At 43.0% G+C, this 248,473-nt stretch overlaps 3 protein-coding genes across 3 annotated transcripts; 1 reads left to right on the forward strand and 2 right to left on the reverse strand.

Moving 5' to 3' along the window:
* Positions 1-36,766: 36,766 nt before the first annotated feature.
* On the reverse strand, positions 36,767-70,871 carry LOC135884297 (BOS complex subunit NOMO1). The gene is made up of 31 exons (XM_065411583.1): positions 70,740-70,871; positions 69,406-69,495; positions 68,724-68,769; positions 66,976-67,076; positions 66,759-66,865; positions 66,477-66,549; positions 65,688-65,840; positions 64,499-64,636; positions 60,982-61,071; positions 60,173-60,278; positions 59,568-59,718; positions 58,934-59,111; positions 57,517-57,658; positions 55,533-55,664; positions 54,569-54,705; positions 53,593-53,680; positions 52,601-52,664; positions 51,274-51,369; positions 49,062-49,271; positions 48,682-48,764; positions 47,321-47,480; positions 47,042-47,168; positions 46,541-46,654; positions 45,674-45,801; positions 44,582-44,723; positions 43,459-43,542; positions 41,211-41,321; positions 39,384-39,485; positions 39,036-39,155; positions 37,888-37,980; positions 36,767-37,266 (listed from the first exon to the last, which is right to left on the reverse strand). Exons 1-31 carry the CDS (start codon positions 70,869-70,871, stop codon positions 37,135-37,137), a joined length of 3,630 nt encoding a protein of 1,209 aa, XP_065267655.1. The 3' UTR covers positions 36,767-37,134.
* A 2,692-nt stretch (positions 70,872-73,563) lies between these two features.
* ABCC6 (ATP binding cassette subfamily C member 6) lies at positions 73,564-125,888 on the forward strand. Its single transcript, XM_065412775.1, has 31 exons — positions 73,564-73,617; positions 78,154-78,330; positions 79,772-79,897; positions 80,430-80,567; positions 82,424-82,549; positions 84,471-84,532; positions 85,625-85,756; positions 88,825-89,037; positions 91,586-91,763; positions 92,288-92,449; positions 97,711-97,803; positions 98,350-98,553; positions 99,374-99,520; positions 101,513-101,600; positions 102,317-102,386; positions 103,714-103,840; positions 104,404-104,580; positions 105,018-105,185; positions 106,247-106,427; positions 106,867-106,930; positions 107,954-108,065; positions 109,313-109,520; positions 110,850-111,160; positions 112,591-112,790; positions 115,638-115,764; positions 120,959-121,060; positions 121,793-121,939; positions 123,628-123,786; positions 124,059-124,225; positions 124,859-125,053; positions 125,780-125,888. The coding sequence occupies exons 1-31, from the start codon at positions 73,564-73,566 to the stop codon at positions 125,886-125,888; spliced, it is 4,524 nt and encodes a 1,507-aa protein (XP_065268847.1).
* Positions 125,889-137,533: 11,645 nt separating this feature from the next.
* LOC135884654 (multidrug resistance-associated protein 1-like) lies at positions 137,534-240,113 on the reverse strand. The gene is made up of 33 exons (XM_065412137.1): positions 240,049-240,113; positions 201,345-201,521; positions 198,927-199,052; positions 197,401-197,538; positions 195,624-195,749; positions 192,227-192,288; positions 190,919-191,050; positions 188,531-188,758; positions 187,430-187,607; positions 186,529-186,690; positions 185,552-185,644; positions 183,639-183,842; positions 180,574-180,720; positions 179,811-179,898; positions 177,108-177,177; positions 175,785-175,911; positions 172,672-172,848; positions 170,873-171,040; positions 168,876-169,053; positions 165,050-165,067; positions 164,883-164,909; positions 152,161-152,245; positions 150,758-150,896; positions 149,324-149,531; positions 148,028-148,338; positions 146,725-146,924; positions 146,145-146,271; positions 145,408-145,509; positions 143,645-143,791; positions 142,501-142,659; positions 141,059-141,225; positions 139,926-140,120; positions 137,534-139,030 (listed from the first exon to the last, which is right to left on the reverse strand). The coding sequence occupies exons 1-33, from the start codon at positions 240,094-240,096 to the stop codon at positions 138,922-138,924; spliced, it is 4,623 nt and encodes a 1,540-aa protein (XP_065268209.1). The 5' UTR covers positions 240,097-240,113; the 3' UTR covers positions 137,534-138,921.
* Positions 240,114-248,473: the final 8,360 nt, after the last annotated feature.

Raw genomic sequence — 248,473 nt, forward strand, 5'->3', positions numbered from 1 at the left:
ACCACTGCTGTTGATGGACCAAACGTGAACTAGTCTAACTTGGCACAAACCAAACTTTTAGGCCAGATTCTTAGCTGGTGTAAATTGGTGTAGCACTATTGACTTCAATAAAGCTACAGTAATTTACACCAGTTGAGAATCTGGCCCTGCATCACCAGTTCCGTACTTGTGTTATGATATAATTCTGCCTCTGCATCAACCATAAAAGAGGAAGACTCAAGGTTAATGTGCCAATAGACTGCACACATAGTGCACTCACTACTCAGTGTTTCAGTCTTCACTATCTTAATTCATTAGCAGAACTAAGTACATTGCAAAGTTATTTTCCCTAGCTCTTGTGGTTCAGAATAGTTTCCAAAACTGACGTATCTAGTCTGTGCATTTCACAGCAAGATAAATGAGCTACCGTATCTTGTGATAACATCATGTACCCCAAACACACTGCCATCATAAGCCTGAGCATTTCTTTATCTCCAGTGTGATTTGTATATTTTGTCCTTGTCCTTGCAAGTGTAAATTACCTTCCTTTGCTCCTTTTTTCTTCGCAGCTCTGTTATCCTCGCCACAAGTGCATCGCAGTATTATCAGCCACCACTGTCAGTTATAGTGCAATAAAGCACTCAATGAAATTTTCCATTCATCCTTCTCTGGGTTGCAGAAGGGAGTGTGTATCATTTGACAACATAATTCAGTGTCAAAAGGGCTCGTATGCTACAGCATCTCAACTTGCACTGTCCCATAACCACAGCCTTAGATATGAATCATTGCTTTCATCATGCAGCTGAACATTCATTCATTCATTCCACGATGCATATCATAGTCAAGCCACAGAAAGCATGCTACAGGGGCTGACTAAAACCTTACCAAACAGATGTTCCATCTGGGATTTTCTAAGGGGCCTAAGAAAGTTGAGCACCAAACTCCCCTAGAATTCCACTGAAAGCCAAATTTCCTTAACCACCTTTGAAACCCTCAGGTTCCTTCTCTAACTCACAGTCTTTAGCCTGCACATAGCAATGCATGGTGATCATACCCGCTATCCCATGACCACATGATACGCCTACTGAGACTCATTGGGTGAGAAGGTATCAGCCTCCGTGTATTTGTGGACGTGCATTAGAGGCTTAACTACCTTTGTGTCTTTTCAATAGAATTAAAACGTTGCGCCATTGTTGACACAACAAACTGGCCATCAACAAATTTAAGCTTGAAATTAGATGAAAGTTTCTAACTATCAGAGGAGTAAAGTTCTGAAACAGCCTTCCAAGGGGAGCTGTGGGAGCAAAAGAAACACCTAACTGGCTTCAAGACTGAATTTGATAAGTTTATGGAGGAGATGGTCTGATGGGACTGCCTACAATGGTATATAGCCAATCTGTGACTGCTAGTAGCAAACATTCCCCAATGGCCAGTGATGGGACACTAGATGGGGAATACGCTGAGTTACTACAGAGAATTCTTTCCTGGTGTCTGGCTATTGACAAAATTCACAGGACCCAACTGACCACCATATTTGGGGTTGGGAAGAAATTTTCCTCCAGGTCAGATGGGCAGAGACCCTAGTGGCTTTTTGCCTTCCTCTGCAGCATGGGGCACGGGTCACTTACAGGTTTAAATTAGTGGATTCTCTAACTTGAAGTCTTTAAATAATGATTTGAGGACTTCAGTAACTCAGCCAGCAGTTATGGGTCTATTACAGGCGTGGGTGAGCGAGGTTCCGTGGCCTGCAGTGTGCAGGCTGTCAGACTAGATGATCCCTTCTGCACTTAATTTCTGAGTCTAAAAACTCCCCGCAAAAAGTATCTGACAATTGTCATCAGAAAAAAAAAAAAAAGTCTTTACCCAAATAACTATACTTTGATGGTGATAAAGATTAGGAGTGTTAATAAAATTAGTTGCAAGAGGTCAATCGTTAGCATTTATCATGTTCATATTTAGCATTGTTTTAATGCTCAGACTGTACTGTTATGATGTTGCTGCACACATAGGGAAACTATCTTAAGAGTCATTGTTTTGGGGAACAACGAAGGAGAAACTATGGTATTATGAACTGCAGGGTACTGACCTTCACACATAGAATTTGGTTCCAGAACTAGGATTACCCGGCGTTCTTAAAGGAGGGGTTTGAAATCCAAGATGTTGATATTGATCCATTTCTGCTGTGGATGGGCAACCTTCTCCCTATGCAGCAGCTCTGCTAATGCACATTACACCTGACCAGTTTGACAGCACATTGTAATGGGGATTATCCACAGACAGGCTCTGCAGACTTTACAGGAAGCTTTTTGATGCATGTCTCTTCCTTGCATCATTAAACCTATAATAGGATTTCACCAATTTTTTGTTTAAGGTCTAAACACATTAGTATTTATCCACAGACAAAATGCTCCAGAGAGGAGTTTGGCATTTACTTCAGCAAGTGGCTCCTGTTGTAGCTCTTATTTTGGCATACCTTCCTTCCAGAAGAGGGCTAACTGGCTGAATGGAATAATCCATTTGGACATTTGGTAATGCTGCTGCTCTCAGATGCCAGCAGAACAGGATATCAAAGACAGACTAAAGTACCTCTCGTGTCTGTTCTAAAACACTGGCTTGTTCATGGCAATACACTGGTTTAAATAATAATCCTACACCCTACAACAAATTTGGTGTCTGTGGCTGTAGGATCAAACAGCAGAAGGGCAGGTTCTCTGACCAGTTGTCAAATATGTGAGGGATTGTCATCCTCTACTGCACCTTATCAACAATTTCACAAGCTCCGACACAAGAGGGAATCTGTTGACTCACTTCAGAGATAGAATTAAATGGATTTTTCTCATGAGAAGTTAGTACCAGTCTGATGTTGCGTTTTTTGGCCTTCAACAAGGATTCAGAGAGATTCTTCTGGCCCAATTTTAAGAGGTGAGGTGCACCCACAACTTCTGGTGAAGTCAACAAGGGCTGTTCATGCTTAGCAGCTCTGAAAAAAAAAAAAAAAAAAAAAAATCAGGTCCATCCATGTGTCTTCATATAGTAGTCTCCACTTAGGTGGAGATCACTTAACTATATCGCCTGCTTATGGGGACAGGAATCTTACAGTCCCAGACCAGTTTAACTGGACATCATGCACTGTTACTCCAATTCATCGGATAGCACTCACTAACAAACTGAGACCAAGCACTGCCAAATTCACAATGTAAACCAACAGAAAGAGGGAGAACTTTTTTCCTCCAGTTATAGTAGTGTTAATTGTAAAGCTAGTAATTAAAGTTTCAAGTAAAAGTGTCATAATTAAGTTGATGATTTACTTTGCCTAAACTACACAGATAATGAAACCATAACATTTACATGGGGCTTTCATTAATAACTGGCAGCTGGTCAAAGCTGCTTTGAACTCCAATTCTGAGAAGACTTAAGCCTGGTCTACACACAGTAGACGTGGTATAACTATGCTGGTCAGGGGTGTGATGTTTTTACCAAAGGAGTGATAGCAGTACAACCATTGATGTAAGCAGTTATCATCACTTGTATTTCCATAGTACCCAGTCATGGACTGGACCCAGTTCTGCTAGGGACTGGACAGACACAGAACAAAAAGACAGTCCCTCTCCCAAGAAGCTTAGGCCTCATCTACACTTAAGTTTTACTGGCATAGCTACAGCTGTTAGGAGTGTGGAAAAAAAAGTCACACCCCTGACCAGCATAGCTAAGCCAGCAAAAGCCCTAGTGTAGATGCAGTTATACTGGCAAAAATTCCCTTAGCTTATTTCATTCAGGGAACTGGTATAAAAGAACTTTTGCTGGTATAAGATGTATCTCCAGCTAGCATAGCTATACTGGTAAACCCTTTTAGTGTAGACAAGGCCGTCATTATATCAGTGTAACTGCGGTCACACTAGGGAGAGAGATGTACTGTTTACTGATACCAGTGCAGTACAACCTGTGCATGTTGACAAGGCCTTAGACACCTGGGTAAAGTTACATTATGAGAATAGTCTTGAGGAGTAGAGTAGGACTACTTACATGAGTAATGCATATGCATCAGTCTTTGCAGAATTAGTTTTCCCATTTCTAAATAGCAGTTATGCCAGTTCCCAGGATCAACTTTATCTAGAGCAAAGACAATGAGTTTACTGAATTTGAAACAGTTTAATTTTAAAGTCTCGCTCTTTCTCATTTTCCTCCCCATGGCTACAGCATGCCTCCATGACATTTCTAACTCTGGAAAGGCTAGTGTTTCATTTCTATCAGACCTCGGTCTCAGAAGCTTGCTGGGCGTTCAACCCTCAGATATGCAGCAAAAGTTCTTCAAAAGCTCCCTGTCCCCCAACACAGACAATGTTGATTTTGGTGCAAGGTAATAAGAAACTTTTCCACATTTTCCTCAGAACACTGTGGGTTTTTTTGTTTCTGCCATGCTATGAGAAGGATAGGTGCGGATGGGTTATCATCACGTTGTCTGAAATATTTCAAGCTGCTGGATGGTGCTACTTCAGCATATTTTTAATAACTGTAGCTGGCAGGGAATGGTGCCAGAGTCTTCAGTTTTTAGAACAGCCAGGTTTCTGTCTCTGCCCACAGTTGTTGCTGACTGGCAAGATTGCTTCAAGAAGAATAAGAGCTTTGCTAGACTCTCTACAATACATCCCCCCCCCCCTCCAAGTGAGAGATTGCCACTTAGCAATGGTTCCCTGCCAGCCCAGGACTTGATTTGCAGGTTGTGTGTGTCCCTGCTATACTTCTAAAAGCCTTCTTAAAACCCAAGAACTTATAAAGCAAGAAAGTGAACAAAGAAATCCTTTTATGAATACAGGACAGCTAATGGTTCAAGTATGTTTCCTTAATACATGACCGAATAATAGGTTTGTTCATAAATAATTTTGCAGTTAAACAGCACTGTTTCACCCAACTAAAGATACCAAAAAGTGTTCCAATAGCAAAGGTAGCATGAGCGTTCCCATCCTAAGTCCCTGTATTAAGATGCTTCCCAAACTTTCACCATTTAGGATGAAATTTCCTGTGCTTGGTCTCTGTGTGAAGACAGCTTTCTAGAAAGTTTGGGAACTCATGTGGGAGGATCCACCATTTGCCTGGGGGTGGGTGTTGGCTGGTTTTGTGTTTATTTTTAAATATAGCATTAGAGCACAAATGACAAGGTGGGAAATTGAAATGTGTCAAGGACACAGCCACTGCCAATAGCTAGACTGTAACATCACAGCCTACCTTCAATGGAGGTCAGCATGTAACTGCACCACCTCAGCAGAGGACCAAAGAAGAAACAGTGACTCCAAGTCATAATTTCACCCCAGCTTCTCCCATGCCCTGTGAGAGGAAGAAATTACTTCACTCCTTCTGGTCAGCAAATTACTCCTGTCCATATGGCCAGACAGCTAATCCAGTCAGCGAGTGGGGGAGGGACAATGCCAGAGCTCCTTCTACTCCCCATTCCTCCCTGCCTACTTGTGCATGGGGGTGGGAATTAGACAAGTAGTGCCAGCTGCCACAATCTGGGCTACCCTTACTCCAGCAATCACTCTTTCTTCCTTACACCCCTGCAAAGCTCTATAAGGACTGTGACAACCTAGTTCTCGTGAGTATTGTGATGAGATCTGGCTTTGCTTTGATCGACTTAGGACTGCAGGCAGCACGCTTTCATAGAGCCATAGGCATCACTGGGGCTCTGTATGGGCACAGGGATCTGCCTTTAGTCATCTATCATGTACACAACACTTTTCTCCAACCAGCAACATAGCCTCTCTTAGATGCAGTTTAAGGGGTGGGGCCCATGAACTATAAAGCTAACTGGGGACTAATCCTTCCAAGTATTTACTCACATGAGCAGTCCCACTGAGTTCAATATGAGTAGAGTTACACATGCAGTAAGTGTTTGCAGGATGTACTGTCATATTTAGTCTGTAGTATACTGCGTAAGAACCGTTAACTGTGTATATGTAGTAATCATAGAAAAATTGACATTTCTATTATTAATCATGTAATTAAGGATGGGGACATAATGCACAAGTGGGCAGAGTAAAGGTTATATGTCCAAACTTAACTTTGTCATTGGCTGACTTTTAAATGCTTAACTTCAACACTCATGCACCAAGGTGCTGGGGTTTTTGAAAGAACAGTATATTTATCTCCCTTGAACACTTTACAAACACTGACAATTCCAAGTTTTCCTCTAGGGAGTGACAAGCCCTTTGACATCTCCAAAGTGCAAAGAATAAACTGTCATCACAGCTATCGGATAGGAGAAAAGCTGCAGTCTGGGAGGCAAAACAGGAACTCACCAAAGAATTATAAAAGAAGTCTTAGCTGTCATAGGCTAAGTGTCGCCTTCACAGGACACACTTTAAAGGCCTCAAGCAACTTACTAATTTGACACAACTTTTACTGCTATAATGGCACAGCAAGTATCACAAGTCTCCTATTGGTAGACACACAAAAAGAATGAAACTTCATCTGTTTTCTTGAAAGGCTTCATCACAAGACAATATAGGAGAATGAAAATATTCATTTTCCACAAACAACTGGCACGAAGGAGCTGTAGTGGCTATTTCAGCAAATAGTGGATACTCCAAGTTGAAGGATGAATTTCATCTTCTCAGCTACCACCCTTCCCTTGCACACAACTGAATTACCCCGATTTAGCAAGGATTTCACTCAGAGTGGGAAGAACTGCAGATAGCTATCTTTCCTAGCCTTCCTGTTTCACTTAGATAGCAGTTTCATTCTTAGACCCATAAACACACAATATCGGCTTTTTCAAGATGCACCTGCATATCTGAGACTGGAATAGGGCAGCCCTTAGACCAGAAATACTTAGGATAGTAGCATAATTTTTGGATTGCACAACTGTGTTTCCTTTAGATTAAAATAATTAATTACTGCCCTCCTATTGTCATTAAGATGTGTCATGGGGTGGCCCCCTGTGTCTCTCACCTTAGGTACACACCACACTCCTCCAGGCCACCTTCACCACTTCTGGGGAGAAAGGCAGGACAAATAGAAGGCAGAACTGGGTGCTACTTCTGCTAGGCTCTCCCTCTCTACCCCCTACCTCTTCCTGGGCTTCCTTCCTCTCTATTTATCTGCTCCCAGTTGCTGGGGTTGCTTCTCCCTCTAATTAGCCCTTCAGCTGTGGCCCTACTTGTTAATTGGTCCTCTATTTAGGTCCCACTTAACCCATGTTGGTGGGGATTTGAGTGACAGGGTATCAAGTCCTGTCACAGATCCCACTTCAAAGATTTACTGTCTTCCCATTAAACAAGTCAAGTACTAGCTTTCCAATTACTTATTAGGGGCAAGCAAATGCCTCACTGACCTAACAGCTGGCTCCAGTTCTAAGTTAAGCAGATCAATTGGGCATTTTTCCCCCCTATAAAACTCTAGAATGAGGAGGTGCCTCTGAATTGAACTTGGAAAGGATATAAAGCAGAAAAGCCTCTTTAAAGGTGTATAGCTGATTGCTGAAAAAATACCTGCATAGGACCAGGGGCCAGGAAAGCTATGGTTGCATTATAATATAATCTTTCCCATGAGAAATGTAGATCTACTTAAGCTCCCCAACCCAAGACTGTTCTAAAAGTGTCCTATAAGCAGATGTCCTATATCCATCCTTGGCCCCTGGAAACAGGGGGGGGGAAGAAACCCTTACAGGACTGTGCTGTATTCCTATATTCTTTCCCTTCCTGCTGAAGAGAAGTGAAAATATAGTATGACATGCATCCATTAAAAACTACATCATTTCAAATGAGCAGAGCAAAGGTCTGAAAAGAACTGTTCATTCACAGGTACCACAGTTATTTAAGAAAAATCCACACTGGGGAGGGATGGTTCTTATCCAGTTAAGAATAACTTGGGCCCCAATCCTGCAACTGCACGTATGCAGGTAGATTCTGGGGCCTGCACACAGCCCCATTGACTCTTTAAAATGTTTTGTGATGTTTGGTTTTGTTACCACCTATTTAACTGCAAACTTCTGACAAAGAGCAAAGACCAAGGGAGGTGAGGATCTTATCAAGGCAGAGGTAAGGGTGGAACCACTCAGTGCCAGGTGGGAGGATGCTTTTTGAGGTTTTAGGCTATGGGTTTATTAGTAATAGGGTTGTTTATCCAGATTTTTTATGATTTTCTGTTTTCAGTTTCATGCCCCTTGTTTAGTTTAAATAAGCAATTCAGGAGGAGCTGCCCATCTTCTGTCTCTTGGCTGGCCATTTGGCTAGTATTTTTATTGGTGCTTTACACTAATGCAAGCAATGCTCACAATCAAAGTGGTTACAGGGAAACTCAGGGTGAAGTTTCTTTTTGCAGGATTAAAACCTGCACTTGCGGTGCAAGGTGGTAACGCTGGCTTCTCTTTTCTTTGGTAATAGACTTACCTCTCTGCCCCTTAAGCTGTAAGCCTGAGGCCAAGAAGATGGTGTCCGAAGTTGAATTCAACTCCAAGTTCCCAGAGAGCAGATGGGTTGTATGGAGGATTCTGGGAAGTGAGATGAGGGTAACTTTTTACATTTGTTTCTATTCGTGTCAGGAATATTTTACACTCCCCTCCACTTTCCCATCATGCTGTACTGGTTTGGGTTTTTGTGTAACCAATCCATGCAGACATACTGGATAAGATTAATGCTGACTTCCCCACCAGTGGATGGGATAAGAACATAAATACACCTCTACCCCAATATAACGCGACCTGATATAACACAAATTCTGATATAACGTGGTAAAGCAGTGCTCGGGGGGGGGGGGGCGCGCAGGGCTGGATCAAAGCAAGTGTGATATAACGTGGTTTCACCTACAACACGGTAAGATTTTTTGGCTCCCGAGGACAGCGTTATATCGAAGTAGAGGTGTATGTATGCATACCAAGTCATTTATTTTAGTCCAAACAAAATAGTGGGAAAGTTATATTCAAGGGGAAGGTTTAATCAGCAAACACAAGAGATGGGATAGCAAGTCCAAGGCCCCAGTTCAGCAAAAGAATCAATGGGATTTGAGTGCATAAGTCCCTGCCTATTCCATGAGCAACTGAAGCATGTGCTTAAGTGCCTTGCTGAATCAGGACCCAAGTAAGTTTTCTCATTTGTAAAAGCAGACCATGAAGGGAGGAAGTCATGGCTTTGGAAAGCTTTTGTGTGTTAGCAGGATAGATTATGACTTGGACAACACACGTAGATAAGGACCCCCTTACAGCCCTGCAGATGCTGCCAGGACCTCCTCAAGTCCAAGTGCACAGAACTAAGCCCACTTACTCCCCACCAGAGTCAGCCAGGTACATGGAGCGCAAGGAATAGGTGGAGAGTTGGTTCTGGCCTTCAGAGGTGTAAGCCAGCAGCAAATCATGCCCCTGGAGCAAGGGGAGAGCCAAGACAGCATTGTATTTCAAAGATGGCTGGGATACAATGCTTGCCAAGGCTACCACTGAGGGAAGGGAGCTTTCACAACACCTGTTGGTGGGATTGTGCCTAAAGACACAATCCAGACCACAATAAATTTAACAGTGTGGGGCTGATCCTGGGGCACAAGAAATACAGAACTCCCGTTCTTTCTTTCAGAACAGAATGCTTCATTTGACTTAATCTTTCAGACCTTCCTCTCCTACACCTCCTTCGTCTCTCAAATTGCCAAGAAGCAATGCAAAAAAATAAAGGGAGACTCAAATGCCATCAGATTCATTCTGATATACTTTCTATTGACAGTCTCAAGACCAGTGGCTGGGTAGGGTGTAAAATAATTGGTGCAGTATCAGAAAGTAACTTAAGCGCTACCTACTGCATTATGGGCTCAAAATGCTTCCCTCTGGACTCAATCAGAATTGAAGCTGGAAGTTCTGGCAACTTCTGAATATTCTGTCAAAGCCATTGGAAACACAAACTATGCATTTATAAGAGACAGGGAGTAAACCCCAGGGGGATTTGAGCCACACAGTATGTGGTAAAACCTTTTACTCCTTGAATAGTTCCTACATTATTTCCTGAAGAGTATGATCTGGAAGGACAAAAATCCCACAGAAATACAATAAAGAAAAACCAATCCCAGTTTGCAGATTTCTCTGCATCAGTTTCCATTATCATTAAAATGGAAATCTCAACTGTTTTCACAGTGTATCTTTCTATACACGAATGGCTGAAGCATGCTATGGTGATTTATATTCTAGTAGCATCTGGAGACACCCCCATCCCGCGACCAAGACCAGACCTCATGATGCCAAGTGAGACGATAGCTCCTGCTCCAAAAAGCTTACAGTCTAGATGCACGATACAGGCAAAGGGTAGGAAGGGAAACAGAAGCACAAGGTCAAAGAACAAGTTAAGGATAAGAACCCAGGTCTCAATTCCCAGTCCAGTGCTCTAGACAGTAGACCATACTGCCTCCCTCTTCTACCAGAGTCTTGTTCCATAGATTATAGATAAAGCGATTACTTCTGAAAACCAGCAAAACAACCTATAGTTCTGGATACATACACACATCCTATTGAAAGGGGCAGGGTCTCTCCTTTTTAAATGTAAGCCTGTTGATTTCACTTATGCTTTCCACTTCAGCTGTTCCTATTCTTACTTGGTTTCGCTATTAAAAGGAAATAGAGAAATGAACATCTCGGATTTCCCGCAACGCAAGTGTGTTTTAAATGCACCATTTGTACGAACTGCTACAGACTTATGTCAATAGGTGAAATCCTGACCCCACTGAAGACAATGGAAAAATCCCCCCCTCCCTCATCAACTTCAGTGGGGTAAGGATTTCACCCGATATTTTTACTAATGGAACAAGGGTCTTCTCAATTGCTCTCGCTTCAGCAAAACTGCTCTGCAGCTGGAGTATGGAATGAGAATTCAATGCTTTTCCATGGTTGTCAAATCAATGCCTCTCCAGAACTGAGGAGAGCCAATTCTAAACCCAGGAGAGTAGAACTGCACTTTGATAGGAAGCAAATTTCATTCTCTATCTGGACAAATTCCCAGCCTTGAGAATGTGTCTAATTTTAATTTGCTACACACAGATAATTTACTTCATATTGAAGCTGCTGTAGTTTAAGGTTCATCATATTCATAACTAAATGAGCCACCAGACAGTGGAAATATCACTGTTCTAATGTTTGATTTGTACAAGTTTTCTTTGTGTTTTCACAGAGAACGGAGTCAGAGAAAAGTCTTTGGCCAGTCCCCAGAACATGTACACAGAAGAAGGGATCTCCATAATTCTTCACAGCTTGCCAGTTTAAAAAGGCAAAGGGTCAGCAGAGAGTGGTCTATTTTTCTGAAATCAATATAGGGTGGCAGCGCTCTTCTGTTCCAACATTGCTCCACAATGGTTGCATTTAAAGATTGGCCAGATTCCTCCCACCACTCCAAGAAGCCTCAGGTACTTGCAAACCAGAGAGCCCACCACTGTGCATATAATGTAAGAATTCAGATACTTGAGGCTCTATTTGTTGATATGAGCTTGTTTTTCCATGTACTTTCCTGAAAGCACTTACAATCATGACATCTCAGACTGAGATCCTGGTAGAGTCACAAACTGAGCAAGGCCTACCTGGGTCTGTGCACAGAGGAGAGACACTCAAAGCACAAGGAGTTGTGCTGGGTGAATAGATGGTAATCTTTCCTCTGAGTCACACTGGGTTAATGCCCACAAATAGTATAATGGGACACTATACTCTTGAAGATGGCAGCTCTCAGGTGAGATGAAACACCAAGGGTTTCTGGCCACTTTATAGTCATTAACTTACCCAATGCACTTTTTGGAAATTTTAACCCTACTTTTCTGTGCAAATTCCAGCTTGGTTTAATTACATTCTACCTAAATTCCCTTATAGTTTTAACTGTCCCTGGCTTTCTTCTTCTCTTCCTGGCCTGTACTGTTGCTGTCCCCTATTAAACATCTCCTCTGTGCCAGCTACTAGATTGGGGGAAAGTGGAGGAGGGTGCATTTCAGTGGTGTCCCCCATATATCCTCTATTTACTTCACAGGATTGTTGCAAGCGTTAGTTATTTGCAAGGCACTAGAAGATTGGGTGAGACGTATGATAGAAAAGGGACATCACTGCTAGTTCTGAGAATGACATGGCAGTACAATATATGTTCAGCCACATGTGGCAATACTACCTGCTGGAGCAAGTACTCCACCAAATCACAGTAGGCCATGAAAGTGCGTAAATAGTAGGATTGTTGCAATTTTCCCCTCAAACTTAAACCAATCTACTGTTCACGCCTCCCAGGGATAAGGGGGTGGGGAGGAAAAGAGAACAACACAAAAAGACAGCTGAAAAAAATACTACACAGGTGTTTCAAAATTAAATGCAAAAACCACATAATATGCAATGCACTTATGAGCATATTTAGTCTTCAAATGATTCCACAGTAAAAAGCTTGCAGTTTTGTAAGTAAAACTTAGTTCCACAATCATCATGTCCCCAGTCTACAATCTAGTTTTCCAACAAAATGGTGGTTATTTGTAGTAGTTTGAACAAGCTGCAGTTACTTAGAGTTTGAAAAATTCAGAGTGACTGATTAGTGTTAAAAGCTGCAAGGCTTATCAGCTCTCCCTAGGCTTCCTTCAGACAGCCCAGCTCAGGTTCCTTCCTCAGGTTTCTCTAGGCCTCGTCCTGGCCTTTTATCCAGCTTCCAGCTACAGCCCCAACCCAGGCTCCTTCCTCCACTCATCATAAAGAGACACCATAACTCCCTTCATTTTCAACCACAAGCAGCCTTTTTATAGCCTACCCCCTTTTCCCACAGTCACCTGACCCTTTTGAGAACTACAATTCCCAGAATGCCTATACCAAAAAGGGCCAGTATAGCACTGGGACATACTGGGTCAAGCCAGCCATTTTAAAGGGGCAGCACATCCCTGTGACAATGTAATCTGAGATATGATGAAAGGCACTAAATACTATAGGAGCAAAATTTCATTGGTCTGAATTCAGGTAATAGAATTGTGCAAGTTAGACATTAAAAATGAGGGGGAAGCAGATGCCTCTTCACCTGTCTGAAATTATTTTGTTTGTTATGGAGGCAATTTTATGAGCATATCAAATATATTGCTTTCATGCATATGTATGCTATTATTTTGCACGAGATTTTCATATAGAACATGTAAATTGAGCCTCACATTTACTGCTGATCTGGGGGCAAGGTGGGGAACTATAAGGGATATTTCTTCTTTTGTGAATTCAATAAGGCCACTTATAGTGTAAGGAGAATATTATATGAAGTGGCAAGAGGCTCTGTCCCAATCTGACTGCAGTGCATACACTGCAGATAAAATAATCTTACTAGTACAGTATGCAGCACGTGTGATGCACTGTGATTTATCAGAAGGCTCCTGGCACACATGCGCTGAGTAAAATCCTTTCTGGTACTTTACACATTATGAGCTGTTATAAATCTATCTGGCTCTTTATTTTGGTTCCTGATTAAACATCCCCATGGTCCCATCAGGCTGGACCATTAAAAGACTTCTACTTTATGGATCCTTACTTAAAAAAAAACACGCTTGAGATATTATCATTACAAACTTTTGCAGAACATAGGATACCTAGGGTTGCCAGGCATCCGGTTTTTGACCATTAAAAATCCGGTTGGTGTGGGGCTGGCAGGCTGCCTGCCCGGCTCTGCACAACTCCTGGAAGTGGCCGGCATGTCCCTCTAGCTCCTAGGCACAGGGGTGGCCAAGGGGGCTCTGCGTGCTACTCCCGCCACATGCACCAGCTCCGCAGCTCCCATTTGCCAGGAATCGCAGCCAATGGGAACTGTGGGGGCGGTGCCACCTGGCTGCCCTTCCACTTGGCTGCCCTTCCGGAAGGACATGCCAGCCACTTCTGGAAGCTGCCTGACGTAAGTGCCGCCCAGAGCCCAGACCCCCTCTCACACCCCAACTCTCTACCCCAGTCCTGAGCCCTCTCCACCCAAACTCCCTCCCAGAGCCCACACCCTGCACCCCCTCCCTCACCCCAACCCCCTGCCCAAGCCCAGAGCCCCCTCCTGCATCCTGAACCCCTCATTTATGGCCCCACCCCAGAGCCCACACCCCCAGCTGAAGCCCTCACCCCCCCCTTCCACACCCCAACCTCCTGCCCCAGCCCAGTGAAAATGAATGAGTGAGCGAGGGTGGAGGAGAACAAGCGACGGAGGGAGGGGGAATGGAGTGAGCAGGGGCGGGGCCTCTGAGATGGGGCAGAATAGGTGCATGGCCTTGGGGAAGGGGTGGGGAATGGGTATTCAGTTTTCTGAAAATAGGAAGTTGGCAACCCTAATGATACCATGAGCTTAGTCAAAAAGATTCCCCTCAATTAAGGAAACTACTTTAAAAAGAAGTTTTAAGGCTGTGAGAGGAAACTAGGCAAGAACCAAAAAAGATGGAATTCCTCAGGGATCGGTTTTGGGACCAATCTTATTTAATCTTTTTATTACTGACCTTGGCACAAAAAGTGGGAATGTGCTAATAAAGTTTGCACATAACAGAAAGCTGGGAGGTATTGCCAATACAGAGAAGGACTGGGATATCATACAGGAAGATCTGGATGACCTTGTAAACTGGAGTAATAGTAATAGGATGAAATTTAATAGTGAAAAGTGCAAGGTCATGCATTTAGGGATTACTAACAAGAATTTTTGTTATAAGCTGGGGACACATCAGTTGAAAGTAACAGAGGAGGAGAGTATTGGTTGATCACCTTGGAGTATTGGTTGATCACAGGATGACTATGAGCCGCCAATGTGATATGGCCGTGAAAAAAGGTAATGCGGTCTTGGGGTGCACCAGGCAAGGTATTTCCAGTAGAGATAAGGAGGTGTTAGTACCATTATACAAGGCACTGGTGAGACCTCATCTGGAATACTGTGCGCAGTTCTGGTCTCCCATGTTTAAGAAGAATGAATTCAAACTGGAACAGGTACAGAGAAGGGCTACTAGGATGATCCGAGGAATGGAAAACCTGTCTTATGAAAGGAGACTCAAAGAGCTTGACTTGTTTAGCCTAACCAAAAGAAGGCTGAGGGGAGATATGATTGCTCTCTATAAATATATCAGAGGGATAAATACCAGGGAGGGAGAGGAATTATTTAAGCTCAGTACCAATGTGGACACAAGAACAAATGGATATAAACTGGCCATCAGGAAGTTTAGACTTGAAATTAAACAAAGGTTTCTAACCATCAGAGGAGTGAAGTTCTAGAACAGCCTTCCAAGGGGAGCAGTGGGGGCAAAAGACATATCTGGCTTCAAGCCTGAGCTTGATAAGTTTATGGAGGGGATGGGATAGCCTAATTTTGGCAATTAATTGATCTTTGACTATTAGCCGTAAACATGCCCAATGGCCTGTGATGGGATGTTAGATGAGGTGGGATCTGAGTTATTACAGAGAATTCTTTCCTGGGCGTCTTGCCAACATGCTCAGGGTTTAGCTGATCGCCATATTTGGGGTCGGGAAGGAATTTTCCTCCAGGGCAGATTGGCAAAGGCCCTGGGGTTTTTCGCCTTCCTCTGCAGCATGGGACACGGGTCACTTGCTGGAGGATTCTCTGCACCTTGAAGTCTTTAAACCACGATTTGAGGACTTCAATAGGTCAGACATAGGTTAGGGGGTTGATATAGGAATGGGTGGGTGAGATTCTGTGGCCTGCGTTGTGCAGGAGGTCAGACTAGACGATCATAATGGTCCCTTCGGACCTTAAAATCTAAAGTCTATGAGAAAAGGGGGAAATAATGAGTATAATGTGCACAACACTTCAATTCTTTGTCATAAATGCTTATTCACTTCCAAGATTACAGAATGTGACCCAGTGTGTGTATGTAACTCCCACTACCCAGGCCCAGGAGAGTATATTAATAGTAATACCTAGCTCTTACATAGCATTTTTCATCAGTAAATACCAAAGCACTTTCCAAAGGAGGTCAGTATCATTTCCCTTTTACAGATGGGAAAGTTGAGGCAGAGAGAGGAGAAGTAACTTGCCCAAGGTCATCCAGGAGACCATGGCAGAGGTGGGAATAGAACCCAAGCCTTTGAAGTCCCCCTCCAGAGCTAGAGTAAGTAGGCTGCACAGTAAGCAACTCAAGAGTTAATCCTCTGTGTCAAAGATTTGAAGCTGGAGAAGCACCATATCGGTCCAACTCAGACAACGACATGTAGAGTTTGAGAGCCCAGAACTATGTGAAACTAATCAGATTTCAGTTTGCAACATGGCCTTTACAAAAAAGCAGCTTTCCTCCTTTTGCCAAATTGCCTGAAAATTGAGAATGGTTCAAGGGGGACATTTCAAATTTGGAGCTTTCGGTGAATCTGTCAGAAGCAAAACTCCCTGAGGTATTTTCCTATGGTGCCTCCCCTCCACAGGTCTGGTAAGCAGAGTGCTCAACCAATCCACTTTGTCGCCAAATAGGGAGCCCAGTGCTTAATTTGTAATGAAAGAGATGCTGGGGCTCAAGCAATTTTTTACTTTCATAACTGATGTGGCAAGCCAAGAGGTGCCAGGGCTATGAATTGCCAAGCCTAGAGCCACTGGGGCTCAGCCCTGGCAAGCCCTGGGTTCACATTGGCTTGCCTTGAGATGTCTGCAGCTGGTCTGCTTTATCCTCTCCCCCAGTTTCCTCACTCTGCTTGAGAGTGGGGCCTTAGGCCTGTGCAGGCAGTGAAGTTTATTTGTTTATAATAATGGTAAAAGGGATATTTAAGGGAATCCATCACCTACCAATGAAGGCCGCATGTCCCAAATACATCATATATCCAGCTGAATTTCTCAGCTTTTAGGGCTGTCCTTCATAATAATAAGGTTCTGATAAAAGTTTTGGGCTTCTGCTGTATGGTCTGCTTGCTCTGATTGTTTTCATAGATTTGTAGATTCCAAGCCAGAAGGGACATGATGATAATTTAGTGTGACCTCCTATATCACACAGGCCATAGAACTTCCCCAAAATAATTCCAGTACAGATCTCTTAGAAAAACTTCCAATCATGAGTTTAAAATTGCAAGAATCCCCACGAACCTTGGTAAATTGTTCCAATGATTAATTACTCTCATTGTTAAAAATGTACACCTTATTTCCCCTTTGAAATCATCTAGCTGCAGCTTCCACCCACTGGATTATGTTCTACCATTCTCTGCTACATTAAAGAGCCCATTATTAAATCCCTTAAACTTCTCTTTGTTATGCTAAATACATTGAGCTCCTCGAGTCTATCACTATAAGGCATGTTTTCTAATCCTTTAATCATTCTCATGGCTCTTCTCTAAACCCTCTCCACTTTTTCCAACATTCTTCTTGAATTATGGGCTCCAGAACTGGACAGAGTATTCCAGCAGTGGTGTAACCAGTGCCAAATACAAAGATAAAATAACCTCTCTACTCCTACTCCCGATTCCCCTGTTTATGCATCTCAAGACTGCACTAGCTCTTTTGGCCCCGGTTCTGTGGGAAATTCTGACATTTTGAAGTTTGTTGGGACAAAACCAAAAACTTTTGAAATTTCCTACGAAACAAAATTTGCTTAAAAAAATTAATTTTGGATCAACCACAATGTCCCATCTTGATAAAATCTAAATGTTTTGTTCTAATTTCAATTTTTATTTTAGATTATAATTTATATCATCAAATTCATTTGGAAACAAAAAGTAGTTTTGAAAGAAAACATCAGAGCATTCCATCCTCATTAGGTCAAATATGCCAAGCAGCTGTAAACCTGAGGGGTTAATTTATGTAGGCTGGTGATTACATGCTATAAAGCTAGGAAATATTTTCATCTAAAGCATAAATGGAAGTAACCTTTCTCAACAGAGGCATCTTAACAGACATTATATTAACACCTGCTGGAGAACACATTGGTGATTCAGCTGGACTCTTTCCCTTCAGTTTTAATCAAAAAGCCATCATTTTGGGGTCTGTTTTATAAATGGCAAAAGGACCAGTAGGTCAAAGAAATGCATTTTTCCTGGGGGTGGGCAAGCATTTGAGCACACTGGATAGATTTTGTTTTCTAGTTGGATTTTTAAATCAGAAATGTAAGCCTACATTCCCTACAATGAAAAACAAATTTGATTCTTCAGAATTCCATTGAGCTTCCCACAAACCAAATAATCCTCAGCAGAGAGGTACAGATGTGCAGATGGCCCTTCGTATTATACCCTTTACTGTCAAACGGAAGGAAATTAGAAGAAACCAGAAACTAGCAAACAGCCCCCTGGCAAGAGATGGGAAAAGACCGCGAGGAGAATGGAAAGGCAGAACTGCAGGATATTCATCTGCTGCTGTTCTCCTCTTGTGATGTGAAGGATGACATCAACACAACTGAAAAGGGACAGGGCTAACAGGAAGGGAAATATTTAAGATTCTGCTTTAGGAAAACGAGCTGATGATCAGGCTCTGTGTGAGTTAAGGAGCCAGCCACAGCACTTCTATCATGCCGAGTAAATGCAGTGAGGCACAGAAGACTCAGAACAGCCTAGTTCTTAGCACCTTCTCATTTCACAGTAGATCGTGTTTTACAAGGGCCTATAAAATTGGTATTGGGGGCAAATTTCTAGATGATGAAGTGGATTTTTTTTTTTTTTTAATATTAAGGTCTTGATTTTCTAAAAACCAGTGACTTCCATTGAAGTCAATGAGACATGCAGCTGCCCTGCTCCTCTCCACATCAGGCCCTAAATATTTATTATCTGAAGGACTTTCCTCATCAAAATTTTTAATATAAATCAAACTGTATTTCCAAGCTTTGTTAGTGTCCTTCCTGCATTCTTTTCTTTACTTTTTCCATCACAGGGTAATTCATTGTAAATTGGTTTCTTTCTAAACATCATTTATAGTGGTCAGAGCTACCTTAGCTAGGTGATTATGACATTGATGTGTTGTTTATAATTACAGCAACACTTTGAACTTACCTAGCACCTGTCACCTGAGAATCTCACAGAGTTGTATAAAGGGCCACGTACAGCCTTCCAATCTGCACACACAAATCCCCCTGGTTTCACTCAGAGTTGCACACACATTAGCTGAGGCAGAATGAAGTATCACCACATCCCTTGGTAAAGGGAAATTGAGGTACAAAGTGGTATAAGCCACATTTTTAAAACTGGACCCTGATTTTTGGTGCCTCGGTTTTTTGAGACTCCAACTTGCATCTCATTTTCAAAGCTGCTCTGATCATGCAATTTCCAGTGACATCAGTTGGAATTTGGGGTGCTCAACACCTCTAAAATTCAAGCCCAGAGTGTTTCAGGTCAGGCAGCCAAAGTCACAGGCCATGTCTGAAAATAGTGGATTAAGGCACTTGGCCAAAGGCATATGACCAATCAGTAGCAAAGCCAGGGGGAAAAAATGATTTCCATTTAATTACTCTACCAACTAGGCAACAATCCTTTACAGAACAGGAAGGATGGATCTGTGGTTAAAGCTGTGGACTCTGCCTCAGGAAATTTGGGTTCAGTTCTTAGCTCTGCTACAGCCTCCCTGTGTGACCTTGGGCAAGATACTTAATCTTGTTGTACCTCAGTTCCCCAGCTGTACAATGGGGACAATATTCAGATTCTGTGAATAGATTGTAAGCTCTTTGGTGCAGGGATTTTGTCTTACGATGTGTATGTAGAGTGCCTAGCTGTGACATTTTCTTGGGGCGCCAGGCCTAAGAGTCAACTTGATAACCCCCTGCCTCAGCGAGCGAGAGACTTGCTGGGGTTAAACTTGGTGTCAGCTTCCCCTCACCCCAGTCTGTTAGCCACCCAAACAATCTCCTCAGAAGCCCTGCCAGCCTTCACTCCACCTTGCAGGTAACACTTGGTGTACCCTGTTGTGAGAGAACTGGATTTGACGCAACTCGCAGCCATTTTGTGCACTTAACCCCCATGGGCTGGAAGCAAGAACACCACATAGGCTGTGGTGCTGGAACAATTTTTATAGTGTGGGTGCTGAAGTTGGAAACCATGTATTTGGATTATTACTACTTCAAGCCAGGGGGTGTGGCAGCACCCCCAGTTCCAGCATCTAGGCATCTAGGAATAATCTGGCCTGGGCTCAGACAGAACACAAACAGCTGTAAGCTGCAGTTTTACTGACTGGGATAGATAGAGTGAAACCACAGATTCATGAGAAGGGGCGAGGGGTGGAAAACTTTCCTTGATTCTGGTTGTCTGTGTTTTTAAGTGTGGTGGGGGGTTTTTTGGCTGAAGCTGCTTTGCTGCTAAGTAGAATAATGAATTATTATTGGCTGTTGCTAAGGAAATTGTTAGCCTATTGGTTTTCTCCGGACAAAGCACATCAGGAGTTTAGTTAGAAATTGTGCTTTGGAGAAGTTTGGATTTTCTACGAGCAAGGAGTCACTACCATAAAAACTCCACAGCAGCTAGGTGGAAGGCTGGCCACTGGAACCCTGTTGCTGTCATTCAACACCACCTCAGACTTTGAGTAACTAAGTTTCTTGGGGTTCAGTGGGGTGCTGTAGCCCAATTGCTACTTTAGATGTATACTTTGTATTCAATAAAAATAAGGATTTTGGGGTGGAAGCTCTCTTGTGTGTACCAATCAACATTCGGAGTTGTTGTTTCCCCCACTGATTTATTTGCTGACACCACCTGGAAAACAGAGCCTAATTACCACAGCTGTGGGTTCAGATAACCCTGGATAACAACTCCAGTTCCCAAACACTTCAGAAGTGTTTCACTGTCGAGTCCAGCCCCTGCCACTGGACACTCACAGTAATTACCAAGGCCACTGTCTCCAAAGAGACAGTGTACACACCAGATTGCGGGATTCAACTGAGGATGCCCGTTTTACTTAATATCACAGCAGAGAGATGAATTTATAATCATAGTGCTGGAACTAGGGGGTGCTGCAGCACCCCCTGACTTGAAGTGGTTTCCATTATACACAGGATTTACAGTTTGGTGCAATGGCTCACAGCACCCCCCAATATAAAAATTGTTCCAGCACGTTTATAATAAAAAGGGAATAAGTTTAGTGATAAAGAACAGAGAATCCAAGATGTAGTGAACAAGAATAATGAGAGCAACAGGTTACAAATAAAACAGAAGTATAATGCACTTTTGAGAGACTAAACCTTAACAAGCTACTGTACAATCTTTTGCCTAAAACTGTCTCTCACCAAAGCTTTCCTGCAGAGCTGACTGGTTTTCAGTCAGACCAGGATCCAGATTTCATGATTCCACTATACACTACAAGGGGTTTCTTCAGTAAATGGGTAACAAAGGGGTTCTTTTTCCTTCTTCTTATAGTCCAGTAAACCTTTGAAATGTCTCCTTTTGAAGCGTATCACCAAGTAAGACTCTTCTCCCCTGTCACTTGTTCTGCAGTGTGTTGGTGCCCTTCTACCTTCACGTCCCCAGGTTAACTCATTTTTCCTGTTTACTTCACTTGCAGATGTAACTCCCCTTGTCTTTGGCTCACAGTGCTTAATTTACATAGACAGGGATAGTTGCATAGACAAGCTTTTGTCTGGCAGAAGACCTGTTTGTCCACTCTGCCCTGTTACAGACTTTAAAGTATAATGTCAATAGGTGTACATAATTCCTCATACAGTGGTAATGCATACACTGCACAGGGATATTAATGACCAATGTGCTACCAGCTTTCATTAGATACCTTACAAGACACATTTTTGGATAAACACTTTGAAAACAGTATAATGAGTTTGCCAGGCCTGAAAAGATTTGTTGTTACAGATTAACAAACCACCCATGGGCCTCAGTGTCAGACTAGCACAATGGGTCTCCATCACGGTTGGGGCTGTTAGGTGCCACTGCAAATGCTAAATAACAATAATAATGAAACAGTATTTATGCCACAGTTCTCAGCTCCCTGCTAGCTTAATTAATTGCAAACCAGTATTTTCAAAAGACAAATCTAACATTTAATAAATCCCAATGTTTAAGGTATTTAGGCACTGCTGTGCTCAGCTTTGCAATACCCAACTGATTTAGAAACCTATATTTCATTTTCAAAAAGGATTTAGGCACTTAGGAGTTTAAAGCCTCTCAATGGGCTGTTTGGCTCCTACACGCCTTTTGAAAATGATAGAGGCTCCTAGATCAGTTAGGTGTCGCAACGTTGAGCACAGCAAAACCTAAATACCTTTAAAAAATCTGGGCCTAGGTCTTTCAAAAGACCGTATCTGAAAAGCAAAGGTCACTCCTCCTACTCCCTCCCGAGCATGACTAGACCTTATCCTGAAAAGTGATGTCAAAGATCCTTCCTAAGTAGCCTTTCCATTGCCCATGACAATGTTACCCCTTAAAGATATGAGGCTACTGGGCAAATGAACGCAGATGATTCTCAGGGCACATAGAACATGCAAAACCATTTTAATTTACTGGATGTAGAATTTTGACTTTGACACAATATAATTATTGGAGAAATTATTCAAACTAAGAAGATTAATATGGCACAATAATTTCTAATTTACTTAATGAGCTTTGATAAGCAAAAAATGATTTCAGCTGCAGATCTAGATGCTGATCACCAGAACCAGCAGCAGGAGTCTTGCTAACTGTATGATTAAGTCAATCCCAGGTTTAAACAATTAAAGACAAATACACAAAAAGAGGATGGAAGAGCATCTCCTAAGCAGATCCACATCAGAGCTGAGGAAGCCATAGTTTGCAGTTTATAGTTCAGAGTGAGTCTCTAATGGCTAGAGAGCAAAATGAACCTGGTCCCAGAGCTGTCTAAAGGACTGCAATGGCAAGAAGGCTCTTAAACCACATCTGCTACTGATTGTGATATGATTTGCATCCCACTCCTAGCATGGTCACAAACTAAGTTACTTTTCACTCTTGAGCAGAGAGCATGCTGTAGGATTTAGGCAGAGGGGGACTGTTTATAGCAAGATTTCTCTGCTGGTGCAGTAGGTGGGTCAGTAGACGGCACCAGATCACACCCTAGCAGGCGAGTGTGGAAAAATTGGACAAGTCCTGTGGTAGCTAGAACCCCATGGGAATGACATCCGGTAACAAAGCACCTTTAATCCTTTCTCTGCTCCTCCTATCCTTGCTACACCTGCTCTGCACTGCCCATTTCTTCTCCAGTTCCTCTTCCCTCCTCTCTGCCCACAGGTGCTTTCATCCCTCAGGACACACAAGTTCAAGGGCTATGCAGCTAGATTCCTCTTGCAGTGGTGCTTCACGGGAGTGGAGTAGGCCCAGTAGTATTGTAGCTTGTACAGTAGTTGCTCAGTTTGCTTCCAGGAAAGCCCCGTTGCTGCAGCAACCCTCTCTTTGGAGCAGATGTCATCAAGGCTTAGTTCATCTGGTTTGGCTGTTGTAAAATCAGCTGACCCAAGTACAAGACTGTTTTGGATCCCCTATGCTTTACCCTTCTACTGGTAGAGTGGTCAATTCTCTCGGAACCAGCTTTATTTTCATTACAGGGGGATAGGCACTAAACAAACAAATCACTGAATTTAATCCCTAATACTGAAGCAATCTCTTGGAAGAATCTACAATGTTTGGTGCTACCAAAACATGTGTGGCTGACATATAAGACAACAATATAATAATGCATTTTAAGCTTATGGAACTAGGGTGACCAGATGTCCTGATTTTATAGGGACAGTCCCGATTTTTGGGTCTTTTTCTTATATAGGCTCTTATTACCCCCCACCCCCATCCTGATTTTTCACACTTGCTGTCTGGTCACCCTATATGGAACAGAACCCAGGTATGTAGACATAAACCAAAGTTACAAGGCTCCATATTCAATATCTTGCTTTCAGAGCCTAGCAATTTTTTTAAAATGTTTTATGTGCCCTAAAAATCATATCAAAAACATAACAGTGCACCATTATTACCCTAGTTCAGCCTGCATACCACAACAGACACTAAATTATTGTTCAGTTAAAATAAAATTGCATTTTTAAGGTTGATTTGACATTGCATTAGCTGCTGTGGCCGCCCAGCACTGACAAAGGACATGGAGGAAGTTCTATGTGGGACAGAAATTGACGTGCTAATATATACCAATACAAGGGTATTATTTCCATTATTAAAATTAATGAACACAATAATCACAGACAGCATTTGCTACCAGAAAGAACATGTACTCAGTGACCTAGCAAAAAGCTCAGGCACTTTTTATGGATGGAGTTTCTTGCTAATTAGTTTGACAGAGAAGAAAAATGTTACATGGTACAATATGGAATAAAAACTAATAACCAAGAGCATTTATGTCTTTTCTGCCTTTCTAACTTCCATGTCACTTCTCTTCTCCATTTATTTGCCCAGTACTTGAACGAATGAAGACAGCAAACAGAGAGGGAAAGCTTCTGATTGCATAGTCCAGCCTTAGTTTACAGAAAAACTGGGCTGCATGAAGTGTTTGTATTTTCTGTAGTAGAAGAGCTGTCTACATGCTGACAAAAGGTACCAACCTGATAACCTTGGAGACTGACATCCTAATTAGCCACAAATGGCCATAGCTTAGGCCCCAGTGCAGCAAAACACTTAAGCACACGTTTAAAGCTTGTGTTTAAGTGCTGGATCAGAATCTCAGGGCTTCTCTACATGGGAACATCCAGGAAAATTAATCCAAATTAACTAAAGGTGTGATTTTGAAGTGGATGAGTTAAACCACATTAAATCCCTATGTGGAGGCGGGTATTCAGAATTAAAGTGGCCTTAATTAAATTCAATTGAATTCACTTTGGAATTAAACTAAACCAAATTAATACCCCTTTAATTTTGAATGAGATTGTTCACACAGAGGTTTCATGTGGTTTAACTCACTGGTTCTCAAAGTGTACCCCTGGGAGATGCAGAAGTCTTCCATGGGTATATCAGCTAATCTAGGTATTTGATAGTTTTACAACAGGCTACATAAAAAACACAAGCAAAGTTAGTACAAACAAAAATTTCATACAATGACTTAATACTGCTCTGTATACTATACACTGAAATGGACGTACAATATTTATATCCCAATTGATTTATTTTATAATTACACCTCTACCTCGATATAACGCTGTCCTTGGGAGCCAAAAAATCTTACCGCGTTATAGGTGAAACTGCGTTATATCAAACTTGCTTTGATCCACTGGAGTGCACAGCCCCGCCACCCCCGGAGCACTGCTTTACCACGTTATATCCGAATTCATGTTATATCAGGTCGCGTTATATCGAGGTAGAGGTGTATATGGTAAAAATGAGAAAGTGTGACACTTTTGTATTTTTATGTCTGATTTTGTAAGCAAGTAGTTTTTAAGTGAGGTGAAACTTGGGTCACGCAAGACAAATCAGATTCCTGAAAGGGGTACAGTAGTCTGGAAAGGTACACTTGTTTAACTAATCCACTTCAAATTCACACCTTTAGTTCAGTTGGATAAACTCTCCTGGATGTCTCCATGTAGACAAGTCCTGAGTGATCTGGAGATGTTGTGCCAGCATCCAGGCAATATGAGTTTAGGAACCAGAAGTGCTCCCACTGACATGAGGGAGATTTTCAGTGAGGAGGATAAGGTTCTATCAGAAACTTTTACTCTCAGGCCTGGTCTACACTACGACATTAGGTCAGCATAACTACGTTGCTCAGGGGTGTGAAAAATCCACATCCCTAAGTGATGCACTTAAACCGACCTAACCCCTGGTGTAGATGTAACCCACACACACCTCCTGGGTGTGGTGTTCTGTCCCATGGGAGGAGAGGGAAGGGCAACGGACAGACAAACAAGGAGTCTGCCCTACAGCAAGTTGAGCTCATGCGGTAGAGGCTCATTTAGTTCCAGGGGTCCCAGATTCGATCCCCCCCACTGACAACCAGGGTCTGTCGGTGTACAAGTGGGGGTTTGGCCAGGATTTCAATAGGGAAGTCTCTGAAGCCTGGGACACACTTCCTCAGCTAGGGGAAGTATGTAACCAACACACCTCCTGGGCGTGGTGGTCTGTCCCCTCTAGTGGCATCGAGACCACTTAGAAAGTGAGAGATGAACAAGTTTGCTTAATAGCCAGTTGGCTTTTAGCTCATGCACTAAGCTCCAGAGGTCCCAGGTTCGAGCCCGCCTGCTGACGACCAGGGTCTGTCAGTGTTACATAGACACAACTAGGACGAAGGGAGAACCTCTTCTCGGGGAGATGGAGTACTGACAGCGATAGGAGAACTCCTCCTGTCAACACAGGGAGTGTCTTCACTGAAGCGCTACAGCAGTGCCGCTGCATTGTTTTAAATAGAGTGAAGCCCTTAGCCTGTCCCATGCGGGAAGAAAGCACTGAAAAAACTTCTGGTTGATTCAGGACTAGGTCCAAAGGTAGCTACATCTGGCCCTCCTGTCCAGAAAGGTAATAAATGGGTGTGAAATAAAATGGTAGACCAGGGAAGCTAGCTGGAGCTTCAAGGACCACTGAGGAGATTTTTATGCCACGTTGAGGATCCTATTTTTATCTTATGGTACTCCACATATAGGTTTCCTGTTCCCTCTTTTCGAGGGAGTGTCAGTGGTGGCCTTTGTCCTGTGGGGGCCCCCTGCAGGTCAATTCTGGGGTCCCTATCTGTGGGGAGCAAAATGGTGTCCTCCTCCCAGGTAGGGCACATTCTGGCTCCACTACAACTCTTTGTCACCAGGGACAAGTAACTGACTCACCATGTCAGGGGGCTCCCTCGCTGCCTTAGGCCCCCAGCGATTGCATGTGGCAGGTGCCCAACGCTGCCACTGAAAAGTGATGCTGTTCTTATGGCCTGCAAATCAGGGAACCTGACTCTGCCATGGACTTGCTCTGTCATCTTGGGTGAGTGTCTGTGCCTCAGTTTCCCCATCTGTGAAATGAGCTTAACGCCACCACTTTCTAAATTGCTTTGAGACTTATCACCGAAAAGTGCTCCTGCTCCCGCTGCAGTCAATGACAAAACTCCCCTTGATTGCAATGGCACAGGATCAAGATTTAAAAGAGCTAAGTATTATTAATAATGGGAGTTATTATTCCCATTCCTAATCTGTTTAAGCACTTGTGAAAATCTCACTAAGGCCCTAGCTGCATCTTTAGGTGCTTAAATCCCTTTAAAAATCTGGCCCTCAATGCTCCAGGAAGCCTTGCTATAGTAAAAGTTAAGAGCCTACTCTTTGTTCTGGTTTTAAATAAAGCGCCAGGCTAATAAAGCACCAGCGTCCAGCTAGCTGGCTAGCCAGTTCCTCAAGGAGCCTCTCCTTTTTCATGATTTGGGGAGCCGGGGGGCGGGGGGGAATCTGGACAAATAAGGTTGGGATTCTCAGAACCACCAAAAGAAGCAAGGTGCCCGATTCCCATTGAAATTCAGTGCTAACTGGGCTCTATCTCCCTTAGACACCTTTGAAAATCCCAAACTAAATGGTTAAAATTGTAGGAAACTATCATTTTGGAGAAGCACAGGAGCAATTCCTTTGGCTCTTATTAAGCTGGATTCTTTCATATGTGCATGCAAATCAAATTCAGTGATGAGTCATTGAAAATATTACCCTATTATCCTTTGACAATTACTGGTGCATAGTGTTGTTTCACATATTATTTACATATTATTATAAATTTATTCATTGTCACTGAAATGTTGATGATGTGGAAGCGAGTGGGTAGAATTTCTTTTTCTTCCTTGCAATACCTTGATCTTTTTTAAACATGGGACCCAATCCTGTAAACTGGTTTTCATATGCCACCCTCCGATCAGTATAGTAAGCTCATGGACTCATACTCTGGAAACTGTATAGTTCAAAAATAACACAGATAAATATAAAGACATTATCTCCAAAGCACAAATAGTGTCTGTCAGATGAACTTTGGCTCTCTTTACATTGGAGTTTACAGAGAAGCAAGGGTAGGCGTGGAAAGACAAATTGTCTCTGCATCAGGTCCTACAACCAATAAAAATAAAGTTCACTCTCTTCTTTCAATCCAACAGCCAGTATCCATCCTTCTAAACAATCAAGACACCACCCAAAAGCTCTCAGTACCCCCACCAGAGTCTGAATCCTATTTATTTAATGGGTTAGGGTGACATTTTCATAAGCACCTAAGTGACTTGGATGCACAAGCATTATTGAAAGCTAATGGGACTGCTGTTCTTAAATCAGTTGGGTTCTTTTGAGAATCCCATCCTTAAACTTCTGCAGTCTGGTCTCAAAAAGTTTATCAAACTAATTAGACAGGTATTTCCTTGTGTCCTTACCAAATAGGTGCCATTTCCTACAGCAAAGCATGTGCAGTCCTGCAAAAATAGCAGCCGCCTCCTTACGAAGCCCAGAGTCAGTAACGTCGTAAGAAGTGCCTAATTTTAATGATGTGAATAATCCCATTGATTTCAGTAAGCCTACTCACGTGCTTAACATCACGCACATGCTTAAGTACCTTGCGGAAACATGGCCTTATCATATAAGCAAGGTCAACAGCGAATGGCTTGAATCAGTGACAATCTCTGAGCATTTTTAGGAGCAGTTTCTTTCAGGGACTGGAGCCATACACTTCTTTGTGGCCATGTTTAGTACACTTGTTCTTACCCTGCTGACACTTCATTTGTGTCCCTCTTTTGATAGATTTAATGATCCTGTTGCATAGACAGTTTCTTGTCCACTCAGGCATTTGGCTCTTATCAGAAACAAAAGCATTCTAGAGCAGCTTGAGGCTCAGTGAAAAAAGAGCAGTGCTGTATGTCGTAGATGTGATGACAGACAAGGTGATCGGGAGGGGGGCAGATTAAGGCAAATGTTTCAGGTAGAATAGAAATAATAAAAGTTAAAAGGCTAGCAATAGACAGCCAGTGAATGTAGCAGTTGTAGAGTCTCAGCTACTCCTTGCAGCCAATCTGCTTTGCCAATTATTGGCTGGAAAGGTAAAGTACATCAGGAAAAGGATAACCATGTTAATTCAAAATGATGAGAGCACTCAGTTTGTTGGTACACATAGAAAGAAATGCAAATGAGACAGCAATTTCTCAGAGACTTAAGGGTCAGAAGGGACTGTCATGATTATCTAGTCTGACCTCCTGCATACTGCAGGCCACAGAACCTCGCCCCCCCCCCTTTAATAGACCCATAATCGCTGGCTGAGTTACTGAAGTCCTCAAATCATGATTCAAGTTACAGAGAATCCTCCACTTAAATTAATTTAAACCTGCAAGTGACCCAGGCCCCATGCTGCAGAGGAAGACGAACCTCCAATAGGTTCTCTGCCAATCTGACCTGGAGAAAAATTCCTTCCCAACCCTAAATGGTGATCAGTTGGATCCTGAGCATCTGGGCAAGACCCACCAGCCAGACACCTGGGAAAGAATTCTCTGTAGTAACTCCGAGCTCTCCTCATCTAGTGTCCCATCACCAGCCATTGGAGATATTTGCTGCTAGCAGCCTTAGATTGGCTACATGCTATTGCGGGCAGTCCCACCATACCATCACCTCCATAAACCAAAGATAAGGTTCAGGTATCTAAATATAAAAGAATGAAGTACTACATTTAGAGTTACTGACAGACATAAGTGGAGGCTCTTAAACTGTTCAACAGGGCTGCAGAGATGAATGACAGGTTACTGTGGATGAGGCATGATGGAAGATGTGAAAGGTGGAGATACCCAGCTACACAGAGGTACAGCACACAGATGTAGGAGGATCGGACTTCATCTATAGAAAAGATGAAACTGTACCAAGTCCTAAACAATGCACAGCTATAATGTTTCTAACTAGCAGATGGAGTGGGCCCCCAAAGTGACTCACCCAGTTCTAAGGGAGTCTGCAGGCAGGTAATTGTTATGGAAGCACAAAGGAAATAACCAGCAGACAGCTGGTGAGGGAAAATATAGACAGCACCACGCCCTCGCAGATTTTATATATGTGAAAAAAGACATAACTACAACATTTAAAGTGTGCTTCTCCTCTGCGAAGTGGCATCACAAAGTTCTAGTTTTATTGTGTCTCACTGACACATGGCTTGTCTCAGTTTGAGAAGCCATCCTTTTCACTTGGAAAGTGACCGCAAATTCCTCCTAGATTCTAAGACCCTTATTCTGCCATGAGCAATATGTGGGTGGACTTGTGTCTACACAGAGCCTATTTAATATCAGTAGGTGTCACATGCAGCTCATTGCAGGACTAAGGCCTAATAGTCAAGCTGGCTTTTTTTCCTTCCCATTCATCATCACCAGTAACAAAGATTCTGCAGGCTATATTCTGCCCTTATTTACTATCCTACAATCCAATCCAAGTCCCCGTTGAAGGTTAATGGGGTGCAGCTGTGGGCAGAATGCAAACACTTTTTCTGACATTTTTTTTTTTTTGGTATTTGATTTCCTTGTTTCTTAAAAGGAGAACTTGCCTTTGCTTAATAAAGTCTGCATGTAAATAGTCCCACTTCACCTAATGACAGTGCTGCTCACTAGTATGGCTGGAGCCAGTTGGCTGTTGGGTTACATTTGGCAGGCATATCTTCACAGCAGAAAGAAATCCAGGCCCCGATCCTGCAAGGAGATGTGCAGAGGCCGACCCTTGTGCCTAGGCGAAGCCCTGTTGAGACCCTCTAAGAGGGTTCACCCCCATGCCTCCCACTGTAGAACTGGGGGGAATCTTAACTTTCTTTACTTGAAATCTTAGGATTTGCAGGATATTCTATAATGTAGAAAAAACTAGAGACCATAAAACCAAAATAATTGCCTTTTTAAATAAAAATGCCTGTGATTTTTCCCCCCTGCCAGATGTTAGGGCAGCTTTTGGAGGGAGTTTAATGGTTTATGGTTTACAAAAAACATTTTTTATAAATTCTAAGTGACTAAACTCACAGTGGTAAGCAAAGGAGCTAGAGTCTTGTTGGTGGGGATTTAATTACTCTAGTGTCGACAAGAGTAAGTAGTAAAGAAAGAGACACGGGGCCTGCTCCTGAAGGCAATAAAAAACAGGTTTATCTTTCACTGTTTAGTGAGCGTCTGGATATGATAAATTCTATAACCTCTGGTGAGTGTTTGATGTTTTCTCATAATATATCACTGGGTTTCAAGTAAACGTAGTTTTAGGCTATAAAGGGAACATAAAATATGAACCGGGGGGGAAAAAAGGCTTGAGACAATTGTCAAGCGATATGAAATTCTTAGGCTCAAATGACCTCAAAAGCCAGACACTACTGAGGGGGAAGAAAATGGAAGATTATATAAAGAACAGAGGGCAATAATATAGTCATATTGATTCCATTAAAAACGAAGTTTAAAATGATAATGGAAGCCAAAGGAGCTAGGCGATAAACACAATGCATATACAGGAATTACACACACACGCCCCAATACGCAGCAAAAACTCCTGGGCAGGTTCACACACTTCTTTTGTCCTATGTGTGGGCTTATCCTACAGTTAGGTTAACAGAAAGATGAGCTCACACCTATCAATCTCAACAAATCATAGAGGTTAAGGCCAGAAGGGACCACCAGATCATCTAAACCGACCTCCTGAAATGACAAAATTTCACCCAGCTCATAATATTACTTAAAGGTTGAAAATGTACAGGCAAAACACACTGGAGGGAACACTCCCACACTGGTTGAGGGAGGATGGTTCAGTAGTTAAGGGCCTAGTCTGGGTTTCACTCCCTGTTCTGCCCCAGACTCTCATTGATCTTGAGTAAATCTCTTAAACCCAGATTTTTAAAGGTATTTAGGCACCTAAAAATGTCAATAGGTCCCTAGGGGGATTTTCAAAACTGTCTAGGTACTTAACTCTCACTGATTTTGTAGAAATTCTACAGAATCGATAACACCAGTAGTATGGGATCTAGTCCTGAATTCAGCAGGTTGGAGCTGGGGAGGGGGCTTTTGAATTTCTCAAATTAATGTATGCAGTTTTTCTAGCTACACTTAGACTATGCAGAGCATATGATTTATGCAATGAAAGAAGAGAAGTACAGCAGGATTCAAATGAGAGTCTTAGATAAATGGAGGAGGGTGTTGCACTAACACAGCAAGCCTTTGTGTTCACATAATACCAGCAGAAATCAAAACACCTAAGGACAACACTGGCTATCCGTGTCACATATGGCATTTGTGGTCAGCCTGGGCTGGCCTCACATTTCTTACCTTATTTTTCTCTCTTGTTTTGGCAGCTTTGCATGGATCCCTCATTTCCTGCTGTGGGATCTCCTAGTCTGGGTAAAGCTGGGATGTCCCATCGTGTATCAATCACTAGAGCTAGCTCTTTACCCTGTATTTCAGAATTAGTTACCGAATTCGAGCATAAATCAATAATCTTACTTTTCCTCCTGACCTACATATATAAAATTCAAGAAATTGCTATCCAAAAAATGTAGTCATTTGAAAAATGTATTTCTCTCCTAGTCAATGAGAACTCATTTAGAAAACATTCTGATATTGAAATCCAGATCAAGAAAGTACATTAAAGTCCTTAGGTTGGAGTTAAGGTTACTGGACTATTAAGAAACACACATTTCTTTATATGTGATTTAAATGTATGCTTATTTCGTGGCCATTACAAGACTTAACATCTTTAACTATTCATTGCCTCACTTTTAAAATGCTTTTGTTTTATAAATAACGACAGTAGTTATCGATCACAGTTTCAGGGTAACTGCACCTGTATTCCCTCTCGGTGCTGCCTTGTGGGCACTCACTGGTTCCCAGCCACCTCTCTTGGGCGGAGACCTGTGTCTCACTACTGTCTGACTGGGGATTTTAAAGCTGCCCAGCTCCCTGCCTGACACTGTGATATCCCCCAGCAAACCAGACTGCCGAAAAAGCCAGCGCCTGTGCTTCGCTTTCTCTCTGAGGGCTCTGACCAGTGTGTGTTGCCCACAGTGATTTTACCACATAGCTCCTTCTAAGCATATTTATTCTAAAGGTAAAAAGCATTACAGAGACAATATTAAGGACAATAAAAGAACCTACATGCATGCTAAAAAAACACTTACCAACAGTCACCCTTAACTCTAACCTATGGCTCTGGTAGGTTTTAGTCCTTCAAACCCCACAACTGAGTTTTCCCTGTGGTTATAAGTTCATCCCTCTTAGATCCAGAACCAGAACAAAGGTTGGGCAGATCAGCCATTTCTGTATAAAGCTCAGGTCTTTGACCTTGGTCTTCTGTAACAGGTAATCAGCAGCCAACTACTCTGTCCTCAGCCTTCAAAGGGCTGGATTTTTGCATAATCCAAGTTGGGGAATTTTAACCACCATAAGGAAATCCACTTAACACTTATTATCCCCATACTTGTCTGGCACATTTTCAATATAGTCTTTTCAACTCCCAGGCCTCACATGTCCTCCCTAGAATAGTTACATACAATCCTGGCCCACATAATACATAAATTATATGAAATAAAGTCTTTCAAGGATATTACAGGAAATCTCTCTATCGGTCACAACTACACAGGTGTTACTAATCAACATTAGCTACTTTTGAAACAAAGTATTTTTTGGTTTTGGAATATGCCTTGATTTGTCATCTGTAATAAAAAGGCTGCATTGTGATTTAAACTGAATCATTGAGATAATACACTGTAAACATTCAATCTCAATGATCCATTTCATTTTTAAACAGAATCTTAAGCACATGTGCTACACTGTTGAAGAATCACACAAATAATATACAGGAACCAATGTTGCATTTGAAAAAAATGTTATGGAAAAAAACAAAATTGACGACCACCTCTAATTCTAAGTCCCATTGCCACTAGGACTCAGACATTTGCCATATTTCAAGTAACCAGAGTGAATAAATTAGCTAGGTCTTAGATTATTGGATATCTGAGAAAAACAGATGACTTTTTTCCTAGTAAGATATACCTCCTAAGTGCAATATGCTCACACATCCTAATGCCGATTAAGTACATGACCCACCCGTCCATCTGACATACACCTCTACCCCGATATAACGCAGTCCTCGGGAGCCAAAAAATCTTACCGCGTTATAGGTAAAACCGCGTTATATCGAACTTGCTTTGATCTGCCAGAGTACGCAGTCCCGCGCCGCCCCCCCCCCCCCCCCCCGAGCGCTGCTTTACCGCGTTATATCCGAATTCGTGTTATATCGGGTCACGTTATATAGGGGTAGAGGTGTAGTTGCCAGCAAACTGATGCCCTTGTGCTACATGCAAACTGACAAACAGGCACCCATTTGGGAGCTTGCACCCATGTGCAACACTGGCATTTTCAATAGATGGTAAGGGCAAAGGTCCAATCCAACCCATATTTAAGTCTACAGAAAGAGGCAGACCTGGTACCATGGAAATCTATTTAAGCACTCAGATGCAAAGTATACTCCTAAACTGAAGCACTGGTTTCTGCATTTGAATTGTGAATTTCTGAAAAGCCTTATATGTGCATACAGTGTAAGTGAGAGAGATGCAGAGAGTCAATAAGCAAAGGGCCCTGATCAACACTCAACTGAAAACAGTCTTCTTCTTGGGTTGGTTATAAATCTGATTGCAGGTTTTACGAGTGGAATTGGGGGCACTAACCTAGGGTACCAGTACCTCGGTTTTAGTGTGTCAGGTGAGCTTCTGAAAATAGTCTTAGCTCTTAGCACACGCTTTATTTTTCCCCATTCTGCAAATGTATTCTGACTTTTCTGCCAATCTGAAAAGAGTGAGCTAGATATTCATTAGAATTAATTTTTCACACTTGTGCTGCACCCTCCATTCCAAAGCACTTTAAACTGAATAGGCTGCTGATGTGCTGTAAGAAGGGAAGAGGAGAGGGAATTTTGGTCACGGACATTGAGGCATATCCCTTGCCAGAGAGCCTGATGATGTACAGTATCTATACAGAACAGACAGCCCCTCTCTGAGGAGTCACTTGAAAGACCCCCCCAACAGAATACATTTAAAGGAATGAAGCCTCCTTGGATTTGAAGCTGTAATTTTCATCAGTCTTGTATTCTCAACCTCAGGTTTGCCCTTCTAAATTGTGTTCATATAATAGGAGAATGCTAGTAGCATTCAGATTTTTCTTACAGTTCCCAACAATGAAAGATAAACATTGATCTATGTATAAACTTAGTGTGGGCTCAATTCTGGGAAGAGGAGTGTAGACACAGACCCATACACTGCACTCACATGGCCTTCCTCATGGCATCCTAGAGCCTTGAATGTAAGTCCTTTGCCAGAGTTGAGCCTAAGGCTACGTCTAGTCTACAAGATGTGATTATAGCATGGGTCGTTACACTTGTGCCAGCTTCAATCTGCCTCACATGGGTCTCAACAGTAGTGAAGACGTGGTGCATGGGCTAGCTGCACATATACAAGTACGCATGGAATCTGGGTACATACTTGGCTTGCTAACCCACGCTGAAGCCTGTGCCACTCACCCCACCTACACTACTGTTGCTACCCATGCTAACTAGGTTAAAGCTAGGACAGGGGGTGCCTATCTGTGCTACAATCACATGTGTAGATTTACCCTAAGATAGGAGCTATTTGGCTGAGGCAAGTGGATACTACTTAAAATGTCAATCCATCAGCAAATTCCACAAGACCAAAATTAGAACATTTAAACTTCCCTCGGGTATTTTTAAAATCTGCATCTGCATCCTCCCCAGACCAGCCTTTCATAGTTTACTGCACTAAAAACAAAATCAAAATGTTAACAATTCAAGCTTGTTTTTAGAATAAATTATATAGGAAAACAAAGGATATCTGTATTTCATCTTGGCAATATAAATTAAGAGGTCAATAAATAGAGCATAATTTATTGCAAATGCATCCCAAAAATTCAAATGCTGTAAACACTTTCCCATTACATTCCCAACATTCTTCATTTTTATATTCTTAACAAAGGTTCTCTCCAAAGGAGAGGTTTTGTGTGTGCTGCAATGACAATTGCTGACGGAGAATGTTCACTGAATGTACTGAACTTTAATTATTTAGGCCCACACTAATGTAAGAAGTATTAACAAAACTATCATGAAACCTTTAGCATCCAGATCTCTTCTGACAATGGTAATGTCTTTTGGGTTTAAATGTTTAATGTAACCTAACTTTCTTTCAGGTCCTGTAAAGAGGAACATTGCCACTCACTGGCAACATCAATGTCAGTGCACAATTCAGAAATGTTTATGTGCATTTTTCCAACGCTCTAAACCTTTATGGTACCTGTCAATAAAAAGCCCCATTAACATTTAAACTCTATATGCCTAACTGCCCACTTCAAACAAGAATCAGAAGAGACAGTCATCAAGAAGTAGGGTTAATTATTGTGCTCTGTTTTACTAGGACTGCATTTGTCTGAGAATTCCAACAGTTCAAATTTCTGCTCATTAAAACAAATAAATAAATGAAACAAATTACAACAACTTAAAGGCAGCCCTCCAGCAGGCAACGTGGTCACACGTGGCGTGAGAGTTTCAGAAAAGGCAGGACCATAGGCCATGCATATTGCAGTTATGATGCATTTTAACTTCAGGAAGGAAGGTAGAACTTGCTGCATCCACTTCGTGAAAATTGGAGGTTTACAGAGTTCACATTACGTACATAAACTTGAGATTTGCACAACTTTTGCAGTGGGAACACAAGCATATATATCAGACATTAACACTAGTCATCAAGCCAAGGACTGTCTTCATCTTTGTCAAGCAAACATTTGGCATTTAACTAAAGATAATTTACTCACTGGGAAAGCATTGATTACATTGCTGTGCAAACAATAGCTAACCTTAAATTGAGTTTTTGAACTATTTACACACACAAGATATAGTTCTCCAGTTCATACAGATCCATATAAACTTCATATTTCATGGACCTATTGATTTAACAGAACTCCCTGATGGCTGACCTAATAGAATTAAGTGGATGGTTGGAAAGATAAGGAAGCGGACACCTCCCCCTCCCCAAATAATAAAGGCTGAGAGGTAAATCAAAACCATTTTTATTAGAACTGTCCCTGCAAAGTTATCTGTGAAGATGAGTGTGTTACATTTTTAGACCAATAGGAGGCTTCCAATAAGGAGACAAATATTGTCTTCGGTATGGAAGAGCTGTTCAGAGTGACAACAGAGCCATTCAATTCTTTATTTTAAAACAAGACAATCTGTAGATGCCATAGAAAATTTACAACCAAAATGTAGTGACTCTGAGAAAGGACTCACATAGTATAATGAAAATTTCAAGTCAATAAAGTCCACAGATTCATCAAAAATATGGTTTAGTGGCCAGGCTTCTAAAACTCCTTGGGCTCCAACCTGACAGAAGTGTCACTTCATGCAATCATTCCTTTCACCTCACGTCCGTCTTGTTTTCTGTTTTTTCGCTTGTCTCTTTGCATCCTCTGGGCCACCCATGTCTGAACCTGTCTGTCCAAGTGCCCGCACTCCTTGCAGTCGACTTGTCAGCTGTAACAGCAAGGGAATAAGCTGGGAAAGAAAGGGAAAGCAGGATATTATTATGATGATATATGCATTTAGAATTATAACACTCTATAGTACTTCTCAGCTAAGCATTTTTACAAACAGATCGTAGACATGCCCTTCGTCCAATAGGTTCAAAGACTGGACCATGGTAAATTCTGAATGGGAAAGGGTCTAATCCAAACCTCCTGGAAATCTTAAAGCTCAAATATTGTTTCTGTCTGGTTGAAATTAAATAATTAATGCCTACTTTGAATTCCAGCAAGCAAAACATGTAACGGGGTTGGTGTTATGATCCCAAAAAGAGAAGAGAGATTTGGGTCACTATGAAGGAAGTAAAATACACTTACATCAATGACAGCTGTGATTGGTTATCTGGCATTGTTCTTTCCAGGACCATCATCAGACCAGCTGACCAAAACACAGAAGCAGCATAGGGACCAAAACACTAACACTAAAACTAAATATGCAGGTATTTAAGAAACTCTAAAGCATTTTGTTTCCTGACATTTAACCCTGTTTTCTTACTTCTATTTAGACATCCACATCGGTGGTACCCTCATTTTATGCAACACAGTACAAAATGTTATGGGGAGTATTAGAATAGTAAAACAGAACTTTTACTACCTTATCGTGATTGTAACCAGCTAACAGCAGGAGCAGTGTCAGAGGCAATGCGATGTAGGATCCTTGGGGAATATCTTGTTCAGGCAACTTTCTCTGCAAACAACAATGGCCACTGGTTTTCAGAACGTTTCTTGTTGTTTTACCTATTAAATCTCTCAACTTTAAATGACTAAAAACTGATTGACAATAGAATTGTGTGGCATGTTCACCACTTACTATGTGACCAATTCCTGTTCAAGTGACATTGTAGGAGGACTACGTCCTCCATTGTAGAAGCAATCTTCATTCAGCTCAGCTCACCTGTTAGCTGGGGAGCTTGTTTTTAAAGTTCATGCATTAAGGCAAGTCACTACACTGCTTTTAACAAGGTACATTGTGATTTACCTGGCATGATACCTAAATATCACCAGTCGCATGGATTATTCTACAACAACTACACTACTAGCGGAGCATCCAGGCACACCTGCATCCTTCACCCAAAACTGCCATTTCATGTTTCCCTCCTATTCCATTGGGGTCTAGATGTGCACTGAAGCAGAAAAGAAACCATCCATTTAAGTGCCACACACAGAAAACATGGCTACACTGGCAGAGGCAGAGCCTGACCATACATTTTAAGATCTCTCTCACGGGAGGGGTGGAAGTTTTACTCCGTGTTAGTTTGGAGAATCCCCCCGCTTTAACTGACAGTCTTGGTTCCAAGTCTCATTCTTTACCAGTAGTAACCAAGGACTTTCCTAAGTGACACTCCTTACCTAAGAGTCATTGTGGAATTACTATGGCAACCTCTTTCCCTTTTAAACCCCAACACATTTCAGCCATTAGCAAATCTGAATTACAGTGTCATGGCTGCAACTCTTTCATGCCACTGCCATCACTTACTCCACAGGAGCTAGGTATGGCAGCTTATATGACAAGTATTAGGTCACTTGTTGTTTGAGGCCTCCTATGTATGCATGTTCCTCTGTGCACCAGATCCAACTTGCACTGAAATCAATGGCAAGACTTCCACGGGAGACAACGAAGTTAATGGAAGTCTTGCCATAGGCTTCAATGGAAGTCTAGAGAAGCATACAAGCTACAATACCCAGGCACAATACCTCAAGTTCAACTTTGAAAATGAACAAGTTAGAACACTAGATACTTACAGTGGGACTGAAGACCAAAGTGATGTGCTTGTGGTATTCAGTGGCAGTGAACGAAACTTGCGGTAGGGTGTAATCATACTGGGATTTGGACAATGTGGAATCCAAAAGCACCACATAATTCTGGGTGTAAAAAATAAAATCAATTGCCAGCTCCAGTAGAAAATATGAGGTTCATAGACAGGAGAAGATTCAAATGTAATAGTCGTTTTAACAAGCACCAAGCCTTCCGAGACACCTGTTGCTCCAGCACAAGTACAGATCACATTTGTGCCACAAGCACTCGGGAAATAACGCTAACATCTTTTAAAAAAATTGAAATGAATGAAACCAATAATTAATCATTATTACCTCTCCATCCCGGAGCAGAGGTGGGAAATGGAAAAATAGGGACTGGCCTAAGGAGACTGTTTGAATTGGGTTGTCAAGATTTTCACTTTTGTAAAGCTTCACCTGGGAGAGGGGGTAAAGCACAAGAGAAAGACAGTTACGAGGGTGTACTGTGATAAATACTGTAGACGTCACCTATAAAAGGGAGAACAGCACTTCAAAGTACAGTGGACAAATGTTAAAAGAAAATGCTGATGTCAACCTGGCAATTTAGAACACCTGGCACTGTCAAACTACAGAAGTTTAAAATCCCACAAACTGGCTTGGTATCCTGTAACCTGAGATCTCTGGGCTTGTAAAAAACTCATCTGCTCCTAAGTACCTACTAGGGCTTTGGATTTTTATATATTTTATAAAACTACTTCAGCAGCTTCACAGTAATTTGTTTTCTATATTTCCCTTTACAATTTAATGAATTTTGCATGCTCAAACATAACCTCTTCCTTTTCCATTGACCAGGCAGTTGGTAGGGCCACGTAGTCCTTTCAGATGCAGGACAGCTTATTCTCATCAATTCCGCCCTGTATCTCTGAGATTTCGGCTCCAACCAGAGCAGCGATTGCCAGCTGTTCTGTCAGCTTATGCATCCACAACAGGCTAAACTGAGGTCACAAAACCTCTCACTTGTGTTTATGCCAATCCTGAATGCATCTCTTTCCAGGATAAAAATCTCTGCATTAAAAAACAAGAGCTATTGTCACCCACACCCGCAGGATGCATGCAAGAATCAAAGGGTGTGTAAGATCAAAACTAATAACAGAACATACGTGCAGGCTTAAAAACTTGAAAATATATTTCATTCTAGAATAAGCTGCCTTAGTCACCCAGGCTAACTTGTAGGTTATGAATTCCCCTAAAAGAGCAGAGAATCATTCACACACACAGCCCTAGATCAAGGCATTTTTCCTTCACTCCTGTTCTGTGTGTTTGGTGCTTCTGAGGTTTCCTGTAAAAGCCAATGACCTGGAACTAAGATCTTGGTAACTGAGGGGAGGAGGAGACAATCTATTTGTAACCCTATACCTTGACTTTAATATTTTCCTTATTGCCATTAACACATTAACAATCCAAATAAAGCAACTGTTTGAAGCTGGGGAACACAGCATTAAATCCTATACTCAGGCCCTGAAACAGTTTGGCCTGACTTTCAGATGTCTTCAGCACCCCCATCTCCCACTGAAGCCAATGTGAATGTGAGTGGCTCAGCTCCTCCTCTAAAAATGAGACCAAATAATTAGAACACCTAACTTCTGTCACTCGAGTTTAAAAATTTCAGCCATGCTACTCATTTCCTATACTCCCATCTTCCTATACTGCAACTGTATTCTTATCTGTGCATATTCTTACGATAAGTTTTCATTCATGTGATCTCTTTTCCCTAACAAAACCATGTGTCAAGACTTCTAGCAGCATAGCTGTTTTAGGGTCAAATCCAGTTCTCTGAATCAGATAGCAGATCTCAATTCTAATGTTTTACTCTCCTTACAGAGAGGCTCTCCCAGTGGGAGAGCACTCCATTAGATTAGAGAGCCAGTCCAAAAGAGATCACTACTCCTTAGCTCTGGACAGTTCCATTGAGAACACTTTACTTTCAGTGTCTCCAGTCACTGAAATCTCAACTCTAACTAGAATGCAAATTCAGCTTTAGTAAGTAGTTAGAGTCACTACTAATCTGAATATAATTTATAGTCTGGCTACTGATCAACTGCCAGCGACCTAAGACATAGTTATCTTGGAGTTGAAGGAAAATACTCGGGAGTAGGATCAAAGGGCTGGCTTTACACTTACCCATAATGTAGAGAGATACTCTGAAGATGTGATCACATTTCCACTTAAATCAAATTGGTTAATTTGTCGGAATGCTATAATATTCACATCATCGAGGTCACTGTTCCCAACCTACAATAGACAAACCCTGGAACATTTACATTGCTAGGAGGGAAAATTAACAGAACACAGATACTGCTCAGAATTTTAAACAAACATTGGGTTTCCTACTATCATAGTCCCATGGAAACTTGGAATCTGTTTCCAATCACAATTGGGTTTTCTCCATTGCTGGAGCGTGCATTACCAGCATAAGGCTGCCTGGTGCCTTGGTGACAAGCACTGTATTACTACGCTAGGACCAGCACAGACATTTGAGAAGTATAGAACATGTAGGCTAAATTGTAAGACCATCATCCTTGAAACAGTCTAACCTCTGGGGGGAGGGGGGAGAAAGGGGAGAGGAGCAGCGAAGCAAGACCTGACATGACCTCTCCACCAGGCCTTTCCGGCAGAATTACAATTTAAATACTATGTGCTTTTAACACCAGATTCTGATTGATGTCAGACCAGAGTATCTTTCTAAATAACCTCATTAAAAAAAGTGGTTGTGGTTGGAACGGGTGCTTCTTAGTTTTCCATATCAAAAAGGGACACTGGTCAAGGGGGGGGTAGACCTCAAAACTAGCGATATCATGAGTAGGCTCAATCTGGAGGGTCTTATACGTTTGAAAGACAAAGAACCCAGAGCCCTTCTCCAGCTGGAAGGAAATAGCGTGCTAGCTAAGAGGAGAGTAGGACAAATTGGTGTACATAGGCTATCATTCACAGCGCACTGGCACTGATTTGTTTTCTGTAACTTGGGTGGCCTCTTCCCTCCCACCTAAGGAGCAGGCACAATTAGCATGAAGAGTGCAAATGCTTGAAGAAATTCTGCTCCTTTCTTTTGCTGCAGTGAAGGAAAGCCTGGTCAGCCATCCGTTTTAGCTTGAGTAATGACCATCTCCACAGAAAGATTTTAAACAACTAATGGCAGGCTAATTAATCTTTGCCGGATGTCAAGAGATAAATGAGAGGCAACTAATCAGAATCTCTAACAATTGAGGAATATTCATGAAATCTGATAAGTTTTCAGTTCAGGAGGTTTTTATTAAATTTTATGGAGAGCTACAGAGCAGCTGAACTAGTAATTTTGCCTGCACAAGGACTTCATGATTTGGACCATATAAACAAACAAAAACAACAGAAAAGATATCTACCATGTGTAATTAAGTGTAAAATATAAGCAAATATAAAATAATTGAAAGACTTGCACATGCTAAGAAACAAAATCCTTCAGAGTTGCTAGCTAATGTTTCATTGTCTGTGGCAAAGGAAATCCAGAAATAGTGACCTGTGTTAATTCCCTAGACTCAGATACTTGGTGACTGAAGATCACTTATTTCAAACTTGGCTTCTATTGGGGCTTCATTTAGTTTAAGCTTCAGTGCTGATATCCAGCATGAAGACATGGATTTGATGAGGATACCTTGTTTGAACCCTCTGGTTCAAAACAGAATCCACTCAGCTACTCCTCCACTGATGATGGAGGACATGCCAAATACCAAAACAGACTCAAGATGTGTACAGCTCATATAGAGATCTGACCTTTCTTAAAGTGCAATCAAGGACAGACCCAGGATTCCAGATCAGTGTGCAGAGCTATCAAAGAATTCTCCTGGCACTGTTGTTATTCTAATATGACCTATTATAGTGACCAAGGTACTACCTCATCCCTAATGAGCCAAGATAAACCTTTTGTTTATTTCCTTATGCAGATGCTCAGGGGAAGGGAAGGAATATAGTTTGGTTACAATGGATTCAGAGGGGAGAGAGGTCCTTTGGGAAGGCTGGGCTCCACATCCAAAGTCATAGAGGTGCATTTAACTTCAGGGATGGAGGAGTCTTCAGGTACTATTTGTATTTATGTTACCTTGTTTTTATTTCTGGTTATAAACCATGTTCCCTTGAATATAATCCCTTGCTGACTGCCTTGGTTTGAGTCAATGTGCCATCTTAAAATGTAAGTCTAGGGCCAGAATTTCAAAGTTAATGAGGTACCTAAAGATGCAGATAAGCCCTATTGGTATTTTCAAATGCATCTAAGCAGGGTAAGAATCTAGCTCCCATTGAAATATCCAACATTAAATGAAACTTAGCAGAGACAACCAGCAACTCTGATGCCTTTTAATAAAAGGTTCAGGTTTAAAAAGATGCCAGAAGAAATTACCTCAACTGCACGATGCTGTGGTAAGGCTCTTTCAATATGATCGTTGCCTTCAGCTTTGAGCTGGACGTGATACACACAACCAGGCTAAAAAACAAAATTCAGACAAATCCCATTGTTCAGTTATGTTAGAACCTTTGTCATTAACAGACCTGAGATACTCAAAAGGCTTTAAAAAGCTGAGCACAATTCGGTTCATAATTCACCACCATAAATGGATGCAGTCCTATTCACTGAAAGTGTCTCCTGCCCTGCCACAAAAATGTCACTGAATAACACTATCTAAAAAGAGAGGCTCCATTCCTGCAGGGAAGTTTTAAAGGGCCAGGACTGTACTTCCATTGGTTTATCAGAAGAAACGGTCTGCTATGCAACGTTTTACTTACACAGAAAATGCATTAAACAAGGTTTAAAAACAGATCAAATAGTCCCTTCCTATATTCAATAAACACTCTGCAATTTGGACTTTTGAAAAGCATAATTATGTCAGGTTAATTTAAGCTGCCATCAATGAAGTAAGGACAGCACACCTTGAGGCAGGAAACCATAGCTGTGCAAAGCATGACAAAATGCAGGAAGCAAGGGTTCTGTTTATGATCCAGTATTCTATAGTTGATCCTAGACATACATGCTAGTCCAAAACTTCTGCTTTCAGGTCTTCATCCAGAACTGTTTACTGTATCTAAAATATGCATGCACAACTGCCTGATAAGACAGATATGTTACTGAGGTAATAATTTCACACAAGAAAGTAAACACTCTCCAAACTCCTCTTTGCCTAGGATACTAGTACTATTCATGTGTATATTCATACCCATTAGATATATCACACATACTGTGTGTTATTCTAGCTGAACAAGGGAAGTGCAAAAGGATTCTCCCAAGGCCCCCACAGGATACTGACAAAGTTCTGTAGGATGTACACTAATGAATGTTTCTCTTTTACTGGAGTTAACAATTACTATACCTCAATGTCTCCTACCACAGACAGACCCAAGGGAGTCTGATCAGGCAACTGTGATGGGAAAATACTAAGCTGTGACTAACTATAAAATGCATTTTATAGTTCTGTTAACACACATAACACTATACAAGCAAACAACGCTGGATGCATTAGAATCCTTACCAGAAGTCCACGAAGTCTGAATTTACCCTCTTCGTCTGTTACTGTGTCTTCTCCATAGATATTACACTCTTTCTGCCCCACAGCTTCTACTGAAACTCCTTGTTCAGGTTCCCCATTTAAAGAAGAAACTGTACCATAGCAGCTAGGGGTGGAAAAGATGGATCCATTACTACAAGTATGTGGCTGCTGCTGCTGACGCACACGTTAAGACACTCCACTATTACAACAGATACTTTAGCTCAGGGGTAGGCAACCTGCGGCACGCAAGCTGACTTTCAGTGGCACTCACACTGCCTGTGTCCTGGCCACCAGTCCGGGGGGCTCTGCATTTTAATTTAATTTTAAATGAAGCTTCTTAAACATTTCAGAAACCTTATTTACTTTACATACAACAATAGTTTAGTTCAGGGATCGGCAACCTTTGGCACGCGGCCCGCCAGGGTAAGCCCCCTGGCGGGCGGGGCCGGTTTGTTTACCTGCTGCGTCCACAGGTTCGGCCGATCGCGGCTCCCACTGGCCGCGGTTCGCCGCTCCAGGCCAATGGGGTTGCCGATCCCTGGTTTAGTTATATATTATAGACTTATAGAAAGAGACCTTCTAAAAACGTTAAAATGTATTACTGGCACGCGAAACCTTAAATTAGAGTGATTAAATGAAGACTCGGCACACCACTTCTGAAAGGTTGCCGACCCCTGCTTTAGCTGGTCCCAAACTTCTTGATGGGAATCACATCTTAAAAGGAAATGGTTTAACAGACAAATCTCCGTCTCCCACTGGCTGTGGTGCAAACCCAACTCAGTGCAGTTGCCAAAGCTCTTTCAAAGCAATGCCCTTCCTAGAAATGCTTCAACCCATGCTCATTCAATCATAAAACCACATCCATGGAGTATGCATTTTTAAATGAAAACTGCTTTTATGTTGCACAGTGTGAGAAAGTTAAGTTCTACCTTGAAAAGCCCCCATAAGCAACTGGTATAGAGGTATATCAGGAAAAAATGTGAACGTTTGGCTTAATGTCCATCCATGCAGAGCAGGGGGCAGTTTTGGGTACACAAGCTAAGCGGGACAATAAAGTATCTCAGCTCTACTCACCTGTAAGCTGTTCTGTGACCGGTTATTGTGATTTTAAGGTTCTGTCCCTCCTGCACTTCGATCATTTGAGATGATGGTTCAAAGCGGAACTCTTTCATCATGGGTTTAAAGTAATACTGCCCTGGGCTCTGCAAACAGCATCAAGCAATTTCAGTTTAATTGCCATTAATATACCCATAATAATTCACTTGGCTCCTGCCAACTGCATTTCCTAAAGAGTTCCATGCAATATGGGCTAAGGTTCCCCCCCAACAGCAACATGCCATGCTGTCTTTCAGAACAAGAAAAACAAAAACGTGAGAAGCACTTGAGAAAAACAGGGAACATATGGGACCATAAACCAACACAGCTCTGCTGGGAAAGAGTGTGAAATACAAAGGGAGAGGGAACTGCAGTGTCACCTTCATTACAAGACCTCAACAACAGGTGAGTGACCAGGAAACAAGAGATTTATGGGAGGAAACATGGCTCATGTGTGTAAATACTGGTGTGAACAATACTCTAATTGGATTCCAGCCTCAAAGAATCCAAGAGTATTACAAACTGCATCTAGAACTGCAGGCCAGCCTAGTCTGCCAGCTATGTGGAGAAGGTCAGAGTAGGAGTCAAGAAGCACAGTCTTTCCTGGTTAGTTTTCTCCCATTTCCACTCACTGAAATTTGGGGTGTTGCTTATAAAACTGTAACACACCACTTGTAGGAGAACTCATGTCTATCGTGGATGGGTAAGACGAGTGGAGAGAGAATATGGGCTCCCACTACTGAGGGGTATTGCTAACATCTCCATTTTGGAGGGCAAGGTGCGACTGAACATAGACATACAAATACACTTCCAGAATAGAGAAAATCGTAACTGCGTGAACATTACCAGGTTGGAAAAGGTCAGCATGCCGTTGTCCTGGGTAAGGAGGTTAGACCGGAACACCCCTCCACTAAGGGATAAGAGAACTCCAGCAAGAGGCTGGTCATCTTCAGCTTTAATCTGTTTTTAAAAAGCAGCAATAATCAATAAACACCAGCAATTCTACTGAACTCTGCAATTTACTTTATAAGGCATTAACCATCATCAGGAAATTACTGACAGTATCAAAGTAGTTATGAAAACAATGATCTAAATTAGGAAAACACACACAAAGCCAGTATTTTGTAAGCGATTCTAACACCTTCACTGTAATACATGCAAGATAATTTCTACATAGCAAGTCACAGTCCACCAGGGAGATTTGTTCCACTGATTAGTGACACCAAAATCATCCCAGGGCAAATTCTCCCCATATCCCACAATTATTTCTCTGCATTTGGGTTTTTTGCTCTTGAGGCTTTGACTGCATACTCTCTTGTGAGGAACTTGAAGCGTGAAGAACATTACCTCAAAAGTCACTCCAGCAAGAGCAAAAGCTTTGAAGTCCCCAACTGTTCCCTCTACTTCAGTTAAAACAAACCCTTCTTTCTGGGCAGTAATGGTATAGTCCAAGTCACTGTGGAGAGGGCCAACACTGCAAATAAAAGGAAACAAGAACCAGTTAAAAAGAAAAAAAAAATCTACCAAGAAGCATTCAAATAGCACACACACACAGTTTCAAGTTTATAGTCCTCACAGCATTCAAACTAGGGCAACCCAAAAGACAGAAACAATTGTGCTGTTTACCTATAGGCACCTTTGTCATCAGTGAAAACTGTAATGAGTGGTGAAGTCGCTCCCTTTTCACCAATGATAATCTCAACGCCCTCCAACTCAGGATGAATCTGCCCTTCCAGAAATAAGCCTGCCTTTCCATGAATCTCTATCAGCTTCCCAGGGCAGCTTTCTTGGAAAGGAAAGAAAACAGACAGTAACAATACACTCACCCTGTGCTCTACAGCAATATCTCAGCATCATCAGAAGTCACTGACTGAGGTTCTTTGGCCTGAGTTATGCAGGAGGTCAAACCAGATGATCATAAAGGTCCCTTCTGGCCTTAGAATCTATTAACATTGCCCATGCTCAAATCAGTCAACTGAATTTCAAAACTTAACCCACATGTACCCAACAATGAAGTTCTAGATTTACTAGATTAACTCTCAGATAAAGCACTGTGTATTATACAGGCTTGGAGAGGAATCAAAAAGCCATAATACACCCACAAGTGACTTTAGTATTTCAAAGCTTAGCAAGAATTTATTTGGGGGAGGGGGGGCAGGGAGGAGGCAGCGTGAGGGAGGGAGACACCTCATGCCACATTAACAACAACATTATCCGGAAAAAAAAGCCTAAACCCATTTGTGTGCAAGAATCAAAAACAGTGCAGCCTAGGACAGCATTCAAATGTGTATGAGACACACAGGCAGTCCAATACTTTCTTGGAGGTATCAAATATCAGATGCCATTCACCTACGAACCAATGGCATATTGGGCATAGGCAAAGAATTTGTGACTGTATTGCAAACTATCTGTAGATGGCAATGATATTATAAACTAATTTGTTTCATGCGGACTATTTTTTATTAATTCATTACAAAAAAAATCTCTGGCAACAGAAAACTAGATTTGCCAGATGAACTGTAAGATGAAGGAAAAAATACAAAAATAGAAACAAATAAAAATCTATCCAATAACTAACTGATAGATCTAATCACGATCAAAAGCTCAAGTCTGTTCCACTATAGATGTACTCTCCTCATCTGTTTAATGAAAGAAAAGACCTGACCATTCAGCTATAGCTTTAGTAACCCTACCTTACAACACGTCTTGCACACATTTTTTTCAATTTATTATTATTGATATTGTTATAGCGCCTAGTGGGTATGAACAAGGACCCCTGAGGGAAAACATCTCTCTTTATTATCCTGCAGCTCAAACACTACATTTTCAATGTTTAATAAGTGAAATTAGGCCATACAGAAACTGTGCTGCAATTGAAAGGGGCTACGTAATGCCAGAACAACCCTAGAAGAACAATTTATGAATTGATCTGTGGGAATGTGACTTGGCTTACACTGTATATGTTTTACTATCTTACACATATTTACCTCCACTGACAATTGTTTCCACAGAGGGTGGATAGAACAGCAGCTCTTTTGATGAAGGTGTCACTGTGATTTTCTCTCCAGACCTAGATAACTCAAACAAGACCAAGATTAGCAGCTCTCGTAACACTGCCTAGTGATCAGAATGCCCATCAAGAGACTTTAGAAAAATCAACTAACAGTAAGCTATTAAACACCAACACTATGTAGTACAATTTCCTCTTTAGGCTGCAGCCACAGAACATTACCACAGGCACTTAAGTAGCTTGGACAAATTCCACCCAGATGACAGTGGTGCACACACAGTGTGGGATGATGCAAGTTGGATAACATTAGACAATAGCACCAAGAAAATGGTGCTGCACATCTGTGTGCCATAGTACCTTGCCCAATATGAAAATTCATATGAGAATGGCCCTTGAAGTTCCTCCACCATTTCTTGTACTGGTGGCTTTGTTCCTTCCTCTTCCTGACCCTTCTTTTCTCTCTCCTGTCTGCGAGCCTCAATTTCTGCCAGCTGTTGCTCTCTACGCAACTCTTGCAGTGACTTCAGGGGTCCTAGAACTAAGGCAGGTTCGCTGTCAATTGAAGACCTGAAAGTGGAAATGGGAAAACGAAACAGTCTCTTTGGAATTGAGGCCACATGCTCGTTACATCTGCAATGACACAAGCCTCTCTCCTTGTTCCATATTGCTCAAATCTCTCCAGTTTCCTCATTTTCTTTATCCATCCTTCTTTCATTCTACTACCTATTCCAAGTGTAAACAAAACTAAAGCAACTTGAAAAGCAGAACCAACTTCCCTCCCGCATACCAGCCAGCTAGTCCTAGAAATGCATGTTCACAGAAGACACAGAAAGCCTACCATCAACTTAGCCTAGAGGAAAATTGCCTGGTTTACTCTAGAATGGGGAAAGATTGAGGCTTCACATTTTGAAGCTACTTGACCACAGCAGCTCAGTTACACAGAACAAATGCAAGCCTGTGAGAGTTCATATTTCATTTGCCAGTGCTCTGAAACTTTAAAAACCTCAGTGAGAGCCCTGCTTAGAGGTGCAAAGCGTGCGTGGCCAAAATAGCTACAAAAATAAAATCAAGGGGACCAAGTGCTGATGCTGAAGGACAATAACTTCAAGTCACCAGTCTTCATAAACAAAAACAACGTTTCAAGTCAGGTTTGGCCCCCAGTTCAAGTTGTGAAAACAAACTTGGCAGAAATTAAGATCAATAGAAACATTTCTATTTAGACAATATATACGTGCACTGTATATTTAAACAACAAAGCATTCCCCTGCAGCACCTGAATCCCAAACACTGTAGCATTAACATTTATACAGCATTCTGGGTGCATATATGGTGGTGCTTTAGAACTATACACATATATATGATCATTCCCTTGGGGAAAATGAGCTAGAACCTGAAAGCTGAACTGGCTAGTCTACTTTATTTTCCAAGCTGAAGAAAATGTACATAGAAAAAGCGAACCATAACTGTGAAAAGTCAATTCCTTCTTTTACATTTAGTTCCATTATAATAGTCATGCCCATGCTTCAGATCCCAGGAAGTAGGAATTTTTAAAACAAATAGATGGTTTTTAACGTAAGAACTGGCCCTTTAAGATCTGGGACATGTTTTCCTTTATTTCATAAAAGGCACTTTCTCTAGAAAGCTTGGAACAGACTAGAGCAGACGTGTTCTGTGGACCAGCAGCAGTCTGCAGAGCACTTGCTGGTGGTCTGTGGAGAGCTGGTTGGTTGCATGGTATTGTATGTATCTCCTTGTTTGTGGCTGCTAAGAACTGTATTTAAAAAAGCTAACAATTCTTTGCTGTTACTTTTCTATGTTAGTAGTTGCTGTAGCTGCCACAGGTTTGTTATACTAAGAGAGGTGGGGCCCTGCAGGGAAAAGCATTCTCTGTTAAGATGATTTCCATACCATAAGTAAGCCTAAGAACCCCGGACTAGAAAATGTGAATATCAGCAAAGCTCTAGTAAAGCTCTGATCGTTAGCAGCCTCATCCAGCCAGATTTGGCACCTCAAACAATTACAAGTGTTCACAAATCAGTGCTCCCTTGTGCGCTGTGTTTAGCTGAACATAAACGGGCACATTAGTGTGTAATCACTCTGCATGGTTCTCTTTTTATAGCCCTCTTTACATCAGTAACAGGCCTCTAAAACAGAAGACTCTCTCTTTGAAGTACTAAAAGAGAAAAACAGATCCCAGGATTAGAGAGTTCAGAACAGGCTAATATGTCGATTCCCCTTTAGATTCCAGCTAAGGGGCAAGTCACTAAAAATATAAATTCTTGCAAAAACATAATCCGGGTTGTTTTTTTTACCCTGGTACAAATAAGTATAAAGGGGCTAAATGGGAATCAGGAGACAACGTTCAAAACAATCATCAAGAAACACTTACACATCCATAGAGAATCCCAAGCACACAGCACGACCTGCCACTCAAGAATGCTGTGGCTAAAAGTGGGATCACTCAAGAAGCAGTCATACAGCTGTGCTATAGACTGCAGTATTAAAAAGCTGAATAAAGCTTTATGCAATAGATGTCCTTTTTTTTACCCCAAGATTTCTTTGTTCTTACTTAATTGTAACAGTCACCTCCATCAGTTTATCTGTTGTTATTGTTCCCAGGACATGGTGTCGAACTGCAGTGAGTGTCAGGATACTGGGAGAAGATCTGAAAACCAAAGCAGCAAAGAGGTGAACTAAATATCTCCCTCCTTTTAAAAAAATTGAAACAAAAGCATCTCATTTAGCTGAATTTGCCCCCAAGAGTCCCATGCACTTTACAAACTTGGAAATACAAGTTATATAGGAAAGGCAGTGTGGTCTAGCTAACAGGACACTGGACTGGAAGTCTATTCACAGTGCTGTCACTGATCTGTTCTATAACCTTGGGCAAGTCACTGCCTTACTCTGGGCCTCTGCTCCTCCTTCCAATCTTTGTCTGTCTTGTCTATTTCAACTGTATGCTCTTGGGACCAAGGTCTCCCGCTATGCCTTCGCACAATGGAGTCTGATTCTTGGTAGCATCTCTGGGTGCGAGTGGAATACAAGAGTAAAACTACTCCACCCACCAGCCAGGCAGCTCACCACTGCACAACAGCAATTTAAGGTGAATACTTTATTCAATAAAGACAGCAGGCAAAAGCAAGGCAGGTAGAATGTAACTACCATGGCTAGAATTTAGACACAACACTATGGGTAGTTACACAGAGAGCAATTCATCTTCTTGTGCACTTTGTTCCAAGTCTTTTGCATGCCAATCCTGACAAGTGATCAATGTTCTATGTAAAAAGCCATTTTGATGTTTGCTACAAAGAAAAAAATCATTATTCAGAGAAACAAAGCTGTCAAAAATATCAATTTAAAATGACAAAAACATTTTGAAAGCTTAAAATATGGATGAGGCAAGTTTTTGGCCATATCTAATGAACATGAATGTGTCTCTCCTCTTTCTAACATTGTTGTGGTAAGGACTCCCTCTACTGGTTAAAATGACTCACTGTCAACATTTGAAGCTTGATTTGATGAGTCTCAGGGCACGTCTTCACTACCCGCCGGATAGCAATCGATCTATTGGGGATCGACTTATCGCGTCTAGTGAAGACGCGATAAAATCGATCCCCGATGGCTCTGCCATCGACTCCGGAAATCCACCGCGGCAAGAGGCGGAAGCGGAGTCGACGGCGGCGCAGCAGCGGTCGACTCGCCGCCGTCCTCACAGCCAGGTAAGTCGACCTAAAATACGCAACTTCAGCTACGCTATTCACGTAGCTGAAGTTGCGTATCTTAGGTCGACCCCCCCCAGCCCCCATAGTGTAGACCTAGCCTCAGGTGAGGAAAGCATCCTGAAAGCGTATTATGGAAGATACATGTCAAATACATTGGGTAACATTTGTTCTTACGTGTCATAAGTGTAGTACTTGTGTTCAAACTGGTGACAGGAACGTGGGGTCACTTCATACACACCTGAAGAGTCAAAAACAGAAGCACTGAAAAGATTGAAGTTTTCTATGTTAACGTTCAGCGGAATTCTAACGACAGCTTATGGCCAAAATGTGCGCCATTTAAAGCAGTTTAGTTAAATCAGTGCAACCCCTTCTCTGGGCACTAACAAATTGTTTTATCTCACTTGAATACCAGTCACTAGAGAGGCACTATGGGCTAGTTCCCAGATTTTCCCAGACCACACTGATACAAACAAAATTAGGCAGCATGGCAGGTGGGGACATGCACATTCTGTTGTGATACTGGTGTGGACACAAACTGAACAGGGTTACTTGTAACCAAATAAGGTGACCAATCTCCAACTGGTTACGGACCACTGCAGTGACTGCAGTATCAATAAGACAACCGAATTTAACAGTTAACTGAAGATCAAGGCCTAACACTGAGTTAAACCCAGAGTTGTGTTGATGTCCCTACTAAGCAGGCTATCAGGGGCATTCAGCACAGAAAAGTTTTAAATCAAACTTTCTGAAGTTCCTTTTTCTGCTTTGAAAAATCTTTGGTATCTTCTATTTCAAACCTATCCCAGAAGGAACCCTGGATTGCAATGAGACCTATGGGATTTGTGATGTCACATTCTAGAAAGGGAAAGCCCAGTTATGAACAAAATATATGAACCGTTAGCCTGCTAAATTTAAATGGTCAAAGATCAGTGCCTCTGATCCAATTCAATGAAAGTTTCTGACCTCAATTAGTTTGTGAGGAATAAACTACCCCTAATAGAAGAACTAAATAGTATGAGAGACTGCATAAGCCTTACAAGGTATTTCTATATGAACAGGACTATAGCAAACACCACTCAGAGATTTGTGAGACCCCAGAAGTTCAGTTACCTTAAAAAAGGTTAAACTCCCAGCAATGTTTTAAATCAACATTATAAAGAAGCTACCTGGCTTTGAAAGACAGAATCGGTTAACTCCTTTGGACAGGTTATAAACACCAACATTCTCTGGTCCATTTCCATCCTGGTAAAATTCCTGAATGAGGGACCCCAATACAAAAGATTATCAGCAGGTACCAACACAACAGTATTTACATGGCAAATACTATTTACAGCACTTCTATAGCAGTTTCCAACCAAAGATCTCTAAGCCCTTTACAAATGCTGTGAGGCAAATCTCAAAGAGCTCTAAGCCTAAATACTCTTGTGAATTAAATATTGTCCTTATTTTACAATCCCAGGGAGAGGGGCAGTGACAGGTAGAGAGATCATTTGTCATTGTCACATATGAAGTCAGTAGCATAGCTGGGAACAGAACTCACATCTCCTGATTCCCATTCCTGCGCTGCAACTATGGGTGTCTACACTACAATGTAAACCCAAGGTTAGTGGGACTCAAGTCAGGGGACCCATGGTTAGGGAACCCTGGATTTGAGCATTGTCTACTTTGTATTTTAACCCTACGTTAAGCCTTTTCTAACTCATGCTCAAACCTAGGGATCTGGCATCCACTGAAGTGCGCAGACCCGAGTCAAAGTAACCATATCCTAGAGTTCCTAGCACCCCCCGAAATGTGGCCACTCTAGCCATAGGACCATGGTGCACTTTGGAAAAACTTTACCACCCACTTTGCAAAAGCCTTGATCGGTTCGCTCTCCATTGCAAACCCAGGCTCTCTGACAGTGTGCTTGCAGATCGGTGATCAAAAGAGAATGGGTTCACACAGACCTCAGCTGCTGCATTTGCAAAGGGCAGGGGGCTTCAATTTTCCACAGTGACCCTCACACAAGTCTACGTAATACTCTATCACCTCTGAAATGCTTTCAAACAGGAGGATAACTGCAGAGATTCCAAATTGTGTACACGTCGGACTGTGTTAAACTGTGCTTGTAAGAAAACATAAGAGAACATGTCACGTACATACCAGTGTAATTGCATGGGAAAGAGAACACCTCAGCATATACCCAGTCTGCCTAAATTCTATTCCAGACACATCTTCCTCCAGAACTTCCAGCTCCAAAGATTTATTCTTCCAACACCAGTCTTCATGTACAATGCTTACTAGAAAACATGCACGACAGAGAAACTCTTTGTGATTTATAATGGTGGGAACAAAGGTTGTCCTTGTTGCATGGATGTCTCGTATGACTCTGATTGCTCCCCAACAAAAACTTGTCCACCCCAGCTACTCAACAATTTTAAACCCATCGAACACAGATGACAATAGGTTTGGGGCAGCCTAACCAGCAGCACGTAGCCATGCACCATCACTGCTAATCCAAGCACATTTTGCAACTGAAAAACGGAACAGCAAAACCTTCAAGCTGTTCCCATGTCCTGATCTCACTGTGGGGGTGACACTGTGACATGTGCCTAGAGGAGTTGCGATCCTTTGAAAATCTCTCCTTATAAGACTATGTTTCACTGCCAGGTTTAAGAGGGAAATCTCAGAGAGCAAACACTTCACAGTGGCCTGGTAAGGGTTTCTAAAACACTGTTAATGGTAGTCACTCAATTACTATAGGAGTTGGGAGAATGACAGGTGGAAGAATTAGGGCCCGATCAATGCTATCAGTTTTGGCATAACTACATTTACGTCAATGGCCCTTTGATTTACACCAGCTAAAGATCCAGGACTGCATGTATAATTCCCAGAGCCTATGGGTCTTTGATTGTAGATTGATTTCAGGGTTGGATACAAAGGGCAAGAAAAGTTGAGGATATTCATCTGTGATGTTTTCAAACTACTCTCAAACATCATGTATTTGACTTGGGAGGCAAGTACTGGAGTACAGCAGGACTAAAGCCAATTTAAGGAAAGGAAGCAGATTACAGTTACAAATTTAGTTACTGAACTAGCGTATTGAGAAATTCTCTCTAATCCCTACTTTTGTATTTGCCAGGTAGCACATTCTCAAATGTGAAAGCCACAGAGTCCATCTTCGCAGAGAGCTGGAGGTTGCGCTTTTCTCCCTGGCGGCTCACGGACTGAAGAGCCACCATCAGATCACCACAGGAGTCTGTGAAAACAAGCAAGACAGACAAAGGAATTACAATGGCTTCTAGTTTGCAAACCAAACCCGTTTTTCACATCCTGAGCACTATGACTACAGGAAATTAATCTTTTAAGGGGATTATTTCTTAGGCACTCATTTACCAGAGCTTTGCTGTATTTTTTTAGCAAGTTTTAGTTCATTAAACCACAATATATTCTTGGGGACCAGCTGGTGATCTATTTGGAGCTGACAAGCAGAAGCCCAGATTAGACTCCTGGGATCATCCTCTATACACAAGTTGCAGGGCCTAGAACAGGGGTCTCAAACTCAAATGACCACGAGGGCCACATGAGGACTAGTACATTGGCCGAGGGCCGCATTACTGACACCTCCCCCTGCCACCCTTGGCCCCGCCCCCACTCCACCCCTTCCATGAGGCCCTGCCCCCATTCCAACCTCTTCCCTGAAATCCCCACCCCACCTCTGCCCCCTTCCTGCCCCCAGGGAGGGCAGGAGGGGTGTGGGGTGTGGTGGGGGCTCAGGGCAGGGAGTTGGGGTTTGGGGTGCAGGAGGGGTGTGGGGTACAGCAGGGGGTTGGGCTGCAGGAGGGGTGCAGGGTACAGCAGGGGGTTGGGCTGCAGGAGGGGCTCGGGCTCCGGCCCGACACGCACCGGGGGCAGGGCAGTCCGCCTGCCTGCCTGTCTGTCCCTGCACCGCTCCAGGAAATTGCCGGAACCTGGGGGAGGAGGGGCACAGGGGTCTGTGTGTTACTGTTGCTTCAGGCACCACCCCCAGCAGCTCCCATTGGCCGGAAACGGTGAACTGCGGCCAATGGAAGCTGCTGGGGGCGCTGCCTGAAGCAAGAGCAACACACAGAGCCCTGTGCCCCCCCCTTCCCCACGTTCCGGCCGCTTCCCGGAGCGGCAGGGGGCAGGGCAGGCAGGGAGCCTGCCCTTCCCCCGGTGCGCGTCGGGCTGGAGCCGCTCTAGGTAAACGCTGGGGGGGGCCGCAAGGAGCTCGCGGGCCGCAGAAAACAACCCCGCGGGCTGCATGCGGCCCCCGGGCCGCGTGTTTGAGACCCCTGGCCTAGAACCACTGCCGAGAGAGAATGCTCAGTCCCTGGGGAAGGCCCATGGGGAACAATTTAGGTGCAACTATGACCAATTCCACAGAGTTCTGACCCCAGTCCTTTCTGGTGAAGTTGGCAGACACTTGGGGTTCGGGGTTAAGGGGAACCTCAGGACACCATGTGCAGCTTGAGGGACCCCGCTGGGAGGAACAGGGACATAGTCAAACACATGTACTCTGTAAGTATGCTTGTTGGTGGTTTAGGCCTTGAGCCTACAAACACACATGTGCACAAGTAACTATTTGTGAAGTTTATTCTTGTGGCAGCGTTTACATTCAATACACTATCCCTGCACCGGAAAGATACACACTTGCAATCAAGACTTATTATCTATCAGCTGGTGGGGTTACAGCAGTAAAAGATAAAGTAGTTAGTGAGTGCTGGCAGTGTGTTTGGTGCAGTACAGGACACACAGACAAAGAGCCTCTGATCCTGCACACACTTAAGTACATACATAGTTTTACTAATGCAAGACATCCCAATGGCCCCAACAAAGAAAAGTCTTATTGGACTGTAAGGTCTTCAGAGCAGAGGTTATCTCTGTCAGTGTTTTGCACAATACAAAGCACCCCCTGGCACCAAACAGTAAGAAGTTGGCATTTACCTGGGTTAGCCCTGCCTGCAGATTGGTAACTAGTACTGATCAGAACAATGCTCACGTTCTGCTCAGGTGCAGGGATATCACACTGACCATGTACACTGCTAAGAAGTCACCACCCGTGATTTTACTTTCAAGGCAGGTCTTACCCAAACAGGAGATTTTCCCCGAAACTGATGCCAGAAATTGAGAAAAGGTCACATCCATCACTGGCCTGTCTGCAACAGTAACAGGGAACATTTTGGGTTTCAAAGCAAGTCCTGCTCTGCTTTCAGCCTCCGGAACGATTACCTGCAGGGTACACCACATCACCAGAGGCTTTTATTTAAATGCTACAATAATTGTACTGCACACAATTTATCAGGGATTAGTGGCTGGAAATTTACTGTATATCTTAGAGAAAACAGAACTTGCCCTTCGGTGCATTTGCTTTTCAGGATTATCTGGTCACTACTACAAAAATATAGTTCTACAGAGACACAGGGGTGAGAGAGGGAGGCCACACCCTGGGGAAAATGGATGGAGGGAAGCTTCCTCTTTCTTACACTATCCAGTCTAGCCTCCTCCTAAAAGCTGCTGAGATACCTGTGCGCCAGGAACCCACCCAACAGTTCAGTCATGATGACCTGCCAATCCCACAAGTGGCAACTGATAGGAACCACCACTTTGGTAAGTGTCAGCTCTGTGAGGGCCAGGGCAGCCTGAATCTATGTCGTCGTCAACCATCTCCTAAAAGCATGCTTCCTAGTCCTTTTCCAGCAGGAAACAGCTGCAAGTTCCTGAGCTCTCAGCTGGAAGGGGATAATCGTGTGTGTCAGCCTTAGTTGCGCCTTGTATCTCAAGCAGACACTTAGGCTATGTCTACACTTATGCTAGTGTGTAGAGTACACACTCTGCTCTCCCCCTGTACAGGTATAAATAGCAGTGTAGACAGTGAGGTACTGTTTAGGTAAGTAAAGCCATGTCAGAACCTTAGGGTATGTACCCTACACAGCTCTCTGCACACCCAAGCAGTGCCTCTCACAGCTATACTGCTATTTTTAGCAGCGTAGCGTCCCGCTGCTGAAGCCTTTCCCTGCCAAAGTGAAAGCAGGGAGCTGCTGGAGCCTTTCCCCACTGCCTCCCTGCTGCCAGTCTTTTGCTGCTGCATGTAGCTATACATACTCTACATGCCATCAGCAGCATAGACAAGGCCATAGAGAGCAGGAGCAGGCAGACTGCAACAAGTTGTCTGACAAGTCTTACTCACACGGCAATATAATAGGACAAGATGGAACAGCAGACAGGATTTCAAACCAAAGACACAGAAGAAAAACAAACATTCATCCTGTGTAGCCTGGTCTCCTACTTTTGCCAGCAGTAAGCAGAAAGGAGCATAGGAACTTTAACTCCATTAGAATACAGCAAACTTTGTTTTGCCCAGTGTAAAGGGGATAAAAGTACTGGGGAAGACACCTTTTCAGATTCTTAAACACAAAGTAAAACATTAAAATATTGGTTTTCTTGAGTGTCTAGAAAATTACCCAGCTTTTCACTGGAGAAGGAGAAACTGAAGCTTGCTCTCACCTGGATGCTGTATGTGCCCGATTTTGCCTTAAAACAAAATGCTCCATGAGGGTCAGTTTCTGTTGTAACCAAAGATGCTTTATCCTTGTCTTGTGGCATCATGATTACCTTGTATTTATTGAACTGTTTGATTGTGTCAGGGAAGCGAGTTACCGAGATCTGACCACACACACTGAATCTACAAATGAGATTGCCATCCATTAGCCAGAACACACAGATCCCATGTAAAATATGTGCATTCAAACCCCATTAAAAAAGAAATATCACTAAGTTGGAGAGACAGATGTTCAGTGCAGTGCACTCCTCTTAGTTACCACAAGAGAATCCAGTAGCATTAATGCAAGTTACTGTATAATCAACTTTATTCTTAATGGAGTCACCATGAAGTTACTGCCCAAAATGTATGTTTTAAATTGACCTACACCATCCCATAATAAGCTAAGTGTTTCCCAAAACTAAACACTGAACACATTTCTCGTTGGCTACAACAGCTCATTGTTAGCACAATGCTAAGTAGTATCTTTGCCTCTTGTACTACAGATCATGCACTCAAAACTTTGAAAAATCTAAACCTGTCTATTAAAGGTTGTTTTTTTTAATCAATTCACATTTTTACCCTTAACATTGTACTCACCCTGTTGCTATGATGTCAGCCAGCTGAGGTGTGTTCGGTGCAATTTTCACTGTAATGGTTTCAAAGAAGAGGTGCTCTTTCTGTGCATGAATGGTGTACGTGCCTGTTGTTATGTTTTCGAGGCGGAAAGAGCCATCAGCTTTTGTTTTTACTATAACAAAAAGACAAGACAGTGAGGAAAAGGTGTGTAAAGTGCATTTTCTTGTCAGAGTTAAGAAAAAATTCTGAGATGGCCTTCAAAGCTCCAGGTTACTTTTAACGAGCATTGTGTGGCAAGAAATAGTCAAAGGGTTTTTTACTAACACAGCTTTTGTTTCTGTTTCTTACAGCTCTGTCCTTGATTTGGCAAGTCTTTGAAAGAGAAATTGTGACAAAGCTTTAGAAAAGCAAAACAATACAATGATTAGAGCGCCATTGTTCTCATAACAACAGACTGCAAATGGAAAATTAATCCAGTGACTGAAAATCCCTTTAACTTGCCAAATAAACCACAATGAAAATGTCTTATTGCCCTCTAGTCTTTAGTTCAATCTCAGGCTCTACTCCCCTAGTTCAGTCTTACTTTAGACTTTCCCTTAGCACCATAGGTCAAGATCACTGTGCACCTTTAATTTGGTCATTCAGTGTCACAGTAGCATCAGCAACACCTTCTCCTTCAGGGCCATTCAACACCCTGCCTGTGACCGAGAAGCCCATTACATGGAAAAGAGGCTGTTGGGGAGAAAAAAAAAATTGTTATATGGTGGGTACAAATGTTAAAAACAGTGTTTGGCTGTACATTTGTAGTTAGGGCATATAGAACAGATTGTTTTTAAACACAGGAAATTTATAAAGAAAAATTTCTTTTCACTTTTAGAACTAAATCTCTCGGATGTGTTTGCTACATAAATTCAGATCAAAATCAAAGCAGCTTATATCAACAGCTGCAGAAGCAGGATAGCTTTCACCTTATTCTTTGTATTATTGTAGTGCCTCTAAATCATGGAGCAGGACCCATTGCGCTAGGCTCTGTACAAACACCGAACAAAATGATAGTCCCTGCCCAAAGAGTTTACAATCTAAGGAGCTCACATAACCAATTTAAAAGGTTACTGTGCATTTGCAACAAGGAGAGAACAGTTCACTGATCTGTAGGACTATTTTCCCAATTTTGCTTTAAAACCAGGCTCAAGTGTCAAAGCACCATGTCACAGCGTTCAGACATGAAACGTGCCTGATCTTCCCCTATTATCAGCTTACATGCTCTACAGTTTGCTTCATACCCAAACATGGATTAGGAATCTGCTTAACACTGATCATTAGGAAGAAAACTCTGTTGGAACAAATCTGCTTTCTACTAAAACAAATGCAGTTGTTACAGGTATAAATTTACAGGGAAGTTTTTCTCGGTAAATATCTGCAATGAACCCCTTACCTCAATTTTCAGACTGTCATGTTCTACCGAGAAGTCCAGTCTAGATGGAGCAACATCAAAGGTAATTCTCTCTCCCCTGTAGAATGGTATCTGGAAGAAGATGCATTTCTTTGAGTCCTAAGCAGCTGTGGTATAATCAAGGCATTGTGTCCTATGTGGCACATTAGACAAAGTTACGCTGCACAAATCTGGCACGCCTTCTTGCCTTTCTGAAATGGAGTTGAAAATTTGCTGGAGAAATAATTCAGAGGGATGGAGGAATGGAACGAGTTAACCTTTCAGAAATGTTTTGGTCTGGCAGACTTACATTTAAGCATAATAGAGGAGAAATTAAATCAGGCAACCCAAGCTCCATCGAAAGAGTCACACGCAAACACACATGGCAGGGAATTGGTAAGCATTGTCCACACAGTCAAGAACAGCAAATATAAACGGTTCTATAAATGTTATATCTGTTCTTAGGGATTTAAAAGCTGGCATTCAAGCCAAAATATTTTCACCAGTAGTCCTGGCATCTAGTGCAGAGGAGGATTTACAGCACACACTGGGAAGATTGCCTCATCACTGCTTGCAGTTTCCTGCTAACACACCCAGCTACAAAGCAAGCAGCCATTGTAAAGAGGAAATATATTTCCTCACTGTTTGCCCTCAAGTTAAGATGGGTCTTACCCTAGTACTCAGTCCTACATATTTTCAAGAAGTTATTTGGTGAATAACAATCAAACATGCACTGAAGATTTCCCAGGTTTTATACAAAGAATGGATTTACGCAATTTCTAGTGGTGAGAGGAGGAAAACAGCCAGGACTTCTGCATCCTATTTTTCAACTCTGTCACTGACTCCCTGTATACCTCACCCAAGTCACTTGACTGCTCATGTCTTAGGGTATGTCTACACTACGAAATTAAGTCGATTTTATAGAAGTTGATTTTTTTAGAATTCGATTTTATACAGTCTATTGCATATGTCCATACTAAGCGCATTAAGTCAGCAGAGTGCGTCCTCACTACTGCGGCTAGCCATCGACTTACAGAGCGGTGCACTGTGGGTAGCTACCCCACAGTTCCTGCAGTCTCCGCTGCCCATTGGAATACTGGGTTAAGCTCCCAATGCCTGATGGGGCAAAAACTTTGTCACGGGTGGTTTTGTGTACCTGTCGTCAGGCCCCCCTCCCTCCCTCCTTCCATGAAAGCAACGGCAGACAATCATTTCGCACCTTTTTTCCAGGGTCCCGTCCGCCGGACCCACTCAGCCCGCTGCCTGCCTGGATGATCGGAACCCCAGGCAGGCAGTGGGCTGAGCGGGGCTGGCAGACGGAACCCCAGACTGGCAGCGGGCTCCATCCGCCGGCTCCTGAGAGCCGGGGTCCCGCTCAGCCGGCAGACCTCGGAGAGGTCGATCGGGGTGCCTGGACTGACATGGCTATCCTCCTCTTAGAGCACCGAATGGGAGTGACTCCAGGTCATTCTCTTCTTTAAGTTTCGTCTCATGGAGATTCAGTCCTGCCTGGAATATCATGCGAGCTGGAGGCTTCTGCCTCAGGCTGCTCTCCCAGCCAGCAGCACCGCGCGGTCGCACCTACCCCAGCCTGCCCCTTGCTCCCATGGCTCATGAAGCCTGGACAGTAGTAAGGAGCAGTTCAACTTGTGCAATGACAAATCCAGAACAAAGGATCGCACTCTATGGGCCACGTTAAGATTCTTTCAGTGTCCTAAATAGCATTTAGTCCCTATAAAAGGCTTCATGAAAATTTTCCCCCGCCCCTAACAAAAATGTTAATTTATCAGAGCAGCTGAAAGAGTAAGGAACCCGGGACTAAAACTTAGAAAGAGCTTCCATATTATTTAACTCATAAGTGATATAATTCAAAATAAAATTTCACAGCGCGGTCTGTTCTAAGACTAAAAATGCAGGAGGGGAGTCAGAAAAAAGAACAGTGACCTGTTTCCAACTGGTTTTGAACCAGGGACGTTTCGCGTGTTAGTGAACGTGATAACCACTACACTACGGGGCTTTCGCGTCTTAGGTGAATGTGATAATCACTACACTACGGGCTTCTCTTTTTTTGCCACAGACTTTGCCGAATGCACAGGAATGTTTTCTCTAGCTACAGAAGCTACCTAATGCAATGTCTATATCTATGGCCTTCCTGACACAGCGCTGAGTGCATGTGACACTGCGACCTGCCTCAGGCAGGATCGCTAGCGAGGCACGATACTTTTGCCGTTAAGCAAACACAGCAATTCTTTCCTGGCCTCTGCCACTGAATGCCTCCATGCATTACGCTGTGCCCTATCAGTGCGGGAGGACTGCATGAGCTCGGAAAACATGTCATCCCGAGTGCGTTTTTTTCGCCTTCTAATCTGCAATAACCTCAGGGACGGAGATGATAGGGGGAGCGTAGAAACATTCTGGGGGGACTGCATGGTCACCTGTGCTGCTGAGTTCGCCACGCTGGCCAAACAGGAAATGAAATTCAAAAGTTCCCGGGGCTTTTCCTGTGTACCTGGCTAGTGCATTGGAGTTCAAAGTGCTGTCCAGAGCAGTCACAATGGAGCACTCTGGGATAGCTCCTGGAGGCCAATACCATCAAATTGTGTCCACACTACCCCAAATTCGACCCGGCGATGTCGATTTCAGTGCTAATCCCCTCGTCAGGGAGGAGTACAGAAATTCATTTTAAGAGCCCTTTAAGTCGACAAAAATGGCTTCGTCATGTGGACGGGTGCAGGGTTAAATCGCTCTAACACTGCTAAATTCGACCTAAACTCGTAGTGTAGACCAGGGCTTAGTTCACGCATCTGTGCCAAGGGGGAGAGGGTTGCCAGGTGACTGATGCTGGTCAGAACAATCGCTGATCAGTGGGCAGGAATGCTTTGGGAGTTCAATGGGAGGATCAAATACACTGATGCAGCTGCCTCACTTATATGTGCTGACAGGAAAGTACAATGTTAGTGCAATCATAGCTGTGGGTGCCTCTACACCACTAGAAAAAGCTAAGGGAATGGACGCATGGTGCATTCCAACCGTTCTACAGGTTGCAATGCCAAAATGCTCTATACCAGGCCCTCGCATGAGACCTAATTAGAAGACTTACAAGGTCTTTTCCTCCCTGGCTGAGAGTGAATGTGTTTATTAGGAGTTGTGAGTGAACTAAAGAGGGGTGGTGAAAGTAGAGAACTTTAAGGATACAATCCAGCAGCAGCTATCTGCAGCTTTCCAGTCCAGAACAAACCTCAGGGGAGGTCTGTGACTGGCTGAGCTATCCAGATGAGAACTTGATTTGCTTCATAAGCACTGCCTCAGAGACCACACCACACAGCTCTTCCATCCCAACTTACTTCAGCGCCCAACTTTTTACACTGCACAACTCTTTTCCAGCTATTTCATCCAATACAGAAAGCTTCCATTAGTGCTGTTTTGGCAGCTATAAAATTATGAATTCTGGTTTAGAAAAAATAAGAAACCCAACAGCAATCTAGTGTACAAAGAAGGGATGAACTTTCTAGTTACCTACCACAGTGTATTCCCCACTCGGTAAAGACAGGAAGGTGAAAGATCCATCCTCTTTTGATATAACATTGCACAGATAGGAAAGAGACTCGTCTCTTGCTTGGAACCCATCAACTGGAGAAATGTTGCAGCCCATAATGTCCTGTGCAAATAAAAAGCAATATTACTTCTTTCTCCCATATGTTCTGTCTCCTCCTGAGTGGAGAAAAACAGTTACAGTTCACACAGAGGGACAGATTTTCAAAAGCAGCCTCTAAAATTAAATCTGCAAATTTGCACCCACGAGTTCTTGTGCACACTTTTTTTTGGGGGGGGGGGGGGGAGGGGGGAGGGAGTGGCAAATGTTTAGATGTGGCAGGAGAATTGTGTGTGTCTTTAGGGGTAGAGTTTGAAAGTGTGTACACACCAGAGAAAACTACATGAATGAAATGTTATGGTAGCAAGTTTAAAGGCACAAGAATCAATAAATTCAACATTTAATAGCCACACTGCATATCTGTACAGTACTATTTGTAATACCGTGGACAGGATTAATATTTTAGGCTAGAGGTGTGTTTTGGTTTCCCCCCCCCCCCCCCAAAAAGAGTGATAAGCCCTTGAAAATAAACACTTAAGAACAAATGCTTTCTGAACCAGAGCATTAATTTTCCTAGTCCTATGCTACAGTGGGTGGGGGCTGGAGTTGTCATACCAGATGAGATCAAGGTCCATCAAGTGTGGTATCCTGCCTCCAATTGAGGCCTGGGTCTGATGCTTCACAGGAAGATGAAAACCCTAGCGCTGCACAATGCTGCGCCAGAAGTTCTTCCCTGACCCCTGTGGCGCTTGTGCGTTGCTGGAGAAACCCAAGATTTGTGACCCAGAGCTTAGCATGCAGGGACAGGTAACTGGACAAATATGACTTTAGAAAAATGTAGGGGATTAAATCCCCCTTCTCGCCCTCCCAACAAAAATCGTATGACTCTGACATAAACACGAACACTTAGTTTTACATGTACTGCAACCTTAGAGCTCACGCACATGCTTAATCTCACTGAGCTCATGTGAGTAAAGTTAAGCACATGCAGACGTGTTCATAAAATCAGGGCCTTTTTGTAAAAGAATAATTGAAGGAACATTATTCATTATCAAACTACAAATGTTCTCTATTTACATCCTTATCATTAATAAAAATGTGTCTGATCTTACACTACCTCTTTGGTGACTGAGGAGGAGAAAAGAAGAAACATGACTCCTTTCATGGGTTCCCCATCGCTCCGCACAGAGCCTGAAACGTTGTAGCCAGCAACAACTAGAGGGCCAGCAGCATAGGCATTAGAATTGGTCACTCGCACCATTGTGTTTGCCTGAAATGTAGAAGCCGATACATTTCAATCAAAAATAATAATAATAGGATGCCTTTTATAACTACCACTAAGACACAACAACGTTAAACAAAAGCAAGACAGCTAAACAACAATGCAACTACATACATAATATTCAAAAACGATTTATAATCCACAACATCATTATTCAGGGGGAGGGTGATTCAACACAGCAATAAGCAATGTGTCAGACAGAAGACCCTGTTGAAAAACTTTAAGTTGCTTTAACAGGAGATTGGGATGGACAGAAGTCCATGGGAAGTAAGTGTCACTACTACAAAGGCCTGGTCACCCTCTGGCCATCTCAACATAAGACGGGACTGCAAACTTTCTGTTTACAAATACAAGTAGGAAGGTGCAGGCTCTGCACATGCATTTTTGATGATGTATAGTCATTCAGCCTGCTAGCCCTGTACCTTTAAAGCCCAGCCTGACAAGGCAGTTTCCCACCCCCCTCTAAGTGAAATTTACAAAAAACATTGATCTAAACTTGTTTAACTGATTCAGATCTTCTCTCATGTTCATTCCTAATTACTTAAAACAGAGTGCACTAATTGATATACACCCACAATAAACAGAAAGTCGCCTCCTTTTTACCAATGCTTTCTGGGCACTAACCTCTTTCAACGTCCAGGTAGGATGAGATGCAAAGATTTCATATTCTCCGGGAAGCACTTTGAAAAAAGCAAACCTGTGCAATATGAAATGTGTTATTTTTCTCAGCATTTCCAGTATATTCATAGAACAAACAGATAGCGGTACACATTAGAAAAAATATTTAAGCAAAAAAAACAAAATCATTAGCAATAATCCCAAATAATTTAAATATTTTCTTCCCAAATCTACTAATGCAGTATAAACTTAATAAATCAATCAATCACAAGCATGCACAAAACTCACTTTCCTCCAGCTTGGGTCACAGTAGCTTGTATGTTTACTTCAGTACCAGGATTTCTCAGTACAACCTGGACTCCTGCAGGACCTAATGTTTGACCCTTGCTGAGAACCTGTCAAGATGAACAAAAAGTAACTTGCCGAGCAGCAGTGTACTGCTCCTATGAAATAGACATGCATTGTTAAAGTGAGATGTGGCAAAAGAACATAAAAGAAGTCTAACCTTTCCAGTCACAGAAAACCCTGTAAACACAAAGTTAATATCGCCTCCTTTTGTGCAAATGTCATTAACACCATCCACGTGGATGTCCACACTAGTTGGCTCTGGGGAGGAAAAAAAAATGAAATCACAAACTACATTAGTGACATGGGAATTGTGGGTCTATTTTACTGAAGCTTTGCAGAATCATCATGGAAATTTACTAGCCCAAGCACAATATCAGCTTGCCAACCCATGCCATATGAAGAAACTACTGATGTTTAACTCACCAATCAAAAAGTTACTTTCCCCAGGCAAATGAGTGAATTGTCTCATTATTTTGTACACTATTTTTACTGTTTGATTGTATTCACTGAAATGTTGTAAGCCTCTTTAAAAAGCAAATCATTTAAAGGGTTGGATTCTCAGAAACAAGTGACTGAATAATGAAGTCATAAAATGTTCTAATTAGAGAGGTGCTGGAATATAAAGACCCACCACTGTCAACCACTTGAAGTTGCCTTGAAAATATCCACATCACAGACACATTAGAGTCAAGCTAGTAGGTCTTCTTCCCTCCCCCATCTCGCAACTTAAGTTTCTTCAATGAAATCAGTTAAAGTCAATGTGCACTTTTTCCTATAACGTGGTAAAAGGGGAAAGTCTGGTGGCTGGAGATTTAGTCTGGGAGTTCATTTTAGATAGCAAGATATTTAATTAGGAAAACAAAACTTATTTTGTTTACTGAAAATCCTTAATGCTAGTTTCTATGTTCATTCTTCAACCTACAATTCAGTGTTTCACTGGAGTGCCAATACTGCAGCAGCCATTTTCCACATTTGAAGGAGTCCATAGCAGTAACCACCCCAAAGCATGGCCCATAGTAAGAGCCTCATGAGCCCCTTCCCCCACCCACAGTTCATTCAAACTTCTATTACAAGCTCCAAAACTCCATGCACCTTAATTCTATAAAATTAAAGATCTCGGTGTCTTCTGGGAAATTTTTCTTCCCAGAAGCAGGAAGAGTAACATCTTTATAAACTAGAACTAAAAAACACATTATGTGTTGCTGTTCTGTAGTCCCCGCTTTCTACAATTAAGCTTTAAAAGAGTGTCAGGACACACTGAACACATTCAAGATGCCACAAACACTCTAAAATGCTCACTATTTCTACCAATGCACTCACACAATGCCTATTACAATTTATTTATATACAAAGAAGAAGCTGCTATCCCAACCTCTAGACATTTCTGACATCTTTAAAACAGACAAGGTCTGATTTTCAAAGGTACAGAGCATCCACATCTCCTGTTGACTTCAGTTAATTAATGGGCACTCAGCATTTCTGAAAGTCAGGCCTATACAGTCCACGCATTTCAACCAGTGCAAAATATAACAAATCCAGCAGCCTAAATCTTAGCCAAGGCAAACCACAAAAAAGTCAAACTTAAAAATACCCTATTCCGCTGACCATTCTAATTTCCATCCATAACCCCAATTCTCCTAAAGCAGTATAGCCTATACAGGTGACCAGACCGTCCAGTTAGTGGTTTTTGTTAGGTACACAATAAGGATTGGGATGAAACCAAACCAATTTTCAAAGAAAAGTACATTTTAGACATTGAAACCATAACTGGGACATACGTAGGTAAAGCTTAGCTCATCTGAAACAATTGGTTTTTCCTGCCTACAAATCAAAGCCAGTCTAAAGGAGGCAATGGAATGGCTGCACGTGCAATTGCACCATTTCTACAACAGATCAAGTACTCACCAAAACTCCAGCCAAGAGGCGGCTCAATCTTAAGAACAAAATCCCCCTAGAAAAAGAGCATAATGAGGATCTGTTGATTTAAATGGAATCATCCAGCTTAAAGAAAAACATTCAGTGCCTAGTTTCAATGTTTTAGACAGTATATAAGAACACATTAAAAACATCCAAAGCATTATTTTCAAATCCCTGTGACTGCTTGAGTATCTCCATTCAGGAAATAGGTCAGGGGCCTCTCTCAACAGGGACTTCCATTTCAGTGATATTATCCCCGGGAGGCCTCTGGAAGATACTAAGGCCCCAGTCCTGCCATGAGCTCCATGCAGATAGGCCCATATATCCATGCAGAACCCCACTGAAGTCAACAGGGTACCACAGGCACTCAGGGGTCCGCCCGTGCAGTGCTCATTGTAGGATTGGGGCCTAAGCACTGGAAATCTGAAAGCCTCCAAGTTATGAGGAGTATAATTTAATTTAATTAACCATTTTTTAAAAAAAACAGTAAGCTATTATTAAACATCTGAAGCTGATTTCCATTTTTTTTCCAATGTAAGCATCAGCTGTCCCAGTGTAACTTTGCATCAAACTCTAAAAAGACATTTCATTCTGCAAACAGGACTGAAAGTTAAATTAGCCCATTATGTTATTGCATAGTAGAGAGACCACAACAGCTTTGGCTTCTTACCTTATCATACAAGGGAATCATGAAGTAGCCATTATTTGGGGCACAATCTGTTTGGTATTTCAGAGTTCCATGCTTTGTATATAATTTAATCTACAAGAAAGAGAAAAAGATGAAAAGTTGTCTCTGAAAAATTCACATGTAAGTGAAGTCTGAAAGAGGAATTCCCTGTGAATTTTGCACCTCAAAACCATCACACAGTTCCATGGGGATAATAGAGGGGAAATTTACAGGGGGGGGACCCCCAAAAAGGCGAATCTCAGACTTGGAAAAACATGGATGAATGTTTTTAAAAGAATGCAATTTAAGAGCAAAATACATTAAAGGAATACGGTCAACTTGAAATCTAGTCAACATAAAAAAATAGTTAAAGTGGTTTCACACAAATTCCCAAATCCTCACGCAATCTCTTTTGTGGTTTTACAATCACATTTTCCTAGGGTTGTTTTTTTTTTTAATTGTTCTCTCCCCCCTCTCCTATTGTGATACAAAACTGACAAACAAAATGGAAATTAAGTGACTGACTATTCAGGGAAAAACAATGAACCTTGCTAAACACAAAAAGTTGTCAAATGCACAAAATGGAAAAAAAAATCTCTCTATAGTCTGATTAGATCTTACTAACTATGGTAGGCAAAACCATTCAGGCAAAGTTTGATTTTTAAATTGACAGCCTCCCTTTAAAAGGGCATTTAAAACCCCCACAATCCTCTGCAACATAAGCTGGACCTTAAAGACAGCAGAAACACATGAGATTTAAAGACAACAAAGCCCGTTTAAAAAATAATAATAACAATCCTTTCAAACACATCAGCATCCTCCAATTTTAAAAAACACCCTAACTTCGGAGAGGGATAGTTTGGGGACTATTTTCCATGGAAGGCGCTGACACACCGGAGCGATCGGTGACCTTGTAAAAAAACCTGGACGAGCAGATAAAACCCACCATTCAAACCACAAATGGGCCTGAACCAGACACCCTCAAACTCTGGGCGAGTTCAGATACAGGCTCGCCAGCGTGACACACACCAACCAAGCCAATGGGCGGACCCTGCTGTCTCCAGGGGAGACCCGGCTGCCCCGTGGGGCAAGAGGGAGGGCATGTGCCAGCTGCTCTCCGAGCCGGGCACAGAGGAGAGGGACCCAGGAACTGAGGAGAACCGGGGATGTGGTGGAGGAATCCCCCGCAGGGAAGCACGGGGCACACGGCTGGGCATGGGGGCGTCTCAGGGGACCCTGGGAGGGGTCCCAGCTGGGGGGCGGGGGAGGATCCCTGGGGGGAAGGCCCCAGGGGGCGCCCCGGAGGCGGGGTCCCTGCGGGGACCCGGGCCGTTCACCTCGATCAGGGAGTAGCTGATCTCCACGTCGGACTTGACGAAGCCCCCGCACCCCACCACGATGTCCTCGGAGCCCCGCGCCAGGGCCCAGCACAGAGCCCAGCAGAACGCGGCCGCCCAGCCCCGCCGCATCCCGCCCGGCTGCCCACGCGGGACCGGAGCAGGTGCTGAGTCACGCACCGCGCCTCTGCCACCGCAGCCGGGCTCTGCCTGCCCGGCGACAGGCGGCTCGCGGAGAGGGCCCGAAGGGCCGCGGAGTAGGAGCTGAAACCGCAGCCTGCTGCCATCTGCTGGCGTGGAGGGTTTCCGCACCTGAGATCCCAGACTCGGCCCCATCCCCCAAACCGTGCCCCATCTCCCCATGACCATCCATACCCTGCCCCGCCCCACCCCCCTCCATCCCATACTCCTAAAAGCTACCCCATCCCCCTCCACTCCAGGCTCCTAAACCCTCAGTTCCTATATTGTGCTCCATTTCCCCTCCACCCCCAGTTCCTATACCCCTGGCTCCCATCCTAAGGTTTTGTCATATAAGTGTATCTAAGCAAGTGGTACAAGCCCTAAAATTTGCTGCAAACAAATGAAATTCAAATACTGGGCAATGACACACCCAGCACTTCTCTAAGACCATTTTAAACCCGCTTATTTCCGATGTTCACACTAACTTTGTGCTCTCTCTGCCTGTTATCAACATCATCACCTAGAAAAATAATTTACCAGCCCAGGTTATTTGTAGTTATTTTGTATTTTAAAAAAAATAAAAAAAAGCTGATGTTTGAGCTCTATTATACTTTGCTCTGGATAACCTCATGCAGCCCAATGTCAAAGCAGGGCCAGAATGTTTTAGATGGAGTCACTGACACTGCAGAAATCTTCCAGCTAAAACAAGGCATGAAAAGATGTACAGAAGCCTGGGATTTGCTATCAGGGGAAGCCTAGGGAATCTATCTCAAACAATCTGTTCACTGGCTTTAAGCACTTAGACCCGGGGTAGGCAACCTGCAGCACATGAGCTGATTTTCAGTGGCATTCACACTGCCCGGGTCCTGGCCACCGGTCCCGGGGGCTCTGCATTTTAATTTAATTTTAAATGAAGCTTCTTAAACATTTTAAAAACCTTATTTATTTTACATACAACAATAGTTTAGTTATATATTATAGACTTATAGAAAGAGACCTTCTAAAAACATTAAAATGTATTGCTGGCATGTGAAACCTTAAATCAGAGTGAATAAATGAAGACTCGGCACACCACTTCTGAAAGGTTGCCGACCCCAACTTAGACATTACTTAGCGTGTAAACTCATCAGGCAGGGACCAACTTTCTTCATGTGTTGGTATAGTGCTTAGCTCAATAGGACCCTGATCCATTAGCCCCTATGAACTATTGTAATACAAATTAATAATAATTATTAACAACAACAATACTGAAGGCCCAATTTTCTTTGGTGCGGAGCTTCCACCCTTCCCAGTGAATTTAGTTAGGGCTGCAGGCCCTCAGTAACTTTCCAGCTAGGGAATGCATTTCCCTCTCCAGCTCCTATATAGATATTTTCTGTGGTTTACATTAGGGGATAGATTTTCAAGAGCTCTGCACCTAGGAGCTCTCATTGTTCTCCCTGAGCACTTTTGAGAATCTGGTCAGTTCATGCAGGTGTCTAAGACCTTGTCTACACAAGAAAATTGTACATATTTAACTGAACTTGCTTAGGGCTGATCTACACTAGAAAATTAGGTTGGTTTAACTACATCGGTCAGGTGTGTGAAAAATCCACACCCCTGAGCGGCATAGTTAGGCCAATCCAAGTCCTCATGTAGACAGAGCTAAATCAACAAAAGAATTCTTCCATCAGCCTAGATACTACCTCTCAGGGAGGTGGATTACCTATGCTGATGGGAGAATGCTTCCCATCAGCATAGCAATGTCTACACTGAGCGCTACAGTGCACAGCTGTAGCATATTAACTGTAGTAGACAATCCCTTAGAAACTGATTTAGTTTAATCAGTGCAACCTCCATGGATTTCGGATTAGCAGTGCCTTATAGCAATTAGTTTGATTCCTCCTGAGTTAATTAAGGGTATGTCTACACTGCAGAGATTATACCTGCATAGCCTGGTATCTTAAGAGCCAACACCAACAGAAGGGGACGTTGGTGTAGCAACACCAGGTAGCTGAATGAAGTTAGCTAGTTGCCAGAAGCCCCCTTTCATTGACATAAGGGGTTAATGCAGCATAGCTAAGTCATTCAGGGGTGTGGTTTTTCCACACTCTGGGCCCTGACCCACATGCCTATGCTGCTATTGCTTTCCAGTGTACACCAGGCCTAAAAGAGATCATTAGTGTTAATTGGTGAAATTGATGCAACTTTCTCTGGGCTGCAAGGTGAGCTAAGCTCCTGGAAAGCTGACCCTGGGGGCCAATCCTAGGCAGTTTTGGGGTCTGTCACTCCCCAGCAGTCAGCAGAGATACATGGGTGGTGTATTGGAGCAGGGAGTGGAGTCTGACTCCCAATCTGGAGCTGGGCGCTTGTATCTGCTCTTTGAGACTCGCTGGGACGTTCCCATCGGGATGCGGCCTCCGCTCCAAACTCTCCCCAGGTTCGGGGCCGGTCCGTCCAGGCCCAACCCCAAAGGCCATTTGCCAGGCAGACAGGCCCAGGCTCTCGGCAGCGCCCCCGGACCCCTTCCCCCGCCCCGGGAACGTGACACATTAACCACCCCTGGCCAGGAAGCCACTCACGCGGCGAAGGCGGGCGTGCGGCCGGAGCCAGCGCAGGGGGCCCAGGCCAGCCGCAGCCCCCGCCGCGCTCTGGAGCACGCACCATGGCTGGGGGCGGCTGGTTGTGCGGCTCCCGGGAGGGCCTCGCTGGCCTCTGGGTGAGTGAGCTGCCCGCGTCCCCGGCTGTGGGGGCGTTTTCACAACCCCCCTCTCCCCCGGCAGTCCCCAGCCGATCGCTCTGCAGAGGGCGGGCATCACACCGGCTGCTCCCTGCCCCCCGCTGCCGCTGGGCACGGTTCGGATCTTGCAGCTGCTGCTACCACCAGTAGAGCCTGCTCTGTCTGGTACCCCGGTTGCAGTGCTTGTACATAGCTCAACGCTGGGGTCTGTGCAGGGGGGCACTTAAACGTTGCCTAGTGTCTGGAGATGGGGACCATTCCCTCTTCCTAGCCATGCAATAACTGCAGCAACTTCCCAGCTACTCAGTGCCTGCTGGCTTCTCTCTCTCTCGGGGTTTCCTGTTTGCAGTGTTATATGACAGGGCACTTTATCTCCACCTGCAGAGTCCAGACCTTTGGGAGCTTTGCCCACTCTCCAGCCATTTCTCCTCTCAATCATTGCAGCCAAATGGTTCATCACCCCTTGCTGGAGGGGGTGGGAGGAAAGCGAAGTACAGTTACATGGGGGGGAGAGACCAACGGGTGTGGGGTGTAGGAGAGATCCAACAAGGAGAACTCGAACCCAGAGTGAAGGAAAGCCCACACCTGCCCAGCAGTGTTATAGAGCTCCACCCATTCATAGATAGCGCCTCTCCGCTTCAGTGACCTTTGTTACTTCAAGAAACTTTGGACTCATGTGGAAGTTGAAACCCTTTCCCATGAGCCCTTAGCTTTTGGCACAGCCCAAAGTTAATACACCACTCTGGACTTTAATATTTGAAAATATAAGCTACAAGAACATACGTGGAAAGCAGTCAAAATCTGTAATAAATTGCTATGCTGGTTGTAATACTTTTGCATCATACATTGTCTCTACCTATTACCAGTGGCGAAAATATTTGCAACCCTTCTAATGTATAAGGCCATGTCTACACCACAAAATTGTCAACTTAACTTACGTCGGCATACAGCCACTGCAATTATTAAATCGCTTGAGTGTGCACACATTTGGCTCCTTAGGTCAGCAGTGAGCTGACACCAGGCTCACTTGTATTCATAGGAGTGCTGGGGCTTCTGCCGCAGCCGCTGGCTTGAAGTGATTTCTATTATATACCAGGCTTACAGTTTGGTTCAATGGCTCTCAGCACCCCCACTATAAAAATTGTTCCAGCACCCCTGCTTGTATTGTCAGCCTTGGGCATTATGGGACGGCTTCTGAAAGCCAGTAACAGTCAGTGTAAGTAATGCAATGTCAACACTGACACTGACACTGCTTTGACTTAATTACATCGACCCTGACTGTGTGCCACTCGGGGAGGTGATGTTATTAAGTTGGTGTAGAGAGGCACTTGCATGGGTGTGAGCCAAATGTAAGTGAAGACACTTCCACAGCTAGATCAATGCAAGGCAGTTTATGTCGACCTAACCGTGTAGTGGCCTAAGTCAAGACACTAAAATTACTGTTAGCTGGAGCCATTACAGGTACCGCAATAATTTTTATATGGAAAAGAAGCTCCTCCAACTGACACTATGTGTCTGAGCAAGAAATAATGGTGGTTGGAAATAAATACATTAATATTACAAAAAAAACAGTATTAAAACATTAAGAATGAAACCCTTTCCCATTGAAGTGAATGGGACTTTTGAAGTTGACATCAATGGGGCAGGATTTCACTCTCAATATATAATGGGCCAAATTATTTTCTGAATTACACTAAGCATTCAGTGGGGCTTAACTAGAGTAGAACTTGGTCCATGGAGTCCAGGATCGAAGGATATTAAAATGGCTTTAGCCCTCCTTATGTTAACTTTACTTCAGTTTACACCTGTAATGTTATGTATTCATAAGAGAAATACTTTTAAAAGGGCTATGGTGAATAGAAACCTAAAGGGGAACATTTTACAGTCTCCTTGCTCAAAACTGAAAAAAGCCTCATAGTAATTAGCAAACCATCATCCACTTTCTCTCCTCATCAAGTGATTGCTTTCTTCTCAGCCTTGCCTATCAGCATACTGAATAGGAAGGTCCACATCAGGTGTCAGTAGCCCCCGTAACTAATGAGAGCACTGATACCACCCTTGCAAGCTGCTAAAGGAAAGATAATAGACTTCACTTACATGGAGCTACAACAAATTTATGTGATTTCCCAGCTATATCCACACCTGTCTCTCTAATCCTGTGAAAATGATCCTAGCACTGGTCTTTTGAAAGTAACCCAAGCACAGGTCCAACCAGTGCCGGTGGCTGCTCTTAATAGCCAATGCCCCAATTGTGCACTGTGACCTACACGAACAAATTGTTGGGCTCACATGGAATCCCAGTCAAGTCAATGGGGCTCTGCGCAGGCATGGCCATCCAGCTGGGCACATCACAACACAGGATCAAGATTCAAGACCATTCAGGGGCTTAGGGAATCAGAGGCAGCAACCTGAAACCAATCCACTGAATATGAGCAAGGCAGGCGAGTGCTGGGTTATCAATCCCAGAGAGATATCTGGCAGCAAAAGCTTCAACATTAAATCCTTCAGTCACTTGAGCACCAGCCTGGAATCTGCCATAACTATCTCTCCTCCTATTCATTACCCCCTAAAAGCTCCAGGAGAACCAAAAATATCCACCCAGTCCCATCTGTTCTACCCTGGTGATAGAAGGAAGAGTTCAAGAAATGTAGGCCAAGATTTTCAAACATGGCTGCCTAAAATTAGGCTCCTAAATGCATGTTTAGACATCTTAATAAAATGGGCCTAATTCTCTGAACACCCACAAATCTCTCAGATATCAATGGGAGCTGCAGTAGGGTTGCCAAGCCTCCAGGATTGTCCTGGAATCTCCAGGAATTAAAGATTAATCTTTAATTAAAGATTATGTCATGTGATGAAACCTCCAGGAATACATCCAACCAAAATTGGCAACCCTAAACTGCAGATGTTCAGCACTTTGAAAGCAGGCCACTTTTATTTAGGTGCCTAAATACAGATTTGGGAGCTTCACTTCAGTCACTGATGTTTGAAGGTTTTGGTTTTATTTCTCTGTGTAACGTCTTCCTCCCACCTTCAGGCCCAATTTCTGTACAAACATCAGGGCCCATGAAAGTAAGGACCAAAGCATTATTCACTGTAAGCATCTGACCAGCGCAGTTACCTGCTGAATACCCCTTTCAGTTACCACATGCTCAGACTTGTCCCCAGTGTGCCTGATAGTTATTTCCCCCTGTAGATCCCCATGGGAAGGAACCTTTGCTGTTGTTCTGTAATTTCTGTAATCCACATACTTAAAAATTTTCAAATATAAAAAAAATCATTGTACTGTCAATTTCATTATGCTAACACCCTAATCCAACTATCTGATCATGGGATTTTTAAAATACATTCCCTGAGATTATACATTAAAGATTTCAGGAGGTGGGGGGAAAGGAAGTAACAGAGTGCAGTTTATATACTGAATTTAACAGACCTTATCTCTCCTCCTAATCCCTCTCCTTAGCCTATTTTATCTTACTCAATTGACAACTCTCCATAGCCTTCCTGTTTCCCTGGTCCACAACCTTGGAATAATCTTTGACTCTAACCTCTCTTTCTCCTCCACATCCAGTTTCTTCCTTAATCCTCTCAGTTTTTCCTCTCTAGTTTTTCCACAGTCTGTCCTTTCTTTATTATCTCAACTGCTAAAATCCCTGGTCATTCGCTGCTTATTTCTTACTCTGCTTTCTGGAGCTCTCTCAGAAACATAAGAATGGCCATACTGGGTCAGACCAAAGATCCATCTAGCCCAGTATCCTGTCTTCCGACAGTGGCTAATGTCAGGTGCCCCAGAGGGAATGATCAGAACAGGTAATCATCAAGTTATCCATCCCGTCACCCATTCCCAGCTTCTGGCAAACAGAGGCTAAGGACACCATCCCTGTCCATCCTGACTAATGGCCATTGATGGACCTATCCTCCATGAACTTATCTAGTTCTTTTTTGAACTCTGTTATAGTCTTGGCCTTCACATGAATTATGTGAAGAAATACTTCATTTTGTTTGTTTTAAACCTGCTGCCTATTAATTTCATTTGGTGACCCCTAGTTCTTGTGTCATGAGAAAAAGTAAATAACACTTCCTTCTTTACTTTCTCCACACCAGTCATGATTTTATAGACCTCTATTATATCCCCCTTTAGTCGTCTCTTTTCCAAGCTGAAAAGTCCCAGTTTTACCGATCTCTCCTTTCTAGCCTTCCCTCATCTCCCCTCTCCCACCTCCAGTTTATCCAAAATGCTAAATCTACCTCTCTCTCCCATCTCTTTAACCATGTCATTCCCCCACCCCACCCCCTTGAATCTCTCTGTTGTTCAAACTCCTTTTAAACTGTAAATGTTTTAAAACAGCTCTTCAGCTGGTGTAAATCAGCGTAGTCCTCAACCAACCTACATTGATTTACTCCAGCTGAGGATATAGTCCCTTCTCTCTGTTTTTCCATACAGTCCAAGATAGGGGTAAGGTCGATAGCAGGCTATGGCTGTGCTAAACCATTTCTCTGTGTGTGTTGTTGCAGGACTGGAATCAGACGTGGTATACAGATAACCCAAGCTTTACACAGTGCTTTCAGAATACAATCATTGCTTGGATTCCCTGTGCCTATCTTTGGATCTGTTTTCCATTCTATTACCTGTTTCTTGAGCACCATAGCAGAGGATATATCAGAATGTCGCACCTCTTCAAAACTAAAATGGTAATAATCAAAAATAATACCTAGCTATGACATATAGCACTTTTCATCTGTAGATCTCAAAATACTTTGCAAAGGAGGTCAATATCATTATTCCCATTTTACAGATGGAGAAACTGAGGCACAGAGCGGTAAAGGGACTTGACCCAGGTCCCTAAGTAGGCCAGTGCAGAGGCAAATCTCCTGAACCCCAGTCTGTTGCTTGCTCCACTAGGGTCACACTAGCTAGTATTAGAGGCTGGGTATTTAATGCTAAGTTTATTGTGACTTTATTTTTCTAAGTCAGGGGTGGGCAAACTTTTTGGCCTGAGGGCTGCATCGGGTTTCGTAAATTGTATGGAGGGACAGTTAGGGGAGGGGGTCGTGGCCTGGCCCCCACCTCCTATCTGCCCCCCCGGGACTCATGCCCCATCCAACCCCCCCATTCCCTGACAGCCCCTCTGGGACCCCTGCCCCATCCACACACCCCCGCTCCCTGTCCCCTGACTGCCCCCGGACTCCGCCGCCGCCCCATCCAACCCCTTCTTTCATTCCTGACAGCCCCCCCCCCGGGACCCCTGCCCCATCCAACCACCCCTTCTCCCTGTCCCCTGACTGCCCCCTGTCGCCCCATCCAGCCCCCCCTCCTTCCTGACTGCCCCCATTAAACCTCCTGTTCCCCCTCCCAACCACATCCCCGCCCCCTGACCACCATCCCGAACTCCCCTGCCCTCTATTCAACCCCCCCTGCTCCCTGCCCCTTTACCGTGCTCTGCCTGGAGCACTGGTGGCTGGCAGCGCTACAGCCGCGCTGCCTGGCTGGAGCCAGCCACGCCGTCGCCACCGCACAGCACAGAGACCGGGTCAGGCCAGGGTCTGCAGCTGTGCTGCCCCAGGAGCTCACAGCCCTGCCGCCCAGAGCATTGCGCCAGCAGCGGAGCGAACAAGCTGAGGCTGCGGGGGAGGGGGGACAGCAGGGGAGGGGCCGGGGGGCTAGCCTCCCAGGCCAGGAGCTCAGGGTCCGGGCAGGACGGTCCTGCGGGCCGTAGTTTGCCCACTCCTGTTCTAAGTGGTTAAAATTGTCTTGATAATCTCCTTTGAATCCCCCATCCTCCTCCTGCTTGGTGGTTAGTATGACTGTGTAGGTTACATTGTTTTTGTCTGATTGTGGATCTCCCATATAAGTGCCAGATCCGGAGAGCCTGACTTAGTTTTTACTCTCTTCTTAATCAGGTAAGCTCAGTTCCGAGCCGAGTGAGTGAGTGAGTAAGGATTTCAGGATCTGGCCTAAAACGGAATAACAATCCTTGTAGCACTCTCCATCTTAGCCTGCCCCTACTTCCCAAACTGCTTCCAACCAGTGTGTCCCAAACCGCCCCTTTACTGTACCTTACAGTACACAGACTACTGTTATCATACTTGTCCTTTTACAGTCCATTCCAACATGTTTGTTTCCCTATCCCAGGTACTTGGATTCATATTGATATTACTGTGTTTTTCAAACCTATTCTATACCCTTTGGGAAATAAATCAAGGAACCCTACGAGCTCCAGTGTTCTTCATTAGCCCAGCAGTTCTGGGGATCACAATGGTAATTCCTTTTTTTTTTTTAAACATAAGTTTCAATTTAACTATTATACGGCAAAGCTGGTCTTGGCCCTCTTGCCCCTCACCGTTGGTGGGTACAGAAGACCCAATCGACAGCAGGACTGATGGGGTTCTATAGGTGAGCTGGTTTTGTCTGCAAAAGCCTGTGCACTGTGAAGCTGTGCTCTCTGAGGCTTCATCTGTGGTGCAGCATGAAGTGGTGGCAGGCCAGGGTTGGCACAGTGGTGTGGTCACTTAGTCTGCACCTGTATGGCTCCACTGACCCAAAGCACCATGTGGGAGCTGATGCAGCAGAGGCTATGGCATCCCTGAGGTTGCAGTAGTGACTGCAGAGTGGCCCCAGGCGAAAGGAGAGAGGATTCCATTTCCCACAACCTACATGTGGTAGAATTAAATGTTACCATAAGGGGAACAATAGTTCAGCCCATTAACATTGAACTGATCTGACACCAGCAGACAATAACCTCTATTGACCATTAACTTGCAAGTGTTCATTGTTTCGCTCTTCTTCCCAGATCCCTGCAGTGTTTCTCACCCAGTTTGAGAGGCTGAAGGGTGTTCAGTCTTCAGGCATCTTGTTGATTTATTGGCTGCTGTCATTCCTGGCTGCTACTGTGACTGTTAGTTCTAAAATTCAACAGGACCTGGAAGGGGTAAGCAGAACTTCTAGTTTCAGCATGTGCCTCTGGTAAGGTCTCCCGTGTAGCCGCTCTTTGTCAGCAGAAGAGAGCTCTCCTGCCAGCAAAATAAAACCATCCCCAATGAGAGGCGGTTAGCAGGAGAGCGTCTCCCGCCGACAAAGCACTGTCCACACCTGTGCTTTTCATCGGTAAAACTTTTGTCGGTCAGGGGTGTGTTTTTTTCACACCCCGACCAACAAAAGTTTTACCAACAGAAGTGCAGTGTAGACATAGCCTTAACAACAGCATGGCTCCATTTGGCCCACTTGTTTGCTGTCTTGGCCATTCGGCCAAGAACTAAAGAGGGCAGTAGACTGAATTGCTCTCTCCAAGTAGCCACACTGAATTATGCTTGAGGACCATTGGCCAGGCAGTTTGAAAGAAACGAGCACTGCCACTACCCAGGCTGCATCTGTTCTATGGGTGAAAAGAGCACTTTAATCTCCAGGCCCCACAGCTTTTCTGAGCACCCAATTCACACACAAATCAAAGGAAAAATGCTCTTTGAATTTTAGTGCTGTTACTAAGGCCTGGTCTACATATAGATTTTGTACTGGTAGAACTGTGTCAGTTAGGGCGTGTGGATTTTTACCAGTATAGTAATTCCAGTACAGCCTCTAGGGTGGATACAGTTTTACTAGTATAAAGGCGCCTTATACTGTTAAAGTTTATTCCCTTTCCCATCTGGGAATAGCTATACCTGTATAAACACATTTATACCAGTATGAGTGTGTCCATACTACGGAGTTGTACTGCATTAACTATACTGGTATCATTAAAGAGGTACAACATGTGTGTGTAGACAAGATCAGGCAGATCAACTTGATTTCAGAGAGCCACTTCTGCTGTAGATCTTTTATACCAGCTGTTTGGGTTTCATTAGGATGAGCATCTATATGTTAAAACTCACTGGATAGATTTATGGATCTGATACTTATCAGTACTGTTCATTCTCCTAAGTGATAAACCCCACAGGTGAATCTTTCTGTGACAACAGGGAAAGATCAGAAGTTCAAATCAGCACCTATATTTCACTGACAGATAGAAGAATGATACACTCCCACAAGACAAGGATGGTGGGAACTCACTATTGCATTGAATTAATATTGATTGAATTAATTAATGTTAATTAGTCCCACACCCTAGGGACATGCTAGGCATTTGACATTGCCATCTTCTTTTTATTGCCATGATATAATTTCCCATTCATGTCATTCTTCCACACTGCTTGCCTGTCTCAGACACAGAGCGGATTATGAGGCCCAAGGGGAGGTTCCCCAAACAGCTCCAGAACACGCTATTTAGAATAAAACCAGGGAATAGCCTTTTTCCATTTTGAAGTATAGGTGAATGGGGAATTTATATCCTCACAGGACTCAACCCCTTGCATTAGTTTAAATTAAGCAGCCATAAACATTTACTGGAAACTGCCTGGTCAAAGCCTGACACTGCCATTTTCAAAGCAGGCTAAGGGACCCAAATCCCCCTGAATTACAGTGGGATTTCAGCATCTAGCTCTTTTAGGCACCTTCGAAAACCCCAAACTGAAACCTTTACTCTAGTGTAAACTATAGTTACACTCCAGCTCCCCCCAGTGGTTTGTTAGTGCATGTGTTGTGATTTTCAAATTGCATGAGTTTTCCATATAAATAACAGTAATTTAAGTCTTATATAGCACACTCTATAAGAAACTGGTGCAAGAAATACACATGGCACACATCCACAGCACCACTCAGCGCTTATGGCTTACACAGTGTGTGAATCCACCTTTCTTTAGTGATTTCACATTAAGTATTTTACCTCAACCTCAGCAATTCTCTTTTTCGCAGGGCTTCCCAGAGGACCCCTTCCGTCATGTCACCTCTTACATTTATTTTATCCTGCTGCTAGTAGAGGTCGTACTGTTCTTCTTTACCGATTGGCCTCCCTTCTTCTCAAAAGCTGTCAATGACTCTGTAAGTATATTTGACTTCTTCAAAGCTCATCAGTCCCTTGTTTAAAACCCACTGGAAATGGGCAGTTCAGATGAATGTCTGAGATGAAAACATGGCAGCCTACATATAGACCAGTATTTAAATAAAAAACTAGTAACTTGGCATGCCAAGGTTTCTGGGTCCCCAGCTTGATTTTCAGAGGTTTCATAGATTAGAAGGCCAGAAGGGACCTATGATCATCTAGTCTAACCTGTAATGCCCTGAGCATAGGACCTCCCTGAATTAATGCCTGTTTGAACAAGAATGTGTCTTTTAGAAAAACATCCAACCGTCATTTTAAAATTTCCAATGATGGAGAATCCACCACCACCCTTGGTAATTTGTCCCACTGGTTAATTAACCTCTCCATTACAAATGTTCACCTTATATCTAGTCTAAATTTGTCTATCTTGAACTTGCAGCCCTTGGCTCTTACTGAGCACCTCTAGTTCCCATTGACTTCAACTGGAGTTGCAGATGCTCTGCAGCTCTGAGACGCAGTCCCGAGATCTCTCAGTTTGGTACCAAAAATAGAGGCAGTCTAAGGCAGGGGACATGGTTGAAAACATAAGTCTAAAATTTTATTATTTATTTATTGTATTGATTCATCAACCCTTCTTTTGTCTGGTTTCAGAGTAGCAGCCGTGTTAGTCTGTATCCGCAAAAATAACAGGAGTACTTGTGGCACCTTAGAGACTTATGCTCTAATAAATTTGTTAGTCTCTAAGGTGCCACAAGTACTCCTCTTCTTTTGTCTGTTTTCCCCACCTGTTGCATCCTGACTGACACCCACATTGTGAACTCACTGGGGTGAGGATTGTGGTTTTATACTTTTCCCCTGTGTCTGGGCCTGATACTTGCATGAAATTCCTAAGTAGTTCTGTAATAAAATATTACAAACAACAACAACAGAACTGGCCAGTGAGGCAGTTTAAAACAAATTATTTGATGTAAGAAGGTCCCATGTCAGCCTGCATTAATAGAAATGGGCCTCAAGTGTTATTCCTACCAGCATCATATGTTCTGTACTGTACACACAGAGAATGACTAAGGATTCCATTTTGTGTCTGACAGCCAAGACAAAGCGGCTTTAACCAATACTATATGTAGTCCCACATGAGGTTAATGTATCAGAATAGAGGCAATTATCTAGAAACAACAGCTCTTACTAAAAGTGCAAAATTAGATCTTGATGGCAAATTGAGGCGCATTCCATGTTATGTTCACTGCCTTGCTCAGGAAGATCTGAGCTGATAGGGAGAGATGTAAGTGGATCTCTCCAAAGGGAGAGTACGGAAAGTCACTCCCGGAAATAGTTGATCCTGAGAATCAAGTGTATTTTTTTAACATGCTTCTGCTTTGCCCTGCACAGGACAAATCGGAGAATAGGGTTTACAGTGCAAATGACCAGACAGACTATATAACCAGTGCCACAGGACCATGTCTCTGCCTGTGCTGAACCTGGCATACTGATGCTTCATATGTACATTCTGAAAAACTAGTGACCTATCCCTATCCACACACCTCACTTCCATTTTCAGTGCTGTTACCATAGCGTGCTGACATTTGCCACATGCCTTCCCAGTGCAGCCAGCATTGCATCTCCCTTCACTACAATCATGGCAGTAACACTTGATTTTTTATAAACAAGTCATAGCCCAACTCCTGCATGAAATTAGTGTTTGTAGATCATAATATGACGAAAAGGGTACCCCTTGCTCCCAGCTCAGGCCTTATTCAGATTTGAATCAGTAAAGATCTGCTGCTTACAGCAGTCATAGTCTTAGTACCTTAACACAAGCAAGTTGCACATCATTTCTTGGTGGGGCAAAACCAGGATATTGTGTTTATGCAGTATGTGGCTATTTCTACATATGAAACTTGTCTGTTTTTCCTCTCACAGAATCCGTGTCCAGAACTTGGTGCCTCTTTTGTTTCCAAAATCACTTTCTGGTGGTTCTCTGGGTAAGAAAACAAGCGGCAAGAGAGGTTTACTCTAAAATATCGGATAAGCTCCATCAGCTTAAGGCAGAAGGGCCCAGATCTTTGCTGGTTTTTAGGCACCTAACTCCATTTCAATTAATTGGGAGATAGTCGCCTAAATACCTTTGAGGATCTGGGCTGAGGTTTAAGGGACAGTAGCAAAGCTGACAAGCTCAGAGCTCCTTGCAACAAGACTAATTCTTTCTTCAGACACCTATGTGTACTCCCCAGGGCTCAAACTGTGCTCTGAGTTACGCTAGCGCAGTAGAGGCCTTTTTCACACCTGGATTTGAAGGGGACTTGAGTATAGAATTTGCCCAGGTAACTTTGTGACTTGGAAAAATCCAGGCACCCTTCAAAATGATCACTGCAACCCTGCTAACATCCCAGCTTTCTGCCAGGAGAGCCTCTTTCAATCTCTACGGGGCCCCAGGGTAGCTAGAGATCATGAAGTTGCACCATCCTGCTGCTTAGTTTTCATGAGCAAAGTGGTTCCTGAAATTTTTGAGAATACTTAAAATATTCTTGTAAATGTTAACATTTGGCCTGTTTAGGGGTGGGGCAGCCAGCAACCATGCAGAATGGAAGGACAGTGCCAGATGCCCCCATACAATGGGCCTGCTCTCAGTTAGGCCAAGGCCCTGTCTCTGTTTCACAGGAGTCATGGGAAGCAGAATGCAAGTTTGAACAACCTCAGGGCTGATCTAATTTATGCGGGGAGGGGACGGGGGACAAGGCCGCTGAATGGCCCCAAGAACATGGAGGTTGCAAAGTGGGCTTAAAGTCACCTTTGTCCTCACCTTTCTGTCCCTGCCCCAAGCTCAAGAACGGAGTAACTGAGAATTAGGCTTAATATCTAGGACTAATTTAAGGCCAATCAACTGAACATTTTTCTTGGACACACAATCCTCTGTGCTTGGGTTAGGGTGACCAGATGTCCCGATTTTATAGGGACAGTCCCGATTTTTGGGTCTTTTTCTTATATTGGCTCCTATTACCCCCCACCCCTGTCCCAATTTTTCACATTTGCTGTCTGGCTTATCCTAGCTTGGGTGTTAATCATTTATTTTACAGGCTAGTCTGGAAAGGCTATCGGCAGCCATTACAAGCAGACGACTTATGGTCACTGGTGAAAGAAAACTCCTCAGAGGAAATTGTTTCCCAGTTTGAAAGAGAATGGAAAAAGTACTGTAACAGAGCCACGCAGTAAGTACTTGTTCCAGAGGGTGGGAGTTTCTCCTCTAGCTAGCGCAGAGCTAGCATGTTCAGCTTCCCAGGTGCTAACACACCACCTCAGAGCCCCGTTTGACACCATCTAGTTCTCATTAAAGGCTAGATCGTGGGGTTTATGCTGATAGGGCCAAATCCTGGACATCAGGGCTCAGCCTATGTGAGGGATTGTGTGCTGGAGATCGCCGTGGGGGCTGAGTGTGGTAGGGTGCGAAGGAAGCTGCACTGCTGCTGTTTCTGCAGCTTCAGAGATGAGGCAGCCCCAGGGCCATTGTATTCCCTATTTGCACAAGAGAATGGGCAATGGAGTCACTGCCATTGAATCCTCAACTCATTCAACTAGTGGAAGGGGGAAGGCAGGAGTCTACTACAGGCCACCTAACCAGGTGGAAGAGGTGGATGAGGCTTTTTTTAAACAACTAACAAAATCATCCAAAGCCAAAGATTTGGTGGTGATGGGGGACTTCAACTATCCGGATATATGTTGGGAAAATAACACAGCGGGGCACAGACTATCCAACAAATTCTTGGACTGCATTGCAGACAACTTTTTATTTCAGAAGGTTGAAAAAGCTACTAGGGGGGAAGCTGTTCTAGACTTGATTTTAACAAATAAGGAGGAACTCGTTGAGAATTTGAAAGTAGAAGGCAGCTTGGGTGAAAGTGATCATGAAATCATAGAGTTTGCAATTCTAAGGAAGGGTAGAAGGGAGAACAGCAAAATAGAGACAATGGATTTCAGGAAGGCAGATTTTGGTAAGCTCAGAGAGCTGATAGGTAAGGTCCCATGGGAATCAAGACTGAGGGGAAAAACAACTGAGGAGAGTTGGCAGTTTTTCAAAGGGACACTATTAAGGGCCCAAAAGCAAGCTATTCCGCTGGTTAGGAAAGATGGAAAATGTGGCAAAAGACCACCTTGGCTTAACCAAGAGATCTTGCATGATCTAAAAAATAAAAAGGAGTCATGTAAAAAATTGAAACTAGGACAGATTACAAAGGATGAATATAGGCAAACAACACAGGAATGCAGGGGCAAGATTAGAAAGGCAAAGGCACAAAATGAGCTCAAACTAGCTACGGGAATAAAGGGAAACAAGAAGACTTTTTATCAATACATTAGAAGCAAGAGGAAGACCAAAGCCAGGGTAGGCCCACTGCTTAGTGAAGAGGGAGAAACAGTAACAGGAAACTTGGAAATGGCAGAGATGCTTAATGACTTCTTTGTTTCGGTCTTCACCGAGAAGTCTGAAGGAATGCTAACATAGTGAATGCTAATCGGAAGGGGGTAGGTTTAGCAGATAAAATAAAAAAAGAACAAGTTAAAAATCACTTAGAAAAATTAGATGCCTGCAAGTCACCAGGGCCTGATGAAATGCATCCTAGAATACTCAAGGAGCTAATAGAGGAGGTATCTGAGCCTCTAGCTATTATCTTTGGAAAATCATGGGAGACGGGAGAGATTCCAGAAGACTGGAAAAGGGCAAATATAGTGCCCATCTATAAAAAGGGAAATAAAAACAACCCAGGAAACTACAGACCAGTTAGTTTAACTTCTGTTCCAGGGAAGATAATGGAGCAAGTAATTAAGGAAATCATCTGCAAACACTTGGAAGGTGGTAAGGTGATAGGGAACAGCCAGCATGGATTTGTAAAGAACAAATCATGTCAAACCAATCTGATAGCTTTCTTTGATAGGATAACGAGTCTTGTGGATAAGGGAGAAGCTGTGGATGTGGTATACCTAGACTTTAGTAAGGCATTTGATACGGTCTCGCATGATATTCTTATTGATAAACTAGGCAAATACAATTTAGATGGGGCTACTATAAGGTGGGTGCATAACTGGCTGGATAACCGTACTCAGAGAGTTGTTATTAATGGTTTCCAATCCTGCTGGAAAGGCATAACGAGTGGGGTTCCGCAGGGGTCTGTTTTGGGACCGGCTCTGTTCAATATCTTCATTAATGACTTAGATATTGGCATAGAAAGTACGCTTATTAAGTTTGCGGATGATACCAAACTGGGAGGGATTGCAACTGCTTTGGAGGACAGGGTCATAATTCAAAATGATCTGGACAAATTGGAGAAATGGTCTGAGTTAAACAGGATGAAGTTTAACAAAGACAAATGCAAAGTGCTCCACTTAGGAAGAAAAAATCAGTTTCACACATACAGAATGGGAAGAGACTGTCTAGGAAGGAGTATGGCAGAAAGGGATCTAGGGGTTATAGTGGACCACAAGCTAAATATGAGTCAACAGTGTGATGCTGTTGCAAAAAAAGCAAACATGATTCTGGGATGTATTAACAGGTGTGTTGTGAGCAAGACACGAGAAGTCATTCTTCCGCTCTACTCTGCTCTGGTTAGGCCTCAGCTGGAGTATTGTGTCCAGTTCTGGGCACCGCATTTCAAGAAAGATGTGGAGAAATTGGAAAGGGTCCAGAGAAGAGCAACAAGAATGATTAAAGGTCTTGAGAACATGACCTATGAAGGAAGGCTGAAAGAATTGGGTTTGTTTAGTTTGGAAAAGAGAAGACTGAGAGGGTACATGATAGCAGTTTTCAGGTATCTAAAAGGGTGTCATAAGGAGGAGGGAGAAAACTTGTTCACCTTAGCCTCTAAGGATAGAACAAGAAGCAATGGTCTTAAACTGCAGCAAGGGAGGTCTAGGTTGGACATTAGGAAAAAGTTCCTGTCAGGGTGGTTAAACACTGGAATAAATTGCCTAGGGAGGTTGTGGAATCTCCATCTCTGGAGATATTTAAGAGTAGATTAGATAAATGTCTATCAGGGATGGTCTAGACAGTATTTGGTCCTGCCATGAGGGCAGGGGACTGGACTCGATGACCTCTCGAGGTCCCTTCCAATCCTAAAATCTATGAATCTAAGTGCTGCCACAATACAAATAAATAACTCACTATTCAGGCCACTTGGGAAGCCCCGATTCCAAGTGTGGGGTGTTTATAGTGCTGTTGACAGCCCAAGTCAAACACTTCAGGCCTTCTTTGGATTGCAGCCAATTTTCTTTGTGTTTATTTCTTTAGAAACACAGAATCCATCAAATACAAGAAGGATCAACAAAGTGGAGCTGGTTTGGTTGAGACAGAAGAGACCCAGGTTCTACTGCAGCCAGAACAGAGTCAGAGTGAGCCACTGTTGAAAGCATTTTGGAACATGTTTGGAACCTATTTCCTTCTTGGTACCCTCAGCTTAGTCATCTGTGACGTCTTCTTGTTTTCTGTCCCAAAGATACTGAGGTACTTGCTCATTCAGGAATGACTGTCTAGAAGGAAATGCTGTACATACCCTTACATTAGCTACTTTTTCCTTACGTTAATTTTTTGTGCTGATGAAAGGTGTTAGATTTGGCATCCTTGGATCGCTAAATCCTCTGTTTATTCGCTAAGCAAATGTGGCACTGGCCACATAACACAAGGTTCCTTGCACTTCTCTGCCAGGGTATTCCAATCTCTGTCACATAGAGAGAGACTTAAACCTCCAAGTCCTGAAAATAGTTGGTCTCTTTGTTACCAAAGGTGGCAGTTAGGGCCAGTATAATGGTCTCAGTATAGTACATACACATCACAAAAGTCATTTCACACAGGCTGCCAAACAGCCATCAGATGGCTGTGACTTTTCGTCAACACTGATGGGAACAAGATTCAAACTGTTGCAGCATTGCCAAATCCCAGTCTTTAAATATCATGAGTCAGGCTCCTAAATTTCAGGAAATTGTCGTAAAAATTATGTTTAATATCTTTGGGGTTCTTTTTACTTGGCTTGTGGGATTTGAGCTTTTAGGGTGCAGTGCACCTAGGTCATGTTTTCAATCTTCTCTCTGTGACCAGAGGACTAGAAACTTACTACTTGTTTTTAAAATGAAATCCGAGGCTCTTAATTGCATGACTCCAGGAGCTGGGGCTTTAAGGAACACATTGGATATCATGAGACTCCATATAAAACTGTAAGAGCAGACAACGCACTTGTAACTGTAGAATTGAAAGACTGTGTTCTGTATCCGATGATAAATTATAAACAGTAGAATAATGCCCCCCAGAGTTCTTTAAAAAATACTTCTTCAGGTAAGTATTTTTCTGCTGTATGAACTGTATTGGTTCAGCACCAAAATGCATTATAGTATCACTTTAGACGAGTCAAACCCAATTCACAGGTGGAATAAGAGCCTGAAACACCATTGACTGCAGCAGAGTGGCATTTGTACCATATATATATATATATATAAATAAATAAAAGCAATGAATGTGGCCATTGATTTCTCTGATATTTCCAATCAACTCAGGCAACCCAAAAAGAAATGCAGTTAGGGCTGTCAAGCGATTAAAAAAAATTTGTCAGATCTGCAGTGAAAGTGTTCTTAAAATGAACAACATGTGCTGGGTCATCATCCGAGACTGCTATATCATGAAATATATGGCAGAATGCAGGTAAAACTGAGCAGGGGACATACAATTCTCCCCCAAGGAGTTCAGTCACAAATTTAATTAATGCATTATTTTTTTAACAAGTGTCATCAGCATGAAAGCATGTCCTCTGGAATGGTGGGCGAAGCATAAAGGGTCATACGAATGTTTAGCATATCTGGCATGTAAATACCTTGCAATGCTGGCTACAAAAGTGCCATGCGAACGCCTGTTCTCACTTTCAGGTGACATTGTAAATAAGAAGCGGGCAGCATCAGGGCCGCCTAGAGGATTCAGGAGGCTTTCGGCGGCGGGGGTCCTTCCGCTCTGGGTCTTCGGGGCACTTCGGCGGCAGGTCCCGGAGCGGAAGGAGCCCCCACCGCCTAATTGCCGCCGAAGACCCGGAGTGGAAGAAGCTCCGGGTCTTCTGCAGTGGGTCCTTCACTCTCGTGGGAGCCCCTGAAAAATTTCGTGGGGGCGCCTGTGGAGCCAGAGGCCTGGGGCAAATTGCCCCACTTGCCCCCCCGGGCGGCCCTGGGCAGCATTATCTCCTGTAAATGTAAACAAACTTGTTTGTCTTAGTGGTTGGCTGAACAAGAAGTAGGACTGGGTGGACTTGTAGGCTCTAACGATTTACACTGTTTTGTTTTTGAGTATAGTTATGTAACAAAAAAAAAATCTATATTTGTAAGTTTCACTTTCATGATAAAGAGATTGCACTACAGTACTTGTATGAGGTGAATTAAAAATACGTTTCTTTTGTTTATCACTTTTACAGTGCAAATATTTGTAATAAAAAAATAATATAAAGTGAGCACTGTACACTTTGTATTCTGTTTTGTAACCTGAAGTCAATATATTTGAAAATGTAGAAAAACATCCAAAAGTATTTAATAAATTTCAATTGGGATTCTATTATTTAACAGTGTGATTAAAACTGTGATTAAATCACAATTAATTTTTTTAATCGCGATTAATTTTTTTGAGTTAATCGCATGAGTTAACTGCGATTAATCAACAGCCCTAAATGCAGTAGATCATTTTACACTGCAGTTGCACCATACCGTGCTGGGAAAGTGTTATGCTAGGACATCTCTGCTCCAGCATGAGAAGGAGCAGTTGAATGTTCTGAGCTGCAGTAAAATAAAACAAAAACTAGGTTGGGTGCTGCCATTTTACATACTTGGGATGCTGAGCTGTTTGCCCAGCCTTCTATTGTTTTACTGACAAATATCAGCCAGTGAGGGTTACAAAGCCTGTAGCCTTGCTAATGACAAGACAAAAAATCCCCACTGTTTAGGCCTTTCTAAAAATACTGCCTGCTGTAAGGGACATGTATTTAGTCATCTCAGTTTGTATCCATCCGCTCAACGTTCTCTTGCAGCCTTTTCCTGGAGTTCATCATGGACCGAGAAGCCCCAAATTGGAAAGGTTATTTCTATGCAACGTTACTGTTCCTATTAGCTTGCCTCCAGACTCTGTTTGAACAACGTTACATGTACGTGTGTCTTCTATTGGGAATGAGGCTGAAGACTGCAGTCACAGGCCTAGTGTATAGGAAGGTAAGCCAGCTTTTCCCTTGGGGAGTTGTTTTTCTTATCAACCACTAATGTTTTTGATGCAATGGTATTTAATAACTACTACCCCAAATATGAATAATAGTTAAGAGCTATTTTTAGCAAATAATTCTGTGGTTACACTGCAAGTGAAGGGCAGCTACATAAATCTCCATGAGATCTGGGGAAAGCATTGTCCCGTTTGCTGTTGTGAGGTTCATGGAGTAGCTCTTACATCTAAAAAAAGGACTGGAGAGCAGGGGGTGAAAGGTGTGCTTTGCCGAGCAAGTTAGACATTATTTCGTTTCTTGTTGGGCAATGAATAGACTCATCTGCAGGGTGAAGTCACATGACCCTGAATGATGTTTTCGTTCTTGATATTACAGTGACTAGGACTTGGCCTCTTTATGAGCCTGATCCTTCTTCCCTTTGACCTCAGCATGAATGTTGGTTATTTATTTTCTGAACAGAAGCTGATTTTGACTGTTTGGGCTCTTGCTTCTCCCACCCCCACCCCATCCCACCCCCAGATCTTGGTCATGTCAAATGCAGCAAGGAGAGCAGCAACTGTAGGAGAAATTGTCAATCTGGTATGTGTCGATGTGCAAAGGTTAATGGATCTCATTATATATTTTAATGGGACCTGGCTTGCTCCCATTCGGATCATCATCTGCTTTGTCTTCCTGTGGCAGGTAAGAGATGGTCACATCTATCTGTTCCTGTTTATGAGATCAATGGTAAAGATAAGTTGTCATGAGTCAGGTGTGAAGTTTGCTGCCCAGAACAACCTGATATTTCCATCTGTCTCTTTTCCCATCCATCTTTGAGCTCTGTGGTATAAAGCCAACACAAACACACACACTCATTAGAAGGAAAAATGAGTTTCCCCACACATTTAAATGTGTCTTTTCATTGTTGTTTGTTATTCTTCACTGGATGCCTTGCTTTGCTTCATCCTTCCACCCACACAACACACAGTTCTTGGCTTAATTTTGTGGATTCCAGTGTTCAGTCTGATCTCCTAGATAAAGACAGTGAATGCGACTGTTCTTACAACCTGCTCATGGAAAAAAGGGGTCTCTCCTTCCGGTGGTGCCATTTAGAAGAAAAATATGTTGCCCTTTCACAATCAATACTATAACTGTTTTCAGCTCTCTGACTTTCAGGGTTCTGGTGTTCAGTTATTTGGCACAGCCTTAAAACATAACAATGAGTATGACCTGCAATGTGAACTTTCCTACACTTTATCCTAAAGGCTGATTCCCATGAAGTCAGTGAGACAATTTGATGAGAGCGATCATTGTGATACTGTTATGAGAAATGTTCATTGTAGGCTTACTGGGTAAACTAGATTTACTACGTGCCTATGTTAGACTATAAATGATCCTGAATTAGTGCAAGACTGAGATGAGCTAGATAATGCTAGTGACCTTTCCATCCCTACATTTAATGAGGAGTGTATTATATTTCTGCAGAATAAAGCCCCCAGTTTTGAATCACGAGCATTTCTGTTTCAGCCTATTCGGTTCTTTGCCAGATGAAATCGTGCACCCTGTGGGGTGGGATGATCATGTTTGTAAAGTCAGGCAGCTTTGAAGACTGGGGGCCTGAGAGACTTGCATTACCCCGCTTTGCTGACTAGGATGGCCCATGCTCTTGTTAGCACCTGGAAGGGCATTACAGCACCAGAAAGTGAATTAACAACTTCTATATGTCATGTTGAGCATCACCGCCTTTCTGGAGATGGTGTTGCTAGTTGTCTGGGGGAACGCAGAGGTATTTGGGGGTTACTTGCAGGTAACTGATATAGAGATGTTGGTCCATCTCTTCATTTGGGAATAATTAGTGCTCACATGAACACCAGAGACTGGTATAATCAGCTAGAGCCAGGAGTAATGCAAACTGCCATAGTGCCAATTCTACCACCCTACCTCTGCCCCAGGCATGCATCACTGTGATTATTCCAGTGCTGGCCTCTCCCGTGCACTGAGGTGATTTGTAACGGGAGCAGAGATCCATTAAACACTACGCTAAGAGAGCCAAACATTTATAATTTACCATTCACGTCAAATTTGCACCCATATATCCAGTGGTCCAAAGCTAGTGCAATAAAACTTTGCTGTTGCACTTTGCTAGCTGATTTAAATCCAGCCAGACCCTGCAGCATTGGCCCGTGTGACTTTCCTAAGCCAGCCACTAGATGTCTCCATTAATGCATCCAAAGGCTGCTAGAGGAAATAGCAATGAAGTGTTGGTTCTCAAGCATGTTTCTGGATCTCTCACAGACATGACTTTGTTTTGTTCCTTCAGGGAAATAAACATAATTCATCAAAATAAAAAACATTACCACCTATGAGACAGTCTATGAAAATAAAATCACTGGGCCAAGTCTCCACCCACATCATTGGCTTCAATGGGGTTCCCCCGGGGTATGTGAGAGGAGAATTTGCCTCTGTGAATTCAGTACTCGGGTGTTTTGCATCAGCACAGTTGAGTAAGGCCCATGATCACTCCAGAATTCTCATGGAAGGCTGAGGCGGCAGAAGGATGAATTGGTCACAGTGTCTTCATTAAAATACTCCTGAAGGCAGAGGAGGAGGAAAGTTCTAGAATTACCCAAAGGGGTGTGCAGTGAAGCGTGACTCACCAGCGCGGTGCCTCCTGCTGGTTGTCCTGGGAATTAGCTCTTTTCCAGCATACGGCGCGCCCTCTGCAGGCCGGTGTCTCACCTGCCGCTGGCCCCGTGTCCCTCCCGGACCATGGTGCCCTTTACCTCGGAGTTCTGCCCCAGCAGTACCCCCATGCTCTGGGTCTCCCCTCCCTGGGGAACCCCCAACCCTCTAAACCCACCTTGCCTCCGTGGCTACTGCCAATCATCATCTAGCCCCCGCTCACTGGGGCAGTCTGCAGTCTGTAATGGCCACTCATCATTGGAAAGGGGTTAGGACCTGCTGCCTTTGCCTATTCCCAGGCTGTATCTCTGCAGCCCCAGTACCTCTGTAGACCTTCAACAGCGCCTGCAGCCTGGGGTTTTGCCAGGCTGGAGCTCCCCAGCTCCCTTGCCCTTTCCCCAGCACTGCTCCAGTTCAGGTACCTTCCTCTCAGACAGCTAGCCCTTCTCCCTGCAGGGCTGGAGAGAGAGACTCCTCAGCTCCTGGCTCACAGCCCTTTTATAGGGCCAGCTGTGGCTGCTTCCCCAATCAGCCTAGCTTGGCTGCTTTTAACCCCGGCTTACACTGCTCTACAGCCAAAATGCTTCTGAAATAAATGTCGTCAAACTTTACTAATTCTGGGTCACTGAGAACGAAAATGATGCTTAAAATTGTTGATTGGCTCTAGTTTTCAAGATATGCTATTGGGTCAGTATATACGACCCTTGACTTGGGAATGGCGGAGGATAAGTGAGTTATAAAGGGAAGGGATCTCAATTTAAACCAGAAATAACTAAAATACATCTTTGACTGGATCTAGGAATAAATCTATGACTGGGTTTGGACAGTACTTGCTTTTTAGGCAAAACAATGAATGATGCAATCTGAAGCTGGTATTGCGTCATACATGATATGAATTGCGTCATGTTATTTCTAGAAGTTATGGATGATGCAATCATAACGAAGCTTACATCACTCTGCTGAACAAATTGCCCTATATCAGCTCTAGAAATCATACAGCGTCGTGCTCTTATTTGTCAGTGTTTGATTTTGCAAAGGGACACATTTCTGTTTAGCCAAAGTGAGCAGAGATGCCTCGTACTTGTGTGAACAGTGCAGATAACTTCTGCTATGTTTGTGGTGAAGTGACTTTTGCATCACAAAAGCGCAGTATAACCACTATGGTTAAGAAAGCCTATCACCTTTATTTTGGCTGCAAAATTGGAGATCAGGACAAGAGGTGGGCCCCACACATATGCTGCAATACTTGTGCAACAAATCTTCGCCAGTGGTTGAACAGGAAAAGGAAATCTATGCCTTTTGCAGTGCCAATGATTTGGAGAGAGCCAACAGATCATACCAGCAATTGTTACTTCTGCATGGTGCCTCCAGTTGGGAAAGGTGTGTCAAAGAAGAAAAAGTGGACTGTGCATTATCCAAACATTCCATCAGCTATACGCCCAGTACCCCACGGAGAAGGACTGCCGGTTCCTGATGCACCAGAATCATTCTCACTTGAGTCAGACGAGGAAGAGGAAGAGGATGAAACTTCTGGTCCTGAACCATCAATGTCACAGGACCCACATTTTCTCCCATCCTCCTCCTCTGAACCACACCTCATAACACAAGGTGAACTGAATGACTGAATGACCTTGTCAGGGATTTGGAACTACCCAAGAGTAAGGCAGAGCTGTTGGGCTCCAGACTACAGCAGTGGAATCTCCTGGCAGGTGATGTTAGGGTTTCCATGTTCCGTGACCGTCAAAAGGATCTTGTCCCATTCTTCTTCATGGAAGGTGATCTTGTAGCCTGCAACAACATCGATGGTGTGATGGCAGCCCTCAACATCGTTCACGATCCAGATGAGTGGAGACTGTTCATTGATTCATCGAAGACGAGTCTTAAAGCTGTTTTACTGCATAATGGCAATGTTTTGCCATCAATTCCAGTTGGTCATGCAGTCCATATGAAGGAAACCTATGACAACATGAAACAACTTTTGAGGAGCATAAACTATGACCAACATCAGTGGCAGCTTTGTGGCGATTTGAAGGTTGTTGCTCTCTTGCTTGGTCTGCAGACTGGATACACAAAGTTCTGCTGTTTTCTCTGCGAATGGGATAGTCGTGCAAGAGATTCCCACTACATCAAGAAAGATTGGCCACTCCGACAGTCATTGGAGCCTGGGAGGAAAAGTGTTCAGCATCCACCACTTGTTGAATCAAGGAAGATTTTGTTACCACCCTTACACATCAAGCTGGGTCTGATGAAGAACTTTGTCAAGGCCACTGACAAAACACAAGCAGCTTTCAAGTACCTCCATGGAAAATTTCCACGGTTAAATGAAGCTAAGACAAAGGAAGGTGTCTTTGTTGGTCCTCAGATTCGTGAACTTCTTCGAGATGATGCATTTGACCATGCACTGCGTGGCAAGGAAAAGACGGCATGGAAAGCCTTCCAGTTAGTGGCAATAAATTTTCTCGGAAACAACAAGGCAGACAACTACAGGTTGTTGGTGGAAAACCTCCTCAAGGCATACAAAAGCCTTGGTTGCAACATGTCACTAAAGATACATTTTTTGCACTCTCATCTAGATTTTTTTTCCACCGAACTGCGGAGCAGTGAGCGATGAGCACGGCGAGCGATTTCACCAGGACATTACAACAATGGAGAAACGCTATCAGGGCGAACGGAGCCCATCAATGCTTGCAGACTATTGCTGGACAGTGACAAGAGATGCTCCATTTAATGAATACAAGAGACAAGCCAAGAAGCGCCGAGTAGACACTGAATAGGACTAAACTATGTACATAATAGTTTTTTGCCTTTTGTTTCATAATAAATTTTATTTATATAACCCTTTTGCTGATTTTTAAAGTGTTACATAAACAGGACAGGTGAAATATTATCATGTAAAGCAACCATAAACACATGAAAAGACCTAGGTTTACAATTTATGATTAAAACTCTACTATCTACACAATATACATAGACATAAAATGTAAAAACTTAAATATCTTAGAAACAGTAGCCAATCAGTTGTTTTAATTGTCATATTTGAATTCAGCACATCAAAATACATAATAAATAGCACATTTTATCTCTGAAGCAGACGACTTCTCAAAAATTGTAGACCAGTGTTATCGGAGTGGGGCAGCCACCCCACTACAGCGTGTTAGACACAAACCTCAAGTGGGAAAACAGGCAAAGAACAAGGTGACCAGGAAAACTAATATCTCTACAAATATTTCACCAATGTTTCTTGTGTTTCTACGGCAATCTCACCTCTTCTCTCCTGGCAGCTCCTGGGACCATCTGCCTTGACTGCAATTGCTATATTTTTAATTCTTTTGCCTCTGAATTTCGTGATCACCAAGAAGAGAAGTCACTTTCAGGTACTTTTTGCCTCCTAAAACTGCAAAATGTTATCATTGGCATGTGAATTTCTGGGATTCAAGATCTAGCATCACAGATTAAATCCCATCATTCTCACCCAAGTAAGAACCCCATGGAGCCCAAGGATAAGGAACAAAACAGAGGTGATTACATGTAGGTATATTGTAATTGCACTGAGATGTGACTAAGTGATAGCTCAGTGTTTGTTATCCATGCTGATCGTTGCTGTTTGAAAGGATCCCAGACATTCAAAGCCTCTGAAGATTGCTTATAGATTTAGTGTGAGCTCTCTAATAGGATTATATTTTGCAGGTTCATAGACCAAAATTTTAATGTTTTTCTGCTACTACTAAACAATTAAATTGCCTGAAGCTACAAAAGTAAATATCCAACCTTACAGAGCTACAGGCAAAGGGCCCACATGTTACTTAATGGCCCGGAGATCCAGTCCAAATTTACAGCCAGGTTCAAGGTGGTGGTCACAAAGACGGAAGAGTGACATTTTCAGCATTCCTAATGACAGCCTCAATGGGCCTTTATTTTAGGAGGACCAGATGAACCATAAAGATAACCGAGCAAGACTCACCAATGCCATCCTCAGCGACATTAAGATCATCAAACTCTATGGCTGGGAGAAAGCCTTTATGGAGAAAGTACTCGGTATCCGAAAGCAAGAGCTTCAAGCTTTAAAAAGCTCTCAGATCCTCTTCTCGCTGTCTCTGTCTTCCTTCCACTCATCTACATTCCTGGTGAGCAGTTCACTCTCCTTTACAGCACACAGCCTGTTATTCCCTTAGCACCATAGCTGTGCATGGAGCTTTATAGACAAATCCAATAGACAGATGCCTGCCCAGAGAAATGAATCGTCTATTTGCCTGATTCTGCAATGGGTTCCCTGCAGGCAGATCCCTACACTCACACAGGGCCCACAAGGGCCTGAGGCTCTGTGCAAGTCCAGGGGTCCACCCACACCAAGCTCACTGCAGGATCAGGGCCTCAATATTTTTTTATAATGCACTGTTGCCTTTGCTGCTGTCCCATCCCAGCAACATACATTATCTAGTTTCAGAGTAGCAGCCGTGTTAGTCTGTATCCGCAAAAATAACAGGAGTACTTGTGGCACCTTAGAGACTAACAAATTTATTAGAGCATAAGCTTTCGTGGGCTACAACCCACTTCTTCGGATGCATATATGCATCCGAAGAAGTGGGTTGTAGCCCACGAAAGCTTATGCTCTAATAAATTTGTTAGTCTCTAAGGTGCCACAAGTACTCCTGTTATTTATACATTATCTAGGATAGCCTTCTGGAGGGGAATGTTCATGTCACTATCTCACTGTATTTGCAATGCTGCAACAATCTCAAAAGCACAATAAGTGGCACAATCAGATTGGCTGAACTGTCACCAGATTATAAAAACTTTGCTTCTAGAACTCACAGGACAATGTAAATGGGTGTGGCGGATGCCACTGAGGTTTTACAAAATGAGTCCTGGGAGAATGACGCACCACCTGAGCACTGCTTTGCCGGTCTGTGAATACTAGTTTGCTTTCCCTTTGCTCCCTTGCAGATTGCATTTGCCATGTTTGCGGTCTACACCCTGGTGGACAAGCAGCACGTCCTAGATGCTCAGAAAGCCTTCGTTTCTTTGACCCTGATCAACATTCTCAACACTGCTCACTCTTTCCTGCCATATTCCATAAATGCCGCTATACAGGTTAGTTGCAGGCTATGTTCTCATTTGCTTGGTCATTACTTTCTTTTGCACAGCACTGGTCCGAGGTGAAGGTAGGAATTTCTTAAGCAGCGGCACACTCCTAGCTTAGGTCATGTGGGGAAGGCCATGGGAATTGGGGCGTGGCGCATGTGGGCATGCAGTCATCCAGATGCGTGGAGCCTTCTGGGTACTGCTATGCAGTCAACGTTCCATAGTGTATTGAACGGGTTAGCAAGAGCAGTTTTTTCACTCTGTTTTGGCTGTCATCATGAAATGTAATGTTAATGATTTGGGTTTATGTTCATTCACATGGAACAACAAGGATGTATTAAGATCAGGGGCAGTCTTAGGGATAGGTTAAGTAGGCTGCCACCTATCCCATATAGCAAGACGGGACCATATCTCCCAGGATGCCACATCTCAGAATCTGACGAAATAGCATTGTGATGGTCAGACTCAGCAATGGGCCGATTCCAATCCACGCTTCTCCAGCCGGGAAGAGGGTGAGCTCCGAACTCCTGCTTCAGAAATGTTTTCTTATTTCTGGCTCATTCCTGTGCAGAAGGCACCACTAGATCTCGGACGTGTCCCAGGCTCCATTATGCCGAGCGGGGTGATTAAAGCAGACTGAGACAGAAGGGGAAGGGTTCTCAGCACTAGCCCATGAGAAGAGGGGGAGTTGTGAGTGAGCACTGCTCACCCAAGCCAGGGAGACGAGGAGGAACATCTGCTGCTTCTCGCAGAAGTGGGGAAGCTGGGCTTCCCTCCTGTCCCCCAAGATGACTGTAATTGCACCTCATTGAAGGAGCATTAGAGCCAGTGAAAAAGGATTCTGGGGCATATTTGGGAAACGATGGCCAACTGCAGACCTCCGATCAGAGAGAGGAGCACCCTTCCAGAGGAAGAAAGGACATGGAACGACTGGGTATTGCGTAGCTGGATGGGAACAAAGGCAAGTGGTATGGGGAAAGGGCACCAACGCCCATTGTTGTCCTCGCTTACAGACAGCCCCCCAACTTGAAGCAAATACTCACCAGCAATCACACACCACAGAACAAAAACACTAACCCAGGAACCTATCCTTGCAACAAAGCCCGATGCCAACTCTGTCCACATATCTATTCAAGTGACACCATCATAGGGCCTAATCACATCAGCCACGCCATTGGGGCTCGTTCACCTGCACATCTACCAATGTGATATATGCCATCATGTGCCAGCAATGCCCCTCTGCTATGTACATTGGCCAAACCGGACAGTCTCTACGAAAAAGAATAAATGGACACAAATCTGACATCAGGAATCATAACATTCAAAAACCTGTAGGAGAACACTTCAACCTCTCGGGTCACTCAGTAACAGACTTAACGGTGGCAATTTTGCAACAAAAAAGCTTCAAAAACAGACTCCAAAGAAAAACTGCTGAACTTGAATTAATGTGCAAATTAGACACCATCAACTCAGGTTTGAATAGAGACTGGGAATGGCTGAGCCATTACACACATTGAATCTATTTCCCCATGTTAAGTATCCTCACACCTTGTTGTCAAAGTGTCTGAAATGGGCCATCTTGATTATCACTTCAAAAGTTTTGTTTTTTTCCTCCTGCTGATAATTGCTCATCTTTATTAATTAGCCTCTTAGAGTGGGTAGGACAACCCCCACCTTTTCATGTTCTCTGTAATTATATATATATATATATATATATATATATATCCTTGCTATATGTTCCATTCTATGCATCCGATGAAGTGGGCTGTAGCCCATGAAAGCTTATGCTCAAATAAATTTGTTAGTCTCTAAGGTGCCACAAGTAGTACTGTTCTTAAAGCACCAAGAACGCTCAACTGTCAGTTTAATTTTCCACAAATAAACTGCAAACACCCAGACAATACCATTGCCAGGGAAATGACCTGAGCTGGGCATTCACTTGAATTGTAACCATTTACTATTTTAAATCCATTGACTGGTTTGTGTGTTTTTAACTTTCAGGCCAAGGTTTCCTTAAGCCGTTTAGCTGCCTTTCTTAATCTTGAAGAGCTGGATCCAAACAACATGAGCACAGTTACCTTGGACCACCGTAAGCATTGCCCTAGGGTGAATGCCCTGGTGAGGAGAGCATAGCACTCCGCTTCCACTAGTATTAGTTACACACAGCACAGGGAGTGTGCGCCATGTAAAATGTGGCTGTATCGCTATTATAGCCACTAGTTTCATTCGGTTCTCTCTCCTGTATATTGATGATTTGACAGATACAATTTTTATCCTCCATGTGTATTTTTCTTCCCCCAAAAAGAAATAATCCACTGCTGTCAGTTAAGCTTTTAAGAGGAGGGTCAAGAGAAGATTTGATAGCGTTAACATTAAAATACTCTTAATTATAATAATTAACTTCCTAGAATGCAGCCCTTAAGGGTCACTGAATAACTCAAGGAAGTGGTGAGGGGCCTGTAGGCCACATCCTCGGCTAGTGTGAATCGGGATAGCTAGCCAGCTGAGGACCAGACCCACAAAAGCTCGTCCCTAAGTCACTAGGACAAATCTAGCCACTGGTGGATATTGACCAAAAGTCACTTTATCTGTTGGTTTGATGATCCCGCTCTAGTTGCTAGTGTATACGCATTCTACTGTGTGCACTCAGTTTGGTGATAATTAAACTGCATTAATCTTTTTTAAGCTATTGAGAACATTGATGATTTATTACATTGCAGTAAATAATTATGCAAATAGAAACAAGTACATTTATGTACCTCTCTAAATACCCATGTATGCCTTTCATGTCTCTTTATACGTTAGTACAGAATGGTATCACCGTAAGAAATGGAACATTCAGTTGGTGCAGAGGAAGCTCTCCTTGCATTAAAAGGTACAGGCTTTTATTTCATATAAATATTTCCAGCGATTCAGTGATCACCACCAGTGCTGATCAACAGCCCTGCAGAGTGAATCCAACGAGGTCAGTACAGGATAGTTAGAGGGATTTCTGATCTAAATTTCCTACATTTTGTTTTTCTAAACATAGTTCAGCTTAAATTGCAAAATCAAACCATGCAGGACATTTACTGTACCTGTGTCCAGTCCAAATGTGGACACACTAATAGGATGTTCCAACTCTATAGTATATTCTCAATTAGGCACATTGGTTTGTCAAACTGGCAGTTATCAGCCCAACCACCCACTTGTCCAAATATGAGCGTCGGGTGTCTTAATAAGACAACATGCTAAACAATCTGTTCCACCTGGCATTTGGCTGCGAAACTCGGAGTACATTTCCCAGACCTGAAGAAGAGCTTCATGTGGCTCAAAAGTTTTTCTCTCTCTCACCAACAGAAGTTGGTCCAATAAAAGCTATTGCCTCACCCATCTTGTCTCTTTAGTAAGATAGCTTCCTTTGAAAACTGGAACAGTCATATGTCTTTCCTTTACAGTGCAAGCCATTTTATGCCATTCCATATGCGAGGTCCATTCTTGTGACCTCGCAATGCACAGCAGTTCCAGAAACGGATAATATTATAAAATGCAATAACAAAAAGTTAAGCGTATGCAGTGGAAGGGGGGGGGGGTGTAGGAAGCTGACAGTACCTGAGATGGGCTCAAGTCACAAATTTGGATCTGAATCCTGATTCTGAGCATGCCAAAGTGCAAGGCTATTAAGATCCAGTACTTTGGCTGAGCTGAAAAACCTGGGGCGCAGCTGGGGAGCCATTGAAAGACTTGCCAGAAACAGACAGGAGTGGAGGAGCTTCATCGCTGCCCTAAACGCCAGAGGTGTAATGGGAACATGATGATGATGACGACAACGACTTTGGTTTACACAAATAGATGGGCCTGTTTCAACATTTAGATCTAGATTTCAAATAGCCTCAAACAGGGGTTAGATCTGGGGTTTTGTTTAGAAGAGCCCATCTCTAGATGATAAAAAGCAACAGTGAGCAGAATGGGACAATGGCATCCTGGCCAGAGACAGCTTTGATGAGATGAGTTTGGAGCGGTCAGGAAAGTTAGTGTGGCAGAAGGAGATAGTTTGTCCCATATAACGGGGCCTGACAACTGACAGAAGGAAAGGGAAGCAACTTTTTTCTTCTCTCTTTAAGAGACAATAGCAAAAACGTTGCTAGTTTCCCTTGCAAATGCTGCATCTAAAAGGTACTGACGGCACTAATCTGGGGAGACGCGGGACTCTCTTTTTGCAGGATAAATCTAACCGTGCCCCAAGGCTGCCTACTTGTTGTGGTTGGCCAGGTGGGAGCTGGAAAGTCTTCCCTGCTGTCTGCGTTACTTGGTGAGCTGCAGAAGTTGGATGGCTACGTGGCTATTAAGGTAAAGCTCTCCCTGGGTGTTTGCTTTCGATTAGCACTTATGAGCAGTTACCATGCTGACAAAGTTGCACATGGAGTCGCTGATATTTGGTGAAAACCCATCTTCTGCCAAACGTTGAGGGAGGAGGGGCAGCAAGGAGCCCTGGGCTGGCTGCAAGTTTGCCTCCCATCTTGCTCCAGTGACTTGGGCAATGACCTGGGACTGGGAGGGCTGGGTTCTATTCTCTGCTCTAGCACCGACCTTCTGTGACAAATTGGGCGAGTCATTTCACCTTTCTGTGTCTCAGTGTTCCCATCTGTAAAATGGGGCTAATGACGCTTTCCTTACTTTATGAAGTGCTTTGAGACCTATGGGGAAATAGCACTCTATAAGAGCCACTTATTGTTAGTGCTTGGGCTCTCATATTTTTGCATTACACAATGGCAGTAAGGTAAATCTAGGGAGGTGATTGTAAAACACCAGATTTCTGCTCTATAGAATACTTTTTTTTTTTTTTTTTGGCCTCTGAGAGGCTTATGAAAGAGACAAATGCATTAGTGATTTCACCCATTTCCATTTTATAGGGCACAGTAGCTTATGTCCCCCAGCAAGACTGGATACAAAATGCTTCCGTGGAAGAGAATATCATCTTTGGAGAAGAGATGGATGAATGCTGGTATAACAGAGTGATTGATGCTTGTGCACTGCAGCCAGACCTGGAGAGCTTCCCTGCAGGAAGTAAAAGTGAAATAGGAGAGAAGGTATTTGACCAGTTACTATCCCCCGCCAAGCTTTCCATGCATGCCCAGTGACTGTGGGTGCCCAGCTTGAAACACCTTAAAGGGAGAGGGCAGGTGCTCAGTGCTTGCTGAAAAATCAGGCTCTAATTTAAAGGTGTCAGACTGGCCACCTGAAAATTGAGGCACCGCAAACTAGGAGAAATGGTTGAAAATGTAGGCCAAAATCAATAACTCCAAGCTGTTATAGGGTCCCCTCCCGCACGGCTGCAGAAATTGATTGACTGATTCTGCCTTTAGTAATGAAAGCACTTCTGGGATGAAGAAGGTATAAGGCTACGTGAAACTTTATACAGCAAATGTATAAAGTGCCATTAAACTCGTTAAGTCTCAGTGTAAAATAGTGAAAAGGGTCAAAACACATACCAGAGCATATGAAATACATCATTGTATTTCAACAGGGGATAAACATATCTGGAGGGCAGAAACAAAGAGTGAGTCTAGCTCGTGCGGTGTACAAGAAGGCAGCTGTTTACCTGCTGGATGACCCCCTTTCAGCCGTGGATGCCCAGGTTGGACAGCATATTTTTGAACATGTCATTGGACCCAATGGCTTACTGAAGGACAGGGTACGTAAACAAATTCATATCCCCCATCATAAATAATAAACGAAAAAAATGGTTTTGGTCATCCAGCCTCTTTCAATGCCTGCCTTTGGTAGGAATAATCACTACATTGTATTGGTCTGCTCTATGCCCTTGTTGAATATCTGCAGCGGCGGCACCTCGTGGCGTTAAAAACTTTGTCCTAATATCTATCCCAAGTGTTTCTCTTCACTTTCTTCTTCCTGAAGGATGCTCTTTGCAGTCCTTGTTCTTGTCAGAAACAATCTGAGCATCACCTCTCAGTGCAGTAGAGTGGAGAATTGGTCGGCTGTATGGTAGTTTCGCAATCTATGCTGTGGCATGGGCTTTGTTTTGTTAGCATGTAAGTTCTAAGTGCCTGCGCTTTGTTAGTTGGCACTCTTTTTTAATTGGACAAGGATGGAGCAGAGCATTCTGACAAAACCAAGATTAAAGTCCAACATGAATGTGTAAGTAGAATGGATTCTGGAAGTGCTGATTATTAGTCCAGTTAGTGTAAGATGTATGGGTAAGAGTTCAGTAAAAGGCTACATTAAAACAAGCAGTCCGTGCTTACAGACGTCAAATTTATATTCACAATTAGATTGAAATTATGAAAGAGACACACAGAACTGACTTTAGGCTTAATCAGCACTTGCAAAGAGTTTGATTGTATATTAGAAATAGAGACATGCTCAAGTCTTATTTTGAAAAAGCTTTACTGACTTTCTTCCCACATACAATTAGTGTGGAAATACCCTTGGACTTTCAAATCAAAGGGCAACTTCGTACCAAGTGTAACTTCACTGAAGTTAATGGAGTTGCAGAAGGGATGAATTTGGCTCTAAGACATTCAAGTTAGTGACAATAAATCTGACATAGAATCCGAGGAATGCCATCCAAGCTGAGAGGTTCAGCCTTGGTGGTAACATGAATGGTGAAACTGACTAGATCAATCGCACTGCCGGAGGCGTTCACCTGTGCAGTCCCTTCAGTAGACAGAAGAGGCTGCGCAGGGCAGCAGAAGGCTGGAGCAATTATAACTGGTATTTATTTATTTAAAGTAGACTTGTGTTCTGGTGACTCATGCAATCAACATTTTGCCCCAAGTGGACAATATTGTTCTGATGGTGGATGGAGAAATTTCCGAAACTGGCTCCTACCAAGAACTTTTACAGAGAAACGGGGCTTTTGCAGACTTTCTCCATTCATATAACAATGCAGAAGAGAAAGAGGGTGATTTACAAGGTACACCAACTGAATAACTCTCTTTTTGGTTTTATGATTCATGTGTTTTCTGATTAATGAATGTTGTCTCAGTGGGGATCCACTGCTGTTCACACAGGGGAAGAGCAAATGAAAGAACAGATCAGGAAGAGCCGATCAATAATCATTAGCTTTTTTCTATTCATGAAATCTCAGGCATTTTCCCATGAGATCCCATACTGTGATGCATCCCACTAAATGGGGCTATGTATGCACGATGCATGAAAGGTACCATCTTATTAGGCAAGGATAATGCTATTAACACACATTATTCAATGCCTGTGCCATCACTGCAGCTTTGCTGAGGTGACTCACAAACACTTACCTTTATCGGAGTTCTTTCCAATGATCCCTCGTTCTCTCCGAGGCTAAACAGAACAAAGGAGGATGTAAGGTATTACAAGAATATTTATTCCCACAGCTGCAGGAAGCACCAAGGACATCATCGCTTCCAGAAATGCTGTGTCCCCAGGAAAGCTCTGCAGGTGAGTGTAGACCTGCCTCAGACACCAAAGCACAAGCGCCTGCTCCAAAGCCCATTCAAGTCAATGGAAAGATTCCTACTGAGTTCAGTGGGGTTTGGACCGGGCTGTAAATGAATAGGATGTGCACATGGATGGAATGCATGGCTGTGAACAGGCACCACCACCTAGGAGTACTTTTAATAATATTTTCTCTATACTTCCCAAGGAGCTGTAAGTTTCCTCCCCAGAGTTCAGATGCTAGGCACTTCCATACCATGAGGTTGATAGAGACACTCCTCTTGTATTAAAACCACAGATCAACCAGTAGCAGTTAAAGGGAGGTAAGCAATCCTGTCAGGCCAGAGAGAAAATGGGTAAGAGATGGCAAAGTAAACAAGGAGTAGACATTTTGGACTGAAGCCATAATGGGTTGTCAATCACAGTAACTAACAGACAGCTCCCATAGGAGGCAGGTTCAGACCCATTAACAAGTGAACTGTTATTAGTAAAATTTGCTTAAATATTTGATTCATCAAGGTTATTAGCCCTCACTTGTGTGGTGCATCACATAGTTAACTGAATCATCATTGCTTTTGGATGGTGCTGGATTGATAGCATTAAAGGCTGAAGTCTTGTGGATTAGCCTCAGAACAGTAAAAGCACTGGCAGTAGCACTGCAAGCTTCTCGGTCTGCCAATGTGCCACCTCCCTGCGTGAGAGGGTATTTCAGTCTCTGTACCCATTTAATCCGGGACCTCTCTGCTGAGACTCCATAATAGTTGCCAGTTTGGGGAATGTGAACATCTGCCACTGGGAAACAGACCGAGACCAAACATTTCATCCAGTCCGCAGTTGGATGCGAAGAAGTTTTGTTCATCACCAATCTGTTCCGGATTCACATTGCTGGAGGTGTGCCTTGAATGAGGGGAATGCTCGGAGTAATTCCGGGAACCACAGAAACCACAGCTCTCTTAGTAATGCTTAAAAACGTCATGGTCTTGGATAAAAAATAATGGTGTTTGTTTTGCTTTTATAAATCAACAGATCTTCTATTATGAGAGATGGAGCCAAAGCCATAAATCAAGACTGCACAGCTGCTACAGCCCCAAAAGATGCGGGAAGATTAACAGAAGGGGAGAAAGTTCAAACCAGAAGGGTAACTGCAGCAATTCCTTGTTAGAGTAATGAAATATAAAATAAACCTGTCATTGCAACAGGAACTTACACTAAGATCCTTAGCTGGTGTAAATCAGCATAACACCGTGCAAGTCAGAGCGACACCAATTTGCACCAGTTGAAGGTCTGGTCCTATTCAACCTTATTTTGTGTAGCATCTTTCATACCAACCGTGTTCCCAAAAATGCTTTATAGAGCTAAAGTGTAGCTAGAAAATTAGAACAGCAACAGAGGGAGAGAAAATTGTAGAGATGAGGAGGAAAGTCTTTCCATTATGATGGGTGGAGAGATACAAGACTGTTTCAAGTGGCTTGTGCTGCAGAAGGAAAGTCTTTTGAGTCAACCGGGGGGAAGTGGTGTGAAGGGACAAGCGAGTCAACCGGGGGGAAGTGGTGTGAAGGGACAAGTGAGACAAATGACAGGAGACACACAAGGTCAGATAAGGTTCATGGAGGACAGCTTAACCATGTCCTGAAATGTATGGTTAGAAGTGCTGTTGTTACTCTTCCATGGCTGCGGGTGAAGGCAGAGATGGGGCTTGTGGAGGTCAAGAGCAGGGGATGTGCGTTAACCCAGATGAGAGGATGCAGGCATGGATGAGGATTTCAGCAGAAGTGGAGTCCAGAGCGCAGTATACGCAGGCCATGTGGGGGTGATGATGAGGAGACTTAGGAGATGTGGGAGGGAAAAGAATAGTCAGGGTCAAAGGTGTAAACCCAGTTACAGAGAACAGAGGCAAATGGGAGGTTTAAGTCCCAAAGCGGTATGGGGGTGGGGGGCTTAAGGAGAGTTGTGTCCAAGGGAAGCACATTCAAAAGATGTTGCTTTCACCTTAAGGGCCAGATGGCGATCCCTGCACTCCTGCTGGTGATCAGTTACTCACATGCGTAGTTAATGGGTCTTGTCAAGTAATCACTTACCAATGGGAATAAAGTGGATCATAATATCACTCAAAGGGACAGTAAAATTCATTACTGCAAATAATGACACTTTCAACCCAATAAGCATTTGTACATTGTTTGCAATCACTGGTTAAAGCCTTGAGCTTGGTCAACATGGCTTCAATTATTCATCCTGCACTGATAGGACAAAGAGATGAATGAGGCTGTCATGGCATGCGATGCGTAACAGAGAACATACGCCATACAGCATTCCTTCACTTAGGAACAGACAGCTTAACAAGCCTGACCCTTCTTTCCCTCCTTCTTTTTGATTGCTTCACTCCAGGTCAATATTTCCATTTATCTGGACTACCTGAGGACCACAGGGCCTCTGATCTGTTTGTACATTGTGTTCTTGTTTGTGTGTCAGCAAGCTGCCTCGTTTTGTCGCGGTTACTGGCTCAGCATGTGGGCAGATGACCCTGTTCATAACAGAACGCAGCAGCACACAGAGCTGCGAGTTGGAGTCTTCGGTGTTCTTGGAGTCCTTCAAGGTTTGCTTGACCCGGTCACCTAATTCTTCTGCATATCATTTGCCTCCCTCTTTCCCATTCCCAGGAAATTTTCCCATCATACAAACTTTGGCATGTCCTAGGGGTGCTAGTCTGCTGGGCTCTTGGCAACAAACTAAAAGGCTTGGCACAGGACCTAAAAAAACAAGTTCTGACACACATTTGTACAGGGTGCACTGATTTTTTTGGTGGGTTTTTTTGATTACGGTATCTGAACAATATTCCCAGTGTCACTGCATAAAACTCTGGCTTGCTTGTGTGTGCATTGAGTTCTTCTCTCTAGTGTGCATTGCAACTGAGCATGATGGGTGGTTCCCCCACCTTTAGCCACCTTGCCTCTCTTTGTCAGAACTGTATGATCTGGTACCCATGAAAAATTCACATGTTGGGGGAGATTATGATGTCAGTTTCACTTTTTCCATCTCTCCCAATTTTATTTACTACTCCCTCTTTATCCCCCTCCCCTCTCTTCCTCATACCCCCTTCCCATCCTCTCTTCACCAAATCCTAATTTAGCCAAATTAAAATCTCACTTCTCAATGAGGGCCAGATTTAATCTTTTTACCACCCTAGGCCTTTTGGATCTAAAAAGCTGTTAGAAAAAGGCTGCCAAAATGTGTATTATTTGAAAGGTGTACATTGTTTAACTCTTCTCCTAATCAAAAATAGCTAAAATGTTTTGCTGAAACTTTCAACAACAACAAAATAAGTTTAGGGCAGAAACAAAATCTGAAAAGCGTAAGCCCAAATGGTGAAAGTTTTGAACCAGTTAAAACAGGGGATTAGAATAGAAGCTGTTAGGCAACCTTAACTATAGCACAGTCCCTGCTGTAATAGTGAATCTAACTGGGTACATGGGAGTCTACCCGACTCAAGAGAGTTAATTTAATTCAGAGTAATCCCAGTTATTTGCACCATTCACTGAACAGAGGGCTTCTATCTTCAGGGCTGTTTGGTAGGAGACAGAACTAACTGTTCAATCAAATTTACACGTGCTGATGCCCATTCTATGGCTATTCTGCAGATCCAATAGCCATACAATGGGCTCTGGGGTGACTGTTAGACTGTAAACCGCTTGGTGCAGGGATTGACTTTTTGTTCTGCGTTTGCACAGTGATGAGCACAATGAACTCCTGGTTCATGACTGGGGCTCCAAGGCACCAACTCAATATAAATAAAAAAATAGCAATAATAATAGACCAGCACCTTTTACCAGCACCAAAGTCACATTCAAGAAAAACTCCCCTTAACATGCTTTCAGCTGAGAAATCTGAGTCTAGGTTGTGTGACTTCTCTTCCCTTCCATTGCAGCCATTGGCAAATTCGGATCGACCGCAGCCGTCCTGCTAGGAGGAGTGATTGCATCACACAAGCTCTTTCAGCAGTTACTGGAGAACGTTGCCAGATCCCCGATGATGTTCTTTGAGCAGACGCCCATCGGAAACTTGCTGAACCGATTCTCCAAAGAAACCGATGCCATTGATTCCATTATCCCCGATAAACTGAAGTCCCTGCTGGGATTCTTGTTCAGTTTACTGGAGATCTACATAGTTGTTATAGTGGCCACGCCAATAGCGGTGGTGGCGATAATGCCACTGACAGTGCTGTATGCCGTGTTCCAGGTAGGATTTTGAGATACGTGGCTGATCTAAGAACCCGCCACACCCTTTCCTACAGGAACCTGCTCCCATTGTTTAGAGTAATCTGAACCAGACCTTTTTGAGGGGCTGAGATTTTCAGTCACTGTTTTTTCACCTCTGATTTCATGCCGGAATCAAAACCACCAGTGTCTAATCTTAAGAGTCTTCCCACAGAATCCAGGCTCTCAGTAGCTGCCTCCGAAGCCTTACTAGAAGGCCTGAGATATCATGATGGTTTTAGGTGGAACTTCTGTGGAGATTCCTGATTGACATCAGTGTAACGTAGATCAGACTAAGGCCTGAAGTGTTTTTCCTCTTCTCCAGTCTTCCTGTGCCACCTTTAACGTAAAATGTGTGCCAGAGAGGCAGATGCTTTTCAATGCACCCATTTATTCTCCCAGTCTGGTTCTCTGAAATGTCAAACAACTTTGCCAGGGAGGACTGGGGGCAGAGGAGGGGGATGGCCGGGGGAATATCAAAAGTCTTGAGTACACTTTTACTTGTTACAGAAAATTAAGATCAGTCTGCTTTGCTACTTTAGTGAATAAGGCAGGTAAACAACAAGGGATTCTTCATGAAATCCCATCTGAGCACGGAAGGATGTGATTGAAGCAGTCAGTACAACTCTGCAAATTCCATTCACGCCATAGAATTCTGTGATCGGTGTACCCTCACCCAGGACATAATGAAATAGGGCAGGAAATCATCTGCCCCATCACAGCACTATGCACCACTTCAACAGACTCTGTTCTTTCTGGAGAACTCTGCTTGTCCTGGCACACTCAGTCTGCAGCAAGACACCCTGCTCTCAGGCCTAGCTTGTTGTATTGGGTGAATACGTTGCTAAGCTGTAGGTTGCTAATCTACTGTCCTGAACTAGAGGCAAAGTTTAAGAGATCAGGAGAGATTTTAAAATGGAGGAAGTATAGAAATGATGGGTGAGATCCTGATCCCTGCTCCCGCTTAAAACAGCCAGAACCAGGGCTTTTAGGACCCAGAGATTCCCCCGATGCAGGTATGTGAAGCACAGCCCTATAGCTGCTCTCCAAGGACTCTTTCACAAATTCTGGCATTCCAGGGATGGGATTGCAGCATGTAGCACTGTGGAGATTCCAGGTAATGCTGCAGCCCATAGGGCAACCTGGAGAGGCTGCCAGAATTTAGACAATGCCCCCAAGGACTCAAAGGCCTCCTTATACCTCACCCAGGCTACAAGTTCTACGCCACAGTATCTCACCCAATAAACACATTCTACCTGCACATTTGGTTTTATAACATGAGGTTAATGTGCTCTGCTGTATTTTTTTGCATCCTTTCTAATTTTCTGAACATGATCAGTTCCCCTGATGAATTAGCCTAGTGGGGGGAACATAGTGGTAATCACATACCCTTTCCATTTCCCTCTGTCTCAGAACTTCTACGTTGCCACCTCCTGCCAGCTGAGACGCCTGGAAGCTGCGAGTCGCTCGCCCATCTATTCCCACATTTCAGAGACTTTCCAAGGGAGCAGCGTGATTCGTGCTTACAAGGAGCAACCGAGATTTATTTTACAGAATGATTCCAGAGTGGATGAGAACCAGAGAACATGCTTCCCTGGGGTCGTCGCTGACAGGTATGGAGCTGCAAATATAGGGGATACAATCATGTTATTCTCATGAAGCTATAGATTAGTGCAACCCTTCTGCCAGGTGGAGTCGGCAGCAACAAGGGCTGGGTTCAGTATCTAAGGGTTTCTCTTAACAAAAGACAACAGAACCAGCTTGAGTCCCCATTCAGTAATCTGGGAAAGCTAAACACCTCCCCCACTTGGTGCCTCTAAGTGGCAGTACTTCCCTTCTCGCCAGCATTGAGTCCGTGTACAACCAAATACAACTTTGATTAAAAGGGAAAAGAGGGTCCAACATTAATTTGGGAAAACACCACAACCTAAATACAAAAGCATGTGACCATACACAAACACTCACCCCACAGGGTGTTGGGCAGCATCCTTTGCCTCAGTTTCTCCCCTTGTGGTGTGAAAGTCTGTGACCCGAGTCCCAGGGGAGACAACTGAGGTCACTCAATTAGGATGAACAGCAAAAGAATTGGGCAGACAATCCCCAAAGCTGGTGGATATTCCAATGCTTTGATTCACCAACCCAGCACAAAACAACTTCTATAATACCTCGCTGGTTACCCAGAAGCCAACAACACAGTTCCCTTAAAGCACCCCAGCTGTAGGCCTCCACCCAGACACCCAAATCAAATATGATGAGGATTACTGAAAATCTTATTCATCATATAAAAAAATTCTATCAATCTCAAAGAATTGGACACATTACCTCCCAGGTTAATGAATATTCCGGATCTTACCCAAATACACGCTTACAGCCAATTCTTATTAACTAAACCAAAATTTATTAAAAGAAAAGAGAGAGTAGTGGTTAAAAGTTCAGTATACATACAGACATGAGTACAGTTCTTGAGATTAAATTCATAGCAGAGATGGTGAACTTTGTAGTTGCAAAGAGTTCTTTCAGAAATAGTCCATAGGTTGTAGTCCAATGTTCATATTCAGGATGATTCCATATTAGGACTGGAGATCTCAATCTTGGGTTTAAACTTCCCCTGCATGAAGCATCAAGCAGATCTGAGATCCAAAGAATTGGGACCCAAAGCATCTTTATACGGTTTCCAGCCTTCTTTGACAGGTCGGAGTCCTTCGGCGAACAATAGGCACTCATGGAGATTTTGAAGTAGACCTGATTTCTTAAACATTGCCGCTAATTAGCTACACAGCTTAACATAAGGCAATTGCCCATTTTTCCACCATTCGCAGATTATTTGCTATACATTTCAAAGAGAGATGAATACAGTGATGTTACTATGTTTACAGTTCATTTAAATGTTAATATGTCCTTTTGATCTCTGAATCAATAGCTATAGTGACAGACAGGAACATCCTACAAGAAAAAAGTACACACATACATTTAGTATCACCTCCAATTCTCTAACAATACAAGTTTGCATTTCAAAGTTCTAGCCTATCTAACATGTAGTGGCCCTAATTACCTTTCACATACTTTTTTAACACGTCTCTAATGGTTGACTTTGGGCCATTTATCCTGCAAGCTGCTTAATCCTTTCTGGCCACGTGTCACACTTGGTATAAGATCTGTTGCAATTATATAACAGTAGTAGCAACCATGATTTTGCATGGTCATATTTTAATCAGATAATGTCACAAAGTCCAAACAAATAAATGTCTCTTAACACACCACTCCCTTTCCCTCCCCAGCACCCCACTCACAGTTGGTGGTCTTTGGTTAGCGAACACCCAGGGTTCAGAGGTGCATTCATGAGGGGGTGGGGTCCACGCTCTACTGCTGCTAATCGCCTCCCACTGCTACCGCTGTCTCTCTGCCACCACTCCCACTGTCCCACCACTCCCACTGTCTGGCGTCTCGGCGCTGCTGAGCTTCTGCAATGTCACATTCTGAGGTTCTACCACTTCACCCAGCTCTCGGTGATTTCAGCAGGTAGCAGAGAACATCACTGCCAAGCAGTTTCTGTATTGCCTTTACCTGTTCCCACACAAGGTCCAGGGCTTAGCCTTAGACTTGCTCAGCAGTGAGGACAAGCTTTAGGAATCACCACCTGGAAACAAGGACTCTTAATTGAGTCTAAGCAGCTCTGTCATTAAAAGCTGGAGAAGGGAAGGTCAAAAAGTGTCTAGGACTCTTTAGGTAGTGTCCACGCTACCAGTTAGGAACACTTGTCCTCATCCACTCATCACTGGAATTTGGTATCCTACCCCCTGCTTAGCAAGAGAGGTTCAGTTTAGGGTGACCCCCTCAATCAGGGCATGCTAAGCACAGTTCTGCTGCCCTTTACGCATACAATAAGGATAACATTATTTCATTATCCCTGCATTTGAATACTACAGTGATTTGTAACCCAAACCAGCCAAAATTGATCATTTTGGCAAAGCAGCTCCATGTCTATGCAAACATGCTCTGCTCCTGAAGTCTTCCCTCCCCTCCCCCTTCCCCCCCGGCAGTGCATCACTAGATGTCGGGGGGGAGGGGGAGAAGAGGGGAACTCCTTCAGACCCAGCTTACATCAGAACTAACGCCAAGGGAAGAGCCATTCATTGCTGGTGCCAGGCTCAGAGCAACAATTCCAGGCTCTGAACCAAAGCTGCTCACCTGGTGGAAATGATAGACTCAGGCTACAGCGGAAGAGCCATGGCGCAGCGCATGGGCCATTTACAGACCAGCACTGCTGTCAATTCCAGAGGCTTGCTAATGGTTATGTAAAAAGCCAACCCTATGATCATAATGACCTTATTTAACACCCTTTACCGAGAAGGCTTCAAATACATTTTACAAAAATAGTTGCAGGCCGTATATGAAATTGAGAGGAAACGAGAACATAAAGAGAATGGAGGTGGGCTAAATCCTCTCTTCTCTACTTGCAGGTGGCTTGCTACAAACCTAGAGTTTCTAGGTAATGGTATCGTGTTGTTTGCAGCCCTGTTCGCTGTGCTTAGCAAAACACATCTTAGTCCAGGGATTGTTGGCTTTTCCATTTCGTGTGCTCTTCAGGTAACTCAAAGCAGCAGTGCATGATTTTACCATCTCATCAGAAGGGACTGTCAGGTTACAGATCATTTTTTAAAATCCTTACCTGTATCACAAATAACTCTATGGGTCCAATCCTGCAGCCCTTACTCATTTGATTAGCACATAGATTGCAAGCATCAGGCTCTAGAGAATTAAAACTGGAAGAATTTTAAAGACTCTAATTTCCTTTCCACTAGTTGTGCCGTTTATGTTGGACATTTCTCAGCTTGGACAATGAGAATAGATTAGCCAGCCTCCTATTTTTAAGATTTCCTAGGTAATATCAAACTCTCAGGGTATGTCTACACTACGAAATTAGGTCGATTTTATAGAAGTCAATTTTTAGAAATCGATTTTATACAGTCGATTGCATATTTCCACACTAAGCGCATTAGGTCGGCGGAGTGCATCCTCACTACCACTGCTAGCATCGACTTACAGAGCAGTGCACTGTGGGTAGCTATCCCACAGTTCCCGCAGTCTCCGCCACCCATTGGAATTTTGGGTTAAGCTCCCAATGCCTGATAGGGCAAAGACACTGTCGCGGGTGGTTTTGGGTACGTCGTCAGTCTCCCCTCCCTCCGTGAAAGCAACGGCAGACAATCGTTTTGCGCCTTTTTTCCGCGCAGAAGCCATACCACGGCAAGTGTGCAGCCCGCTCAGCTCACCGACACCGCCACTGTTGTGTCCTGGGTGCTGCTGGCAGCAGATGGTGCAGTAGGTCTGCAAACCATCATCATACACTGCTTCTGCTGCAACTCTGCTCTGCTGCTATTGCCTCGATAGCGAATTTTTCCATGTTTTCTGTCATGGGCTCCCAGGTACGTGTGTTCTTCCTTGGGAAATGTGTGCGGTGCTAACCGTCGTCCTCCACCGCTTCCACTGCAACTCTGCTCTCCTGCAGACGCCATACCACGGCAAGCATGGAGCCCGCTCAGCTCACCGCTGCTGCTGTGAGCATTGTAAACACCTCGTGCATTATCCTGCAGTATGTGCAGAACCTGCAAAAGCAGGCGAGGAGGACACGACAGCGTGATCGCGATAGTGATGAGGACATGGACACAGACTTCTCTCAAAGCACGGGCCCTGGCAATTTGGACATCATGGTGGTAATGGGGCAGGTTCATGCCGTGGAATGCTGATTCTGGGCCCAGGAAACAAGCACAGACTGGTGGGACCGCATAGTGTTGCAGGTCTGGGATGATGCCCAGTGGCTGAGAAACTTTCGCATGCATAAGGACACTTTCATGGAACTTTTTGACTTGCTTTCCCCTGCCTTGAAGCACAAGAATACCAAGATGAGAACAGCCCTTATAGTTGAGAAGTGAGTGGCAATAGCCCTCTGGAAGCTTGCAACACCAGACAGTTACCGGTCAGTCGGGAATCAATTTGGAGTGGGTAAATCTACTGTGGGGGCTGCTGTGATCCAAGTAGCCAATGCAATCACTGAGCTGCTGCTATCAAGGATAGTGACTCTGGGAAATGTGCAGGTCATACTGGATGGCTTTGCTGCAATGGGGTTCCCTAACTGTGGTGGGGTGATAGACAGAACGCATATCCCTATCTTGGGACTGGACCACCTTGGCAGCCAGTACGTAAACCGCAAAGGGTACTTTTCAATGGTGCTGCAAGCACTGGTGGATCACAAGGGACGTTTCACCGACATCAACGTGGGATGGCTGGGAAAGGTGCATGACACTCGCATCTTCAGAAACTCTGGTCTGTTTGAACAGCTGCAGGAAGGAACTTACTTCCCAGACCAGAAAATTACCGTTGGGGATGTTGAAATGCCTATAGTTATCCTTGGAGTCCCAGCCTACCATTTAATGCCATGGCTCATGAAGCCGTACACAGGCACCCTGGACAGTAGTAAGGAGCACTTCAACTATGGGCTGAGCAAGTGCAGAATGGGGTAGAATGTGCATTTGGACGTTTAAAAGTTCGCTGGTGCAGTTTACTGACTAGGTTAGACCTCAGCAAAACCAGTATTCCCATTGTTATTGCTGCTTGCTGTGTGCTCCACAGTATCTGTGAGAGTAAGGGGGAGACCTTTATGGCGGGGTGAGAGGTTGAGGCAAATCGCCTGGCGGCCGATGATGCACAACCAGACACCAGGGCGATTAGAAGAGCACAGCTGGGCGCCCTGCGCACCAGAGAAGCTTTGAAAACCAGTTTCATGACTGGCCAGGCAGTCTCTTTGTTTCTCCTTGATGAAAACCCGCCCCCTTGGTTGACTCTACTTCCCTGTAAACCAACCAACCTTCCCCCTTCGATCACCGCTTTCAGAGACAATAAAGTCATTATTGTTTCAAAATCATGCATTCTTTATTAATTCATCACACAAATACGGGGAAAACTCGCAAGGTAGCCCGGGAGGGGTGGATGAGGAGGGAAGCACTGGGTGGGGTGGTGGATGAGGGGAGAAGGGAAGGACAAAGCCACACTACAATTCAAAAATTATTGAATGCCAGCCTTCTGTTGCTTGGGCAATCCTCTGGGGTGGAGTGGCTGGGTGCCCAGAGTCTCCCCACCCCCCACCCCACCCACGTTCTTGGGCGTCTGGGTGAGGAGGATATGGAACTTGGGGAGGAGGGCAGGGGGTTGTACAGTGGATGCAGCGGCAGTCTGTGCTCTTGTTGGCTTTCCTGCAGCTCCACCAGACACCTGAGCATGTCTGTTTGCTCCCCGATTAGCCTCAGCATTGCATCCTGCCTCCTCTCAGCGTGCTCCTCCCTCCTCTCATCGCGTTCATTTAATGCTTTCCTGGACTCTGCCATTGTTTGCCTCCACGCATTCTGCTGAGCTCTTTCAGTGCAGGAGGACTGCATGAGCTTTGAGAACATCTCGTCGCGAGTGCGTTTTTTTCGCCTTCTAATCTGCGCTAGCCTCTGGGACGGAGATGATAGGGGGAGAGTAGAAACATTTGCAGCTGCGGGAGAAAAAAAAGGGAGAGTAGTATTTAAAAAGATACATTTTAGAGAACAAAGGGAAGACTATTTCACACTGAATCAAGTGATTCACATTACATAGCACATGTGCTTTTGCTACCAGGTCGCATTTTTCCTCTTATATTGAGTGCCTGCCGGTTTGGTGTGAGACATCACACGCTCGGCTGGGCAACAGAATTTGGCTTGCAGGCAGCCATGGTAAGGCAAAGGGTTTCTTCAACCTTCATAACATGTGGGAACAGTTTCAAACAGCAGCGCCCTCCTTTCCCATACCAAGAAAAGCCCATTGGGTTGGCCATTTAAAAGGAGAGGTTGCGGTTTTAGGGTGAATGTGCAGCACAATCCAACCCCACCCCACCCCAATTCTCTGGGATGATCGCTTCACACCCCCACACCTCCACCGCGTGGCTAGTATCAGGGAAGATCCCGGTCAGCCATGAACAGGCCTCCCCCCGCCGCGTGGCTAACAGCGGGGATGATTTATTTTCAGCCAAAGGCAAACAGCCAAAGCCCGGGTCCATTCGCTGCAAGGTTTTGTTCTGCAATGATTCCAGACTACTTGCTACTGGCTTGGCATGTAAATTAATCATTAAACACACTTGCTTTTAAACCCTGTATTATATTTACAAAGTTACACTCACCAGAGGTTCCTTCTCCGGCTTCCCTTGGGAGGGTTGGGAGGGTATTGGCTCCAGGGTGATGAACAGGTCCTGGCTGCCGGGGAGAAGGGATTCTCCGCTTGCCTGCTGTGCACTATCCTCAACCTCCTCCTCATCTTCAGACTCCTCATCCCTGTTGCGTGAGACTCCCCCCTTGCAGGTGTCCACGGACAGTGGTGGAGTACTGGTAGGGGCCACCCCCAGAATTGCATGCAGCTCATCATAGAACCGGCATGTATGGGGCTCTGACCCGGAGCGACCGTTTGCATCCTTTGTTTTTTGGTAGGCTTGCCTCAGCTCCTTAACTTTCACACGGCACTGCTGTGTGTCTCTGTTGTAGCCTCTGTCCATCATGCCCTTGGAGATTTTGGCAAATATATTGGCATTTCGTCTTTTGGAACGGCGTTCTGCCTGCACAGATTCTTCTCCCCATACAGCGATCAGATCCAGTACCTCCCGTTCGGTCTATGCTGGAGCTCTTTTGTGATTCTGGGATTCCATGGTCACCTGTGCTGATGAGTTCTGCATGGTCACCGGGGCTGATCAGCTCACCACCCTGGCCAAACAGGAAATTAAATTCAAAAGTTCCCGGGGCTTTCCTGTCTACCTGGCCAGTGCATCTGAGTTGAGTGCTGTCCAGAGCGGTCACAATGGAGCACTCTGGGATAGCTTCCAGAGGCCAATACCGTCGAATTGCGTCCACACTACCCCAAATTCGACCCAGCAAGATCGATTTTAGGGCTAAAGCCCTCGCCAGGGAGGAGTACAGAAATCGATTTTAAGAGTCCTTTAAGCCGACAAAACAGGCTTGGTCGTGTGGACGGGTGCAGGGTTAAATCGACCTAACGCTGTTAAATTCGACCTAAACTCGTAGTGTAGACCAGGGCTCAAGTACCAGCACAATTGTGCAACATTTGAGTTGCAAATACTGGAAGGGCATTTTTTATTATTTTAAACAAGATGCTTCCATTGACTTTTGAAAAAAGCTTGGAAATATTTTTATTCCTTTCCAGACGTTAAACTAGTTTTTATAGACTCCCTTATTTTTTAAACCTCAGTAACCCTGTCACTGTTATTTATAGACTATAGGACCTTACAGAGAACAAGTCTCAAATACATGCAACATCCCTCTTGTTCCTTTGAATTTAAGCTTAAATGGTCACTGTAGTTTAACAGCCAAATGGTTTTCTTCAGTGTTTATTTTCCATGTTCATGTGACTAGTCGCAGATTATCTTGAACGGTTTTCACGTCACGTTTAAGAGCTGGAAGTTTAACATAAGACAGGCAGTAACATCTAATTCTTGGTAAATTGGCACTGAGGTAGCCTCAGGGTGAGCTGGCAAGGCTCCTCCAATGTGGCCTGGGCAAAATTTTCCAGAAAGGTCTGGTGTCAGCAGGATTTATTTTATTTTGTCTTGCAAAACAATTTACAGACAATCTCTTAATAGCTTATCCAGGGAGGCCCCTTGTGCAAACACTGGGCCTGATCCTACAAAGTGCCAAGTACTTTGTAAGAACAGGGTCAAAGTTGGTATTTCATTTCTAGCCAGTCCTCTCTCCTTTTGTAGATAACAGGCATTTTGAACTGGATGGTGCGCTCCTGGACAGAAATAGAAAACAACATTGTTTCCGTGGAGAGAGTGAGAGAGTATTCAAAAACTCCAAAAGAGGTAACTAGCTAACCATTGTTCTTACCCTTTGAACTGGAATTTGTCAGAAACCAGATCAGCAATTTTTCTATTCTAAGGATCAACACCTCCCCATTTTAATTCCCAGAGACCCGGTTAGGTTACTTGAAAATAGCTAGGTGTTCTTTATAACCTCTGCTCAGTTTATGTCCTTAAACCAGTGAAGCTGTAGTTGTCATTTTAAAAAAGTATAATTTATTAACAGTTACCACACCCATGGAATGCACTGTGAGGTTTTCTCCATGCTTAGAATAGGGACTAATTGTGGCATCTCAGATCTGATGTTATAAGTGTTGACAGTTGCTGGCCTTTTAATGACTGAGAATCTCAATAATCATTTTTATTTCTTTTATGCTATATAAACATTAAAAATGAACAGGTACTATCTCTTCAACATAGATTGAACTGAGTGTGGCAGAGCCAACAGTTAGAACAGTCAGTATGGTTTCCTGATAATGTAATTAATCTGACGTGCATACAAATGCTTATCCCCAAACTTCAGTTTATACAAAGATCCAGATTACTTTATTAAGAAATTAATTTCAACTTCAACAATTCCTTTATGAAGAATAAATGCTGCCTCTAAAGAAGCTTTTAAAGAGAGAGATCCAGAAAGAATTTTTGCTCTGAGAAGTTTTCCATTTTGATTATAGCCATATTACTTGAAGACTTAAACCAGCTTAAGAAGGTGCTGTTTGTTTCTCTTTTACACAGGCTCCCTGGACTCTGGGCAGTAATTCTGCAAATCAGGCTTGGCCAACTGAAGGAGCAATTGAATTTAGAAACTATGGTGTGCAGTACAGGCCAAATTTAGAGTTCGCACTAAAGAACATCAATATAAAAATAAACGGGCAAGAGAAGGTAAGCAAGGCCATTTATTTCTTTGGAGCTACAAGCGTGAACAGTGCTTTAGAATAGGCAGCTGCTGCTAAACTGAAAACAATCCCTGTGTCAAAGAGTTTAAGGCTTGAAGACAAAAGCTACACCGAGGTAAACACACAGTACGTTTGGCCTTCATAGTCTCCTATTGCACTGAGGAACCCCTTCTTAATATATGGCTTTGTTTTCAGTTTTGATACTGTGTGTTAGGAATTCTAGCGAGTCAGATCCTGTTGTTTTATAGGAAGTTGGCAGAGCAGCTCTAAAGGAATTTGATGTTTATTTTAATCTAATGTAACATCAAAGCTCCTTTATATTTGGCAGCTATTCTGGTTTTTCTCCATCTAAGGCAGGGGTCTCAAAGTCCCGGCCACAGGCCATCTGCGGCCCGAGAACCTCCCCACTGCGGCCTGCGGAGGAGAGACTCATGCACCTATGCTGTTGGCCATGTTTGCTGCAGGTGCCACCCCCCCCATCCCCGCAGCTCCCATTGGCTGGGGAAGAGGGACAGCGATACCATCACTAGTCGCCAGGCAGAGTCAGCATTATTAGTTGCCGGGCAGAGTCAGCCATGGAGGCAGTGTCACTTTTTTCCACAATGAATAAAAACAAGTCAAAATACCGAACACAGCTCTCTGGTGCACACCTTGCTGCAATCCTGAAGGTTTCAACTGCTCAGTCACGGAGGCCAAACATCAACAAACTGACAGAACTGAAGCGTTGCCAGGTGTCTGGCAAACACTAAAAACTCTCTGGCAGGCGAAGAACTGTATAAAGTTGTATGACAGTTTTATTATTGCTAAGAAATTCAAAATAAAAAATACAATATAAATGTTTTCTTTTCTGAACACCATCTTCAGTGACATTATTGGCCCGCTGGGAGGATTTGAGGACTGGCACTGGCCCGTAGGTAAATTGAGTTGGAGACCCCTGATCTAAGGCTTTTAATGATTTCCCTCTGTAATTAAACAATTTAAAGTTCCCTATGGGTTGTTACCCAACTCTAAGAATGTTAGGTGAATATTTTGACAACGTGAGGCCAAAGGTTCTTGGAGAAATGGTCAGATCCCTTCAAGTCATATGTGTCCTGGTCCTAATGACTATATCAAATTTATGCTGGAATCCACATGGCTGATCATGTGTACCACCAAACTGTAACCAAAAGTGATGCCAATTCATGCCAGTCCTCAACAGCTATTCCAGGAGGCTGCAGTGAAAAGGAATTAAATCCCTGGCCTGTGACAGGAAAGACTGGCAGATATTGCACCCAGGATCTGCATAGGACAGGCTGTTTGTCAATCACAGATTCACTTGTCTTCTCCACCATTAAAGCAGAGGAATAGTGCCTTTACTTTGTAAACTGGTGAAAGATATTGGATGGCTTTCAAAGAGGCCCAAGGGGAGCAGCAGATGAAGGCAGAACAGCTTGTAGTTGAAAATGCAAAGGAAAGTTATAAGTCCATGTGTCAGCACCACCCCTGTATCCAGAGCGTGGAACTGCAGGAATAGGTGCTTAATGGGGTGTTTTTCTCTGACAGATCTGGTCAAAGGCTGGACAGATTTAACCAGTGGTTTGTTACCTGTCAATTCCATGGTCCTAAAATTTAACTATGGCTATGAGCCAAATGGTGTAAAACATACATCCTAAACCTTCATTGTATTTTTTTTAGATTGGCATAGCTGGAAGAACAGGAGCTGGGAAATCAACTCTTGCCATGGGGCTTTTGAGATTAATGGAAGCTGCAGAAGGCGAGATCTTAATTGATGGAGTGAATATTGCCCAAAGAGGCCTCCAGGACCTTAGAGCCAAAATAACGGTTATCCCCCAGGTATGAAGTTAATTTCTAAAGGCATTTATCAATTCTGCAGGGTATTTCCATTAATGTCCATGACACGCAGGAAGGCTTAAGTGAGTCACAGAGAGAGGTAAATTCATTGCTTTTAAAAGGGAAAAGTAACCACTTTACCACACTGTCTGATCTTCCGCATAACACTGTCTGTAGCATTTCACCCTGGGATTCCTGCAGTGGAAGGAAGTTAAGGAGCTATGTTGTTTTGTAACAATTATTTCAGGAATCTTTTGTGCTGTCTCTATACTCAGGATCCAGTTTTATTTGCTGGTTCTCTACGAATGAACCTCGATCCTTTAAACCAGTACTCGGATGAAGCCATCTGGACAGTTTTGGAACTGATTCAGCTCAAGAACTTTGTATTGGATCTGCCTGATCAATTGAGCCATGAGTGCTCGGAGCGAGGGGAAAACCTGAGGTACCATAAATGCAGAAAGAGAAAGGCAGTGCACATTGTATCTGAGGGTCAGAGGGTGCACAATTAGTAAACATTCCTAAATGAGGTTAATAAATTTAAACAAAAATCTAATTTAGTAAAGCACAAAGCAATAGTCAGCACAGAGCAAACTTGCTGTAGCAGTATAATCCTTAGCACTGTGGAATTGCTTAGATCATAAACTTTCTTGGGGGTAGGGGCAGTCTGTTCTGTGTTTGTACAGCACCTAACACCGTGGGCTCCTGGATGCTACTGCAATACAAATAATCCCCTCGTTTCTTTGGCTTGCTTCATGCTGCTATCTGCAGTGCTACCAGGTAGCTGAATTAAGAACAGATCTGTTCTCTCAGATGGTGCTGGTAGTATGGTGTCTACACGTGTTGCACATCTGGCCCCTCGGTCTTGTCCCCAGAACCAGACCAGGTGCACTCCTAACATTCCCAGACCCCTGCCTCGCTCGGGAAAGGCCATCAGCTGCTGTGCTGCTTTCAGACTCATCATTGCTTTGAGCAGGGGGTTGCACTAGACACCAACCCTAATCTTCTTTGATTCTTTGATTAAACTCAAGGAAAAGCGACAGCCTGTTTGTTCACCATCTGCCCTTCTTGCTTTCAGTGTTGGTCAGAAGCAGCTAGTTTGTCTGGCCAGGGCACTCCTGCGGAAAGCCCAAATCCTGGTGCTAGATGAAGCCACCGCAGCAGTGGATCTGGAAACTGATCTTCAGATTCAATCAACCATAAGGACTCAGTTCAAAGAGTGGACTGTCTTAACAATAGCTCACCGTATAAACACCATCCTAGATTACGACAGGTAACCTTTCATCAGTGTATTTGTTCACATTCATTTTCACAGGGACAGCAGAAGACAGAGGCAGGCTTTATAAAAGTGGATAGACCCCATAGCATTTTAGAGAGTGACATCTCCTGGGGGGAGGGATAGCTCAGTGGTTTGAGCATTGGCCTGCTAAACCCAGGGTTGTGAGTTCAATCCTTGAGGGGGCCATTTGGGGATCTGGGGCAAAATCAGTACTTGGTCCTGCTAGTGAAGGCAGGGGGCTGGACTCGATGACCTTTCAAGGTCCCTTCCAGTTCTAGGAGATGGGATGGGATGGGATATCTCCTTGGAACCATTTAGGTCTCATTTCTGTCTATTTCTTGTTTACCCCACTCAAGAGTCTGCCTTAGGATGGGCCTTCTCACCATTAACCATGGGTTAATCAGAGGGAAAGTGAGATGTGTGTCCATTTCATGCTCTATATAGCCCTTTTTGTCCACTCACAGATGAATCATTACTGCTGAATGTCTACTCACTTGAGCTCCTCTCCCGTGCTCGGATACAACTCGGTGGTTTGGAGTTAAACCAAAGAATTAAAGACCAGATTTACTGCATTCCTAGTCTCTCCAAGGGTCTCATAAGTAGTAGCTCTCTTCAGAGGGGTGGAACTGAGGCATGCTCTAATAATAGCTTAGATATTGTTTGAGTTCAGTGCGACTGTTGTATATTTTAGTGCTTACATTTCTTTTTTAATATTCACAGGATTTTAGTCTTGGAAAACAGTCAGGTTGCTGAATTTGATTCTCCAGAGAAATTAATAGCTCAGAAGGGACTATTCTACAGACTGGTTGAAGAATCAGGCCTTGTCTGATTGTCACCCAAGGAACACACCATACTACCAGCACCGTCTGAGAGAACAGATCTGTTCTTAATTCAGCTACATCTGTTTGGCTACAAAATGCCTGATACTTAACCAAATCTGATTTGAAACTGAGCCCCAAACTACACTGGATATGTGAAGGGAAACTGCCTTGGTGTATTTGGAAAACGATACATGTATGCCTGTGTATATCACATGCTATAGCTGAGATGATGGCTACAGAGAACGAGTCTTGTTTTCACGTTCAGTCATTGGAGTATATTAAATTATGGTTGCAACTGAATGTTAGTTACCGAGTTTGTGGTCACTCTCTTGACGGAGTGATGACCACTGTATAAAGTTTTATGCAGCTCCAAATTAATTGGCTTCATTTTCAAAATGAAATACCAAAAACTCAGTTAAGTCCAATTAATCAGATGAGCCCATTAGAAATCTGGAGTAAGCATAAAAAAATATGTACTCACATCTTACGCATTTATGGCAAAGTAACTGAACTTTCCAATCAGCTCTGTTTAGAATATAAATAATGGTAAAATACACATTGCAACATTTATGGGAGTGCTGTGGATATTCCTAGGAATTCCAAAGAAATCATACTAGAGAGGTAATGTTCTAATAGACAATGAATAGCATTTTAATTGGTAACAAATGAATACACAAGTGTTTTCAATCCCATGCACATTTTAATGAATATGTTAGTCATTTTTAAAATGTCCATAACGTAGTTACCCGTGGATTCAGCTGCTCACCTAGCACTCTCCCATATGAAATAAAAACTAATCTTTCACAATTGTAATTTTTAATCTGTGCAGATTTGTAGCCCAGTGAATCACAGAGGCGACCAGGCTTTTGAAAACAGAACAGATATTCTAACTGGTTTGGCCAATGCAGCAGGACAAAATACCACTAGTCTAAGTTGTAAGGAAAGGTTGAAAAAGAGAGGATTTGGGGAAAGGGATTGATCATGGTGATGAAACACCATTTTTTAGATAAATACAAGTGCCTGATTTTATGACGCCACTAATAATGTGAACCAAAAAACCCCACTACCTAAGCATAAACAAGGAACTCAAATCTGTTGCACACAAAAGTTAAACGAAGTGTATAAAGCAGTTTATGTACTACTGATAGGGTGACCAGACAGCAAGTGTGAAACATCGGGACAAGGGATGGGGGGGTAATAGGAGCCTATATAAGAAAAAGACCCAAAAATCGGGACTGTCTCTATAAAATCGGGACATCTGGTCACCTTAACTCCTGAGATTTGATTATGGCTTGAAGGTTGGGTGAAAAAGCAGGAAGGAAAGGTTGCCTAAGGAAGAGGTCTCAGGCAAATACCTAAGCGAGATCTAGAGATTGAAAATGGAGTTATTCTGTTTTGTTTTCCAGCTTCAGAACAGATTTCTGTGCTGAGCACTAACTAGGATAGCTTCAGTGACCCAGGAATGACCAAAAGGATTCCACAAATGGCATGTGTCTTTAAAAGAAATAAAACGGTTAAGTCAAGTGTGTCCCTGTGCGGAATCCCAGAACAGCACAATGAACAGGAGCACAAAACTCTGGATTCCACGTATTGCTTATTTTTGCTTAACATTTAATAAACAATGACATTTTAGACTAATTATCTTCCTTACAAGCCAATAAAGCTCTTTCAGATCCTTGCAGTGTTACGATCACTATACTTTGTGAGCACAACCTTCATTTACCATTTCAGCTTAAACAATTGTCCTGAATATTTATTGCTCTGGAGATGTGGCTGAATTGTTACATTTCCTCTGATTACAGAGTAGCTGTTCAGAGTCATTTTCTTTAATCCCAGTGAAGAGATTAAGATGATATATTATTCTCACTTCTAGCAAGAATGAAATAGGTCTAGTCTCTTTAATCAAAAACACAGCAACAAGGAGTATTTTGAAACAGGAAATTCGAGGAAGTATATTCATGAATATGTAGATTCTAGTAAAAAGATAGGATTATACTTGTTACAAGACTAAGGAAATTAACTTTGGTGGCTTTGCCAAACTGTTTTATTTGTAAGACGGATACTGCGCAAAGTTACTGACATTGCATTTCAACTGAAATTTAGTCCCTTTTCCCCCACTGGCAGAGGAGTGATGTCAAGAAATAATCCAGCCCAACAATTTGTCAAAACCATAGGTTCAAATTCTTTCATGAAATACATGCCGCCCAACAAAAATACTAAATTTCCAAGCAACATTTCCCATTAAACAATAAAATATTTCTACACCCGGGGGGAAAAAATCCACTTCGTGTTTTAGGGTCTTGTAGCAAGCTAGCCATACCCAGTTAAATTGGGAGGCAGGGTTGCCTAGTTGCTAAAATACTGGATTAGGATTCAGGAAACCTGGTTTATATTCCTGGCTCTGCCCCTGGCCTGCTGGGTGACTGAGCAAATCACTTTCACCTCTCTGTGCTTCAGTTTCCTCATCTGTAAAATACTTACTTTTGTAAAGCATTTTGAGATCTACTGATAATATGAAAAAGGCACTAAGAGCTTGCTATTATATTATTAAGAAAACCGATATTATTCAAGGAAGATTTAATTTGACTTGATTTAGCAGCAGCCCAGATCCCTTCAGCCTGCACTCAGTTTATTATTCTTTCACTTGTCTCCTGAATCAGGCCCCTTTCTCTTCTCCAGTGCTAGTGCAAGTGAAGCAGAGTGGTTTGGAACAGAGGCTGCAATAATTTATTAGGGCCCTACCAAATTCATGGCCATGAAAAACGCATCACGGACTGTGAAATCTGGTCTCCCTCTGTGAAATCTGGTCTTTTGTGTGCTTTTACCCTATACTATACAGATTTCATGGGGAAGACTAGCATTTCTCAAATTGGGTGTCCTGACCCAAAAGGAACTTGCGGGGGGGGCGGGGGGGAGGGGTCGCAAGCAGGGCCGTCCCTAGACATTTTGGTGCCCTATGCAGCCCCCGCCCCATGGGGGGAGGCTGGCCCCAGGCCTCCATGGGGTGGGCTGTGCCCAAGGTCTGTAGGGGCAGGAGCAGGCTTGGAGGGCAGGGGGAAACCACCCCCCAGCACAAGCCAGCGGAGCAGGTTGGGGTCAGGTCGCTTCACTTCCCGCCGCCCAGTGAGTGCAGGTTGCACCCGACCCCTGCTGCAGTTCCCCGGGACGTAGCTCAGGGGAAGGGATGGAGCGGGGGCAGGGCTGGGGCAGAGCAGGGGTGGGAAGAGGCAGGGTGGGGGCGGAGGCTATGGGGAAGGGGTGGAGTGGGGCGGGGCAGCCTTCCTTGCCAGCTCAGCCAGCCGGGGGATTGGGCTGGCCGCTGGAGCAGCACACAGCTGCGTAGTTTGCATCAGGATAAGGATGGCCCTGGTCACAAGGTTATTTTGAGGGGGGTTCATGGTATTGCCATCCTTACTTCTGGGCTGCCTTCAGAGCTGGGTGGCTGGAGAACAGCGGCTGTTGGCGGGGGCCCGGCTGTTGGCGGGGGCCCAGCTCTGAAGGCAGCATCCTGCCAGCAGCAGCACAGAAGTAAGGGTAGCAGCAGCACAGAAGTAAGGGTAGCAGCAGCACATCCGCCCGCTACAAAACTTTATGACCCCCCACAACTCCTTTTTGGGTCAGGACCCCTACAATTACAACGCCCATGAAATTTCAGATTTAAATATCCAAAATAATGAAATGTATGATTTAAAAAATCCTATGACCATGAAATTGACCAAAATGGACCGTGAATTTAGTAGGGCCCTAGTTATTATTCTTAATCTTACCAAGGAAGTCTGACATCTGCCTGAACATTGGCTGGGCTGAAAATCATTTTATATGCAGGTGCATAACTTCCATGATTGCTAGTAGCTGCTCTTTGCCTGTAACTAAGGGAGTGAGATCTCCTTAAGTGACAGCACGTAAGTACCTTCTGAGACAGAATCCAATGAAGACCAAGAGAACGTCCCATCTTCTATAGCAATCTCACCTGTTCAAACGAAAACAGTCAAAGGGGAAAATAAAAGCACAGCATGGAGAACAGGGTTTTTAGAGTAACAATAGGCTTTTACATTAATATGCAATGCCTTTTACCTCCACAGGATTCCAAAGCACCTTACCTCAAAGTAAAAATGCCTACTGACTTCCAGGTAGCATCCTACCAGATTTGGGGTGAACGAGGGGAGGGCAGCCCGGCAGAACATCAGCTCAAAAGCAGGACAGGGAAAGTTGTTTTGTTTGTTTTTAACTAGGCTGAAAGTCTATTCTTTCAAAAAATCCTACGATCGTGCAAAAGTAGACATCACACCCATTTTAAAGTGTTTTTTGAAAGATCTCGCATCCCTCCATGTCAACTACATGGCATTCAGACACCCTTTTGTGCTATCCAGTTGTTTCTCAGATATTTGTCACCACATTTTTGTGCTGCTGAAATAGGTTTTCAAAGCTTTGGTTACAAAGCATGTGCTTAAGTTCAGTGGAACTACTCACATGCTCGAAGTCGGTATGTTTAAAGTTAAGCAGGAGCGCAAGTGCTTTGCTGGATTGGGGCCATTGAGAACAGTTAAACAGAGCAGCTTCCCTCCTATTTAACTTTGATATCCACTGTCCACATTGAAGCCTTTATCCACCATATGCAAGAAAAATTCAGCCAGACACTTCAGGGAGACAAATGACTTGGAGGGAAAAGAATTGTGCCAGCAGGTTACATTATAGAAACCCCAAAAAGAAAAAGAAAACAGACTCATAGCATTGTGAGCACCCACTGTACGTGTACAAAACTTTTGGTAAACAGCAGCGAAGTGCATGGGGGACTCAAACAATAGGGTTACGAAGGCTGTTTTTGTATCCAATATGCTGTTCTCTGCTATAGACATGTGCACTCCAAACCATGAGAGAAATGTGTTCACAAAGAAAGAAATTCAGCAGCAGGAGGTAACAGCTTGGCCTTTGCCCTCTTAGCCCATTGTGCTCTTGCTCTGGCCAACAAAGTGCTGAAGGGGGTCAGGGAGGAACAATCGGCAGTGACAGAGCTAGCGGACACGGCTTCATCCTTCAGGGTAATGAAGGACCCCTGGATAGCTATGTAGCCTGTGCACAAAAGCATTAGCCTGAGGTATGAAAAATGCATTTAGGGTTGCTGCTTTGTTTTTTAAACTTTACCTCATAAGTTATTTTCCTGCAATCCTTGGTCATTATAAAAGCAGCAAGATAGATTTCACCTTCTGGGGAGATTATAAATCCAATCTCCTCTGATGTGCAGAAACTGATGAATTCTTGTGATGCCTTCATGGTCCAGGCCTCTGATCAGAGCTGTGGCAATATAGATGCTCCAGCAGGTGAGGACAATCAATGGCCTTTTTCAAGATGCTGACTCTATTGGTGGTGGCCTGATTTCTGTGCAGATGTGTTCAACCTGCCTCCATGGGAATTGAGTTTTTAGGGGTTGCTAGGTAGGGGGTTTAAAATGTAGAGGTTGATCTTTCATTCAGCTGGCTGTGGGTTTCTACTGGCTGTGGGTTAGGATTAATTCCAATCTCAGCTATAGGACCATTTAAATCCCGTGCTAAATGGCTGTATTAAGCTTAGCAGAGCTGTCCAAGTATTGATCTGCAACTAGAATTCAACCTGTTCAGCTTATTTCTGAAATATGAGTTTTTTTTGTCAGGAATGACAGGTGAGACCAAAGCATATCATAATCAACCTGACCAATGAAATTCTTTCAGGGATTAATTGACTTGTGTTCTATGCCTGGGAGATGACTTTTATGAAGAACGATCCAACCATAACAAAATACAAAGTTTCCGCTGATAAAGCACTATGGTAGGGGTCTCAAACATGCGGCCTGCGGGCCGCATTTGGCCCGCAGAGTTATTTCCTGCAGCCCACCATCGGTGCCGACTCCACCAGCAGCCAAGCTCTCCATAACCCCTGTCCCCCCCTCCCCTGAACGTGCTAGGTCCCCGCTCCTCCGCCTCCCTCCCATTACTTAGGACTTCCCAGGAGGGAGCGGGGAGGAGTGGGGATGCAGCGCGCTCAGAAGAGGAGGCGGAGAAGAGGCGGGGCCAGGGCAGGGATTTGGGGAAGGGGTGGGGTGGGAGAAGAGCCGGGGCGGGGGTTAACTGAAGTAATTCTAAAAGTAAATGCGTGTTTTGTCGTTTGAGGGAGGTGCATTACTGAGTGTTTATATTTTATTAAAACCCCTCTTCGCATTACAGTTTTTAAAAAGTTAATACATTGACTTAATAGCATACTGTATTACTCTTCATTTTTTACTATACTTTTGTATCATTGTATGAAAAAGGTTTCAGTGATGCAGCCCTCAGACCAATGTACTAGTCCTCATGGTGATTTGAGTTTGAGATCCCTGCACTATGCTTAATATAGTCTGGAGAAGATACTGAGGTTTTTAAGTAAAATTTTTGGGATGGTATTTATCTAGGGTGTACATGCTACAGGTCCTATCAACAATGGTGGATTGTATAAAAAATATACAATATTTTTATATTATATTTATAAGTGGAAGTGTCATTCATATATATATATATATAGAGAGAGAGAGAGAGAGACTTCAACTTTTTTCATAATACAATTTCACAATATCAAATCAGCTTTCATAAGTTGTACAGATATGGCTCTAATTCCTCACAGGGTGGGGATTGGCTCCTCGTGACCTGACACTCATCCCCACAAGAGAGAAGTGTGATCAGTGTCTCCAAGCTTGAGAACTTGACTCAGTCTCAAAGTAAAACCTTTTTACTTCCTTTTCCTTAAAACAGAATTTATTCTGTGGTCTGCTGACCTGCATGAATTACATCCTCAAATACAGGCTGCAAAACAAGAGCACAACGTATAGGGCCACGAAGAGCGAGCTCTTCAGGTACTGAGCTCTGAATACTTTACACAGGATCTGCAGGAGTGAAAATAGACCCCAACTGCACCCTTTGGCTTTTCTGGGGAATCTCTGCTTCATCAGCTTCTTTCTCCTGCTCTGTGGTAAGACACTTCATCTGGGCTGCTGTTCGGTCATGGGAATTAAACAAAGAAGAGGATCACTTCAAAGCTGAACTGGAGACTACCTCTTTGCTCATCACTCCATCCTGAGATTAGAGATCCCCAGACACCCACTTGCCAACAGTTCCTAGGATGGAGGCAGGGTGTTCTCACCGCAATGTGGGGACAAAGGTATTCATGGGTCTCTGGAATTAGCTTTCACTACTGGCCCATCAGAGCCCAAGTTTGTTTATACTCCTGCGTGGAAAGGGAATGTTCCACCCAAGTTCTATATGAAACATCCCCTCAGACCAGCCAAAACCACTCTGAAGGCATACACAAAATACTCGCATGTATTTTAGGAAGTACAGAAAACAGGTCTGTTTCTAACCTCTTAGGGCAAGAATCAGTCAAAATGACTTCAGTGACTTAAAACGGTAGTGGCTGGCATACTATTAGCACTGAACAGTTACATTCCCCCAACCCAGTTAGGCCAGTGGGTCCAAGAGCATGGCCTTTCATTTCGTTGTCCCATGTTGACAGGCCATTGAAACATGAAAGTGGTAAAAGGCCAATTCTAATGGGAAATGCCATAGGAAAGTGCCCACCCAAAAGTAGGAAACATCTCACTATGGGACACATGTATGTCAAAGGAGAACATGTATGGGATAGTTGGACAGTGTGCAAGACTGGTGGGAGCCAGCACCAGGGGAGCTGCCAGGTCCCACCACAACAGCTGTGGACTCCCCTGTGCCTAGCACAGACAAATGCAATTTTCCCCCCTTCTGTCCCAATGCACTTCATTCCATGGCAGAAGCTTACAATCTAAAGCTATGTCTACACTACCCCATAGTTCGGACTATGCGGGTGTGAATTGCAGTGCAAACCCAAGTAACTCCCCCATGTGGATGCTGAGGGCACAAACTAAAAGGTTCACATAAATGTAATCCTGTCTGAAGAGGACAATGTGAACTAGGAACCTTTTAGTTCACACCCACAGTTACAGCCTAGCTCTTGGGCGCACACTTCTATTCACCCCCCCCCCCCCCACAGAGTACGGACCACAGGGCAGTGTAGACAAGCCCCAAGTTAAAATATTGAAGGGTTGAGACTGCTTTGCTTTCTCTACTCAGAAGTGCACAAAAGGACTACATACAAAGGAAAACAGGGCAAGTCATTCCACCTCGAAGTAACTTTGAAACATGGACTAGAATGAGCTATATACAGAATAGATGAAATAAAAGTCAACCCTCATTATATGTAAGATTTCTATTAGCAATGCATGTTATTCTGATACAGTAACAAGGATTCAGTACAAAAGAAACTGTAACGGGACTTTATCAGACTCCTAATCCTTGTTGAAAGCCTGAAGTAACTTGCTAAACTATGGAATTAATTTTTCAACACTAAATACAAACAAAACTAACTTACCCATATTTTTTCTGAATCGATTAAGCTACAAAGTCATCATAATGAAAAGTAATTGCCATTCACTACATGCAAAATGCTTTTGGATTCGTGTGCAGACAAGATCTGAAAGGATTGTTTTTCAAAGCTTGTCTTATTTCAGGCTTTCATCTGCAGTTTACTTGTTAGTAGTTAACAAGAACTCTAAAAATAGCCAGAGCAAAGGCCTGCATTAACATGGCCCTATCTCACATTATTCCTATACATTTACATATCGCTGTGCGCCTAAAAGGTAGATAGTTTTCTTACTATAAACTTGCATTTAAGAGGCCATTGGTACTTAGTTCATAGAACACGTACTGCATTCCTTTAATTTTTTTTTTTTAAATCAACTGCATATGAAACTACAAATTTCACAGATGCATTGGAGATGGTTTGGTAGGAATCCTGAAGGTGAATGGACAGCTAGCATGGATGATCTGTGATATTACAAAAAGTCAGAGTAGATGAACTGCTGGTCCTTCGTGGCTTTAAATTCTATTAAATTAGTTAAGCCTAGAAATATGTTCCAAGAGCTTGCACTAAAGAGATTGTTCCATTCCAACAAGAGATGTTTAGAACACAACCTGAAAGCCTCCCACCCGACACATTACCCCATCAATCCCTTCTAGCAAATGTCTGAAACGTGCCCCAAAAGTCTGATGCAAGCTCCTTGGAGCTGTACGAGAAGCCAGTTCCAGAGGACAAGGCTCCTTACTCCCACTTTCAAATCAGGAGCAACCCCATTTGATCTCAGCTGTTAAAGCAGCGAATAAACAGTGGTTCGTACTCAGGATGCAAGAAATATAATGATAGGGCTTTATAGATTATGGTGTGTAATACTGCTTTGAGGTTGTGGAACACAGAGAAGAGTAACTAACATGCTATAATGAGAGAGTGCAAGCTCAAAAGGGTACTTGAATGCAGCAGAATTCATGAATGGTACATAGAACAAAATGCCTCAAGTGCTGCCCCCAACATGTTGTGTCCCAATCCCAGCTCTGCAGAAGATGCCACCATGTTCTGCTGCAGTTCTGTGTATGAGAAGTCAAGGAATTAAGAAGCAAGATTATAAGGGGTTTGACAGGGCAGCATGGAGCTGGATTATTTTTTTTTCCTTATTACACTGCACCGGTGCTGTGAATTTGGGAGACAAATTCAAAACAATAGGTAATATTGCAAACGTTTCTTCTATGTGGGTTGTCTCACTCTTGGAGCAGCCAGTGCAGAAACATCTACGGGTCTTTTTATTGAGTTTCTCTTGTAGGTTTGGATCCCAACCTCTAAGATATTAACTTCTGTTTTATTCAGTTTTTGGTTTGTCTTTTATCACTGCACAATACCGACTGACACTCCTGGTTCAGGTGGCAACTCATCCTCTAGATCCTGCACTTTTCTTGATATGGTGACTCGTCTGCCTCAAAACATGGTTCCCTCTGCTCCCCCCAGAAAGGGGGGATATTGAGAGCTCCCAGCCCCATCAAAATGCACACCAATAGGAAAAATCCCCCTAGAAATGGAGAACCTTCCCCCCTTCAAAGAAGTTAGCATTAAGAGCTTTACAACAAGGTTGGGCCTTCTTAGTACTGCATATAGGATTGTCTCTTCCTCCATGGAGCCAACAGGTCTTGCACAGGATCCAAAACAACAAACAGAAGTGGCTGTAGTGGAATTTATATGCTGCCAGGAGAAAACAGAGTTGAGATTTGATGAGACTTTTACAAGGCAGCAGCCCCACAGGAGGAGACCAAACACGGTATGCATTACACAGGAACAAAAGTTGGCGGTGGGCATTCGGAATCAAGGGAACAGAACAAACAGTACTGTTCTAATTCACCTCCTCATGCCAGGACTGTGCCCGCTTACCAACCACCGTCAAAAGGAAGAGGCGGTGAAGTGGGAAAATGTATCTTTCACCCAGGCCAGGCTTGCGTGTGCAACACACAAAAACATTCAGCAGACCCCAAAAAAGGGGAAAAAAAGAGAAAGTTAGACATGACATGGGATGTAGTTATTTTTAAGTCATTTTTAAGCAGTGCTGTATGATTCAACATTTACAACACTCCTTTCTAGTCATAATTAATATCAGGTCTGTGCATAACACACCAATAGGAAACTAAGTCTTAAAGCGTGTGACGTCATTAGGTACTGTTGAGATGTAGGTACAAGAGAATTGACTTTGGAGAGGGAAAGGCTTAAGGAATGGTGCTTGCAATATGCTGATTTTATAACTCCTGCAGATAAGGAGCAAGTTACAGACAGGAACCAGAAAGATTAAGGTGAAGGGCCTCTCCTACCAGTCAGACTTCACTTCTTTCATACCCTATAACTCTTGAACTTTGAGATATTTCAGTTATCTGAGGGTTTCCTGGATTCAGATATTACTTCCAAATGGTACAGGGTTGCAGCTCTACTCAGGTTTGGCCCGGCCATTCCTCCCTCATGACAGATGAGCAAGCTGGGCCAAATCTGAGCGAGTATTGTAGTGACCTAGCACATGGGGCGGCAACACCACTCATGTCTGGCCCAGCGGCCCCTCCATCATGACTAGTTATGCTACAACTACAGATTTCTAGAGAGTGTGTTTAGAGCATAATTCACCAACAGACCATGCAGGAGAACAGCTCCCCGGCTGAGGACCAGGGAGGTCTGGTAAAAGTCCAGGAAAGGCCTTGGAGACTACACCTGGTGATCAATAACCACAGCCCTTAGTCTAAAAGTTGGCCCTTGGTAACCAGAAGAACCACTTTTATTTGCAAATGTTAAAATGTTATTTTCATGGAACAGCTACGCAGTGATAGCGCCCCCTGAAAAGAGCAGCAAACATCAATTGGGCATGTTGGGTACTGCAAAGCATCTTTAGCACCCACATGTGGGAGCCAATCCTTTTTGCTTACCACCTCTGAGAAGCTCTCTCTGCTTATTTCCCATTGTAGTACTGCCATAGTAACAGAGTTACCATGTGATCGGAGTACTATGATCTGCTTAGCCAAAGCGCACACTTCCACATATTCCCCTCAAAACAGGCCTCAGAACAAGGCTGATTATTCTCATCTATTAATTCTTTAACTGGTGAGGATATTTTAGAGGCTTAGTTTTCAAGGCACGAACATCAACCTCCGATGCACCCACAGTTCTCCGGGCCTTAAACCCTTTGTCAATAATGGCACAAATACTTTTGTCATTAAAAGATTACAAAGGAATATAAAAATTGGGATAATCATTTTCAAACAAAGAAAGTTTACTCCGAGTTCTTCCAGTATAGTCATTACAAAAAATACCAAAGACATTTTCAGTTGACTCAATTTTAAAGAATCATAATTTACAAAAAAATAAATAGCTTTTATTCTAAGAGAAGACACTGGTCTAGTTTTAAGGTCGGCAACATAAAACTCCCAACAGTCCACATTTCCAAAGTGGTAGATATCTGGATCCATCTGAACTCAAACTGCAGTCAGTCAGCAATTGTTCTATAAAATAAGACTGGATGGAATTTTTCTTTTTCCTACTAAGTAAAAAACAAAAAACAGAAAACACTTGTGTTTCTTGGAACTAGACTCCATTGTGAATTAAGCTCTGTCAGGCTACTCTGGCATCCACGCATTAGTAAAAATGTGTGTATTTTGGGGAACAGTAAGAGCATTTTGCACAACAGTTAAGAATTAGTAGCAGCAGCCTCTAAAGAAGGTTTCACTGTTTCCGTAGGGCTAACAGTCCTGGATGTGGCAGGGCTTCTGAATGAAATATGAGACAGTGAAATGCAATGACCAATAACACTACAACCAAATTATAACGGACTCTGAAGCCTTCAATCAGGTAAATCCTTACTCAGAAGAGTAACCCTTCCCCCCCATTGGTACTTTTCACATAAGTAAGAACCACTGAGTGAAGAGAGTACAGAATTGGGTACTTAATATTGAAATACATTAATTTTGCATTCACACAAGAGTTTGGTGTTATAGTGACTGTTTTGATGATTGTGCTTTTTCACATCAATGAGATGGACACATTTCTGCAAACTTGCTGCTATAAAGTATAAACACATATGAAAACTTTAACATGATGCATAAAAGCACTGACCACATACAATAAGTGCCAAGATAAGGCCTGGTACGTGACAGTATTTCATAAGGAATAAAAACGTTGACTCATATTGCTATTCCATAAAATGTCCCGAGTGCATCCCAAGGCAGATGGTTCTAAAAATGGTAAATCTCAACTGAACCAATAGGTAGTATTTTACAAAGATTTTTCAAACAAAATGACCTTCAGAACATAAGCAACTCAAAACAAAGGATTTTTCTTGCTTTCAGAAGACAAACATTTTTGGACTGCAGTTTCATCTTTTGCCTCAAATCTATCAAACAGGTCTAAGTTTGGTCTTTATCACAGTACTTTCAGAACTTCTTCTACTTGCAAAATAAAATCTTTAAGGAAAAAAGACATTGCATTTATGTTACTTTTATCTTCTTCATGTTAAACTTAGATTTTTCCGGGTCTGAGGTGGAAGCGTTTGGTTTGAGTAGCAGAACAAAGGAAGTCAGAATTCTCAAAATCCTCTCAATGAGTATAGTCAGTCAATTTCCACCCCTCTTCCCCACTCGTACAAGCTAAGTTCTTGTATTATACCAAGCCAGAATCTTTGGCCATACTATAGAAAATGCCTTTCTTCTGAAGTAGATTGGCTGGGGAATCACACTCCACAATTTCGCCTTTATCAAGGACTAGAACTCTAAAACAAGAAAAAGAAAAAATGGTCAAAATACTGACTTTTCTGGAATTTTAGCAATCTTAGCATAATATCTCATAGCCACTGGGAAATAATGCAGGCTCTTTGCAAGAGCTTTCACAAAAGGCGAAATTTGTCCCCGACCTCACTAATCCTATCGCAGATACACTGATTTACTCTGTGCTTAGACTGCCTAAGCAAAGCAACAGTGTTACTGTAACATTAAGGCTGTGAAAGCAAGCACTAAAGTCAGGAAACCCAGCATTCAGTCGAAATGCTACCCCCAACTCGCTGACCGCTGGGAGAAAAATACTGCTAGTACCCCCAAGAGGGTGGGTGTGTAGGGGCTTCCGCTGAATGAATGGCTGGAGTGCCTGAATTAGTACTGAGTGACTGTCAACAGAGGTGGTGAACCCCTGCAAGTTTGGTGGGGATATAATGCCCACTTCTCCTGCTTTGTCCCATCAACAGTGTGGCTCCCCAGTCCAATTACAGGAGTCACAGAAAAAGGGGAAGAGTAAACCACCTGAGTCAGGGGCTTATCAAGTTTTGATTCCTACCCCCCACTCAGAGAAAGAGGGAACATTATGAATCTACATTTCAATTGTAAGAACAAGTGCTGCCATTAGCCACATCTGTGCAAGCATGCTGTGGACAATGGGGTTGCACAACCATAGCCAAGGACAGAACTTGACCCTCAGCATGCTTACACTGGCGATACGGACACACACAAAGAACTCACGAATTTCAGCTGATAACAAGATCTAGCAAACATAAGGAAAAAATATTTGTAAAAGTTGATCAGTGTCCATTTTTGGTTAACGTCGTCTATTCCTATTCAATGTAAGATACGGACACTAAAGACCATTCTCCCTTTGCAACAGTTGCATCACTTTACCTTTCATAGTCCATAATAGTGTTTAGACGATGTGCTATAGTTAAAACAGTGCAGTCTTCGAATTGAGTCCTTATTGTTGACTGTATAAGGTCATCAGTTTCAAGATCAACAGCAGCTGTGGCTTCATCTAAAACCAAGATTTTGGACTTTCGAAGTAGAGCCCGAGCAAGGCACACCAGCTGACGCTGTCCGACACTTTGTAAAAAAAACAAAAAAAAGTTAACTGCAAGAAGAAACCTGTATTTTGTTTCACATCCGAACTTTGTTACCTGTACAATCTTTTGTGAATTTTAGGTGCCAAGAGTCTAGCAAGCTTTAGATATGGAATTAACTTCAAGTTCTGTGATTTCTTCTCTATAAACAGAGGGTCTCTTACTACTATAAAAAAGCTCTTTTTTTTTTTTTTAAAAGAGCTTTCGTTTTTAGAAAGATACATGGAAACCATTTGTAATGTGCAAGTACGCCAGACTATAGCATTTAAACAGTGCAGACTGTAGCAAAGTTTTGTATTTGAACTGGTTTGGTGGCCAATTTACAATCAGTAGATTGAATGTGTTTATTTAGGATTAGTATTGCAGTTACTAGATAATGTTTTCACCCCTCAGCTCATAAAGAACCGAGCTGCATTATGAAACCTGCATTTGTTAGGTACAAATTTCTCTCCAAATTATAAGCAACTACAGCAGCCTGAAGTTAACCAAAAATTTCCCTAAGATTGCCCAAGCCAATAAATATAAATCTAATATATTTTACTATTTCTTAAGTATGTACTTTCACTTACTTGGCTTAAAGCTTAAAATATTTTCAAAAACACACTTAACTGTCTCGTTTGGCAATTTCACATTAAAATTTCTCTGTTTCCCCAACACAAGATAATCGGGTCTTATGCAGTGAATAAAAACTACGTTTATCTATATTGTTAGGTCTGTTTTGATGTCTGAGATGGATTTTAAGGTCCATGGGTCAGGGATCTCTCATGTTTGTACTGCACCAATCACGTCACAAGTAGTAATATTGAACCTGTAGTCTGAAGTAAAGTGGGAGAAACATACAAGCATATGTTTCTCATATGCTGTCAAAAGTTTTAGTTCTAACAGTAAATTTTCACTGAAAAATAAGGCATTTTACTGTACCTTAGATTCTCTCCACCTTCAGAACACTCATGATTAAGTTTATCAGGAAGAGACGAAACAAAATTTTTCAAGTGAGCCAATTCCAAAGATGTCCAAATTTCTTCATCAGAGTATTTGTCAAAAGGGTCAAGATTCATACGCAGAGAGCCAGAAAATAATACTGGATCCTAGTCAGAAAATAACATGCACTCAACACTTCTACATACAAAGAATATGGCAAATGTTCAAGAGAGATTTCATTTAAATGGCAAAGGAAATGGTATATTTTGTAAGCAAACCAAGGAATATAATTAGTTATAGCAAAAGATCTTTTGAGTTTAATTATTTTTAAATAAAGTGACTCGTTTCTTGCTTGGAAAATGCATCTGCAGAAAGAACCTCAGACTAGTTGCAATACCAAAGAATATATAGAAACATCTTCAATTTAAATGCCAAAACATCTTTTTCAAATAAAATGTCATGTGAAAAACAAACTTCAAAATACACTCTCACAAGATTCAAAGTCCAAACTGGCTGCATCAGTAAATGCATCATGCCTACAATCTAGTTATTCCATTTCCTCTTATGGAAATTAGTGATACATTTCAGCTTCGCTAATATGGAATGATCAAAAAAGGGCAAAAGCAATATAATCCCGACGTCAAACCTATTACCCAGATCCTAAGTAATTGCAAAAGGTGTTCTTGCATTACTATAAATAGGCAGAAAAGCTTATAGACTAAAAGCTAGTAACTTATAAACCCAATAGTTTTAAAAACTGAATTCAAAGACAAGTGACTCAGTCATGTGGCAATTTCATAAGCAGACATCAAGCCCAAAACAATAACATGATCCTAAATCCTCAAAACTGGAGTGCCCTGTGCCATATCCCCATATGATTAATGTTGTTTCTTACTGTTCCTAAACAGAAGTGAACCGCAGAGACCAGACTTGATCTGTCAAGTTATTGTCAAAACAGAGTGAAATTTATTGAGTCCTAGTTTAATTCTAGTGAGACGTCTCCACCCTGTAATATGCAGTCTATATATGCCCTCTATTGGTCCAGAAGAGCTAAAGGCTTCTAAACCCGCTAAGGTCTACATCATGTCAGCTGCACTACCTGGTCAGACCTCTGCACTCATGCTGAGAAATCTGCAGCATCAGGACCTACGTGACTACTGAAAATCTATTATAAGGAGTTAACTAAATGAGTTCGTAATTTCAGAAGGCCCTGGATCCTGCCTCCATAGCAGCCAACCAATTCACATCCAAATTTGACTTCTTACATAAAGCAAGAGAAACATGCCTAAGCCAGCACAAAAGTCTGATCCAAAGTCAACTGAAGTCAATGGAAAGAGTCCCATTGACTCCACTGGGTGTTGAATAAAATACGCATCCAGTTAATTAAAGCCTCAATAGCCTTAAGAAATCAATTATAGTATTGGCAGGAACTTTGCACCTACCTGGGGAATAATGGTGATCTTGAACCGCAGGTCATGGAGCCCTATTTTTGCAACATTAACTCCATCAATAATAATCTCTCCCTCTGCTGATTCATTGATTCGAAATAAACCCAGAGTAAGGGAGGATTTTCCAGCACCTGTTCTTCCAACTATTCCCACCTATTAAAAGGCACACAGAAAGAAGTTATCGTTTAATAATTCTGGGGAAAGGATCAAGTCAAAGTGTCACCGAGAATCTCCTGAAGTGGACACAGTTTCAGACGTAATACATCTACCCAGTGCAAAGCAACTATGTTAAGAAAATGGAGAACTAAGTTGGCACAAGCAACCGATGGTGCATATATATATAAAAATGAAAATATCCTTCAAATGGCACATCAAAATTCCAATGCACCTGGAAAAGCTTTGGGACTTTTCTGGACAGGAAAATGGAATTGTGGTGAAAATGTGAAGTAGAGAAGTGCTGACAAAGTTCAGATCACATCTGTTCCTTTCTTTTGTATGTGTTTTATAGTTACAGTTGTGGAGCTATAGGTTTTGATCTTGTTTTTCCACCTGAATTTAGGATACAATTGTGCTCATTAACATAATACTCAGTTGCATGTCTGATTAGGAAGTTATAAAAACATGTGCCTTTTTTTGTATTTGTGCTTGTATGGTTATATGTATATAAACTGCCTTGTATTTTATTTTAAAATAAAATAATATACTAACCTACATAAAAAAAAGGATGCACAAGTCAGTAAAATGTGGTTTTTAGCAGTAAGTGAAATTTAAACTTCATAAATTTGCCATTTCGTTTTGCTTGTGTTGAATAAAAAAGGAAATTGGTTAAGGTCACATTCTCCAGTACACTCGTTCGTATTTCTATACCAAAAGAGCACACGCTCAGGAAAACAGTGAGCACGTGTAACCCACAACGCACAGCAGGGGTCGTTGTCCCACTCTAGCTGGCAGCTGTAGTGGGCTCTTATTGTCTTATAAAGACCAGCCACTAAAGGACTTATTCTTTTAGCTCCAATGGTAGAACCTCATCCTTTTAGTGATTAAAGTCTCAGGGCTCAAATCCCATTGTCAGCTGAAGCATGAGGTTGCTAGCTTATAAAATGAAGTGCGGGTATAAACAGCAAGCCATGTTACTTACCTTCTCTCCTCCGTTTATGGTAACGTTTATGTTTTTCAGAACTAAATCCAAGTCCTCACGGTAACGTAAGCCATAGCCTCTGAACTCCACTTTGCCTTCATGAGGCCAGTTGTTTGGTGGAGCAGTTTGCTCAATACACCAGGGAGCCTGAAAGAACAATTGCCCAGCCATTCAGCTAGATCATTATTAACAGATCTATTACCTTTTTTGACCCATCTGACTGAGCAAACGAAGAAATAGCTCCACCAGGGGTTGAATAAGGAAGAAGAGGGCAGAAGTCTTTCAAAAAGGGCTGTACTGGAAAATCACAAAGGGGCAAATTCGGCTGCATTGAAGACAATGAGGTTACAAGGTATAATCAAGGGCAAGATTTGACTCAAAAGTTGTGAAAAATTTGTGTCTTGACTAAAACAAGCCTCACCTCCCGGAATAAGTCTCTCTACAATTGCTGATGTGAGAATAACAGACAGCAAATATTATGACAAGCTGGTCATGCAACAGTTACACACTGCGGTGCCAACCCAGAGAGCCGGGTTTATAACTATAAGAAGCTTGCCTGAGACAGAGAACACTGAACACTTTGCATGGTGGTAATGAACGAGTTCTGACTCAGATTTCAGTGGGTGTGTAAACGGAGCAGGGTTTTCACCCTAATCAGCAGTTATATTAAAGCAGAGATCCCAGTGGGTTCATTGCTAGAGCCAATTAAAACTTTCTTAAAATCAGGAAGTTTTCCAACAGATTTTAGTTTGGAGGAACCACAAGTGGAAAGGAGTGAGGAGGAACTCACTGGTTTGTACCCAACCCCAGACATGACTCAGGCTGGGCTGGGTTTTGATTTGAGGGTTTGGGCTTCCTATGAACACATTGCTGAAAAATAAATAATGTGGGGGAAGAAGGCTAAGCGGAGAAACACACGACCAAAAGACGTTTACATGAGTCATCATCAGACTGAAAATGAATTTTGCATAGCTCCATTTGTTAATTTGGTACGGACTAGACAGAAGACAAAGGGTTCCCACAAATTAAGTGCAAATAGCGATAGAGGAAACAAATGCTTTAAGTCAGTGGTTCTTAACCTGGGGTGCACACACCCCCTGGGGTGCGAGATGCCCTTTCTGAGGGTGTGAGACATGCCAGATTTTTTTTAGAAGGTAAATCATCGAAAACACAAATTAAGCACAGGCACGTAAGTACAACTACTTTGTTTAATCAAACCTATGTATTTATTAACATTATACATTTAACGATTACTGTAATATACAAACAAAAAAATATATCTAGGTTTAAAGAACTGACCTACTTCAACGATTTTTGATAAGGAGTGCGAGAACATATTTTGAGAACCAAAGGGGTGCAGGCAGCAGTAAAGGTTAAGAACCACTGCTTTAAGTGAAGAAAAATACCTGCAAAGTTAACATTCTGCCACTAGGGGGCACTCTCAGCATGAAGTATGAAGAACACAACTAGCTCTTAAAAAGCAAATTCCAAGTACAAGTATCTCTGGATTCCCTTGTCAGTAAGGGCTAAGCAAATTCAGCCCACTAGGGAATGACAAGAAATTCATTCAGCTTAGCGTAAATTCTTTTGTTCAGAAACCAATACTGTAGTAGTCTAGCCAGTTAGGAGGCAGCTTGACTAATTGAAAGTCCCCCTCCTGTCCCATTAGAAAGACAATGACTGTACAATGCAAGCCTGCAGCATTGGTTAATAGCAAGGAAGAGCTTTAGACATAAGTATAGAACCTACTAGCCACAATGTACCTCTTTCTCCATTTCAGAGTATTCTTTGACTCTTTCCACAGCGACAATGTTAGTTTCCATCTCAGATGACATGCGAACCAGCCAGTTTAAGTATGTTGTAACCTGCAAAAAGAATTCCTAAATGTAGCGTTGACAATACAAATGGACATCAACATAGAAAAGAACATTTAGCATGCAAATGCTGAGATGAAAACCTGAAGTGCCATCTGTTCATTAAACGCAGCACTTGGCTTTATCTGGGATGAGATGAGAACAACTCAGCCACCTTCTACAATTATGAAATACAACTGGGACCAAGTTCCACCCTCAGATACACATGTGCAGTGGGAGCTGCATAAGTATAGAGCAGAATTTGGCCACTAGTGTGACCCCTAAACCAGCTCCCCATTTGTCCTGCTAGAGTCAGTGTGCCTCATCACAATTTCGTTTCACTGGTTCAAAAGGTTTCTCCTTACAGCCCCTCACAAATAGGAAAGCCCTTTATCACCCCACCTGGACTCTAAATCTCTTTTCAAATCTCATCTGTAAACATTTTCCCCATCGCATGCTCCGCAAATTAGTTCTCTCTCCAGGACTTGTTTAGTTTCATGAAGTATTTAGGGATTCAGTTTGTAGTGACAAAGCCTATTTAGGACTATAGATGACAGATCAATTCTCAACTCTAATTCCATTACAGATTTATATCCTGATACCGGGATGTGGTCTTAAAGTGCAGAAAGATTTCTGAAGTATATTACCTGCAATGAATAGGACACTGAGAGTCCAACTAATCCAGGGCTGAGGCTGTTGCGAGCAATCACTGCAAACAGCGCCGCAAAGAGGACTATACAGTTCCCCACACATTCCAGCCGGACAGCCAGCCACCTGTAAGACACAGACAAGTGATTCAATTTTCCAGAAATATCTGATTAAACAAACAAAAATTCAGGGTGAACCTGCTTAAATTCACATCTATTTTGTTTTTTTAAAGTATATGTCAAGTGAGGCATTTACATCTATGCATCCCCTTTGCCAGTGACACGGGAACTGACACATTTGGAGCTGTCTGACCATTTCCAGAAGCATGGGGTGCGGAAGCACATGAAACTAACTCTTTGGGGCAGAAAATCCTGTTTTAACCTCGAACATATTGGGTCTCAGGTGCCCACCACAGCCACAGTTCAGCTAAATGAACAATGTGTAGAGGAAGCAAAGGAGGAGCAAAACTTTCTCTGAAATCAATGGGTTGTACCTGAGTAACGGAGCGAGGACTGCAGAACTGCACCCTCGCTATGCCACTGCTCTCTATGTGCTGACCCAACGCTCACGCCCATCTACCTGTTTGCAACAATGCTGGGAAAGTACGCTTTCTGATTTTCATCCACTTTTAAGTCACTCTGCTGTTTGAAACGCGTCTGCTCCTCAAAGGCTCGAATGACACTGACACCCAGGAGAGTCTCGTTAAAGTGAGAATACACTGGAGAGCGGCTGACAGATTCAAGACGTTTCAGCTGGCGAGAGGTGGCCACATAAAATCTCTGGAAATCAAGTTGAGTAGAACACTTTGAGTTCAAAGGCACAGCACAGCCTGGACACGACTTCAACTATTATTAACAACTACAGGGAGTAAAGGGAGCCAACTCTCACCCAGACTTTTACTCTGGATAAGAGTACTACACATCACTTAGAGAAATCCAATTTGCTTCTAGGAAAATGCACTGATTCATAGATTTTAAAACCAGAACAGACCGTATGATTAGCTAGTCTGACTGCATTTTTAAGAAGCGTGGTAAAAACAGCAGTGGGTGCTCCTGTTTATGATCTCCAAATGGCTGAAGATCACATTTCCTCACATCAGGAAGATGTATTTTCCCCTCAAATGCTGGTCTTGAAAGCTCAGTCTGAGATCTGAGAGTCAAGCTGAGTTCTGTTTGGCTCAGGCACCACAACCAGGAAAAAAGATTCCACAACCAGAACTTGGTGAACAAACTCACTGATGCAGGAGTCAAAAAAGAGAAGCCAATTCCCTTTCCCATGGTTGTATTGGCTCTGCAGGGAACACCAGAGTAAAGTAGTGAAGTCTTTTTTTAGCCACTAAAGTAAGCAGGCATGACAATACACACAGGGAGCAAGACTGTAGAATAAAAAGGTTGCTGTCAATCCTATTCTCTCCCTGTTTTAGGCTCAGTTTTCTGACTATACCTGCACTTTCTACATCTGTGCCTCTCCGAAGCACACACTCATTGTTTGAATTATAGGACTTTCTTTCCCCAATATTAGAGCTCTGAATGAGAAATATTCTATGTAATATACCTTAGATTCCTAAGGAGGCTGTCTAAGTCCAGTTATATTAAAATATTCCCATTATCTTCTTTGTAGTATTTACAATGAAATGATCCATGATAGCAAAAATTATTCATGGTTTGACACAGTGTCCTATTGAGACGGGCAAAGTAGAGAATGCTCAGCTACTGGAAATCCAGCAAGCTGACGGGCCTGCCAGGCACAGTGCACGTCATATAGTATCCAAAAATGGTCAGTCAAACTCAAGTCACAATAGCATTAAAATCTAAAACCCAAGTAACAAAAGGAGACGAGAGACAGAGGCTGGTGAGAGAGCTCAATGGCCGACGTTCCTTACCTGCACAAAGAAGTAGACAAGTCCCAGCGGCGGAATGACGATGGCAGCTATTGGCGTGGCCAAGAGAATGATGATGCAGGCCCCAATGACGTTAAACAGTGAGCCCATGAACATTTTGATTATCTGAGGAATCACAGAGTCTATAGTGTCCATCTCTTTAGAGAACCGGTTCACTAAGTTCCCACTGGGTGTTCGTTCAAAAAAACTCATTGGAGACCTAAGGACACTGTGAAGCAGGCCAATGTGTAGGTGTCGTGAGGCAAATATCCCCCCTATTGACACAGCCATTGAGTAGCCAAACACAGCAATACCTGAAAGAGAAAACCGAGTTGACAACTTTTTTTCCTCCCTGAGCAGAAATGTTTTTCCTAATTATGTTTATTCTTTATTTGTAATCAATGAAATCTAAACCATAGTAAATTTAGTCAACACAAATTCAAAATCAATCAATCCTCACTGAAGAAGGCAGATGGTGATCTGAACTAGTTGGACTGAGCGGTAAAGATTCTTGAATGAAAAAGGTACGCTCATCCGAAGGAAGTGTTAGCCTTTCAACATGTGATTTCAGGGTATTTGGCACACATGGCCTGCTTACACGCTGCTCCACTTTAAAAAGTTGTTTATTTCTCGTTGCAAGACTGGATGTGGCAATTCTGAAGAGAAGTGGGATATTGTGTGTTTATTTTCAGGTCAGACAAAGCCTATTTATACACAGAACAGACCTAACAGGCAGCAATTGTGCAAGCTTCTCCTGGACACACTGTCAGCATGTCTGAATCCTGAGGTGGCAGGACCCATGTAGCAGTGAGAGGATAGCTTAGTAGTCCACATGGCTCAGGCAATCCTTGGCTGCTGCTCTAGAACTGCCAGTAAGGCTGCCAAAGAAGATCAAAAGGTGTGGTGGCAGCTCCTGACCACTGGGAACTGGATTGAGACTCAATTCATTTCATACGGGTCAAAGAACCATCAGATGGCGGAAACTTTCAGTCATCACAGACCTGGGATGGATTTGAACCAGCCATCCAGAGGCTAAAGATTCCAGATCCCATAATCATATGCATTCTAGCTTTGTTTCTTACATTAAAAGAAAACCAAATTCACTAACTGAATAATTTATTGCCATTATTTAAACCTTTCCATAAAAAGCAAAATAAAATTCATGGCAGCAAGAGCCTCCTGAGGAAGCCTTTGTGCAGTGCCGGACACACCAAGTCACTGATCTTTCTAACATTTGGCTTAATATTTTGAACCAGTCAGTTAGTTTTAAAATAGCTTAACAGATAATTTCAGGCAAACCTTGAGACATTCCCAGTGCTCCATACACTCCTAGCCGGACGTGCGTGTGCTGCTGAGTCCCATTAATAACGGGATCGTCTGTCCATAAACTTAGCCAGTAGTTGGAAGCCAGGGCGGCTATATGGTTACACATAAAAAGGAAAATGCTCAGAAAAGAGATAAAGAGTCCAATGGCTTTCATATATTCCCAGTACACTGTCGCCTTTACCTAAAAATGCAAGAGAGGAAAAAAAGAAGGTCATTTTTACACAGGAAGTGTAAGGCCTAAAACACTCATATATGTAACCACCACCTACAGGATAGTGAAGTCAACATACCGGTTACACAGTTTACATCTTTATGGTGGGCCACAAAATACCTACTAGTCCTGTCCCAGAAAGATAATGCCTGGCAGCACCAGTGTCAGATTCTAACAGAATGCCTTGCAAAGGTTAGCTCAGTGACCCTCAACTGCCCTGGGATGTTGGTAGGCACTGCTGCCTTTACACACATGGAGAAAGCGAGACAGATTAAGGGACTTCCACAAGCTCACACAGGAGATTTATGGCAGAGCCAGGAATAGAATTTCTGTTTCTGAGCTTTTGCTATAAGATCCTCCCACCTTTTAACAGGAGGATCCAACCACAAGCAGATGGGGGTACTACAACCAAAGGAAAAATTGAGCCCAAGGTTACTGCCCAATACGTATGGATGGGACTTCAAGTTATAAGCTACATTTAGAGAAAGATTCAAGTGAAATAATTGACATCTATGCTGCAGCAGAGAAGTATTTCCCCCTCAAAGTACTAGCTCACAGATCTCTTACAAAAACCCCTGGGTGTGCTGGGATTCAGCACTTGGATCTGACAGTGGAAACTTGGTTTTAATCCAGTTGTCAATTCCAATCCCTCTAGAGTGTGGCTCGGGTCACAGAGCTTGTCACAACCTTGTAGCCTTTTTCCAAGAAGTGACCGCAATAAAGTTATAATTAGCAGCTGAAATTTTCACCTCATTTTTTCCAACTTGCCAGGTAATCGTGCCAGCCACACCAGTGTAACTGAAGCTCTCATTTCATCCCTCTCTGCCCTTCCTGGGCCTACAAACAAACCTGGGACGCAGGTTTAACAGCATAGAGTCTAGAAACAATCAATGAAGTTGCACATGATCTGTCAACTCAAAAATGTGTTCACCTCCTTCCCCAAACTAGTTACTTGCTCTTTGCAGGGGTGCTGGAACAATTTGTATCGTGGGGGTGCTGAGAGCCATTGAACCAAACTGTAAACCCTGGATATGATGGAAACCTCCTCAAGCCAGGGGGTGCTGCAGCACCCCCAGCACTGCTACTTGCAGCACCCACGGCGCTTTGCTCCTACATTTGAATGCTATTGTCTCCTGAATCAGAGGGATTTTTGATAAACTAAAATTTGGAATTGAAAAGAAATAATTAAATCTCACCCTCCCAGTCTTTGCTGTGTCAGCCTCCGTAAGTTTCCAAGCATTCTTTTCTGCTGGTGCCTTCTGAAGCTCTGTTGTACTAGTCTGGTTCAAAGACTTCCCTGTTTCTCCACTGTAAGTTGATGAGTTACTGAGTTGTCTGGAAAAAAAAAAAAAAAACATTTTTAAACAAGCCATCAGAACAGGGACCAGTTGTTTACCTGGCAAATGGATTTCAATGACCCAGATCTACAAGTCTGGACACAATCTTACTCTGTTTCGCTGAGCCAGACAGAAACCTCCCTAACAGGAGAATGCATGTGAGTATTCAGCAATGACCCGCTCTTCTCTACCTGATTGCACTTCCTTAGCACCTGAAGACAAATGTTTCGGAATAAGTACACAATGGACTGCCAAGCCAGAGAGGAGTTCTTGCTTGAGCAATCAAACTCAAGGAAGAACGATTCCTTGATTAAAAAATAAATAAATAAATAAAAATCTGCCTTTCTGGATCCTGCCCTTGTATTGAGCAGATGCAGGGACTCAAGTGTATTCCCATCATCAGTAGGATTGGAAAATTAAATACATTTGATACATTACTCGTTTGCCTTCAAAATTTGCAGTCAAATTACTTCCAGAAATGGGCATATTCATCTCTGTGATGTTTAAAGGAGAAATGGACTGACTTGTGGGTATCCTGAACTGAAGCCTCCCCACAAAATGCAAACCCAGGCAGTGGAATGGGGGGGGAGGGATAGCTCTTTGCAGGGGTGCTGGAACAATTTGTATCGTGGGGTGGGATAGCTCAGTGGTTTGAGCATTGGCCTGCTAAACCCAGGGTTGTGAGTTCAATCCTTGAGGGGGGCCACCTAGGGATCTGGGGCAAAATCAGTACTTGGTCCTGCTAGTGAAGGCAGGGGGCTGGACTCGACCTTTCGAGGTCCCTTCCAGTTCTAGGAGATAGGATATCTCCATTAATTTAATTTAAACAGGCTAAGATTTTCATGGGATATTCAATTTTTGCTGGCATGTGAACTTCCTTAGCACAAGGCTTACACTACAGAACTACAAAACAGCCTTAGATGTTCTCTTTGGGAAGCATGAAGGAGAGACACTTTATTTTCTAAGTCTTTGTTCAGGTCAAAAGACATTTAAGACTTTTAATCATTTAAGGAAACTCATTCTCATGAAGAGCAGAAATACTGTACTTTGAACGGTAAGAGTAGGCTGCAAACTGTCCAGCATAAAGCAGAAGGAAAAGACTAAGGGCTTGTCTAGGTGAAGAGAAAGTGCAGAGAACACTGGGCTGTAAATGTATAGCATAGTAGTGTGCTGCACACTAACTGTCCGTGTAGACCCCACTACTGCGCACTAACAGTTCCCTAGAGCACTTTGACCTACTCTGCTTTGAAACAACTACACACCTAAGTATCGGTTTTCCCGTTGCTTCATTTGCGAGAACACCATTTTCCATATGCTTTCCTTCTTTCACAGTTGGGCTGTTTGCATCTGTAGGAAAAGCAAAGATGAACAAAGTTGGCCACAGCTAGAGAAGTCATAGTCAAAACCCAGTCAAATATTTGCACACCAAAATTGCACCCAAAGGGGAGAACACAATTAAGCAATTAATACTCTATATGGTAATTATTTCTAATAGGTTTTAACAATCACACTTTTTAGCACTAGTTTGAATCTTAATCTTACTAGGCAAATGCAAAGACGATAGAATATTATGCTCCTTTCCCTACTCAATGCACACTAATTTTAGTAGTTTGAAATAGAGTTATGAGAAGTGTTTGACAGTAAAGCACACATCAACTTCATAGTACAGAACATGCTATGGCTAATTTAGAGGATGCTCTAAGCTTTTTCTACTCTTCAAAAATTCATTCCTTGACTATTCATTAAAGAGGCAAAAAGTTATTTTTATTTTAGAGCAAACCAGGAACCACCACAAAAGCTTTTTCAGGATTTTTAGTGCAGAGGTAGAAGATACATTCAGAGTAACTTGGAGAATGCTGGCTTTCCTTCATCACCCTAAAACAACACACACTACACAGCAGACAACAAACTTTCCAATAGGATTAATCAAGTACATGCTACTGAGGCTGAGTAACTAGAAAGGCCTTTCTATAAATCTAACATTAAGCAAAAAATAGGTGTTACATTCCCCCTTAATACATCTATATAAATCCATTTGATTAACAAGAGGCAGTATTGCATTTAGGCAAGTTAACCCGAAATGCTTCGATAACCAAATCAAAATTTGAAGTTTACGTAACTTGTGAAACAGTAAAGATAAACAACAAGAATTAAATTCAAAGCTTTCTCCAGGCAGTTTAATGAAACTCTATGAAACAGTGTCTAGTGCGGCTATCAGACCCTGACACATTTATATTTCATAGTTTTCCCACACACAAATCAAATGCCTTTTTTCCCTTAAAGAAGTACCGTCTCTTAGGCCTGGTCTACACTAGGAGGTTATGTTGAATTTAGCAGCGTTAAATCGAATTAACCCTGCACCCGTCCACACAACGAAGCTATTTAGTTCGACATAGAGGTCTCTTTAAATCGATTTCTGTACTCCTCCCCGACGAGGGGAGTAGCGCTAAATTCGACATGGCCATGTCGAATTAGGGTAGGTGTGGATGGAATTCGACGCTAATAGCTCCGGGAGCTATCCCACAGTGCACCACTCTGTTGACGCTCTGGACAGCAGTCCGAGCTCGGATGCTCTGACCAGCCACACAGGAAAAGCCCCGGGAAAATTTGAATTCCTTTTCCTGTCTGGGCAGTTTGAATCTCATTTCCTGTTTGGACATCGTGGCTAGCTCAGCAGCACTGGCAACGATGCAGAGCTCTCCAGCAGAGGTGACCATGCAATCGCAGAATAGAAAGAGGGCCCCAGCATGGACTGATCGGGAAGTCTTGGATATGATCACTGTGTGGGGCAATGAGTCCGTGCTTTCGGAGCTGCGATCGAAAAAACAGAACGCGAAGATCTACGAGAAGATCTCCAAAGCCATGACGGAGAGAGGATACAGCCGGGATGCAACGCAGTGCCGCGTGAAAATCAAGGACCTGAGACAAGGCTACCAGAAGACCAAAGCGGCAAACGGACGCTCTGGATCCCAGCCCCTGACATGCCGTTTCTATGAGGCACTGCATTCCATTCTAGGTGCGGCCGCCACCACTACCCCGCCACTGACCGTGGACTCTGAGGATGGGGTATTGTCGACGGCCGCTTCCTCGGAGATGTTCGCGGACGGGGAAGATGAGGAAGGAGATGAGGAGGACGAGGCAGTCGACAGCGCATACAACGCTGATTTCCCCGACAGCCAGGATCTCTTCATCACCCTCACGGAAATCCCTTACCAACCCCTCCCAAGGCGTTAACCCTGACCCTGAATCAGGGGAAGGATCAGTCGGTAAGTGTTTTAAACATGTAAACATTTATTTTGATCAGAACAGGAATGGAATATTAACAATGGGTTTTTCATGATTACTTTGCCCTAGGCGCTCTACTTTTTAGTCCTTGCCAGTGCAGCTACTGGAAAATTGTGTCAATATGTCCGGGGATAGAGCAGAAATCCTCCTGGGACATCTCCACCAAGCTCTCCTGGAGGTAATTTGAAAGCCTTTGCATTAGGTTCCTGGGGAGAGCGGCCTTATTGCGTCCTCCATGGTAGGAAACTTTTCCGCGCCAGGCTAGCAGCAAGTACTCCGGGATCAGTGCCTCGCACAGCATGGCCACATACGGCCCTGGTTTTTGCTGGCATTCACGCAGCATGCGGTCTTTCTCTGTGTCCGAGATCCTCATCAGAGTGATATCACTCATGGTGACCTGCTTTATATTAGGGGAATGTTAGTACTGGGACTGATTGCCTGTTCCTTTACATAAGTGTGACCGGCGGTTTACAGCCACGCGGTGGAGGCGGGACAGGGGCAGCATAGAGGGATCTTTCCCGGGGACAGCCGCGAGGGGGGTGGGACAGGGGCAGAGTTCATGCTGGCCAGATTGCCGGCAGCAGGAACTGGCCAGCGCTAGGGGCATTGCTTTGAACGTGAAAGGAGGGCACTGCTATAAATTAAGCTTTCAGCAGCCAGAAGTCTACGGTTTACCATGTCCGCCTGCTACCCGAATTCCACTGTCCTGCCCCGCTTCTGTGATCTGTACTCCAAGACCTCAGGCACTGAATGGGAAGGCCGAAAATTCGACCTTGTCCTGAGTGCGCATGTGATAGGTGCTGTGCATGGTCTTGTTCACAGAGAAAGACTATGTTCATTGTTCACAAAAATGTATGTTTGTGAGGAATTCACTCCCTTTTTCCCATCCCACAGCTGTGAGTGTCTCCCGACCTACCCTGGCATCCCCCTCCCAGAGGCTGGCGCAAATTAGGCGCCAAAAGAGAAGGACACGGGACGAGATGTTCTCCGAACTTATGGGCTGCTCCCGAGCCGAGGCGGCACAGCAGACCCAGTGGAGGGAGAACATGTCGCAATACCAGCGATCACACAGCGAACGGGAGGACAGGTGGCGGCAGGAAGACCAGCAGGCGACTCAAACGCTGCTTGGACTAATGAGGGAGCAAACGGACACGCTCTGGCGCCTTGTAGATGTTCTGCAGGACCGGAGGCAGGAGGACAGAGCCCCGCTGCAGTCCATCTCTAACCGCCCTCCCCCGCCACAAAGTCCCATCCCCCCCTCACCCAAAGTCCCAAGGAGGAGGGGCGGCAGGGGCCGTGAAAACAGTCACTCCACCCCTGCAGACTGCTCAAGTACCAGACAGCTCTCACTCCCAAAGTTTTGATAAGTCCTTTCTTTCACTCCAAAAGCACCTCACCCAAGCCCCCGTCCCAGTGTCATCCCCTAACTGTGTAGTTGTTAATAAAAAATAAGTTTCTGTTAATTACTGTTTCCGTCAGGTTCTTTTAGAGGAGAGTGTGTCTGAAGGGGGGAAAGGGGGTTGGTAACTGGAGAGGACAGTCACCTTTACCAGGGTACAGACACGGGGGCAGGTTCAGCAGCAGGTCACACACACATTGCAGTCACTAGGCACCCTGGTCAGTCTGGGAGGTGGTTTTCATGTTCTGTGTGGGGGGGCTATGTGAGTTTGTGGCGGGGGAGGGCGGTTACAGATCTTATGCACCGGTCCTTAGCCTGGATGACAGAGCCACGCAGCAGGGGATCTGTAACCGTCCTCCCCCGCCACAAAGTCACATAGCCCCCACACAGAGTCCCGAAAAGGAGGGGTGGCAGGCTCCATTGAAACAACCAGTCCACCACTGCGGATCGCTCTAGGAGCAGGAGCCTGTCATTCCTCGAGTTTAGAAGCGTCCTTTCCATCACTACACCCACTCCCCACCACAGTCTGCGTCCCAGTTTCAACCCTTTACCACGAAACCCTTAATAAAGAGAACGGTGTTAATGAACAAAGTTCCATTTATTTTATTTTTAAAGGTGTGTTGGAAGGGGGGTGAAGGGGGTATGTAACTGGAGAGGATAGTCAACATTAAGTGGGTAAAGAAACGGGGTCAGGTTCAGATTCTCTTTAAACAAACTTAATAGTCACAGGTTACCCTGCTCACTGTGGAACCTAGCTTTCAAAGCCTCCTGGATGCACAGCGCGTCCCGCTGGGCTCTTCTAATTGCCCGGCTGTCTGGCTGGGCATAATCAGCAGCCAGGCGATGTGCCTCAACCTCCCACCCCGCCATAAACGTCTCCCCCTTGCTCTCACAGAGATTGTGGAGCACACAGCAAGCTGCAATAACAATGGGGATATTGGTTTCGCTGAGATCAGAGCGAGTCAGTAAGCTTCTCCATCTCCCCTTGAGACGTCCAAAAGCACACTCCACCACCATTCTGCACTTGCTCAGCCGGTAGTTGAAGAGTTCTTTTTCAGTGTCCAGGGCACCTGTATAGGGCTTCATGAGCCAGGGCATTAGCGGGTAGGCTGGGTCCCCGAGGATCATTATAGGCATCTCCACATCCCCAACAGTTATTTTGTGGTCCGGGAAGTAAATACCTTCCTGCAGCCGTCTAAACAGACCAGAGTTCCTGAAAACATGAGCGTCATGAACCTTGCCCGGCCATCTGACATTGATGTTGGTAAAACGTCCCCTATGGTCCACCAGTGCTTGCAGCACCATTGAAAAGTAGCCCTTTCGGTTAATGTACTGGCTGGCCTGGTGCTCTGGTCCCAGGATAGGGATGTGAGTTCCATCTATAGCCCCACCGCAGTTTGGGAATCCCATTGCGGCGAAGCCATCTATAATGACCTGCACGTTTCCCAGGGTCACTACCTTTGAGAGCAGTAGCTCAACGATTGCGTTGGCTACTTGCATCACAGCAACCCCCACGGTAGATTTGCCCACGCCAAAGTGGTTCGCGACTGACCGGTAGCTGTCTGGCGTTTCAAGCTTCCAGAGGGCTATGGCTACTCGCTTCTGGACAGTCAGGGCTGCTCGCATCTGGGTGTCCTTGCGCTTCAGGGCAGGGGACAGCAACTCACAAAGTTCAAGGAAAGTTCCCTTACGCATGCGAAAGTTTCGCAGCCACTGTGATTCATCCCAGACCTGCAGCACTATGCAGTCCCACCAGTCCGTGCTTGTTTCCCGGGCCCAGAATCGCCGTTCCACAGCATCAACATGACCCATTGCCACCATGATGTCCACGGCGCGGGGTCCCGTGCTTTGCGAGAGGTCTGTGCCACTCTCAGACTTAATGTCCTCACCGTGCTGCCGTAGCCTCCTCGCCCGATTTCTCAGCATCTGCCTCTGAAAAAGGTGAATGATAAGGTGCGAGGTGTTGACAACGGCCATAATTGCAGCGATGGTCGCAGCGGGCTCCATGCTCGCAGTGCTATGGCATCCGCGCTGTCACTCACCAGAAAAGTGCGCGAACTGATTGCCCGCCGGCGCTTTCAGGGAGGGAGGGTGGGAGTGACGGTTGAATGATGACAGTTATCCAAAACCACCCTCGACACATTTTTTCCCCCAGCAGGCATTCGGGGCTTGACCCAGAATTCCAATGGGCAGCGGGGACTGCGGGAACTGTGGGATAGCTGCCCACAGTGCACCGCTTCCAATGTCGACGCTTGCCCCGTTAGTGTGGACTCACAAAGTCGAATTACTGTTCTTAGTGTGGATACACACATTCGACTTTGTAATATCGGTTCCACTAATTCGATTTAAGTAAAATCGAACTACTCTCGTAGTGTAGACATACCCTTAGTCTGGGCAATAATGTTTCCATGTATGCAGAGCTGTTCAGTGTTTAACCCAGAAAGAATTCTGCACACAAACATTCTTAAGGAGGCTGAATACAGCCAAAAATAGTCAGTTTGTATCTACAGTGAAACCCCGCTATACCGCGATGTTTGGGGTCCAAAAAATTACATTGCACTAAATGCGGGGTCGCGGTATAGCAGGGTTTCAAGCCCATCAGTGGCCCCCAAGGCACTGCATTGATGTGCGCCGCCTAGTGCCCCTAATGCCTAGTGCCCAGCAGGGGAGAGAAGCTGCGGCCCCGCGCCTGCCGGGGACAGTGAGCACTGGCGCCCGTAGCCCTGTTGTTCTCTGTCCCGGGCAGGTGCGGGGCCACGGCTTCTCTCCGGCTTCAAGAGAAGCCGCGGCCCCGCGCCTGTCGGGGACAGAGAGCTCCAGGGCTGCGGGCACCGGTGCTCTCTATCCCCGGCAGGCGCGGGGCCGCGGCTCCTCTCCGGCTTCAAGAGGAGCCGCAGCCCTGCGCCTGCCGGGGACAGAGAGCTCCAGGGCTGTGGGCGCCGGTGTTCTCTGTCCCCGGCAGGCGCGGGGCGGCTTCTCCGGGGCTGCAGGCACTGGTGCTTTCTGTCCCTGGCAGTCCGGAGAGAAGCCACGGCCCCGCTTATGCCGATGACACAGAACTCCAAAATAAGTCTGGAAAAATTGTTAGCTTCCGCCACACTCTTCTCAAAACATGAATGTGCTACTGGCCACACAAAGGTTGGGGACCACTGCCGTAATACTGTTCGTTTTGCCACTTTTTACGACATTTATAAATAAACCGCGTTTTTCCAGTCCTAGAGGATAAAAGTGATTTGTGGCCATTGCAGATCCATTGCACTTACTGTGGTTCTCAGATTGTACATGTGTATGGTATTTGTCTATGAAGTTGTTATTCATTTCCTATATTTTTAAAAATATTTTACCGTTATGGATACCCCATTCGCAAACACAAGTCATTTTCTGCCCGAGAGAAATTGTACGCCCTGGATCAACTAAAGAAGGGCAAACAAACTCAGCTTGCTACATATCTAGGAATTAGCGAGTCCACTCTGCGAGGGTGGAAAAAAGAAGAAGAAAAGCTCCGTAGCCTACCCTGCATTCTTGAAGAGGAAACTGGTTTACAGCGCAAAAAGGTCTAGTTTGCTAATGACGAAAGCCTAGATTCAGCCTTGTATCAATGGTTTGTCCAGGCTCGCTCAGAAGGAGCTCCTATTTCTGGCCCTATTCTGAAAGCTCAAGCAGAGAAATTTGATCGCCTTCTCAATGGAAATGAATCAAAATTTAAGGCGAGTAACAGCTGGATGGACAGATTCAAGAAAAGGCACACTATAAGCCAAGTTCTTGTGTCTGGGGAAATCCGCTCAGCTGATAAAGAGGCTGCTGATTCCTACCCAATTGAGCTTAAAAAGTTGATGGAGGAAGGTTGCTACACAGCCGATCAAGTTTACAACTGCAACGAGACTGGTTTATGCTTTAAAATGTTACCCGATCGCACCCTCGCAACCAAGACTGACAGTCACAAATGAGAAGGCTTTAAGCAGAGAAAGGACCAAGTGTCTCTCTTGTTTTGTGTCAACAAGTCTGGCAGCCACAAACTCAGACCTCTGATGATCGGAATAGCGAGGTCTCCCAGATGTTTTCATCATGTTAATATGATGAAAGCCCTTCCCTTTGAATACACCAACAGCAAGAATGCATGGATGAATAGCTCCATATTTAAAGACTGGTTCCATAAAACTTTTGTGCCAGCCGTTCGGGCTCATTTGCGAAAACTGAAGCAGGAGGAAAAAGCTCTCCTCCTGCTGGATAATTGCCCTGCCCACCCCCCAGCGGAAAATCTTGTCAGTCGTGACGGCAAGATTAAAGTCTCTTATCTCCCGAAGAACACTACATCAGAAATCCAGCCACTGGACCAAGGCATCATATCGGTATTTAAACAAAACTATCGTCGGGAAATGATCAAGCGGATGGTAGCGGGTAACAACTCCTCTGTCCACACATCACTGGCATCACTCAACTTGAAAGAAGTCTGTCACCTCGGCGGGAAAGCCTGGGATGCTATCTCTGCACGTTGCATTGAACGGTGCTGGATAAAGGGTCTTGGTCCAGCTTTTCCATCATCTACACACGATGATGGCAATGACGACGAGCCTGAATTTACAAGATTCATTGAAGACAACGTATGTTTAGCCAAAGAAGCAAGAATATGAGCACAGTCATCATGATATCCTCAACTGGTTTTCAGCAGATGACATCTGCCCCATATATGAACACATCTCAGATGAGGAAATTGTTGCAAATGTCAGCAGGAAGAATGAAGCTGCACCACCAGAGCCCGAAACCAGTGGCGATAATGATGATGATGACGACGGCACCTCAACTCCCCCACCAAAAGTGTCTGAGGCAGTAAAGCACCTAGAAGCCAGTTTGAGGTGGCTGGAAACTCAAGATGTGGAGAGCGTCAAAATCCTCCAACTCAGAAGCATACTTGACTTTGCTAGAAGCCAAGAGTCCCCGGCAAATAAGCAGACCACACTAGATAGCTTTAAGAAGCGATGACATTTAAAATTATGAAGTCATGCAACCAGATTGACTTTGCACTCTGCGCAATGATTAGTACTGTATACAGTACTGTAGTTGGTTTCACATTTCTTTCATGTACATTTAATTAAATTGCTTTTGTGTTTAAAACAGGCTGGGATAACTGTTTTTTTTATAAGACAAACCGTGGTCCCCAACCTTTGTGTGGCCAGTAGCACATTCATATTTTGAGAAGACTGTGGCGGGAGCCAACAATTTTTCCAGACTTATTTTGGAGTTCTCTGTCACTGGCAGGAGCGGGGCCGCGGCTTCTCTCCGGCCTGCCAGGGACAGAGAGCACCGGTGCCTGCAGCCCCAGAGAAGCCAGAGAGAAGCCGCAGCCCCACACCTGCCCGGGACAGTGAGCACCTGCACCTGCAGCCCTGGAGCTCTCCAGATTGCTCGGTCACATGGTGTGACCTGCAGGGCCCCCTCCCTGCAGAGCAGCTGAGCCAGGGAGCTGTGCCAGGCAGGGGGAGGTGGAAGCAGGAGCGGAAGAAAAGTTGGGAGTTGCTCTGAAGTTCCACTGCTTTAACTCTGCCAGGAGAGGCAAAGGAATAGCTGGGAGCTGCATGGAGGGGCCACTGTTTTCCGGAGCGGGGGCTGCTTTCCAGAAGGGGAGATTGCTGCCAGGAAGGGGGGGGGCCATGGCTGACAGTGGTTGTGCTCCCCACTGTCAGCAGGCAGGGTAGTCTATTGGGACCAGTGAGTAGGAAATAAAACAAAATGGTGGGGGGCAATCACTAGCACTGGGGAAACAGGTCCATGGGGTAAGCAGGGCTGGGCAGAGCAGGACAAATAGGGAAACAACTGGCAAGTGGAATGGTGCCTGGGCAGTGCAGGGAATAAACAGATAAAGGGGGCACTGGGCTGGGAAAGCGAGCATTGAACAATGAAGGGGCGGGGAGTGGAAGCTGGGGAGGGCAGGTACCAGACACCAAGAGGAGGGGCAGGGAACAAACAGTGAAGCAGGGAGGCCAGGTCTGGCCTGTGAAGGTGAGTATCAAACCACATTGTGAGGACCTGGGCATGGCAAGTATCAGAGCCGGAGAGGAGCCGCGGCCCCACGCCTGCCGGGGACAGAGAGCACCGGCACCTGCAGCCCTGGAGCTCTCTGTCCCTGGCAGGCGCGGGGCCGAGGCTTCTCTCCAAGCTGGAGGAGCTGCGGCCCCGCGCCTGCCGGGGACAGAGAACAACAGGGCTGTGGGCGCCGGTGCTCTGTCCCCGGCAGGCGCGGGGCCATATCTTCTCTCCCCTGCCTGGCACTAGGCGGGGGCACATCAATGTCCCGGCAGCCATCATGGCGTTGGGGACCACTGGTACAGTACATACAGTACTGTGTGTCTTAAAGGGGGGCCAAATTGTGATCACGTTATATGCGATTTCGCGTTATGGCAGGGCGCCTTATTGCGGGGTTTGACTGTATTAGGGGAAAAAAAACATTTAACAGGGAGACAATTATTTGTTTAGACCTAAAAACGTTTGTTTTGTTAAAAATAAAGATGTTCAATGTTTCCATGAACTATTTTTCTGAACATTAAACAACAAACTCCACTGAACTGCAGCTGTTTGTTTGACTTAAGGTATTCTCTGCTGCGTGTGCAAATGAAACATCGTGCTAATGCTGGAGAGTCAGAAAGCTAAACTGATTGGTGCTGTTTCATTGTCCAGGATGAGTGAAGTGCAAACAGTGAATAAAACAGCATAAATGAAAACTTCACACTATTAAAACTAAGAAATTTACAAATGAAGTTATTAAAAGTGAGAAACTATATTTAGGTTTTTACCCAGACAATATTTCTTTAGGAAAACTTCCAGATGAAGAACTTCAAGCATTCAATATCCCCTTCAATTGCAAACACTGAATTTAATGGCAACCCTTATTCCACGTTAAAGCCCGCAGCTCCCAAACGGCTCTTCAAAGTCAGATTTAATTTTGTACACGATATATATTTCTGCACATGTTGAATACAGTATTTGAGAAACAAGGAAAGCTCTCAGAAGTATAATTAATCTGGCACCATACCAGTGAGGATGCAAACTCACTAACAACTATTCTTATTTCATGTCTTAGTATCACCACTGAAGAATTCCTTTTCAAATCAAAAGGTCGTATAGTTATAACACTAAACAGGCAGTAGAGAAAGGAAATGAAGGAATCATTAATGCACCAATCCTGCAAACTCTCATGCATGTAAGTAGTCACATTGAATTAAACGAGACCACTAACATGCATAAGCATTTGCAAGATTGGGCCCTCAATTTTTGTCTTCCTGACAGGTTTGATGTTTAAGAGACAAGACCCATCTCAACCTGTCAATGGGATATTCATTAAGGATTTCCATCTTTCATATTTATTTTCCCACCCTGCCAAAAAATTAGGATGCATTGAACTAAACTTAAAAACCTATTAGTAAAAGTTTTCAGGACCTTTTACAGTGTTTACTCTTACTAGATCTTGAAACATACCAATCTTCCTCATTGTGAAATGGACTAAGAGGGGCCGTTAACATCTGGAAGGGTGAAGACCGAAGACCCGAAACCACAGGACAACTGGTTTAGTCGGGAGAATTTTTCAGTAATTTTTTTTCTTGCATTACATTTTTTTTGGCAAATTTCTCAATAAATATTAATTTGAATCTCACACCGGCAGCCCTCAATTCAGTCAGTCCCGTTTGGGATGGAATATCACATCTTGTGAAAAATCTACTGCACAATAGAATGTAGCCAACTATTCTGCAAGTTTTCAGTTGCCATAAAAAGTTATTTTAAATGTAATACTTAAGAAAATAAAACCTTAGGTTTGTCTAATACACATCTCTGTGTCAAAATGAACATTGCCTTTGTGGCTTCCAATTTCCACAAGTAACTGGGCAACATTAGTTTCACAAGGAAAAAGTTTCTACATTGTATAAAAACTCATTATGTAGTGCAATCAATATTTTAAAACAGCTACAGGGAAAGTGTTCAGCTTTTTTTGACAAGATTTTGTCCAACCTTAAAATTATTTCAGATGAAGATTCATTATTGTCATAAATTCTATTATTGAAAAGCCAGTGTCCCAAATGCTGAAATTTAAGCCACTATTTTCATGCATTGTACTAAAAAGCAATGTGCTCTCTCCCTACTGTTATGAAGTGTAGTGAGGCGGTGTGGCTCCCTGCCGCCCCGGAGAGGGAAGAGCCCATCCCGAGGCCGGAGTGGGCGGAGCTAGGGAGCTCAGAGCCCGCCCCTTAGAGGGTCAGGCAGCGACCCGGAAGTATAAAGCCTCGCCCTCAGAGCTCAGTAAGGCCCGAGCTGCCGGAGAGGCCAGACGCCTCCAGCCTAGCTTGTGACTGGGAAAACTCCGCAGCCCAAGGCAGCCGCCAGGACTGGCCGGGCATGCCCTGCGCCCGCTACCTGGAGGAGTTGCCGGGCCTGCCCTGCGCCCGCTACCCGGAGGAGTTGCTGGACCTACCCTGCGCTCGCTATCCAGAAGAACCTATGGTGCTGGACCCCCCAGAGGACAACACCCTGACCCAGGTAGGCCCCGAGGGGGAGTCTGGAAGTAGCCCGGGGGCAGATGACCCTAGTCTGGCTGCAGCACTGCCAGAGCCCATGTCAGTGTGTTGCGGCCAGGATCCCCACTGACTATGCAGTGGGTCTTCTGCCGCTGCTAGGGCCCCGGGCTGGGATGCAGAGGAGTGGGTGGGCCTGCGTCCCCCCTGCCACCCAACTTGTGGTTGGCAGTCTCCCCCTCTCCCAGGCCTGAGGAGGCGTGGGCCTATTGCTATTGGTTGTACTGTTATTGCTCAGCCCTGCTTGAAGGCCTGAGCTCTGACTTTGCACTGCCCCGCCCTGACCTAGGGCCTGGGCTTTCAGTATTTGTTCCTGTTACAGCAAGGGCTGCCGAGAGAGACCCTGCGGCCAGACTAATTCCCCAACATCAACTGTGTGTAGTGAGCCGGTGTGGCTCCCCGCCGCTCCGGAGAGGGTCGAGCCCCGGTTAACCCTTGCACATGAAGCAAGAAGCTAACCAACACTTTTCTTCATGTAGTGTGAAACGTCAGCTGCCAATGATGCAGCCACACGAGAGAATAAAACGCAGCCATGTCTATTGCCCTAATACAAAGAGTATAAAACAACTTGGCAAAAAAGGAGTTACCTATGGCCAGTGAAGGAGGAATGGTCAATTGTAATGAATATTTTGAGTTTAAACGTATACACTGACTTTTCCAAAACCATGCACATCTTTTATATCACAGTCAACTATTTCCACTATCTACATGCAGAAAAGCATCTGAGCAAACCAACACAAACCTTCCTTGTCTTCTCCTGTCTTTGGATCTATGTTCAGGATTCGGGGGGGGGGGGGGCGGCAAGGGAGGGGGGAGAGAGAAAGGGGGAAGAAGGTGATGAAACAGTTTAAAAGACAAAGAAAAATTGAATTCAAATGAAAAAGGCCATCAACTAAGAGTGTGACAAACCTTCTCCTTTCTTTGCAGCTGTATATTAATGGAAGCAAGAAGAGAATGGTAAAGAGTGGGATTAAAAAAAAAAAAAAAAATCAAATGATTACTTGCTATGAAAGTTTACTAAGACAGCTGCCCCACACCTGCCAAAAGTAGTTCCAGACTTAGAAAGAAAAATTTGAAGTTAATGCTGGAGCCCTTCATAAATATGTTCAGATGAAAGTGCGAGACATTTATGCTATTCTAAATCAAGTTGGGTTGAAGGAACAAGTGAGGAGGTTAGACTAATGGGTAGCCCAATTACTGCACTAACAGAGGAGCTGGAAACAGGTAAATTGGAAAAAAGCTGTGGGAGGGTGGACAGAAAGCTGTGTAAGGTTGAGACAGCATTAAGATGACATAGGAGAACAGGCAGCTAAACTGAGCTTTGGAGGTGTGAGATGAGTAGAGGCCGGGGGAGTTTCGGACACTTGTTTAATATAGTGGTGACTCCTTTTTGTTAGTTTCCATAGACTATACAGTCTGCTTATGCAACTATAGATACAGACACACACAGTAATTTGACTTTAGAAGCAAAGACTTCTCATTTATATGGCCCCTTTAAATTAAATTAGTCCAAGTGAACTAGGTAGAGAGCAATACCACCATTTTACGGCCTGGGGAAAAATAAAAGCAGAGGTAAAGAGATCTGCCCACAACTAAAGGGCAAATAGTAGTCAAACACTATGATAATACATTGCATTAGTAAACAACAAAGGTGCCCATTGTTCATCTGGGTCACAGTAATTAAGAAGAATTACATGCAAGGATGGCAAATAAGTGCAGCATACTAAAAACACTGGATTTCTTTCCAAAACAAGTTACCCAGCACACCAATGGGAAAAGACTTTCAAACAAAAGCAAGGGCATATTTGTCAAGCATGTTTACATGTACAAAGCCTTCAAAAAGCAGACAAAACTGCCTAAGTGAGCTGACAAAGGCTAGAACTAGGCAAATTGCAAAGTATTAAATTTTATCGAGACTACAAAAGAAAAAGGCAGATTAATCCTTCTCTCTGAAGTCTGCTCATACATTGATGTCCGTATCAGATATCCTTTAAATAAGAGTACATCTAGCTGCTTCCAAACCCAAAGCATTATTTCTTTAATTCTATACAGTGTGCAAGTTAATCATATTTCTTCTATTGTAATGGCTTTTTTGTGGTACTTGTCCCAGTGGTAGGTGAGAACCTCACAATTCTTACTTTGCCCCACAGCTCTCCCAGTGAAGTATGAAAATATTTCCATTTTGCAGAATGGGAATTGAGAGCGATTAAGTGACATGCCCAAGATTATACAGGAAGCCTGTGACAGGGACAGGAGACAGATCTGCACAGTCTCAGCTCAGTGAGTTAGCCAGAGGACCATACCTCTCCCAGAATGCCAGTGCCTACAAAAGGTCCATTGGAGCTAGGGTTGCCAACTGTCTAATAGCACAAAAGTGAACTCCCTTGCCACACCCCTGCCCCACCCCTTCTTCAAGGTCCAACCCCTTCTCAGAGGCCTCCTCCCCACTCACTCTATCCCCCCCTCCTTCTGTCGCTCGCTCTCCCCCACCCTCACTCACTCATTTTCAGTGGGCTGGGACAGGGGTGGGGAAGAGGGATGCGGGCTCTGGGGTGGGGCCAGAAATGAGAGGTTCGGGATGCAGGAGGGTGCTCGGGGCTGGCACAGGGGGTTGGGGTGCAGGCTCTGGGATGGGGCTGGGGATGAGGGGTTTGGGGTGCAGGAAGGGGCTCAGGGCTGGGGGATGGAGCCAAGGGGTTCAGTGTGTGGGAGGGGGTTCTGGGCTGAGGCATGCGGTACAGGCTCTGGGCTGGAGATGCAGGTTCTGGGTTTGGGCAAGAAATGAGGGGTTCAGGATGTGGGAGGGGACTCAGGGCTAGGGCAAGAGGTTAGGGTGTGGGAGGGTAGTGGGGTTCAGGCTCCGGGGACACTTAACTTGTTGTTGCTTCCAGGGAGCCCACCCATGTCCCTCAGCTCCTAGGCCTAGGGGTGGCCAGGTGGCTCTGCGCAGTGTGCACTGTCTCCACCCGCAGGCACCGCCCACGCAGCTCCCATTGGCTGTGGTTCCCAGCCAATGGGCGCTGCGGAGCTGGCACACAGGGCAGGGCAGTGTGCAGAGCTCCACAGCTGTTCCTCCGCCTGGGAACCAGAAGGACATGATGCCACTTCTGGGAGGCACGCGGAGCCAGGTAAGGAGCCTGACAGCCTCGCCAACTGGACTTAACGGCCTGGTTAGCGGTACTGACCGGAGCTGCCAGGGTCCCTTTTCGACTGGATGTTCCAGTCGAAAACCAGACACCTGGCAAACCTAAGTGGAGCAGATTCAACAAGCACATTCAGAAGACAAGCTCAGCTCTTCTACAACACACATTAATACATGCTCTCACCAAGGAGGCACATTCTGCTCTGCTTTCTCCAATAATCAGAGGGGGACGGTCATAGCTTTCTATGGCCTGGGAAGGACAGGGCCTAAACAGGGCAACTCTGCTTCCTACCTTACAGGCCCTCTCACCTGGCCTCACTCTCCACCCTGTTCCCTAGTCATTCTCTTTGTCAGCCTCTCTCCACCTGTCATTCCCTTCCCACTCACCTCTCCCATTGCCAGAAAGGGGATGCAAGCACTGCACTTCCCTCTCCTGGCCCGTGGTAGAGGGCAGAATACTATTCTCACTTATCTCCTGGCTGAGAGGACAAGCAGCAATTCAGTACAGCTCTATGGCTCCTCTGACAGCTTCGTTCATATTCTGTAGTTCAGTGCACTGCTCATGTTCAGGCAGGATGGAGTGTCGAGCACCAAACACCCATGCAGCACTCCAAGTGATAGGTGTGAATTATGCAAAAAATCAGCAGGAGCAATCCATTTCCTGCAAAGCCTGCCATTTGTGTGTCTCAGCAGAGGGTGCATGCCAAAGAACACGTCCTATGTGCACACAGAGGGAATATCAGCGTAACACCAGCCAAGCACACTAAAAACCACTGCTTGTATCTGAGCATTAATGCAGGGAACAAAGCCAGAAAACAATTTGAGCAAGTCTTGTAAGAAATCAGACTGGGAGGCATTGGACCTTCTTCCACAATTTGCAGACAAGGTGCAATACCAGAAAGTTACAAAGATTCCCTGCAGTCTCTAAGTGTGAATGCAGCTGTGTTGCAACAGGAAGAGCTGGGAAAAGAACAGCTGCTCTTTCCGGCTCTCAGATTAAGTAAGGTCCCATTTATGTGAGGGACTCACCAGCCCTGTGGATAAGTCGTCAGAGATTCCATGACTTTTAGAGATTTTTTTTTTTTTTTTTTAAAGAGTAAACAGATGCCCAGCCTTAGACTGACTTCAGAGCTGTATTGGACAATCTGAAAGGATCAACGAGTGATGGCTTCCACAGGAGATTCTTCTACAGCCCAACAGATCCCGGGGGGAGGGGTAGCTCAGTGGTTTGAGCATTGGCCTGCTAAACTCAGGGTTGTGAGTTCAATCCTTGAGGGGGCCACTTAGGGATCTGGGGCAAAATTGGTACTTGGTCCTGCTAGTGAAGGCAGGGGGCTGGACTTGATGACCTTTCAAGGTCCCTTCTAGTTCTAGGAGATAGGATATCTCCATTAATTTCATTTCATTATGTTGGATATTGAATACCTGGTTTTCAATTCTACCAGCCAATCATGGATACCTTCATGAAACAAGGATCCCTGCCTATTTTGATCTACCATGGGGAAGGAAAAGCACTCAAGGAAGCATGCTACCACAAACCCACTAGCAGGCAGCACATCATCTTAGCTCAGTGCAGTTTCTTTGTAAGCTTACCTCCATTCTCCACATCCTGATCAGCATTAGCATATGTACGAAGAAACTCGGCAAAGGCCCCGTCTTGCTTTAGCAGCTCTTGGTAAGAGCCCATCTCAGATATTTTACCATCAGTCATCACTATAATTGTATCCATCAGAGGCAGATAACTGACCCCATGGGTTACCAAAACCCGAGTCTAGATGTTAAAAAATATAAATAGATATATATTGAGTACAAGGCTCTCTCTAAACAGTAACTAAGTGTTAAATTCTTGCAGTAAGTGTCGCACACCAGATTTTAATTATGTGCATAACAACACACGCAACAGGCACATGGTAATTGTTAGACAAAATTAGTTCTTGTTTTTTAATAGTCGTTTTCTCCAGCTGACCTGCATCTTAGGCCTTTGGAGTCACTGAACTCTCTCATAATTCTTTGCACTGATGCTACTGTACCTTTCATCAGAGGTGCTCAAAGCACTTTATAAACACTAAACTCACATTTTTAAAGCTCTGTCTCTGCTCAACATTGCAACATCTGACTGACTTAGGAGCATGTGTCATTTTCAAAAGTGACTTTGGCACCTAAAAAGCAACAGAGGGTCCTGTGGCACCTTTAAGACTAACAGAAGTATTGGGAGCATAAGCTTTCGTGGGTAAGAACCTCACTTCTTCAGATGCAAGTAATGGAAATCTCCAGAGGCAGGTATAAATCAGTATGGAGATAACGAGGTTAGTTCAATCAGGGAGGGTGAGGTGCTCTGCTAGCAGTTGAGGTGTGAACACCAAGGGAGGAGAAACTGCTTCTGTAGTTGGATAGCCATTCACAGTCTTTGTTTAATCCTGATCTGATGGTGTCAAATTTGCAAATGAACTGGAGCTCAGCAGTTTCTCTTTGGAGTCTGGTCCTGAAGTTTTTTTTGCTGTAAGATGGCTACCTTTACATCTGCTATTGTGTGGCCAGGGAGGTTGAAGTGTTCTCCTACAGGTTTTTGTATATTGCCATTCCTGATATCTGACTTGTGTCCATTTATCCTCTTGCGTAGTGACTGTCCAGTTTGGCCAATGTACATAGCAGAGGGGCATTGCTGGCATATGCTATGTAAATTGGCCAAACTGGACAGTCACTACGCAAGAGGATAAATGGACACAAGTCAGATATCAGGAATGGCAATATACAAAAACCTGTAGGAGAACACTTCAACCTCCCTGGCCACACAATAGCAGATGTAAAGGTAGCCATCTTACAGCAAAAAAACTTCAGGACCAGACTCCAAAGAGAAACTGCTGAGCTCCAGTTCATTTGCAAATTTGACACCATCAGATCAGGATTAAACAAAGACTGTGAATGGCTACCCAACTACAGAAGCAGTTTCTCCTCCCTTGGTGTTCACACCTCAACTGCTAGCAGAGCACCTCACCCTCCCTGATTGAACTAACCTCGTTATCTCCATACTGATTTATACCTGCCTCTGGAGATTTCCATTACTTGCATCTGAAGAAGTGAGGTTCTTACCCACGAAAGCTTATGCTCCCAATACTTCTGTTAGTCTTAAAGGTGCCACAGGACCCTCTGTTGCTTTTTACAGATTCAGACTAACACGGCTACCCCTCTGATATTTGGCACCTAAGTTTCACTGAAAGTCATTTGGACTTAGGCACATAAGCACCTAAGTCACTTTTGAAAATAAGGCTTAGGCATTGCAATGCTGAGCCGAGTAGCGCCTAAATACTTTTAAATATCTGGGCCTACGTCTTCACATCACTTCTCCATTTTACAAATGAGTAAAGCCAGGTCCAGATGTTTCATGCGACTTTCACAAGATCATGTAACAAGTCAGATCCAATTGGAAATAGAATTGAGGAATAAAAATGATAACCGGGAAGTAAAATGGATGAAGTTGTTTCAAAGGAGCTTTCTAGTTCTTGGAACCTTTTGAACCAAGCTTAAAATCACAGAAAGAATCATTCCATGGAAAAGTCACCCGATCTGAAGTATCATTTAAAAATACCTACTTTATTTTTCAGGATTCCCTTTGGTCCAATAACTTTGTCAAAAATATGCTTCCCAACATGGGCATCAACAGCAGATAAAGGATCATCAAATAAATAGACATCGGTGTTACAGTAAACTGCCCGAGCAAGGCTGACTCTCTGCTTCTGTCCTCCAGAGAGATTCACACCCTGGAGAAGGAGGAAATAAAGTGCTGCTGGGTTTTACAGTAAAATACGTTGTTTCAGGGTAAAAGTCATAGGAGGCTTCTGTGAAGGCATTAGAGGAGCTGCAGCTTCATGATAAACATACCAAATAATAGACATTATTTCAGTAGCTTAATAGTGTTAAAAATCGTGGGCCAACGCCTCCTTTTTGATATGTATGGAAAAATCTAGACATTAATTAACGTCTGGCCAGGCCTCTAAACAGGTGAAACACTATAGAGTGGCAGGGACCATATCTATCTATATGTTTCTATAGTACCTCCCACGAGAGAGGAAGTTCCAGACTGGGACTTTTGGCACCACTGTAATACAATCATCTCTTCTGCATGTCCTGTAACTCATTACATTCACAGGATTTCCATGAATTAAAGTGGGAGTTTTGTGAATGGAAATCACCTCCTACATTTTGCCCAGTGTAAGGAAAGCATCTTAAACATGATTGTATTTAGTTTTCTTACTAAGCTGGGAAGCCACTTCAGTGTTGTACTGATAAACAAGCATTTAGTTACCATGGTGAAAAAAGAGGAGTTCTTGATTGTATAGGAGCTATTTCATATTACAAGTGAAAAATGGCATGCTTAATAAATATACTCTGAAAAATAACCTATTTGCAAACTCATGTCTGTAGTCATCACGAGAGCAAGCCAAGACAGAGCACGACTAGCCCTAGGTTTTGCAAGGGCCTTATTCAGAGACAGAAGTGCAGAACTCCTGTTTAAAAATCCTCTCCTCCTCTGTGCTCTGGCACTCTGGCTCTGCTATCTTCCACAATCTGGAACTATTTGGTTAGAGCACCCACCAGAACTGTGAGCCCTAGGCACTCTCCCTAGATGCTGCACACTCCCAGGATGCACCAGTGTGGGAGCTCCTTCTGTGCACCAAAGCATGCAGGCGCCTTCCCTCCATCGCTGTATGCTTTGCATGTTGTGCAGGGGCTTAGGTAAGGGCTTTTCAAGGGCTCTCCTCCTGTTTTCCCCATTGACCAACAGCCCAATTCACCTAGCTGCCTGCTCCTTTCAGGTGACGGGTGGCTGTACTTGGATGAGAACTTAGCTTAGTTTGGTTGGAAAGTGGATTTGTACGGGCACCGCGGGCCTTTGGGGCCAACGAGGCAGCTGCTGGAAAGAGTCTGCCCAGTGAAGCATCAAGCTGTCTTCCTTAGCAAGTCCACAGCTATGGTCACTCCAGGCCGATTGCATAGATGACCTCAGTCCCTGTTCATAAGTTTTTACATTTTTCAACACTTAGTTAAATTAAACATTCAGCAACGAGGGTGATTTCCATACTGCTCGTCAAGATTCAGCTCTTAGCCTGTCCCCATTAGTAAATTGATGTAATTAAAGGATTTTCATTATTATTGTTAAGCAGTCTTTCTTCCCCAGCTTTCCTAGCATTCAAAAAGTACCACTTTTGCTCAACTATTTAAATAAATAAATAAATAAACAAAATTCACCTTCAGGTGGAGACCTGGTCTGACAGATTTTTACCAAAAAGATTTGCAAGTCCCGTACAATTCTAAAAAGGGAGTTAGAATGGAAAGTATGTCTCTAACTCCAATGACTGCATCCATTAGGATACGGGGTGTATCTCAATACCTTTTCCCCTATTTCTGTTCTGTCTCCACTAGGAAGAATCTCTATATCAGGCAGAAGTGCACAAGCCTCAATCACTCGTTTATACTGGCTCTCTTTCATCTCCCTCCCAAAGATAATATTGTCCTTCAGAGCTGCATTCTGTATCCAGGCTTGTTGAGGAACATAGGCAACTGAGCCCTATAAGAAACAAAAATTAGCTATTCAGTATTTCACTCTATTTAAATAACATCTCACAGACATCCTCAAAGCACCATGCAAACAATAATCACATTCAACATCCTTGTAAGATATGTAGGATGCCCATCGTACAATTGGGGAAAACAGCGCTAGTGTATGTTTTACAGGGCAGCTGAGAGCGTGCTTCCCAGTGCAGGCAGACAGATGCGCTAGCTCTCCTTAGCTAGCATGCTAAAACAGCATGTGGCTGTGGCAGCTCAGGTTAGCCATGCTCTTCTACAGCAATCATGTTGAAAGTATGTTTTGGGGAATGGGCTTCAAATGGAACATGCTCCCCCCTCCCCCCAACAACCACGTTGCTGAATTCTCCATGCAAACACACATGCTTTATAGAAGTAGTGAATGCTAAAAAGTAGGGCTGTCATGCGATTCAAAAAAATCCATCGCGCGATTCAAAAAAAAAAAAAAAAAAATTAAAAAAAAATTATTTTTTAAATTGCACTGTTAAACAATAGAATACCATTTATTTAAATATTTTTGGATATTTTCCATGTTTTCAAATATATTGATTTCAATTACAACACAGAATACCAAGTGTACAGTGCTCACTTTATATTTTTTTATTACAAATATTTGCACTGTAAAAATAAAAGAAATAGTATTTTTTAGTTCACCTAATACAAGTGCTGTAGTGCAATCTCTATCATGAAAGTTGAACTTACAAATGTTGAATTATGTACAAAAATAACTGCATTCAAAAATAAAACAATGTAAAATTTTAGAGCCTGCAAGTCCACTCATCCCTACTTCTTGTTCAGCCAGTCGCTCAGACAAACAAGTTTGTTTACATTTGCAGGAGATAATGCTGACGGCTTCTTGATTACAATGTCACCTGAAAGTGAGAACAGGCGTTCTAATGGCACTGTTGTAGCCGGTGTCGCAAGATATTTATGTGCCAGATGCTCTAAAGATTCATATGTCCCTTCATGCTTCAACCACTATTCCAGAGGACGTGTCCGTGCTGATGACAGTTTCTGCTCGATGACGATCCAAAGCAGTGCAGACCGACGCATGTTCGTTTTCATTATCTGAGTGAGATGCCACCAGCAGAAGGTTGATTTTCTTTTTTGGCGGTTCGGGTTCTGTAGTTTCCGCATCGGAAGGTTGCTCTTTTAAGGCTTCTGAAAGCATGCGCTATACCTCATCCCGCTCAGATTTTGGAAGGCATTTCATATTCTTAAACCTTGGGTCAAGTGCTGTAGCTATCTTTAGAAATCTCACATTGGTACCTTAATTGCGTTTGTCAAATCTGCAGTGAAAGTGTTCTTAACATAAAGAACATGTGCTGGGTCATCATCCGAGTCTGCGATAACATGAAATATATGGCAGAACGCGGGTAAAACAGAGGACATACAATTCTCCCCAAGGAGTTCAGTCACAAATTTAATTTACACATTTTTTTAATGAACATCATCAGCATGGAAGCATTTCCTCTGGAATGGTGGCCGAAGCATGAAGGGACATACGAATGTTTAGCATATCTGGCACGTAAATACCTTGCAATGCCGGCTACAAAAGTGCCATGCAAATGCCTGTTCTCACTTTCTGGTGACACTGTAAATAAGAAGAGGGCAGCTTTAAATGTAAACAAACTTGTTTGTCTGAGCGACTGGCTGAACAAGAAGTAGGGATGAGTGGACTTGCAGGCTCTGAAGTATTACATTGTTTTGGTTTTGAGTGCAGTTATGTAACACAAAAATCTACATTTGTAAATTGCACTTTCATGACAGAGATTGCACTACAGTACTTGTACGAGGTGAATTTTGATTTAGTTGGGGTTGGTCCTGCTTTGAGCAGACAGTTAGACTCGATGACGTCCTGATGTCTCTTTCAACCCTAATCTTCTGATTCTATGAACTGAAAAATACTATTTTTTGTTTATCATTTTTACAGTGCAAATATTTGTAATAAAAATATATACTTTGATTTCAATTACAACACAGAATACAATATATATGAAAATTTAGAAAAAACTAAAATATTTAACAAATTTCAATTGGTATTCTATTGTTTAACAGTGTGATTAAAACTGCGATTAATTGCGCTTCATTTTTTTAATCGCAAAATTTTTTTTGAGGTAATCGCAGGAGTTAACTGCGATTAATCAATAGCCCTACTAAAAAGACATTCAGGCTCGTATCTTGACTAAGAATGCTTCAGAAATGCCTGTGTCACTGCTGAATGATTAAATGAAAGATTGGAGTATTTCTCCCCCCTTTCCCATCACATACAACAGGGTGTAAGGAAAAAGATGGCTTGTGTTGAATATTTTTTCTGTTAAAAAAAAAAGGGGGGGGGGAGGGAGAGGGGGATAAGGGTTGCAACATGAGAATTCATGTCTTGTCCACTTTGTTTTTCTAGGACGATTCAAAGGATGACCGAATTAATAAAACTCCATCATAGGCACAAAGGAAATTAAAGTCATTTTTTTTTTTTTTTTTAGAGGGGAAGTGATTTTTTTCAGATAATTTAAGAACAACGTTGGATTTTTCGACTGAAATCTGTATTAAGAATAAATTTACAGCTGGAAAAAAGGTCTTTGTAAGAGATTCAACCCTGCCCTCTCCCTTTCAATTTAGGGCTGAGAGAGAGCTTCCAAATCATTTCTCTAGGTCCTCCACAAAGACCTGCAAAAACAGGAACAAGGTTTTATATTCCTGATATTTCTATGATAAAAACAAAATTTGAATACACCATGCACACTTTCAGGCCTCTATGTACATCATAATGCAGCACAAGCACAATTCCTCCCCCACCGCCACCCATAAAAAATAACTTGTTAATTTGAGAGGCTTTTATCCCCCCTCATGCTATGGAAGTGTTATCACTTCAGAAGTACCCACAAACAACAGAACGGTTATCCAGACATTTCCTACCTTGACAGCCACATATCCTTCCCTCTTGTCCATCTCTCCTAGAAGGGCAGACAACAATGAAGACTTTCCACAGCCAACCTGTCCAACAACGGCAATCAGGGAGCCTTCAGGGACAGTGAAATTAATGCTGAAATAAATCACACAGAGTTCAGCCTTGCTTGATACAATACCACACACAAATAATGGTGAGCATTTTATTGTAGTATCAAATACAGAGAAACAAACACCTGCTCTATAGCTGCTGACAATTGCAATACAGTCCATTGGTTCTTTAACAAGAACATGAGTCTGAGAATTCAAGCTTCTATATGCAGAACGTGCTCAGCTCTGCTTATACATAAACAATCATATAGTCTCAGTATGTGATCAGGCCTCCAAAAAGCAGCTGCCAAGACCATCCTTCTTGCCCACCAGTCTGATACTCTCACTCTTTCTTGAAACTCTTTGCACCAGCTTGACCTCATATTGTCTATGCAGCACTATAAATATGCATGGTGTTTTACAAACACCAAGCAACGTCTGCGTCCCAGAAAACATATGATAAAAAACAAGGGAGAGGATAGGGAGAAGGGAAGGCTTTCAAGCAGCAACATCCTGCAGGTGCATTGGTTAGCACTGTGTGCATCCTGAGGATTTTGTAAGGTTCCTCTCCTACCCATCCCCAGTACTGGAACAAAGAGGGCTATAGATAAGATGTTTAAGGGGGAGACTTGGAGGATGGGGTGGAAGCATGGCAGGGAAGGGGATTCAGGTGTAAGGAGCCCCATAAATGAAGTCATAAAACAAGAAAGGGGCTGGTTAGTTGTGTAGCTCACAGCTTCTACTAACTACAAGCTATTCTCATCACTTTGAGCCTCCGGAGAACTCTGCTCCTACCGCCATCTTCTCTTATTCGCTTCCTCTACCCTAGCCCACTGCATATGCTCTACACCAGATTTTCTCCTGGCTATTCCTTTTGACTCCCTACCCCACTAATAACTTTGTCTTCTTTCGTATCAACCTGTATGCTTGAAAGAGAGACTCCTAATTAATTAGAGGATGCAAAAGCTCCCTTCCCATTCAACAGTCTCTCCCCCGCCCCTCCCCAAACAAAACCCACACACCTTATAAAGCATGGAACATCCTATCTATGACTAAGTGAAATGTGTTTGTATTGCTGTTCCTTTAAGGTTGTAAGCTCTTTGGAGCACAGACATACCATTTTAGCAGAGCTTATTTATTGTGCAGTGATGCACACACTTCAAGCTCTACAGAAAAAATTTAAAAAGTGATAAAGCTTTAGTGCAATTATAGGCCAGAACTAATTAGGATACCAATTCTTACTCATTCAGTGAGGGAGGATCAGTTCTTGACCAACTAAATGTTGCATTCTTCACAATAATGCTTCCTTCAGCTAGCAAATAATGAAAGAAAAATTATGTTTAGACGCAGACCAATAAGGAAACAGTTGTATGATGTACACTGCACTGTGCCATGGGAAGTAAATCCAGGCACACACACAGAGGCAGGTCCAATGCTATTTTAGTAACAGAACTCCAGCACTCTGTTTTCGTTAATAGCTCACGCTCCATTCTGACTGATTCTACAAACAGGGCTGGGGTTCTCAAGTTACAATCATTGGCTGGCCACGGCACAGGTATGGCAAGAAAAGCAAGTATATCAAAATACTACCTTGATATGCAACTGACAGGACTTTGAATACACACAGGGAGTCAATCTGCTTCCCTTTCCCAACAAATTAGATTTTACTATTTGCCCCTTTTAACACTGTAAAGCCAACAAAGAATCCAGTTGAGGAAGCTGGATTCTATTCGGACTTACGATTCAAAGGAAGCACTAAAGGCTGAGTTAACAAAACTGACATTAGAAAAAGCAGCCCTAACTTGTAAACAGAGCAATTTTGATCTGAAAATCAACGAGAGGCACTTTTCCTACAATACCACATTGCACATTCACTCTTCAGACTTTAGAGCAGTGGTCACCAACCGGTCAATCACGATCGACTGATCGATCCTGGGGACTCTCCCAGTCGATCGTGATCTATGGCGGCGCCACTGGGTGCCACTAAGGCAGGCTCCCTGTCTGCCCCACCCCCACACCGCTCCCGGAAGTGGCCAGCGCAGCCCCATGCGGGTGTGGGCAGGGGTCTTAGCATGCTGCTCCTGCCTGCAAGCACTGCCCCCGCAGCTCCCGTTGGCCAGGAACGGGTAACTGTGGCCAAAGGGAACTGAGGAGCCGGTGCCGACAGAAAGGGGCAGCACGTGGAGCCACAGGGATACATTGTCCCCTTCTGGGAGCGGCATGGGGCTGGGGCAGGCAGGGAGCCTGCCTTAGCCTCACTCCGCCACCGACCAGGAGCTGCCTGCGGTAAGTGCTGCTCGATGGGAGGCTGCACCCCAACCCCCAGCCCCATCCCAGAGCCAGCACCCCAGAGCCCCTCCTGCACCCCAAGCCCCAGCCCTGATCCCACACCCCAAACACCTCCTGCACCCCTACCCCAGCCCTGAGCCCCCTCCCAGAGCCAGCACCCCATGCCCCCTTCTGCACCCCAAACCCCAGCCCTGAACCCCCTCCCACAGCCAGCACCTCAAACCCCCTCCTGCACCCCTGCCCTGACCCCCCCCAAGCCAGCACCCGCACCCCGCACCTCCCCGTGCATCCCAACACTCTGCCCCAGCCCAGAGCACCCTCCTGTACCCAAAACTCCCTGACAGAGCATTCACCCCATACCCTCTCCTGCACCCCAACCCCCTGCCCCAGGCTCAGCCTGGAGCCCCCTCCCACACTGTGAACCCCTCGGCCCCAGCCCAGAGCCCCTCCAAAACCCTACCCCCTGCCCCAGCCTGGTGAAAGTGAGTGAGGGTGGGGGACAGCAAGCCAACGTGAGGGGGTGGGGGCTCAGGGAAGGGGCAGGGGGTAGATCCTGGGTTGCCCTTAAATTCAACAAGTGATCTTGGCTGTAAAAAGGTTGGAGACCACTGCTTTAGAGGGACACACTTCCATATCTACCAATCCCAGCGGAGCAGGAAAAAAAAAGCCACCGTAAAGCCAACAAAGAATCCAGTTGAGGAAGCTGGATTCCATTCGGACATGCGATTCAATTGAAAAAAGGAAGAAGGCAGATAATAATGGTCATAGCAAGAAACTCTGCTGATAGGAAAACCAAGTGGATCTAGTAATGGAGAACCCACCTGAATGCATGAGAGCGAGAGAGAGAATATTGTATTAGCTTTATAAAAAGGATGACTAGGGAATCACTTATCAGGGTTTAAACCAGCTATAAGAGCAGCACATTTTACAACATGGGGCATTAAGATTCTACAAAACCCTACAGTTCTGTGATAAATCCACAGAGACATAAATTTATATTGCAGCATCACCTAAAGGTCACTACCAGGTAGGGCCCTGCCGTGCTAGATGCTATACAAACATAATGACTGACAGTCCCTGCGTAGAATGGGAGACTGGAGTAGTATTAATTGTATTTAAGCAGAGTTGGATGACTACATGCAATTCCATAAATGAAGAGAGGTGTGTGTCACTGTGCTGGGGAGACGCTGACTCTTTCTGGGCCTCAGGAGTGTTGTTTAGATGCTCTCCACAAAAGTGATTACGGGTTTTCAGTATGGGAGTGCTTTTGCCATCTTCTGACCTACACTGACTGCTACATGAAAATTACTTTTCTACAAGGTGTCCACTGTGTCCATTTAAAGCTGATTAATTTAATTACAATAACCCTCCTTGTTTCTTACTGACACTGGACATGAGCATTTTATACTATGGACAAAAGGGAAGGGGGAAAAAACCTCGAAGAAATTGCACAAAAATTGAATTGAAAAACCCAGATTTCTCTTGCCAGATACATAACTTCCACAAATTGCAAAAATTTATTACAAAGGCCCACAAAGACACTTTGGAACCCACCCAAAACATGCTCTATTGGGCTCCAATACTTGTAGTTTGTAGCACTGGAAATTAACACGACAAACTAGAAGCAAATAAAAACTATACAAAATAAGGACTTACCATCTTTGATAGAACCTCTGATTATGCTATCTGGCTCTAACTCTTCATGCGAGAGAAATAACCTGAGACGCTTTAAGGAAACACTTGCCTAAACATGAAACAATTGAAAAACTATTTTACACACAGCTTATAAAAAATACTGTTTCATTTTGCTTGGTTAACTAGATGTTAAATCCAGTATATTCTTCCCACTGTAGCCACCACAAGCCACTTCACCCACCCCCTCCTCAGAGTGGAAAAAACAGACAGGCATTTATTTGTAGTGCAGTAACACCCCGAGGGCACAATTAGGATTGGGGTCGGATGGTGCTAGGTGCTGTACAAAGAGTATATCTATGCTACAGAGGTTATACCAGCATGCCTACGTTAGCATAGCTACGCTGGCGTAGCCTCCAGTGAAAACACCTACACCTAGGAAGGAGGTTTTCTGTCAGGGTAGTAATACCCCCTCTTTGAACAACACTTCCATCAACGTAGCTACGCCTCTACTGGGGGTTATGTTGGCATAACATCTCCTCTCCTGACCAACATAGCTATGTCAAGGTAACTTTTAAGTGTAGATCAAGCCAAAACACACAGGAAAATAAGAGACCCCAAAACTTTACCTTCTAAGGTGACTGCATTTCAGTGGTGAGTAGAGAGAAGAGACTTCTATGTGCACATAGGACTGTAAGGCTTTAAAGCATTCACAGACCTCAAAAAAGCCACTATATATAGAAATAATCACTTTGGAGTTAATCAGTCACTAATATTAAAATCTTACCTGTACCATGCTGCTGATGACCATAGGAAGAATATTCAGTGGGAACCTGAGGATGTTGAATAAGGCTAAAGAAACAAAAGCTTTCTGAGCATCCAAGACATTGTTCTTATCTACCAGTACATAAACAGCAAAGGTGGATAAAGCAACCTAAAAACAAAGAGGGAATAATCATGGTCTGTATTCTTTACTCTTACATTTTTAAATCCAAAGACAATGTCTTCTCTAATAACTAGAGCCATATTTACACACTGAAAGGCAATTAAACAAAAACTCATTCTTAAGAACAAGAAAATAATCAGAATAAGCCTTTGCAAAACAAATACTGGGTCTTAATGGTTTTGTTATTCAACAGCTGCTGGCTTCTCTTGGAAAACTGAGAAAAAAAAGTGACTCACTCTCTTTACAGAACAAAGGTGAGACAAGGCAAAGCAGAAAAAAGTATGCGGATTAACTCAGGTGTACCAGGTTGTGTGTTTATTTTTTGCTTCCTCTGCCTTCTAATCACCCCTTTTCCCTCTGCTAGTTACAATCACTGCACTGTACCACATTTCTGAACAGCTCTGAAGGTGGGCACACAGCTTATGTAACTAAGATGACTTAGATCTTGCTCACACTACATTTTGTAGAAGGCTACCAACAAGCCTGGTTTTCACAAGCATAGCTTCCATAACTGGGGGTAGAAAAATCATTTAAGAAATGTGTTCTTAAGCATACTAGAAAATAACACTCTACAGTACCCCACCCAGGTCAGGAAAAGAATCACTGTGCACACATAGGTGCTGGAACTAGGGGTGCTAAGGGTGCTGCCATACCCTCCGGCTTGAATGGTTTCCATCATATACAGGGTTTGCCATTTGGTTCAATGGCTCTCAGCACCCCCACTATACCAGTTGTTCCAGCACCCGGGTGCATACTTAAAGAAACTATATGCTTGACTATGTCATCAATAAGTACATTTAAACAGTGTGGCTAAGACATTATGTACTGACAAAGAAAACAATAAGATAACAGACTAGCACAAAGCCAGGCACGGCTGCTACTAAAATTCCTCCCTTAAGACTGCTCAGCTCACCTTTTAGCTCCTCTTCTCCCTGACAGCCACTCCCACATGCCTTATACCAAGGTGGTATAATAAATCATGTGCCTCAGTATATCAGCAGCACCCAATAACGCTTTCCCAGCAAAATCATCACCTGCTATCCAGTTTGAGGCATGAAAGTACCAACAATCTTACATTTAGTTAGAAAGACTAAACCCCACTTTATTTACCTAATGCATAGTGAATAGATTGGTTTTCTTAGTTCTGCATGAGGTCTATTTAAAAGCTTATGTAAAAGCCTATTTAACTGCTATGAAGGCATGTATTGTTTTTCTTACGCCTGCTGACTCAACTGTGCATGGTAAGGTAGCTTGTTTACATGTTCGTTTATTCAGACAGATTACTACAGTGAAAAAAGCCCTCCTGTAGAGAGAATGAAAAACAAAGAAGGGTTCAAACAATAACTTTAAAGGCAGAAAGTTTGCACGTTCCTATGTTACTGGAATCTATATTAAAATAGACTTATCAGCACACTCTGCCACAAAAAGGTACAATGAAGTGAGCAGTTTCATGAAACAGATACTGAACAATTTTATAAGGAGCCCTGGCCAGAAGAGCTACAAAGCAGGGCAAAAAGGAAGAGGGTGCATGGGAAAGAAATGAACCAATTTGAAAATCCTTTGTGCTTGCTATAGTTCTTCATAAGTTGTTATCCTGACTGATAAAAACCAGGGAAAGAGAAAGTTATAAAATATCCCCTCCCTCAGAGTCAAATCCTGCTCTTGTAGAAGCTTGGGGATACCTCTCCCTTTAACTCGTATGCGAGCAGGCCCAGTGACAAACCAACATTCGTAACACATGGGTGTTCAGGGAATTGGCTACGGAAATCAATCATCTTGGCTTCAACAGAGCTAAATTGAAATAAGGAAAGTCCCTCTGAGGAGCTGTATTTAGGAACCTAGTAAATCAACTTTTTAAAAAGCCATCTCAGCCTTCTTTTAGAAAAAGATTCACTAAAGAATGCTTCTGACATTTCCTACGCAGGATGCTGCTTCTTCTGCCTTTTATCATACCAATGTCATGTAAACACGAACAGCACTTGGAGGGAAGGAATCCATGAGTGGAAAGAACACTTAAACACCTTCAAACGGAACATACATATTTTACCCTAATGTAGGCATGGTTTGTTTGCTTCTGCCAGATGACGATAGCAATGGCCCTTTGTTCTATTAGGGGCACAAGCAATTTTAACACAATTTGTCTCCTCTCTTCCTTTTCCGTGTAAATTCAAGCCAGCCACAAATAGTCAGAGACAATATTTAAATGTGGAACAAAACCTTTTTAAAAGTTAGAATGATCCCAGGCTAAGGAACAGCCCTCTCCCGCCAAATCAGCTTTACCAGTGTGGGTGGGAGAAAAGAGGCATCCACACACATCTATGTAGGACTAGTATGTGGTGTGCTTGGAAATGCAGAATATTCATTTTGATCAACGCTCTCACTTGGGAATCTGTGTAGCATGCACTTCTATAATGTAATTTTTTTCCAGAAAAATTACGAAGTATAAATGTTAATGTAAAGGGAAGTCCTAAGAGGTGCTTCCTAGATAATCTATATATAATAATGACCTCCTGGAGGGCATTTTGTTCCAGTTTGTGACCAAATTACTATAATTACTATTTACTCCTTTTAAGTTCCAAGAACATTTGCAGTACTGGTGAAAATGAAAGCCTAAGAACTAACCAAGTCACTGCCTTAAAGTCAGGAAATGTTTAACTTGGAGGAGGTTGTTAATATATAAAAAAAAAAGAAGAGACAAAAGTGTAGAGAAATACCTTTTCTAAAAGTGCTGAAAAGTTGACTGTTGAACTGCATGTTGCTGTGGATAGAATTCTGGTTACAAGACTGAGTTCTCTGAACAGTGAAAGACCAGTACAGTAACTAACAGGAAAGCAGGACTTCGCTCTCACTGTTTCTTTGGGCTTCTACCACCCAGCAAAGCACAACTTCAAACCTATTTTACTTACCAGAAAAGGAGCGCACACCCAAGTGAACGTAGACACTGCTGCAAGGTAAGCAGACTTTTTAAGCACTTTCAGCTCTTCCTGTCTGATCCCCAATACTTTCTCTTTGAAGGCTAATTCCCAAGCATAAAGTTTCAGCACTTTAATCCCATTGAGAATTTCATTCATCAGCTTAATTCTGTTGTCTTTGCTCTTCATATGGGCTACCTAAAATCCCATTACAAAGAAACAAGTCATTAGCATAGCACAATACTTGGCATGTCTACAAAGCCGTTTGAATAAACCGATTTAGCCCATACAAATTTCTTAACTGTATATTTTGTGTTGGCGAATTATTATGGGGAAAGACCACTTACAAATGCAAGCGAACAACAGAAGTGCCGCCTTACCAACAAATACGGAACTGCAAAATTAAACAAACATTTTAACTAATTAGGGGCGGTTTTGAGGAAAGGCAAAAAACAATTTCACACAAATAAAGTCAGACATCTTTGTAGAATTCAGGAACTCGATGGTCCCTACTGGCCTTAAAAAGTCTATGCATTTATGTACAAAATGCGGTTTAAAAAAGTAACTCCATTATACCCTTGAGCACCAATGATATACAATTTGTATCTAGCCCTTGGCCACCCCACACACTTTTCATTCTGTTCAGACTCCTGTTGGCTCATAGCTCATGTCTTCCAGTCAGTAGCAGGAACAAACCTACCTTCCCTTCTTGCTACTTAACTTCGGAGCATTTTTCTCCCCACTACACCATGAGGCTACATTTATATGTTCACTTCAGAAGCCTCCTTCCTCCTAGAGGCCTTTCCAAATTAAGGAAAAGAACTTTTGAAAAGATGTACCGTTCTAGGCACGGATGGAGCGTGAATCAGTATAGAACAGTCAGGAATTCTAAATTCTAATCTCAGCTCTGCCACTGACTCATACTATGTCACCTTGGGCCAGTCACATATCACACCTGTACCTTATTTATAAGTACATTATACAGGTATTACCTTCATTATAAAGAACATCTATACAATGGGGAAAATACCTACCTGCTATTCCTCAAAGGAATGTGGGAAAGCTTCATCAGTGGAATGGGGCACTTGAAGAGGCTTGGATGAATGCACTATGCAAGTGCAAAATTCAAGGAGTTTCACTTTATTTGGGTGGCAGAAGGGTCATATGATTCAATACAATGGCCCCCATTAAGGGTCAACATTTACCCACAGTAACCAGACTGATACCTGGGAAATCTCAGCTATTTCGTATTCTGGACTTAAATTTTCAAACTATAGTTCACAGAAAAAAAAAATGACCATAATCAAATGGATTTGTATTCTTTGACCTGATTAGTTTGAAAACCAAAACTGAGAGTCAAGGACTTTTGTGGTTATTCTAAGAGGTTTGTTAACAGACTGACATTAACATAAGAAAAGTAGTCTACAAGCATCCCAAAGTTAAGCTTAACAGCATTCCAGTAGTGTCCCAAATTCAGTAATACACTTGATCCAAACACTCTGGTGTACACATTTCTTAGAAGAGTCAGCTAAAAGCCAGTTTAAACACTTAACAGCACGCATTTTATCTATCATCTCAGGCATTCTGTTGAGTTGGAGAATGGTACCTTACCACTGTATTGGAAGTTACTGCATTTTATATGTGACTTAAAAAAACCACACTGCAACACAACATTGCAGGACACTGGTGCATTTTTATTTTGAAAGAGTTTTGTGCATTAGCTTTGCTAGTCACTGGTGGGAAGGCTACTGTCAGGCAGCACATGCCCATTATAAAAAACACCCTGGCACACAGGACAAGAATTTGAATAGTTAGCATAAACTTTCATGAATTGAATGGGTCACACAGAACAGTAAAATAGTAACATGTCTTAAAGCATATACACATACAAACATGAAGTGTCATACCTGATATGTTTTTGTCTTCATTGCAATCACAGCATTTACTGGAACCAAAAGGATCATGACTGCCACACCTGCTAGGACAGAAGGACCTAAATTCTAAGAGGAAAAAAAAAAAAAACCCCACCATTTACACACACACATTATTTAGAAAATGTTAGCATACACCTTTAAAGATCTTATATCAAAGCATTCTATGTAGCGTAAACCCCACGTGTATATATAATTTTTCTATCCCTTTCCTCCCTCCTTTTTTGACTAAAGACATATGCAGATAATTATGATCTTTGCTTCTTCAAAGCTAAAATGCAAGGTCCTTCCCGATATGCCTCTCAACTTTTTGTTGGTGCTATTCTTTCAAAGTAGAATACAGGGGGATGAGTTTATAAGATTCTGCCTTAGCTTCCTGGCTGTAAGCAGAACCGGGGCTGCCCTTCTGATAAGTGCCTGGACTAGAAACAGCAGGCATTATCCCAGCATGATGGGTGCTGGGATGATGAATCAAACAAAAAGATCCTTCATCTGCCCACTTCTCCACCAAATGACACAGCGTAAGCCGAGTCCCAACAGCTAACTGGGTGCTCTAGAAGCACAGGACGCCCAAATTCACATGGCACATGAAAGGGCTGCTTAGCTGGCCAGCCACTGGGGCCCAAGACTGCTGAGTGGAGGAAGGGCTGTTGACAGGACACTCACTTTCTACACAGGAAATGGGTAAGAGAAGCCTTTGTCCCAGCATGGTACTTGAGGAGGCTTCGGCTAGATTTGCAATTGAGAGCCCTCTGCCTCCTCTCTTCCATCACAGTGGCAGCATACTGCCCTAAATGGTTCTCCATGCAGATTCTCACTCTCGCATGTTCTATACTCTCCAATGGTCTGACATTAGCTATCTATAGTCTTGAACTTCAGAGGAAAACACCTGGCCACTAGTTGCATTCACCTACCATAGTTAAACAGGAAAACAAGAAGCATGACATAATTACCTGCCATAATAAATACAATGCTAATATAACTTGCAGAGGCGCAGACCAAATCATGTTTATATACGTAGCCAAGTCCATGAACCTCTGAGCATCCACAGACATTAGATTTACAATCTCCCCAACAGTAGACGTCTTTCTTGCAGAATTTGTGATAACCAATGCCTGTGTGTAGATAAAAAGGAAGATACTGACTATAGAGGCAAAACAGCTTCACAATCTGCCTTTATTTCGTACTGCAGCATGAACAGCTTTTTCTGGAGTTTAATTTGTGGTCACAGGCAATGCTTCTCTTACGTACAGTATTGCTTTTTTCCTGCATGCCTAAAAAGCACTGTATACTGAATACACAGTTTTAATCAAGGTTAAATTAACCAAGGGTTAAAAACATGAGCAAGTTGTTTTTGTTTGGGGTTTGTTTGGTTTCAGTGTCCCGGTTGAGTGCTGGCTTCTTGTCATATGTTTTCCTGCCTCACCTCCTGCAGAGCAGCTAGTCTAAAGTCGATTTTTTAAATAGTTCCAGGTTGTTTCAGGCGGAGGTTGTGCAGACTGGTGCCTGCTTGGTTGCTAATAATCCTCTCATTTTACTGACGTCTGTCCCATTTCTGTGCAGACGGAAGTTTAGTTCCCATTCCAAGGTAAGATGTGAAATAGGTTGGGGTTTTGTTGTACATGATCAATAAAAGCAGCTTAACTGAAAGTATCTTTAATTTACAGCTGTGGGCTGAAGGAGGTCTCTTACATTCTGTTTACCATTAGATACCAGCCTGGGCAAAGCATACCAACTAGTTAAAATTATGTAATTTACTCAAGTTCATCACTAAGATTTTATTGCAGCTCCCCCGCCCCAATTTTCAGAGGTGCCATTACTCTGGTGATGATGTAATATTTCAAACATGCATACCTTGCGATAGACTGCACCAATGACAGCTGTTTTAAGCCTCATTCCAGTAACAAAGCAAATATGGAAGTACTGGTGGAGGATCAGAGTCTGCAGACAGGCACATGCAAACAGAAGCCCTGTGTACAGATAGCCTTGCCAATTTGGGGCATCTTTATCATTCACAAAGTTAATTAACAACCTGCGAAGAGAGGATTTGGCAAGGTTAATGCACATTGTCAGAGCTTATCAAAATTTCCAAACAATGACTAGATTATTCCAGACATATCGGTCACATGATATCCCAACAGACGCACCAAACTGGCAATAGCAAACACTCAGGAACACTAGGGTGTGGCCTCAGTCAAGTCACAAGATTTTTACCCAGACTTTGTAACTGAGAGGTCCCATGAATTCCCCCACCACACACCGCCTTCCTATCCCACCAGCATGGGTCCCATTCCCAAGTGTCCCTAGCTATAATCTGGAAGACTGAATTACCAAACTTTCTCAGAAACTTCTAATATAGGTCTTCTTGGATGTACTGACAGAAGTGATCGCTAGTAAGGCACATGGCTATCTCAAAAAGAGAATGAGCAGAATACATTGCATAGGCTCTGCACTGACTCAGAGCTACTGCCACAGAATTGTTTCATCACCATCCAAACTAAAGGTACATCATTTCCACTTAGTGTTCCACTTCTTCCCTTACATTATACCAGCACACCTTTTCCCCTCACCCTTCCATTGCTTCAGCTACTGATTTTAAGCGTTACTTTTCGCTTCAGGAGCTTTAGACCCTCTCTCTGATCCCATGAACTGTCACAGATTAACATTAGCTTAGATGAAGCAAGTTTCCTGCTGCATCTGAACTTCCATTGTCTGACCTTCCTAGTGTTAAAGGTCACTCGCAGAGCATCAGAAGGGAATTGGAATGCTAGATCCCAAATTGGAAACCAGTGAAGCAAAGTCATTTGCATAGAAACTCTAGTGCAAAAGGAAGCAACTTGTCAGCTGTCGCAGCTAAAGGAAGAGTAGTCTGATAATAGCGAGAAGGAATCAAAGATCTATCTAGGTACTTTGTATAAACAGAGGAACTGAAGAAAGCATTAAAGGAAGTCTTACTTTAAGATTTCCGGGCCAGAAAACATCATAAGATCATGACAGGCTTTAAACAGGAAGCTCATGAGGAAGTACGGTCCAAAGGTTTTATACAACACTTTCAACAGAGAAGGTGCAGAGTTCCTTTGAGATGGTTTTACAATCAAAGCTTCAACTTCTTCTGTCACATCGCCATTTGAGTTGCTTGATTTCATTTGCTTTTTGGGTGAATACACCATTTTTATGGCTTGCCTATAATAATAAATAAATAATAATAATAATAAAGAAACATTTCTTTAAATCGTTAGGACATTCTACTGAATCACACTGACAACTATTTAAAATTAATGACAGTGACTCTTCTGTAAAATTGAACATAAGAATGCAGAGTCTTAAAATGAGAAGTCTACTCCAGTTGCCAAGAAACAGTAGCTTAGGATATGTCTACACTTACTGTGACATCCAGAGTACAAACACTGCACGCCCAGCTAGCGCAGGTTTAAATAGCAGTGTAGTCAGTGAGGTGCAGTTTAGATGGGTACCCCACACAGCTGAATCCCAGGGAATATAGCCTACACAGACTATCTACTTGCCCAAGCCATGCCTCCCATGTCTAACATTTTATTTTTTAGCAGCGTAATGTCCTGTTGCTGGAGCCTTTCCCACTGCAGGGAACGACTCCAGCAGTGGGGAAAGGCTCTGGCAGGGGAGACAGCAGGGAAAGGCTCCAGCGGCAGGGAGGTAAGCAGGGAAATGCTCTGGCAGCTCCCCACAGCTGGAGCCTTTCCATTGCAGCATGTAACTATGCATGTAGTGCATGTACTCTACACGTCACAATGAGTGTAGACATAGCCTTAGGCCTACTCTACACTGGCAGTCGATTTATCGAATCTGAACTAGACGCGATAAATCGACCCCCGCTGAATTGATCACTGCCCATCGATCCAGCGGGTAATGAAGACAAGCCCTTAGATACTCACCACCACAGGGATTTGCAGTCATCATAATATTTGCCATCATTCCTTTCAGTAGCTCCAAGTGTCCCTGCATCAGAGATGGTAGTTTACCAGCCACTTTTGGGACTGGTAAGCCAGTGTTTCACAACATTATGGAGGGATCTGTTTATCAGAAGCTACTAGCCTTTGGTTAACTGAGCAGCACTTCAGAAGCCTAGATTTTTATTTTTTCCTTGGGACAAATGTTCCTAAAAACCACATCCTATAGCTATGGAATACTCAGGTGTACAATTATATGTGAGTTGCAAAGTCAAACATGAGTTTATTATTTATATTACTGTAGCAGCCCTAGATCCTAGTCAATATTAAGGTCCCACTGTGCTCAACACTGTACAAATGGAGTTAGTAGACACAGTCCCTGTTCTTAAGAGTTTACAACCTAAGAAAGAATTATGCTAAATCATCCCTAATGAGTAGAACGAAACCATAGTTAAGTTGATGAATCTGGTGTATGCCAAACCATATTTCCCAGTATTTTGAGAACAGGCTGTATGTAAAACTATGTTTCTGTGTATACTATCTACCATGAGTGCTGGAACCAGGGGTGCTGTTGCACCCCCGGTTTGAAGTGGTTTCCATTGTTTACAGTTTGGTTCAATTGCTCTCAGCACCCCCACTATACAAACTGTTCCAGCACCCCTGCTATACACCTAACTAAATTGAGAACAACATATGAATTTAGAGTTTTTTCCTTCACTGGCCAGTCATTTCAGTATGCCGTGATGACGTAAGCATGAGAAAAATTTGTAGACAAAATGAACATTGGTTGAAAATTATACAAAATAGAAGACTGCAAAGGTTGTAGTCCATTTGCAAGTTGAGAAAAATCTAAATTTAAAACAAACAAAAAACCCTCTTCTCTCACACATACACTCACAAGGTTACTCCTCAGTGTCTATGCACCTAAGGGCAAATCCTGGAGGTCCATACTCAATCCTTATTCAAGAAAGCGTCTAATGAGCTTATGGAAATTTGTCTGGGTAAGAACCAAATAATCTCAGATTTTAGCCACTGGTATCCTAGAGGCATTAATGGACAAGTGGATTCATTGTATCATAAAGGACCTTTTGATTGTCAAGGACTTCTGGAACATATTCATAATAATATGCATAACAAGTGGAATTAACCAACTGGATAAAAGCACTGATTGTGTAATCAATCAGTTGTACTTCACTACTATTTTTCAGTGTTAACAGCTTATTTTACTTTCACTCATGTATTATTTTACATATAAATAAAATAAAATAGTTTCCTCTTTATATTCAGTTTTCTTGACATAAATGGAATTCAAGAAAAATTTCCTGACTAAAATGGATCTTGACCAACGCCATCCAAGTTTCCTATATTCTATTAGCTACCACTTTGTATTAATAACTGTTAGCATAACTGAACTTACTTCTTTGTATTTGCACACTCCTTCTCCCAGTACCTAGCCAAACCTTGCACTACCTCCTCAGATGTGTCCTCTTTGTTTAATGACCACAAGTCTTTAGCTTCCAATGGTCGCCGATATCCCTGAATCATCAACCTATATTGGAAAGAATCATCATCAGCATCCTTTAGAGAGTGCCAAAACAAGTTATATCCTGTATATCTAATTTCATAACACAGATAACTGTTTATCCACCCCCAAAATGCAGCCAGCTGCGAAGTGAGATGCAGTAATTTATTTAACAATGCACAAAAAAATAAGATAAGTAGTAATATAGTGCTTAAGTGAAACTGCAGGGAGAATTTATGAAGCAGAATGAAATTATCCCACTTGGAATTTAGCAATGCAATTAAAACTCATTTTATAAACTGAACAATAGAATGTTTATTAGCCTTCATTTTACTCTTACCTAAAAGGCAATACCTTTACCTAAGGCCTGGTCTACACTACCCGCCGGAATCGGCGGGTAGAAATCGACCTCTCGGGGATCGATTTATCGCGTCCCGTCAGGACGCGACAATCGATCCCCGAATCGACGCTCTTACTCCACCAGCGAAGGTGGGAGTAAGAGCCGTCAACGGGAAGCCGCGGAGGTCGATTTTGCCGCTGTCCTCACAGCGGGGTAAGTCGGCTGCGATACGTCTAATTCAGCTACGCTATTCGCGTAGCTGAATTTGCGTATCTTAAATCGACCCCCCCCTGTAGTGTAGATGTAGCCTTAGACCATGCTGAGACACTGGCCAAGTCCTGATTAAGAAAGAAGTTATCACCTGCTTAATCACCTATAATGCTTTAAGTATTTACATATTCTTTAGTGCTCTCCCATCCAAACAGTGATACCATGTAGCTTGAGATAGCGGATTTGATCACAATACAAGGAAGCACAGTTGAAGATAAATAAAACGAAGCAACTACAGATAACTAGGAGAAATTTTTTAAAAGAAGATTAGTCTATAATCTTCCAACAGTCAAAACGACACAGGTACTACAAGTTTGTTTCCACTCCACCACTCCTATGCATCAAACATTAAAATGCATCATTTAATGATACATGTTTATGAGGCTACATATGCAACATCAGCAGAATTCAAGAGATTGAAGAGACCTGTCATTAGAAAATAAAAGTAATCATCCACCTATCAGTTTCCTGTAGTTAAGTGTCTATTGAACAATCGTAAAACTCTCCACAGGTCAGGAGAGCCTTAAGTATCTTCTGAAAGCACAATAGGTTGACACTTGACAGCTGCATTATACAATGACTTATTCTCTTACCCTGTGATCCACCAGAATGTAATTTTGGAAAGGAACGAAGCACTAGACTCTGGGCAGGGAATCTAAAGGAAAGGAAAGGAGAAAGATGTCAGCCATGTAAATAAAACCTATCAAAACAATTAAAAAAATACTACTTTTATCCTTCTGAAATTTACAACTTTATTATAGCACCACTAAGTCCTCCTTTCTTGGTCATGCAGGTTTCAGGGGGCTGCCAAGCAGGGCTGGCATTAGACTTGCTTGGGCCCAGGGCAGAAAACCAAAGCCCCACCGCATGGGGCTGAAGCGCAAAACCCGACGCGCTGCCACCCAGTGCTGAAGCTGAAGCTGAAGCCTGAGCAACTTAGCTTCGCAGGGCCCTCTGGGGCATGGGGTCCCAGGCAATTGCCCTGCTTGCTACCTACTAATACTAGCCCTGGCTTTTATATGAAGAAAAATAGTGGTTGTAGCACAGGTGGGCCATGGAATTTTTATAGCATGTTGGGGGGGGGGGTCTCAGAAAGAAAAAGGTTGAGAACCCCTGCTCTAGATAACCAAGCAGAATCTTATATTTTATTTCTCAGTAACTAGCAGAAGAGTGTATAAGCATTACGTAGCCTGTCTGGTGATGGAGTGGAGCTGTAGGGAAAACCTACAATGGAATGATTGAGGCATCTAAGCACCACAATTCCATTTTTAAAAACACATTTTAAAAATTAGGCAAATTTAATTGAAACAAGGAGAAAGTGTATGTTTAAGCAGTTGCAGTGTTTGCAAAAGGTGCCAAAACTGATTGCCCTGGAGACTGTAGGCCTTTATCAACAAGACATACAGCACTGGCCAGCAGCACAGAATCCTGACATCTAGCCACTTGCTCTTAGAAGGCTGAGAGTTTAGTCTCTGAGACTATCCGCAAGGGTATTGCTCAGTGCCGCTTGTGATGGTGATTTTGCTGATGTGGTCTGAAACCCATCAACTCCTTTCAAACTAAGGCAGTCACTGGAGAATGGCCATTTTAAAGTCAACTATTCTGATCTTACATACACACACAGCCCTCCAGTAGCTAGTAGACTTTCATTAAGTCTGTGAAAACAAAAAAGGGCTGGCTTCTTAGAATGAGAACCACATTAGAACATGGTTTTGCGCCCCCCAAAAAGCCCAAGCCTGAGGAATGAAAGAGGGCAATTGGTCAGAGAAAATTAAGTTGCCCATGAAGAAAGTTTTCTTGTACACCACATATGCAAATTCCAAATAGAAATATCACAATTGGAGTTATGCTGGTCTCCACCCTCTGACTCATCACAAAGTCAGCACCAGATTCCTAGTTTGGGTTTTCTATCAGTTTATATTAAGTGTAACATTAGCCTTAACTAGTTTAAAAAAGTATCAGTGGTTGGATTAAGTTAAAAAGGAATCTTGGAAGAATTTCAAAGGCAATACTGTGGATTCAGTGCAAGATTCCAGACGAGATTATACACTCCCCTCCCTCTATTCCCTCCCCCCCACACACACAAAAGCATCAGCATATCAAGAACGCACAGTCGACGGCCACTCTGGCACATGTAACCAATAACCATAATTATAAAATTATATTATATGTGTATTATAAAATTAGAGCAGCTCATGCACTTTCACCTACGAAGTCATCTGTCACCATTACAGAGATGATGTGAAAAATACAGGAGTTGAATTTTGTCAGGATTAATATTTGTCTCATGTTTGTTTCACTCAACTTTTCCATTAAATTGAATTCTAAAAATGTTACAACAAAGTAGCATGAAACAGATCTGCATTTCTTCTCCCTTTCAAGTGACTGAGCATCTGACCTTTGGGGGGTGGGAAAATGATCTATTGAAGTTAACACAGGAAATATTAATACTGTTAAGAAGCACACAGACAGAAATATAAAATAGCATATTTATGTATGAAACAGACAGCATTTGGGGGAGGGATAAGGAACTCGACAGTTCCCAAGTATTAAACACTTCTAGCACTTTGCCAGATCAAAAACAATGCTACTTGCAAGCAATTGAAGGACTCTGCCTTCCTGGAAAAAAGGCAGTTTTAAATTGACTCAAGGAAGCATATGGAAAGTATTAGATTTTCTCTGTGTATCTCTGCAGTCTACTTACAAGACAGACCATGGTTTTGTCACGGAGGTCGCAGAAGTCACCGTGACTTCCAAAGACCTCCGTGACTTCAGCTCTGGCAGCTGCAGGGTCCTGCTGCCTCCCGCAGTGACAGGGAGCTGTAAGGTTCCCCCACCGCCTGAGGCAGTGGGCCGCGGGGCGCTCAGGGGGACCCCTGCAGCCCCCAGATGCCGCATGGGGAAGGGGGAGGAGCGCGAGCAAAAGGGTTTTCAGCAGCGCTTCCACTCCTGGGGAAGGGGTAGGGGGACTCTGCAGCTCCCATTTGCTGCTGCTGGCAGGGGGACCCCGGAGCTCTGAGCCCACATGGGGTTGTGGGGGCCCCAGAGCTCCCAGCCATTCTGCTGCTGCCCAGTCCCTTCCCATTTTATCATGGATATTTTTAGTAAAAGTCACAGACAGATTACGGGCAATAAAGAAAAATTCACAGAAGCCGTGACCTGTCTGACGTTTACTAAAAATATCCATGATAAAATCTTAGCCTAACTTATAAGTGGAAGTTCTGCATTAGGCAGCTAACAAGGTCTCCTGCTATCAAGTGCTGAACTTGATTTGTAGAGAGAAGTCTAGAACACAATATAAACATTTGAGTATTGATGAAATAAGTAGCCCTAAAACATTTTTTTCATTTTTAGTATTAAATTCAAAACCATTCTAGGCTGTGAGAGCAGATGATGCATTATGAATTATATAAAGCACCCAGGGACTGTTACAAAGGGTAGATAAACCCTGATATAGTAGCAAGTTCTCAAAAACTACTCCAGGGGGTCTGCCAGCCCCAATGATCAACTCCTCCCTCTCCCTCCCAGTGCCTCCTGGCATGCAGGAGGCACTGGGAGGGAGGGGAAAGAAAGAGGCAGGGAAGAGGTGGAGTGGGGCGGGGCAGTATTTCTTAGAATCAAACCCGGTGCCTACCAGAAAAAAAATATTACCTCTACCATCCATGTTCCAGGATAGCTAAAGCAGTCTCCTCCCATTTAGCCATCACCACCACCACCAGCCTGTCTCTTAAACTGTTGTCATTGTTTACAAAATCCATCTAATCTTTGCATGTTGTGGACCTAATCCTGCATGGTGCCAAATGCCCTCACTCACAAATCAACTCAACAGTGAACGGCAAGTGCTTTCTACTGCAGTTTAATTCAATGGGAATTGAATTATTCAACATCTTCCAGAATCAGGCCCAATGACTCACTGTAAACAGTATTACAGGTATGACACTTTATATTCCAGTCTATTCCTCCTGGGTAAAAACATTACTGAACACTTACAGGATCATTAACGGTTTCAGAAAACAGAGGCGGTCGTTCTGGGAAGCAGGACAGTATAAGCTGTATTAGCACCAGGACAAAGTAGCTGTAGAAGGTAATGTAACGAAATACATCAACTTCAGCACCCTAAAAAAAGATTTGATATTCTGGTTAGAAGATGTAAAGCAACTGCTTAATGTACAAGTGACCGTGTACCAAATGCCTTTATTTGGAAATAAGCATCTAAGCATCAGAGGAAGTAAATATTCTTATCAACCAAGCAAAAGGTGGGTTCTGTGCTGCTGGTCAAACTGAGCCACAAAGCAGCAAGCATTCCTTAGGAAAGTATTGGGCATTCTAGGCTAAATGCATTGTTGACAACATTCTAGGACTCGCCTGGATAAAATAGAACGTCTGGCCATCTCTATGCAATGCTCTGTTGTATAGCCATGTCGGTCCCAGGATATTAGAGGGACACGGTGGGTGAGGTAATATCTTTTACAGGCCCAACTTTTGTTGGGGGATCGGGGGGGAGAGAAAAGAGAGAGACAGAGAGACACAGAGACAGACACGCTTTCAAGCTTATACAGAGCTCTTCTTCAGGTGACCTGTGTAAAGCTCAAAAGCTTGCCTCTCTCTCACCAACAGAAGGTGGGCCAATAAAAGATATTATCTCATCAACCTTGTCTCTCCACCTCTATGCAAAACATTACAGGAGAAACAGTTTTATCTTTGTGGAGGAGAGAGGAGAAAAAGGGAGCTTTTTTGCACCAGGTTCATCTGAGGACACCACAAACAGAGTTCCTGAGCTTCTCACTCTTTTTCTTCTAAGGCCTTGTCTACACTGGAGTTTTCAGCCACCGGTGTAGCCACACGTACAATTCCCTAGTACAGATGTGGTGTTTAAGCCATGACTTGCACCAGTGCAATTCACTCCAGTTTAAAGCTAGGATCAAATCACAAGGGGTTTCATGGAATAGTAGTAAGTGATTTGGCCAAGCCCGCAGAGGAAGTAAGTGTCAGAGCCAGGATTAAAAATTAGTCCACTACACCATGTTGTGTTCAGACACCACAGCTTCCTCTTCCTATGCTTATGCACAGCTCAATCCAACACTCCCAAAGAAAGTAGAGACAACTTAGGCTGAAGAAAGCACAAGGCCACTACTAAACCCAATACCAATTTAATAGGAGCCAGTCAAAAGTTTTCAAAAAACCTCAAAGTTGAGGAACTTTTTCAAGAAAGTTACATTCCATTTTCAGCCAGTGCTACAATTTAATGAATTAGACAAGGGTAACTTCTTTATTAAAAACCCAACCCCAGCGAGATCTAAAATATTCTAACCATACAAGGGAACACTTTGACCAAATGGGCGTATGAAACAGAGCTACCATCAAAGCAAGTGCTTCAGGAAATCCCCTGTATAATCAACAGGAAAAAGAACTAAACTTTAGCCTGCATTGTTTCAGATGTAACCGTACACTCATTCATTCTATTCAAATAGGTTTTGAATGTTTCTAGAAGTTCCAGTAAAACTGTTTTGCTTTTAAACTTCCTTGCCAACATTTATAAAAGACCATCAAACCTTTGATTAGTTTCAAACATGGAAAACTAAATAAAAAGTAAAACAAGCATGACTTAATGACCCTTAAAAGCTCAGGAATGAAGGTACACTTAATGGATCATCAACTCGCTCAGTGTCTTAAGAAGCACTGACGAGCACTACAGGTTAAATCATTAAACAAGTAGCCACTGCTATTGCAGCACTTAACTCACCTTAATTGAAAAGTAATCACTTACCAGGTTTAAGGCGTGCAGTATTTTGGACCTGAAAATTATTGTGGCACACAACAGTGCAGTGAACCAGAAAATCAACATTACGCCTGAAGATTGGACTCCTTTCATTCGCTCATACTGTATTAAAAATGTGGCGAGCAACTACAGACAGATAAAAAGATAGCATAAGCAGGTTATGTTCATAAAGGTTAAGAAATAAAATGATACACAAAGCAAACGCAATATACGAAGCACAAGCATGTCTATCCCAAACCATGAATTAGTGTTTCTATTCCAGTATCACCCAGAAGTTCCAACTATGTCTCAATGTCTTTGGCCCTGTACAAACATAACAAACATAACTAAAAGCTAGTTCCTACTCCAAAGGGCGTCAGTTTCAAAAACACAATACAGAGAGGGGAAAAGCAGAGCACCAAACAAAATATGTTCAAAGCCTCCAAAGGGAAAAAAAGAGTCACAAATCAACATACACAGCCATGTCTAATGATGAAGATATTTTAACCTTTCCAAGGGATTTCCCAAGGCTAAGCGCTTGAAAGCTGACTTAGCAAGAGTTCATCTTTAAATAATCATCTCTTTCATACTCGTTAAAATAAAGTTACACTAACCAATGTGATTTATGTTTGTTTTTTCCATTTCCACACTCTGTTTAGAGGAACTTTTGTACACTTTAGGAAACTCATGTAGCCCTCGTGTGGCATAAAGCACGTTTACAATGGGTCCAGGGCTTCCCATTTTAGTCACATCATTAACCTTGCATGAAATTATGGTCAGGTATGGGCCTGGGTTATTCTTTTCAAGTGTGTTGTTTTAACTGGGTTTTTAAATTTGTATTACTCCTAACCTGGGCTGAAGAAAAGCAAAAAAAAAAATCAACTTGCTGATTACTAAAGAGAGGTTTTCCTGAAGAAGCACAATGCAGTCAGCTTTTAAGAAAAGCTAACAGGATAGTACCTGCACTTCCCAGCAGGCAGGCAGTCTGGGACATCTAGCACCTAGTGCACAGAAAACTAAACTTTTAAACACTTTCCATCACAGCGTCAAGAGTTTGAGTATAAACACATGTAGTTCACTCAGACCCAGAGAACTCAAGGGTCTATTACAAATACTCATAATAATTTGAAGTTTTGTTTTTAAAATTTAGTAATGTTGGCAACTCTCAACTATATTTTATGGTTTTAAGAACTTCTATTTAGAGTTACTGGTCCGCAGAATTAAATCAAGTTCTCAAGCATATGCATGAGTAAATGTAACCTCTAACCTCCAAAAAAGTGTAGATGCCTTAGAACTAGCCTGTATGCTTCTCAACATGCTGATACGCAGTTTTAAGCACAAAGTTTGCTTTACATAAATCAAAAATCAGCATTTCAGTTCAGCATCAAGTGAAATCTGTAAATGATGATTGTACCTAATGGAATAAAAATGCTAAGCAGCTGCAAAAAAAGGCAATATGTACAGTTGAGAAAGCTAGATTAGTGGTTGTGATTTTGCATCACAGAAGGACTCGGAGTAGAATGATTTATACTTACCATTGTTATGCCCAAAACTGTAGGGCTAATGACAAAAACTGGAGGTCGGAAAATATTTTGACTTCTTTCCCAGAAAGAGTAGAAAAGATCTGCCCAGCAGATTATCCACAATAGTAAGCCCAAGGCCTGGAACATAAAAGTACGAATAAATATTGAAAGTGAACTCTTACCACGTGTAACAAAATGTCTTTTGGTACAACAAATTAATGCATACAGTCCAATGCAATTGCCCTATGTGTGTAGTCCTATTAGGCAATTAAAATTAGTCCAACCGTATACTACATACATAATACATGAGGTAAAAAGATAATCTCTCTCTGTAGGTTCCCAATTAAAAGAGAATTTTAGATTACTGTGTTATATAGTTCAGATTTATTCTAAATGTCATATCACAGGCTAACATTTTATGAAGCAAAGATTGGCGTATATCTCAACTTAGGCTGGGAAGAAACTCTTAAATTGAAGGTTTATAAACGGGGCAGAAATCCTCAAAAATACACATTAATGAATCACAACTCCTATCAAAGGCTCTTGCTTGTTTTACAAAGGAACAAACTCTGTTAAAAGACTGTTAAATGCCAGTTGGTCAAGAGAAATGGAACAGGATGTATATAATTACTCTAAAAAGATAGACTATTTTATATGCTTTAAGAGATGGTTAAAAACCTGATTAGTTTAATAAAATCCTTTCATTTCTAGGGTTGAAGCTTCAGGATCAAGTTGGCCAACACAATGTGGTACTTCCCAACTTGAGGGCACCGGGCACGCTGTAGGGCAGGGGTAGGCAACCTTTCAGAAGTGGTGTGCCGAGTCTTCATTTATTCACTTTAATTTAAGGTTTTGCGTGCCGGTAATACAGGTTAACGTTTTTTAGAAGGTCTCTCTCTATAAGTCTATATTATATAACTAAACTATTGTTGTATGTAAAGTAAACAAGGTTTTCAAAATGTTTAAGAAGCTTCCTTTAAAATTAAATTAAAATGCTGATTTTACACCGCCAGCCTGGGGTTCTGTTCACCTAGGCCTGCAGCGGGCTGAGCGGGGCGACTCGAGGTCAGGGCAGAGGGCTGGGGTGTGTGGGGGGGTGCAGGGCAGAAGGCTGGGTGTTGGGGGGAGGTCAGGGCAGAGGGCTGGGGGGGGTATGGGGCAGAAGGCTGGGTGTTGGGGAGAGGTCAGGGCAGAGGGCTGGGGGGTGTGTGGAGGTGCAGGGCAGAAGGCGGGGGGGTGTGGAGGTGCAGGGCAGAAGGCTGGGTGTTGGGGGGGTGCAGGGCAGAGGGTTGGGGGTGTGTGTGGAGGTGCAGGGCAGAAGGCTGGGTGTTGGGGGGAGGTCAGGGCAGAGGGTTGGGGGTGTGTGTGGAGGTGCAGGGCAGAAGGCTGGGTGTTGGGGGGAGGTCAGGGCAGAGGGCTGGGGGTGTGTGGAGGTGCAGGGCAGAAGGCTGGGTGTTGGGGGGAGGTCAGGGCAGAGGGCTGGGGTGTGTGGGAGGTGCAGGGCAGAGGGCTGGGTGTGTGTTGGGGTGGGGGGGTGCAGGGCAGAAGGCTGGGTGTTGGGGGGAGGTCAGGGCAGAGGGCTGGGGGGTGTGGGGGTGCAGGGCAGAAGCTGGGGTGTTCGGCTCGTGGGGGTGCCCCCAGCCCTGAGCGGCTCATGGCAGGGGGCTGGGAGGGATATGCCCTGTTCCACCCCCTTCCCCAAGGCCCGTCCCTACCTCTCTCTGCCTGCTCTACGCTTGGCTCTGCTCCGCTCCCCCTCCCCCTCCCAAGGGCCATCCCGGCAGGGAGAGGGGGGAGGAGGAGGAGGGGCCGGAATGCACCACGTTGTGGGAAGAAACGAGGGGGAGGGGGGGAAGCTTGGCTGCCGCAGGACCAAGCTTCTGCCTCCTGCCACCGCAGGGGAGAGCGGTGGGGCTGAGTGGGGTGGGGGGCCGGGACCCCCCCCGCACCGCTCTCCCCTGCAGGGGCAGGAGGCAGAAGCTTGGTCCTGCGGCAGCCAAGCTTCCCTCCTCCCCCTTCTTCCCCCAGCGTGGCGCTTTCCGGCCCCTCCTCCTCCTCCTCTCAGTGGGCAGCAGCGTGCCACTCAAAATCGGCTCGTGTGCCATGTTTGGCACGCGTGCCGTAGGTTGCCGACCCCTGCTGTAGGGGCTGTATCCAAGGGCCAGTAACACGTATCAGCACACACGCAAGGACCTTGAAGGATATGCGCTTTTTTAGACCTGACAAACTTATTCTCAGGCAGCCCATTGACATGGCAGCATAAGACTTGGAAATTAAATTCAAGTGAATCGTATGCATGGATCCCATCCCAATACAAACATTTCATGGAGTTAAACCATTTAAAAACAAAAAGCCAATTTGGTACAAATCTGAAAATAAAACCAAAAAATCCAAATACATGGCACAGACTCTGAAGTAAAAGTCACTTACTGTTTTGGCTTTGTTGAGATGCGACATTTGGATATAGCCCCTGTCATGACGACGGAGGTACAGGAAGTATATTGGGAAGCAAACCCACAGGTAAATGCAAGGCACCCAGAAAAGGATGGTGTTCTGAAAGCACTTAGTGAAATCTGGATTTTCTGTGTGCCAGGTCAGGTTCCAATCCTGAGGAAACAAAATGGATAAGTAGTGAATGAAAAAGCAAAATGCCCCACCACCCACTTGTGCCTGAGGAGTCTTATTCTTACTAGACTGTTAATCTTTAATCCAGATTTAGATTAAGATCAAATGGCTCAGGACTAGAGAATATTTAAAGTTTTGCTTCACCTCACATTGCTCACGAAACCGCTTTCAAAAAACCGCTCCAAAAAAACCCACAAAAAAACAACAAAGGTCATTGTTCTCTGTGCTGGTTTCACAACAGCTACCACAGCAATCTTCTCACTCAACTGGCCATACTGAGACCTTTAACTTCACTAACTAGTTATTTTAAAAGTATCTCTGCAGAAAAATGCAGCAGTTTCCTGTCCCCATTACACCTGTTTCAGAAATGTTACTTAATATTTAGTGTGAAAAAGATATGTAAAGATTAAAAATCCAAGATTAAATAAGAAATCTTGAAAATGCTGTTGTAAAGCAGCTTCACGGGGCATCACTTAATAGCATGAAAATTCTCTCAATCCTTGAGTATTCACCAAGATGATCTGTACAACTAAGGGGGAAGAGCCTTTCCCTTTTGGCCCGATTCCTGCTCCCTCTATGAAGCTGACAACTTCTAAACAGGAGGAGGATCAAACTTTATGCATCTAAGAGCTTGTCCACATGGGACCCAAGCCAGGGTGTTAAATCGACAGCGTGCTAGCTTGCCATGTAGTAATGTCTCAGGTGGACACTATGTGGCTGCTACAGTGTGCTAAAAGTTCTGTTGTGCGCTTTGATGTTACTTTTCCTATGCTCTGAACATGGTGCATAAACAGAGTCTAATCTAAAGCTACCATGTACAGAAGCCAAAGGAATACTGACCATCAGAGTAATTGAAGTATAAATCACCATTTCCATTACTGGCCACAAAGCTATATACAGTGACACATACTCACTACCAAAGGAAATCCTATCCCAGGAGAACTCATTAGTTTGAATTAAGGAAAAGGAGACTACAATGCAGGAAATCATACATGATTATCACTACCAAGATGAGACTATAATTATGAACAAAATCAAATATTGGGATAGTAAAGTAAATAGCTATAGTAGTATTATAAAACTGAAAATAGGATGTAATTCAGCAGCAAATAGTTTCTCTTCAAATATTTGAAGAGACCAGTTACTTCCTGTTTAGAAAATTAATTTTCTTCATATACAGAATGATACAGCAGGACAAAATGCTTATGCCAAAAGTAAAGCAGAGTATGCTACAGTTAAAGACACTTACCCTCTAGTGTTTTAAGGACCACAGTCAATATTTCACACATCTGAATTTTTTTTAAAAATTTTTACAACATTTAAGATTATTATAACTAAGTTTAGAGAAAAAATACTTCTATTTTTTCTGTTGACTTTACATTTTACAGCATTGTGTAGAAAGTAACTATAGTCTCATTCAATAATAACTCATATCATTTTATCTGTAGATTTCAGAGCACTTTACCTCCTTTGTAAAGTATGTGGAAACTGAGGCACAGGGAGGTGAAGTGACCTGCCCAAGGCCACCAAGCAATCTACTGGCAAAGCTGGGAGCAGAGTTCAGCCCTCTTGAATCCCAGGCCTCTATCCAACAGCCCACACTACCACCTTGAAATTCTTCCCTATCCACGTCGGTCTCTCGCAGAGAGACAGTAATTTATAAATACATTTTGAAAGATAAGAAAACGTGGTTGCAGTGTCACAAAAGTTGGCAGAAGGAAATCAGAGGCTGATGTAACCTTGGAAATATTTTTAGTTCATCTTTTTTAGACTAGCTAGATATCAGGTTGACAGTGTTCTAGTCTCTATCATTTTAAGTGCCGTGCCATATATTATATTGCTGTTTTATGAACTTTCAACTCCTCCAGGAAGTGTTCTATGGGAGGGGGGAGGGAGGGGACCTATGAAGCAAAGAGGCATTCCAGTTTAAACCAAAAACAATTACCTAATTCTTCAGGAACTAGTGTTTAAAGAAAAAAAAAAAAAAAAACACACCACCACCACCACAACAAACCAAGCATGGAGCTGGAGGGAGAGAGCAGAAGGAAGCAAGGCCCTTTGAAAGACATTCAACAACATTTGTACCCTTTTCATGTTGTTTGCTGTAAGTCAGAGCCTGCAAGATTTTGTTTTATTCAGAGTTCAGTTCTTGGTTACATATAATAAGTGATATGTTTGGCTGTCACACAGCAGGACTATAGGATACAAGTAACAAAATGAGGCTTTTTTTTTTTTTAAACTATATCTTGTTAGCAGTGAAATAAAAGGTTTCTGATCAAATACATACTCAATGCAAATATAGAAACAAAACAGATTTTCCTAGGAAGTAGTGAAAAGAACAGGCACTGACAATAAGTATCAGATTGGTAGCGGTATTAGTCTGTATCAGCAAAAAAAACTAGGAGTCCTTGTGGCACACTCCTCGTTGTTTTGACAAGAAGTAAAATCTCAAAACTGGAAAACCTGAATCCCTAATTATATTTCCAGTGCATGTATGTATGTTAAGAGATCTCCCTGAACCGCTGGGTCAAACAACTCCTTTGATGATTCTGCAGAAGCTATAATGAGAATGCAGTTGCTATACGTGAAAGTCATTGAGCTAGCATGCTTATACATTTCCTTATCCCTGAAGGACCCCATCTTTTATTGGATCAATGTGTGTTGGTGAGAGAGACAAGCTTTCAAGCCACACAGAGCTCTTCAGGTCTCTGTGGCTTAAAAGTTTCTCTCTCACAAACAGACATTGGTCCAATAAGAGAGATTACCTCACCCACCTTGTCTTAATATCCTGGGACCAACATGGCTACAAACTACACTCCATACCATTAGGATTTTCAGCTTAGTCATGCTTACATTTCGCCACTACACAATCATTTCCTGCTTTAAAGATTTCAATTTCACTGCTCCCCATACAATAGTCAAGAGAAGCATTAAACTGGATAGCAATTTACAGACCTTACAACAGTTGATACAATTACAGCAGTACCTGATTTTATGAACATCAACCTCACACGTGATCAGTTATACAAACCATTTTCCCAGTGGGGAAAAATAAAACCTACCACTTTCATTATGTGATGCCGATGAACAACAAGTCAACATCCCTTCACATTCTTAAGCCTTCTGTGTATTGGAAGTCGCTTTGCAGTGGTTCAAAGGACAAGAATAAAGTGATGCAGTGCACTAGACTGCCACTTACACATCAGGCTTATTGTCATTTTGAGATGTTCCATTTTATGAACTCTTCAGTCCCCAATTAGTCCGTAAAATAGGTGTTCTACTGAAAACCCCTTCAATTCTAGAAGTCCTCTCTGTGCACGTGTCATACATAAACTACTTTAATTAAGGGTATGTTTAATTAAGGATTAAGTATGTAAATTACATTTACATGAATTAATTACATAATTAAGGAGTAAGTACGTACAACTGGCATTGACATCTATTTCATGCCTCAGTAACACAATTTCTGAAACCAATACTCAAATATATGACGTGGAGGGACAAAAAAAAGGAGGAAGGTATAATCTGTACAAATCTGACCTTTCTCCTGCCACAAAACATACCAGGAAAGTGGTTTCTTAGTAGCCAATCATTGTACTCAAGTATCAGGGGGTAGCCGTGTTAGTCTGTATGTACAAAAACAACAAGGAGTCTGGTGGCTCCTTAAAGACTAACAGATTTATTTGGGCATAAGCTTTCGTGGGTAAAAACCTCACTTCTTCATTGTACTGTTTCCATGTCACTGAACAGAGAGAAGTGCTCTATGCATTATTGATGTATACACTGGCAGGAGGTTATCCTGAAAACATACATGTAACTTTTAGTTCAACTGACATATATTCATGTGTCTTTCATATAGCTGTACCTCAAAATACCTTGCAAAAGGATACAAGGTATGACAATCAGAGCCCAGAGACTCCAAGGGGAGAACAGAGGGGTGCACCCGCCAAAAAATAAGCAGTTACACCAGTAGTTCTCCAACTTTTGTACTGGTGACCCCTTTCACATAGCAAAGCCTCTGAGTGCAACCCCCCCTTATAAATTAAAAACACTTTTTTATATATTTAACACCATTATAAATGCTGGAGGCAAAGCGGGGTTTGGGCTAGAGGCTGACAGCTCGCAACCCCCCCTATGTAATAACCTTGCGACCCCCTGATGGGTCCCGACCCCCCGTTTGAGAACGCCTGAGCTAAACCAACTGATTGTGTACTGTATTATTCTACTATAAAAATATATCAAGTAAGGTCTTTTATTAAATTGTAATGGTCTGAACTTGATGGTCATTATGAGTTGTATACACACTGATTATTAATGTATGTGTGTGTGTATACAAAAAACTGTGCTCGGAACTTGTGGTGCAGTCAAGCAGGGCAGGCTGCCTCCCCAACCAGACGAGACTAGTTCCAAGCACCTAGCATCCTACAAACCAGGAGTAGACAAATGATGGGCCATTAGAGTTAGTGGAAAAAGACAGACAGAATAGCTAAAATTTCCCATTCTGAATAAGCATGAGTCACCATCAGAGAGAGGGAGAGAGACCAACTTAAAAAAAAAAGAAGAGCTTGAAACTGAGGTCTTCATCCAGAAATTGAGGGACAGTCACTTGGTGGGGGCTGCCTCTGAATCGCTCTCTCTCCTCTAAGATAGGGGGTTATGCTGGAAAACTGTTCCACGGCAATCGGTAACTTGTATTAGAAAAGGGATTTTCTCCAGTATAGAGATGTAAAGCCTAAGGTTGCATCTTTATGTTTATTTTCCTTACTATTCTACCTTTGAATCGGATTTTGCTATTAAATAAACCTTTTGTTTATTTATATCCCAAGCAGTCTCTGGTGTGCAAACTGAGCGGATTGCGCACGATAAAGTAAGCTGGTGTCTGTGGGGCTGGTTTCATGCTTTCGGGGGTGACGAACCGGAGGGGAAATGTTCAAATTGTCTGGTAACTAACAACCTGGGGAGACGGATTTGGGGAGACTCTGAACGGAGGGACTGTCGGTGTCACCCTGCAAGGAGTCACTGGGCTGGTGGAAGCCAGGGTGAGACCTTGCACTTGTGGACAGGCTACTGGTGTCAGGGCTCTGAACTAAAGCTGCACAGTAAAAGGCACCTACGGTTACATGGCAGGCAGAGACAGAACCCCTTACTGGTTGGGTGATCCCCAAAACATCACACAAGGAAACGCCACAGAGATAAATACAGTTGGTGAGAGTCAAGCAAAGGCGTAAACAAGAAAGGTGTAGGCAAGGCAAGACGGTTCAGAAAAGAGCTAGACGGCTGTTAGAAGTTATCAGCTGTAATAGCAATGCATTTTCTAAGGCTGGATTCAAAGCCCGTAGACTCCCATTGACGTCATGCCCACAGTGAGGGAGAAAATGAAAGTATTTTCACAGAGAATTATCCAACACTGATATGGCTACAAAAAGACCCTTGTAATCAGTTTGGCTGAGAAAGAAAATACAAGGCAGGCAAAATAAAAGATTTATAAAAAGATAGGGCAAAAGGCACAGAGGAGTCAGGAAAACGAGGAACTAAGCAGACAAGTGTAACTAAGCATACTGGATTATGGGAAAATCTTAACACTTTAGACATTTGTGAAACAAGGAAAACCCAATTTGTTTTTTCTTCACTCCTGAAGGCTTTTCCCAGCCACAAAAATCAGGAAAGCCCTTAATCCAGAGGCCAGTTTTAACAAGCTGAGCAAAAGGAAGGCTCCATAATGTCACTTGGGACATCCGGTCCTTGGGAGGTTCATCCGGGGCAGTAAGTCTAGTCTGTTTCCTCACTAATACTAGATCATCACTGTGGTTTGAGGGTGACTAAGTGCTGCAATAGTTTTTCTGCCAGCTAAAGGCTTGGGTGCGAGGATGGGAGGAATACAGCATAAGAATTTAATAATGTGGGGAAGAGGATGAAAAGGAAGCAAGCAGCTGATTTAAATTCAACACATTTAGGTTAGTCGGGCAATAAAAAAAATATCTATACCTCCTGCAGTCCATGTCAGTTTCATAGTTTCACATCATTAGTGCAAATCAAGACTCTAAGGAAGTCAGGAAAAGTGTAGCAGAAAAAGAAAACTTAGTGGTATAAACTGAAGTTAAAGACAAATCAAGTTAGTAATAGTGGTGAAATATGACAAAATGGCATTTCTACTGCTGGATTCAGAAAAGGAATGAGGCAGTAGCTACTCAAAAACAAGTCACATGTGGGTACCACCAAAGATTAACCGCTCTTATTTTTCACCCCATCTAATGACACTTGATGCATCTATTTTTCAAGAGAAAAATTTTTTCTTGTTAGCATAACAAATAAAGAGCTCCACATGCATGTTGAATTACTACTTCATAAAAACAGCAACTTCATAGCTTGCAGTGCTCTGACTGAAGCTGTCGGCAAGTGGTTTGCAAATTGAAATTATTGTCCCATGGGAAAAATTAGGGGCGGAAGGGACCCACTGTTCACAGGAGAAGGAAGTCTAGTGTGGAACCTCACTTCTTAGGTTGCATTGGGCATTGAATTTTGCAGCAATTTTTCTGGAGATGGTTTTGTTTTTATTGTATTATTTTAATAAAATGTCAAAGTCCCAGCAAAGTAGCAGATAAGTACTTCTTATATCTTGATTTTTAAGAAGTCTACCACCAATTTCTCCAAAATCTAAGCTTTAATTTGTTTTAAAAGATGTTACATTTTTAGCTCTATGGTTTCAAAAAATACTGTCCCAAGTCTGTACTAATACCAAGCACAATATACAGGCGGAGACTGAAACAACAGGTCTTGGGGCCAAGTAATAGCTCCTTCCACAGGCACAAAAGGCCTAAAAACAAAACAACACAATTTAAGTAAAAAGCACTCTTGCAAGAAACAAAACTGGCACCAGGTACCCAGCATTCAGATGGACCCACTGAAAAACTAACTACTAATCAAACCTGGAACTGCATAAGGTTTGGAAAAGTAAGGGTCAAGCATTTCCTCAGAAGTGTCCTGTATTTCCATTCAGAATGGAGTGTTGAACTCTTCCTTCTGATAGTTGATTCCCCCATAAAGCCTATGCATATAACACCAACTCACTGGAAAGCAATTCCTGTCTGAACTTTCCTAGACTGATAAGATGGTGGTGCTGGCAGCAAGACTAAGGGCATGGCTACAGTTGCAGATGTAGAGCACTTTGAGTTAAAACCAGCCTTCATAGAGCACAGTAGGGAAAGCGCTGCAGTCTGTCCACACTGACAGCTTCAAGTGCACTGGCATGGCCACATTTGCGGCACTTGCAGCGGCATTGGGAGCGGTGCATTATGGGCAGCTATCCCAGCATGCAAGTGACTGCAACATGCTTTTCAAATGGGGGGGGGAAAGAGGTGGAGTGTGACAGGGAGTGTGTTGTGTGTACGTGGGGGAGAGAGAGTGGGTTTTTGGGGGGCTGAGAGCATGGGGGGCTGAGAGCATGTCAGCCTGCTGTCTTGTAAGTTCAGACAGCAGCAGACCTCCCCCTGGCCTCTCTCTCTCTCACACACACACACACACACAGCATTCCCTAATGGTTGCTTTGTCTCGGAGCAGATAAGCAGCCAGCTGTCAGAAACGGAGCTTTCAAAGGGCATATCCGCATTCCTACAGTGATTCAAAACAGTGACAAGAGTGGCCACTTGATTTAAGGGGATTATGGGACATTTCTGGAGGCTGATCAGAGCGCAGTAACACAACACCTCGTCCACACTGACAACCGGGCGTTGTAGCAAGGCGCAGCAAATGTTATTCCTCTCGCCTAGGTGGAGTACCAGGAGCGCTCTAGCTGCGGAGTCAGAGCGCTCTATATATCACTTTTATTAAAACGCTGGAATTAAACTGCTGTTGCGTGTCCACGCTGTGCTCCTTGTGACGGTGGAGCGCATCCACATTAGCAGCTCTTGCAACGGCAAAGACGGCAGTGCATTGTGGTAGCTATCCCACTGTGCAACTGGCTGCAGGGTGCTTTGGGAAGGGTTTGCAATGCCTCATGGGGCAGGCACAGCATTCCCCAATCCCATTGTTCCATGGGCATCCTACTACATTGCCAGCTGCTTTTCAACTGAAGGGGGGGAGGAGTGTGTGACAGGGAGTGTGTGTGTATGGAGGGGGGGAAACAAGACTGTTTTGGGGGACAGCGTGTCAGCATGCCATCTCATAAGTTCAGACAGCGGCAGGAAGCAACCAGTCCTGAGGCAGGGGGAAGAGGGGGAAACCCCGACCTCAGCCCCCGTCTCCTTCGCTGAGCGCTCTCTCTCTCTCTCTCTAACACACACATGCCTGCCTCTGTTTTCAACAGCATGAGCATTCCACATTAATGGTTTGTGTCCCGTATGTGTGTCCCGGAGCAGGTCAGCACAGCACTCAATGGCTGTCAGAAGTGGTGCTTTGAAAGGGGAGGAGTGCGTGTCTCCAGGGCAGCTAAGTTCAAAACAATGAGCAGAGCGGTCACTTGAGGCATTATGGGACAGCTCCAGAGGCCAATTACAGTGCAAAAAGCAATCAAGTGTCAACACAGGCAATAGAGCACTGGAGCCTCTGTGCAAAAAGCCTTACACTCTCATCGAGGTGGTTTTTGGGTTTTTTTGCAGCACTGCAACAGAGGAGTTTCTGCGCACTAAGTGGCTTGGCAGTGTGTACACGTCTGCAGTTTGAGCGCAAAAAGCTGCTTTACTGAGCAGAAACTTGCCGGCATAGACAAACCCTATGAAATGTTAATCTGCCTCCATAGATGGGAGAAAAAATAAAGAAAGTTGTGTCCTAAATAGGTCTAATTTTGGGAATAAACATTCAAAACTATGTCTGACTTTGTAGCTGGCTGACTTCATCCCTGGCATGCAATAGCTGCTGTTAAAGGAGCAGCCACATGCCTACTGTTCTCATGTCAATAATCCTTTTAAAAATATACTGTGGTTCAAGATTTCCATTGTCAGAGGGGAAAAAATTAAACTTGCACACAGCAGGCTTGAAAGTGAACTAGTGCTCTGGAGGTGCAGGCTGCCAGGTATGTTATCAATGCAGTGTTTCATGAGCTACCTTAAATGGAAAAACTTTTTAAAACTACTGAAATTCCACATTAGATAAATCTTTGTGATGAACACAGATTGAGATTTAAATATCTAAAGCCACCACTGTTTAAAGTCAGTTTAAACTTGAAATGCAGTGTTTTGTAAACATCTATTTACACACACACACACACACACTCTAAATCTGAGTTCTGATACTTCACGTTTAATTCCGAACAATAAAAACAAAGGGCATTTTAAACTAAGGCAACATTCCTATGCAACACCATGCCAATTTAAGCATTAGACCTCTACCATCATCGTACTCCACTCTACCAGCATACTTATATCCTCTCCAACACATGCATAGAAGATGGTAGTATTGTTGAACTGAAAGTGAGTATCAAAGAACTGAAACGGTTACACTGCAGCCTGAAAGCTTTGAGAGCTAGGCATATAAGTTTGAACACTGGATAAAGCTCTCTTTGCCAGAAGAATATTGGCACTGTTGGTGGGTTGGTTCCCTTAGTCCCGCTTCCTGAACAACTCCACTCCAGACACCTGTTGGGTGAAGCGCAGAGTCTGTGTCAACTACTAAGCTTAACTAGTTTAAAGTTTTAACAACATATTGTCCTAAAATTTTCTTATCACCTTAATTAAGCATAAAGCATAAGTAAACAAAGAGCAGGATCAATTATTCTGTCTTGGGGCACAGGTAGGCTGTTTCTATAATCAAATCCATGGTGATCTGGTAGGGGTTCCTGCGTTGCTTCACCCTCCCTTTGTTAAACACACATCCTTTATACCTTGTCTCCATAGGCACAGATTATTAAAGCTATTAAAACATTCTATTCTAAATATACTCACACACACCCTAATCCAATATCCCTTTAACTGATACCTTCTAAAACTCTAATTGGTACCTCCTTATCTATCTTTTTTTAAACCCTTGCTATCCTCCTCCTTATTCAATCCAGCTGTCCTTTCATTGCTTTCATATTTTTCCATTATTTCTTACAAACAGTTGTCTTATTTTGACTTGTCTGCTTTTTGTGGCCTTGGAGTTACGGGTTGGCTAGCTCTGTTCAGTCAGTATCCATCCTCCCTAGTCTGTCGTTCTAGGGAGATCTACAGCTGGCTAGTAAATCACACTGTCTGGTTTGTTTTGCCCGGCTTTTTACACAGACCAAGAATCCACAGTAGATAAGACTCCAACCAATTAAACAAAAATTTTTTTTTTTTTTTTTTTAAACACAACCTTTGAAAACTGTGTCAACAAGAAAAGTTCCCTTTTACATTTTCTTATAACATTATTAAATACAGAATATCTACTTCAAGATTATTTAATATACATTTATCTAAGTTCATTATACATTTCTTTACACACCCATGGTTAGTCTTCACCCATGGCTACAGCGGCTCAGCTACGATACTGCAGCTGTACCACTGAAGTTCAGACGCTTCCTATGTCAACTGAAGGGTTTTTCCATCAATGTAGGTAATCTTCCTCTCTGAGACACACTAGCTAGGTCGATACTGGAAGAATTCTTCCATCAGTCTAGTTGTTTCTACAGTGGGGATTAGGTAGACCTAACGACATCATGCCCAGGGCACAAAATTTCTCCCCATCTCTGAGTGATATAGCTAGGTCAATGTAACTTATGTGTAGATCAGGCGTCAGGGAGGTGTTTTCAGCACCCTCACTACACAATCCCCCATTCAGTTTTCTTCTTGTTAGCTCTAAGCCTAAGTGTTTTGGGTGTATGATTTACGCTTTCAAAAATTATACACAAGTGTCTAAAACGTGAGCTTACAGGTCATAAGTAAACTGGACAGGGAAGCACGAGCGTGCAAGGAGCAACAGCAGCAATGGTGAGAAGAGGAGACTGAAGGGCCAAGAGATAAGCTTCCATCCCACGTGCTGGAACATTCACATGAGGTTTAATATTGGCTTTCTATTAAAGTATCACCTAGTGGTCCCACTTAGGGATCAGGATCCCATCATGCAAGATGCTAGAAACTAGAGTAAAGTCCTTGCCCTAAAGTGCTTATTTATTTAGGTTAATTATAAGAGGCTACAGGTGGATAGATATTAGAATTTAATCATGTTTTGATAGAAAAGGCTCCAGACATAGAAGAGAAAAAACTCCATACAATTTGCTAACCCATATCTGCTGCCTACAAAGGCTCTGCTGTTTCATTACTAGTACTCATGTGTAAGAAAGAGACATTCATCCCATAAACAGTATTAGTGGAGATGGCATTACACAAATCTCTGCATGTCACACTATAGACTACCCTGGCTCCTCCCTCTCCACCTCACCCTCCCCTTCACATTTTCTTGTACAGTTGTCATTACAGACACTTAAAAATGCTCACATTCAACAAAAACTGCATCAAAAGTTAAAGTGATTTATTAGCTTTCAAGTGTATTAAGCAATTATATTAGCTCCCTCCAGCAGCACCAGAATCAGTGCAAGGTGTGGTACTAACAGACGAAGACAAGTTCCTCATTCCAAGTTAGTTGGGCACCTAACGGCCCTAGGATCTTTCAAAAATTCCCATTACCTTATAATGCAGTGACCTCAATGCCATAACAAACATGATCTGGATGTTCTCAGTCTTGCAACTGGAAAGCCCTTGACAACAGAAGCCCGACTGGCTGTGCGTTGCCCAACTGGATCGGATTCCATCAAGCCCCCAAACACACATGTAAAACAAAATTGCTTCTTCCACACAGTGTGTGCAAGGTCACACTGCATGGAGGATGCCATTTTTAAGATCATGCCTTGCATGCAAAATCTTGTTACATGCCTTCTTTAAAATGCCAGACAGAAGTTCAAATTTCTAAAGACAATAGTTTGAATTAAGGCAATCTGGTGTCTCATTTCATCTTACCCGAACACATGGTTTTTAATTTTAAAAAGGCTTTTACAGAGTGAGAAAAAACCATATTAGAATTAAGGGAATGCTTGAAAATGCTGAAGGAGGAATGTAAAAATCTGGTATGTAAAAATTAACTATGGAGTTGTTACATCTGAGTTCTCTGGAAGAGGTAAAAGCAGAGAAAGCACATAGAGTGGTGCTTCCCCTGCCTTGGTCTTGTAATAGACCCAAAGATCTAATTGTGAAGTGTCATGATTAGCAGCAGAAATAAATTAATTATGAAAAAAGCCAGAGAACATTCAGAGCTCATACTCAAAGGCCACAAGCCAGTGCTCAAGTCCTTAAAAAAAGAATGGCCAGAACGCAGGATTTCAGACCGACAGGTCGAGTCACTGACCAAAGCATGTCAGCCAGGCACACCACAAGGTAAAGATAAAGACAAATTATCAGAAGTACATAAATGCCTTTGATTCCCCAAAAAAGTGCCAGAATGGCATTCTGGAGCATTCTACCATGACAAGTGCTACCACAAGCTGCAATTTTTCCATGAATTCTCTCCTTACTTTAAAAGAAAAAAGAGCAGATGGAAACTACAGCAGCACTCAAGGCGGTAAATATCCTCTACTGATGGGGACTTATACTGATTTTGGAAGCTGAATGAGAGTTTTATACAGTAAGAGACTTTAAATAAGCAAAAAAATACACTTCAGTCACTTTGAATACAAATTCAAATCTCAGACGTGCATTTGGATACTCCAGAGGTAGTAACTAAAGACAAGCTGCTGAAAAACTCTAGGCAGACTATGAAACCTAGGAAAAGGAAGAGAGAAAAAGAAAAAAAGAAAATGACTCTAGAGACTGTACTGGCAATGGCAGAAGTGTAGCTGAACAAGAGAACTCAGATACCTGAGGAGTAACCTAAAGATTAACTAGAAGGGACTTCCTGGAAGTCAACAAGAATGACCAGGCAAAGAGTAACTATGTTGAGTATGAGAGATGGATGAGATTGGAGAAAAATAAAGAGGAGATGAAGAAGATCCCTTAGTGGTTCTGTGGAAATCCTCCCCATGGAACTCAAATGATCAGATGATAATCTACCCCTAGGGACGGGGGTTAAGGTCCCAGAGGTGGAGAATGTACCTTTTGGGTTGTGAGAAGATGTCCAAGTGTTCATGGGAGAGTACAGGAGTTTAGGGTTCAGCAAAGCAGAACAGCATGTAAATCAGACCCCTAACTATGTCAGTATTTTATTTTTGGATTTAAAAGCCAGATACATGCATGGTCACATCAGTTATAAGAGACTGGTTTCTGGTGTCAGCTGTAGACTCATCATCCATAATGCCTGATCGAAAAAAAAAGACATTTCTTTTGTTCTCACTTGACACGGAGAAAACCTTTCATGCAACAGACTGAGGCTAGGTCTACACTGGGGGGGGATCGATTTAAGATACGCAAATTCAGCTACGCAAATAGTGTAGCTGAATTCGACGTATCCGAGCCGACTCACCCCGCTGTGAGGACGGCGGCAAATCGACCGCCACGGCTCCCCCGTCGACGGCGCTTACTCCTACCTGCGCTGGTGGAGTACGTGCGTTGATTCGGGGATCGATTGTCGCGTCCCAACGAGACGCGATAATTCGATCCCCGAGAGATCCATTTCTACCTGCCGATTCAGGCGGGTAGTGAAGACGTAGCCTTAGAGAGAGACTGGGCAGGGAAGTCCACTGTCTCCTTTACTTTTTGCATTGGCTACTGAGCCTTTTGCATAGAAGATAAGGAACAATGAATCTCTCACAGGAGTCTCTCTTGCAGGAGCACAGCAGAGAACAGCTTTAGATGCAGATGAGGTAAAAAAAAATTTATCTAACCCAAATATTTCCCAAAAATTAGTCTTTAAAGAAGTCATGATTTTGACAAGGCGTCTGGAATTAAGGTAAATTATGCCAGATCTGAAATGCTAGCTACAAATTTGCCAGACCATGAAAACGTTAGGGTACAAATGAGCAACAAGTTCTATTAGATAGCAGGGAATTCAAATCTTAATCTAGAAGAGCTCTTTGATTTAAATGTCAAACCACTACTTCAGCAGATGAAAAAAAGATATGGCGTGTTGAGAGATGGATGCAATTTCTTGCTTGAGAAGAATTAATGTTTTGCCAAGGGTCACTTTTCCTGTTTCAAAGTCTTTCTTGTGATCATCCCAGATAAAACCCTAGCAGGAATACAGAGGATGTTAGAATTTATATGGAATAAGAAAAGACCAAAAGTGAGTGCAGATATTTTGTACAGAACCATTAAACAGGATGGACTAGCTGTTTCAAATATTCTATGGTACTATTAAGACAGATGGCTCAAATCAGTAGTGGATTAGGGGTGCTCTACGCCAGCAAACTCTGGGTCTTTATTGAACAAGAAAATTGTGGCAGTGTAAACACTGCTAGGTTACTATGGATTAACAACAAAATCACGCCCTCCAGAAATGTATACACATCCTTTAGCAAAGGAGACTCTGGATTTGGAATAGAACTAGAGAAATTATTTTCTCTCGCCAATGACACCCATTGCAAATAATCCAGATTTTAACCAAATCACAAACCAGAGAATTTTCAAGATTGGGAAAGAAACTTTTCTAATTTATTTAGAGAACAAAAACTAACTTTCACTGGCCTACTCTCCCACGGTACCAATACCTTCAAATTAGACATTATGTTTCTCAATTTTCTTGAAAAACCTTTCATACAGAAAGCTAACTTTAATAGAAGCAATGGTGTCTGGTCAGGTCTGAAACAAAAAAAATAATTTATATCAATCTTTGCAGTCAACTTTCTTAAAAAAAAAAAAAAAAAAAAGGAAGGAAGGAAGGAAGGAAGGATGTGCATATATGACACGCTGGGAAGAGGACCTGCATATACAAATTTCCCCAGAGGAACGGAGTTTGATCTGGAAAAGAGGACCAGCAGCCTTAGTCTGTGAACAATAATAAAAAAAATTCTTTAAGATACTGTTTCAATGGTACATCACACCAGTCAGGTTAAAAAATAGACACTGAATGGGAACAAATATTGGACAAATTGTGGGGGAACGTCCAGTTATTAAAGAGTACTTGGTGCAATCTGTAATCAAATATCAAAAATTATTGATTTATTACTAAGTGATCCTTTGGTAATTCTCCTGGGGCTTGTCGGGGAAGGAGGGGTCACCCAAAAGGAAATGAGGAATTCATCTTGTAGCTGCTCTGCTATGATATAGTCTCACTGGAAAAATAAAAATAGTCCAACCATAGAGGAATGGTTCAAAACAAAACACAACACAAGGAAGGTAGTGATTATGTACCCAGCCAAACAGACAGAGGACAAATAGACACTTACATGTTTGGTTACCTTTTATTTAAAACTCATACAAAGTAAGTTCACTTGCAAAAAAACCAGCAAACCTGTTCAATTTTTTGATTAATTAACATTTCACAGACATACCTGGTATGTTAAATGTGTAATCAGAGATTTCACTCAATTAAAAAAAAATCATCACTAGGAATGATGTTATAGGTGATGTAATGACTCAATATGGTCTCCCTGTTAAACAGAGATTGGATTAGTATTTTCCTGTAAATCTCTTTAAACAAAGATTTAAATGATTGTTGTAATGATTGTTTGTTTCTGATATTAACTTGGCAAAGATTTGTAAACCAGTTAAGTCCTTTTAAAATAGTTTTTAAAAAGACTTTTAAATGTTTACAAAAGCCAGTCATCTGTCATGTTATTTAGATTGCACACTCTTCCGGGCACCAGATTCTGTATCTGGAAAACGCAAGTTCATTTTGATTGCTGCAAAATTCTAAGTACCGTAATAATAAAATAATAATGAAAACTCTTTAAAGGCAACATTATTTTTTGACTAACCTTTTTACACAGAAGAATGATGCACTGTTATACCAACCATATGCAATAAGAAAGACTGACTGCAGTTTACTAGGAGTCAGAAGGTAATTTATAACAAGTATTCAAGTCTCTACCTAGACAAGTAGAGGAAGTGTTCAAGATACTTATACAGTTTAAAAATGCATTTTTGTAGCTACATATTATGTATAAGAAGGGTATGGAAGCGGGCACTAGGAGTAATTTGCATCATTCTTGTTTTTAAAAGCATACAGAAAATAATTCTATTCACCCAAACGCTCCAGTTTGCTCCCAGATTTCCAAAAGATTCTGTATTGTTTATTACTAATGATCAATTATGTAGAACTATAGTACTGATCACATACAGTAAACCTGTGGACCAACACTCCATCTGATTAGCTGCTGATTTGATGGTGAGAGACTTTTTGTAGGGCCCCCCTTTCTCTATGAAATATGCAGATTGCTTCTTCCACATATGCTCGCTCACGCACACGCAGAGTGCCACACTGCCACCAAATTATCAAACAGCCCATCAGGCTGGTAACAGCCTGCCTAGATAAACCTACTTCTCCCTGTTCACTCCCCAGCTTCCAACAAGGGAGATTGCCATGAATGTTTCTCATTTTAAGTAATTAAAAATAGGGTGATGCTCTAATGGCACATGGGGTTTCAAGTTTAGGCCTTCATGAGAGTTTCAGACCATGTCCTCACTGACCAAAAAATAAAATACAAATAGATGTGTTTTTACCACATAACTAATGCACTTTGGCTATCTCACGCTGAAAACATAGTGGAGACAAGACACTGTAGTTTTACCCAGAGGAAAAACTAGGTGATGTCAGCCACGGTTGTGGGTACAGTATTGGCCTCACCTAGCTACCTTGCAGTAAACAGGACAAGTACCTAAGTCTCCATTTAGTGTTTTATGGTGATAAGGCAACTAACCTGTGATAGTTATCTCACCGTAAAAAACAAAAACCAACTTTGTGTCAGCGAAGACAAGGCCTGTGTTCTCATAAGCAAGCCTTCCAGCTGATTCTCCTTAATGTCACTGATAGGCGTGTTGGGAGTGATTGTTCAGGAGCCTTAGACAGAGAGAAGGTGTTGAGGGATGAGCTTCATCCCATCCACCTCCACATTCCTGAGTCACTCTGAACTCAAAGTCTAGAGACATCTATTGTTTATTTTCACTGTTTTTTAATATTGTCACGACTACAGAGCGTCTCTAAACACAGAAACAAGGCTCAATGTCTTTCAAAATAAAACTAAAATGCTTAAGGAAAACAGCTAAATATCAGCCATGCTCCAACAGAAATATAAAATGGGGTTTGGCAAGAGATAGGAAAAAATAATCCATCTGGTCTATTACCGTTTACTTTCACTACAAGTGCCCCAAGGAACAGGAAATTTATAACAGACTCTACCCTTATGGGCTCCCTTATTGCATTTTGAAGATTATAAATTAAGATGCAAGTTTACACTTCTAGAACTCCTTCCAGCAAAAAGATCTCCAAAGCACAGACTTGCATAATGCTAACACAGCAAGTATGCAGCACAGCCAAGAATAGAACATGCATCTCCTGACTCCCAGTCTTGTGCTTTGACCACTAGACCATACTTCCTTTCATGGAGATCCCAAACATCAAGCTCTCCTCATACTCTGCTTTGATCCTGATGTAGTGCCAAAAAAATAAGGATTAAAAGTCCTGTGACATAAAATATTGCATCCACTGAAATAGTAACTAATAATTAAATGTAAACAGAGCAACAATAAAAAAGCAGCATTTTATGCTTAGCCAAGCTGAAAAAAATGGGAAGTAGATGCCTAAAAAATTCCAGAAAGAGTAATTTCCATGATTTTACATGCCACTAAAATTAGCCATTGTAATCCAAGAATCAAAAAGCCTCCGGTCCATTGTGTGTTCTTAATTTCTGGGAAATTGTGACAAAAAAGACAAACTTTCAAAATATAAATGGACAGTTTAACAGCCCCACATCCTGCTGTCTGATGGTACAGCTAGATGAAACACTTGGCCATCTGTCATTCATGTGTCATTTAAGGCCCATATTTTTAGATTATTCTGGGAAACTCTCTTTGATTTTAAACCATGATCAATTAAAGACATACGGAGATAAGTTGTGCCTTCATTACTTTGCACCTAAGACAGTCTTTTGTGTTAGCCTCCCTGATGTCGTAACTAAAGTGACAGCAAAGATACCAAGTCTTCAGGTCAGACTATACAGAGGGCTTCAAGTTTTTGTAGCTTCTTGTGACATAGAAGGAAGAGGTAGTTTATAGGACCTAAAGCTACAAATGATCTATTACCAGACCAGTGTTATCTTCCCCTCCTCTTTCCAACAGATGCTAATATGAGCGTTACTTACTTACTCAAAAGTAAGCAAAAGGTCAGGCCTTGTGGGAAGCTTTTTTGAGACATGGCCCAGAACAACTTCACTGCAACCTAGATTAACCTTCACACAAACCAGAATTAGCAAGGCTTTTTAAACACACACAGCACCAGCAGCGAGAAAGAGAGAGAGAGAGAGAGAGAGAGAGAGAGAGAGAGAGAGAGAGAGAGAAAGAAAGCGCCAGGACAAGTTTTTTCCTTATACATTTTTGAAGTGAGCTTGAAAGTGCTCATTTGAACTGAAGGCCATAAAGACTGATCTCTACTTAAAACAGTACAGATGGAGGAAGGGCATCAAGCTACACTTTCCCCACTTCTGTCCTGAAGTAATCTACCTCTAGATTGACAGAGATATGGTAACAATTTCTTTGCACACTCAAATCTTTAGTTTCTCTGCTGAGGCTGCTCAGACGGGTGTGGTGGTGATCTAGCTCTCAACTTTTCCCTCATTTAAACATAAATTTGCTTCCATCCCACACTAATCTTTTATCCTGCTTCTGGCTTTCATTACTGTAAAAATGAACAACTGAGTCATGAGAATGGGGTTATAAAAACTTATGTTAAAGATAGCCCCACACTGTTTAAAGCTTCCAGTTTCCTCCCTCTCTCTCTTTTTCTTTTTTTTTTTTAAATAATGTCCTGTATTTGGTCTTGGTCCCAAGTTATGGACACATCTGATCCTCCATGGTCAGCTGAAGTAAATGGTGTAACAGCAGAGTTCCCAACCTTTTTCTTTCTGAGCTCTTCCTCCCCCCCGCCCCCCGCTATAAAAATTCCACAACCCATCTGTGCCACAGCAACTGTTTTTCTGCATATCCAGTAGATTAAAAGCCAGGGCCCATGTTAGGGCATAGCAAGCAGTACACTACAGCCAAATCGCCGCCCCACTGACAGATCTAACCAAAAAGAAAACAGCCAAATGCAGTTCAGTGGACTGAAGAGTGTCAGAAGGCTTTTAACCAGCTTAAAGCAACACTCATGTCTGACCCTGTGCTAAGGGCCCCAGACTTTGACAAACCTTTCCTAGTAACTACAGATGCGTCTGAGCGTGGTGTGGGAGCAGTTTTAATGCAGGAAGGACCGGATCAAGAATTCCATCCTGTCGTGTTTCTCAGCAAAAAACTGTCCGAGAGGGAAAGCCACTGGTCAATCAGCGAAAAGGAATGTTACGCCATTGTATACGTGCTGGAGAAGCTATGCCCATATGTTTGGGGACGGCGTTTCCACCTGCAAACCGACCATGCTGCGCTGAAGTGGCTTTATACCGTCAAGGACAAGAACAAAAAACTTCTTCGGTGGAGTTTAGCTCTCCAAGATTTTGATTTTGAAATACAACACATTTCAGGAGCTTCTAACAAAATGGCTGATGCACTCTCCCGTTAAAGTTTCCCAGAATCAACTGGTTAAAATCATCCTTGAAATGTGGAAAATATTGTTAGGTTTTATATAATCAGTAGTATATCTAGACGTGCATGTGTGTTATTAATTCTGTTTTCTCCTAGAGCTCCAGGAAGAAATCACAGCCAGTGTGAAGCAGGCTGTCCAGTACTGTCTGTGATTTGGGGGAGGGGGGCATGTCATAAACATAGAGCTAAGGGTAGCATAAAATCCCTCCTTTTCCTGTAAAGGGTTAAGAAGCTCAGATAACTTGGTTGCCACCTGACCAAAAGGACCAATAAGGGAAGAAGATACTTTCAATCTGTGGGGGAATCTGTTTTTTGTGTTCCTTTGTTCTCTCCGGGTCAGCAAGGAACCAGGGCAGGGAAAATACATCTCCTAAAGCCATATCTGAACTAAGCATCTAATATTACAGAAATAGTAAATAATAGCAAGGAAATGCGTTAGATTATCTTTTGTTTTAGCTTGTGAATTTTCCCTGTGCTACGAGGGAGGTTTATCCCTGTTTTTGTAACTTTAAAGTTTTGCCTAGAGGGGAAATCCTCTGTGTTTTGAATCTGATTACCCTGTAAATTACCTTCCATCCTGATTTTACAGAGGTGCTTCTTTTACTTTTCTTTATAATAAAGTTCTGTTTTTTAAGAATCTGATTGGGGGTTTTAGTGTCCTAAAAACCCAAGGGTGTTCACCTTGGTTACTCTCAAGCCTTCCCAGGAAAGGGGGTGAAGAGGCTTGGGGGGATATTTTGGGGAAACAGGAACTCCAAGTGGTCCTTTTCCTGAATCTTTGTCTAACTCACTTGGTGGTGGCAGCATACCGTCCAAGGGCAAGGAAGAATTTGTGCCTTGGGGAAGTTTTTAACCTAAGCTGGTAGAAATAAGCTTAGGGGGTCTTTCATGCAGGACCCCACATCTGTACCCTAGAGTTTAGAGTGGGGAGAGAACCCTAACACCTGCAAACAAGTGTGAACCCAAATGACACAAAAATCACTGAAGTGAAAACAAATAAAAACAAGAGACACCAACTCAATCTCAAAGTGCTCTCATTACTTTATGTCCTCTTACATCAAACATTACTAAAGAAACCAGCATAAGTTAGCATACACAGGAACCACCATGGTACAAAGTAAGCAGTATCTTACTACTACTAAAATTAAACAAAACCTTGAGGCATTCATTAAGTGGAATTACTAGCTCTTCCAGTCTGTTTGCCTTTCACAATCCAATTGAGACCAAATGTTCATTTTCCAGACCATTACTACTAATGCACTAACGTACTGTTATTACTATTTCACTTAGACATGTTGCCAAATAATGATCTAGAAAGTAAATTCGACATCTCCAGGTTATGTTCCCTCAAGAAAGTGTCCAATTTTAGCAGCCATTGTTTTACATTTCCATTTATTCCATAGAATGATTTCTTGTTTCCAATAACTAGCTAGTGGTATCTAGATCTGCAGTGTTGATTTTATTAAACTCTGGCTAATGTAAACAAGTTACTAAATTTTCAGGTAGGTCCCCTAGTCAAAAGACTGTAGGATATAATCAAATTTTATGTAGGGGGGGGGGGGGGAGAAAGCAAGTGAATAGGAGCAGGAAGTTTCTCCATGAGTTGATATAATTATTCTGTCAAGAAAACATCAGTGTAAATTCTTTTTCCATCTTGAGTTCTCTACAGCTATCACATATTAGTCTATAAAAAGGTACATGTACCTCTCCATTCAGATATCTATATGCATCTCTTTTACTCTCTAATTCTTCCTCTGCCTTGATACCTGTCAACCTTCATAACCCACAATACCACAACACACAAGTAGACCAGCACTCTGAATACCTAGGTTTCATTCCCAGTTCTGCCAATAGCCTCTTAGGTTACCTTTGGCAAGTCAAATTTCATCTACCTATGCCTCAGTTTCTCCATTTATAAAATGAGGATAATGATTCTGACCTCCTGCATAAAGCACACAGAGATGATTGTGATGAAGAGAGCTAGATGATTACTATTTACATGTATTTTTTTTGCTTAGGACTCCTTTTATCCTTCCAGTAGGTCGAACAAGTTTATTGTAGAGTTGTTATAGCTTTGTTGGTCCCAGTATATGAGAGACGAGGTGCGGAGACCAACTGGATGAGGTACTGGACCAACTTCTATTGGTGGAAGAGACCAACTTTCAAACTCCACAGAGCGCTCAATGAGCAGGAAAGACGGTAAGTGTGGTTAGAGACCACTCAGGCTTAAACAGGAGATCTTCAACCACCTGAAACTCAAGAGTCATACCAGAAAAGTAGAAACTGGGTCAAGTTATATGAAGGTTATATTTAAAAACAAACAAAACAAAATAAACAAACATGCAGGGACAAAATTAGGAAGGCCAAGGCATAAAACAAGATTAAACTAGCTAGGGACATAAAAGGTAACAGAGAAACATTTTACAAATACATTACAAGAAGAGGAAGATCAAGGACAGGGTAGGCCCATTATTCATTGATAAGGGAAAGACAACAACAGAGAAATGGCCAAAATGTTAAATGCCTTTTTTGTTTCAGTTTTCAACCAAAAAGGTTAGCAGTGGTCAGATGACTAACATAGGGAACATCAGGGTAAATGGGGTAGGATCTGAGGCTAAAATAGGGAAAGAACAAGTCCCGTAATTTTTAACAAGTTAGATGTCTTCAAGTCAGCAGGGCCTGACAAAATACATCCTAGAATACTTAAGGAACCAGCTGAAGAGATCTCTGAGCCATTAGCAATTATCTTTGAGAACTCATGGAAGACAAGGAGAGATCCCAGAGGATTGGAAAAGGACATGTATAGTACCTATCTATAAAAAGGGGAATGAAGACAACCCAGGGAATTATAGACCTGTCAGCTTAACCTTGGTACCCGGAAAGATAATGGAGCAAATAATCAATTTGCAAGCACCTAGAAGAAAATAAGGTGATAAGTAACTGTCAACATGGAAGTCAACAGTCAAGACCAAATCATGTCAATAGACCCTGCGTGGATACAAAATTTGTATCCACATCCGATCCGCAAACATGGTCTACAAATATAAAGCGGCTGTTCTCAGATTTGCAGGGCTCTAGATATAAAATTTGGATCCGCATCCATCCATAATCAGAAAACATGGTCCATGGATATCTGCAGATTTGTGGGACTCTACATGTCAAAGCCACTTAATCTTCTTTAACTGGGTAACAAGCCTTGTGGATGGGGGGTGAGGGGGGTGAGTAGTAGATGTGGTATATCTAAACTTTATTAAGCCTTTTGATACCGTCTCACATGACCTTCTCAAGCAAACTAAGAAAATATATCCACCCTAGACAAAACTAGTAGAAGGTGGGTGCGCAACTGGTTGGAAAACTGTACTCAGTAATTATCAATGGTTCAAAGTCAAGCTGGAAGGGCATATTGAGTGGGGTCTCACAGGCATCTCTCCTGGGCCCAATTCTAGTCGATATCTTCATAAATGATTTGGATAATCACACAGAGAGTACACTTATAAAGTTTGTGAACAATACCAAGTTGGGAGGGGTTGCTAAAGCTCTGGAGGACAGGATTAGAATTCAAAATGATCTTGACAAACTAGAGAAATGGTCTGAAATAAATAGGATCAAATTCAAATAAGGACAAATGCAAAGTACTACACTTAGAAAGGAATAATCAATTGCACAAATACAAAACGCGAAATCATTGCCTAATGCCTAGGAAGGAACACTAAGGAAAAAGGATCTGGGGTTATAGGGGATCACAAATTAAACTTGAGTCAACAATGTAATGCAAGTCTTCTACTCCACTCAGCACTTGTAAGGCCTCAAGTGGAGTATTATGTCCAGTTCTTGGCACCGCACTTTGGGAAAAAATGTGAACAAACTGGAGTGTGTCCGGAGGAGATCAACAAAATTATTCAAGGTCTAGAAAACATGACCTATGAGGAAAGATTGAAAAAATTGGATTTGTTTAGTCTGGAGAAAAGACAACTGAAAGGGGACATGACAAATCTTCAAGTACGTAAAAGATTGTTATGAAGAGGAGGGTGATAAATTGTTCTCTTTAACCACCGAGGACAGGACAATAAGTAATGGGCTTAAATTGCAGTGAGGGATATTTAGGTTAGACATTAAGAAAAACTTCCTAATAATAAGGGCAGTTAGGTCATCTAGTCCAGTCCCCTGAGGCAGGACTAAATATTGTCTATACCATCCCTGACAGGTGTTTGTCTAACCTGCTCTTAAAAACCTCCAATGATGGAGATTCTGTAACTTCCCTAGGTAATTTGGTCCAGTGCCTATCAGGGTCCCTTCCAGTCCTACATTTCTATGATTTCTTCAGGTCTGGGAAAGGTAATCAGTATCACAGCTAAACACAAAGTGGAATAGATTTTTAGGCATGAGGAGTTGACATGTTGCATTCAAAATGAAGTGGGCAATTAACACCCCTGCAGTCATAGGACAAAGAACTTACAGATTGTTGGGTGGGTTACAGATTGTTGAAATGAGACATAAAACCAGTATCTATACTGAGCCCATAATTTTTGGTATCTAGCAAAATTATTAAATTAAGCTCCCAGGCTCGTCTTTTGAAGGTGTTGTGCAGGTTTCCTTTGAAGGCGAGGACTGAGAGGCAAGATATGGAGTGATCGTTTTATGAAAAACGTTCCCACAGATAATCGGGCGTTTTTGTCATTTTTCTGTGAGAGTTCATTTGATGCACTGGATGAGGTACACCACATGTTGTGATAGTTATGTGTAGCACCCAGGGATCTTGAAAAGAGTGTTGTGGGTGGTATTGATCATCCTAGCAGAGGAGATATGGCTGCAGGTTTTGCATCTGTTGTTATGGAAGTGTCTAGTGCCATTTTGCATCGGTGTGTAATGGTCTCTGGGGAGTTTGCTTCTGATTAGCAGCTTGATGAGGTTGGGGAGTTGTCTGAAGGCCAAAAGAGGAAGTTTGGGAAAGATTTCTTTCAGGATGTGCTCCCCATTGAGTAAGTCTCCCCATCAGGTTGTAATTCTTTGATAATACCCCATACAGGTTCCCATATACCCATATAGGGTGGGTAGGAAAGATCTAGGGGTGTGCAGTCAGTCCCTCCTCCCTTCCTCCCCCCCTCCCATATTGAAGCAGGTTCTCTCACAGAACTAGGGTGGCCCATTCCACAATAAACACTGATTTTTCCTAGAAGGCTAAAGCCAAATGTACTTCACGAACTGTGCACACATTTGCTTTGGACATTTAGTTATTTATTTTAAATTCAGCATTTGCTATGGCTGTTTTAAACCACAGGGGTTTTTGTGCCTGAAAGTTTGACATTGGCAGCCTACTATCGTGAGTGCATCCACACGCTTCACTGTGCAATAGCTGCTTATACAAACATTATTATCTGATATGGCAGACACGTTATCTATTTCTATAAGTAATACAAGGTTATTGCTACGCACCAAGAGCAGCTCACTTATCTTGGAACCCTAGTGTTGAACATAATTAATATTTTAGTTTAATTAGCTATTACAAAATACAATATAAATATTTTCAATTTATATCCACCATGAAATCTGATTAAATGAGACAAAAACTGAAGACATTCATTTTTCCTTTACGGCAATATTTATCAGGAAAATTCTTCCCTCTCTTACCCAGTGTCCCTACATGAAGAATGGGAACAATACCCACCTACCTCACAGAGTTATTATGAAGCTTTGCAAGCTTCAACTAATCACTCTTAGAGCCCACACTCATAAGAAAAGCCATACTGGGTCAGACCAGTGGTCCATCTAGATCAGTATCCGGTTTTCTGACAGTGGCCAATGCCAGGTGCTTCAGCAGGAAGGAAAAGAACAGGGCAATTATCGCATCATCCATCCCCTGTCATCCCCTCCCAGCTTCTGGTAATCAGAGGCTCAGCGACAACCAGAGCATGGGGCTCCAACCCTGACCATCTTATCTAATAACCACTGATGGACCTATCCTCTACTAATTTATCTAAATATTTTTTGAACTCAGTTATACTTTTGGCCTTCACAACATCCCCTGGCAATGAGTTCCACAGGTTGACTATTGTATTAAGAAATACTTCCTTTTGCTTGTTTTAAACCTGCTGCCTATTAATTTCATTGGGTGACCCCTGGTTCTTATGTTATGTGAGGTGTAAATAATAATTCCTTATTCACTTTCTTCACACCAGTCAAGTTTATAGACTTCTATCATATCTCCCTTTAGTCATCTCTTTTCCAAGATGAACAGTCCTGGCCTTTTTAGTCTATCCTCATATGAAATCCATTCCATACTCTTAATTATTTTTGTTGTCCTTTTCTGTACCTTTTCCAATTTGAATATATATATTTTTGTGATGGGGCAACCAGAACTTTACATGTTATTTAAGATGTGTGCGTACATCTTATTGTGACAAAACTGGGTTACTGGGCAACAAAATGGCAAATGAAATTCACTGTTGATAAATGCAAAGTAATGCACATTTGAAAACATAATCCCAACTATACATATAAAATTATGGGGTCTAAATTGGCTGTTACCACTCAAGAAAGATCTTGGAGTCATTGTGGATAATCCTCTGAAAACATCCACTCTATGTGCAGCGGCAGTCAAAAAAAAGTGAACAGACTGTTGGGAATCATTAAGAAAGGAATAGATAATAAGACAGAAAATATCATATTCCCTTTATATAAATCCATGGTACATGCACATCTTGAATACTACGTGCAGATGTGGTCACCCCACCTCAAAAAAGATGTATTGGAATTGGAAAAAGGTTCAGAAAAGAGCAACAAAAATGACTGGGGTATGGAACAGCTGCCATATGTTTAGAGATTAATAAAACTGGGACTTTTCAGCTTGGAGAAGAGATGACAAAGGGGTGATATAATAAAGATCTATAAAATCATGACTGGTATGGAGCAATTAAATAAGGAAGTGTTATTTACTCCTCATAACACAAGAGTTAGGGGGGGGTCACCAAATGAAATTAATAGGCAGCAGGTTTAAAACAAACAAAAGGAAGTATTTCTTCACACAACGCACAATCAACCTGTGGAACTCCTTGCCAGAGGATGTTGTGAAGGCCGAGACTATAACAGGGTTAAAAAAAAAAATTAGATAAGTTCATGGAGGATAGGTCCATCAATGGCTATTAGCCAGGATGGACAGGGATGGTGTCCCTAGTGCCTCTGTTTGCCAGAAGCTGGGAATGGACGACAGGGGATGAATCACTTCCCTCTGGGGCACCTGGCATTGGCCAGTGTCAGAAGACAGGATACTGGGCTAGATGGACCTTTGGTGTGACCAAGTATGGCCGTTCTTATGGCATTATGATATTTTCTTCCTTATTATCTATCCCTTTCCTAATGGTTCTTAACACTGTTAGCTTTTTTGACTGCCACTGCATATTCTCGGAAAACTTCCGGTCAACTATCCACAATGACTCCCAGATCCCTTTCTTGAGTGGTAATAGCTATTTAGACCCCATCATTTTGTATATACAATTGGGATTATGTTTTACCATAAGAATTACTTGGCATTTATCAACCTTGAATTTTATTGACCATTTTGTTGCCCAGTGACGCACTTTGTGAGTTCCTTTGTATCTCTTCACAGTCTGCTATGAAGTTATCCATCTTGACTAACTTTGTATGATCTGCAAACTTTGCCACCTGACTATTTACTCCCTTTTTCCAGACCATTTATGAATATGTTGAATAGCACTATGGTCCCAGCACAGATACCTGGGGGAGACCACTATTCACCTCTCTTCATTCTGAAAACTGATCATTTATTCCAATCCTTTTTCCTGTCTTTTAACCAGTTACTGATCATCCATGAGAGGACCTTCCCTTTTATCCCATGAATGCTTACTTTGTTTATAAGCCTTTGGTATGGGGCCTTGTCAAAGGCTTTCTGGAAGTCCAAGTATTTTATATCGACTGGCTCACCCTTGTCCACATGTTTGTTGACCCCCCTAGTAGATTGGTGAGGCATAATTTCCCTTTACAAAAGCCGTGTTTTGACTCTTCCCCAACATATCGTGTTCATCTAGGTGTCTGATCATTCTGTTCTTTGCTATAGTTTCAACCAATTAGGCCTGTACTGAAGTTAGGTTTACTGGCCTGTAACGGCCAGGATCACCTCTGGAGCCTTTTTTAAAATTTGGTTTCCCATTAGCTATCCTCCAGTCATCTGGTACAGAAGCTGATTTAAGCAATAGGTTACATACCAGTTAGTAGTTCTGCAATTTCATATTTGATTTTCTTCAGAATGCTTGGGTGAATACCATCTGATCCTGGTGACTTAATACTGTTTAATTTATCAATTTGTTCCAAAACCTCCTCTATTGACACCTCAATCTGGGACAGTTCCTCAGATTTGTCTCCTAATAAGAATAGCTCAAGTGTGGGAATCTCCCTCACATCCTCTGCCATGAAGATGGATGCAAAGAATTCACCTAGCTTCTTCACAATGGCATTGTCTTCCTTTAGTGCTTCTTTAGCACTTTGATCATCCAGTGGCCCCAATGACTGTTTAACAGGCTTCATGCTTCTGATGTACTCAGCACAAAGCTCTCCTAGAAGGAGAGCTTCCTCAGGATTGAGTTCTCAAAATACAAACTGTGGTGGAGGACCCACTATATTCAGAGACATTGTATTTCCAGAAAGTTCTCACCAAAGTGAAGAAGAATTAGAAATAACTTCTGTCTTTAATCAAAAAAGAGGCAATACTTTTGGCGGTGAATAACCTAAGTAGTCCTTATATAAAATAAGCAATGTTTCCTTTTTCCTCCCCTAAATTCAACCTAGGAAATCAGGCAAATTATCAGATTCTACTTCCCAACAGAAAAGCTTCTCGGGATGGATAAGTTGAGACTCCAGCATTGTTCCTGGCAAAAGCAGAAGGGGATATATTGGGAAAAGGCTCAGATTAGCAGTCACCCTATCCACCATTTAATTTTTCAAACAATATTAAAGTGAGTCAGGCATGAGACGGCCAGAGGTAATTTTTTTACCCGTCCCTTCCAATACACACACACCAAATGCAAGACGATTTAAAATGTAAATAGTTTGACTTAAATTATATTTGATAGATCACAACAAAAATGTATAGAAAAATTAAACTGTGTTAAACTAAAATTGGAGACAATGTTGGAGGCAATTAAACATAGTAGCTATTTAAAAATGTAACTGTACTGAGGCTGTCTCAATTGTGTGAGCTCCCACTTACCATACACACAGAGCTAGGTCAGCAGCTACACAGTGCACAGTAACTTCTAGATCTGCTTTGATAATACTGCTGGTATTGAACATCTAAAGGCAAAGAGGAGCTGCTGTTTTGCATTATGAAGTAAAAGTTAAACTGCATTACATAAGAACATAAAAACATAAGAACGGCCGTACCGGGTCAGACCAAAGGTCCATCTAGCCCAGAATCCTGTCTACCGACAGTGGCCAATGCCAGGTCCACTCCCTCTGGGGCACCTAACAGGCAATGATCAAGTGATCTCTCTCCTGCCATCCATCTCCATCCTCTGACAAACAGAGGCTAGGGACACCATTCCTTACCCATCCTGGCTAATAGCCATTAATGGACTTCACCACCATGAATTTATCCAGTTCTCTTTTAAACGCTGTTATAGTCCTAGCCTTCACAACCTCCTCAGACAAGGAGTTCCACAAGTTGACAATGCGCTGTGTGAAGAAGAACTTCCTTTTATTTGTTTTAAACCTGCTGCCTATTAATTTCATTTGGTGACCCCTAGTTCTTGTATTATGGGAATAAGTAAATAACTTTTCCTTATCCACTTTCTCCACATCACTCATGATTTTATATACCTCTATCATATCCCCCCCTTAGTCTCCTCTTTTCCAAGCTGAAGAGTCCTAGCCTCTTTAATCTCTCCTCATATGGGACCCGTTCCAAACCCCTAATCAACCCCTGCAAAAAACAACAACCCTGCATTCATAAATTAATGACACTATAGAAAAAGCCATCTCAAATCACAAACGGGATTTTCAGTTTAACAGTACCCTTAAAAAAATGACACTGCGCTGAAACTTGGTTAAATTCACACTCCAAGCATGTTTTAAGTTCTTAATGTACTGTAACCCTTTTACTCCAGTGTAGAATTATATAAAATGAATAGCAAAATTATCCGTTGCAAACATAGTCTTGCCTTCTTATATTATTCATTGCAAGCTCTGAAATGCTGACTGAAGCAAGAGAACGAGGAAGAAACAGTGCCCTTATGAAAAGGGAATTTGGTCTGAGGGGAAGTGAGAGAAAAACACTGAGTTCTGCAAGCTAAGTTAGATACAAGTAAAAATTAAGATGCTGAGTGGTTGAACAAAGATGAGTTAAATAACAAAAAAGTCAGATTAAACAGGAAGATAAAGAACAGGTGTGATCTGGAGAGGTTTCAAAGATGGAACATGAACTGAAAACTGATCCTGTTTAACTAAAACAACACTTGAATGTACAGAAAAATAGCTGGCAAGATTGGAAGGATTATTAGCATGCAAATTAAGGAGGACACTTGCTTACCTAAAAGTGCAGAAATTCCAAGATATTTAAATCAGAATTCCTCTATTAACAAAGAAGCAAACACTGCCGAAATAAAGCCTGCATCAGCAACTTGTCAGTACTCCTCTCAGGCTCCTAATTTTCCACAAAATGAAACAGTCTGCAGCTGCTCTCATCTTTACTATTGAGGCATGCCCTACAGAGAATGCTGTAACCTGAAAGGCCTTCAGAGGCTACTCAGATCAAACTGAAAGGAAATGTTGGGACCTACACAAAATTAAAATAAAAAAAAAAAAAAAAAAAAAAACAGCCTGAGGCAGACATCCAGCGTGCAAAATTTCAACACACACTTTAAGTTTGGCAAAGCAATCAAACACACGGCTTCATAATGGTAAGTGTTGTGTAACCTTATTATCCAGTACTACCAGCTCTGCCTGTAACACACACATTGTCTACTCTCCAAAAAAATAGTATTTCTTAATAAGGAAATTACTTTCCACATTTAAATAGGATTAAAGTTGTGACAAACCAACATAACAAAAAAATTCCTTAATGTTAGTTAACATGGGTCCTTAAATAGTGTCTTTAAGAGGGAAAGAACATGATCTGCTGTCTTTTTGTTGGTAAAAGTTATCTGAACTGTTTAACATTAAGATGATTATCCAATGTATTCAAAGCAATTTTCAAGGGCGTTTTCAGAATTACAAATGTGGAGATACAACCACATATAAAAGTATATTTCTATATTCTTCTTCCAACTAACACTGACTTCTTTAAGTCCCTCTAGTAATCCTGTATAAGCACCTTTACCCTTGCGACTCTGGCTATCTTTTCAATACACCATTATCTGTCTTTCCATGTTCATTTTTTAATTTTAGCTTTGCGATTCTATTATTTCATTTTCAAGGAATATGTAGGCTGCCTGGATAAAATTAAAAACCTGACAGAATCAATTCAGGCTTTCAACCTTTCACAGAAAATAATGCAGTTACAATTTATTAATCCATAATATTTTCTTTAATATCATCCCTCAAGTTCTTGTTATTTACTGACAACTGAACCACAAACTTCACTTAGGACAGTCAGATTTCAGATTCCCAGGAGCCAGAAATATCCTTTTATCTTAATTAAGTTTATATGTTAATACCATTTAAGCTGCAATTAAACAATGATTAGGGAGAACTTTAGTTATGCAATTTAGGGAGGCCATGTCTAAACTTACAAGGTTACAGCGGCACAGCTATATCGATATGTAGCCGCATTATGCCAATGGGAGAGGGCTCTCCTGTCGACATAATAAAAACAGCTCAACGAGCAGCAGTAGCTATGTCGGTGGGAGAGCATCTCCCGCCGACATAGCGCTATGCACAACAGCACTCATGCTGGCAAAACTTGTGTCGCTCAGCGGGTGTTTTTTCACACTCCTGAGCGACAAACGTTTTGCCGACACAAGTACAAGCGTCGACATGGCCCCAGGTTACCAACGGAAATGCAAGAAAGCCAATTTTCTAACTAAGAACAGGCTGAGAGTATGTATAGACAAGCAATGAAAAAACTAGAATTTAGAAGTATGAGTTTAAAGTGGCAGTATTTGAATATTTACAAAATGTTATATGGATGTTTCCAATATGGTTACTGTGAATTCCTATGCATTAATATATGAATATTGATATGTAATATTTTTAAATGACTTTGGTCAGTGAGGTAAAGTTACTGTCTAACTATGGTGGGTTATTAGAATTGCCTGTATGACTACTGATCTGACTTAATAGGGGGCTCTGGGAAGAAGAAAGAGAAAAGCAACACAATATATCTAGATAAGGATTCCCCAGCAATACACTTGAAAGACAACAGGACAAGCTGTTAGCTTCAAGGATCTTGTCTCCAAGGAAGATGCAAGTTTGGTTTGCCAAAGCTAGCAACCTGGAGATCAAACAAACATTAAAGATTTAAAAAGTGCTTCTCAGAAGAAGAAGGGGTCTCTTGTTAAACGCTATGTAGGGAGACTGACAGAGAAAAAAAGACATGGCAGAGCGAGTCTAAACAAGTAGGACCTTCCCATTTCCAGCACAGAGCCAGCCTTAAGGAAAAGCTAGATATACATACATTATGTTTTATTGGTTTAAGATCTACTTTTCTGTTAAATGCTTTTGTTCTAAATAAACAACATCTTCCTTTAAGGAGTCTGTCTGGCGACTGTATTAACCCCGTCATTGCTCTGTGAAGGAACAGAACTGCCGGGTGTTAGCCTAAATCTGACCTGCTGATGTAATCACAGTTAGTACCAAGGGACTGCAACCCAGGGCACAGTCAGAGTGGAAGAATCTGTAATTTCATCTGGAGCCAGGTGACAGTTAAGATACGTCTAAACAGCAAGCAGGAGCCCCGACAGCAAGTCTTGGAGCCTGGGTCTATAGAGTCAGGCTTGCAGTGCTCAGGAGCTGTGTAGACGTTCAAGGCTTGTGATCTAAAGCTCAGCTCCCCTTAGTAGGCTTCAGAGTCTTGTCTACACAGTTAGTTATTTTTAGTGCTGCAACACAAGCACGAACCTGTAGACCCATGCTATGAGACTCACTGACACAGGCTGCCGCATGCTGTGTACGTGTAACCATAAAGGATAGAGACCTACGAGGGACGCATTCAATGAGAGCAAGAGGGATCAGAGGTGCAGTTTGCTCAATAACTGAGACAGTTACTTACAAATCCTCTACACTAGTGTTTTTGGGATGTTTCCCAGTGTTGCACTACTGTACCACCATTTCAGCTTCACGGGTGGCAACACTAGTGTATTCAGAGCCCGGACATTTTTACCATGAAGTAAAACAGAGCGGTGAAAATACCTGTCAAGTGACTACCCTAGTCTTACACTATTGTCACTGGGTAGCAAAGAGAAGAGATTTTCTGCAAATAGCTACTGAAGACAAGTGCGAAAGGGAGATGAAATGGAATTCTATGTGCTTTATTGCAAAGGGTACTGAATATCCCTGTGACTGGTGCTCTATTCTTCACATGTTATGGCGCCTCCTCCTGGTCATTCTGGGGAATAGCTCACCAGGTCAAAGCCATCCCTCCACCTCTTTTTGTCTGCAGTCCCCTCTCACTCCAGGAGCTGCTTCGGCCTCTTCATTACGCAGCCCACAGGCTAGGTCACTATCATGGTTTCCCCTTCAGTTGGGGGGAGGAGGTGTCTTCTCCCAAACAGGCTCAGGCAGTCTTCCTATGCACTGCTCCACCACTGCCACTTCCCCAGTTGCTGGTTGGGGAACCCAGGCCCGCCGTCTACTCCTGGTTCCAACAGTTCTCAACCTTTTTCTTTCTGAGAGTCCCTCCCCTCCCCCCCAACATGCTATAAAAAAAGCTGTGGCACAACAAATGTTTTTCTGCATATAAAAGCTCTGGTAGCAAGCAGTGCAATTGCCCAGGGTCTCACACCACAGGGGGCACCGCGAAGCTAAATTGCTCAGGCTTCGGCCTCAGCCTTGGGTGCTGGGCCTCGAGGCCCTGGGCTGCAGTCCCACGCAGTGGGGCTTTGGCTTTCTGCCCTGGGCCCTAGAGAGTCTAAGGCTGGCCACGCTTGGAGGATGCCCTGAAACGTGTTCGCGGCCCCCGGACCTCTGGCTGAGAACCACTGCAAGTCTGTTCCACCCTGTACCTTTCTGCATTTCCCTGAGCCCTTTCCTAACCTTCTGGCTCTCCCTTCCTTCTCTGGGTCTGCCAGCTTCAGCACTCCCTCCCCTCCCAGGGAGCAACTACAAGCTACATATCTGTGCTGCCTCCAAATACTCCTCCCTCTTCCCAGAGACCGACTGCAGCCTGTCCCAGCAGCCCCTTCTGTTGTCAGCTTCCTGGCCACACCTGTTCCTGCAGATGTGAGCTACTTCTAATGAAGGTTTCTCTCTGAGTCTTAATTCTCCCAAGCTTGCCGCCTAATAGGCTAATTGGCCCCTCTGGCCTGCCTTAATTCTTTCAGTGCAAGTGTGAAGAGGACACCCCATCACAGCAGCCAGTGAAGTCAACTGAAGCTGAGGGCATATAGTTCTTTGCATGATTAGGCTCTTCTATATGAGAAGAATCCAAAAAGCAGGTCACCACACCACAGAAATGGATGGTGCAAAGTTAGGAAGACTGCAAGGGATTTCTAATTCTCAGGAAGAAAGAAGACAGTAATGATCTACCTATCTGCATGTTTCTAGAGCATCCATCAGCTTGGACAAAAATTCCCCTCCCATACATTGTGGCATCCACTAGTGACTTACAGCCTCTTCCCAAGAAGTGGCAACATTTCAGAGAAGTTGTATGATTTTCCATATACAGTTTGAAATACTTTAGAATCAGAATCACTATTACTAATTGTTTAGTTTAAAATGTAATGTCTTTCATACACTTTTTTATATAAAGCCATGGAACAAAGATGTTATTTAAAAATATATTACAGATCTTCTGTTTCTTGGTGATGCAATGTATTTGTAAAGGGGGCATGACTCACTTTGCCACCTAACCTGTTGATTTCAGTTTTCACTCCCTGAAGTAATTGAAGAAAAAATGTGACAGACTGTTTCACAACAAACAAGCGCACAAACAGGGCTCATGTTTTACCAGAGCTTTCAAACAGAAAGGATGTAACCTATAATCATTTTTTTGGGAGGGGGGGTTCCTAAAAATTATCTGATCCACAAACTCTATTCCAGTAGGCTTCTTTTTAATGGTCAGCCCTAAGGATCAACCTTTCCACACTGGCAATTGTATTTTTTGAAAAATACCGAAATGACTGCACATTTTTTTCAAGTCAAGGATTTCACAATATGGACAGAATTCTCACCAAAGAAACATACCAAAAGCAGAGTTTATCAATAAAGAAATCTGCCTTCATTCACAAAAAGAAAAAATATTTGACTATTCATAATTTAATTATTCATTAATCAATCAATATTAATTTTAAAAGGACTGCAAATTAACTCTAAAAAGGATATGATCACAAGCACCCTTTACCTTTTTAATTAAGGCCACCAGATCACAGCTTAGATCAAGCAGAAAAAGAATTTGTCCTAGTACTTATGCTTTGGAACAAATCCAAGAACAATAGGAGTCTGAAATCCTCCAAGTGATTGCACGTTACCCAACTAATTAGTAAAAAGTGATACAAAGGCATACCCGTCAATCTTGAAAATAAGCGCTATAACTGCATTTTTCATTTTGCATTTGTGATATTTTAAGTTATGAGAAAAGTCAACAGGTAGTTAGAAACCTGAAAAAGAAAAAGTTCACACACTGTATGCATGTGCCTATTTCTAACTGAATCAAGCAACAAACTCTAAAAATGTACCCATCTATTTGCTCAAATATAATAGGGGGGGGAATAAATACCCCCCAAAGCTACTCCCTTTCTTTGCCACCAAACGACGTCTCCTGCTATTTAATTAAAACAGTTGCGTGCTGTTTATTATGTATATGCTTAACTGTAAAATTGTCAAACTTTTTCTAATGCAACATGTTTGGATAGCTGAGCAACAAAACAAGGTATTTGTTGAATATCACCAATATTCATAGATAACGTATTTGCTGAATAGTTTTTGAACAGCTATTGAGCGAGATAAACACCACTAGAGAACAAACAAATACATTTCATCAGTATTGTTGAATTATTTATCTTACAAATTCTCTCTTGAAGTATCTAATCAGCTTATTATCTGTTCAAATACTGTTTGGCAAATACATGAGTTGACAAATGTGTGAAATTAATGGATTTTTTTTTCAGTTCTATTCACCCAGCCCTACTTACTAATATATCTTGCTTTTGTTATATTTCTCTTCTTCTCTTTGCTTTAATAGACAATATATTTTTCCTTCATTTCCTTCACTGTTTTCCTCTTTCCCTGTTCTCTCCCTGCATTCCCACTTCTCTCTTCCTTTATTTTCTTACATTGTCCATTCTAGTGCCACCTTTCCACGTTCTCTATATGTTGTACTTCACTTCTCCAATTTATACCTTTCAGTCTCTTTCCCCCCCCCTTTCTGACCAAATCCATGCATTGGGCTTGGAAATTTTACCAGACACCCAATAGCCAGAGCGATAGCAATAACAAAGCATGGCAACAGCCAAAGGCCAATATGAAAGGTAGATTCCTAGCTACTACAAGGGCATGGGTGTTGAGTCTCTGCTACTCAACCCCTCTCAGCTCCCTCTCTGCTGCAATGGAAACTTACAAGCTGCAGAAAGGGCACTGAAGTGGTATGTCTGCAGATTTATCAAGATATGCCCCATACCTACACACTGCATTGTACACAAGTGGCTCACATTTGGGAAGTTACCTTCACAACCATAAGGACTAGAGACTTTTTTAAAAATGAAACCTTATGTTCTGCAGAAGTTGAGGGCACACACCAGGGAAAGCTTCCTACTTGCCATGGGAGAATGGATTTTTCAAGCCCCACTCACAATTTTAATACCTCTTGAAAATTTCAGGAAAAGTAGGACTAAAGCAAGCGCTCAATAGCTACTACAAGTCAGCCCAAAGAAAGTCCTCTGAACTCATCTACAAACAATCCAATGCACAAACTGGTAACATTTTCAGCAATCATTAATGTTACCATTATAATCCGATGAGTAACACAGATTACTACCTCAGAAGGGTGTATTTTCCCAGGAACTCTATCTCACTTCAAGCAGGTTGGTTTAGCAACTGCTCCAGCTTGCACAAGCACTGTTTTTCAGTAAGCAAGGCAAGTTCCCAACTTGGAAACTCCCAATGAACTACAAGTTCCAACACTAATAAACCCTTAACTATTTACAAACCTTCAACAAAAAGCACATCAGTTATATCTATTTATATGACTGAAGTAAGAAGAATATCACATGTAACAGAATATCACATGTGAGAATGTGGTTTATCTGACCAAAGCAGGAAACAGTTATTACAATGACCACATGTACACACCACTCTATTTTGTGGCTAGTACCCTGAATACTTATCGAGTCTACAAGATACCACATACATTTTGGAACCATAGAAAGATAGGTTGAAGTGTCACTAGAATCTAGGATTCTATATTTGCAGTAGCAATTGAAAGCCCCATTCAGGATTAGGGCTTCACTTGATCCACAAAGCAAGTGTTTTCCCCTTTATATCTGAGATAATAAAGAACATTCCCATAAACCTCTATTCACACCCAAAGTTGCTTTGTTTACATTACATTCAAGGGAACATCAGGCAAGTGAACTGTCCATGTCTTAGATAAAGAGACCAAATGAAAGCAAAACCAGAAAAAAATTCATTAACAGCAGCTTTAAGGGCAGGGACCATGTACTTATAAGTGTTTGTTCAGCATTTAGCACAATGGAGCCCCAATTCTGACTTGCTACCAGAATATTAATATTTAAAAAACAATACATAGCAAAGAACCATGTAACCAACCATAGTGTAATGATTTGGATAACCAGAATGTAGCCCATGTTCTAACTACTCAAATATCCAGATAGAAAGTGCATTTCAACATAAGACAGTATTATAAAGAAAGGTGGAAGGAGAATTAGAGTTTTGGGCATGAAAACCACAACAATAAAGATAAAGGAACCTTTGCTACTTAACTGTTGAGATACCACAAAGAGCCACCCATACTAATTTATTTACTTAACACAAAGAATCTAACCTCGATGAGACAGGAAATAATTAAAAGCACTTTTTCTCTTAACAGATGTCATAATTACGGTAGCACAGAACAGGCAGCTCTGTTTGCTATTCAATAAACGTGCCCTGGGCTTCACAATCTCCTTAGGTGAGGGCTTGTTATTCCATAAGCCTTATATATGTGATGCATTCTCACGCTCTGCCGGTAAAGCAGCCTGTACCATACAAGTGCACTCACCACCACCTCATGCGGCCAGAGCCGCCCTTAGGATCTACCTAAACTGAAACTAGGCTTAGCCTGGGTGAAATTACCAAGATCTTGCAATGAGTAAATACGTTTAGCAGACAGTCCTATGCCATCAAGAAAAGCACAGCCCAATCAGTCACAAACCCATTTACCACCACCACCCCAACCCTTTACATAACTATTGGCAGGGCGAGAGAACAACAAAAGGCATCAGCCAAGCTCTTGGTACCCTAGCGCTTCCACTGGATGGGTGGGGGAGACTCTACCCCTTTCTTGGACCAAGGGCCCTGCACCTGCTCCCTCTGGGGCCCTGCAACCCCCATGCACGTCCTTCCTGTAAGGGAAGAGGGGGCTGCACCCTCCCAGAGAGGGCCTGACCCGGGGGAAAGGCTGCACCCCTTCCATGAGGACCCTAAACCTGCTCCTCTGTAGGGACCCCCGCCAGGCGGCGTGCGGGAGTCCCGGGCGCTGGGTCTGGCCCCGGAGCACGCGGCCGCAGACCCCGTGCCGCTCTTACCCAGAGGGGCTCCGAGCCGCCCTCGCTGCACAAGCCCTGGATCGCCATAGAGCGCGGCGACGGCTGGGGCTGCCCCCACTCCACGCTCTCCCTCCCCGGGCAGCGGCGGCGGCGGCGACGACTGAGGGAAGTGGGGAAAGGCGGACGGGCGCGCCGCTGCTAAGCTCCCTGATTGGCTCCTCGGTCACGGGGATGCTGGGCCTGCTGTACCGGCAGAACGCCTCGCTGGGGAGCGGCGCCACGCTGGCCGGCCGCTGGGGGCGCACGCGGCCGGTATCGAGTGCCATAGGGTGCGGTTTGTAGCGTACCCGCCCCGCCTACGCGCTGCCCACCCAGCTACAGCGTCAAGAGATTGAATTCCTCCTGGAAGTGCAATTATCAATGCACCCTTAATTAGATAGGCATTAGGGAGCCTTATTACTACCCCTCCCCCATGGTGCACACGCCCTAGCGTAGCCCACCCTACACCAATATATACATTACATGTGTAGGTGACATACTATAAGTGCCCCTTAGATGCAGTGTAACACGTTCTCCAACTGTGCACAGTGGAGGCCTGCAGAGCACGTGCTGGTGGTCCACCCTGAGCTAGTGGGTCAGAGGATGCTGGTGCTCCCTACTTTCAATTGAGAGAAACAGAACTGATGGGAGGAGTAAATTAAGGGCCTATGCCATTTCCCACTGAAGTTAGGGGAAGTCTTTCGAGTGGCTTGATCAGGATTTGGATCAGGCCCTGCATGAAGAACCAGTGTAGTTTGTATACCTCACTTTTTTCAAAACAGACCAAAAACTGGCCTAAAACTCATCTATATGCACATACTTTCCACATGTTAGATTTCCAAATGTTCAGTGTAGGCAAGTGCTGTAGTTGCCACATTTTTAATAGTGAATGCAAGAAGATGTTATGTACTCAAACATCTTCAGTATTGCTCACATGTAGAACAGCGCACACTATATGGCCACTTTTCTGTGCTACCTTATGTACACTAGACAGCCACAAAAATAACCAGGAGTCCAGTGGCACCTTAAAGACTAACATTTATTTGGGCATAAGCTTTTGTGGGTAAAAAGCTTCACTTCTTCAGATGCATGGAGACATGAAGAAGTAAGGTTTTTTACCCACAAAAGCTTATGCCAAAATAAATCTGTTAGTCTTTAAGGTGCCACCGGACTCCTGGTTGTTTTTGTGGATACAGACTAACACGGCTACCTCCTGATACTATACAGCCAGCAACTCTATGAAACATCTGATATGTAGAGCTGGTGTAGGGCGTAGACAGTATCTCTTAGGCACACTATCATTGTTCAACTGATAATGTGTACAGTATATAGCACATGTAGTGCAGAATATCCCTATGCAGCGATGGCACTATACATAGGAGGAAAGGGTGATAAGCATACATACTACACTACTGTGATTAAGCAATACACTATTTGGAAATATTTATTTTGCAGGTCACATAATGAACCTGCATTTAATTTCCCTTGTAATATCTTATAGAGTTAAGTTAAATAAGAGATGTGTAAGAATATAGATTAACCCCACTTGTGTTACCTGTAGTTAATCAGAAATCTTCATATTCTCCAACAGCAACACATACCCCCCCCCCACACACACACACACACACACACACTCCTCCTCAGGAGGACTGAAAGTATGACAGAGGCAGCACTGCATTCAGTACACATTGATCTCTCACACCCACTGCTGCTCAAGGCAGAAGAATTATTGACAGACTCCAGGAGAAGCCAGAATATGTAGCTCTCCTTCACAGAAGAGTCAAACGGCAAAATTTACATATCTCATTATGCTTGTAATTTTTGTTGTTTATTCACTTTATACAATAAAACTAGAATGGTCCATTCACACCACTACAATGGAATGTTTAAATATTAAAACTTTTCACTAACTTAATATAATTAAATATTTCTAAATCCAATTTCGTGCACCCTGTTCTTTCTTTAAGATATTAAAAACTAGTTGGAAGTTGTTTAACCCTTCCATGTCTACCATGACCCATATCCAAAAAAATGGGCATAGAGTAGTACTTAATGTGTATGTGTACTACGACCCCCTAATACAATGGTTTTAGATGTGTCCTCTATGGTGGCTGCCCCACGAAGGATATACACCTTAATAATACTGACAACTAATAAGGATTAAGTTGAAGACACTGAGGTTCTGGAGTTTGTAATTTATTATTTTCAATAGCACTATAAAATAGGTAAAATATGCTGAACAGATAATAGTCCCTCTTCTGAAGAGGTTACAATCTAAAGGCACATGTGGGTACAATATAAAGCAATACATTGCAGGAAAACAGACAAGGAGGGTGATATAGACAGAATGCTTCATGGACATGACAGGTCTTCCAAAGAAAAGGGAGTTGCCTACTAGGAGGAAGGCATTTCCAAGCAGAGGGGAAGGAAACCTAGTATGAAGTCAGAAGTAGAAAGATAATACCTAATCTGTCTTTTCCTCATCTTTCTCTCCAGACAACATCAATGCAAAGATGCACCCACATAACTTAGTTTCAAAGCCCAGGTTCAAGATCCAAAGTATTTTATGAAGACCATTTGCCTTGAACCATCAGGCAGTCATTATACCAATGATAATGACCAAAGTTGATGGTATTCTTGTTGTTCTAAAGTTTATCCAAAACATTTAATAAAAAAACCCACAGACATTGACAGTACATTGTTCCACCAGTCTCTCAGCTGGAACAGGTGTGCTATTGTATTTGGTGGTAGAGAATTCAGGTAGATAGGTCTGATAATTTCAAGCTAATTTGACAAAATAGATGGATTTTCTTTTTTGCAATACTGCTAAATAACCTACAGCAGTTGGATTCTTTATAACTAAACCTGAGGAAAGTTGGTTTAGTACTATACTTATTCTGATTTTGTTTCTTGATAAATTCATTATTGTTTTTTCTTGTGTAATTTAAGTATTTCCATGCATCTTTCAGATTATATTTGGATGGGTTGTTTAGATGCCATCTTCACTAAAGTTGGTACAGTCTGAGGCCTTGGCTACACTTGCAAGTTGGAGCACATTAAATCAGCCCCGGGTGCCCTAACTCCTGAGGTGTCCACACTGGCAAGGCATGTAGATCGCCCGGACTCCGCGGCTGGAGCACCTCTGGTAATCCACCTTCATGAGCACAGAGCTTGCTGCACCGCAACTGGAGCGTCGCGGTGCCAGTGTGGACGCCCTGGTCTATTAAAGCACTCTGATCGGCCTCCAGGAAGCATCCCACAATGCCTGTTCTAGGCACAGCTGGGACTGGACAGCTTCCTCTCCCTAAACACTGATGAGGTCCAGCACCTTGCCATTGCTACATACTGGGGATCACCTGGCGCGTGGAGGCATGATCACCTAGAAAGGTGCGCTGAGAGCATTCCACGCCTTGCTGAGCAAACAGGAAGGGGACTTTCAAAATTCCCAGAGAATTTAAAGCCACTCTGGTAATCACTTTTGAAGTCTACTGCCTTGTCCTCAGGTGACCAACCGTCAGACCCACCCTTTAAATTCTCTGGGAATTTTGAAAGTCCCCTTCCTGTTTGCTCAGCAAGGCATGGAGTGCTCTTACTATGACCCTTACCCACTGCACTCAACCCCCATCACCATGCATTTTAGCCAGCCTGAAGTGCAGCACTCATTGCACGGCACTCCAGATAGGAAGGCGGAATATGATAACAGGACATTTGCAAATCTGTGATTGTTCCATTCCCCACCATGCCCCCTTCCCTCCTCCCACACAGCACAGATAGGTCACGCCATGTGTGTTTCTCTTCAATAAATGAATTTTTTGGTTTTTGAAACATTCTTTATTGCATTAAGTAAAAGATAGCATAGCCCAGGAAAGCAAAAGGCACTGCTAATCAGTTCATCATACGTAGCAAACACAGATGCTTACTAGCCTTGTGACCACTTCACTCCTGTGCAGGGCACCAAACATTACTGATGATTTTCAGCATCAAATTGCTCCCTCAAGGCATCCCTAATCCTTATGGCCCCGTGCTGGGCCCCTCTAATAGCCCTGGTCTCTGGCAATTCAAATTCAGCCTCTAGGCGTTGAACCTCAGCGATCCATGCCTAAGTGAAGCTTTCACCCTTCCCTTCCCAAATGTTATGAAGGGTACAGCACAGGGCTATAACCATAGGGATGCTGTCATCGGCCAGATCCAGCTTCCCATACAGACAGCACCAGCGGCCCTTTAAACGGCCAAAAGCACACTCAACAGTCATTCTGCACCGACTCAACCTGTTGTTGAACTGCTCCTTGCTGCTGTCAAGGCTCCCTGTGTATGGTTTCATGAGCCATGGCATTAAAGGGTAGGCGGGGTCTCCAAGGATCACAATGGGCATTTCGACTTCCCCTACGGTGATCTTCTGGTCCAGGAAGAAAGTCCAGGCTTGCAGCTTCCTGAACAGGCCAGTGTTCCGAAAGATGCGTGCGTCATGTACCTTTCCAGACCAGCCTGTGTTAATGTCTGTGAAACGCCCACAGTGATCCACAAGCGCCTGGAGAACCATAGAGAAATACCCCTTCTGATTTATGTACTCGGAGGCTAGGTGGCCTGGTGCCAGAATTGGAACGTGTGCCATCTATCGCCCCTCCAGTTAGGGAAACCCATTTGTGCAAAGCCATCCACAATCCACAAAGCCATCCACGTTGCCCAGAGTCACTGTTCTTCTGAGCAGGATGCAATTAATGGCCCTGCACACTCGCATCAACATGATTCCAACAGTAGACGTGCCCACTCCGAACTGGTTAGCGACCCATCGGTAGCTGTCTGGAGTAGTCAGCATCCAGATTGCAATCGCCACACGATTCTCCACTGGCAGGGCAGCTCTCAAATCTTGTGTCCTTGCGCCGCAGGGTGGGGGGAGAGCTCAGCAAAAGAATCCCATAAAAGTGGCTTTCCTCATCCGAAAGTTCTGCAGCCACTGCTCGTCATCCCAGACTTGCATGATGATGTGATCCCACCACTCAGTGCTTGATTCCCGAGCCCAAAAGCGGCGTTCCACGGTGGTGAGCATGTCTGTGAATGCAACAAGCAATCTCATGTCATATGCGTTATGCGTGTTGACATCATCATCGGACTCCTCACTGTCACTTTGGAGCTTAAGGAGTAACTCAACTGCAATTCGTGATGTGCTGGTGAGACCCATCAGCATATTCCTCAGCAGTTCAGGATCCATTCCTGCAGACCAAAAGGGAAGACAGAGCGCGCAGTACAAAAACCGTTGAAAGATGGCGCCAAATGTGGACGGAAGCACAGGGATTGCTGGGATGTAAAGCGATGCATCACAGAGCATTGGGATAGGATCCAGGATGCCCCGCGCCACTCCTTCCCCTTCCCACAAGCCTCAGCGCCAGAATGGGAAGAGGTGCTCTGTAGGATAGCTGTCCATAATGCACCGCTCCGAATGCCACTGCAAGTGCTGCAAATGTGGCCACGCCACCGCACTTGCAGCTGACAGTGTGAACACAGGGCAGCACTTTCCCTGCTGCTGCCTACGAGGGCTGGTTTAACTCCCGGCACTCTACATCTGTGAGTGTAGCCATGCCCTGACACAGTGAGATTTCAAGAATGCAAGTAGGTGTAAGTCTGTGTCATTGTTAAATAATTTGTTGAGAATTACACCTACTTGTATTCTTGAAATTTCACTGTGTCAGACCGTACCAACTTTAGCGAAGATGGCATCTAAAACAACCCATCCACATATAATGGGATATAACAGAGAATGTATATTAAATATTATTTAAAAAGTCTATGGGGCTGATTAATTTAGAGCCAGATCCAACTCCTCCTGAACCCAGTAGGACTTTCACTTTCTCTTGATGCTTTTACATCTTTTATTGCCACTCATGTTGCAATATTAAACTTCTATACACTTCATTCACCACAGAAACTTTGAACAAAATAGGTTACACCACATAAGCAAAATGAACCGTTGCCCCAAAAATACAGAGCAGTTTGTCATAACAAAGGTGTCATAAAAATAACAGGAGTACTTGTGGCACCTTAGAGACTAACAAATTTATTAGAGCATAAGCTTTCGTGGGCTACAACCCACTTCTTCGGATGCAAGAAAAGGTGCCACAAGTACTCCTGTTATTTTTGCGGATACAGACTAACACGGCTGCTACTCTGAAAGGTGTCATAGAAATTCCTGTATCAGAGGGGTAGCCGTGTTAGTCTGGATCTGTAAAATGCAACAGAGAGTTCTGTGGCACCTTTAAGACTAACAGTCCGTTCCAGCTGAGGAATAAGGAGAGACGGACACAGCTAATCAAGCAAGGAGCCCCAGGAGGGGCGATCCGTTTATTTCAATTGCAATTGGGTTCGAGCTCATAAGTCAGCAAGAACAAGAAAACACTTACACCAAAGCATTATATGCAGTTGACTATGATAATCTATCGCTCTATGATTGGCCAAAATTTGCTATCATTACCATACATAATTAGCAAGCTACATGTATCTGCCCCTCTTATGACCCCTTATTGTTCATCTACTTGCTCCCCCCTTGCGTTATTTTGCAAACCAAGCAGTTAGTTATCTACAGAACGCAGGCACAGAAAGTTCCATTGTCTCCAGGTTTGGAGTTTGGCTACATTTCCTCTCGAAGGAACTTCCTGAGTTAAGATATAGCTGACGCTGCATGTTTCACATATGTACGTGACAAATTTACCCCCTGGCAGCTAAGTAGAATAATTTTATATTAATTTCCCCCCTTTGATCATGACCCATATAATGGGTTCATGATCACACTTTCACAGCTGTAGGAGTGTTACAGCAAATACGTAGGGGTCAGAATATCGGCATCTGGCGTGGTTCCCGCCTTTGCCAAAACCCGTCTTTCTTGTAAAGAGAGAAATATTCCCTTTGATTTGCTAGTTGCCCTAGCACATTTAGACATTATGCACATGGACAGTTTAAACACACAAAACACAATCATCAGTAAAATCTTAACACCTCCTTTCAGGAGTCCCTTTAACCTGCCCGTTAGGGAAGGGAACCAGGAAAATAAACCATCAAACCAATCATGTGTTCAGCTATCTTCATCAGACCTGTCTCGGGCGATGTCTCTTAAGTGGGCTGCTCTGTTAAAGGTATCTTTATAGGTGTCATTCACAAATACACAAAACTCTTGCCTAAAGCCATACGATTTTGTAAAGCTAACTGTCTAAGCTGCTTAAGTTTAGTGGCTTGATTTGTAACTATGGTAGCAGCCTCATTAGCCATAATTTATAAAATACCCTGGAGTCTTATAACCCTTCTCCTAAGTCTGCGATTACTAGGGAATGTTGTCCACGTCACTGGTTCGAGGGCTGCATCCTCTTCAGCTTGAGGTTTGCTAGTGTCCCTTACATTTCTAATCTTGCCTTTATGTAATTGTTTCACAATACGAGTGGGGGGTAACAACCAGGCAAGATAACAAGAACCTGATAAGTGTACTGGAAGGTATGATGGGCTTTATTCCCATACACCCAGTAAGAACCGAACCCTGCTGGAACAGGGCCGGGAGGCGCATCCCGTGTCACTCCCAACGCTTTTTGTAACAGGGATGTATAACGTCCCGTAAACCCAATAGGCCCGTGCTCCGAGGAGATGTCTTCATCTCTACATTTCTGCCTGCATACAGACATTTTCCATAGGAGTTTTCCCATACCATGGTGCAGCTTTCATAGCAGACACTATTGGCGCAGACATTCTTGCGGTTAATGTCGTCAGTGGTGTCAAAACAATAGACGAGGGGAGTGGCCCACTCTCCATCACCATCTGGGCCCACATAGTATTTACAAGTACTGTTCCCTAAAAACAGGCCTGGCCCATTCCCCAGGAGACACCACTCACCCTGCGCCTTGAAGGTTAACAAATACCTGGAGTTAGGGCTTATACCTTCTTGTTGCCAAGTATGAGTTGTAGCCCGATGGGGCGTAACATACACCTTTGAATGAGTAATATTTGCATCCATCAAAGGGATAGGAAGGAAAGAAAGTCCTCATTCCGCATCGGGAGGCACCAAGGTGCACACCCAGCATGAGTCATTCCTCCATTTTGGGATTCTATTCCTCACCACATGGCTAAATCTAATGAAATTATTATGCTCATAAGAAAGGGAAGGGGAAAACAACGAAATCAACAGAGGAAACATTTTCACAATAGGTTAAAATACCAACAAATAAAAGAAAAAAGAGCAATAAACGCTAATCCAAATAATACAGTCCAATCTTCTATATCCATCGAAAACTCTGATATCAGTCGTTTAGGGCCTTGATTGCCCTGTAGTCATCTACTTCGGGTTGGCCTTGCCGGTCGGCCAACAAGCGTTGCTCCCTCCTTGGGGACCTTATCTAGGGGTTCCTTTTTGAGTGAATTTAAGTTTCAGTCCAGGCAAGGTCTACACCAT

The sequence above is a fragment of the Emys orbicularis genome, chromosome 10, assembly GCF_028017835.1.
Source record: "Emys orbicularis isolate rEmyOrb1 chromosome 10, rEmyOrb1.hap1, whole genome shotgun sequence".
NCBI lineage: Eukaryota > Metazoa > Chordata > Testudines > Emydidae > Emys > Emys orbicularis.

What these genes read in the sequence shown, in the direction of transcription:
- LOC135884654 (XM_065412137.1), bottom strand. Translation starts at nt 240,096, where the DNA reads ATGGCGATCCAGGGCTTGTGCAGCGAGGGCGGCTCGGAGCCCCTCTGG. An exon ending in GAACAGAAATAGGGGAAAAG is followed by an intron (nt 171,041 to 172,671) that starts GTATTGAGATAC and finishes CTCCTTCTCCAG; the next exon opens with GGTGTGAATCTCTCTGGAGG. An exon ending in AGGGAATCCTGAAAAATAAA is followed by an intron (nt 169,054 to 170,872) that starts GTAGGTATTTTT and finishes TTTAACATCTAG; the next exon opens with ACTCGGGTTTTGGTAACCCA.
- LOC135884297 (XM_065411583.1), bottom strand. Translation starts at nt 70,871, where the DNA reads ATGCGGCGGGGCTGGGCGGCCGCGTTCTGCTGGGCTCTGTGCTGGGCC. An exon ending in CCTCCTCAGTCACCAAAGAG is followed by an intron (nt 64,637 to 65,687) that starts GTAGTGTAAGAT and finishes TTATTTGCACAG; the next exon opens with GACATTATGGGCTGCAACAT. An exon ending in CGGGCACATACAGCATCCAG is followed by an intron (nt 57,659 to 58,933) that starts GTGAGAGCAAGC and finishes TGTACCCTGCAG; the next exon opens with GTAATCGTTCCGGAGGCTGA.
- ABCC6 (XM_065412775.1), top strand. Translation starts at nt 73,564, where the DNA reads ATGGCTGGGGGCGGCTGGTTGTGCGGCTCCCGGGAGGGCCTCGCTGGC. An exon ending in AGAAAGTTCAAACCAGAAGG is followed by an intron (nt 108,066 to 109,312) that starts GTAACTGCAGCA and finishes GCTTCACTCCAG; the next exon opens with GTCAATATTTCCATTTATCT. An exon ending in CCATTTCGTGTGCTCTTCAG is followed by an intron (nt 115,765 to 120,958) that starts GTAACTCAAAGC and finishes CTCCTTTTGTAG; the next exon opens with ATAACAGGCATTTTGAACTG.